General features: G+C 41.5%; 11 protein-coding genes and 1 long non-coding RNA gene across 36 annotated transcripts; 9 read left to right on the plus strand and 3 right to left on the minus strand.

Moving 5' to 3' along the window:
- The first annotated feature begins 7108 nt into the window (after window positions 1-7108).
- arr3b (arrestin 3b, retinal (X-arrestin)) lies at window positions 7109-12527 on the plus strand. Of its 3 annotated transcripts, none has more exons than XM_085789525.1 (16): window positions 7109-7215; window positions 8246-8276; window positions 8438-8498; window positions 8594-8638; window positions 8736-8929; window positions 9045-9104; window positions 9203-9279; window positions 9416-9551; window positions 9644-9728; window positions 9941-10013; window positions 10273-10410; window positions 10579-10656; window positions 10760-10783; window positions 10903-10956; window positions 11246-11275; window positions 12017-12527. In XM_085789525.1, the coding sequence occupies exons 1-15, from the start codon at window positions 7208-7210 to the stop codon at window positions 11256-11258; spliced, it is 1077 nt and encodes a 358-aa protein (XP_085645651.1). In that variant the 5' UTR covers window positions 7109-7207; the 3' UTR covers window positions 11259-11275; window positions 12017-12527. The 3 variants fall into 3 exon arrangements, with proteins under 3 accessions (XP_085645651.1, XP_085645652.1, XP_085645650.1); XM_085789526.1 differs by having other exon boundaries at window positions 12022-12215; XM_085789524.1 differs by lacking the exon at window positions 11246-11275 and having other exon boundaries at window positions 12017-12272.
- Window positions 12528-14015: 1488 nt separating this feature from the next.
- On the plus strand, window positions 14016-22528 carry rab41 (RAB41, member RAS oncogene family). 6 transcript variants are annotated; one of them, XR_015036899.1, is made up of 9 exons: window positions 14016-14239; window positions 15401-15459; window positions 16752-16805; window positions 17116-17221; window positions 18187-18298; window positions 18744-18837; window positions 19287-19380; window positions 20222-20288; window positions 20468-22528. XR_015036899.1 is itself a non-coding variant. In XM_085789527.1 (8 exons), the coding sequence occupies exons 1-8, from the start codon at window positions 14161-14163 to the stop codon at window positions 20530-20532; spliced, it is 636 nt and encodes a 211-aa protein (XP_085645653.1). In that variant the 5' UTR covers window positions 14016-14160; the 3' UTR covers window positions 20533-22528. The 6 variants fall into 6 exon arrangements, 4 of the variants coding, with proteins under 4 accessions (XP_085645653.1, XP_085645655.1, XP_085645654.1 ...); XR_015036900.1 differs by lacking the exon at window positions 17116-17221 and adding an exon at window positions 17749-17854; XM_085789527.1 differs by lacking the exon at window positions 19287-19380.
- Window positions 22529-23779: 1251 nt separating this feature from the next.
- On the plus strand, window positions 23780-27955 carry stard14 (START domain containing 14). Its single transcript, XM_085789531.1, has 6 exons — window positions 23780-24023; window positions 24130-24277; window positions 24811-24914; window positions 25065-25182; window positions 25262-25314; window positions 26492-27955. The coding sequence occupies exons 1-6, from the start codon at window positions 23856-23858 to the stop codon at window positions 26696-26698; spliced, it is 798 nt and encodes a 265-aa protein (XP_085645657.1). The 5' UTR covers window positions 23780-23855; the 3' UTR covers window positions 26699-27955.
- Window positions 27956-28123: 168 nt separating this feature from the next.
- On the minus strand, window positions 28124-32618 carry pdzd11 (PDZ domain containing 11). 2 transcript variants are annotated; one of them, XM_085789533.1, is made up of 7 exons: window positions 32508-32618; window positions 31924-32021; window positions 31097-31237; window positions 30664-30762; window positions 30302-30362; window positions 28526-29492; window positions 28124-28478 (listed from the first exon to the last, which is right to left on the minus strand). In XM_085789533.1, exons 2-6 carry the CDS (start codon window positions 32014-32016, stop codon window positions 29458-29460), a joined length of 429 nt encoding a protein of 142 aa, XP_085645659.1. In that variant the 5' UTR covers window positions 32017-32021; window positions 32508-32618; the 3' UTR covers window positions 28124-28478; window positions 28526-29457. The 2 variants fall into 2 exon arrangements, with proteins under 2 accessions (XP_085645659.1, XP_085645658.1); XM_085789532.1 differs by lacking the exon at window positions 32508-32618 and having other exon boundaries at window positions 31924-32076.
- Window positions 32619-35217: 2599 nt separating this feature from the next.
- Window positions 35218-47029, plus strand: gdpd2 (glycerophosphodiester phosphodiesterase domain containing 2). 3 transcript variants are annotated; one of them, XM_085789535.1, is made up of 16 exons: window positions 35218-35295; window positions 37170-37406; window positions 38131-38234; window positions 38423-38516; window positions 38751-38810; window positions 38909-39007; window positions 39112-39202; window positions 40143-40288; window positions 41916-41998; window positions 43269-43428; window positions 43518-43724; window positions 43814-43962; window positions 44629-44776; window positions 44948-45030; window positions 45133-45161; window positions 46515-47029. In XM_085789535.1, exons 2-16 carry the CDS (start codon window positions 37320-37322, stop codon window positions 46586-46588), a joined length of 1614 nt encoding a protein of 537 aa, XP_085645661.1. In that variant the 5' UTR covers window positions 35218-35295; window positions 37170-37319; the 3' UTR covers window positions 46589-47029. The 3 variants fall into 3 exon arrangements, with proteins under 3 accessions (XP_085645661.1, XP_085645663.1, XP_085645662.1); XM_085789537.1 differs by having other exon boundaries at window positions 37170-37395; XM_085789536.1 differs by lacking the exon at window positions 45133-45161.
- Window positions 47030-48057: 1028 nt separating this feature from the next.
- Window positions 48058-128949, plus strand: dlg3 (discs, large homolog 3 (Drosophila)). 10 transcript variants are annotated; one of them, XM_085789540.1, is made up of 25 exons: window positions 48071-48444; window positions 49479-49610; window positions 56342-56427; window positions 61826-61939; window positions 97255-97308; window positions 97879-97929; window positions 99257-99381; window positions 99847-100016; window positions 100285-100421; window positions 101978-102122; window positions 103985-104129; window positions 104962-105087; window positions 110747-110903; window positions 111456-111558; window positions 118661-118775; window positions 120496-120672; window positions 120789-120864; window positions 121455-121554; window positions 123577-123618; window positions 123799-123849; window positions 123952-124053; window positions 124142-124314; window positions 124607-124716; window positions 124801-124892; window positions 125632-128949. In XM_085789540.1, the coding sequence occupies exons 1-25, from the start codon at window positions 48429-48431 to the stop codon at window positions 125736-125738; spliced, it is 2706 nt and encodes a 901-aa protein (XP_085645666.1). In that variant the 5' UTR covers window positions 48071-48428; the 3' UTR covers window positions 125739-128949. The 10 variants fall into 10 exon arrangements, with proteins under 10 accessions (XP_085645670.1, XP_085645672.1, XP_085645666.1 ...); XM_085789544.1 differs by lacking the exon at window positions 104962-105087 and having other exon boundaries at window positions 48058-48444; window positions 61817-61939; XM_085789546.1 differs by lacking the exon at window positions 104962-105087 and having other exon boundaries at window positions 48065-48444.
- A 66-nt stretch (window positions 128950-129015) lies between these two features.
- On the minus strand, window positions 129016-137735 carry tex11 (testis expressed 11). Its single transcript, XM_085788929.1, has 29 exons — window positions 137720-137735; window positions 137523-137635; window positions 137125-137209; window positions 136902-136981; window positions 136738-136818; window positions 136513-136632; window positions 136202-136282; window positions 136010-136095; window positions 135859-135916; window positions 135664-135759; window positions 135472-135553; window positions 135177-135255; window positions 134896-135047; window positions 134681-134766; window positions 134172-134309; window positions 133859-133961; window positions 133634-133758; window positions 133084-133169; window positions 132459-132512; window positions 132308-132348; window positions 132125-132202; window positions 131957-132027; window positions 131290-131403; window positions 131004-131076; window positions 130745-130894; window positions 130543-130651; window positions 130303-130423; window positions 129542-129709; window positions 129016-129363 (listed from the first exon to the last, which is right to left on the minus strand). The coding sequence occupies exons 1-29, from the start codon at window positions 137733-137735 to the stop codon at window positions 129292-129294; spliced, it is 2718 nt and encodes a 905-aa protein (XP_085645055.1). The 3' UTR covers window positions 129016-129291.
- Window positions 137736-138147: 412 nt separating this feature from the next.
- Window positions 138148-140096, plus strand: LOC146979596 (uncharacterized). Its single transcript, XR_015036901.1, has 3 exons — window positions 138148-138513; window positions 139151-139258; window positions 140014-140096. It is a non-coding gene; the product is annotated as an uncharacterized LOC146979596 (long non-coding RNA).
- Window positions 140097-140861: 765 nt separating this feature from the next.
- kdrl (kinase insert domain receptor like) lies at window positions 140862-182659 on the plus strand. Its single transcript, XM_085789538.1, has 30 exons — window positions 140862-141438; window positions 147684-147774; window positions 148606-148826; window positions 150353-150480; window positions 151664-151814; window positions 151921-152078; window positions 152172-152343; window positions 152661-152787; window positions 152897-153066; window positions 154372-154528; window positions 156513-156627; window positions 159268-159376; window positions 160591-160875; window positions 161122-161268; window positions 161424-161552; window positions 162562-162668; window positions 163128-163257; window positions 164051-164155; window positions 165779-165892; window positions 166078-166166; window positions 166343-166496; window positions 167276-167373; window positions 168019-168141; window positions 168429-168540; window positions 170847-170946; window positions 174052-174157; window positions 175687-175811; window positions 177060-177138; window positions 177615-177718; window positions 180314-182659. The coding sequence occupies exons 1-30, from the start codon at window positions 141375-141377 to the stop codon at window positions 180510-180512; spliced, it is 3969 nt and encodes a 1322-aa protein (XP_085645664.1). The 5' UTR covers window positions 140862-141374; the 3' UTR covers window positions 180513-182659.
- Window positions 182660-191662: 9003 nt separating this feature from the next.
- Window positions 191663-195227, plus strand: cdx4 (caudal type homeobox 4). The gene is made up of 3 exons (XM_085788712.1): window positions 191663-192146; window positions 193591-193736; window positions 194627-195227. Exons 1-3 carry the CDS (start codon window positions 191711-191713, stop codon window positions 194858-194860), a joined length of 816 nt encoding a protein of 271 aa, XP_085644838.1. The 5' UTR covers window positions 191663-191710; the 3' UTR covers window positions 194861-195227.
- Window positions 195228-196263: 1036 nt separating this feature from the next.
- On the plus strand, window positions 196264-202297 carry chic1 (cysteine-rich hydrophobic domain 1). Of its 2 annotated transcripts, XM_085789550.1 has the most exons (6): window positions 196265-196448; window positions 197959-198013; window positions 199026-199181; window positions 199577-199633; window positions 200117-200176; window positions 200857-202297. In XM_085789550.1, exons 1-6 carry the CDS (start codon window positions 196303-196305, stop codon window positions 200905-200907), a joined length of 525 nt encoding a protein of 174 aa, XP_085645676.1. In that variant the 5' UTR covers window positions 196265-196302; the 3' UTR covers window positions 200908-202297. The 2 variants fall into 2 exon arrangements, with proteins under 2 accessions (XP_085645677.1, XP_085645676.1); XM_085789551.1 differs by lacking the exons at window positions 200117-200176; window positions 200857-202297 and adding an exon at window positions 199878-200048 and having other exon boundaries at window positions 196264-196448.
- Window positions 202298-204561: 2264 nt separating this feature from the next.
- Window positions 204562-220753, minus strand: lnx2b (ligand of numb-protein X 2b). 5 transcript variants are annotated; one of them, XM_085789555.1, is made up of 10 exons: window positions 220705-220753; window positions 214753-215341; window positions 212637-212830; window positions 210389-210585; window positions 208642-209058; window positions 207633-207779; window positions 206565-206739; window positions 205749-205989; window positions 205482-205640; window positions 204562-205376 (listed from the first exon to the last, which is right to left on the minus strand). In XM_085789555.1, the coding sequence occupies exons 2-10, from the start codon at window positions 215160-215162 to the stop codon at window positions 205241-205243; spliced, it is 2076 nt and encodes a 691-aa protein (XP_085645681.1). In that variant the 5' UTR covers window positions 215163-215341; window positions 220705-220753; the 3' UTR covers window positions 204562-205240. The 5 variants fall into 5 exon arrangements, with proteins under 5 accessions (XP_085645681.1, XP_085645680.1, XP_085645678.1 ...); XM_085789554.1 differs by having other exon boundaries at window positions 214753-215486; XM_085789552.1 differs by having other exon boundaries at window positions 220482-220753.
- Between the last annotated feature and the right edge of the window lie 11931 nt (window positions 220754-232684).

Here is a 232684-nt window from a genome sequence, read left to right on the forward strand (position 1 = left end):
AACTCTGTGGGAAGCTGTTTGGTCCTATATTTGCTGTTCTGCTTCTCACTACTCCGCAGAAATGTGCCGACCACCGACCGCAGCCCCCATAAAACAAACAGACACAAGTCCGTCCACAACTGATGACATATCTTCTTATCCCTTAATCTGTAATCACTTATTCTTGCTATGTGCTCTCTTGCAGCATATAATTGAAATGCATGCAGTACCTTCAGGGCTGCCCAGCTTTGCTTTGAGCTAAATGCTAACATTCAAAAGCTAACATGCTTGTAATGAATTGCTTGTTTACCAGCTGATGTTTAGCGGGGATGTTTACCACAGAGACCGTCTTGTGTTATCCTCGCTAATTAGCACTAAACAAAAGCACCACTGAGGCTGATGGGAATTTGTTTTGCAAGTATTTGCTCATAAACCAAAGTGTTAACCTGAGACTGACCTTGTGCTGGATGAACATTTGAGAGACTACAAACCAAAAGACATTGTCATCTCTAGAGCAGTGCGTGCCATGCAAACACAAGCTGTGGTGCAAATATTTTCTGATAGGGGACTGATAACATTTACTAAAACCACAAAACCCCACCATCATTAGTAAGTATCAGTGCCCCATTTGTCATTCTCAGAAAGAGCAAATGATGTCAGATGCTAATTTGGTTTCTCTCTCTTGTCTTCCACCAGGCAACGACTTGGACAGAAAACTGAGACAGGCACGGGGGACAACAAGATGTGAACCACCTGCTCAATTTCACTTAGATAAGCGTTCGGATTTGAATATATAAATAAACATTCTGTTTAATTTTCAGTAATATTTGTTTCTGTCAAAAATAAAGCAAAGTGAGCTGATGGGTTGCTGTTGTTTTGCTGATAGACAATGGCACTTTCAGGGAAAGATGTTACATTTCTCTATTTTTCAAAGCCACACAGCTAGAAAGGCCACGATTATAATACAAGAGAAAAAAAAATACATTATAGCTTTAAGAAAAAAGAAAACTGTAATTGCACATGGAGATGATCTATGGCCTCCCAGCGGACAAATTTTATGCTCTTGATAGTCTAAAACAGCAGGTTTAATTAAAACCTCAGGAATTTTACAAACTGAACACTTGCAAATGAAAAAAAAAAAAGTCCTACATCTAAATATGATTGTAGAATTGTGTTTGTCAAAAGCACAACACAATCCTTTAATATAAAATAGATTAGTGCCTCAGCTGTGGACGGCCAGTGCTCAGCTATCTTTCCAAGGGATGGCAGTAAAAGCCCTTCAAAGTTACAGCATCACTTGGGATGAGTGGCAGCTGCTAAAAATACACTCAAGTACATAACAGACAGAAAGTCGACAGGTAACTTTTCAGCAGTTATGTACCCAGACTAATTGCTGTGCAGGTACACACATATATTTTAATTCATTTATTTATTGGTTTATTCGACAGGGACAATGCGACAATAATCAACAGTATAATGTGTGTGTGTGTGTGTGTGTGTGTGTGTGTGTGTGTGTGTGTGTTTCAAGGGTATTCATAATTGAAATAATTGCTAATAAGAGTTATAGTACAGCACATGAACAAATCTTTATTTACAGTCATGGTGGAGGAAACCCTGATTGGCTAACTGCCTAATAGAGCTTGTCCCTGTTAACTACAAACACCACATCGCTGCCTCAGTTTAGCAGCACGCTGAACTGTGTTGTTAAGAAGTTGTAATACCATGGTGCTATAACGCACTGAGAGTAGTCTGCAGTGCCTTTTAAGGGACAATGTTGACTGTCCATATATAGTGCTTGCTTAAAATGGCACCAGATTAACTGTAAGGGGCTTATGTGACTATATGTTAGCTTGCACAACCAAAAGCGGAAAAGAAAACTCAAGAGCGACAGTTCATCATGAAGAGAGCAGAAAATAAGATTAACTTAGTTTTTTTAGTTTATCCTAGATGGTATTATGTAAATACAACACAGTGTAAACAGTGCAGACAAAGCTGTGCACAGTAGCTAAGCCATAACATAAACTACATCCCAGTGATGTACCTGAAATGTTGATAAAACATCTGAACTGCTTCAAATAATACAATAAATAAATAAAAATGCACAATATGCACTAATCTTAAACCTGACTTTATGCCTTGAGACCTGAGGATAAATTAATAAACACACGGTGAGTCTGTTGATCTCAGCTGATTTAACAAGACACATCAACTTGTAATTAAATGGCCATGATGTCTGAAGCTTTTAGTGTCGTTTCACTTTGTCTACTTGAAAGCAGATGTTTTGTTTTTCCTTTCTTGTTCAGTGAAGCACATAAAGGCTGAATCAGAATGACTGCACACGTGTATTAATAGAATACACAGAAACATAGAAACACATTATCACTTAGGTCATCAAATCAATCAAACTGCAAGAAAAAATAAGAGCAGCAGATTTTTCAAAAGATCTGACATGAAAAGGCATCGTATTTATTTACTCTGCATTTAATCTGTTACATTGTTGTGGGTTTGCACCAATGGTCCACACAGGACAAGTAATCTGTTTAGTGAATCATGTAGACAAAGCTTTATAAACCATCAATAACTTCAAGGATGTTTCTTCAAGGCTTAGCTCACCGCCTAAAAGCTACCTTTCCTTTGATTATTTATCCAGATCAAACTGCTTTTATAAAAAAACAACTCACTCTTTTTAATATTTGTCGGCTTTTATTAAGTATTATGCATTGGATAGGGTTGAGTGGGGCTATACCTTTTTTAGTGTCTAGAGAGATTTAAATTTGGTCCAAAATTCATATCATGGTTAAAATTGTTATAGTATCCCCAATATCGTCAGTACGCACTAATAATATGGACTCCCAATATTTCCCATTGCAACGTGGCACAAGGCAAGGATGCCCAATCTCACCCCTTTTATTCATGATAGCTATTGAGCCTCTCGCAGCATCACTGCATTCTTCACCTGAGATTCGCGGCATATTAAGGAGTAGAAAGGAACACAAGTTATCATTATATGCTGACGATTTATTGTTATATATCACTGACCGGCAGAATACTTTACCGCATATTATGACTACACAAAATCGTTTTACCAAGCTTTCTGGGTTTAGGATTACTGTCTCGAAAAGTGAACTTTTTCCTGTCAACTCTGCTGCACAATCACTCTCTTTAATTCCTACCCTTTTAAGGCGACTACTGATAAATTCAGGTACCTGGGTATAGTTGTAACTCGGAAAATTTCAGACCTCTTTAAACTTAATTTTGCTACTCATTTAGAGCGCACCAAGATGGCCCTTGACAAATGGTCTACACTTCCTATCTCATTAGCTGGCAGAATTAACCTGATTAATTTGGAATAATAAACCACCTCGTATCCGAATTTTTTACAAAGACCCAAATCTATAGATGGGGTGGCTTTACCCCATTTCCAATCATACTATTGGGCGAGTAACCTGAGAGCCTTGGCTTATTGGCTTCAAACCTAAAAGTATGCTAACAATGACTCCCCCGCCTGAGTCCAAATGGAGGCTGATGCAAGCCTCCCATCATCCCTCCTAGCCTTGGAAATGCATATCACACCACGCCGTTCATCTACTGTCCCCCTAGTCTATCATTCTCTGCGTATATGGGCTCAAGTTTGAAAACATTTCGGCTGGCAGGCTGGCTCGCTTTGTGCCCCAATAGGCTTTATGCACAGCTCCACTACTTACTGAACTTTAGCCAGCTCCTTTATTTCCTGTCTTACATTTTTGGACAAACTGATTAATCCAGGTGTGTCTGACCATTGTTGTGAGGTCAGACACACCTGGATTAATCAGTTTGTCCAATAATGTAAGACAGGAAATAAAGGAGCTGGCTTATTTCAGGAAGTAGTGGAGCTGTGCATAAAGCCAATTGTGGCAAACCATCCGTTTCCCCCATCACTTGAACAGGACTCTTTCTTAGTCTGGCGCGAGAAAGGAATGGTCTCATTTAAAGATCTGTAGAGATACTTTTGCCTCATTTCAACAGCTCAGAGCTAAGTTTGATTTACCAAAATCACATTTTCTAAGAATGCTACAGGTCCGGAATTGGATTCGTAACCAAACACGATCATATCTTGCAATCCCTGAACAACAGCCCATGGATACTTTGTTTCCAACAGCTCCATCTAACAAAGGCATAACATCCGCTATATATATGAAACTCTCATCTTTACAGTTGGCATCACTCAATGCATTGAGAGGAAATTCAAATCACAGGGACAATACAAACTCATACACAAACACAATTATGCAACACAATGATACTGAAGATTTTTTTTTTTAGGTTTGGTTAAAGGGACAATGAGGAGTTTTGGAAAAGTGAAGCGTTTTCACACTACATTTATGAGCTTCCGCGCACACCGTAGAATTCTTCGACCGGCGCAAGACGGACTCATGCTTTCATTCATCATCAAGAATTAAAGTCAGAGGTTCAAAGAGGTTCAGTTACCGTCATAGTCCCGACCATAAACGGCAATACGGCGGCGTTATTCTCATGACTCGCCGCGAAACTGAAAGTCAGGAAACGCTGGTCGGCTCGCCCAGCATTTCCACCATTAATTAAAATAACAAAATAACGATAGAGACAAAACGATATATTTATTGAAAATGGGCCCATTAACAAGTGTGGGTAGCGTAGATTCATCCACATTAACGTGAGACTTTTTTATAACCAAATAGAAACTCCTCGTTGTCCCTTTAAAGAAGCTTCTGGAAAGGTTTAAAACTTTCTTTTCCAACATGAGGTAACAGAAGTATAGAAACAGTGTAAGAAAAGCCTGAGCGTTGTCAGTTTTCAGTCTAGGCAACGGTTTCTACCATCATTTTCTGTCCAAACTGTGGCTGTGTTGTTGCCGTTACATAAAAGCATAATTTCTCACAAAGGAGCCTCTGCCTCCACATCTCACTCTTTCAAAAATAACTGCTTGACATTTTTACAATACTGTCTGCTGCACAACAGCAGTATACTGTGAAGCATGCTTCCCACAGTGTCTTTACCTGCTCTGGGTTTCACTGCACTAACATGAATATTTGAGTTGTGCATCCAAGCGTGCGGCCCCAAGTTGCACTAATGCAAAATGATTAGTAAAGCAGCTTTAATGAATTAAACAGCTTAACTTTGCATGTGCCTGTGGGGTCCTGGCTGATGATCTGACAGTGTAATGTATAGCAGCGCGGTCATGTCTGGACAGCTTTAAGGAGATCTCGAACCCTGTCCCCGTACAACAGTTGAATGGAGGCCAACGCTGCAATCTAATTCATTATCTTTGACTGCCAAGGTGTCACAATCCATCCGTAACACCAGTTATTCAGCTCCCTCATTAATCAATCAATCAATTACACCTGGCTGAAGAAGTGAGAAAATCCCCCTTCGATCCACCAGACAGATTTACCTCAAAGGCCATGTACCAGTTCCGAGGCTAGATCCTCGAAAGGTCACCGCCAATGAATGGGGAGGACAGGGAGGTCAAGCTAAACCAGTGTCTGCTCCCCAGCTGAGATGGTCTGGCTTCATTCCAATCAAAACTAAATTCTTCGGGTACGACCTGGCAAAAGTAATTGCCATCACGGTATACTTGATGCAATTAACTACAGCTGTACTACTAATCTTGGTCACAACCTCAGACAGTAAAGTAATCAAGGTGATACTAGTGGCAAAAGCCTTGCTGTATGCACAGCAGTAAGTCAGCAGGTCAGAGTTAGATTTCTGTAAACCTGCCATCAGTACAGATTGTGCGAGGCTTGGTAGAAGAGCCATCTGTCGCCCCGGCTACCATAACAACCAAAATCCAGCTAATACCACTCTACTCCTCTGTAAGCTATAAGAAAGGAAGTCCTTGCTCATTCACACTGAGTCTGTTCATAAGACTGTGTTTTGACCTCGCTGAGGTTCTTATGGTGAAACTCACATCTTGGAGCACAGAAGTTATATTAGCACAATTTTTTTTTATCATTGTACCAATAGAAATAAGACATTTTTGTATTTTATCCATATGGAAATTTCAAAATCCAATCCAATCCTTGTCACTTACAGTCATAATGCTCAGTCTAAACACAGGTTGAACTAGGGGGGCACCCAAGCAGCACAGACCTCCACCAAGGCCAATGACAAACAACATACAGTAGACTTAACAAAAAAGGAAATTCCCAAAAGTGTAATTGCTTTTAACTAAGTCCATGCCCCATCCCTGTAACAAGTTCAGTTTATTTGTCTTGCTGACAAATAAACAGACATGGATGATGACAAACTCTCCTTGGCAGAGGTTACAACATACATTTGTAGCTGGATTTCATTCATGATTACAGTGTCCTTGTTACTGTCCTATTGGGAAATATGGTGGACCATATGTGCAAAATGCGGTCAAAACAAGTTTGTCCACATCCTGCAGGATGTGTACTGGAGTGAAAATCAAGTGATTAAGCTAAAAACCAACAAAGATCAAGTGATCAACATAGTTCAAGTGGAGGACGTGGTCTGTTTGTTGCACTCTATATCTGTCCCAGCCTGCAACACTTACATTCTCCATATGTCTCTGAGCTTATTATTTAAAGTCACATACACAACATTATTTTTACACACACCGAGGACCAAAACAGTAGTGTTCTAATGAATTAATCAGATTTCCTCTAAAACAACCCTCTTTGAGAAGGTCTATAAGCTGAAGGGAGGGCTTCAAGGTTGGGAGGTCATAGTATAAAAGCAAACAGGAGGCAGTGATTGGCACTCGCACACACTGCGCTCAGTCAACGGTGACGGATTACAGAAGACATCGGAGCAGACTCAGTGACAGAACTGAGGGCAAGGTAAGCAAGGCGTTTCTCATTCCTGACCAATGGTACATTAGAATAGATAGATGGAGATAAATAATAAGTCAAGATAATGGTATTATGACATTGATTGTGTCTATCAGTGATAATAATTCACAGGAACATGTGGTCCAACCACTACATTTATCTGACGGGATGATTTAAGATTACAAACTGTTAAACAACTTAATTATAAAGTAAGAAAGGTAGGCTACATTTTCTACTTACAAGATGTGACTAAGATTGTTCCACACCAATGAATTTCAACAGCAGCCCGAGGAATATTAATAATGTTTTCTTTTGCAACACTCTACAAAATTATATTACAACAAACACAGCATCCTTTTTGATAACTCTGTTTAACTCTTTTTTTCCCAGACTGGAACTATAACATTTCCATCAACATGTCAAAGTGAGTATAGGGTCTTGTTCATTTGTTAACTGCTTTAGTTTGAGCCATTTGAGTTGTGTGAGGGTTTAAAATGCCTCAAAAGGAAATTAAAGACACCTGTTACTGAATGCTATTTAACACTGCAGTGATTCATGAGCCTGTGCTGTCTCAGAATGAGCAGTTCTTCTATTTGTGCCAATATCCAATTACTCCTGAATGACGCACATTTAAGATACCATGGTTTTATATTGAACTGTTTCTTACTGATAATTGACTCATGGATGACAGCAAGCGTGGCTTAGGCTCCACGTAGAGATCAAAAGGATAATTCCTTCACGTGAAACAAGTAGAGTAGCTAAACTCCAACAAATGAACATCTTGGCAGAGTTGCTGTGACTCCTCTACCACTTGAATCTTCCAGGACATGGACAAATCCTGATTAAGATGGATTGTGTGGATTTGATTTTGGAAGGTTTAGCTACAGGTCAGAAGAAAAGTTTCAACAAGATTACTTGGTACTCAGCCTGAAAGAGGCAGACACAATTAACTACTATTGTGTGTTTGCAAGAAAGAAAAACACAACATTTCCTGGAATATAGATTGGGGATGGACTACTATATTTGTGATATCATCAAGTTAGCACCATGCATTGAATTTGTGAGCAACATCTTAAAATTGAGGTTTCTAATGTATAATGGTGTTATCTATTGTGTACTCATTTACCCAAGCACAGTTATGTCATATGTTCAGATTAGACGCTTGTGCCAGCAGGTGCTTTTTCACCTTAAGCACTAATCCATCCTCACAGGAATGGAGTGGTGGGTGGAGATGAGTGGGGGTGGGGTATCCTATAATCGGACATCCATAATGTGTTTAAAATTACTACATAGGATTTTGGAAATTGAAAAAAAAAAGAAGAATTTATTGTAGAGCTATAAGGAAGAATTAGTTACAGTATGGTCATTCATTTGGACTATTGTGTTTAGGTATTCAAAAGTCTGAAAACATGATCTATTCATTGCATTTTCCTGTCTTCTTTCTTCCCTCTCAGGGTATTTAAGAAGACCAGCGGCAATGGACATGTAAGTGGCCCCTATAATATAATCATTACAGGGCAACCCTCAGGCCTAAGGAGGAGTGCAGTTTGTGTGTAGCTCTTCCAGCTCCCAGAAATAACTTCTAAACTTGTAACCTTGGCGGAGGAGTCACTGTTTTCCTCTCTGCTTCTCTCCACTTCTTTCAGATTGCCCTGTACTTGGGGAAGCGAGACTTTGTGGACCATGTGGATTCAGTGGAAGTAGTTGGTGTGTGGAATAATGTCCATTTTGCATCCTGATACTTATACATTTATGTGCATATCTGTGAGAACTAACGCTGTTTATTCTTTGCTCATTTGTAGAGGGGGTAATTAAAGTGGACCCCTCTGGACTCAATGGCAGAAAAGGTACTTCTATCTCCTTTGCTGTCGGTGATGAAAGATACAAGGCCTGAGATTACCCAACAAAGACTAATCTGCAACACTTTCACATTTGCTATTGCAGTATATGTCTACCTTGCTTGTGCCTTCCGCTATGGAAGCGAAGAATTGGATGTCATTGGGCTGTCCTTCAGGAGAGACATCTGGATTCAGCGTGTTCAGGTGTATCCACCTGAAGGTGGAAACGAAAGCAAATCACCAATGATGGAATCCCTCATGAAGAAAGTTGGAGATCAGGGATATCCCTTTTCCTTCCAGGTCAGGAAGTTATTTGTATTTGTCACTAAAACGTTAAATTGATCAACCATAGGTCATTACTTCACTATCACTATCTTCAGTTGTATTCACTGTCCCTCGTTTCTGTTTGTCTCAGATGCCAACAAACCTGCCATGCTCAGTTTCCTTACAGCCTGGGCCAAATGATGCTGGAAAGGTACTATTGTTATATATTTTCCGTAACTCTTATACAGACAAATACTTATGCAGATCAATACTTGATAAATCATTTATTTGGGTCTCATTCTGTTGTAGGCCTGTGGTGTGGACTTTGAGGTTAAAGGATACCTTGCCAACGCACCCAACAATGCAGATGAAGTCGTTGAGAAGAAGTACGTATGCCCACAGTCAAATCACACTGTCAGGCCAATCCTGGCAACCTTTGTTTTCCATCCCTGAGATGTAGAGGAATATAGAGACCCTAACCCTCACTGATCCTATTTGCTTGTCTTTTGTTCCTGGTCTTAGGGACACTTGCCGTCTGATGATTCGTAAAATACAGTTTGCCCCAGCTACCAACAAGCCTGGACCCAAGGTTGATATTGCCAAGCAGTTTATGATGACTGACAAGCCAGTTCACCTGGAGGCCTCCCTTGAAAAAGAGGTACATTAAAGCACAGAAACTGCCGTTTTGGCACTGCATAAAATAACATACCGATTGTGAAATATCTCAAATAGAATTACTCTTATTTTTAGACTTATTACCATGGAGATCCAGTCAGCGTCAAAGTAAAAGTCAACAACGAAACTGCTAAGGTCGTGAAGAAAATCAAAGTCTCAGGTAAATAACAGCTGAAATTAAAGTTGAAATGAATGTGTTTGCACAGCTTTGAATAGAAGAGAGACAAATATTATATATAGGCTATATACAGTATATATATATATATATATATATATATATATATATATATATATATATATATATATATATTTAAGAGTCGTACACTGACTACACTGTATACTGATGCAGAACTGTTTTTTTTTTCTCTTTAGTTGAGCAGCTAACAAATGTGGTGCTCTACTCATCTGACACTTACACCAAGCCAGTCTGCACTGAGGAGTTTGGGTAAGACTTTCTTTGTATCAAATAAGGCTTATTAGCAGGACTGAGGTCATTTCAGATTCAGATCTAATTCATTCAGTAAAAATCTTTCCTGTAAAAGATTTTTCTCACATCCAAATATCTCTATAATACATCTATTACAATTACTGAAAAAAACGACATTACAATAAATCTAAAATAGGGTTTAAGAAAAACTGAAGAAATTAGAATAATGACTGTTAAATGACATGCATTTTTTAATGGGTTTCCCTACTATGCACAGGGAGACAATAAACGCCAACTCTACATTCGAGAAGTCCTTCCAGATAACCCCTCTGCTGGCCAACAACAAAGAGAAGCGGGGTCTTTCAGTGGACGGACGGCTAAAAGATGAGGACACCCACCTCGCATCCACTACACTGTAAGCTGCTCTAGGTCATTCATCAAAGGGCTTACTGAGAGCCCAGGACAGGTTTTCATCCTCTTATTGAGTGGGGGTGATACAACTCTACACTGTGTCATCCACTTATCGTGTCTTAGACCAAATCCTCCAGCTCTGAAAAGTAAACTATTCCTGTCCCCTTTGCAGGAGTCAAGGAGATAAGGAGATGCAGGGAATCCTCGTCTCCTATAAAGTCAAGGTCACTCTGGTGGTATCCGGAGGAGGGTAAGTTTTAACTGAGGAGAAAATATTAATTTATAATACTTATGCACTTGGAGTCAAATGGTGGAGACTAACGATTTCTTTGATTCTCTGTCTCACATCACAGCCTGCTCGGTGGCCTAACAGGAAGGTAAATATCCAATATATTTCATCTGTGGTCATGTGTAATCTATGTAAATAATATACAAATTGCTATTCTATTTTTTAATTTTTTAATGCAAAACATTTTTTTTTCTTTTAAATTTTCAGCGATGTCATTGTTGAGCTTCCTCTCACTCTGATGTCCCCAAAACCAGCAGGTGAGTGCCGTCTTTTTAAAATATATATCTGAAATCTAAACACCTCCAGAAATGTTTCACCTATAATTGATCTGATTGATCTGATAACACATTATTGTTATATCCTTCTCTTCTATCCATCTATTGCATGTCGTTGCTTTACAACGAGCAGAAGTGTGAGTATACCACAATCTCTATGAAAATACATGTATTTATATACATGTATGTGCTCGTGGCTGTGATGTTTGTGGCATGTTGCTGATCATTTTCTCCTTTGTGTCTGTTTGTTTGTATGTTCGTTTTATGAACCACAGCCAATTGGATTAAAGGCCTCTGTAGTTCAGGTGAGGTCACTTGAGATTTGATACGTTTTATGGTGTTCACTTCTTCGAGAGCTTCATCCTCTCTCGGAAATAAAAACCTATACACCATTGTTAGATCCGGTTCCTTTCTACAATCAGAAGACTGTTTCATTTGTGAAACAAGCATGTGCATAATAGAGATCATTAAGGTCTTCTGAAAGAAGCACACAGATGTGATGGCCCTTGAATGGGTGCACTAATTCACCCTAAAACCTTTGTCATTTGTGTGAAATATTAAACTTGAACCATTGTTGTTGATCCACCTCCAAGATGATTTTTGTGAAATGAATCTCCACTTATTACTGATAAAAGCATGCAAATTGACTGATAGCTATTACTAGATATGCATTAGATATACAGCCCATATTATTAAGATGCAAAATGGGTTGTGTGCATTACATTAAGTGTTTCTTGTTACCTATTTTACCTCTGATGTATAAAAAATTTGATCGAATGTATCTCATGAGTGGGGCATTGTTTAGCTCAGTGGGTAGAGCAGGCGCCCCATGTACAGAGGCTACAGTCCTCACTGCAGCCGGACCCGTACTGAATCCCGACTCGGGCAGCCCTTTGCTGCATGTCCTTCCCCCTCTCTCTGTCTCTCTGGACTGTACTATCAATTAAAGGCAAACAGCCCCAACATATAGTTTTTTTTTTTAAGTATCTCATGAGTTACCTTGTTGTAATGTTGGAGTCACTGAATCAGTTGTTTCATCCCAACAGGGCAGACATCAGAATCGACTCCGTGGAAGGATGAGATGACTAGCGAAGCAGAAACCACCTCTCTGATAGAGAACACAGAACAAAGGAACTCAACACCAGTGAAGAGAAGCACTACTCATTATTGAGTTACTACAATGTTCTTATGTCTCTTGCACATCAACATTTTCATTAGGCATTACTGTGAGAGCTCTATCACAGAAAAAGAGTCCAAACTCACTTCTCTAAATGCCATCATAGCATTATATAGAAATAAACACGTGCTGTATATTTTTCTGTCAAAGCAAATAGAATAGAAGGTAGAAATTTCTCTCCATGTGCTATGAATACAGACGATGCTTCTTTTATTCTTATTGTTTATTGCTGTGTCATTAGAGACATGAGATGTTATGACTGAATGAGCAGCTGTGGGGTGAATATCCCAAAAACCACTCCTACTTGTGTCACTCTTTATAGACAAGGGAAGGAAATAAACATGTTGTTTCCCAATCTACTCTCTTAATTGTTCATTTTGTTTCGCATCCTTTAGACCTTCATTATAACAATTAAGTGCTTTCTTACAAAATACTTCATGAACAAGGTTAATGACAAACAGCACTTCCTGCAAAAGCTCTGGTGAAGAATGTTTTTCTTCTTCTTCTTCTACACCCAATTCATGTGATTTTATTTTTATGCTAGAAATTAATTTGTTTGGGTGAGTCACATTTCACAGTTTGTGCTGTGTGTTTTTCATTTGGGACTAAAATTAACACTCAGTGACACACAAGCAGTGTTCTGGAAAGATGCACCAATAATTTCATCTCTGAATCATAAAGCAAACTGTAGCCTAATATAAAATTAGCAAATAGAAGAGCGCTGCCTTCTTCGTCTGCTTCTTACTTGTATTTTTCCTCTAAACAGGCACCAAACACACTATGTTCATTATAGGTCTGCGGCTGAATCTGGGTAGCCTAATTGTGCTTGTAGGCCTACAATCAGACACTGTTCATTCTTCTCTGTCCAGCTAAAATCTATGAAAATCCATTTGTTTGACACATAAATAAACAGTAGTGTTGTAGTAGGACTCCAGACCGGTCTTGAGGCCACATTTTCAAGTTCCTGGTCTTGTCTTGGGATTTTTTTTTTCTCAGCTGCAGTGACACTTTTTTTTTTTTAAATGACTCTCTCTGTCACTCACTCACTCGTTTTGGTTTATGTGGGCTAATGTAATTCAATTAAGATAACTGTTCTACAGAAGTATGTGTAACTATCTGAAAAACTTGGCTGCACCAGTGTCAAAAGTGGGAAAGACTTAAGCCGGCTCTGTGCTGTGTTATTCTGTTCAGTCCAAATATGGTATAGATTTTATATTAAAGCGTCTTTTCTTTTTAGCTGATAATGTAAATATCAGGCCACATGATTATTATGAGTCCTGGCACAGAATAAAGTAATGGTCTTAAAAAATGGTCTTGCATTGATCTCGGTCTTGGACTTGGTCTCGGCCCCCTCAAAGTCTCGGTCTTGTCTTGGTCTCAGGTTAGGTGGTTGACTAATAAACAGTAACAGATTATTAGTATATAGAGAGAGGTCTTCAACAGGGGGTCCGCAAAATCTTTGATTGATTAGACTATTTTTTATATTATTTCGTTTCCACATTTATGTTCAAAATAAAAACGTCAGTTTGAATAGCTTCATTACATCATTACCATGCAGTTGCAGACATTGTCGATATTGGCATCAGTTATGGTCTGTTTATAAATGACAGTGGGATCATGCCCCCCTACTCACTGTAGCTTCCATATTTAAAATAAAAACATGAATGAACCTGTGTATTATGTGAACCTGTGTACAGTAATATAAAACACAATTTCATACAATATAGTCGTCGGGGGGTCCCTGCTCCATCTCTCCATCAGTTTGGGGGTTCTTGGCCTGAGAAGCATTGAAGACCCCTGGATAGACATACAGTAAAGCTTTACGTTACTGTTGCAATTTCTCATGTCTCTCAGTTGAGCCTCTTGGTTGCGCTATTTCACTCCTGTATGGGTGAGGAAACAATAGCGCTGGCTGGTGCTGGATGAAGAGACACTACTTGTCCCTCTCCGGTCTAGACACATCACAGCATTAGCCAAGTTAGCTTAGCTAGCTGTTTATTTTTTTAAAACAAAATGTCAACCACGACCGGCGGCGGCGAGTTTGGCAACCCTCTACGAAAATTCAAGCTCGTATTTCTGGGCGAACAGAGTGGTAAGCTTGTGGGTGATGTACTTGGAAGTGGTTGGTGCCTTTGGTTGGATGTGTTTGGAGAAAGTGGCTAGGACGCAGCTAACTAGCTTTTAGCTTGCTGCTAGCCGGGAGAGGGTAAAGTTACTCACCGAACAACAGCGGCCAGTGGTAATACAAAGCGAGATGATGATATTTCAGTGTCAATGCAGTGTTTACCTGAGAGAAAGATGACAAAATGTTGATGGACACAACATTTTTTCCCCTTTTCACTCGCGATGATGTCATTGGAAAGCTAGCTAACGGTAAAAAATGTTAAAGCTTTAGCCAAACATCTCGCTCTGCGTCCGGACGAGAAAATGTTTATAATGGGAGGTGTTAACATGCCTCACACGACTACTATTTATGACTTATCTTCAGATTTGGTTGTTGTCATATTGAAGCAAACGACCTGGGTCCTTACTTTGTGGTGCATCAGCATCATCATCATCATCATCTCTCACTAGCGTAATTGTAGTGAAGAGTGAGTGAGACGTAGCCGGCTAACTACTTTTAGCTCGCAGTTAGCAGTAGCAGCAGCAGCAGCAGCAGTGCCAGAAAAAGAAATTCAGGCAGTTCATAAAATTAGCTGCAAATTATAACAGAATTAGAGCCTGAAAATGTCCGTCATGGGGTTGTTGTTTACAAAAACAGAGAGTTGGTACAAACGAAGGGGGTAAATAATTCATTTGCTTCATCAATGTAGCATCGCTCCACTCACTAGCCTTTGCAGAGCCACGTCGGCCGATCTTGGGTCCAGACCAGTCGGCCTTTCCCCTCCTCGACCATTTAACGTCAGCTTATAGCCGGGGGGGGGGACTGACACCGACATTATCTATGCGTGGTTGGATTTTGGGAGAGATTGTTTTAACATTTCAGTCACGGTTCTCAGCTCACGAATCGGAGAGAGAGAAAAAAAAACTAATCTATTTTTATTTTCCAAATCTTGTGGCTCCACCCATATTGCCAGCTCAGCGTGTGTGTGTGGGTTCAGCAGTACAGTTGCATCAGTAATAACATTTTTTTACTCACTGTGTCATGTCTTTGACTTGTATGGGTATGTTCTTCCTAAAATACAGAAGTAGAGCTGTTAGTTGTGTGATATGATCTTAAATTTAAATATTGCTGTCATGTGTGTTTGTACAGTTGGGAAGACCTCACTCATCACCAGGTTTATGTATGACAGTTTCGACAACACTTATCAGGTAATAATATATGTTTATCACAATATGACAGAAGTAAAGTGCTTTGAATGAGTGTCTTTTGATTAATATAAAATGTGCTCCAAAAGTCCTTGTTCATAACATATGACGTGTTAAATGCAAGCCATAATCAATTCATTAAGTTTACTTCTTGATGATTTAGTCAGTCCTCCAATGGATACCATTGTGGTGTAAAGCAGAATTTATCCAGGGAAGCTAGAATATCTTTTACTATTACTTTTTTTTTTTTAAATATAAGATAGTGTGATGTATAAATTGTTAGCCTAGATGAATTGTAAAATCATTCCTCAGTTATGAATTTGTAAATCAAAATTTTCTTTTCTTTTCTCTGATAAATGCAAAATGACCAAAGACATAGACGTGTAAAACAGCTGAATAGGAATAATAACAATCCTGCACCCCCTACAATCGTGTCATCGCTATATATTAAAAGTAGCACTATCCCATGGGCTGTCAGTAGCAGATGCTCCAACGAATTACAGACATCCACTCTAATGACCAGTCTGTGTGCAGCCAGGGCAGAAACTGGAGGTCTGTGTTCACTAATTCATCTGCACTTGTTTGTTTTGAAAACACATCAGCTTCATATCTGCACGCAGCTGGTTCGCCAGAGGTAGCTACCAAACAGGGACTGACTGAAAAAAGTAGAAACTGCACGCTGCTCAGTCGACTTCCACAGCTTCACCTTTCGCTGCCAGGGATAATGTCTCTTCAGCAAACACAAGCAAAGCTCACATCAGTGTGCAGTCCGGTTTTCCAGTTTATCCCACTTGTATATATAATCTTTAGATTTGATACCTGCGGTCCTGAATCATGATAGTCCCATAAACTGGAGCAGGCTCACATAGACTGTAATTATTCACATTTTACACACTTAAACCGTCACGATTCAAGGTGGCTCATATATCATTTGTAGTAGGCTTTAATTTATTATCTTTTTGTGCATAGTATAAGTACATGATTTTTACTAAGTGCATATTTTACACAGACAGCATGCATCCCTATCTGAACTACTGCAAGCCTTAGTAATTTATGCTATTTAATTACGACTTTTGAATGATCTTTCCACCTCATGTGTGTGTGTATCTCATGACATACAGATGATGACTGGCACAGAGCCATCATTCATGTTATCAGCTCCACCTGTACAGTTTCTAAATATGACAAGTCAAATGTTATGAAAAGGACTGTTGGTAATGTTTGAAGTACAGTGTGATGAGATACTTTGCCAAGTGTTGTGCTGACAATGTTTTAATGGAATGGTTGTATTACAGGCAACTATTGGCATTGACTTTTTGTCAAAAACCATGTACCTAGAGGATCGCACGGTAAGCCCTGCACATTTACTTCTTTTTCTCATCATTCCCATTTCCATTGTTTTGAAACTGCTAGAGAAGCTTAAGGCATGCGTCTGCTTATTATGCAGTAGCCATCATTTATTCCCCTCTCACCATTTCACATTGTGTTTTTTCATGATCCTAGATTTTACCATTCATTTTGTTATACATTTTATCATGTTTTTAGTTCCCATTGTTATTTCAAGTTTTTGTTTTCTTTCCATCCCTCGGGCTGGGTCATGAAATGCCCCCCCTCCCCATCACCACCCAATTCCCACATTCATTTTGTGGCTGGCCACAGATTCGGCTGCAGCTCTGGGATACAGCCGGACAGGAACGCTTCCGCAGCCTCATCCCCAGTTACATCCGCGACTCAGCTGCTGCTGTGGTGGTTTATGACATAGCCAGTAGGTATCATAGCTTTGCCTCGACTCCTTGTCCTTTGCTTAATATGTGCAAGGGCATAAATGAGCATTTAAAAGCCTCGCAAACCCCTCTGGGTAGCATGATGAGGGTATCGTCCCTGTTCCTGTATGCATCAGCTATAGTGATGGTAAAGCATTTCTCCGACAGTGCCCAAGGGGGGTCTGTGCCTCCAAATTGCTGTCACATATGAGGCCGATGGAATGAATAATAGAAAATGTCTTCAAATCTCCCCTAGTGAGCAGAAATCACCTGAAAGTGCCTCAATAATGATTCAGCACGGCCTCCTTTTCCACCTCTTATTTGCATAACACTGGTCATCTCTGACCCTGCTGCAATTGAGTGATTCTCCCCATCCCTCCACAAAAAAAGCCCTTTTTCACTTTCTCTGCTGCTTGGCTTGCACTTCTTTTATGTCTGGCCTGTTCTCTGTTTTCTTGTCCTGCCTTTCCTCTCTTTATCTCCACCTCCTTGTCCCCATTTTCTTCTTCCTCTCCGTTCCAATCCTCAGGTCCGACTCCAGCTTTGGGACACTGCTGGACAGGAGCGTTTTCGTAGCCTAATTCCCAGCTACATCCGTGACTCTACCATTGCTGTGGTTGTTTATGACATCACCAGTGAGTCAGGGCTGTAATCTAACCTGTCAGTAGGGGTCTTCTTTAGCAATTGGAGGGAATTATGTTGACATAGTTGATAGCTTCTGTATTTCTGCTAATAACCTTTGACATCCCCTCAAGTATTTTTCCCCTTTCAAGCTTCTATTATTACTAAGTTTCCTTACTAACATTTGGCTTTTCTCATGTAAGATGCTTTACCTCTTTAACAAAGAGTAATACCTGCTTGTGCACTTTTAACTGTAGCTAATATGCCAAGTTTATCATGTCTTTCTGTGACTACACCTGATGTGTGCACTAATATTGTTTTTTTTTGTTTTTTTTTACATCCACAGATCTTAATTCATTCCAGCAAACCTCAAAGTGGATTGATGATGTTAGAACAGAGAGAGGAAGTGATGTCATTATCATGCTTGTTGGGAACAAAACAGACTTGGCAGATAAAAGGTACATGGTTGTGAGAGATGTGTGAATGATTGTGAATTTCTTATTCTATTTATAAAGCTTGATACATAGATGGTCATTTTATAATTCTACTATGATTAGAAAAATGAGTAGCATCAAATGTGACAGTTTCTAAACTCTGCCAAAGCCTGGGATCCCACTTTTCTTCCCTTCAGTGCATCCCATCCAGTTTTGACTTTTATCACCCCTCAGTATTTTGCATACTCCTTTTTTTATTAGTAATTTATATTTTTTTTATTTCTTATGATTTGATCATATTTCTGTTTTGCCTTTTTTCCCCCTTTGCTTTACATTTTGTTCCCTTTCCCGGTCTGTTCTCTCCATGTCATTTTGATTTTTTATTTTTTTTTTGTGTGTGTGTGTGTTTCCCTCAACACTTCACTGAACATCACTACTCCCTCCCCCTCACTTCCCGGGACCATGGCAGGCAAGTTTCTGTTGAGGCGGCAGAGAGGAAAGCTCGAGAGCTCAATGTGATGTACATAGAGACCAGTGCCAAGGCTGGCTATAACGTCAAACAGGTTGGTGTCTTAGCAACACAGCAGGTGTAATACTGACAAAATGATCCTGACGTTTTCCAGCACAGGTCACAGCGTCCTGTAGGTCAGGGAGGCCCACCTGCGACGACGCCTCCATTTGTCCGTTATATGGATCAGAGTGTGGCTGTTGAATGAATGAGTGACCCTCCGGAGTCGATTTCCTGCTGCTTTATCTTTACTCAGCACAGCAGCTTCTCTCCCTTCGTCTTCCTCTCTGTCTGTCTGTGTTATAACTAAAACTAACCTCTCTCTCTTTTTCACCCAAAACATGATTCTATGGTGAGCTCTCTTTGTTTCTCCCTCTTCTCTCTCTCTCTCTCTCTCTCTCTCCGTCTCCTCCCTCTCCTTTTGGCCTGTCCTCTTTGCGTTGTTTCTTTCCACATCTGTCTGTTCGTCCACCTTCCCCTTCCTTTCTGCTTTTACCTGAGCAGACAGATCACCACGGAGGAGGGCGAGCAGAGAGCTAAGGAACTGAATGTCATGTTCATTGAAACCAGCGCAAAGACTGGCTACAATGTCAAACAGGTAGAGATTCTGCTCTCTCAGGGTAGTTGAGCTCATTCTGCCCTCAAAGTGTGCACTCGACTCTTTCCGCCTCCTTTTCCCCCCTCTCTTGTGGCTTCATCCTGACACATCTTAGCATTTCTCAGTACATACTGCTGTATCAGTTGTGATTTCCCTCCACAGGCTTATCAGTTCACATGTTCTGCACAGATTTACTGCTATTTTGTTCTCTTCTTTTTTTTGGACAGAGAACTTTTTTTGTTGTTGTCAGTGATTCACTCCAACTTCTGCTGCTTCGAAATTGTTTCTGTGAATACAATGAATTTGCTCAGTGGAGGAGGTTTAGCACGGAAACCTTCACTTTCATGCTCTTGTCTCAACCAGCGATTACAGTCACATTTTGTATCACTGCTTTAACTGCTTCTTGTATTTGCCTGTTATTTAAAAATATATCTTATGTAGGAGTGATCACTTTCTGCCTCTACTGTGTGTAGCCTATTTAACAGTAGAGCTGGGTGATATGACGATTTAAAGAAACAGTTAACATCATAAATATTTTTATATGTTTTATACCAAGTGCACTTTCACATCAGTGTCCCTGTGTATTTAGCATCTTGAGTATTGTTTCAAATTAATACCCAAATCTTTGAGACACTGAAATTAACCTTGTAGGTTATTTTATCGATGAACAATTTCTCTGTTGCAGTTTCAGAAAAAAATATATAAAGATGTTCATTGTCAAAACGGAATATTTATCTTAAAAAAGGATTTAATTCATATCACCCACCTCTATTTGATTGTATCATACTTTTTAGATCGCAGACTGGTTCTGTTGGTGTTTAATTCTCACTTTGTTTTATAGCTGTTCCGTCGTGTTGCTGCTGCATTGCCAGGGATGGACAGCACACCAGAGAAAAGCAAAGAGGACAGTATCCTTTTTAAAACCATACTGTTGTCAACTATGATTATTTTTGCGAAGTCTCTTACTCTGACGGTACGAAATGAGGAATGAATGTAGAATGTCGAGATCGAAGCGAGATTGCTCTGTAGAAAATACTGAAGTGAAATTTGCCAATTCATCAGTGACGTTGCTTAACCGACTCCTCAGTGATCGACATCAAACTGGAGAAACAGCCAGAGATGACTGTCACCGAGAGCAGCTGCTCATGCTAGTACACCTCACCCCCACCCAGCCTGTCTCCTCCCCAACAACAGCTTGTCTCTCAGTGGCCACTCTTCTCCGCCCTTGGCGCACTGCCATTGGGATGGAGGACCTGTCGTTTGTTATGTTTTTTTTCCCTTTTCAACTCAGTGACTTTTCAGAGTAACCGTGTGGATGTGCATTACTGTATTGAAACAGATTATCTGGGGAAAAAATGGTTCAAAAGTAAACATTTAAAAACAAGGAGTAATTTACATGATATGTTGAGATTTTCATCCAGTTGCATGGCATTATATAGGATTGCCGACTGACATAGCTAACCGCTCATGAGTTATTGCACAGTTCAGATTCTTAGTGCTGTTACTCTTGTCATTGTTGTAAAGTAAAACTGCTTGGGATTTATTTAAATGACTATACAAGGTTGACTCACCAGCCCCTTGTATTTTATTTTTGTTATTTTAATATCATCTGGGATACTATTGTACGTCTCAGATAACTGATTTTTTTTTTTTTTTTTTTTGACTTTCTCTTATATTGAGGAAGGACAGACAGGATATTACTAGTGACATTATGTCATTGCAAACCATCATATTACCACATTAGGCTCAAAAGAACCCAATGGTCCATTCATTAGGTATCATTAATACCTAACGCAGCTGCAGGCTTAAACTGCCTAATGAACAGCATGTTACTAGACCAAATTAATATCATTTCAGACATAATTTAAAACATTGCTGCAAAAGGGATGTGTAACCAAGTCTGTTTTAATTTTAAAGGGAAGCCATCCCAAGTTCATTAGAATGGCTACTAACTTGAAACTAAGTCTGCATTAAAACTATAGCAACTGTCTTTCCAGTGTTCAATTAGCTGCACGCATACTAACACATCTGAGGAGGAGATTTCAGTTATTAGATGCCCCCACCCCTCCCACCCAACGCTGTAAGAAACAAAACAAAAAAGAGCCAGTGTTTAGTTTTTCCACGCCGATGGAAAGTTGTCACTTTGGTCGCTATGACGTACCCACTCATTGATGATTTGTGTTGTGTTGATTACACTATTGCAAGAACATGCAGCATGCTCACCATGCAGGATTTATATGGATAAGAACACAGATGCCTTGCTTGTTTGTTCACCAACGTTGTGCACTGAATCAAGCCACAATATTGTAAAATATAAAAGAAGCCTGCTGACTGGTTCATGGCTTCTCTCGTTGTTTTGTAGAGCTGGTAGATAAAGAGTCCGTCTTCAGATACAGCCAACGCTTACTAACACCCTTGCTGTAAAAAAAAAGTGCAGAGAAGTTAGTTGCAGTATCCTTTTGCTGTATTGCTATTGCCTGTGTAGGACTGTTGGTTTTTTGTGTTTATTTATTTTGTAACTTGGACATACAGATAACATTGTACGCTTGACCAAAAGTACAGATGCTGACACGCATGTTGAAAGATTATTTTATTTATTGTTTGCGTGTCTGCTGGGACTCCACCTAAGGGCGACATTGAGGCCTGGTAAAGTTTTGTCCTGTCACACTGCAAGAAATGACTTATTCTTTTTTTGCAGTGTGTATAGTCAGTAGTTTGGTTTACAGTCGCAGGTAAAGGCTGCAACATTTCCACGCATGCACACACACACACACACACACACACACACACACACACACACAGTGTAACACAAACCACCTAACTAGCCATAGCACAACAAAAGACACTGGTCATTTGCTGTAGCTTGTTTTGAAATGTCAGCGTTTTAAAAATGGATTTAAAAATTTAAGTATTTACATCAAAACAACCATTTTAACATGAGCAGCTCTTCTGTTATTTGTCACTGACTAAATACGCAGCTTTGTGCTATTCTGAATTGTGTCTGTCCATTTGAAATATGCTGTCTACTCGTGTTTAGCAACGTTTGTGTGAATAATGTACTATTACTATCTGATGTATAAAAAGGAGAGTTACTGAAACACAAGTGTAGGCCTATCACGTGGAATAAAATAAAGATATTTCACCAAAATGTTAACATCTGTCATCGCTGTTTTTGTGAAGTGTCAGTGGTATGGTATGTTCTTGACAAGCAATAATAAAATATGTGAGCTCGAGGGTTGAAAACTAACCTGCCATGTAGGCTACAGTAGGTGTGTGTCATACTTTGTAAAGTTGACAAACCACTCATCACTCAATACTTAATAGGCATGAAGTGTTACAACAGAAAGGTGTGGCCATGTATGACCGTGAGGTCGCGTCACACGGTAACACAGTAATTTTGCTGCTAAGCTTTGGCCGAAAGTGATTGAAAGATTTTCATGAAATGAAAAAAAAAATATTAGATTAACTTGGGTTTCCTTGATTCTTAAATCTGTCAGGACTAGACAAATCTATGCTGTAGTGTAGATCATTTATCTGGATCATCTTTACTGTACTTGACTGTGTGTGTGTGTGTGTGGTGGTGGTGGGGGGGCATTGTTGAGTCTCAACTAACTTACTAAGTCATATTTATCCTTATTACTTATTTGATTGATGGTTAATAGAGGGAGGGTGTGATAGTTTCACCTTGTCAACTAAGGTCAGTACACACAGAGAGAGTGTGTATGTACACTATAAATAATAAAAAATAATAGCCCTCACCCTGTCTGCTTGGATTGGCTCCAGCCCCACCACAACTTTGTGTGGATAAGTAGCATAGGCATGATAATAATAATTATAATTAGGCTACAATATATTACAAATGAGCTACTGGAAATAAAACAAGACATCTAACAAGCAATTACATATTTTATTTTTTATATATTTTATATTTTTATTCTTGCATTTATTGGCCTTGAAGTAATTAAATTTGAATTAAATTCAATTATAACTTTAGTTTTAATTTGAATAATTAGCTTAGTGTTAAATGTACGGTGAATGTATCACAAAGTTGTAATGATAGTCTACAGTCCACAGTGTTCAGCCCGCTGCGTGTGTGAGAGAGTGTGTGTGTGAGTGTGTGTACTCCACTTTTTCCACAACCAGGGTTTGTTCTCTGACCTCGTTATCTGCTCTGGGATCAGTTTCGGCTGTAGTGATGCGGTGAGAGTTGAGCTGTAGTAGTGAGAGCAATCTGTGTTTGTCTTCCGGATGTTTCGGTGGGGGCGGGGCCTAACACACCTGCGCTCAGGACGTCCTGTGACGTATTTGAAGGCATGGCTCAGGAATGCAACACAAAAATCCTGCTCGACTCGCTCGGTGGTTGTGCTCGCATATATTGTGTCGCCAGACACAAACACCCGCAGAAGTCAAACACTCTGGACTGAGCAGGTTACTTTGTTACATTTTACTTTATTTATTTTTGGAAGACTCTCAATATGTCTGTGTCTAATATTTTACCTGACGAGGCAGTGTTTGCTGACTTCAAAAAGCAGTGTTTATCCATGGACACTTGGAATAACAAGTATGATAAAAATGAGATGCAGGTGTGGGTCGAAAATCCACCTGCAAGTAGAAACAACGAACCAAAAATCCACAAAATCAAGGTAAGTCCACACACACTGAACTCTGGGTGGTGTAGCAGAACTGGGAAGTGGGAAGCATGCATGGCCTTTTTTTCCTTCATCTGACTGTGTGTATTTTGTGTTTCAGTGTAAAATGGCAATCAAAGATGTGTCTGCTGCGACCATGTACGATGTCATTCACGACGGCCAGTACCGTAAGAAGTGGGACCCCACCATGTCGGAGAGTTTTGACATTGCCCGGCTCTCTGCTAACGCTGATGTGGGCTACTACTCATGTGAGGACTCCTCTGTTTGTTGACTCTCACCACAGTCTTTTGTGTGTTGCAGGACACACTAAGTTTCACTCTTAAAAAAAGGGAAAGCACATTTACATTCATTAGTCCAAATGTTAAGTTAGTTAGTTAGTTAGTTAGTTAAAATATTGATTTAACAGTTAAGTGAGAACAATGCACATCAATGATTTCTTGAGGCATTGTGTTCTTTGTGTAACTTGTAAATAGACTAGAGTGAAATAGATCTTTTTTTTATGTCGTGTAAACAACATCAGCACTATTTTCCAGCTTGTTTTCCTCTCCAACCCATCCATTGTGTGTTTGTGTTGTCGCTTTTAACAATAAATTTGATCACCAGCTTGTTTCTCAGGCTGTCGAGCCTTTTGAAGGCCCTCAGGGATGAAAAATGAGCAGCCTCTAGTTCAACCGGTGTATTTATTGTCATAACAAGGGTGCACTTGTAGACTCTAAGGTTGAAGTGAAGGAAGTTGAACACAATGTAACCAGGTTATGTCCTTTTTTCTCTTTTTCTACAGGGGTTTGTCCAAAGCCAATAAAGAACAGAGATGTTGTGACGCTGCGTTCGTGGCAGGTGAAGGATGACGAGTACATCGTTGTTAATTTCTCCGTCAAACACCCAGTAAGCCGCCTCCCACCACGCGCTCCCATGCACATTGCAACCACTGCGTTTAAACGCACCATTTCTACAACTCTCAGACGCCTATTGTCCAGTCTGAAAATGAGTAAGGATGATGTAACTTGACCAACATTTGTGTTGATTCATTTCCAGAAATACCCTCCTCGCAGTGACCTCGTCAGAGCCATTTCCATCCTCACTGGCTATTACATCAAACCCACAGGACCAAATAGCTGTACTTTCATTTACCTTTCACAAGCCGACCCCAAAGGTAAGACCATAACCGACAATTACACTTTCTTTCTGAATATTGTCGGAGCTGTTTTCTAACGTTTATCTCTCTGTTCTAGGTTCTCTTCCAAAGTGGATGGTAAACAAAGCATCTCAAGTTCTCGCTCCACGGGTATGTAACATTTACATAACTGTTGTCCTAAAGTCTTATATTTACTTACACTAAAACGTTATATCAGGGACGTCTTACACTGTGGCTGTGTGTGTCAGTGAGGTCAGGAGTGTGCAAGACGTGCGTGAGCATTAAGGAGCAAGGGTTTCTTGTGTTTTTTAAAGGACAATGGTAACCATAGAAACCCAATTTAAGGGCCTGACCCAGTACAGTTGCTGACAAAGGAGTATCTTGGCTCGAGTGCTCTCTCTCCCTCTCCCGGCAGAACTCGTTCCCCAGGTTTCATATCCTTCGCAGATTGAAACTATTTAGACCAAAGTGTATGTGTGTGTGTGTGTGAGAGAGAGTTTTCTCACTGACAGATTTATGGCTTACGCCCGACAGAGAGATTGAGCTTCTGTACCTGGTGACAGTGATTTCTACATGAAAAACACTGTAAATATGATTCATAAGGGAAGGGAAAAGTGATAAACAAAACCATTTAGGCCAGTAGGACTTCACTAGTTTTCTAGTGGAGGAGTACTTGCTTGTTTGTGACAGGATTTCTTTTTATCATTGATTCACTCAACTAATCTTAAGTCTTTAAACAAATAGCCTACAGCAATTCCTAGCAGCCAGGGTGACTGTGTTGTCCAACCGACATCCCATAATCCAACGTTCTTCGGTTTACTTGTACAAAAGGCAAAAACGAGAAAATATTCACATTTGAGAGTTTATGGCATCTGTTGCTTTTTATTTACCAAAATAATTGATGATTACATTTTCTGCTAGTTTTTTTAACACTAAGTTTATAGCCTAACTATTGATGACAGGTGAAACACTATCCATAAATCCACATTATCCTACAATGTCCAAAGCATTTTTTTTTTAACTTTTGTTTTAAGCTTGTTTAAACTACTTCACAGTTGAAGCTGAAAAAATAAGACAAACCTGATTCTTAAAACAACATTGGTAGCGTTTTGTTAGAGTCCAGAATATATCTGCCCTGTAGTGGCTAAGACAGTGTGCCAAGTGTCAGAGCCGTAAATTGTTTTTCACAATCAGTACGACCTGTGTGACGGCTGCAGGCTTTATCTTCAGCTTTGACTGAGCATGAAGGTGTGGTATGACCCTCATTGTCGGACTGCGGCTCTCCCTCCTGATAATCGTGTGTCCTCTCTTGGCTCGCTCCTTGCAGGTGTTGAAGTGTGTACACAAGGCGGGACAGAGTTACCCAGAGTGGAAACGGCAGAACTCTCCCGACCAGAAGCCGTGGCTGTACCCGGAGCAGAACACCCTCGCCATGATGGACCCGGCTGAACTGTCGATACAGAGGGCGGACTCGCTAGAAAACGTGGACGAGAGTTCCACTGCAGATGCTCAGGAAGGCGAGGACAGCAGTTAAACCGCATCAAAGCGACGGGAGGAAGGGACTTTCTATCTCCTCCAAAACACAAAAAGACTTGTGACCTCCAACCGTGCCATAGTGACCCAATCCTCCAGTTTTCCAAATCAGTGTGCCTCTCGGGATGAGCAAGAGTATGAAGTGTTTACAGCTGTCTTTACCAGATGGAAATGAGCACAGATCAAGTTGCCATTCACCCCAGTTTATGTTGAACTAAGCTAATTCTCTGCAGTGTTCGCCACAGTGTAATTCCTTTATAAGTGCACGTGGTTAGAGGTGTTGGGGGGCGGGGGGGGGGGGGCATGGTTACAGCACTACATTTACAGTGACTCCTCTGTCACACCTAGTTCAGTTGCAGCTATGAAGAACATACACAAACAGATATTTTAACAAGAGGAAAGTGAGTGTTAATGTTCATTAGTGGCTGTGTAGAGGGGTGCTGATGTTGTCAGCGGTGGAAGCGATGTGAAATTTCTGACGCCACGGCAGCACGTTAAAGCGCCGGGCATTGACTTAACCTTGTTTTTTGTTGATTGTTTAGACCAGAATGATTGTATCTGGAACTGAACACACTTTAATTTTGTTAAATCACGTTAATAGTAGTTATTACACTGTTTAAAATGAGTTTCGTGTGAATTGGAGACCTAAACGACGAAGGGTTCTGGGTTTGTGCAGCAACTCTGGGCATCAACCTTGAATCTGTTCGCATCGCTATCACCAAGTTTGCAACTGATTTTTGTTCTTTTAAATGTGAATTTTATTGCTAAATATCAGTTAGTTTTATTTAGTCATGATTAATGAGCATCTATGTATGTGTATCTTCTATTTGTAATACATGGAGACTGTTGAAGGTTCATCGTATTGAAGCAGATGCACTGCAGGCCAAGTGTATGCATTGTAACTGTAATGTACAGGCTCTGGACTGTGGCATTGGCACTCAGGGAGAGGATCAGCTGTTGATCTTGAATGAAACTCCAGTTGGGTTGTATTAACATGTGAAATGCGCATAGCAAGTCTGCTTTTATCAGTTGATTGTTACTTTCCCTTAAGGAATGGAATGACTATAAAGGATACCTCTGTATTTTATTTATTTATTTCAAGTTACTGTACCTTTAGATGAAGTCATGATGGGGAAATGATGCAGGAATGAAGCCCAACAGGCTGAGAGCGAGTAAGATGCTCGATATGAACTATGTTTGTTAAATGGTCTTGACTTTTGAAAAGAAAAAAATAACACAGTAAACCTCACAAGATTAACATGCTGTGATAATCACTGTCATTCACTGCATTCTTCTCAAGGTGTCAGCCAGTTTCATGAGAAACCAACATGCAAGAGTGGAACAAGTCTGGCTACTTGTACAGCAGAGCAAACCAGTTCATTTCCAGTTTGGTTTCAAGCTTTTCAAGTACACACAAAGGCCAAGGTTACAAGAGTTCAAAACTTTTTTATTTTTTTATGTGGCAATGTTCAATTCTCCTATGAAAAATGATGAATTTCATAATGAGCGTTAGATCAGTAACAAAAACATTAGTCAAACTGAAAAACCAAACATTATTCCTTTGTGAAAAGTATTAGTGTACAGAACAATAAGACAGTGTTGAAATGCAAATGGAAGGTATTTACATAGGCCTTTGCAAATGTTTAAAATACACAAACTTACTGTATTTTGGATACTGCAGTGACATCCAGAGGTATACAACTGCTTTCTATAAACGTTTGAATGTCTGCAGGTTTAATTGATGGCCGAAGTTTACACATCTTGATTTTACTGATAAGCACCTTTTACCAAACAGGCAAAATTAATGAGTATGCCTGACACAAGGCACAACGTCCTATCATCATGCATTTTAACAACATGTTGGCAGTTACTCCTGTCAACAGTTTGGCACCTCAAGGTCAACAGTTTATATAATAATTACTTAACATTTCATTCAGGCCAGGAGCAGTGTATGTAGACATTTCTATGTTTGAAACATTTAACCACAATTAATGCTTGACATTATTAAAGTAATGCCGGGTCCACATTAGCAATAATACATTAATACATTAGCAGTTAAAACTTAACATTTCGTACACAATTACAAATGTTTGTTAAATTTAAAAAAAAGGTGATGCACAGTGTTTTCAGTGATATTTAAAAATCCACTAGATGCTGTGCACTCAACATCTTTTGGTCTTACAATATGTGAGGCCATGCTGCCTTGATACCAAATGTGTCAGAGTGTACTGAAATTATGTTATATGTACATCCCTTTTTACATGTATATACACTGCAGATGCAGGTAGTAATATAGTTCTATAGTTTTTGCCAGTGTCATCAGTACAACTAGATTCAAATATTATATTTTTAAGACTATGCTAGGAAAAAATCATTACTCTTTAAAGAAAAACTGAATCGAGACCATGTTGATTCATTAAATTAAGCACGGTTTTCTAAGCGTTATGCTTGACCAGAAAATATGTATCCAATCTATAATCTATGATGAGAATTTCTACAAAGCTTCCCCTTGTACATGTCGGAATTCCATTATATACTGTATATATACCACAGCAGATTAGTGTTCATGACTATCTGTGTGAGAATGAAAAACTGAGCGTTTAACTGAGTTTATGTCGGTCCTTACATAGATGACTCTGAATGAGTTTGTTAGTCATACATTAGTCATCCTAAGCAGAATGGAGGCCAGAGTCTGTGGGAGGAGGGTAATGATGCAAAGTGACGTGTCTGTCCACCACCTTGCTCTCCCTTTGCTGCCACCTAGTGTACAGTCCTCTCCTTCTGCCTCTGGTAGTCTGGAGAAGAGAGAGGACAGAACATTACAAAACTGAAAACGTGATGTGTTTATATAACATACCAGTATAATACAATTCAGTGACTCCAAAGCCAGTTGTTTTTTTTAGTGTTGAACACAAGCAATCTGATTAGACCGATAGTTATCACATAACACGGGTGAAAAAATATAATGTGGGTGCTGCTGCTCCAGGCATCGGTGTGCTGACAAGCTTCACATTCCTCAGGTTTACGCCATAAAAAGAGAGATATGATCATTATGGAAACTTTCCATACAACTGTCATTTTGATAAAGCATGTAACATATAGTGCAGTAATAGTATAGGATACTATAAGTTAAAATGTGAGCTACAAATGAATCAAGTTGTCCTTTATCTAATCTTATCAAACTCAAACTCAGAAAATGGTCTGATACTGATGAAGTGTTTGGCTGCAACAATAATGTTTGTAAACAAAGGCAAGAAAGCATGCCTGTGTTTTAACTTATGATCATATCAATGATCAAAAAATATTGAAAATGTATCTTAAAAAATGATTTCACACACATTGGATAGATGAGCTATAAATGGTGACTCCATTAGTGCGATTAGTAAAAACGCCTCTCTTTTGATCTTAATTCCCAGTGCAGGATCTTCCATGGGGTGAATGTTTTTTTTAATTTTAACACTAAACCAACCAACCAAAATGTATTAATATGCTTCAAACCAGAAAGCTCTATATATTATCAGTAACTACAGATATAGTATATATGCTATTAGAGTGATTCATACAAATTTGTACAAATTCTACATTTAAAGATTACATGACTTACTGTAAGGAAAGAAGCGAACCCTCATCAGTATTTCTCGTGCAGTCTTCAGAATCTCTACAGCCTAAAGAGGAAGAAAGGATTGACTATACAATGCAATGCAATGAAAAGGTTATTACTAATAATACCCACAACTATGGCAACTATGCCATACTGCGTTTACTTAAATGATGCATTATTTATGTGACATTTGCTCCATCACTGGGAGATAAGATAAGGTCTACAGACTCAGTGTGGATGTTTTACATTGCATGTTTCAATATTTTAATTGCCAATTATGTAATTTGCAAAATGAAATGCTGAAATACTGATGTGTTAATTCAAGTGTATATAAGTCACAGCTTGAAATTATTGCCCTGACTTACTCTTGAGTGCTCTATGTCTTGGAAATCAACCTCATTCACAGAAAGGACCTGGTCTCCCTCTTGTAGTCCTGCTCTATGGGCATCTGAATCTGGAACCACCTGCCAACACACCACAAACATGTTGACAGACATTAACAATCACAATGCATCTATGTATGTACAATTTATTCATTTTTTGTAATTATGTTTCTATTTTGCACATGTCCCACATCAAGTATGAGGTAGACTCTTTTGTAATGATTATGTGAATGTCACATTTGTGTAGTATGTCTGTTTGGAAAAGAAAAAAATGGCAATAAAACAATCACAATGTGGATTCTGAAAAGTAAACAATAGCTTGGCAGTGCAACATGTATAAATACTTCTAAAAACCATGTCAAACATCAGGTTTACACACACACGCACACATACACACACACACACACACACACACCTTGGATATAAAGATTCCTAACTGTGACGCCTTGCCCCCACGGATGTTAAAGCCCAGCTGTGCTCCTGGAGGTTTCTTCAGGACGATGGTGCGTGGTAGGAATTGGGTAAGCTCATTGTTGTAGTCAGGGTGATGAACACGCTACAAACAAAGAAAACCTTGACTTATTGAGAGCAATCGGATCTGAATGAACAAAATATAGAAATACCGTACAGAAAATAGTGTTACAGGACAATAAAGGACTGGGAAAAAACTCAGCGTCTCCTTTTTGCAGCAAGGTGAATCGGCAGAAAACATGTACAACAGAGCACATAAGTTAAATTTAGAAATTGTGGAAAGACTTTATTAATTTAAAAAAATACAACTGAAACTCAATGTTCACTTATTCACTTTTTGCAGAGCTTTGAGAGTGCTTACTTTTGGTCATCCACTAACCTTTGGTGAATTACTTTGACCAATTTTCAGTCATTACTTAGACTAGCTGTATTGTATGTTCCCTTCCCTGTTCTTGCCCAGGAACAAGGGCAAATCATGGGAAACAGCCAACACCAGCTTTCTGTGAACAGAAAACTACGCCAGCAACTAATACAGGGGTCATAGTCATTGTCTATGAGTCAGTGGCCACCCAGAGAAAGATAAAGGGGCTGTTGTCACCAAACGATAAAGAAGTTACAATCACACCTTGTTCATATGTAAATATAGTTTCATACTTAAGACCTGTGAGATTTTGAACTGAAAAAAGGAAGAAGAAAAAAGTGCTCCCTAATGAAAATATACAGGTTCAAGCACAGTGGGTGGCTCTATGTAAGTGGCAAACAGTATGCTACCTCTTGTGCAGGAATCCATGCTGGTGGGTTTTCATAAGAAGGCAGGAACACCACTGGGAGCTGGTAGTCATCATAAGGAATTTTCTGATCCATTGTTTCTGAAAACACCCGAGGAAAGAGAAAGTACACTGTTATGACATCTTGTCTCTACGGTTAAATGTAACGTTACACCCTGCCATAAAAAAAACACCACCCTATATTTACATAATGCTAGTGACAGCTATATTGTCTATCAGCTGCGTCCACAACACAGTTACTACGTTGTTACGTGAAAATGTCTCTACAGAGTAAACATAGTGACATATTCATGTTATAATGTATAACATGACTGTGAATATACTGATGTACATCCTACTGTGAGGCGAAAGCGAACGGTTTTTAAACTTTGCAACACAGACTAGATGCTAGCTAATGCTACGGCTAGCTTCAAGGCTAACTTCGAAACGAACTTATTTCGCTCTGTTTACAACTCATTATCACCGGCACTCACAATCGCTGTCATCTAAACGCTAACGGTGAAGATAATACACAACTTCTGGATGAAAAATGCGCAGCGACTGCCAAAAAACAACAGATAATCTCACCACAGTCTCGTCCTACACGGCTACCAACAAACACTTCTTCTCTGTGTGTTAGCGGTGATTAGCTCGTTGGGCTTTGGCGCCCCCTCCCGTCGCGGAGTGGAAACTACCTCTGCCGTCATCCAGCGTGGACCGTGAACCGTGAACGCACCATAGGATGTACAAAAAACATAGCCTACATAAAAAATACTTCTTCTTTTTTTTTTCTTCTTTTTTTTTTTTTTTAGTTCTGTCCTCTTTTTTCCTCGTCACTTATGATGGCTGCTTTCTGCTGGGTTTAATCCAGGTGCCCCCCCCCCCCCCTCCTCTTTGATTTGTTTTTCTTACACTTCTTGTCTATAATCTTCCCATCGCACACCATGTCTACTCTGCAGATCACTTTATTTCTTGATGGAGGACCCTCTCTGTGCCCTCTTATATTCATCCAATAGTCAACAGGCAGGGTTTTTCTTTTTTCTTTTTTTTTTTTTTTTTTCCAAAAATGAAAATACAATGCCATTTCTCTTGCCTCAACTTGAAATGCACACACTAGCAAAGACCTGGCATCGTCAAACACACTCTGACAACCCCAGCCTTTGTTATGTCCAACACTGCAAGCATTGGTTTTCTTGTTGGTCCGGTTATGATACACTATTATGTACCATGGACCTTTAAAAAAAACAACCTTAAATCTCTCTCTTTCCTTTTCTCATTTTTTCTTCTCTTCGGAAAATAAATATCTCCCACATTGAGTTGTTAAATTGTAGGCCTATGTCATTTCCTACTTTTATCAATTCCCACCCCAATTCCTGTTTGATCCTCCAGAGACAGCCACACAGCCACTGTTACTCTTCCCTAATTGAATTCATTGTTGCCCTCTCCAGCTGGAATTTGTTCTTCATATTCCAAACTTTCTCTGACACAACCCTCTCTGTTTTAGCCCGGGACATCTCTTTTTATTTATGGACACGCTGAAACACACTCTTATGCTACTGGGGTCTCATATTGTGTGTCTGCCAGGTCTTTTTAAAGCAGCCACTGAAGCTGTGTGGTAAAAAAGAAAAAAAAAAGAGAGAAAAAAAAGTTTGTCACCTGGATGGGGGGAAACTTGACAATGCTTTTCACCAAGTGTGTCTTTACCTCAAATGCTGTAGCAGCAACAACAGGTCAAAGTTGGATGTGGATGCTGGAATTCAGTAGCCTCAGACAATTACCACCATTTTGTATTCTATGCTAAAGTAGGCTGTGTTTCGCTGCACTTGACTTCAGACAGTTGTCACGAAATGAAACTAAAACTAAAAATGTGTTGCCGCCGATCACAAATTGAGGCGAGGCGAAGGACTGGAGCTGGAGAAGGAGCTCGGGTGGACAGACGGGCAGCAATGAAGGAAAGTGAAGACCACATCAGGACTTGGCTTGAGAAATCCAATGCCCTTTGACCTTTGGGCAGGTCTGCAAAATGAAAGAGTGCATTTTGCCATAATACGTAAATCTTGAAGCCTTGAATTCATAATGAGGTCAAGACATGACAACTGAATGATGGTAATAATTCATGACTATTTCCCTCATGTTTTTTGGGGAGTTTTTTTTTGCATCATCTTTTTTTTCATCCTGCCTAACTGTAACATATAAAGCAGGTTAGGTGTCCACTAACCATGTTTTGTTTAGTCAGTTAGACTTGTTGGGTGTTTCTCATTCCACCTAAGAATTAAAATCATTAGTAGCATGCTGATTCTTGACTTGACTGCACACTGAACTCACCAGAACTGCAGCTCCTTCTCCACACCCATACTTGTAATAGCCTAGAAAGTGTATTGGCTAATTGGCTACTCTTTTTAAAAAAAAAATCATTTCCCTTGTAGCCTACTGTGATACATCTAACCATAACCCAAATCCAGTTCCTGAATTCTGACACTTATTTTAGCTTCATGTCTGCTGAAACCTTTTACTGAAAATATAATGTGTGCTCTCACCATTTGACTATTACTCATCTTAACATGAAAATTATATCGCACATATTTGATATGTGCTTGATCACACGAATTCTTTGAAATTACATTGTCATTGCATTTAATTCAGATAAATGACTGATGAGCCAGATCCACACTGTTTCACCACCCAAAGACTAATATAGGGGTTGACAGAGGTGAAACCAGACATGCCGTTGAATCACAGTTGATACTACTACTGTACAATCACATGAAGGGGAAAAACCCACAATTCCCACGACTTACAGGGAAACAAACAGGCAGGTACAGGAAAAAGGGCTTAATGAGGAAGAGGTCTCAACAAACTTTTCTCACCCATAAAGTCATAGTTCCCACACAAAGTTTAGCCTCTAGTCACCACCACAGTCAACACATCACTCCAGCATGAACCTGTTCAAGTTGTTACTCAACAGGCAACAGGTGGGAAATTATGATTAAGAACAACACTTTAGTAAGATTTGATTTTTGTATATGATTAAGTGTATCAGTATGTCAGCATTTGTATATTATAGCTATACCCTGTAAAAGGCGACACCTTGGTATCTTTACATGGGACAGTTTATGTCCTCATGTCAATAACACCTGTCCACACACAGGCTCAACTGTCAATCCCCTGCAGGTCCCGCACCTGAGTGAACTCGTCTTTGGATCCTCCCTCTCCCTTTTTGTTACACCCTCTTCATTCATGTGGAGTTTTTTTTTTCTCATGCGGAGTTTTTTCTCATGCGGACAGTGAATGAGGATGCGAGAGTGGAGACGAGCAGAGCAAAGAAGCGCGCGGACTGCGTGAGCAAAGAGACGGAGGTTTTAAATGGGAATTGGAGGTGAGTCACTTGTTGTGGTCGCAGAATGTTTTGAATTAGGTTAAGCACCTTAAGTCGTGCACCTTAGCTCCGAGGGGTAAATGTAATGGGGTTTTTGTTTCCTATGGGAAGGATTAAACGATTAATGAAGAAATACGCGTGGACAAGGACAATCACATTTTCTGTTTGGACATTATTAAGGATGCTTAAAGCGGACAGGTTGGAGCAACATGGTCTCGTGTCACTTAAAATTACATGTTAATTAAAGTGAAGCTTCAATCAGTCTACTCGTCATCATCATCATAATCCTCTGTATTAAAAAAAAGCAAGAAAATAAAAGGTAAATTAATAGCCTACTTATTATTTTTTTCACAACTAAAAAGACGTGTATTTTTTTAAATGTATTATAGCCTATATACAGTATGTGTTAGTCTATGTTGTATATGTATCACCCCTTAAACATTACTAATTTCTTGCCCTGGTTTCTGTAATTTTCTTTTCCTTTAATCACATGATGGCTACACCTGTGAACCCTGCACATTAGATTTAACTTAATACAGATATACTGTATGGATTAGTTATGTGATTATTAAGCATATATCAAGTCTATGTAATATGAAAGTATGATTGGATATTTTATCTCTCATCAGTTTTGACACAGCAGTGCACACATTACACTTTTGTTCCTCATTACACCTTGTGCTGTAAATGTAAATGATAGGCTATAAATGCACTAGGTGTGCATCTTTTAATCTGCTTGATAATGCCTCTGCATTTATTTAATGCATTAGACATCGTATGAAATTCTGTCCTTGTACTTTGAAGCATGCATTAAGTGTGCTGAAGTCCAAGTTGGGAATTTAGCGCGGCAATTAAAGTATCATCAAATAAACAGTGATGTCTTCCAGCCAGTGTGTTAGCAATAAAAAGGCCAGTGTTGTGAGTCTCTCAACCATGAAGAACTATTGAATTGTTCTTTAATTGTAATGGGGACATTCTTACTCCTATTCTTTTGTTGTATTATCGCCCTTGAACAGTGTGGTTGCTCAACCTTCAGCTCAGGCTTAATGCTTCCTGGTCACAGCTCAGTTTGCACACTGACACAATTTGTCTTGTGTTTCATGACTGTGACATTAACACCTCCCCAAAGACGCTCTTAAGAAACACATTACTTTATGATAGGATATAATTCCATTTTATGTCATTTAAGACACAACTTATGTCCTAGCTAATTAGAGCTCCTGCTGTAGAGAAAACTGAACATAGCAGACACGGAAAAGTTGGAAAATCTCCAAGTCAAATCAAGTTGAACGAGAAACTGTTTTTTTCCTCAGTGTGTCTTGTTGATGAGTGACAGTCCGTTGTAAATTTCCCAGTGTTGTTTAACTGCAGGATTAAAACCTGGCACAAACAAAATGAGATGTCCTGACTTGTTTAAGGACCTGATCTGACCCCTTTCTCACATTACTGCATTGGAAATGGGCTGTACATTTCAAGCAATCTAAACTGTAAGCTCCAGTCATTATCTATGTCCATCAAGATTCGCTGTCTCTTATTGTATCAACTGTTGTTCCTCACTTTCACTCAGTTCATTTCCTCCACCCCCCCTCTCTGTGCGTGGATGTGCCTGTCACTGAAGCTGTTTGTGATGCAAAGGCTTGAACAGTGTGACTTCGCTCTCACGCCAGTCTGTGCACCACTCTCTATAACCCGTGGTGTCGGCCATTGTAAATGCTTCCAGTGGCTGTAGCCTTCCCCCCTTTGCACACAGCCTGTACTGAGTAGGCTATTGAGCAGTGGGTGCCTTAATACCCAAAGGAACTTCACCCCCTCCTCCTCTTCTTCCCATTTGCTTTCTATCACAGTCGTCTTTTTTCCCCCTCCTGCTCTCATAGGTCCAGTGAAGTGAATGAAATCGGGCCTCTCCTCGGCATCCAGAGAAAAAGCCCGACTCCCTCCTCCCTTCTTCAGCCTGCGTGCATCAGGTGTCCGGATTGCACAGAACAGGATCTGTCTCTCTCTATGCTGTGAATGAAAGAGAAGTGATGTCTAAAGAAAATAGCTGTTGCAGAGTTTGCAGCAGGGGCTTGTATAGCTGCCACTGGAGGACCCCCAGTAGACGTAACAAAACAGTAAGTATTTTGATCCATAGCTGTTTCTAAATGGCCATTAGTGTGTTGATTTAGATGTTCTCATCTTTTCTCTGGATTGAGCTGTGATGTGTGATTTCAGTTGTCAGGTTCTCATGTACTTCCCCTGAGCACTGAACCTTTACAAATGATTGTAGGCAGGGATTAACATTCCTCTGCACTGAATTTAGAAATATAAAATATTTGCCAATGAGTGACCCTGTGACACGAATCCTGTCTTTTATATGCATTTAAAAAATGAAGTGGATAACTCTACTGATGTACTTCTAGTAGGAAAAAAAGAGCCCTGGAAATGAAGTGATGATTAAAATGCCGAAAATGCATTTGTGTGCCAAGTAAAATAAGTCAACTCACAGGTCCTAACAGGCTTGTTACGGAGTAGAACAGGATTATGAAGTGGGGTGCGGTGGAGGGGAGGATGGTGGCAGTCTATAATTTTGCTCCGAAATAATAAACTGGAAACCTGAGGTGTGCTGTTTGTGTTCAACCATCAGGGTATCGTGCAAGGTGCAAAACCAGCTGTGAAAAAATGTTGGAATTGTTCCATCTGCCTTAACAATATAATCCATCTGCATTTCACAAACACATACACGTACACATACACAGACTCTGACTTTCACTTCCTCACAGACAAGCACATAAATTATCATTATCATTGCTTCTATAATCCAAACAAATAATAGTCCACCTGTTCTTTTTCTTTTAGCATGCATGCTGCTGGTTCTCAATTGTCTCTTTGGTCTCCCTACTTTCTCTCTGCTGGCTGTACATTTGTCTGATAACTTTTAATGACCGCGAGGATGTTAACTGGTGAGTATCCGCAAACATCCACACACACACACACACACACACACACACACATGCATGCACACACACGGCCCACATTGAATCCGTCACAAAAGCCCAGAATCCTCTCTTTTCTTTCCCTTTCTTTTCTTTCTTTATTGATGACCTCTACTCTGCTAACCTTGTGTTGCCCTCTTTTGTTCTATTATCAGGCAGGGCTTCCAAAAACTGAAGCGATGGGTGAACTGGTTCATGGTGGCGATCATCATCTCTGCGGTGGTAACCAGCTACTGCGTCCTGCTGCTGGTGAGAATGCACCGTTGATGTTGTGGCGTTGGATTGTAGTCGGAAGATGTTAAAGCTAATTGTCCATGGGAGTGATTAATTACTGGCGAGGGAATGGGTAATGCTGCTACATGAAAAACATAGAATAGCCATTGTTTAGCTTAGCTTTGAAGTGTGTAAACATCATCCCTAAACCACAGAGTAAGAGGCCATTGATGCAGTTTCATGTTTTATAATTTGCACAATTGATTTCAGCTCTTTGCACTGTTCCAAGTGGCCATAGGAGAACAGCTGGACCTACACTGGCTGCACAAGGTGTTGTAAACATATACCTGCCCAGCTTTTTCCAGTTATATAGTTTATTCAGGGTAGTAACATTTCTGAAAGTCATAATTGCTTTTTTCTCTGTACAGATCTTACTGATTCTTGGTGTAATATTCATCGCTTGTGGGGTCACTGGGATTAGCCTCCAGTGGTCAAAAGAATGGCCAACCGTCCCTCTGTCGCTTGAGGTACGGAAACATTTTGAACATTTTGTCAATGGCTGAAATCCACTGTGAAAAGTATTCTGAGCTCACCTGTGTTTTTGACGTGCCCTGTGTCGGCCTCTTGGCAGGCCACAGCTCCTTTCTTGCAGTTTGGCGCCGTTGGAGCTTTGACGCTGCTCATTCCGTTTGTCTTCCAGCGATACCACAGAGCCAAGACTGGTATGTGTCTGGCATGACTGTTGAGTCACGGCTCACAAGCAGTTACAACACTGCCAAGAGACACAATGTTTCACCTGACATAAACGTTATCACTGCTTTGCAAAAACACTGTAGTTTATTATGCAAAAATAAGGTTAATTTGTCTTTGACCAGGAAAACTGCTTCAAGGTAGATGAACTATCTGGATCAGATAGCACTGAAACCCACCCATGCATCCTTCCTTAACTTCCATCCATCCATCCATCCATCCATCCATCCATCCATCCATCCACCCATTCATTCAGTCTTGTGTTAAGCAGAATGTAGCTATTCCAATGATATGTTAATCTTATTAACGTTGCAATCTTAAAGGGATAGTTCAACATTTTGGCAAAGTGGCCCATTGCCATAATCCCTATAGTTTTAGGAGTAGGTGTAGGAGTAGGTTTGTGGGTGCAAGCTATTTTCGCGGCTCTGCTCTGCCGTTCTAAAAATAGTTTGCACTGACAATTAAAGGTAACAAACCTACTCCTAAAATTACAGGGATTATGGCGATGGACCAATTTGCCAAAATGTTGAACTATACCTCTAAGGTAAACTACCACTGGTTTACATTCATTGATGTCATGTATCATGGGCTAAAGGTTTTTTCCTTACTGTGTAATAAGGAAGTGTTTTATTCATGAAACCCACATTCAAACTTCACTGAGAATGACTACAGTAATTTGCATGTAACATGAACAATGTACAGAAATATACAAATAGTGAAATGTGGGTGCCTGCACGGGAAATGAGTACAAACACACAACAAGTATATGACAGGTGAAATATTTATGTAACCACCACTGCATCAGTAACACCCACGATTTACTCACGCTGCTGCGCAGGTCTCTGTTCAAACTGATGGATGTGCAAACAGCTTCAGGGGTCTGTCTTCTCATTTGACTCTTGTTCTCCGCAGGGTCTAAGGTCCTTATCGCCGTGGCCTTTGTAGTGGTGTCGGCAGTCATCTACCTGTGTCCCCTGTTCATTCGCTCTCCTTGTCTGATAGAGTGGAGTGAGTTACCCAAGAAACCAAAGCTCATTGGCCACAGAGGTGCACCGATGGTGAGCATCCTTACATGGAGACTCATACATGGTCCATCTCTCACAGTGTTGTTTAGTGTTTGTCATTTTTACTCTTATGTTTTTGACATGTTTTCATTTAGGTGATTAACTTAATTTAAAGGGATAGTTCAACATTTTGGCAAATTGGCCCATTGCCATAATTGCTATAGTCATAGCAGTAGGTTCGTTACCTTTAATTGTAGGTGTAAGCTATTTTTAGTACAGCGGAGCGCAGCAGCAGGCTGCTCAGAGCTACGCTATGGAGGCTAAGGGAATTTCTTGGTTTCCCTCATTAAACTCATCAAATACAAAATCCCAAAACTCCACAGCGCTTTTGTAGACAAGTTGTGAGCTGCACAACCACCACGCTATGAGATAATGACGGAACGATACGAAACGGAGCCGTTTTCGAGGTAAATTCATACAAAACCGCTGATGCACGTTGCGTTCAGGGACAGTTTTTCAGCAAGCAGTCTCCGTATTTACCCTGTATTTACCTCGAAAACGGCTCCGTTTCGTATCGTTCCGTCATTATCTCATAGCGTGGTGGTTGTGCAGGTCACAACTTGTCTACAAAAGCGCTGTGGAGTTTTGGGATGTTGAATTTGATGAGTTTAATGAGGGAAACCAAGAAATTCCCTTAGCCTCCATAGCGTAGCTCTGAGCAGCCAGCTGCTGCGCTCCGCCGTACTGAAAATAGCTTACACCTACAATTAAAGGTAATGAACCTACTGCTATGACTATAGCGATTATGGCAATGGGCCAATTTGCCAAAATGTTGAACTATCCCTTTAAGTTTAAAGCAGAAGTAAGCGATCCGGTCATTTTGGCTAACTTCTTGTCAGCCGATGGAGTTAGCAGTCCCCGCCCTCGTCCCTACGCCACCACATCCACGCGCATCCCTTGGCTGCACACACAGAGAGGACCTTTATGCCGTTCTCTCTCCTCATTGGATAAAGGTTGTAGGATACAAGGAAAGTTTTCTCCTCGTCTTACAGCAGAGCAGAGTGACTGACAGACCCGTGTTTCAGACCAAACACACTATATATATGATTGCCGTCGGAAGATATAACTATTTAAGACTTATATAAACACAAATATTCCACTTACTTCTGCTTTAAGCATTAGACTAGATAATGTTTTTATCGTAGAAACACACCCCTACTTTTATTCTTTTCGCCAAGATACGTGTCTTCGGGCAATAGATTCATATCTTATGAAGAGATATAAAAGTGTCAGTCTCTCATATAACTCTCGCTAAGAAAGCCAGTAAGTGTATTTCCCTAAACGTCAAACTATCTCTGTAAATTGAAACCATGCAAACAGAAAAAGGGACTCAAATACTCAATGTAAATATCATTATCTCCTGTCACATGCAATAACATATAGTGTGTTATGTTCTGTTCACTGATTTGCAATGTTTTACCCCTGGCTCAGGTGTGAACTGATTTCTGATCATGTGAGGGCCCCATATGCTGTGCTGCTGCCCTGTTTGCTTTGCTCCTGGGTCACCACCACTAAGCTCAGTTAAACACATTGTATAGGGTTGTGTGTTCACACAGCTTTAGGGTAGTGTAGAGTTCAAGCACATGAGTGTGTCTCACCCATCTGTCCTCGCTGTGTTCAGCTGGCCCCAGAGAACACCATGATGTCGTTCAACAAGAGCATCGCGTGCGGCGCGAAAGCCTTTGAGACGGACGTGCAGCTCAGGTACAGTGAGAGTGGCTTCATGTATAAAAGGCTTTTTAGCAGCTAACGATAACAGCATTTGAAGTGGTAGCACACATGATTGCGACAGCCCTATAGCACCATGAAATTACCATTTGCTAAACTCTCACCAGCATTAATTAGGCTAGGAATTCTTCTTCTTCTTCCTCCGAGGAAATCCTACTTCCCATGGGCGAAAACTCACCAAACGTTGCACAAAGGTCCAGTCCCATGCCACATTTACTCAACTCTCAAATTCCTATCAAACCAACGGTACATGCTACAGTTTTGCAACTTTCACCAAAATGTAGCCCTAATGCTGCTGAAACTTTTGTCCACTTAAACTTATTACAAATTATGAAGTCCATCACTCAGTTTTTTTTAATAAGCAAAACCTTTAAAATGTATCTCCTCCCACAATTTTTGCTCAGTTGTCACAAAACTTGCTAGAGACCATCTCCAGACTGTCCTCCATAAAACTTGTTTCTCTGATTTTTGATTTACCAAAAATTTTGCCTACAGTGCATGAAAACGTTTGACTGTAAACATACACCATCCAATTCTTGCTAAATACATTTTCAATCTTCCTGAAAAAAAATGAGTTAGGAGCTGGTTCTTGGTGTCAGAGGTTGTGGGTTCAAGACCCAACAAGGGAATTGATGATAACACATCAAAATACCAGGTGATCTTTGTTAAACAAATGTACAAGATCTTAGAGTCATAGTAGATGATGTTTGACAAATACATATCAGAATTTTACCTCAAAAACTGACTTTTCTATTTACAGTGGTTTCAAATCTGCCTGCACGACAGTGAATGGCTTACTCAATTTGTGAAGCCACTGTTGAATTGCCACTTGCCCATTAGTTCAGTGCAATAGACAACAGTCTTTGGTTCCAGAAGTTGTGGGTTCAATCCTCAACTGGTGCAAAATGAGCATTTTAAGGTCAACTGTCCTGTCTTCCTATTCTCCTGTTTGTTGCTCAGAATTTGCCAAGAAATAGCCCGGACCCGACCCATCGCTGCGCAGCAGCTACTGTATAATTTCTATTGCTACACCTGTCAAGCTTTCCTTTCTTGCACATTAACTTGCACAGCACATGTGCAAGTTAATGATGGCAGAGAAACAAGGTGAAAAGGAGGTAAACAAAGACCAACTGATATAGAAAATGCTGCTATTTTTGAAATTTCATACCACAGAGGTCAATGAGTATAATCATAAATGACTGAATACAACTTTTGGGTGCTAACATTCACTGTTTCTCTAATTCAGTAAGGACAGAGTTCCCTTCTTGATGCATGACAACAAGTCAGAGTTTTTGTTGAGAACGACGGACGTTAAAGAGAAGTTTCCACAGGAAAGCTTCACCAGCAGTTCCAACCTCACCTGGGAGGAGCTGCAGCGCCTGAATGCAGGTGAATGGTTTGTAAAGGTGAGGGTTAAATATCTAGTCTAAACACTTACTCACAAAGGTTTATGTCCAGTAGTGTTATTCCACATGCTGTTTGTTGAATTTTGCAGACGGACCCTTTCCGTTCAGTGTCCCAGCTCTCAGAGGAGGACAAGGAGACAGCTAGAAATCAGAGAATACCTTCCTTACTTCAGCTTCTCAACCTCGCCAAGCAAAACAACATCTCTGTCCTATTTGACCTGTATAGTCCCGATCAGGAAAGTGATACAAACGACACCGTTAGCACCATCTTGAGTTCTGGTATTGACCCAAGTCTGGTGAGTCTAAATTAAATAGAATTATATTAAACTGATAAAGATATTTCTTGATAGCACATTTAGTTTAGTTTTTTTTCCCTTTTTTATAGATCCTGTGGCTTCCTCCAGCGGAAAGAGCAATTGTAAAAGTGACAGCTCCAGGTTTCATCCAGGTGTATGACAATGAGGAAGAAATGCTTGCTAAAGGGGGAGACCACTTGAATGTGAAATACAGCAAGATGAAGACAGATAAAATTAGGTGAGAACATTTAGATGAAAGAAATATGCCCAAATCATCTCAGCGGTCGTGCCAGGAGGCATAGTAGCGTGTTAATTAAAATAGTGTGTGTATTGCATGCTGAGGCACAGTGCTGGCACAGAACATAGTTAGACGGGATCGGCTTCCAGGGAATGTGATTCAAAATAATGTCCCAATCCCTGTGTGTTTAAATGAACAAATCAACCATTAAAAAACCAAAGACTGAAAAGAAGTGTAGCAACATGTTTTGAACAAGTGCAACAAATGAACTTACTGTACATGGACTGCTGTCTTTGCATCATGATGCAGGTTCTCTACATATTTATATTCATCATATTTATATTTATATAAGATAAGATAAGATACACATACAATGTTTTTTAATCACTTTCTATATATGGGAGAATATATGACCCACGTCTATATATTCAAAAAAGAAGAAAAGACATAACATACAACATACAATGACATGCATATGCACACCTAGATACACACAGTTGTCACGTATACACCTGCATACAACCATATTTACTCTTCTGCTTCCCATAGATTTATGTTTTATGTAAATCTGTATGTATGTAAATTCTTGTTATGTCTCTTTGTTCACTAAGAATATATTTTGTACTAAAATTATCCATTACCTTTCACTGTGTCTATATCTGTCAGAAACCTAACCAGGAGCAATATTACAGTTAACCTGTGGGTGGTGAATGAGCGATGGCTCTTCTCTCTGCTGTGGTGTGCTGGGGCCAGTTCTGTTACCACCAACTCCTGCCATCTGCTAGAAGACATGGACCGGCCCGACTGGGTCATGGTGAGCCATAAAGTTGCTATTGTTTCACTTCTCTTTCTGTTCACTTTGCTACCACCATAGCACTAAATACTTGTCAATCAAACATTGCTCTGAAAGTCAACAAGTTCATGCAGGTGTTGTGTGACACACCTTGACCGTGTCATTGCCTTTGGGCGCGTTTGTGTATTTCAGGGACACAGCACGTACACAAAAATATGGATCTCAGTGGATGTTTTATCTCTTCTGATAATGGCTGGTATCTACATCTTCCAGAGGTAAAGCTCAGCAGATGTTTACTGTACACATTTAGTGTCTGTTGTATAAAAATCTCTATGAAGGTGAATAGACTGACTCATCAACATCACTGTTTCTACCAGGAAAACGTACTGTTTGTATCACAGAGCAGGTATTGTCAGTTTAGATTTTTAATATTTTAAAGCTGAGTCTGCGACTAATGAATTTAATTACTTGTTATTCTGCAGCTTATTTTCACAATTATCGATAAATCATTTAGTCCATAAAATTTTAATCTCAGATTTGCTGTCCAAAACCTGAACATTATCCATTCACTATCAGAAAACCTAGAAAAAGAAAAAGTTTGGACTTTGTGTGAAAAATTACTTAAAGCAGAAGTAAGTGATATATTTGTGTTAAAGCAGAAGTAAGTGATATATTTGTGTTAATATAAGTCTTAAATAGTTATATCTTCCGACAGCAATCACTTACATAGAGTGTTTGGTCTGAAACACGGGTCTGTCAGTCACTCTGCTCTGCTCTGAGCCGAGGAGAAAACATTTATCGTATCCTACAGTTTTTATCCAATGATCCTCCAAGGGACGCCGTGAATGTGGCGACGTAGGGACGAGGACTGTTATGGTGCGTTCAAGGAAACTCGTATTTTTCCGACCGTGAAGTCGTACCAGTTCGATCTGGTACGAGTTCACCGATCGGAAGTTACGAGTGGCCGTTATAGTGACTTTCACCGGTAAAACAGGTCGGAAAAACACGAGTGGGTTGCCTAGAACGCTACAAAGTCGTAAGTTGTGACTTGAAGGTGTAATTTACGATTTCAAAAGCCTGCCTGGAACGCAGCATTAGCGAAAACGACCGGACCACTTACTTCTGCTTTAATTTATTTGGAAAATAGCTGCAGATTAATTTTTCTGTTGATCAACTAACCTACTAACTCTCACTTCTACTTAATGTATTAACAATAATGACACTAAAAGATACTACATACTGTGATTTACATGGTTTACATCTGGGTGTTGCACACATGTTCTCGGGGTGATAGGTCGGTGATGATTTGATGTTGGTCAATCTCTAATTTCCACTTCTAGAAAAGAGGTCATATTAATCCAAGCTATTGTTTATTTGGGGGTTTAATTCATCACTGTATAACATCACTTGAACGACAAAATTATTACTGTCTGTAACTTTACACAACATTTTGGTACTGTTTTCCAACTGTTTACTAAAGGTCTATAGGTTGTTTTGTTAACCCATCAATAAAAACACATTTGAGGTTGTCAGGTTGCAAAAAATGATTTACTACATGCTATGTGTGTCAAGGGATAACAATTTTTTTGCAACCTGACCAACCAATTGTTTTTCTCAACCATTCATAAGCATGTATAAGTCATTAGGGAATTATTCATTAACCATAACAAGACACTTGATTATAAGCCTGTTTTAAATGTGATTAATGACATGGGTCCCTTCATTTGCTTTCTTTTTTGACTTTTGTGACTCCAAACAGACACAGAGAGTCAAAGAAACAATATTTCAGCCTGGAACAAGAACGAACAGTATCCCTTCTTACCCACTGGGTAGCTTGATGGTGTCCAGCTCCATACATCCTCGTCTGCACTACTACCACCATCATTTGGACTTGAATCAGGACGAAAAACAAGTAATGTGAATTTCCATGCACTGTATTACAAAGCCATGAGAGTTGTGTGGGTTTTTTGTTTTGTTTTGTCTTGTCTTGTCTTTAAATCAGGATTTGGTCTTTGTTCCGTCGGTACTGAAATATGAAGCTCTTATCTGATTGAAACATTGCAATGTACGATGTAGGTGGGGTAATGTGTCATTGTTAAGGCATTTCATGGTGTCATCATAAAGCAGTAAAGATGTGCCTTGTGTATTTAACATTTTAACCCAACATTTACTGTATGAACTACTGATGTGTTTTGGGATCCTGCGGGAAGTTCTACATTGATTGTTTTATTTTTATTGTACTACTTTGTTCTTTATTAAAGTGCTTCCATTGATTAATGTGTATTATTATCATTTTCATTGTCAATGAGTCTAATAATTATTTTCTTGTTAATAGATTGATTGTTTGATGTAATGGTTCTCAAGGCGCTGTTCAGACACCCCCAGATGTTATTGGGTGGGTTCCTGTGGGTTCCAATAAAAAAAAAAGCACAAATCTATTTTACTACAATTTGAACAATAATACAATGAGAGAATGTATGAATATTTTTTGTGATGGGTTCCAGGCACTTTCGGTAATAAAACATCTAAAAGCAGAAATCTTATCTTAATAGGGAAAGTAGAGGGTAGGGGGAGAAGAGAGATCATATCCTCTTTACCTTCCACACATCTCTCTACTAGGTGAAAACTTGGCCTACATTACCCATAATGCAACTAATTCATTTGGGTTAGAATATACTAATTTGGCATAATACTCCCTTCATGTCCTGCAAGATCTGGGACATGATCTTTGAGAAATGTTCTGCCACAAGATAGGCCTGTGTTTTATTTATTATATATATATATATATATATATATATATATACAGTATATAGATTTTACATTTACTCACTGGTCTACAGCCTGTTCACACAACTTTAAGTCAAATCTACCTCCATACAAAGCAGACACTGACATAACCAAGAGTCTAGTTTGTTTATCGGGATTAAAACAGCTCCCTCTGGAGCCATACACCATCAAGTAAAGTTAGATATTTCCTCAAAGGCTTGTGTGGAAAATCCCTTTAAACTGTGATTTCCCATCACCGCCTCAACGCACCACTAGATGGCACACAATGCAAAGAAAAAGGAAGAAAACTAGAAAACGACTTGAATCTGATGAGGAGATATTTTGACCATGGACGACAGACAGCTCCACCGACATCCTGGTAAATACACACGATGCTGTGCAACATGCACCAGTAAGACAACTGCAGGTGGCACAGCTGATATTAATTGGTCATTAATACTGATATTTCAGTGACACGATAAAGCTGCGTCAAGGGGTCGTTGAAGGCGAGGCGCGCGCGCGTGTGTAGGAGGAGTAGGTGGAGGAGGAGGAGGAGGAGTAGCTAACATGTCACACTCCGGGGTCGTTTTGCCCCCCCAAAAAAACTTGTGGAAAGTTGTCATGAAGTAAACAATCTGCCCTTGTCACAGCTGAGCTCAGTGAGTGGGTGTGGATCTGAGCTGCTGACCGCAGCCACAGTTCAGACAGACAGACGGGGAGTGTCCAGCGACTGGATTCAAAACTCAACACTCCACTTGTTTGTGAAGAAGGAGCTGCAGTTCTGCTCTCTTATGTAATTATCCGGCTTTATTGCTCTAATTATTTTCTTCTTAATAAATAAGAAAAAAGAGAAAAAACACTCCCGTCAAACCGGTAACCTTCATGACTTTCTCGAGTTGGCCACAGCATGGTTCATAAATATGGTAAGTACCGTTAAGTTACGTCTTCAGCTCCCTAACGTGACAAAGTTTTAGAGTAACCCTCCGCTAAAGTTAAGTTTTTAGGTTAATGCCAGCTCATTACTACATTAGATTACTTTCACAGCTTTTCACTGACCCACTAACCTCAGTTATAATCCCTAGAGAATCACCTTTTTTTTGTCCTTATAGTAAAAAAAAAAAAAAAAGATTAAATCCTAAAAGTGGAAATTGTGCAACTTCCGGGCATCAGTGTACTGAGCAGTGTCTGAGTTTTTTTTTTTTTTTTTTTTAACTCTCTCTTTAGACCAGAATGTACAAGAACAGGTAGGAAACTGTGAAGTAGTAGATTTACCTCCATGATGTGCATCATCTCTGTGCTGTGTTCCTCACCACCCACCGGGTTCAACAACCAGCTGCACAGTCCTGTTGCAAGAGAAAAATACCTTTAATGTGCTGTGCAGGAGAATATAACAGCAGTGCTGCATTTGGCTACAAGACGAATACAAATCATTACTATATGTTGCAGTCAAACATTTATATCTCTCTTGTATTTCTACATGAGCTGCATTTGATTATCTTTTGTTATTTTCTCTAAATCTCAGGGATATATGATGCATCAATTGGTTCCAGCTCCTCAAATATGATTATCTTTTTTATTTTTATGTGTTTGCGTAACCCTATTGTTGCCAACTCAACATATCATTGGATTTTTTAAAAGTTGGCTCGACTAGACAAGATATTTATAGGGCTCTGGGAACCAACTTATTGGTATTTTCCCCTTTTTCCTGGCATTGTATAGATGAAATGATTGAAATCTCAAATAATCTGTAGTTTAATCATAAATAAAAGCAGTGAGAACAGATGTTGCTGTTTTAGGTGCTTTGTAAGAGCAATATGATGAATAGTACATTATATACATCTTTACTCATTTGGCAGACGCTTCAAACCAAAACAATTTACAACTGAGGGCATTGCTAAAGCTTCATTTGCTTTCTACTACTATTGTCCTGAGATATGTCTTTATTTTTGGGGGGCAGACACAGAGCGGGCAGTGGGGCTGCTCAGACAGTACCAGGCCAACCTGACCAGTCCGGAGGAGCAGACTCTGAAGACCAACGTGGGTAAAGTGTCTGCCATCTTGGGGAGCCAGCTGTTCCAAGCCCTACTTGGTAAGAAAAACAACGCACAACTGCTTGTTTTTTTGGAGGAGGGAGTTTTTTTTTTTTTTTTTCAAAAAACAGAGCTGAAGTTGCATCAAAGTTCTCTCAGGGCAAACTTTCTAAATAACTTGTCCTGTGCACACCCCCTTTCCCTCTGAGTGAGGAAGAAAGTTTTGTGTTTTTTTGCGTGTTTTGCTTTTGTTATTGTGTGATTGGCTGCCGGCACACACAGGATGTAGACAGAGTCAGGTTGTATTAATTTGTGTGGGAAGTTAACTGAGTCTAAATGTTTCCCAATTAGGTCTTATGAAAGAGGCCTTTCAGTTCTCCCCACAAAGGTTTGCTGTATACCCCCCTCGGTAACATACTCAGATTGTAATGAAATCCCAATAAAGACTCGCACAACACAGTCTATCTATAGTCTAGAGTTTTTATAACCTCAGACGTGTCACACTGTGAAATTACTATTCTTCTCTTTCCTTTGACAAAATGGCCTCTGTTGCCACACATATTTCATGACCTCATGTCAACACAGCATTGCTCATAAAAACTGAAACAGCTGATTCACCACTACCAGAAAGCAGCAGTAATCTACTGAAGCTGTTGCTGACTAAACTGGTACTAATCCTGCAGTGTGCATAGTTTCTACTGCAACTCATCTGAAGTTTATCTGTTAGTCATCATACAGTAACCAGCTACACCTCAATGACAGGTTTGGTGTTTAATTTGTTTTTTTCTTAAAAAGGCTCATGCAAGGGGCAGTGTGAACCTTCACATCCAGATAAAGCACGTTACCTCAGTTTAATCAGTGGTTAAGTGGTGCTTCTAATTACCACAGCCATGTTATAATGATGCTTGCCCTTGGGTCTGCCGTTGCTACTGCTGACCTACTGCTGCTTCCCTGCTGGGGATCTGAGGGGGGAGGGCTGCTCAGTGCGCAGTTGAAGAACTACAGTATGGTTGTTGTTTTATTGAAGAGGACAACAGAGCAAGAGATAGTGAGGTATTAAGATTATATGCATATAAAAGAGGACAAAACTGCTCCTCCATTTCAAAAGCTCCCTTAAAGCAGAAGTAAGCGATCCGGTCGTTTTGGCTAATGCTGCGTTCCAGGCAGGCTTTTGAAACCGTAAATTACAGCTTCAAGTCACAACTTACGATTTTGTAGCGTTCCAGGCAACCCACTCGTGTTTTTCCGACCTGTTTTACCTGTGAAAGTCACTATAACGGCCACTCGTAACTTCCGACCCGTGAACTCGTACCAGATCGAACTGGTACGACTTCACAGGTCGGAAAAACACGAGTTACAGGCTGCCTTGAACGCACCATAACAGTCCTCGTCCCTACGTCACCACATTCACGCGCATCCCTTGGCTGCACACACAGCCCTGCACGCCGTTCTCTCTCCTCATTGGATAAAAACTGTAGGATACGATAAATGTTTTCTCCTCGGCTCAGAGCAGAGCAGAGTGACTGACAGACCCGTGTTTCGGTCCAAACACTCTATGTAAGTGATTGCTGTCGGAAGATATAACTATTTAAGACTTATATTAACACAAATATATCACTTACTTCTGCTTTAAGTTTGGGTGTTTTTTTTTCATGATCATGATCATCAATGTGGCAATTACCTTTAATCAGGTTTGTGATCACCGCTCGGCTGTGAACTCTGATGTTACTGAACCAGTTAACCGTTCTTATCAGCCATCTCTGGGAAATTGTATGATTTGCAACTGCCTGAACTCTCCATTTCCTTTAACTCCTAATAGCCACAAAGTGGTTAATTCGAGCATGTGCTGTCCTCAAAGGGCCACACATTGTAGGCTGTGTTAATAAAGGACACTTCAGTAGGACAGATGGTTGTAATCACAGTCTTGAATCCCATCCTTCAGGTTGAAGGGTCTTCCTCTCATTGCGCTCCGAACCAAGAACATTAGAAAGTATTGTTATTGTTTCCCTCATACTAAACAGCCAGTCACTCCACTAACTGGATTCAGAGTGAAATATCTCAACTGGCACAACATTTTCTAAATATATTCACGGTCCTTAGAGGATGAGCACTATTGATCATCTTGGTTATCACCTGACTTTCCCTTTTACACCTTCCACAGGTTGAATAACTGACCCTTGATGCTCTTACATTTCATGTAGCTTCATCACAAGATCAAAATGTTCATTCATCCAATACTTTGTCGTTGTTTTTTATGGTCATATACCTGCAGAAACAAATTACATTCCCATCAGCCATAGGGATGCTTTGTATTGTAAAACAATCAGCAGATGTTAGTATGACAGCATGCTAAACTCAGATGATGGAAACATGATAAAACATTACACAGACCTGTCAGCATGTCGCTGTGCTGATGTTAGTATTTAACTCAAAGCACTGCTGTGCCTGAGTACAAGCTCACAGAGCTGCTGCCATGGCTGTAGACTCTCAGCCTTTATAAACCAGACTTGCTGACTCTTTGAATTAGTCAGCTAAAAAGCAACTGTTTAACAAAGAAGTATCTTTATATAACATCTTTATGCTCACAATTTGAACTAGTTTAATCAGCATTTTCACCTTGACCAAGGACTCATTCTCAGCGTGATTAAAAATTAAACTTGCTAAAACGTCCTTGAGCAGTGCTCTGGTGTCCTTCCAGCTTTGAGGGGACTTAAACTTCTGTCTGTCTCTGAAGGAGCCAAGCCATAAAAACACTCAGGCATCATCCATATCTTACAGTAATAGCACTATTTTGGATTATGTTCAGACAGCTATTTATCAGACATTTGCAGTAAGTTAGTATACAGAGCACATGAATTATTTGTATTTGTATTTGGTATTTGTGTAATAATTTGATGCTAGGCATACTTTTAATCTAGTAACTATTACTAAAGCAATCTACTTTGTTATTTGTTTAAGTGAGGGAGACTCGGAGAGGATTATCTTTCCAAATCAGGATTCCAAACATTCCTCACAAAGAATGTTCAATCAGGTTCGAGCCAGAAGCGAACAGGAAAATAAAGTGCTGTGGGCTGCTACGCCAAGCCGATTTCTCCACTCTCCTGGCTTTATGGTTCATCTAAAGAGCATATGAGGGTAGAAGTAGAAGAAGAAGAAGAAGAGGAAGGAGGAGGAGGCCTGTGGTTGGTGCTGGTCAGGTGTGGGGCCAATGAGGCTTCACCCTCTGTTCAACATGTGGTTCTCATCAGAAAAGGCAGTGTGGAGGAGCGTGTGCTTCACAAGACAAATAGGAATACAGTGCAGTATCAACATTACTCATCCTCTTATCCTGCCCTGTTTTGTTTGCCTTGTGCGCTTGGTGCCATGTGAACTGGTTCTGTTGTGTCGCTGTTGTGGTGGTGGGCCGTTAAGTGGAGAGCTTCACGAGCAGGGATGGATGAGCGTGTTTAAAAAAAAATAAAATAAAAATTGGTGATCAGGTGAGAAGCTTTGTGATTGAAAAACTGCTGTTTAAACGATTTTGGAGACGCTGATCTGCCAACATCACAGTACAGTGTTTGTCTGTGGGGGATCTCTCTGACTTTGATGCACTGTGGGAAGTAAAGAGGTGTTTGATGCAGTGTGGGAAGGTTCTGCACTGGCAACTTGATTGGATGTCTGCATGGTTGCACAGTCACGAACAAAGGTTGCCTTAACTGTGCATCCACCCTTTTGTTCCAGTGTACAAATATGCAGTGGGGAGGGTGTGTGGATGGGGGGGGCATGGTGGGGTGCGTGCTCACAGGGAGCTGGGTCACACATACAGACAAACACATGTTAAATTACAGAGGACCATAAATGCCTGGGGAATATTTTATTGAGGCAGTGACAAGGGGGGTGAATTGTTTGCCCTGCCTTGAAATTGTGGGCTATTTTTCCCTGAATGTGTTATTGTAGTGAGCTGTGGGTTGCTCATCACCATGTAAAGAACCAGAGGCACCACATTTGTTTTTCTATATGATTCACCCAGGCGGGCAATACAAAGATGACTCCAGTCCAATTGAATAGAGGAGGCCTATAACACACACAAACAAGCTGATCCGTGCATGCATGCAGGGTCTTTGTAGGATAGGGAGAAGGTGCAGGAAAACCCCCTATGACTGTGACAAAAAGGCTCAGTGCTCTGACCAGTCAGTCCCAAAATAGTCCCAGCATCAAAAAGAGATCTGGGAGTAAAGTCCTGTGAAAGAGACTTTGGGCTTGGAATATGTATTTTGTTTCATGGCCAGGAATTTATGTGGTCGGCTGCGAGGTTTGGAACAGTTCAGAAAATCTTTTTGGAAAGTCACAGATGTAAAAAAAAAAAAGCAAAAAAAAAAAAAAAAAATCTCTGTACTTTGTGTTACTGTGAATCCTGATATTAGAACACATTAAGACCTGATCGAGCACTTTTCTCTGTCTTGTTACTTCAGCCAGAAATAGATGAACGATGTAATTAGAAGTGTTGGTTGTGTGAAAGCAAGCCAGGTGTCTGAGATGCAGCTGAAGAGCAGATCCTGCACGACTCAACAGACACAACAACTTCAAGTTTATTTGACGCTGAAATAATCAGTATCTTTATATGAACAATAGGCCAAATTACTTAAAAGACATGAAAGTTGTCACCCACTACTATATAGGTTTTTATTGCCTTCAGCTTATTATTTTGGTTTTACAGTCATCAACTTTCCTGTCTCAAAAACCCTGTTCCCAGCTTCAGTGGCTGGACGAGCACTATTATCTGCCCAACACCAAATGACAAAGTTAGTGACCAGCCGGTGATCTATCGGTGATGAATTGATCAGCTTGAAAACCAGATATTTTCCCAAACGAGAGTGACAATAAGAGCAAACTGTTCTTTGTATTTTCAAAAAGTCAGGACACTCTTGGTTTTTGCGATGAAAATTGAAATTTAGACTGCATAAACTATATTTTATTTCTTATCTGGTGTGACAGCAATAATTTTAAAATATAAACAAAACACTAAGTTTGTATTCATAACCGGTTTTCACCAGAGAATTGACATGAATGGTAAATTAACTACAACTGTATGCAGCCCTTTTCTAGTCTAGCAAACTACACTGTTTATGGTTTGATTATGTACACAGTGGATATTTTATAAGCAGAATAATTTATAATGTTAGCTGGGCAGGTTGGATGTGTGTGTCTGTATGTATATAAGAGTTTGTGTAAGTGAGGATGCTCTTTAGTCAGCTGGGCAACAAACTCCTCTGCCCACACATGGCTCCACTCCTCCGTATTCAGACACAGTGATGAGTCACATGCTCCATTCTTACACTTTTGTTCTCCTGGTGCTTTGTTGGGACGTATTGACTCTTATCTCTCTGTCTCACACACATATACACGCAGAGAAGAACTTTCTTTGTGTCTCTGTTTCAACAAAAGATTCACATTGTTAATAGAGAAAAAACTAAACATGTTCAAAATGTATCAGCTTTCCCTAGATGTGGCACCGTCTCGCCCTGACATTGAACTTTTGGGAAGTTGATGAACTCTCCACCAACCCCCTTTATGCCAACAGTGCAGTAACCAGTCCCAGTGTGTGTGTGTGTGTGTGTGACATCAGCAAAATTGTCCCAGTGCATTCTCGTCAAATGGCTGCCACTCAATAGGTGACCACAGGACATGGGTGTGTAATGAGCCAAGAGGTGATGAGTAGAGACGAGAGGAGAGCAGAGGAGCTCAATCTGAAAAGAAGAGGAAAACTTTAAACGGAGGGAGGAGGAGCGGAGGAACATGTTGAGATGTCAATACTAATTGTGTTACTCCCATGGTGCTTTGTGGTAGCTACTTGAGAAAGACTGGCATACGTTCGAGTACCCCTGCACTTAGGGTCAACTCGTACACACTGTAGGGGATATGTTAAGATATTAGGTTAGTTCATCAGTCAGTTGATCACTGTGTGAAATGAAATGTAGACATTGGGTTTTCAATCATTAACTTTTCAAGACTATGATCGGTTCATATTTTCACTTTGTCCACTACTTATGCTTGTTAGGCTAATGCTATTCCCATGTTAGCGTTGTCATTGTTAGTATGCTACTGCTAAAACTACAGATGTGTATTAAAGTTACATTACTTGAAGTTTGAAATATCATCATACATGACTTTCATGTAAAAGTTCAAGGAATAATTTTTATGAAATCAAACTTTATTTCTCCTGGGCTTCAGTCAAAAATAAGTGACAGGTTATGAATTTCCCACTATTCAACTAGGGGGCAGTGTGTACATTTATTCAACTCCCCATAAAATGGAGCTTCAATGCAAAGAGACTGGAAGTAAAATTGGGTCTGTGATGATGTTGAAGTAAAAGAATCAAAAAGTGCTGTGTGTGTATGTGTGTTTGTGCAATGCATGTTGTTCAAGTTGTAGGAAATATCATAATGTGGGCCTCTAAGAAGGCGACTTGATGATTTACATGGTCGGTACCTGAGTCATATAGTTCAGCGGCGAGATAAGAGGAGCACTTGCAAATGTGGAGGCACAGCTTCCATGTAAACAGACGACTCCCACCCCCACGTTTGCACCCGCTGCACCTCAGAGGAAAACAGACATCTCCCAGTGTGTCCATGATTGATTAGCAGTTTCTAGCACACACAACCAAAGCAGTGCACTTTAGGGGAAGTTATGAACAAGATATAATGATTACGCAGTTGAGAAAAGCCGCTTACATCTAATGTTTGTTGTGATCCAAATGAAGAAGAAGAAGAAGAAAAAAAAGCTCATTATTGTTTTTGTTTTTTTCTCACAGATATTCAAGAGTGTTACGAGGTGACCTTGCAACACAACACAGAACAAACTGTTGTGAAAGACGACAGCAGGCAAGATGCGTGGGAGGTAATTTTCCTGCTTCACATTATAGATTAAAGAGGAAAAATACAAAATGTTTACAGTATCTGGTGTCACACACGTGCTGCTGTGTGCTTCCTGGCTGCTGCGCATGAGGTTGCTCGGCAGCCAACACGCGGTGCAGCACCTCTACCTGTGTGTCCCTCGCACTCCCACGTGGATAAAATGTTATCATGAGTCATGTGGGCTGTGACTTCAACCTGGCAAGCCGAGTGTCAAGCGGAGAGAAAGTTGGAGGGAGGGAGCACATGGGTAGAAGGAGAAGAGGAAATTAGACGGAGTCAAAAGACCGCTGATTAGCATTTGCTCATCAGTCGGCTGCTCTCATGGAGTCAGCCAATCTTTTCATTATCACAAGTGTTTGCTGTCACATGGATATTTAGAATATTTTTTGTGTATAGGAAACATTCAAGCTGATAGAACTGATTTTTATGTAGATGTAAACCTGATACAGATACATTTTAGGCTACAGCAGGTGAAATATTCATATCAATCCATAGACTGCGGTTCAACATGCATTTCTGTTTGTCTGTAGGTCCATGTCACTCATCTCCTAAAAGAAACTTGCGGTTCATATTGCATTGCTTGTGTGATTTAATGCTGCCACAAAACTTCCCCTCAGCTCTGCCGAATTGTTAATGAAATTGATCTTTGGCTGACTTCTATAGCACATAAACTGAATCATCTTTGGCCTGATTTTATAGCAGAGAAAAGCACATGTGCTCAGTGTGTGTGTGTGTGTGTGTGTGTGTGTGTAATTGTTTGTCTGTGCAGTGACGTGTGGAGCTCATGGGACACAAATTCACTGTAAAAAAAAAACCCTGAAACAAAACAAAAACGTGATTTCAATCACTGAGCACAGAGTTTAAAACATCTCTTTCCTAAAATTGAATTAAAGGCACAGTGGTGAGTTTGGATCTCTTTGAAGCATCAAACTGAATTCTTCCGCTGAAACATGAGTCTAATTTCATTAAATTATCTTTGCCTGCAAGATGCCTCAATGGCCGTTATTCCACAACATAAAAAAAGCAACAGGACATTTTCCATAGCTTACTGGTACATTTGTTATCCAAAGGAGAACAATCATAATCTGACTGTAATACACTCAATAAAACTGAGTGACCTTATTGCTATGATATTAGCAGCTCTTTCCAAATATTATCTAGCACCTCACGAATGCGGATGAGAATTTAAAGCCTCGCTCCGTCATAAAGGGATACTTCACCCAAAATCGATAATTCACCATTTCTACTCACTGTCATGCCAAGGAAGGCACGAGTCATCAAAACGCTTTTGGAGTTCCAGGGGGGGTCCGGCTGGCAACGGATTTTCATATAATGATGGCAGATTGTGCTCACTTTTGAATCATCCAAAAGACACACTATGAAACATCCAAATACCTCCATACTGCTCGTCTGTACTGACCCAAGTGTCCTGAAGCCGCAACATGAAAAAGTAGTTTGGAAAAAAATAATGTGATCTCTGTTTTTAGCCTTGTTGTGGCTCTGTTGGTGTTTGTGTGCATGCGTGATATTTGCTGCGAGATGTTCGTTCGTCGTTGTAAACCATTGGATGTACGATCGTGACACGGAAGAACATCTCGCAGCAAATCTCGTGCATGTGCACAAACATCAACAGAGCCACTGGGAGCTACTACTACAACAAGGCTAAAAACAGAGATCAAATAATTTTTTTCCTACAACTTTTTCATGACGCGGCTTCAGGACACTTGGGTCAGTACGGACGAGCAGTATGGAGGTATTTGGATGTTTCATAGTGTGTGTTTTGGACGATTCAAAAGTGAACTCTATCTGTCGCCGTTATATGAAAACCCGTTGCCAGCCGGACGCCCCCCTGGAACTTCAAAAGCGTTTTGATGACTCCGAAAGTTCTCCAAACCCTTCCTTGGCATGACGGTGAGCAGAAAATTGGTGAATTATCGATTTTGGGTGAAGTATCCCTTTAATGCGTCACAATAGCTCTCGAGGGACATTGAGCATTACTGATCAAAAAAGTGGACAAGTGCAGCAGAAGCATTTTTACATTTCTACAGTCTTGCATTCTACAGTTTGTCTGTTTTGTCGTATTTATACAAAGGTGGTAGTGAAATTCAATCCTCACATGTGATAAAAAAAAAAAAAGTTTAATCCAACATTATTCCTTCATGCTTAACAGCTCCCCCCTCCAGTCAATCACTTAATGGCAATATGTTTTTGAAAATTCATGTGCTAAGTCTGAACTGGATTATGTACGGTCAGCTGAACAGGGCAACTGCAATAAACTTGTCATTGACTGGACGGTATTAAAAGGAAGCTTTAGTGCAGAGGAGAAGAGAGGTGTTGCTCAGTTAGTCGCTGCTTGTTAACATGAATAACTTATTTTAAACAAACAGGATTCTCACCTATTTGCAACATTGTTTAAATTACATATAGTTGACATCCTGTACAAGATTTTCTGATTATGAAAAGTTAAAGAAAATAAATGAGAGTATCTATAAGATATACAGTATGACCATGTTCCACGGGCTAATTTGACTTCCTATTAATTATGATGTTATTTAAAGCAGATATCAGTGGCACGGCCGTTTCGGCTAATGCTGTGTTCAAGGCAGGCTTTTGAAACCGTAAGTTACAGCTTCAAGTCACAACTACGACTTGGTAGCGTTCCAGGTAACCCGTAGCTCGTGTTTTTACCGTCCTGTTGTCTGTGAAAGTTCCCTATAACGGCCACTCGTAACTTCCGACCCGTGAACTCGTACCAGATCGAACTGGTATGACTTCACAGGAAGGAAAAACACAAAGTACGAGTTTCCTTGAACGCACCATGAGTTAGCAGCCCCCGCCCTTGTCAGGCATCAATTGGTCCTCGTGCTACGTCACCACATTCACGCGCATCCCTTGGCTGCACACACAGCCCTTCATGCCGTTCTCTCCCCTCATTGGATAACACTTGTATCCCACAAGGAAAATTTTCTCCTCGGGTTACAGCAGAGCAGAGTGACGGAGAGACTCGTGTTTAGGCTGAAATACTTCATGTAAGTGATTGCTGACGGAAAATAGGACTATTTAGGACTTATATTAACAAAAACATTCCACTGATATCTGCTTTAACACCAAACATAAAAGTAGATACTTTTTTTTGTTTTAATTTTTCAGTTATCCAGTTATCTATTAACTGTACTACTATTTGAACTGTTTATCTTTTTCCATTAGCTTCCTGTTTATTATTTTTAGCCTTATATTTAAACATCTAAATACAATACATTTACTTTAATCCATCAATTATTTATTTAAGATTCACAATCTTTCAACTTATCCATTGCCAACCACAAAAGTCGCTCCCAAGAAAGTCAGTAAAAGACTACATGAATCAAATGTGTTCATACTGTGACCCTCCCACAGAAGAGAAACTAAACCACAAACTTTAACTGTGGCTTGAACTTTACTCTGCCGTCCTGTGATACACCCTGTCTAACTTATAATTCAGTGCAGCGTGGCCCCTGATCCTTCGCCCATCCTCTCCTCGGTGCATCCCAGCTGCTTGGGGAGCACGGGCACAGTGAGAGAAAGAGGCAGAGAGGGAGAGGGAGAGGGAGAGAGACGGTGATGGAAGGATGCAGCAGCCATAGTGGGAAGTTAGAGAGAGGGAGAGGGAGAGAGAGGGAGAGAGCAGCTTAATGGACACCAAGTGAGGTGCTCATCAGTATTCCAGCCATGCTGTCACCTGAGTGGAGGATGGGAGGGAAACTAAATGAGTCTGCACATTCCCTGATTTGGTGCAGAGTAGCAGGTGAGAGTGGAGAATAGCTCCTGTGAAAAAGAAGTGAAAGAAGACAGGAAGCTGAATTCATAATTAGTGGAAGTATTTTGTGTATGAATTGCAAGAATATTTTTGTGTGTCGTATGTTTGATTGATGTTATTGTGTCATGTGTAATAACTTGGAGTAATGGCCAACAAGACATTGAAACACTTAAAATTACTAATTGATGGAGTCATTTTAAGTATTTATGCAAAATATTCTATCTGTGTAAATGAAGCCATAAAAAAAGAGACTCACTTAGCTTCTTTGAAAGTCCTATATCTAATCTACACCAGGTCAAAAATAACACTGTGGGAATACTGCAAACTTAGTAGTGTGATTTTAAGCTCCTCCTGTTGTTTGCCAGGTACAGTTGGCTGGATGCTCTGTGTCGTACGTGTGTTTGTGCAAACACAAGGACAGCTTTCATTTCCAGTTGGAGCTCACAGCTGAGAGAGAGGAGGCACTGCTTGTTTGGAAAATCACTGGGCCTTTTTTGCAGACACACTTTTGGCATCTTTGTACCAAGCGATAGGCTGCTCTGAAGGCTGCCCTCTGCTGTCAGTTAACGGCGCGTGTGGTCTAATCTGTGGCAATGATCTCACTGAATTTTGGTTTATTGTAGACTCTGTGTGTCCATGTCTGTGTCACTGCTCCCAGGTGTAAAGCTTAATGTCACTCTCATTTATTTGTATTTCATTTGTCTTGTTAGACAAAAATATGAGTTGGAGCTATTTTAGTATTGTCACAAGTGTTCCCACAACAAATAGCAGTGTTGTGATTAATGGCCGAGTTCCAGTGGTGCAAATTCAACTGTTAGATACTTACTCTTTTTTACTGTAAAAGTAGCTTTTCTTTTTTTTTAAGGCTGTTTACAACACTTTAAAGCAAAAGTTCTATCAAAAGTCACTCAGAAGACAGAAGATTGATCTCATTTCTTTGTGTTAAATATGAAACACTAGATCAGCAGCGGGTTAGCTTAGCATCATTTAGCATAAGACTCTTTCAATCAAGACCCTGAGTAAAATCACAAATTATGATTTAGCCAATTCATTTTTTGTACTTTTTAAACAAACAAGATATTACATCACCTTCAAGGTGAGCTAGCAGGTGGGTTTATTTAAGACAGAGCTAGGCTAGCTGTTTTCTATTAATGCTAAGCTAAGCTTGAATTATTAATTCTCACTAACAATAAGAGTAGGCCTACTCCTACTCTCCACCAACCACCACCAAGCATCTTATTTTGCACTTATTGTTAAGCACTTTCAATCCTTAAAGACTCTTGTATCCATCTGGGTGAAAACAAATTCTGTTTGCTGCAAGACAAAAATATATTTTAACCTGTTTCTGTAGTTTTGACTCTAGCTGTGTGAGAAATATTGATTTTCTCAGCTTAATTCTGGGCAAGAAATCACAAGGAAAGAGCATACTTCCCAAAGTATTTATTTGAAAAATGTTGGCAATGATTGCTATCTTTGGTATCCACAAGCATGTCCTGATCATTGCTGGAGGATTATCTTTTAAAAATCTGATTTGATTTCATTCATGTCTGATAATTGACCTGTCTGTGTCCTGCAGGACGAGGAGGACGAGGAGGAGGAGGAGGGTGTGTCCCGGGTGCGAGTGACCAGCAGGAGGAGCCCTCACAAAGTGGAGCGAGTTTCTGGCTTGGTGACTCGCTCCCATGTCGACGTGCCAAAGGTGAGTAAAGCAAAGCAGGAAAAAAAAAGAAAAAGAAAAGAGGCAATTTTCCCAGGGGTCTCTTGAACACAGCTTCTCCCCCAGTGAATCTGTTGAGACATCAAAAAGGGCAGCTGCTGCTAAGAGAAGCAGACACTAATGAAGCTGATGATGTGATGATTACACATTCTCCATGGAGAGTGCTCTGGCATCACGAAACATTTGTTACTGTTCATAAAGGTTGATGACCTTTGGAACATTATGTTAATGATGAGACATGACTGCTAAATCATAAAGTAGACCAGGAAGTCCAAGAATTATTTCCTAAGGATTTGTTTGACCAGTTTGAACTAATAAAAAAAAAAACACTTTAATCTGGACCCCCAAAAGACTGCATTATTGAACATTTTAATTCTTTACATATATACATTTTGCTTCAGTTTCAATGGTAATCAGCAGTGATTATTCTCACACAGATTGTATATAGTTAATAGTATTTATTCATAGGCCTACTCTGGCAGTAATTATGTGACACAGCTTTTCTTCAGTTGTTTTGTTGTCAGTCTCTTCAACTACAGCTGTACTGAAGTAGTTTATGCGTTTTCCCATGTCGAGGAGCTCCCTGTTGCAATGAGACGATGTCAAAGATTTAAAGGAATAAGTCGCCATTTTGTGAAATGAGCTGCATTTTGCTGAGCGTTCACTGTAGCTTAGCATAAAGACTGCAAACAGAGGTAAAGAGCTACCATGGCTCTGTCCATACCTCCCAGTGTGTCAACCAATATGTCATTGTTGTGGTCAACCTGCTGCAGCCGCCTGCGCGTGAGCAACTACAGCACAGTCCCTCACAGTTCATGATAGAGACGTTTCTCGTAGGCTTCCCATGTTTCTCAGTATTGTTGTGTTCACATGCCTTCCCCCATTACAACACGGCCAGTGGCACATGGCAGCACAGTGGCCGCAGGCGTTGGCTTTTCAGCTGAGCCCAGAACTAGTGCAGTGAGCGGAGGGAGGTGGAGGAGGGTGGAGGCTTGAGGATCTGAGGGGGGGGGCTTGGAAGGGGTGAAAGAGAGGGAGATGCAGGCTGTAAGCTCCTAGATTCAATGTGTTTGTATGATAATGTCTGTAAAGAATATGGTGACAGTACAGGTTGACTCTGGTGTGGATAATATGGAGCTGTGTGTGTGTGACTCCCTCCATCACATGGAGGAGGGAGGTGAGGGAGCTGAGGAGGCGCAGGGAATCGGGAAGGAAGGAGGGAGTGCGTGTGTATGGGGTGGGGGGGTGGGGAGGGGTAGAAGGAAAAGAAAAAGATGTAGTGGGGGAGGCTGGAGAAAGAGAAAGAGAGAGGGAGAGGGAGAGAAAGAGAGAGAGAGAGAGCAAGGCGGCTGAGAGGCGAGGGCCGGTGCAGTGCAGAGCTGGAACGGACACCCAGAGCTCAGCCATCCTCGGGTTGCCATGGAAACCACATTCCTCCCCCGCCTGCATCCCTACAGACTGCTCTGACTCTCTATCTATCGCTCTCCTCGCCTCTCTGTTTTTCATCCTGTCTTTTTCATTCCTCTTTTAATTCGCATCTTTGTTTTTTTCCCCCTCCTTCTTCCTCTTCTTCTTCTTCTCTCTCTTCTCTCTCTCTTTCTCTCTCTCTCTCTGCTCCGTTTTTTACACCATACACGCACTGAGCAATTCATGATCGTGCACACTCAGCAAGCACGATGATTCTACATGCATTGCTCTCCGTGGCAAGGTGAATGGGTAATTACACACACAGGGTTTATTTTGCATTCCCATGCACTCATGGACGCATAAGCACTTTGTTGTTTTCTCCACATCTCTCTATTTTCTTCTCTCTATTTTTACTCCCCCTTCTGTTCAGCACCATGCTTCAGTAATGCCCCCTCTAGTCATCGCATTTCTGCCCACACACAGGGCACCTTAGCTCGGTTTCTCCTCAGTTATGGCGTCTGTCGTGGACCTAACAGCACCTTCATTATATTTTATCAACTTGCTTTCACCTTCTTGTCAGTTTCTACCTCATCGCCCGACCTCCTATACTTCCACCCCTTTTCAGAGCACTCCTCCTTTTTTTTGACTCTCCTTTTGTGCACGTACAAAATCCATGCTTAGCCGTGCAGCTCTGATACAATCTCTCCCTCTTTTCCCTCCATCCCTTCTTTCATTTTCCTCCATGTGTATGTTTCCGTCTCTCATTATTCCATCAGTTGGAGGTTGTGTACGTGGTGTGTGTGGTGGAGCAGCTGTTTCCTGCCGCTGAGGCCTCTTAATAGGAGTCTTATAGCGGCGCAGCCTTTTTGTTTTCTGCATTTGCATCCCTTCGATGTTGCTCCTTGGCAGGTTACTTTGTCTTTCAGCACAAAACTGATGAGTATCTCTCATTTCTCTTGGTCTGACTGGCTTTCTGTCTTGCAGTCTCTGTTCCTTTCCCATGCCCCCCCCCCCTCTCTCTCTCTGCACACTTCACAAAGCTATGATTCATTAAGCAGTGGCAGCACCAAGTGTAAAGGTTCTCCCATATTCTGCAATTTATTCCCTGCAAATACCTGATGTTTGTGGAAGAAGCATGAGTGTACTGCTATGATGTAATGACGCCTGAGAGAGACTTATAAGACTTGCTTTCTCACCCCCTCTTACAGTTAGTTAAGGCTACAGTAGAGCAGCTTAGTATGTGTTGATATGGAGCTGCCTCTTTAAGACCGCCTCACTGCCGACTCTCCTTTTATGGCGCTGCATCCGGTCAGGTGACGAAGGAGTAGTCACATAGCTGCTCTGAGAAATGCCTAGAAATGACTGAAAAGCTCAATACATGGTCTGTGCAGTGGATGGGGGGTTGTAATGCTCATTACGATAGCATGTGTGTATGTGTGTGTGTGTGTATGAGAGAGAGTGTGTTTGTTACAGGGTGTCCAGGTGGGTTTATGTAATAAGGGCTGTGCAGGCTAATGCTGAGCTTATAGTGTTGGGGGGAAGCTGCAAGGTGGGATGTGGAGAAGCATCTCTGTTCCAAAGTGCAGGATAATTTCCTCATTTATGCCATAAATCACAGGTCCTTCTTTTTCATTTGTCAACTGAAGGTCAGAGGTCACCGCTTTCATTTCACAAGATAAATCACCTAATGCTGTTGATCCACATCGTTTTAGCCCAGGCTCTTTAATTGGGCACAGTGTTTATCAAGGACTGCACACACACACATAAACACAAACACTGATATATATATATTTGTGTGTATGTGAATATATACTATATATATATATACAGCTCTGGAAAAAATTAAGAGACCACTTCAAAATGATCAGTTTCTTTGGTTTTACTATTCATAGGTATGTGTTTGAGTAAAATGAACACTTTTGTTTCATTCTATAACCTACTGACAAAATTTCTCCCAAGTTGGAAATAAAAATATTGTCATTTAGAGCATTTATTTGCAGAAAATGGGAGATGGCAAATAACAAAAACATTCTGGTGTTTTCAGACCTTGTATAATGCAAAGAAAACAAGTTCATATTCATTTTAAAACAACACAACACTACGTTTAGAAATCAAAATTGGTGGAATAATCCCAATTTTTAATCGCAGCAGTGTTTTTATTTATTTATTTATAATCTTTCTTCCTCATTAAATACGATTTGGTTCAGGTGATCAGCTAAGTAGAGTGAGGTGTGCTTGTGTTGGAGTTCAATAGACACTGGAATCGATGGCTGCCATACATGTAGAGAAGCTGATTTATTAAGAACATTTCAGAGCTATATATACTATATATGTGGGTGTGTGTTAGGTGAATGTTGTTATTTTTTCCAATAAGGTTGCCATGATTACTCTGGTTTACTAAAACCAAAGTTGTTGTTATTGTATTTTCCTCAAACAGCTATTTAACTTGGTCAGAGTCAGAGTGTAATTACTCTCTAACACTTCAATCATACCCTGCTGTGCAGTGTTGCTTCACTGTTTGTTACAATAAATTGTTTAAATATTTATGACAAAAAAGGTTTTTCACCTCACATGGAAAATCTTTTCTGTTGATGGGTCTTCCTTTTAAAAAAAAAAATTGTTTTAATGTGTAGCCACTAAAGAAATGCCAGTAACAAAATATTGCTTTTTCCTGCCTGGTACTGCATCACAAATGAAAAAATAATCTTATATCGGTGATAAATTGTGTAATAAAGTGCAGATTGAATTGACGACATCATGTGATCTAATATAAACACATTACAAAAGACATGCTCAAAAATGATCATGTAATTAAGTCGAACCAAAGCTACATAATCCCTACAAAAATTTAACACGTTCACAAAGGGTGTGTTTATGGCTGTGATATTTGATTACACTTACATGGGTTCTTTGCCCCATGTATAATGGCTGCTGCTGCTGAAATGTTCACTCTTAAAGGAGTAGATTATGAAGCTCTGCATTTTTTAATGATTCAAGCAGGAAAAGGGGAAAAAATCAAACAGAAAACTTGATTCCTTATCCACAAAATTACATTAAAACAAATTACATCTTACAAGACATGTGCACCAGGACTACATTAACCTTCGAGAGCCTCTCTGTCCCCTCTAACAGCTCTTTTGTAATTTCATTAGTGCACATTTACTTCCTGTATTCCTCCTCCTGTGATCCCTCTGATACAAAAACCCCAGAAATTGATTGGCTCTTAAAAAGACTTAGCGGTTTTTAATGTATTTTATATTATTTAAAGGGAGACATTTCTATGGCTGCATACACAGTTCATATCGTAGATGTGTGTGAGTGTGTGTGTATGTGCCTGCCCACCCATACAGATAATACAGATGACATATCTGTGTTCATTCAGCAGGTGATCTTTTTTTGTCTGTCTCTCCTGCCTCTCTTACGTGTTTCTTGCCATTCCCTCATTTTATGCCGCACAGTGTGTGGATTTTTTTTTTTTTTTTTTTTAAATAGCAAACGTTCCCACTGCACTGAGTGGTAAATGCGTTGTGGACAGTTTTAAAGAGAGACAGCGCAAGGGAAGGGAAAGGATGGTTGCAACATGTGCTCAGTCATGTGTGCTGTGATCGATATGCTTACATCGTCCTTTCAAGCCGCTGCCTCTAAGCCCCGCCTCATCGCTCTGATTGGCTTCAGAGGGGGTTTGTGGCTGCATCCTGCAATGTTACTTGAGGCTCTCGGTGGTTTCTAGTGCCTGTTAGAAAATGCTCAAGTTTCTCGTCTTCTTGGTAAAAAAAAAGAAAAAAATCTCTGTAGGTTAGAGTGAAGGAAGATGATGATAATGAAGTGAGTTACTGTTGCATGTAATTAAGTGTGGCTGCAGCCTGCTGTGTGTGCCTCCTGGTAGGCCTGCAACACAGAGCAGCGTGCCCTAAAATCCTGCTCAATTTAACAGGAAGCTTGCACAGATACACATGAATATGAGTTTATTTTAAATGCACTACATCCTATACATTAATCAAAACACTGAAGATGCGCTGGTATCCATGTACGAGCACTGTAACATGCAGACTATGTACAAATATGCTCTCTCCCCATGCAGACACACCCTGCTCTGTTCCCCGTCACATTTCATTAATAATGCATATAGGCAGGGGCTTAATGGCGACACTATAACATTCCCTCTCAGTTCTCTCAAAACATAAACCTTCACCCTCAGTGTCAGGATGTTTTATATCTAGCTGTGATCATCCTACAAATTCATAAGCATGCAAAATGGTTCACAGGCAGTCCTATCGCATTACTGAAAATATAACTGCCATAGATACATGAAAGCCATATAGTCTCTCCTTCCTTCTTTTTTTCCCCCTCACACATTCTCCCTCAATCTCTTCCTCCACCCACTCGAAAGTCCAGGCGTGTAATCTTGTTGGTTTCGTACACATGTGTTGATGTCATCATTGTGAACATAATATATTTCCCCTATGGTTCTTAAACCGGGCTTCAGCAGTTCAGTTTCCTCTCACTGTGCTTATTCTGACCCGATCCTGCACATGGGCAGGACTAAGGAGGGAAAAAAATAATTCAGCAGCAGTGCCGCTTTGCCGGTACTGGGAGAAAAAAGGGGGGGAGTCGGGGGGGGTAAAGAGTGATGTAAAGTAATGCAGTGTGATTCAAAGGCATCCTCTGTTGAGAGGCAGGTCTAGTGTACCCAGGAGAAAAAGGATTTTCATCTGCTGCACCTGCTTCCATTGTGAGATTATTTGCAGATGTGTGCTGTGACACAGAGCCCGAGGTTGCCAATCACTAGCACAAGAAAGCTGTTAGGTCTGCAGCTGAACTAGAGATGACCGTGGAGGTGACCAGTGACCAGTCGGAGGGACAGGGGTGCTCACTGTAAGTTGGATTTTGGCTGCACTGGTCTGACGGAAAACGTGGATTAGACTAACAAATGAGTGGGTCAGGACTGAAGCCCGGCATCGACGGATTGTGGACCGAGGCATCCTGACCTGTAGGTTTTTATTTATGATCATGATGAATAAATATAGAAATACAGTGCTTTTTCATGGGCTTTGACGTGTGAAGCAGTGCCTTTTCACCCAGAGCAGGCAGCACAGGAGGTTTTAGGTGCCGTGGCCCCTTTAAGAGCAGCTAGTGAAGCGCTCAGTCCTGTTGGTGCTGTTGCTGCTGATGGCAGCGCTGCCAGTTGATTGGCTGTGGCTGTCAGGGCTGAGGTGCTAGAGGGATGCTGCTACGTATCCCCCCCTCCCTCCCTGCCTCTCTCTCTCTCTCTCTCTCTCTCTCTCTCTTGCTGTCTCTCGGTCTCCATCTCCCTATTGCTCGCTCGCATCCCTCTGAATAATCCACATCTAGGGCAAGCTGGCTGAGAGGCGATCCAGTGCTCAGCTCCTCTCTGCAGGCTGAGAAAAGAGACAGAGAGAGAAAGACAACGATTTTCAACGCAGGAGGAAAAACGCGATATTTTGACTGAACGGGAGAATACCAAGAATTAACAGAGGAAGATTTTCATCTGCGGATATCATTTATTTATATATATTGTTTATATATCTATATATATATATTTGTACACACACATATAGATATTTATATATATATACATTTATCCCTGTACATATCTGTATTTGTGCTTGTCTGTTTATATTAATATTTTTATATGTATTTGTGTGTGTAAATATATATGATATATAAACAAAAGAATATATATATATATTAATGAATTTATATGCGTATCACTGTGAACCAAGAGAAGCAAGAGGAAATTTCTATCATTGGGGCTGGTCTCTGATTGTGTGGTCGTATACAATATTTTGAATATTTCCTTTGATCTTCTACGTCAAGAGGACAAAGACTACGTGCCCATTTTGTATTTTGTTTTCCTGTTGCTGCTTCCCGTCCCTCTCGATCTTTTTTTTTTTCTACATCCGAGAGGAATAAAGCGGAGAGTGACAGGATTTGACGAAAAAGGGAAAATCTGTAGAAATTCCTGTGATTAGTGTTATTTCCGTCGGCATTAGCGCTCTGTGAGCCGATCACAGCGTGCTGTGTGAGATCTGAGGAGGCAGCAGAGACAGAGTGCCACGCCGCTCAGCTCAGCGTCAGCCCAGCCAGCACAGCCAGCATGCACAAACACCACCACTGCTGCAAGTGCCCAGAATGTTATGAGGTGACCCGTATGGCTGCCCTGCGTAGGATGGACGCCCCGTCATATGGAGGAGACTGGCAGGCCGAGCCCTATGGATACCCGCCTGGGTACGGGGGAGGCCAGACCTTACCCCCTCCTGCCTCAGGGGGAGGTGGAAGCATGGGAGGAGGAGGGGGCACTTTGGGGAGAAGTAAGGGCAAGATAATGTCTAGTGGGGGCCCTGGAGGCCCCAACCCAAAGGGCCAGTCCAAGGGAGGCCCCAAAGTAAACGGCAGCAACTCCAGTGGACAAGGAGGATGGTGGCCTGAGTGCACCTGTACCAACCGGGAGTGGTATGACCAGGTAACTCATCTTCCTCACTCTGTTACATAGCTCAGGACTGAGGGGGCCTGGCTGGGGATCTGGGATCAGATGAGCTGTTGCTGTACAGTAGTAAAGCAGAGACGATCATGTATCAGCTGAGGCTGTTGGTTTATGGAGGAGAATTCATATTTAGTATTCATATCAAGCCCCCTGTTTCCCATTTGTTGACTGGTTCTTCTATTGGAAGCAGAGTATGGGGAACAGAAAGGGACTGATCCAGTTTCACCGCGCACACACATGGGGATGATCTTCATGTTTGGATTTGATGCAGATGACTAATGCTTATAGATTTAACACACCTAGTGCATGTCGTCAAAGGCTTACGCTGATGCAGTTACCATAGGCCAAAGAAATGGTGCATTTTTCATTCATTGAAGCAGCTATGAGATGCAGTTTGCAATCATTTCAAACCATCTCTCAAGCCAGTAACTCAAACGTTACACTCTGACTGTGAGGAATAAGGTGTAAGGAATAGATAAACTAATTGTAGGATTGTGTCTCATAAGCTCAGAGTAGAGGAGGACATGATGAAATCGACACCAGTTCAATTCTTATCCGTGGCCTGTGTGTGTGTTTCTTTTTTCAACAAGCCATTTCGCTCAGTAGAATCACAATATAACGGATGTGCTGTCAGAAAAAATCAAGGATCAGCAGTAATCTGTGTCCAAACGCTGCCTGTCATACATGCAGCACAGTATGAATGAAACCGCCTCTTTCCATGCGCTCCATTTTGTTTCTATTATCTCCCTTTATTTACATGTATTTATAAATTACAGTTGATATAAGGTCAGAACAGCCTCGGAAGCACAAGTCTTTAATTAAGCAAGGTGCATGTATGTGAGCATGAGAGTTAGCTTGGGTGGGGGAAGGGTGGCTTGGTGAGCATGAGATTCAAGGAATGGTTCTTGCTGTGTATGAGTATGTGTCTTATGTAGTCTCGTATTTGCAGCAACTGAAGCCGTTGCATTGTTTTGTGCCCCCCCCACCCCCCCCACCCCGTCTGATCACATTTTGAGCAAGAAATGCGAGGCAGAGGGAAGGAGGAAGGTGAGAAGAAGCACAGGGGTAAAATGGAGGCTGAAATTTCAGTGGCAGAGTGGAAGAGATCCCCCTGAGCTGAGCCCACATATGAGCCGCAACCTGGCTGATATTAGCAGATCCCCACAGCTGAGGAGAGGTTTCAGCTTTTGAAGGAGACAGAAAGAGACAGACACTTCCTCTCGGTTCATGTTGTATTAGAAAAATCTGTGCAACCGTTTTTCTTTTTTTCTTTTTTCTTATCAGCTGCATCCAGACCAATCAAGCTTATTCCATGTTTCACACATTTGAAAGCTCACAGCAGATGTGATTATGTAAGCAGTTATTGCTTACATGGAGCTTCAGCGTTAGCACCTGATATCTCTACCTCTCGTTTCCAGCACATTAATCCAACATTCACCTTGCAATGAAAAACAAATTAGCAATGGCTTGTTTTTCAATTTTCTTTTAATTAAAATTTTTGCCTGCATCCTGATTCATGTGGGGATCTTGTGTTTTCCAAACGTCAACGATAGTAGATGAGATACCACTCTGTGATAGAGTCCTATCTGGTCCCATGGATGCTTGCTCCTTTGCTAATATCATGTGAACGTGCAGCACACGGAAACTCTTTGATAGAAAAGATCCAGACATGGAAAACGAATCAGCGATTGATGATTGGCGGGTTGGGGGGGGGGGCAGTCAGTGGGGTGAAAATGCTAAGGTTGAAAAAGAGTAGAAATAAGCCAATAAAGGCAGGCAGCAGGGCCTGGAGAGGGGGGAGGGGGTTATGTAAGAGGAGGCAGTTGGTGGTGCTGTCAGAGAGAGAGAGCAGGAGAGGCCCCGACACTGTGGACAAGCATCTGCCCCTCCGCGTCTTAAAACAGGCATGTGAATTGCCAGTGTGCCCCCAACCCCCCCTCCTTCCCTTCCCCATCCCCTCCACGTTTCTATACGAACGTGCCACAGCACCGCATGGATGAAGATGCACACTCCCACTCCCACTCCCACCACCACCACCCTCCCCACCCACCCTCGCTCAGCTCCTTCCATCAGTCACCGTTGCTCATCCTTGGGTGGGAAATGTGAATGCCACCCCTCCCCCCTGCCCGCTACCTACACACAGCCGGAGAGCAGGGCAGTAATCACACACACATACACACACACACACACACATGTCCATTATGTTATAGTTTTCATAACAACTCTTGTTTTTTATGCTAGCACGATGAAATGCAATAACCTTGCACAGTCATTCAGAATTATCTGAGCTGTTTGTTTTGTTTTTTTATAGCTGGATCATTGACATTTGTAAATGGCTGCTGTAGCCATGAACACTTACATGTACATGTGAGGAAATCATTAGACATCCCAGGACATAATGATGCTGTATTACTTTTTTTTCTCCCTCCTCTGTCATCTATTTGCTAAAGGATTGTGCTGCTTTTGTCAAGAGCTTGCTAGGTTAATTATGGATGATTCCAGTTGGGATTATAAGAACATTCTTTAAAACAAGAGCTTTTGAATTTAAATCTGAGAAAAGTAGAGGCCTTGGTCTACAGGGAGCTTCAGTCAGAAAGCTCCCTCTTCCCCCCGCGGGCTCCAATCTGTCTTTGTGTGTTCTCCAGCTCTGTCGCTATGATTAGCTTTAAATATTAATTGGATTTTACTTTATTTATTAGCATCAAGATTTGGTCCAGAATGCTGTGCCAGACCTTTTGTTTATAACAGGTCTCTGTAGTGGCGCTGGTGTTTTAAATTAATGCGCAGGCACGGTGGGCGTTCCATGTTGAACACTCCCATAGGTGATTACAACTTGACAGCCTTCGGGCCATGATCAGAAATGTGTGTATGTGTGTGCGTGTGTGTGTGTGTGTGTACCTTTTACAGTCCTATTGATTTATCAGTGTCGTTGGTTTGTACATCTGTCTGATGAGATTTTGTTCAGACAGATTTGATTTGCCATTGCTGTAACAGCAACCCAGAGAGTATTATCGGATGGGATTTACATGTGCTCCATGTCCAAATGTCTTGAGCTGGATACCGTTCTATGATCTTGAAAGGCTCCATCTGAAACCTGGAATAGTCCCATCACATCACATCTACAGTATGAGAGGTGGGGGGGGGCAAGATGTATGCATGGACTCAGCAAGTGGATTCATTTTCTATAAGATATAAAAGTGTTAATGATAACACCAAGATGGATGACATTTTAATTACACTTACAGATGATGTTCTTGTACCTGTCAATAGCTTTCAGTCCAGTGTGACACATAATTACAGTAGGGTTGTGTCAAGTATAAGAGAAGCATGGTGTAACATCTCAAGCTCTGATTGGCTGGTTTTTGATTTTCTGTGATAGGTGCATCAGAACGACAGCAGACTCCTATCTTGGTGTTTTTGTCCTTATGACAAAGAGTTAGAAACGTTGTTAGAAAAAGACATTTCAATCGTATGACAGGATAGATACCCATAAACCTCAATCTACTGACGAAAGCTTCATACAAATGAGAAGTGGGTAAACCACATACCAAACGTTCCTCCATCTTCCCTGACTCTTAGTGCTGTAGAAAGGAGCAGCACTCCTCATTAGGCCAGGATACCCCGACCTCCACAGATAAGGAGTCCATTGAAGCACGGTTTGTTGTCAGTGGTTTGTCTTGTTTCTTTTATTTTTGGTGGTAGGTCCCCTTCACGTCACAGGTAGCGTCAGTGTCATAATTTCTGTTGTAGCCTGGAAGAGGCCTCTTCATCCCATACTACTAGAAATATTTAGCCTCTTTTAATGCAGCAGTGTTATTTGTTGTATTACAATACACCTTAATGATGGATGATGGATAATCAGAAAAAAGCCTTGTATTATGTGACAGATGGCGGTGAATGTTGGTATTTTTGCTTCATAATTTTGTTTTAATCAAAAATGATTAGTTTATTAATAGATGCTGTCTCACCTATTAAAGCAGAAGTAAGCGATCCGGTCGTTTTGGCTAACTTCTTGTCAGCTGATGGAGTTAGCAGTCCCCGCCCTCGTCCCTACGTCACCACATTCACACGCATCCCTTGGCTGCACACACAGAGAGGACCGCCCCTTTATGCCGTTCTCTCTCCTCATTGGATAAAGGTTGTAGGATACAAGGAAAGTTTTCTCCTCGGCTTACAGCAGAGCAGAGTGACTGACAGACCCGTGTTTCGGACCAAACACTCTATGTAAGTGATTGCTGTCGGAAGATATAACTATTTAAGACTTATATTAACACAAACTTTCTGCTTACATCTACTTTAATATAGTGTCTCATCAGACAGTGGGAAAATCATTGCACATACTCATTAACAAAACAATAAAAAGCAGCAAATGCTAATTTAGAATAGCATGCTATTGAAAAGATGACATAACACATGTTTTAGTGAAAATACCTGACATTTGGACGGGTACAGGAGGCCTCTTCCTGGTATTGGAGATTGAAGATGTAGAAGGTGGAAAATAAGGCAGCAAGCCCTGTCAAGAAGGTGGGTTGGATTCCCTCATATGACATGGCCCTCGAGGCTGACCATCCAGCACTGAAGTTTCCTGTTGTTTACCTGAAACTTGACCAAGAATTGTCCTGTCAAATTAAGATGTGCTCACTGCTTTCAGACCTGCACATTTTTTGAATGGTCCATTTGCAATTAGGCAGACAACACTACAGTTCTAAAGTGGGTATATTGCTGTGACTTCATATATCACATAATCAACTGAGGTGCACATACCTGACAAAGAAAAGATTATTGCAAACTTGACTGTCATGATTCAACAAACAGGAAGCACTGTGCAATATGAACAACAACTCACAAGCAGGGCCGTCGTAGGTTTTGAAATTGGTGAGGTCCGGAGGGGTCCGGAATTAATTAAAAGGTAATTTTATACATATATTTTTTTATTGTATGGCAGCCATCTAGGGAAGGTACTGTAGTGGATAAAAGCGCCTCTCACCGTGGTTCACTGGCGTCCCAAAGCTTTAGAAATGTCTTTGTAACATACCTCAGCATGAACAGACGTCTTGTGTTGTGGTGTGTGGTGTATTTACACCATTAAGGCGTTATATCATATTTATGCTTCATGAATTCACTTCATGTATGTCCACAGGTTACCTTACTGTAGACATGTAGGACTTAGACATGTACATCTATCATCTGTGAAAATTTAGCTAGCTACCAAATCATTCTGTCATGACATGCACATTCGCAATAGGCTGATGAAAACAAACTGAAAACATTGCCAATTTACTTTGTACCAATTTACAAATGAAATAAAACTGCTACTCACCAAATAATTAGCTAGATGGGGGTGGATAAAGGGTGGACAAAGAGAGGAACAGATCCGGCTTCACATGTGTAGTTTCGGTTAAAGCAGAAGTAAGCGATCCGGTCGTTTTGGCTAACTTCTTGTCAGCCGAAGGAGTTAGCAGCCCCCGCCCTCGTCATGGATCTATTGGTCCTCGTCCCTACGTCACCACATTCACGCGCATCCCTTGGCTGCACACACAGCCCTTCATGCCGTTCTCTCTCCTCATTGGATAAAGCTTGTAGGATACAAGGAAGTATACAAGAAGTTTTCTCCTCGGCTTACAGCAGAGCAGAGTGACTGACAGACCCGTGTTTCGGACCAAACACTCTATGTAAGTGATTGCTGTCGGAAGATATAACTATTTAAGACTTATATTAACACAAACATTCCGCTTACTTCTGCTTTAAATTTCCCACAATGCAAAAAATACAACATGATACCGTGATTTAGATGGTTTGGATGAATGATTAGCGGTAAAGTGCCGTATTTTAGGAAAACAGTATAGTTCTGTTAAAAGAACAGTAAATTACCAAAATTTCACAGTTTTTTGTTTATATTAACAGTAGAGTGATATATTCAGAAATAACAGGTTAATACTGTTGGAATTCTGCTGTAAATTACCAGCAATTGCTTACAGTGTGGTTTGTTGTCAGTGGTTTGTCTGGTTTCTTTTATTTTTGGTGGTAGGTCCCCTTCACGTCACAGGTAGCGTCAGTGTCATAATTTCTGTTGTAGCCTGGAAGAGGCCTCTTCATCCCATACTACTAGAAATATTTAGCCTCTTTTAATGCAGCAGTGTCACTTGTAGCTGGTAGATGTGACAGTTGTGGCCCCCTCTGTGAGTCTATGATGTGGTTCTCTAATCCAAGACTCCAGGCTTTGAGTTTTCTTCACTGGTTTGTTGTTTCTTTTGCAGTATTTATTGGTTTGATTATTTATGATCTGGTATTTAAGTGGTGCTACCGCAGCCTTTTGCACCAGCTGCACATTTACTAGATTAAATGGAGATAAGGAGAAGGTGACTTTCAGAAAAGTAGTAAACTCAAAATCCTGCTCATTCATTTGTAGCCCAGTCTGACTAAACTAAATTGTGTTTTCTCAAAAATAAATGCAGCAAATCTGAAAGAATAATATATGTTACTAAAATCAGCTCAATTATTGTATCATTTTAATGTTTAGAGGAGAATCAGTGTTCTTTCTGACATCACTCTGGCATCATACTGATGACCCTGCTCGTTCATGCTGTCACTCCCACTTGCCCACACTCACCCCAACAAACATTTCCAGAATTCAGTCGAAGGAAAAAACAGTTGGAAACAGTGTAATTACTTTTTAAAAATCTGGCAGTTCAGCTAAACAATGTGAAATGTGACGTGTGCTCTGAATTTCTCATGTTTTTGCAGTACATCATGACGTCAGCTTTAATGTGAATGTGCAGCTGATACTAAACCAGCAGGACGCAAAAGTGTGTAACAACGTTGATGCTTCCAACTTTCCCATGATGCTCGCTGCTGCTTGTGTTCAGCTCTCGTGTTGCAAGTTTGTCACGTTGTCACTACGCTGGCAGAAAAAAATTTACTGAACCGACACCATGGTTTAATTTTCTTAGTTAGGTACAGTATTAGGAATGCTGATGCTGATGCTTTTGTGAACTGCAGTTGCCCCAGAAAGCAGAACAGTTACAGTCGTCAAAGTTTATGAGGAACCAGGTTCACAACCTTTGTTCCTGTGTGACTTGTATTTCGCCCAAACAACAGATTCAGGCTAAATCAGTTTCTACATTTAAATAGAAGGAACAGCAGCTGTTTTTCCTCTTTAACAAGCTTGTTCACTTTTCAGTGTGTCAATATAGAAAAAATAGTTATCCAACTGTTGTCTAACTCAGTGTGTTTTTATGAATATTTGGAAATTTGGTTTATCCCTCTGCGCTTCTGGCTTTGATACTGTAAATTCAGAACTGCACTAGATGTAAATTTTAAACATTTCTCACTGAAACAGATTTCTTTTTTTTTTTAAACTGCATTTCAGCTTTGCAGCCTGCTACAGAAATTATGTTTCAGATGCCAACGCTACATTTTACCGATCTCAGAGCACATAATTTAATTTCAGTTGTCTTCTAGCAAACCTCCTACATCATATCTTCCCTTCTGCGCCTGCCTGTCTCTCTCCCACACACACACACACACACACACACACACACACACACACACACACACACACACACACACACACACACACACACACACACACACACGTACCTACAGTATAAACACACACACCAATTCCTTACACAGACCTGTACCCAGAAACAAAGTGTTCCCTACCCATGAGGATTTGGGGGGTAAAGAGAGGATGATGAATCATGGGAAATGCACTACAAAACAAGGGAGACAAGGTGCGTTGCAATATTTATATGTGCACTTTGACAAAAGTTTGCTTTTTCTGTGATGTAAGAGGGGGAGGGGACGGAGCGTTTGAGAAACGGCCGGTCAGACACTGACGTCAGTGTGCAGAGGAGACGTTGACAAGCGAGCCACCATTAAGAGAGCACAGGAGCTCGGTCTGCGACGGGGAGCTGCTGTAGCTGTGACCCAGGACCCGAGCTGTGCTCAATCCCAACACCTACACTTCCTTTAAAAGCCCCCCACGCAATTACTGTCCTTCTTTACCTCTGCGTTGTGTTTGGAGTCTGCTTGTTATTGTTTCAACACCTCGGTCCTCTGTGAAACTCGTTGTGTGCGTCCTGTGCCGAGGCAGATTTAATGCTCATCAAGTGGTTTTCTCATTACTGCAGTTTGGCCACGGCTACGTGATACATACATACGCTTTTTGTGCAGTTACAGGTGCAGTAGCCTGAAGCTGCAGCTCCTGTGTGTGTGGAGTTGTGTTTCCTGCTGGAAGCCGAGGCTACCGTGCCCCTGTGATCCATATGGTCATTGTCAGAGGCCCTGCCAGGGCTCAGCCCCGAATCAGCTCGCCTGTTCCCCTCTCTGGCTCTCGCTGCCAGCCAGGGGAGGAGAGAGGAGAGGAGAGGAGAGAGGAGAGAGAGGAGAAGGGAGGGGAACGCGGTTTGTTTGTTTGCTTGCCTGCTTTGTTTTATTTAGAGCTTTTTGCTGATCACAGTAGCGACTGGCCTAGAAATGTGACTGTGCTGCACAGGGCAGAGTGGACTCCTGATTCAGTGATGGAAGCATCAGATTTTCAGACGGAGGGAGAAGAAGAGAGAGAGAGGGGGAGAAGCGAGGGAACATGCAGGCTTTGATGGAATGAGATGGCAGCGTTAAATGCTTACACCACCGTTGCTGTTAATTAAAAGAATCAGATTTAAGTGTGTGATGTGCTGCGTGTTCACATATGAAAGCATTTTTTTTTTCCTTTTTTCTCTCTGTTGTGCTAGACTCATTTTAGCAGCAATGTGCCAGCATCCTCGGCAAAGGTACATCAGCTCCATCACCCACATGCTGCTGTGGAATATGTGTGTATATCCAATCAATATCAGAGAAGAGCTCGTCCCTAAGTCTTCTGACTCCTCTTCATTTTTGTGGGGGTGTGTGGGTACTTTTCAACAGTGCTTGTGCTTTTATTGCTTTTATTCAACCATCGTATCAGCTTTTATTTTGGTAAAATTTTAAAACGGGACAAAAAATCCCAAGTAGTCAGTACTCGAATTGGGCTAAAAATCGACGATGATACATTGGATAAGTATAAGTTACCTCCTAGAGGGGAAATTATATTAATGAGTTGTGTCTAATGAGTAATTTACAGATATGTGTAGGATTATTCCCAGCTTTGTAGTATATATCAGCACATTTCTATAGCATGGCTAATGTGGTCATGACATACTCTTACCTCCTCTCTGACAGAAACCTCTTTTCATTTGCTTATTATTTCCAGTCTCCAGCAATTTTGTTAGTTTTTTTAAGATCCTCTCAATGGCATACAACACTTTACATTATCTAAGTTGGCTTTTAATTTGAAACATGGGATGTGCCGAGTTTCATTTACAACACTTGATAAAATACAAAATGAGTAGAAAAGTTGGAGGAGAGTCGGCACTGTGGTAACATACGTTATATTGAGTGCAGATGATGATCCCACACAACCCTCACTACCGTGTGCTGGAGAGCTGTTAAATAAAACTATGCTGGAGAATCAACACTATGTTAAGTATATTCACATCATATTTTGGGACAACACAGCCAGACTGGATGCTGGCAAGCAAAATTATGAAATTTTATGAAAAGCCCTTTTTTTTCCTTTTCTTTTTTTACAGTAGATATTTTGACATGTCACAGTATAAAAGCACAGGTGTAAATAATGAAAGGAAATGACTACTGAATTCCATTTAGCTGATTCGGTCCCCAGGTCCTGGTGTCGTGCGTGCTGACTCACTGTCACACTGTCATGACTTACTGGGACACTTGAGTTTGATACTCAGTGCCAAGAGGTTCGAGGTTTGATAATAAGGTCAGTGTTGACTGTCTCGTTTGCTCTCACAAAGGAAATTTCTTGCAGCCTCGTAACAGCTATTCCTCTTGGAAAATACCCTCTGCTCACAGTCAAACACAGCTTTGTGCTAAATGTACTGCGATTCTCTAAAGGTATACAACAAGGGTACACATTCTTGTACAAAACTCATCCAGTATCACTTCTTTTTTATCTGTTGTTTTATTAGAAATAATAGTATAATAATTCTTTCATACATGGGGGGGATTTTAGTGACTCCTTTGGATGAATCTTCATACAGAAAACTGAATATTTGTTGTTATGTCTTCCATTTTCTGGGAATATGTGTGTGTGTGTGTGTGTGTGTGTGTGTGTGTGTGTGTGTAGGACATTTGGCGAAGCAGTGCATTTCTTACCATGTGTAGCTGCTCTGAGTGCCATCTCTGTCTAATGCATTATCCAAGCAGCCCTTCAGCCATTTGGTCTGGCCTCTCAATTTTGTGTGCGCATGTGTGTGTGTGTGTGTGTGTGTGTGTATGCGTATGTGCTTGTGTATTCGTGTGCGTGTGTGTTGTTTTTCAGTGTTCTTCATTTCTATCATCCCCCTACTGTCTTCCACTGCCCCACTCCTCCTCCGCTCTTTCTTTTTTCATACATAGTACGAATCAAAGGCTTCATTTTCGGGGGTAGAGCTGCATTCAGAGAGCAGCAAACAGCTCCAGACCTGTGCCTCAGTATGATCAGAGCAGTTTCATATAATCTGTGCAGGCCGTGCTTTAACGAATACAGACCTATGACCTGTCAATCACTGTTTAAAGACAACTTAGTTTGATTAAAAATAATTGTGTTCTAATGCACAATACGTAATAATACATATATAATGTAGTGGGATCTCTGGGTACTAATTATTTACTATTACTTAATTGGCTCAAACATCATTTTTGGATTAATGTTTTATGAAGAATTTGACCACATGCTAAAATCAAACAACCTTTAAGAATAAAACACTGAAAAACTAAAATGTATGCCTTTTACAATCTTACGGTCTTATAGTCAAAGTTTTGACCATCATCCATTACAGTCATATATTATTTACCAGAGCAAATTTGCAGTTGTTGGAATTTTGATTATCCAGTCAGTTTTTTTTTATCAGATGGAAACAAAGATAGACACCTCACTTAAATCTGTAAATGACACATCCATTTTGCCAAGCTTACTTTTACTTTTACCATATGTTTGTTGTTTTTCTGTAGGTCTGGTACTGTAGCACCTCAGGGCTAAACATCACTGCAGATTCAACCCTGATCCCAGATCCTTGATTGATAGTATATCATAAATATGTAAAGAAAAAAATGATTATATGGGCAAACATCATGATATCCATATGTAAAAAGATGTATGATTCCAGTGTGAATGGCCATTTTTGCTTTTCATCTTCATTTGAAAGAATATAAAATTGATGAGGAGATTTTTTTTTTGGGTCCCTGTATGTATCATCCAGGGCATCTCCATAGCAACACACACACACATACACGGTGCTATCGATGCACAACAATGATATGACACATTTTACCTTTATGAAAAACAACAACAACAAAAACTTCAGCATTTGGATATTACCCTTACGATTTAAATTACATTGCAATTAATTGTGCAGCCATGATTATAATATATATTCTTATATTATGTAATCAGGTCTAATTTAGCAATACATAAAATGTATTTGATGCCACCCATGTTGACCCAAATGCTGCTTCTTGTTGTGTGACCAGTAAAGACATACACGCATACAGTACAGTGGTATATTCACGTAGTATATAACATATGTTTGGCTCTAATGGACTTCCTGTTTACCTCCCACTGAGCTGACAGGATGAGCTCATTGCTAACATTGTCCAGGCTTACAGTATGTCTGCTGTATGTACGCAGATCTTTAAACATGTCCTTCTGTTTATTATCAGTCATTATTTCCTACTGGTGAAAATCAATCCCATCTACTCACTGAGTTTGGAAAACACACATCTCAGTCTCAGAGAGAAAGATATAAACAATACAAGCAATCCCAGTTTAATATCATACATCTTATTACACCGTTATCTCTGTCTTGAAATTGCTTTTATGCTTTTATTAGTTTTTGTTTCCCTCTGTGTGTCTGTGCATTTGTGTTAATATTTCTTCAAAATGTAACACAACCTTTGCCAGTACAGACCGGGTCCAGTTTTACCTAAACTACAGAGCAGTATGCTCTGTTTAATGGCTCATTTGTCTTGTGACTTTGCTGCCATCTTGTCAGTGGTTTGAAAAGTATCATTGCTGAATTTGGAACAGTAACTCTCAAATTCAATATTTATTGTGTATTTCAAGATACATTTTTTGCCTCATCATTGCAATGAATTGAGTTTTCTGTTTTCTTTTCGCTTGTAGCAATTAGCTGAACCTATACTGTACAGTACAGCCTGGTTTCAACATTTTAACAGTATATTTCAGGTTGGTCATTCAGAAAATCACATCTTTATTCATTATTTGGATGTTAATTAGCTTTTACAGTGGCTAGTCTTCACAAGCACACACACACACACACACACACACACACAAACAACAAATAAAATAGTTATTAAAATGTCGATTTTAATATAGATGCAAAAAAACAAAGTAGGAACTAATATTCAGCTACTGGTCTGTCCTTCTTTCCCTGGATATCATTTGTTTGTGGGCACCACCAAATGATTTTGACAAAAAATGTGTTGTATTACTTCATACAACCATTTTTACATTAAAAGTTGGTGCTTATTTTGTTACAGCAGTGTTAACAATAAATGACCATGTTTGAGAGTTAAATGGAGGCTGGCCAGATTACAGTAGATGCTGGATTACCGTGTTCTTCTTTTTTGCAGCAGCACATAGATAGAGGATAGTGGTCCAACCCTTTAGTTGGCAGCCAGGCTTCTGAACAGCAATAACTTTGGTCATGGCTGATGTCATTATCTTTATGTTCTGGTGTATCAGCCTTTTACACTGGCTGATTATCTTGGTTTGCAGCCAGGCAACAACTTTTTGCATGACTTATTTGACCCATTAACAAAATAATACTGTTGATGAAAGATGACGCTATAAAGAACTGTCGAAGCCATGATATGATATTCATACAACCTCAGAGGGCAGGACATTCAACGTTTATGTTGGAAAATGTTAATAAGATTAGAAATTACATCTCTATTCTGACATTCCTTTAATGTATCAGATAAACAGCTTTTTAGAAATATTGATAAATGTTATGTAACAGTTGTTAGGGAAATATCCAACTGAACAAGCTATAATGAGCCAATTTGCAGAAAATTCACACTTTTTTCACCCATTAGCTACACCATGACACTAGTTATCATAATAGTCTTTCATGATAATACAATACCCAGTACAGATTTGTGAGACCTGTCCAGGTTTGCACTGATTGTAATTATTTGCTGAACCTAAGACTGTACAAACATGCATTTATTTATAGTCACTCTACAGAAACACTGCACTCCTCTCTCTCCTCTCTCCCACTGCTGTGAAACTTTCACTTGCCAAGCGAAATCATGACATATGTGCTGTAGGCTACCATGACACGATACAGGACCATTGTCTGTTATCATGAGCAGCGGTTTAAAAGGTCAGCTCTTGCCATTCAACACAGACAGATACAAGTTGCCTTTGAGCTGAGGAATGGGAGGAAAAAAGAACAAAGGAGCTGTTTGTGTTTTAATGTGCTGTACATGGCATCTGGAAATTAATCTGAGCATGTTATTATAAAATGCTATAGTGTCATGTCAGCCGCAGCGTGGAAGACATTCGCCTTTTTTTCCCCTCACATTGTTCTCATGCAGGTGTAACAGGGCTGAATGGGCTGACATAGACTATATATGTTTTTATATGCTCACACAGATGAAGGATGCATTCCACTGAACCTTATACGTTACTGTTGAATGACCTCGGCATCTACGTATATGGCAACAATGTTGACTCTGTGGAGATGTAACAGCTCAGATGGCCTCATTCTACATCGAACTTTTACGAGTATGGTGGATACAGCATCTATGCAAAAGTATAAAAGAGCGATGATTTGCTTTGCCAAATGCTAATCGAAGAAAAGTAACTTGCTTTTCTGATTTCTTTTTTTCTGGTTTACATTGATTGTGAATTTCTTCAGTCCAAAAAGCGTGAAACTGCACAAGCTTGTCACAGGACCCAGAAACCAGAGTTCACTTCCTGCATCCCACTTGCTGTTTAGGTTTGGTGCATTAAAACACTTGAGTACTGGTTGGAAATAGGATTATTCTCATATTGGTTTGATAAATTTGCCGAACTTTAAGTGCTTCAAGTTGTCTGACATTTTTGTGAAATTTGCATATTTGTTTTTAAATCAAAGTACACCACAGCACCACAACATCTGTTTATTAAACATTAAGCTACAGCCATCAGACGGTTAGCCTAGCTTAGCTGAGCATGACATAAAGACTGGGGAAAGGAGGGAACATCTTGTCTGACTCTGTCCAGAGGTAAAAGGAGAGCAGTGTGCTGAACATTAAGCAGATTGTCCAGGGTGGACATGTTGCATTTGATTGCAGGTGCATTAAATCCACAAGCTTTATCTCAGCAGCATCTTCAGCAACATTATCATGATTAAAGAAAGGGTTTTGTTAAAAAAAAAAAAAAAAAAAAAATCATCACCAGTTCAAATCAGCTGTGTATCAATGTGGTTTTCTGAGGAAATTCAGGAGGAGACATGGTTGTATAAACGCCGTCCTCTGATGGGTATCATACCAATCACAATATGTCAAAAAGCATTCAGTCCTGCGTTCAGAATGTCGAGGAAAGCAGCAACGCTTAGCCCTCCCCCCCAACGCGAACCAGCGAGTGTCTTTTCAGTTGTGTCAGTTTGTGCTGTGATGATGCAAGAGAGGAGGGGATGCAAGGGAGGGGGATTAAGGGCTGAGAAGGGCAGAGAGAAAGAGAGAGGGGGGGATGGATGGATGGATGGATGGGAAGGGGGAGAAGGAGGTGAAGAAAATGAGAGGTGTGGCATAAAGAAAGGGGGTAGAAGCAAGTAAGAAAGACAAATGGAGGGGAAAGAAGAGGGGAAGGGAAGCAGAGAGGAGGCTGTGCTCAGACTCCAGCCCTGTGTGTTGCCATGGTGCAGGCTCAGTCAGAGCTGCTCAGTAGCTTTGCCGCTCAGCTAGCTAATTACCCTCAGACTGCAATGTTGATACGCAGGCGGCCGAAGCCTTCTGGAGTTCCAAGAGCTTTCCTGATTGCCGCACTGACACACAAGTGCAAATCAAGGCAAGAATTATGCATCTAAATGTGGAAGGGGAATAAAAAAAGAAAAAGAAAAAACGTGTCTGAAGTGACGTCGAAGGAACACGGAGTAAAAAATGAAACGCAGAGATGTGCTGTAGGTATGTGATGAGCAGCATTATTGAACATTGTGGTGCTCTGCTGTGTCAGCCATGCCACTTGTGTAATATAAAGAGCTCTTCTAGTGCAGTCATTGTCCGTGGACTGCTGCTGCTGCTGCTGCTTACTGAGAGCCTGCAGATCCTGATCAGCCTGCTTATAAAACCCAATATAGGCCATTGTGGATTAATATTCACCATTAAAATTTCCAATTATGTAATCAGCCAAATCCAAGCCGTGCATATGCTCACTAGAATATCTCAGCAGGCACGGACGAGGAAGAGGAGGGGCGTCTGAATGAGAGGAATGATGCAACATCAGTCAGTGCACCTAGAATTCAAGGAAAATGTGTGTTTATGTTAAATTAGGCCTTTTTTTTAACACAGCCATATTGTTAGATGTAACCCAGTCACAATCAAAATCCAAAAGGTCATTGTTTAGTCAAAGACTAAAAGCGAAGTGGCTGCAGACGTGTAGAGATTATTTAAAAAAAAACTATTACACTGATTTAATTTGTGCAACACCAACTAAGATTATGTGATGATGAAATACTGAATCTGGCACATATGTTCTCTTTTATCCCAGGAATCCCTTTGACTTAGTTCAAACAAATCCTCAGCAAAACCTCATCACAATCGAATGAAATTGTTTGTCTAAAACTAAATTGTTTAAATTGTAAAACAGGTGCCTTACATCCTGTTCAGTCAGAACTCACTGTGTATGAGGAGCAGATTGATGTATGTCAAAATGTCAAAAACAAAATTCGGGAAAGATGCACAACACAGTTTCCAAAATTGCTACTTTTGTCAACCATCAGTTCAAAAGCCAAAGAGATTATATTATTCTGTGGTTAGAAACAGAGAGAAGCAGCAAAATCCTTGGATGGAGAAGCAACCAAGATTTTTTTTCCATTTGAAAGATAAAATCTTTTCTACTTTCATGTCTGGCTGCTAAATATGAAGTTACAGCCAGAGGACCGTTAGCTTAGCACAACAACCCAGAGAAAGATATCAATCCTTTAATCAACCTTTAGTAAGAAAGCAAATGAGCATCCATGTATTTTATGCCATTGCTTAATATCTGAACATAACCAACTGTTCATCTTGCTGCTCTTGTTTTGTATTGAGATGGCTACAGTCCATATATTCTGTCCTGTGTTTTGACAGCCAGCTGGTGAACAGCGTTTCATCCCAGTAACCTCTGTTAAATGTGTTACTGGTGTAAAGGTTTGTGTGTTTTCAGATCAGTGTTTGTGCCACGTTTGTTTCTCTCCGTCCAGTAATGATGACCACTCTGATCTCAGCTGAAGGGGGGACAGGGTGCCTGAACACAACCCGACGTGGGCAGAGAAGAGGGGCAAATCTGGACCCTCAACAGGAGGCAGATTGATTTGGCAATCACCAAAGTGCTACAAACGTTTAAAACAATGCCCTTGTTTTTCCCTCTCTGCTGTTTGGCGCTAAATACATCAGCATATGGATAAACGTGCTCATGTATTCATAAGTATCGCTGGGAAATTAGAGGCACAGTTCTTGTGTTTTTTGTTGCCTTGTCCTTTGTCCTACTTACTGTAATTCTTCATCACTTTCAACACCTACACTTATTGTGAGCCAAAACCCAGGCAAGGGTAGTGAATGGAGATATGTGAATGTGTGGGCGTTCCTGAGTGGAGCTTATAGAACAGCATGAAACCTCAACCATGACAGGAGGATCTGTGCTGAGTCCCCCCGGAGGTGGGGACGAATGGTTTTCATAGGGCTTTGGCTCCAAAGTTTGCCTTGTTATTCTCATCATATTATTTTTTACAGTGCATCTGTAACGACTCTGAATTTGATCTCTGTAGTTTTATCACTGTCTTGTGATTTTTGATTTGTAGACCAGCACCAGACCTGTGGTTACCATTTACCTTCATATTTAAGGAAATGTGACATGAATGAATGAATGCGTGAGTGAAGTCCTATGGTGTGAAGGAGATGTTAGAGTTTAAGGATCATCACTGGCCTGGGGGAGGGTGTTTTGCAACAGCATTGTGTGCATGAAGCAGAAGTACAGTCCGATGTTCCCAATTAAAAGAAAAGAAAAAGTCTCAAACTGACAAGGGTCTAATTGCAGTTCAGTAGATCGGGTTCTGGTTTGCTCAGCAAAGGAATGAACAACATGAAAGAAGTGAATGAGCGCAGACAACAGGGCACTATGGACTATCAGCTGTGTTTTTTTTATGATAAATGGTTTCAGATTTTTTTGTATGTGGATGTCAGTGAGAGTTCATGTGGTCCTGCGATGTAAGAGGAAAGAACATTATTGTTAGGAAATAGTTTGTCATTTATTTGCTCTGACCACAGATTATTTTTTTACCTTGTAACCTCGGAAATGGCAAATTTAGTTTCTTCTATTAAAGCAGAAGTAAGCGGAATGTTTGTGTTAATATAAGTCTTAAATAGTTATATCTTCCGACAGCAATCACTTACATAGAGTGTTTGGTCCGAAACACGGGTCTGTCAGTCACTCTGCTCTGCTGTAAGCCGAGGAGAAAACTTCTTGTATACTTCCTTGTACCCTACAACCTTTATCCAGTGAGGAGAGAGAACGGCATGAAGGGCTGTGTGTGCAGCCAAGGGATGCGCGTGAATGTGGTGACGTAGGGACGAGGACCAATAGATCCATGACGAGGGCGGGGGCTGCTAACGCCATTGGCTGACAAAAATTTAGCCAAAACGACCGGATCGCTTACTTCTGCTTTAATTATACAAACAAGACATAATATTTTAACCAGTCTGAACCTGACTTTCATCCTGCTCATGGTTTTATGCTAAGCTAAGCTAACTGTCTGCTTGGTCGAACTCTCTAAAGCAAATAAGCGTACTTTTCATAATGTCAAATTGTTTTGTTAAAGCTGTACTGTAATTTTGGCAAGTCAGAGAACAAGTCAGAGATTTAATATCATATTCAGTGTGTTCATGTGAAGTCAATTTTGTTTTTATTACCTCAGATCAGTATATGAGGTCCTCTACTTTTATAGGCCTGGGGGTTTGTTAAAGAAACCACCCCAAAAACCCTTTAATGAAAATTGATATTAACAGTATATTGCAGCTTTAATTTCTCTAAGTCATTCTCTCAAGCATCCTGCATTCATTACTGTCCTGCAGCTGCTGCTGACCATCTATAGAACTGATACTAGTACAGTAGTCACATAAACAATGTAAATATATAGTTTCCATTGATGGATGTCTTTACCCAGTAGTAGTAAGTCAAATGCTTCATCTCGTCAGGCCAAAATAAGATGGTTACCTCAGCCACACCGTCAGCATCTTCACAGCATCACACACAGACAACAATACACACTCAAACACAAACAAACCATAAAATGGAGATGAATTGGAGACGAGATAAATCTAAAGGATCCACTTTCTCCATAATGACACCACCGCAGCTGAATAATGCACCCTTATTGACTGAGGAGGCAACGTGACAGTGGTGAAAGCATCAAAATGGCAGCACTCAGTTGTGTGTGTGTGTGTGTGTGTGTGTGTGTGTGTGTTTGTATGTGTGTGTGTGTGTGTGGTTGTGCACTGTCACCGGTACTCAGCGCAGGATCCAAAACACCAGAGAGGGAACGAGCTTAGCAGCTCTCTCAGCTTAGCAACAAGGGGTAGCAACTAGTCAAGAGCTGTGAGGTAACATGCTGCAGTGACCTCTGATGTAGAGGAAGTAGTGGGGGCGGGAGTATGTGAAGCATACTGATGACACTCACACTTGACAGGCTTCCTTCATTATGGAGCTTCGCCATAGCACATGTGGTAACTTTCACTAGAGCTGCTACTTGATGACTGTGTGTTCGTGAGACCTCTGACCAGGGCAAATTAACAATACAGTAACTGACATGGCAATGGGTTTGGATATGAAAATATTTCTTTTATTTGTGAATAATTCTTTTATGAAGTCATGTTGACAGAATTAAAAGCACCAGAAAAGAAAACTACATCTGTAAAATACTTCTAAAATTAGTGTGAACTGTGAAGGAATTGATTCATAGTATATTGTACCAGTTGTAAAGTACAAGTCTAAGTATACTTAATGTATACCCTAACAGGTTAATATATAAGCTACCCACATTGTCTTAAATCATATGCATCCTTCGCATAAACCTCAGGTAATATGATTGAAAAAGGATTTTTGACAATTTATATTTTTGCAACATTGAACTTTGGGTCACCAGTCGACTGTGGGCACCTGTTATGATGCAGCGATGACTCAATCATCAGAGAAATAACTCTGAGCAGAGTGATTAGTTGTTTCATTGTTTGGTTTATATAATTGAGTACGAGTTGAGTTTTGACAAAACGTAACTTCCAGCTCTGGAAATGGTCATTTTTACAGAATTTTCTTATGAAATAATGAGTTTATAGTTTTAAAGAATAAAAATATTTTATTTTGTTGAAATTAGTAGCCACAAGAAACATGTTTACCTCATTTTGAGATCAAATTTGAATTTGATGGTGAAAGCTGTGGTGCCTAATGTGAGACTCAAACCTGTGTCAGTGTCCAAACACACACACACACACGCACACACACACACACACACACACACACACACACACACACACACACTCGCTGTATATACATCAAAAGCACAGAGACGAGCACAGTCATGTCCGAACCTGATCAGCTGTCAGCAGACTTGTAGAAGGCCTTCTCCAGCAACACTGTTATGAATATTTGTTACACTAAGTACTTTTCCCTCTGTGGCTGCTCTTGTGAAGGTCAAACTAGCCAGCTCTCATTTGGAGCTGCTCAGCATGAGAGAGAGAGAGGTAAGCCAGAGCATGCTTTTGTAATATTACATAAAGATGAGGAGCGAGCGCTGCTGACAGCTGTGACGGGCTATTAATTATGGTTTCATGAATGTTCGTCTGTGGTGTGGGTTTGGGGAAGGGGGAGGAGGAAAAGGAGGGGAGGGGAGGGGGGGGGGGCAACATAGTCACAATGCTCAATCACAGCCATCAAATCAGAAAACTTTGAGCTTTAATGGGGCCGTTTTATGGGCGAATTAATTAATTTCCTTGTGGCTGCCTCATTGAGATGAATGCCTGAATTCAGCTGGTGCTGGAGCAGTTGACCTTTACCGCTATGGGATTTTCTTTATTACATCTCGTTATTCCGCCTTTGTCCCGGACAAAGAATGCAACATCGAGTTTCAATGGCTTCTGCGAGTAAAACATGGTGTGTTCATCCTTCTCAGCTCCATCCACATGTCACTCCTTCCCTCACCTTGCTTCTCTCCTTCCCTCTTCCCTCCGGCACAGGGGCCACAGTGTGAATGAGATGTTGGGTGCATAGTAATTGAGTAGGTATTGATTGGACTGCAGCGTGGCCTATGAGAGGCCAATGAGAGCCACAGGATCAGAGCAGCATTACTGACTGCGTCTCTCATCCCACATTCTGCAGAAAAACATAAACCCAGCAGCAGCACTCGAGGCACCAGAAAATGAAGGAACATTACATTTTGAGATAACATAAGGACGTCGTAGCACGCCTTGTTCCCCTATCTGCTATTAGCTCTGACTTTAGGCCCGAGAAGAGCTTCCTTCAGCATTGGCTGTATCATTTGACTGACTGGGTGCATCATCTGAGCAGGGCTGACTGTCATATTTTACTGCGATGTCGCCACTGGAGACTCAGCTGCCATGTTGGTGTGCCTTGGTGCGAGAGGAACTGATGCGGAAATGTTTGCTAAGGAGGAAGGGATTATTGCCCCGTCAGCATGCCATCACTGTGCACATGCTGAACCCTCCTGTTGTCCCCCTTCACTCTACCTGCAAAGAAGATGAGAGTTTGAAAACACAAAAAAAAGTAAATGCTGACAGGTGAAGCAGAGAAACCAGTCTGACTTCCCGTGTTGTCTTTTTCTGTCTACCGGTTGTGACAATGCAGTTTTCAGCAAGGATACAGGGATACTGACATTTTATAAGATGAAGTTTTCTTACGATGGTCAGTGTTTCTGTAATTTGATGCACATTTGTTTACATCAGTGTTTCTCTAACTTTTTCAGAAGAAGGACAATACCAAATTCAGCTGTTCAGACTAGAGTAGTACAATTACGACCTAAAAGGACCGCTTTAGCAATATCTATGTAGTCTCTGATTTTACATACTAGTTGTTGAAGGGTGTTTTCACACAGGTCGGTCCAGTTGAACTTTAGGCCCGAGTGCGTTGCCTTTGGGTCAGTGTAAACACAGTACCAAAATGGCTGCACCGGTGCGGCTACAGTCGAACTCTGGTGTGGTCGGTTTGTTATGTGAACGCGGCCAGACCTTGATCCGCTCCAACCGCCTGGTGTACGACACAAGTTTGGACTAAAAAGAGGCTTCCCGCACTTTCAAAATCTATTATTTGCATTATTTGACCAGCTCTATAAGTAACCTGCGTACTTGTGTACTGTGTTTGTGTGTCTCCATTGTTAAAGTGTAATGTTACTTTTTAGAGTTTTATTTTTACATCAGGAGGCATGTAAACATAACGTGCCACCGTGCGTCTTTTTCCGGTCAGTCATCATGGAAACATGACGCTCTGCCACTGGTGCAACGTTTGGACCAGAGTGAAAACATACGAGCTGAGAAATGAAACAGTGCATCGTTTTCACATCTGGTGCTAGGGGACCACTCTTTGAGGAAGCCTGATTTACATAAATATAAATCATAGGGATGAGGTTAACCCTAACTAAGCTAACAGCCAGCTAACATGGCAGACAGACTGGAACAGCTAGCCTAGGTAACAAGCATAAAAATCTTAAAATACCTATTGTTTCTACATGTTTATTAAATGGTAAATGGTAAATGGTCTTGTATTTATATAGCGCTTTACTATACCTGAAACGATACCCAAAGCGCTTTACAGTACATCACATTCACCCATTCACACACTGATGGCGGAAGCTGCCATGCAAGGCAACCAAACAGAATCCCATGTTGATGACTGAGCTTTAGATGTGTTGGTAGGTTTGTTTTGTGACACCTTCAGGCAGAGCCAGGCCAGCTTTTAGCTCCCTGTCTCCCGTTACAGGATAATGTTTAACTATAGATAGCTGGCTACAGTGTCTCCTCAGAAAACCAACTTTCCATTTCACTCTCCATATGGATAATTTGAGGTGTGTGCGTGTGTGTGCGTGCGTGTGCATGCGTGTGTGTCTTTGTGAGATATGGAGAGGCAGCACTGTAAGCAGTCAGCCACATCCAGCCCATGGCCAGGCATGTGCAAGCACAGAGCTGCATGAACTGCAGTGAGAGCCCTCAGAGGTGAAGCAGGGGGAGGTGACTAAGCAGGATAGCCGGCCAATGGCGTACGAGCACCGGTTACCATGGGAACACATTGATTATTTAACAATTTGGATGAAGCCTGTGCCCTGCACTTGCCAAGGTTCAGTGGGAGTCTTTGTAGCTTTACTGTCCCGGGGGTCTGCAGCCAAGTGAGTGTTGTGTGGTGCAATGCCAAAGGGACATGATACACATCCCCTGTGATGCTGTGAGACAAGAGACAGATACACAATCTCAACTGACAGAAGAGCAAGATGATAGATTGATGAACAAGGAACTATTATGAACAGATGGTTGCATGAGACAGGGGAGTGAGAGAAAGAAAAGGACTGTAGCGGGTGAATTTTCTTCGCTACTGGTGGTCACTGGGGACTTGTTGTAATGATCTCATGCTGGGGAGGCAGTCTGGGCTCATTGTCACTGTGTGCATATGAGCTCTTTGTGTCCAGTATATGTACCAAAGATAGAGTCCCCTTTATTCTGCATCATTGGTGGGCACAGGTAAAGAACAACAACTGCTTGTGAAAGCAGCCTTTAATAATGTATGAGGGAAAGGGGGGAAAAAAGGGATATTATGTCCTGTCCTGTTATATCTGTCAGTCCCACACGTGTGCAATACAAAGCTGTTTTGCAATCTTTTTTTTGCAGCTGTCAAGAAGACCCTGTTTAAATCTGGTTTTTACATGCAATCTGCATCTATCTATATCTTAGCTACAGAAGGAAAAGCACAGATTAAGGTGTAATTTCTAGGTCATATCTTGTGTTGTGTTCAGAATAAGATCAGATCAGATGGCTTACATTTAGATCATATCTCAATCAGTGTACTCTGCATTAAGCATGACCACCTCTCTCTGCCTGATTTAGACCGACCCGACAGAGGTAGTGGTAGCAGTAGCTATAGCAAGTGATAAAAATATCTGACTCTCTGTGACCTGCTACCTGCCACATTTGCTGACAGCTTCTCTAAACTCACTTGCATATTGAGATCTAGTCACACACAGGCTGAGCCGAGATAATAAGGTGTAAAAGTGAAGGCCTGCAGACTAGATGCCATCATCCTGATAATGAATCTAGAAGGATCACATGTTCATACCAGGTATAAATGTGGTCATCTTGTGAAATTCTCACAGTCCTTGAGAATTAGTCCAAGTCGAGGGTCATGTCCTCATATGCAAAAGGAAGTCTTTCAGGTCTCTGAGTGCTGATCTTTACGGTATAAATAGTGTCTTTCCTTAGCAGAGACCTCGTCCTTTCGATGAGGAGGCATAATAATTAAAATTTCATGCTACCTGGCCACGTAAGGCCTGTGGCTGTCTTATTTATCTTTGGTTGTTCCAAGTCAAATCTCAGAGTTGTCAAGTTCAAATCAAGTTTGAAGTCCATGCACTGTATCACATCTGCAACCTTTTACCGCCTCACCTATTGAACGGCTTCAAGTTCCCCTGACCCACATTCACCTGCCACACACTGACAGACATCCCTATCCCCTCCTGGATTGACATCAATCTATAAGAGACTGCTTTTGTCTTCACCTCTGTGATCTTCATCCCAGCCTCCCAGTGCTGGCTAAATCACAGAGACAGTAACTTGGGGTTCAGTCCCCTGCTCGTCCTCTGTGGGCCCAGTGATGACACAGACAGATCTTACCTCGGGTATGTGTCCAGAAACTTCAGCGTTGGACGGATCTTATACTCTCTGTGCTGTCCGTTTGCATAGAGCTACAGTAAGAGACAGTTAGCAGCAACCCAAGGAGGGAGGGGTAATCCAATCTAATCCAAGTTACCTTAGTAAATTACTAAATGTTAAACAAACTCTTGTTGAGATTACTCATGCTGAGATTATCTTCCATTATTCCTTTTTGTTTGCTTGTTATGTGAGATTCAAATAGAGGGATTACGCAGCAATCCCAGGCCAGGATAATACTGCTGTTTTCTACCACTGATGGGTTTATTGTCTTTCCGATGCACTTGTAGGTTCAGTGATCCCCTGGGGGAAGCATCGGTCCACTATGATAGCTATAAGCACTGCAGGCATTGTATCGTAACAGGTGTGTGTAGTCACATGTGGCGTCAGTAGTGGATTCAGTAGTTTAGTCTGTCAGTCACCAGGGGACAATAGTAGCCAACGTATTCCCCTGCGTTGCCCTTAGGCTGTGTTTCATCACTTCTTGCTATGTGGGCTTTGGTTTCAGGGTTTTTTTTTTTTTCGTTCACAGCCGACTGTCACTAACATGGCTGCTGGGGACTCGATGCAACAGAAGCTTTTTACTAATAAACACCTCTCCGGGATTTTTGGGGCGTGTATTATGAGTTGGGTTCTAAGATGAAGGGGTGGAGGAGGAGGAAAAAAAAGTGCAAAGCATTCATGGGAAATGAGATCTAGTCACAGCCACAGACATGAGCATCTGTTAGTGCATATGCAGATTACAATGAAGGCCTGATTGTGCTGACTGGATGGGGAGGATGAGAGGGGGGCGGAGGGAGGGTGGGGGGGGTGGGGGTGGGGGGGTGTGCCAGCCACAGCTGTCCAGAGTCATAGCACATCACCACTATGGAGAGGAGCAGGTCAGATCCACGGCTCCTGTTTATCCGGAGAGAGACCTTCGTTACCAGGGAGCTCACTCTGGGACGAGTGTGGAGAAATAAAAATGATTTTGATCAAAGGATCAGACCTTTTTTAAGAATGTGTTTCAAAGTGTTTGCAGAGGTGTAGCAGTGAAAAGCTGAGTAGTATCATTTGTTATATGATATACAACCATTTATACTGTGTGTGTGTGTGTGTGTGTGTTGCAGTGCATATTTTTATACAGTGTGATAATAATGAAATGTGAAGCTCATGACTGGAGGTTTTGAAACATTTTTGCAATTATTTACAATGAGAATATTATCTAGTATTAAGTAGAATAATAATCTCGTAGTTTAAGACAGTTTTTAAGATAGATCAGTCAAATAATCAAAGAAAATTCATTCTCTTAATTTTGAAATCACCAAAACAAAATCCCAAATATTATCACATCACATTATTGTATTATATTGAATTAATTAGGAGGGAGATCATAATCACATTTTTCTGTATATATTAAGACAAAGGTGCGAGGGTGATATTGGGTGAGGTGGGGGGTCTAGGGGGAGGATGGCAGCTAGTGATTTTCCCGTCAGTGTCGGACCTCAGGACGTGTAAGGTCCCAGAGCAGCACTGTCAGCATCCCCTCACCCACACAGCTCAATCAAATCAATAACAAGTAGACAGCCAGCGTGCTGTAGAGGAGGACAACGACAGGAAAGCTCTCTCCCTAAACCGACCGGTGCGTCTCCTCCTTCACACTCCTGCTCCTCCTGTTTCCTCTCCTCGGAGGTCTCAGCTCACAGCTTCTCCTCGGCTTCTCTGCAGCCCTGAAATGGGCCGAGAGACACCAGGTGGCACAGTAGAGCTGAGCTGGGACGGTTATTGAGCTGTGAAACTTAATATGTAAGGCTTGTGGTTGGGTTTTAAAAGCTGATACTATGTATCGATACTGACAACCGGTAATCTGCATTTTGCATTTTACCCTCATCCGTCTTAAACATTGTTTCCCCTCAGTTATTATTCATGTCTCAAAAGGCAGCAAAACCCTCGACGGACATACTATTACATGTATTACTGTAATTCAGACATTATTGAAAACATTAAGAGATCATTTGAGCTGATGAGCAATTCCTAGAGACAGTTGTTAAACAACAAAGTCAGAAAACAGTGAAAAACAGCCAACCTGGCATCTTCATGTTTCTTCTTATGTCTGATTGACATCACAAAACATGAAGATATTATATTTTATAATAGGTCAAATAAGAGGAAAGCTTCAAATGTTATAAACAAATAGTGTTTGTCCTTGAAAAATGACTTCAGCAATTAACCAATTATCAGAATTATAGAATAGAATAGAAGAGAATAGAATAGAATAGAAGTTTATTTATATAGCACCTTTCACAGACGACAGTCACAAAGTGCTTTACAAAGCAGAGTGCAATAGGCAATTATTGCTAAATGAAACATGGCTTCCATATCAAACAGATATTTGCCACATGTCTGGGGCTGCAAATCATGTTTATTTTAATTTACCTATAAAATATCATGAAATAGTGAAAATTCCCAGCAAAGTTTTTGAGGAACCATCTTACAACAAAGCAAAATTACAATACACCTTAATGATGGATGATGGACAATCAGAGAAAAGCCTTGCATTATGTGACAGATGCCGGTGAATGTTGGTATTTTAGCTTCATAATTTTGTTTAAATCAAATTAGTTTATTAATAGATGTTGTCTCACCTATTAATAAACCAATATTTTTTTTTATATCAAATAAAACTAACCCCATAAATTTAAAATAAGATAAGACATATGTAAATAATAAGCTTACATATTCCCTCATATCAGTGTCACAAATGGTCATCAAATTATAAGACTGCGGATTCTGTACGTGATACTACACGGCGTTTTCTCTGTGTGTGAAGTTCAAGTGAGAAGCTGATGTGAGATAAACGCATTGTCCCAACAGCTGGAACACAAGCTGGTTTGTTTTATGAGGTGACCGTGGGACGTCTGGCTGTGGCAGTTAATAAGCATTGGTCTCTCTGCCCCAGTCCTCATTCGCAGTCCTCACACCTTTCCAACAACCCCCCACCCCCACCCTCCGAACACACACACACACACACACAACACACACATACTACATAGCCTCAGCCCCAAGGAGACTGACCGACTGTTCCCATGGCATCCGTTAACTTTGCTCCCCACTGATAGTGTGTGTACCGCATTACGTCTGTGTGCTGCCAGCCTCGCACACTGAGATAATGTGTATCTCTTCATATTCACAGGCCAACCCTCCCCCCATCATCGTCAACGCAGACTCACTAGATGCAGGCCCTTATGTAAGTATCTGTTCTCTCTCTCTCTCTGTACAGTATATATCTCTCATTCACACTCCCTCTGCGGTGCATGAGCACGGTCGTGTGTGTGTGCATGCGTGTGTGTGTGTGTGTGTGTGTGTGTGTGTGTGTGTGTGTGTGTGTGTGTGTATGTGCATCCTCCTGGTAGCAACATGCTGTTTGCCATGTGGACCAACATCCATTATCCTATTGACCCTGCCTGTTTGTGGAGAATGTTCATTCTGCAGCGGCACATTGACTGTCACAGTGCCTATGCATTTTAAGAAAGAAAGACACTTTTGATTGCAATAAATCAGAAATTCATGGTGGTATTTTTAGTTAGTAAAACAATCTGCTGAATGTATCTTCTGTATATTTTGTCAATAATCCTGTTCTTCACAGTTCCCTGTTTTCAGTCTGTACATAGGTCTATTCTCTATTATATAGTATAGGATTTAGCTGAAAATTTTGCATGGTTCTCTTTTTTTCCCTCACTCTGTTTTTAGAAAATGGCATAATTCAGGCTCAGTGATGTAACTAACCATTATGTGTTTTTTATTTTTATTTTGGCAGGTAAATGGCAGTGATGGGATGTATAAATATGAAGAGATCATTTTAGAGAGGGTAAGCTTTACCATTTTCTTGTTACACTTTTCCACATATTACATATATTACATATTTCTCTTTAATGTATTTTCTGCATGATGGATGGATTTCTCCCCACTAGGTGGTAGTAAGCAACTCACTCTTCACTCTTTGAGCCAAAAGACCATGAAAACTACAGAAATCTACATGTCTGCGATTGTATATGAGAATCCTATGTGATTCTGTGCGTTAGTGAATTTATAGCCAGTACATCACTGCAGTGAGGAAGTCTTATGTGCAACATCTCATGTGAGTATGAGCGCAGAATAACGCCAGTGAGGCATAGCTTTTTACATAATCCTGATGCACATGTCATCAGCAGACGCCAGAAATGTAAAGTGCTCTCCTGTTCAATTGTTCAGCAGGCACCACTGCACTTGTCAGCGGTGGTTCAGCTTGTAGTGGCAGCGCTATATGTTTCTGCTCTCATTATTCCACCCCCATATAGATGCACCTCCGAACCCATGATAGATGCACAGTATCTTCCTGCCCCTTCCACTCTAAGTGGCATTTCTGCATGCAGAAGGTTTAAATAAACTATGCGAAGTCACACTTTAAAAGGTCTGTGGGTGTTTAACATTTGGTGGTAGGGCCCAGTGTACTCCTCTCGGCTCCAGAGCAGCACACTGGGAGGCCTCAGCCTCCCTCTGTCCTAATTTGTTGTGACTGTTGCTCATTAATTATAGAAAATAATAAAGTGAAGTCTTTTCTCAGCTGTCTTGTTTGCTGCCTGTCTCTGTGGCCATGGCTGTCAGATGCAGCAGTGTGCCCGGACCCACTGGATCCAAAAGGTTCCTGTGTCATTTTCAGGAACAGGAAGGACAGGCTGTGGTGTTGTCTGCCTCCTGCAGAGAGTGAGAAGCTCTGTATCATGCAATAGAAATGACGCTTGGCGACTCGTCTTTGCTTTAGATCATAAATCCATTTTTCTGTCAAAACGGGGCATCTCCACCACTGGTGCCTCTCTGTGGGGTTGATGGAAGAAGCGTGACATTTTGAATGAAGTGCCCTCTTCTAATGGAATACATGGCATTATCATTTGTCACATGCAAGGACACACACACGTGCACGCGCACACGCATGCACACACACGTATGTTCGCAAAAAATGGACATCTGAAGTGCCTGGAGAAAACCCTGGAGCAGCCTGCATCAATCACATGTTCCTCTGAGATACCAATACACTTAAGAGCCATATTGTACCGACCTTGAGCCCACATTGGGTCCAGTCACTTACATCAAAGTGTGTGTATGTGCGTGTTGTTTACTGTTCCCTACTGAAAATGCCAATCATAACCTGTGTGCAGGGGAACTCTGGCCTGGGCTTTAGCATTGCGGGAGGAATAGACAATCCCCACATTCCCGATGATCCGGGGATCTTCATCACCAAGATTATCCCAGGAGGAGCAGCTGCTATGGATGGACGGCTGGGGTACGTTCCCCTCTTTCACCATGTTACCCACCTCCTCCTCCTCCTCCTCCTCCTCCTCCTCTTCCTCCTCCTCACCTTATTCTTTCCACCTACTCTTTCTGAGCTCCTCGGCACCCTCTGTCCTCTCTCTCTCCTCTCTAACCTCCTTTCTCTCCTCTTTAATGCACACTACCAGCATGTCCCGCCAGGCAGTGCTGTGTGGGAGGCAGAGTTTCTACAGCCCTCTGCCCCCTGGCTCTGTGTGTTTCCTCAAAGTTATGATTCACTGGGAAAACCGAAAACCTGAAAACATGCAAAAATTATGATATGGAGTGCTTTTGTAAATGTGCTTTGGAGGTTTCTGCCTAGATTGGCCTTGCTGGGGTCTCTCCCTGCCTTTGTGCAGCCAAGTAACCTCAGTGCTTTTATCTATTGACTGACAGGCTGGTACGTGTGTGATTTATATATTAAAACTTCCTTCTGCAGGGTTAATGATTGCGTGCTGCGCGTGAACGATGTGGACGTGTCCGAGGTGGTTCACAGCCGGGCGGTGGAGGCCCTGAAGGAGGCAGGGCCCGTGGTGAGGCTGCTGGTCCGACGGAGGCAGGCCCCACCAGAGACGATTCTGGAGGTCAACCTGCTGAAAGGCCCAAAAGGTCAGGAAACACACTTAGAGAGGAATATACAACTTAATTTTCATGCATCCTTACTGGAAATGAATGCAATGCTAAACTTGTTACAGCTGTAGATATAGTAAGTGTCAAATTTGGAAAAATATATTTTAAGACTAGATTTATTTTAAAAGTGAGCTTTTCAGCTCAGAGGAAGCAGACCCACACACCTGATATATCTAAAAATGTATAAAATGAATGGTGGTTCTATGAACATCTATTGATTATCTGACTGTGTGTATTACTCAACCAGGGCTAGGATTCAGCATCGCCGGAGGGATCGGGAACCAGCACATCCCGGGAGACAACAGCATCTATATTACCAAGATCATAGAGGGAGGAGCTGCCCAAAAAGATGGACGGCTGCAGACTGGAGACCGCCTGCTCGCTGTAGGAGCCCGCACCTCCCTCTCACTGAGTCACATATCGAGTGTTTATATCAAAATGAACTAATTTTAGTTGTTCATTTAGTTCACAGTAGAGTTGAGCACAAATTCAGCAGTAGTGTTTATAGCGCTGATCACAAACCATTCATCTATGTGTAGATGACTGTTTATGGGATGCGTTAAGTACATTATCTGCTTGGTTGACCCATCCTGTCATTTCAAGCTAAGTGAGACTCAGTAGACATTAGCATTTATGACTTTATGTATGATCACTAGTTTACCCATTAGCATGGGACAGTAAAAAGGTCCATCGGCTCTGAATCAGAGAGGGAGTCATTACATTTGTCTATCAAATACTCACAGTTACCTTAGTTACTTTATCACTGAACTTTATCCTACATATGCAGCTTGCAATTTTTCAAATACATTTCAACAACATTAGTGACTTTCAATTTTATGGAAATTACTTATTGAATAATAATAATCATCATCTTGAATAATGGAGCAAGCAACCATCATGCTTTGTGTTTTTGAGTTCCCACATACTGCATTGACCTTTACAGTGACCCCAGGTGTAATAAAGAGCAAATTATCTCATCCTTTTCTTATTGACTTCTAATAAGATCAAGCATCTAGATCGGGGTCGGCAACCTTTAGCATTAAAAGAGCCGTTTGGGCCCTTTCCCACCTTATAGAAACCCACTTGAAGCCACAAGCCCACCCCCCCCTCCCCCCCACACCCCCGTCGCCACACCGAATTGATCGAGAATATTGAAACAAGTTTTATTTTAATGTCACTTGAGCACCTCAATCTCCAAGGAAATAACTATTAGCCTACAATGAACAAGTGAATGGCCATTTAGCCTATCTTTTTTTGTTTTTCCTAAAATGAGCTTGCCCTCTCTAAACCACGAGAGCCACTCTGGAGCCACAGCAGAGTGACGAAAGAGCCGGCTCCGGAGCCACAGGTTGCCGACCTCTGGTCTAGATACTCTGCTGTCATCATGGGGGTCGACTGTTAGTTCACTACAGAGGAAAATCAAGCTGCTACTCCTCTGACACTCTTTGAGATACAGTTCATAGATATGTTTTTTTCCATCTCTGTGCATTATATGTCCAGCCTCTGTTTGAGAGCAGCTGGCTGTGTGTTGACAACATGCAGACTACCAACAGTACAGTGTAATATTGACTGTAAATGTTTAAGTTTGCAACATTTCAGTTTGCAACACATAGCCTACTGCACCTGTCCCTTATTATTAACAGTGGATTAGGCACATTACATCAGTGTAATCAAATCTGCGAAAACATGGGCTGTTCAAAAACTCAAAGACTCAGAGCATCATTAAAGTGCTGCGTTTGACCTCTGTTAATGCTGCGCAACACACACCAGCCTTTTCTCTCTGCTGAAATGTCCAAATACCTCATAATACTGTGATTCATTGTTGTGTTGGCCGGTGCGAAGCGCGATGTTGTCACAGTGCAGCAAAAGACACGATGTGTTCAGGTGTTGATACAAGGATTTTTTCCTCCTCCTCCTCCTCCTCTCTTGGTGGCGTTCAGGTGAACAACACCTTGTTGCAGGACGTACGTCATGAGGAGGCAGTGGCTGCGCTGAAGAACACCTCTGACATGGTTTACCTCAAGGTGGCCAAGCCAGGACCTGTGCATCTCAACGACATGTACGCCCCTCCAGACTACTCCAGCAGTACGTATCTATTTCTTCTTGTTCTCGTGGCCATTTTATATTTATTTATTTTTTGAGTCAACACTACATTTTACTACATACGCAGCAGAAGCACAGGTTTATTTATATGAAATGTTTGATGTAAGGTAAAGGGTGAATTATAGATCAACTTTCTTATCTTTATCAGAGATGGTTCAGCTGTCCTACGTGAATTGCTGTGTTGGATCACTGTTCTCTCCCCAAAACTGCTATGCCCAGACACCCACATAGTGAATGTAGTGACTGCTTACACACACACACACACACACACACACACACACACACACACACACACACACACACACACACACACACACACACACACACACACACACACACACACACACACACACACAATCCTTCCCACAGCAACAACAAGCACAGTTCTCTGCCTCCCACTGAGTGTGGATGGTTTCTCACATCCCACCTGCTCATGAGAGCCCACGATCTTGAGCTGCAGCATCTCAAATTTCCACAGAACAGTGATTTAGTGTTAGAGGGGGCTATCGAGGGCTTTTTTGTAGGTTCTGAATGTTTGCAGTTGTGGGGGGTTTTCGACAAGCCCTTAATGCAGCCTTAACCCCGCTCTGACAGCACAACCCGTGTTCAGATGATCTGGATTTAAAATGCTTGTTTTATCATGCTCAGCTGCCTCCATTCAGAATGTAAATTCACAGGGATGAGGTGTGTTTTTACGCCTGGGATTGTGCTTTCCCTCGCCTGCACAAGGACTATGTCAACTTTTTAGAAAAATGTCTCTAGTTTTTCCTCCGAGGTGATAAGAGGATTGTCAGTTTTAAAACATCAGGTGTAGATTACTGAAACATCTCTGTTCATACATCAGTCAGTGCTGGTTGTCTATTGTGTCAAGATTAGCACAGACGGAGCAGAGACGTGTATAAAAAGCCGAGCCAGTTTCCTTAATGCCATTTTGGTTCTTCTGATTTTATAAAACCTGGGTCTTATTTTTAATGTGTTGGCCACCATCCCTGCTGCTAATAATATGATTCTTATCACCATGTTGGTTGCTAGGATCTGGGAAAACAGAGACATTGCTAAAAACAAAATCAGTCAGGTGATTTAGACAAGTTTTGAAAAAACCTCAAGCGTTGGACAAACTTATTTGGAAGAGAAAAATGCTGAAGTGATTCCACAAACTGTCCAGTGTCAACATCTAGAGCCTACACTCCCACTTTTTGAGTTCAGCTTTGACCCTCTGTACTTTCCATAGTTATGTGCAAACAGTTTTTATCTTTTCTGTACATGTTCTGTACTAATAGTTGAGATTAAACAGCTAAACTTATTTACACTTTTTCTGAATTGTCTGGCACCTGACTGTTGTTTTGGCACTTGGAAAGATCTCAACAATGGTGTTGATAACTAAGATGTTATCACAAGATATATTTATGATTATTTACTAACTGGAATTTTCCTTTAATATGCTCATTAAGGTGCATATAGACTCTAGAGCCATGTTTCTATTAGTCTGTTAGGCTAGCTAGCTGCTCTTTGGACTAAATGCTGACATTAGCATGCTCTCAGTGACAATGCTGGCTGGAGGTACACCATGTTCACCATCATATTGTAGCCTGTTATTACTAGGGTTTGTTAATTAATGCTCAAAAAAAAAAAAAAAACTAATAGGAATGTATCAGACAAATAAATATTTTCATCTGCTGGATTCCTCCTCTGGTGACCACGAATCCGTCTTCGTCACGAGGTGGATCTTGATCGAAGAGCTTATATTTTTCTAGGGGATTGAAAGTGTCGGTCTTAAGCTGTGTTCCTGTGCCTGTGTTGTAATCATTCTCTCTTTCCCCCTACTGGTCTGGCCCTCCCCCCAGCCTTCCCCACCATGGTGGACAACCACGTCAGCCACAACTACATGGGGCCAATGGAGCCTAAGCCAGTGTACCCGCCGCCCCAGGTCACCCCGTCCAGGTATTCGCCAGTTCCTCGCCACATGCTAGGAGAGGAAGACTTCACAAGGTAGGTCACGAGCCGGTACCTCCATGAATGATTCTCCTCCCATACATGACATTCATACAAGTTCTACACGTGTAGATTGAACTAAATCACAGCACATAGTTTGTCTCTGGTGATGAACTAAAGGCCTTTTTCAGTATTTGCTGGTGTAGATGGCTGTAGAGCACAGTACTATGGGGCTAGATTAGGTTTTAAAATATTTAAATTTGCATGGGTTTCTTTTTTGTTCTTAGCCACCTCCATTGTGTTGTTGTTTCTTAGGTGTTGTCATGGTTCCTTTGATGATACGTGTTCATATTTGTATTTGATGAAAGCAAAGCATATGCTTAGTTTACATATTTCATCTCATCAGGGCCAGAGTGGTGCATACGACACAATAGCCCGGACAGTGTGCGGTGGCTGTGTGCTGACAGAGGCCTCTTGTCACTTCTTGTACTTGTTATGTCTGAGGTGTAACCTTTGACCTCCCACCCAAGCACTGGATCAGAAGTAGCATTCAGAGGGGCTTGATTGCAGCGTCCCACGAGGCCTTGGGTCATCTTAACCCACAGCTCTTGGGGGGGAGGCGGGGGAGGCTGTGCTCTCCCCGTGTGTGTTTGTGTGTGTGTGTGCGTGCGTGTCTGTGTGACTGCACGGAGGCGTCTACACGTGTCTGTGTGTTGTGGAGTCAAAGTGTCACTGGATGAGTGTTAGTTGTGCGGCCCCTGTAATGTGTCCTTGTCCAGGCTGTCTACATGACTTGTATGTGCATTTGTCGCATCTTTGTTCGTACAGTATGTGTGCTTTATATGTGTCCTACACTTGTCCCGTTCACTGTGATTCCTGTACCCCACAGCAGGGCTGAACCTATTTACAGTGTCATCCACAAACCTGGGGACAGCAAGGTGCCCCAGGCCCTCTACAGAGGCTTCTGTCCTTCCCCTGCTCCCTTGTGCCAAGGTCCGCTCCCCTTCTCTGGCAGGTACTAACCTAGTCCATCACGCCTTGCTTAGCTAACCCTCCTCTCTAGAGCTCAGCATCTTGATCTGGCATCAGACAGGAGTAGGGCCCGAGAGGGATGGAGCTAGGCCACCTGCCTCGTCGATAACGTGTTGTACCACAAAACATACAAAAAGGAATAGACAGAGAGGAGCAACGGGCAAGAAGAAGAGGAAGGAGAGGAAAGGGAGGGACGGAGGGAGGAGGGTTGATATTTTTGTTGATAGAGCTCTCACTTTCAAGCAGGGGTCTCTATTGGCTTATTTAATCTTCCTGTCTCTTTCCTGTCTGTATGTTTGCATGTAAATGTTCCCCCGCCTCATGCCTTCTTTGCTGCTATATACATTTCAAGTACTTCAAGTGTGTGGCTGCTTTTCGGGGTTTGTGTGACCATTCGACTCATATTTACACACTTCATCTGTCACGACCACACAAAACACATTAAAACACTAAATAAGTAAAAACAAAAATAGCTAATTGACACAAGGGCAGAAATTAAGAATATAAGCATATCATTTCTCCTGTTTTTTTTTTGCTACTACACATACACTACTATGACTTCTGTTTATGTTTTAAAAGGTCTGCCCGTAGTCATTATTTATCCATCAATTTTCTACTAATCTTGTTACATCTATGAATCTAAAAACAATGGTGCCCTGTTCCTCGCAGTTTAAAATGGAGTCGTACCTGCTCTTCACAAACACATCTCCACAGGAGTGCAGCCGAAAGGGCTTCACGCTCCCACAAGCTGCTCAATTCCATCTGTCAGGACGCATCGATAAAACTAAGCCTCTATCTTGGGCCAAGTTACTTTCACTGGTGGTTACTGCTGAAGACAATAATAATACATGATATTTATGGCAGTGTGTGTGTGCGTGTGCGTGTGCGTGTGCGTGTGCGTGTGCGTGTGTGTGCGTGTGTTTTCACTCCTTGGCATTACTAAATGTGCAAAAGGCCTCCTGTTAAGTTTCACTTATTTATTTACACTACATCCACAGTCTTGTCCATCGTGCATCACCTCATGGATGAATGCCCCGATTTTTCTGTATGGACCATTGCTATTATGTAATGTGTTTGTGATAAGTTGCAGCTTTTTATTGTGTAACATATGCACCATACACTGATGCAAACATGTGTTTTCCTGTGTGGGTGTGGGTGTGTGTGTATGTGTGTGTGCATAAGAGAGATAAAAGGACAGACTCTGGTCTTGGCTGTAACGTAATTCAGGGTGTGGTGTTGAAAAGAAAGGAGAGCACAGGAGGATGGGAAGGCTTATGGGAGCCGCCCAACACAAACATTCTGCTTTGCGGCGTTGGAATGTTTTGCCTGCTGCTCAGTGTATGTAAATATAAACAGCAAGCCGTGCTGTTACCATAAATGTAACGGGGAGTAAGAGCCCGATCCGGTCCGGGCCAGCAGACCAGTAGCAGCAGACAGTCCTGCAGCTGTCATGATTCATCTGCACTCTGGGAAAAACCAGGCCATGCACTCAGGTCTTACCCCTCTCATCCCCCATGCTGCCAGCACCAATCACACACACGTACTGTACGCTGACACATTTGCTCATAATGTGCTGACACGTACGAGTACACACGCAGGTACATGTGCTTAAATGCAATGCACAATTATGACACGGACGTATACCTGTGGGTATACATGCTGCGCTGCCAGACAACTCATAAATTAACGGTGCACATGAGAGCGGCCTGCATGCTGTGACCATGCGTGCACCTGTTTTTACCCTAGTGGGTTTGTGTGTCATGTCTGCTATTAGGGACCAGAAAAGAGTGGTCTTGTGGTCTCCGAGGACATCGTGTCCGACAACCGACTTGATCCCAATCACAGCAGATGAGCATCCAGCACTGTCAGACTGACAAGCAGATAGTAGACACCTCCCTCTAGCCCCAGCAGCTTCCCCATTGGCTCCCACCAGGAGGGGTTATTTTAGATGAATGCTATAGTAAGCACAGGCTCCTGCAGAAGTGGAGCAGGCTGGTTGTGAGGAATGAGTCAGAGCTTGTATCGGCCCTCTGCCCATCTGCACACCCCCCTCAGTGGTGTCATCACAGACACATCCCCCTATAACCGCCTCCCCTTCTCTGATCTGATACTACCCCCTTTCTGGAGATATGTTAGTACTGAACATATCTCTCTTGTGTTCTTGTCTGGACTGGATAAGAGATTAAAAAAAAAACCTCTGGGTTTAAATATGTATGTTTAGTGTAAGCATAAATCTGTGTGAAGAGGTGACACTGTGCACATCCGCCAAAGAAGCAGCTCCCCTCTGCTGGTCGGGGCTGTCGCTGTTAGAGATACACAACAATGCTTCTAGCTAGGCTGCTTTTGTTCAGGCACAGCTTGTGTAAATACAGGAGCTGGAGGACAGCAGCAGCAGGTGAGCTAGCTAATCAGTAACTTTCTGTGTCTCGGGCACTCACACACAACCTTTGACTGGGCAGTGCAAGAATTTAGTCATCAATAACGAGGAATGCTCTGACCTTTGGTTTGCATTTTTAAAAGCTCAAAAGCACAAAGGAGAGTTTAAAATAGAACTAATCACAGCTGAATCAGCTGAGTACTCGTCTTAGGTGTTAATCATTCATCACTCCAATTTTATTCTTGGTCACATTGAGAGGCATGAAATATCTTAAACCGTCTATCACCTTAACAGTGAATACATTTTCCCTTTGTAAAATTAGAGGAAAACTGCAAGCCATAAAAAAGAGGCAGACTCAGAAAATCTATGGCTGAAATTTAAGCAGTAAAAAAGCAGAGAGAGAGAGAGAGAGAGAGAGAGAAAGTGAGAGAGAGATAAAGCATTTTAATTTTATCTGTATGCCCCTTTATACATAAGCTGATGTGATCCATTCGGGGAAAGCGAGAGATAAAGTGCCGTGAGAGGTCTGTGGAAAATGGCGTCCATCTGCAGTGTCCACCATTAATCAGCCAAGCAGAGCCAATTACTGGACTGAGTCCAGGGCAGCGTGACCCGCTGAACCCTGCAGGCCAGATATCCATTCACAGCTTTAGGATTGAGCTGCGACCGCTGCAGCCAAAACACTGAAACAGACAGGGGGAAAATATAGCGGTGGGAGAAGCGGGCGGTGGGGCTCTGAATTAGAGAAGAGTCGCAGGAGAAATGGCTGGGCAGAGAGAAAGGGTTTTTACCGCTCTATAACTGTTTACATTCCTGGCATGTATGAAAAGGCAAAGGGGGGAAGGGAGGGTAGACAGGTCTTGTGATAGGGAGGGAGGACTTGATCGCCGCATTTAAAAGAGTACTGTAGGAATTCAGGCCCACTTTCTGTGAAAATGGCCACACATCCTACAGGGAAACAGTGCACACAGAAACACATGTGCATGCTGCAGCTCCTGTAAGATAACAAAAAGGCCTCTGGGCTTTTTCCACAGAATTATTTTAGCATAAGGAAATCCAGCTCGTTGTCCAGTGTGCAACCAGGTCACAGACTATTGGGGGGGCGTCAAATCAAAGGGCGTGAAAGTGTGCGAAAGTCAGTTGGTGAGCTCCTTAGTTTGTTTACACGCTGACAAATTAGCAAGGAGCTTCTGGGAATCTGTCTGCCTAGTCTCCAGAGGGCCAGGCTAACAGACAGGAATGCTAGTGTGCTGTTTAGGAGGAAGGGGGGGCAAATCAGCATCAGAGAAGAAATGAGGGGACCAAAGCTGGACGACATCCAGTCCGACACACCCGAGTCCCGGTGCAGACCAGGTTTTTCCAGATGTGCATGAGGGGGGATTTTGGCTTCTTCCTGTGCAGTGCAACAGAGATGATTTGCTCGGGAGCTGTAGGGTTAAATGTTAAGTCTTGCCTTGCTAGTGATGATTGGGGAGAGAGGGTTTGTGACAGCCCAAAGAAGAGCTGTTTCCCATCACAGCACACGAGGATGAGATAGGGAACATCAGGCCCCAAACACAGGAGCTTCTAAATTTGTAGCCCCTCTCTCAGCGGAAGGCCAGAGAGGCAGAGGGGTCGAGGAGTAAGAGCTGAGCTGAGTGATGTGCCGTAGCCACCATGTTCACAGTCAACATCTCATCTTCCATGTCGCTGGTGAGGAGCCTGCCTCAACGCACAGTTAGGAAATGCTCTTTCAGAAGCAAGCACCGCATCCGGATCCTAAGGTAACCATGGAGATCTGTGTGCCTTGTTGGGATGAGAGGCTCAAGATGGAAAAAGCAAGGTTATTTTAAGCTTGACTTGTTTGAAAGCAAATCAGTTGTTGTAGCATGCTTAAAGGCCGCTGTCACTTGATTTTTTTTCTCCGATGCTTAAAAAATACATTAAAGTCCATAGGGAAAAAAAATCAAGAACAAATTAAAGCAATTATTTAAAGCCTTGCAAGTACAGTCTCCGATTGTGCCTAGTACAAACCTGTAAGGCAGTACAACAGACCCGGAGTCAGTACGGTGCTACTAATCCATCTTATTTATGGTCTTTGCAAGTTTGCATCTAAGTTCAGTTAATTGCAAACAAGTACAGTTTAACAGTCTGGTTAAACTGTCTGTAGGCACTGTTTTACTATTCAGGACTTTCCGTTGCTCCTCATCTCTTTTAGTGGAGTAATCAGCACTTTTTCCAGTCAGTCATGGGTATGATCCTGAAAGTTTGGAATGCTGCCTCGGCTGCCATCGATGGGAAAATGGTCTTAACAGTTCGACAGCAGCCATTAGGGATTGAGAAGAATTGTTCCTGCAGACCGCAGGCTGAGTACAGCAAGAGACCACTAATAGGAACCATGCAGGGTTTTCTGTTAAGAAAGGAAAACTGTGTATTTGTGTGTGTCCTTGCCTATGTACGTGCATGCCTGTATGCTTATGTGTGTATTTGTATACGTGTGTGTATGTGTTATGTGTGTGTGTGAGTGTAATGCAGGGTTTCCTGGAGTGTGTGTATTTGCACTTGTGTGAAGTGTGTTCTCAGAGGGTTTTAGCTGGACCATAGCGGCGGTTTGGCCTCTCTAGCATCTTAAAACTGAGGCAGTCTGAATAGCCTGCTGGAGGATGAGTCATAGTGGCTAAAGCAGAGTATCGGCGGGTCTGTTGAGCAGGAGGTAGCTCATTGTGTCTGCGTACATTAATATGAGTGGGTGTTAAAGTGTGCAGATGTGGGTACATTCCCATGAGATTGCCATACATGAGAGAGAAAATGCTATAGTCGAGCGATAATCTGCTTTTGAATCTAGTTGTGCGGCTGCGGGTGTTAATGGTCACATAGTAATGAGTGAACAGCGCTATCCAAGTGGTTATCAAAGTAATCAAAGTTATCTTCATTAGCAGTGTATGGTTATTACATGGGTTAATCATTGTTTCTACTGCTGAATAGAGTCCTGTAGATGAATCATTTAGAAGCTCTATTTAAAGCGCTCACATTCAAATATATACAGAGTGGATACTAAAAAAGATCTGCAGGGCCCACTGCTTGTTGCTGCCAAAACTAAATGCACTCGACATTTTGGATGATCATACGCAGTGTAAACCAGTAGAAGATGGCTGTTATATGAAACGGCCTCCATGCTCCCCTCTGTTTATGCTCTTTCTGTTTCACTTCTAGCTCTCTGTGCTCTTCTCCTTTATGGTCTGTGTGTCCTGCCCTTCAACCTGACGCTGTCACTCTGTTTTGGCAGGGAGCCGCGGAAGGTGTTGCTGCACAAAGGCTCCACAGGCCTGGGCTTCAACATCGTTGGCGGGGAGGATGGGGAAGGCATCTTCGTCTCCTTCATCCTGGCAGGGGGGCCGGCTGACCTGAGCGGAGAGCTGAGGAGGGGCGACCGGATTCTTTCGGTCTGTATATCAACCTCAGGGTTTTTCTTTTTTTTCTCTCGGTCATCCACATCAACATCTGCGCCAAATTTTGAGGCATTACTGTTAGATATTCAGCCAACTCCCGCTGTCAGAATAATGATGATAGAATTAAGGTGGCCTGGTGTTTAGAAAGTCAGCAAACATCTGCCCTGCTGAAATGACCTTCAGCAAGACAGTACATCCATTACAACTCAGATGGAGTTTAGTCTCGCAAATCAATAAAATATCCAATACATTACATATTTAAATCATTTGACTTTTATTTCATACCTTCCTTATTCCTACCTAACCTTTTCAGACTCCCATGTTGCTCTAAATATATGCCTTTTATTTCATTGCTGTGTCACTTTATAAGGAAAGATAATGTTCAACAGACGCTGAAAATTGTACTTAGCTTTAAAAAGGTCATTCAAATTCAGAAGTTAAAGTTACATCATTTTCACACGTTATAGTCGTTTCTAATGTTGGTCCTCACATGATGAGGGCAGATCTTATCTCTTACTAAGTTTATCTCTGTCTGGTCTGTTGCAGGTGAACGGAGTGAACCTAAGGAATGCCACACATGAACAGGCGGCTGCAGCACTGAAGAGAGCCGGACAGACCGTCACCATTATTGCTCAATACAGGCCTGAAGGTGAGGCCGAGCAATCTCTAATCACACATGAATACGTCATTATATTGTGGGAAAATGCATTTTGGACTTGGAAAGAGTTATTATCATACAGTCCTTATCTAATAGTTAAGTTTTCTTGAACCGGATTAGCCTGTTGGATTCCCTTACATGTGGTTGGTGGCTCTGGAGGTAGTGGATGTCAACATGTGCTTAGAGCAGAAAATCTATGGCTGTTTGATATTTTAAGAAAATATTCACTTCCTCCCCAAGTCAGATGAGAAGATCTATGTCATTTTCACTCCTGCACGGTGAACATGTAGCTACCAGCAGCAGTCGCATAGCTTAGCACAGGAGTGAACACAAACCTGGCTCCATCCAAAGGTTAACCAGATCTGCTCAACAGCACCGTTCAAGATCACGAAGTACCAGCATGTTGTTATCGTGTCTGTACAAAAATCAAAACATAAAAACAGCACATTGAAGGAAAATGTAGGATCCTTTCCTGTCCATTAATAGTAGTTAGTTAGTGCATGTGCATCTTCATGTCCATGCATAATATGATGGAGACTCACAGTGAAAGTTAAGATTTTAGATCACAATCTAAAGCCATCCTTTTACATGAGGCTCATTGTTTTCCTTAAATAGTTGAGCACTTTAGTTTTAAACAAAAATGTCATACAAGAGAATGAACTGTGTATTTGCTGTGGATTATTTTTAGTGGTGGACTAATACATTCATATGACCCAGTGAGTTCTTTAATCAGCAGTGCAGTGTATGTGGTACTGACTCAGAATAAACCACAGTACCCAGTTTCATGGAAATGACTGAACATGCATCCGAGAGCAATTTGTGGTTCACTCTTAATTGTTTTGTTGAAAGCCATGAAGGAATATGACATGAATAATCTGGTCTTGGTGACATACTGTAGGCCTACTTGTTATGATCAGTCCATTATTGATTTTACCGTTTAATGGAATTGAAAAACACTGCAGTATTTTTTCTTCTTTCCTTTTTTGTCAACTTCAAATTTACAAACTGCTGGCTAATAATAAAGTAGCAAAAGAGACAATTATATATATTAGATTCATAAATAAAACAATAAAACCGATCAAAGTCAAAGTAAATCATAAATTATTTATAAAATTACATATCAAGGCACTTCATTGGTAAGGTCATATGCATAAAGATTTTTTTTTTTACTACCTGGTGCGGCCGCCGGTGCATGCGCGATAAGCTCCCGTGTCGTGCCGCTGATAGGCCGGCAGGAGGAAGTATTCAGGTTCAGGGGCGGCCCCTGTGTTAGCAGCGTTAGAGGAGTGTGTTATGTGTGGTGGAGCTAAAGCTGCAAGGCGGGCAAACGAACCGCTTGTCCTCCTTCCCTTCCCTGTTCAAACTCCGAGAGTCTCCCCCCTGAAGAAGAACCAGCCGCAGTCCCAGGACACCGATACCTCCCCCCGAACCACGACCGACCGCAGCGCATGGAAAGAAGAGCCTGAGCAAGGGGGGGAAAGCTCAACTTCCAGTGAGAGAAAGTTTCCAAAAGGCGTTAAAGAAGTGGAAGGAGCGAAGTAGGGAGGAAAAAAAAAGTAGAAACTTTTTTTATCTGTCTGCCAGCCTGTGCGGATGGGGGATGGGCCGGAGCACAACAGCAGCAGCAGCCGAGCAGAAGCCGCATGAACTCCCTAATGGCTGGATGAAGAAAACTACCGGCTGCGACAGCGAAGTAACAGCGATACTTTACAATTAATTGAGCCGCGACGAGGACGGAACCGCTGACACGTTTAAACCGGACTAACTGCGTGAGTTACCTTTAGTTAAAAAAAAAAAAAAAAGCTTTTATTTTCGCTGCTACTGTACCGAGGTAATGCTGTTCGCTGTAAACCTGTAGCAAAGTTACAGTAGCGGTAAAATAATAATAATAAAAACTAGATTCGCCTTTTAAGTTACGCTTTAGCCAATTAAAGAAATAAGCAAGAATTAAACTTTTAAAAGTGGCGGTACAAGTTCAAAAAGGCTTGAAATTAACGCGGAGTTACTGTGGCAGACATGTGATAGCCTCACCCCTACTGTAGTTAATACAACCACTGCTATAATGGCACCCTCCTGCCATTACCTGGAGAAACAACCCATTGGTTTGGGTTTCTGTCTAAATCCTCTCTCTCTCTCACTCCCTATTTTCATTTTAATACTGAAACCCAAATGAAGTGCCTTGATGTTTTAAATTACATGAAGCAGGATTCATTCAGGCTGTTAACAGACAATTGCTGTGCTATTCTTATGTAACCAAAGCTTTAAGGTGGGGACACAGAGGTGTGGTCAAACAGGTGTGTGTCAGCTTCCTGACCTCACCTGTGAACCTCAGCTTCTTACACACTCATATTACACCTGTAAGTCACCACCACCACTGTCGCCGCTCCACACTTTGTCCATATACAACCCTCAGACCACAAGTCCATTTTCACTGCTGACTAAAGCAGAATGTATGTGCTGCTCAGCCGTGTAAGTGTTTATCTAATTTAACAGTTTATTTCATAAAGTGGCACCACTGTGTTTTTTTTTGTTGCAAAAAGTAAATTATAGACTGGCTGTGCATTACTGCTGCCCTGCCAGTGTTTTCGTAACTCTTTTCATGTGTACTTGCAGCAGTAACGCTATAAAAACAAAGGATATTGTGAGTTCTCAGGTTGGACTATGACAGGAATGCGCAGGGGCATAAGTTGTAGCATGCTCTCTCTCCATATTCCTTTTCAGTTTCAATAAAACCAAAGGCATAAAGGTCCAATAACACTCCAAGGTCATTGATATGAAGGTGGAACGGGATCAGTGAGTTGGCATGGAGCTAAGCTAAAGAAAGACACAGGCTCAGATCAGTGCTGTCAATATTGCAGCGTAGGTTTTCCCTCTGCTACAGAATGCGGATTATAATGCCTCATTCTTGTCCATGTGAGTTCATGTTGTCCCGCATGCCAGACCATTCAGGCAGCATCTTGAATAATGATGTGGTTAGTAGAAGGGAACCTTTGTTTTCTATACCAAATCATGCTTTCAGCTCTGCGCCCCTTTTGTAACCCGGCGGAGGACAGTTATCGTGTTTGTGTACAATGCGTAACTACTCTAAACGCACGAGTTGAGCACTGGCAAATGATTGACATCCCCACTGGTGACCTGAGATCTGTCGCCAGTAAATCTGCTGGCATCCTAAAGCGGTGTGTGACATGTTGTCCGTTTGAGTCTGGAGCAGGAGGAACCCCCTGTGAGCTATACAAGGACGGACGGACAGACAGACAGACAGTCAGAGGGAGGAAGTGGAGGGTGAATGCTAGTTTATGTCGGGCAAACTGCCTGGAGAGTAATCTCAGGGGCCGGGGGCTCGGGCGTCCACAGACGTCTGATGGAAGGCCAGCACTGAAGAGTACAAGAAGCCACAGTGGAGCTCACACAGGCTGCTGCAGCAGAAAGCCCCTCCTGACTGTAAGTGACTTGCTGGAGCATCCCCAAGTCTCTTTCATTCCCATTAAGTGTAGGAATGGAGGTGAGGCTGTGTATCCACATGTTTGCCTGTCCCACTATCAAGGAGTGTAATTACACGGGATTCTTAGCGTGTAGGAAATGGGAGCATGGGAGTGGACGGAGGAAATGTTAAACTCCACATGCCCTCATTAAACTGCCACCAGCACGCATCACAGAGGTTTTGTAGACACATTTTGTCCAAGGTCTACTACGCTACATGTTCCTCTATTGGGGTCTGAGTGCTGGCTTGGCTTGGCTATCCCTGAGATCATAACACACTCTCACATTACATGCACATGCCTGCTGTGTTGCATAACTGGATCAAAAGAGAAGCGACCGTCCCCCAAAATAAAAAAGCTGTACAACTAATCAGGACACGCAGTGGGAGTGAGAGATACAGAATAGTCCCAGTTTCTATTAGCTGTCTGTTCTTCCTGTGGGTCACTCCTAAAAATATAGGCTAGCTCTTGTGTATTAAGTGCTTTAAGGGACAGGCATTTAACGTTGATGATTGTGGACTCCCTTTTCCCAGCATTTCAAAGGTGTGGGGATGTTGAACAATAATTAATGCTGGATTGATCCTGATAACATTGTGTACGTGACTTGTTTTTAACTCGGTAGATGCTGTTATGGCGTTAAATACAATACAACATGTAACACAAATTTTAAGCCTGTTTTGGCTTTATTTGTTTTTGTATGTGACAGTGATTTTATTTTAATTTCTGACCCAAATTATTTATCTTTGACTTAATAGAAAAGCAAAACATGGATTTTGTATTTCAAAGCATTTTTTTCCCCCTGTCGGTATCAGATAGTTTATTGTGGTGAGATCACAGGAAATACAGGAAGGTAGAGATGGGAAATGATATGCAACAAGGTCCAAGGCCACATGTAAGGCCGGTGACATGGTGACCCATGGTCAACGCCCCCCAGGATGCAAGGGTGGCCAGAATTCATCTCACCAAAAACTTTTTAATTTCACTTGCGGTTGACTGTGGCAGTGAATGCTCCTTTATATGGTTGTGGTGGCTTGGATTTGCAGTCATAGATTTGTTTACTGCATGTGTTTTGATATTTAAGGTGAAACAAACGGTAGATACAGAGCTCGCGTCTCAGTATAGAAGTGTTGTTGTCCTGCTGCTGCCGCCCTCTGTGATGTGGTTGATGATAATCATTCACCATTATCGCTCTGGGAGTATCCTTCCTTTTCTGTGAAACAGATCTTCCTTCCCTCCTAAACTTCCTTTACTGAAACCGAGAGCACTTTACTATAAAGGAAGTTTGTGTTGCTGTTTGGTGAGTGGATTTGTACACTGATTATTGTGTGTTTTCCTACTCGGTCAACACAGATATTGATGATACATAGATATTTTGTAATACAGATTTTTCTTGTACTCTGATGTCATTGTTATCAACAAGGGGCGGCAGCACCAACTCCCCACAAAGGCTTAAAACATGTTGCAGAGCTTTTCCTGTTCTTCTTGAATGTCCACTGTAGTAAGATTAATCATTTTGGTGTTAGGAATGTGAACAAGCAGAGTATTTAACTGTAGCACCTGTGCTACTCAAACCACTAACCACTATCTCAGTGACGCAGCTCTCAGCCAGCCTTTCAGGTTGCTGTTATTGTGAAGCAGGGTATTAAGATTGCTCTCTCTTTCTCTTTCTCTCCCTCTCTTTAGCTTCTCTTTGTCTCTTCCTCGGCACCTCCCGAGCTGCTGCTTCTTGTGCTTCACTCTCATCTTTCCTGTGCCCGACAGCCAGGTGGACTAGTCTGAATGGCTGTTTCCGCATCTGCTGTCCCCGTTCTAGGTGTGCTAGGACGTTGCTCTTGGTTACAGGCAGTCAGGCGGTGTCTGGTTACCTCACCTTGCAGCGTCACTCTGTTGTATTGTTAACCTTTTGAGCAGAGACTCGGGTGGAGAGCCGCCACCAGGCCCGGGGCAGGATCTGTGTTTGCTTTTGAATCCCCTTTAGGTTTCGACCCGCGGGGGCGACTCTTGTTTTTGCACCTGCCCGGTGTTTTCCAGGAGCTTGGACTAACTTGGAAGTGATTTTGCAGGCATGGGTGTTTGTTTTTCAAGGCTACTTGTTCGACAGACTCTGGACTTTGATCTCTTGTTCACGTTACAGGAAGTGTTGCCAGCTATGGATGATTAAGCCGTGAGGTAGGAGTCAACCCTGCAGTAAAGGAGACGTGGAGTAAATGTGAACGCTATGCTCTGGTACTGGTTCTTCTTTTATAGCCTAAATTACGATCAGGACATAGATATGTTGTGTTTCTGGAGCGATAGTGTACGTTATCGCATACCATTAATGAGGTGACTTTGAGTTGTTGTGTACAGCTTGATTCCTGAGCACAGCTGTGCAACATGAAACATTAACACTTACTAAGTCTTACTGCGATTACTTTTCCTTCCATCAGTGCTGTGAAGTGTAAAAAATGTCAAAACATTGTGATGGATGACAAAAGTAGTTGTTCACAGTGCTGCCCTTTTACAATCCCAACGCCTCCTTTGTGTGATCACGAGCGACCTAGCCTACTTGTTTTTCTAGCTGCATCTGCCCGTCTGTTTATCTAGCCGGTGTGGTGTGGTGTGGTGGCCTAGCTTGTTCGAGCAGCCTGGGCACAGAGCATGCTGCACACAGCAGGCTAATGAGAGCATTTTTAATGAGGAGGGTCCAGGTGGATTCATACATCATCCCTGTGCTCCTGAAGCAGCAACTGGATTTACACACCTATGACAAATGGTCATGCATTTGAAATTGTTGGAGGCCTTTCCTTTTTTTAACCACACTAAAGAGCCCATGTTGAACTTAATTAATCTGTATAATTAATTACCTGACATGAGACATTACTGGATGTGTAAGGCAGATCTGTGATAAACCATCTGTTCCCGGGGTCATTAATCAGCCTAAGGATTCACTGAACCTTCCCTCTATTCGCTCTAGCTCACCGCAGCACAATGCAAGACACAGAGATTGCCAACAGTATTCTGGTGTAATAAGAGATCAGGGTCCAATACTGTTGTGGCTCTTCATTACTTCTGCCAAAGAGGATGTTTTCACCCACGTCTGTTTGATTGTCATCAGGATTATACAGAAATCTAATGAACCAATTTACTCCCAACGTGGTGGAGGGATGTGGCGTGGGCCGCACAGGAAACCGTCCAATTTTGGTGCTGATTTGGTTGAAGGGCTGGAGGATCCAGGAATTTCCTGAATGTTACGAGATAGGACATTTGCCGCACATTTTTGTCAGTTTATCAGGGATGAATGATGTATGGCTCCATCTTGTTGTTAAAATAGTGATTGGGGCAACACGTCGGCTCCTACACAGCTATCATAGTTTCTCTTTCCAAAAATTAACTTTAAAAGATAATTGTGGAGTTGAGTTCTATGACTTCTCACAGTTTGTCTCAAATCCAGATTATAATCCGAATCTGGTGGGCGAAATGAGTTGACCTTGCCTATATAGAGTATCCATACAGATTCATACCTCCTTAACCTTTGGTGAATCGACTTGAAACCCTTAAGGGTTAGGTTTTTCTTCTTGAGGTCCTATTTTTGGGGCTCTGTTGACACAGTTTTTTTTTTGTTTCTTAAATTGCAGAGTATAGTCGCTTTGAGTCCAAGATCCACGACCTGAGGGAGCAGATGATGAACAGCAGCATGAGCTCAGGATCAGGCTCCCTGCGCACCAGTGAGAAACGGTCTCTCTATGTCAGGTAAAGCTGCAGACACACACACACACACACACACACACACACACACACACACACACACACACACAGACAGACTCATGTTTGCAGTCACTACATCAAGTCCTAAGATCTGTTGTCAAAAGAAACACTCTTGCATAATAAACCTCTACCTGGCTGTGGGGGAGAATAAAGACTGAGAGCACATATCAACAGCAGCTGCACTGTCAAAGTACAACAGCATGACACACTCGGCGTAGTTCATACGATAAAACTTGATACTATTTGTAGGATGATGTTTATTTCAGGGCATTGGGTTGATGATACTCATCACCATAAAAAAACTGATGGATGGGCATTCCCTGTTGTTGTTTTGACGCCACATATGACATTGATTCTACTTTGTGTAATGTAGATTGACAGGGGAGCGTGTCAGCGTGACCTGCGTTATGACACTTTGGGCCGGTTGACACACTGGATGAAGGCTCATTTAGGAATTAAAACAGGTAGCATCCTTCTGCTCACATAAATGCAGGAAGTCACAAAGGACTCACAGGGGTCAAGGTAAAAGGCCTGTGTGTGTGATGTAACTCCATAGTCCAAGTGCTTCCCAATGTTTGTGCTGAAGCACTAATGCGCTTCTCTTCACCTAAGCCTAATAGCTACATTACTAGATTGATTTAGCCTGAGCTCAGTAGCAGTGGACCTTACCCCAATATATCAAAAGAATATAGGTGTAATCTCATTGGACACAGGCTGAAGTCAGAGGAGTGTTATTCTGACTCATGCCTCTCTTATAGGCCGGCTCCTATAAGGCATGTAGAGCCTAGCCTGCTCCTGTGCAGGTGACTAAGCCCACAGTTATGTCAGAAAAGCTGTCTAGTTTGCCGGCTGATGCAGGAGCCGCCATGTCCTCCTAGCCTGCCCTCAGGAATGTGGGGGCGTTAAACCTATAAGGTGCACTTTGGAAGAAAAAAAAACCCAAACACAATGTCACATGTGCTCACAGGATTGTTAAGGTGCAGTAACATGGTTATTGCTGGAAATCAGCCTATGTTAAAAGTTGCTCTCGTGTTAGCCTCCATGCGATTGCATCATGACAGTTTCATTATTGTTTACCTGCCGCCTTGTGCAGTTTCAGTTGGCAGGAATAGCTTGACAAAAAAAAAAGTAATTTAAACAGACGTGAAAATGTGTTTTGGTCACAGCCTGGCTATCCACTGGACTATAGTGCACGGCCTGCACATGTAGGCTTGTAGGTCAAGGAAACTTGAAACCAGTAAAGCAGGTATTAATACCTTCAGCAGTGTCTGTGGGTTTACCTGTCTGACAAGACAGCGTGGCACTTGCAGACAATAAACTGTGTGTTTTTAGTGACAGGTATGTGGCAATAGCAGGCAGAAATGTCAGGTGGAAACATGAAGGACATTCCTTATGCTTGTTCTCTGCATTCAGATGTGACTACTTTCCAGCTCATGTTTGTATGGCTATGCTCTAAGTTAGGTAAAAACTATATAATTTAGTGGAGTGCTGTGTCTGAATGTGTCAAAAATGACTTTCAAAGTTTTGAATTCTACATCTTGATTGCACATTTTGAACACAGCCACAGTCAAGCTGTTTAAAAAGCAACAAGGAGCAATTGTGTATTGCAGGAGAATCATTTTGATCATGATGTTATGTGAAGTCTCTACACACAAATTTGAGATGGAAGAAAAAGAGTGTAACCAAAGCCTTTTTGCTTTTGTAGAGCTTTGTTTGACTACGACCGAACGAGGGACAGCTGCCTGCCCAGCCAAGGTCTGAGCTTCTCTTATGGGGATATCCTCCATGTCATAAATGCTTCTGATGACGAGTGGTGGCAGGCGAGGCTGGTCACGCCACATGGAGAGAGTGAGCAGATTGGGGTCATTCCAAGCAAGAAAAGGTACAGTCTCTGTTCATTTGCTGCAGTGTAGTAACGCCAGACAAAGCTTAGCCTATATGACTACTGCCATTCATTTCCAGTCTAAACTTTGTCCCCCCTCCTTTATTCCCCCCCAGAGTGGAGAAGAAAGAGCGGGCCAGGTTAAAAACAGTCAAGTTCCATGCCAGGACAGGGATGATTGAGTCTAACAGGGTAAGTGTAGAAGACCAGCTGCTCCCTGCCCTGGTGCCAGAGAGGCTGTCTTCAGAGCTGCTGCTGGGCTCCCAGGGAGATGGCCTACTTCCCCCCTGAGTGTGGGAAAGGGACCAGCACCTGCTCACTGAGGCGAGCACAAAAAGTGCTCATATTACTGTATAGATTATACAGGAGCTCGGTACAGATGAGAGGCCTCTGTAACCTCCACAGCTCGTGCACTTGGCGATATTAAGAAATGTGCATTTAAGAAATGTCTGCACATTTGTCAGAGGCAGATGTGTCAGATTTAATTTGTACAAGTATAAATCAGTTGTAGCGTTGTATCTGTATCATGTATTATGCAAGGAGATTCAATTTGTTGAAAACAGTACATGTGAAAGTTGGTATACCGAAGCTTCACATCGATATTCCATTCATTTTCACACATTACCTGCTTCTCATTTGCATTGGTGGTTTACATTTCATTTGTTGTTGTTTTTTTATTTTTTGCATGGGTGTCAAGTACCTTCATTGAATCCCATTCTGTTTTGATTTTGTTGTTTTCACCCTCCCATTGCCCCTTCCCCCCTTCTCACCCACACAAACAGCCAGTCAAAGTAAAGCGCAAAAAAAGCTTCAACCTCTCACGCAAGTTCCCGTTTTACAAGAGCAAGGAGAATATTGTGCAGGAGTTGGTGGAGTCTGAACGTGAGTACCAGCTGTGTGATGGAGGGGCGGGGGTGTTGTTTTTTCGTCCTTTCCCCTTCATGCTTCAGTTCTGTCTCTCCAATTTTCATCTTTCCGCTCACCTCCAGGGATGGTTTGTGTGATGGCACCACTCTCATCCCTTTCTCACTGTCCCAGAGAGATGCCCCCACATGCAGAGCCGGCATCAAGCTGGAGATGTGGGGGTGGACTTCTCTCTCTGGTGTGTCTGTACATCTGTCTGTGGGCTCCAGAGGAGTGTCTAGCTGTGTGCGCTGCCAGCTGTGTGCGCGCGTGCAAGCTCTTGGCTGCATTAACGCACAGGCCTTCTAACACTGTGATGCTACTCCTTGTATAAGTCCTGATCAATTCTCCAGTCAGTCACTGACCCACAACAAGAAGAATCTCATTAACTGGACTGAAGCTTTAACACTTAACAGGTCAAAATCCCATTTTAATGGGATTGGGCTTGTGTAATTGAAAGGCCGTGGCTTACTATGAACAAAGTGGGGCTCAGGCTTAATGAGTACAGCACAGCGCCATGTGTCAGTGGACTTGGCGAACACTACACAGCACTCCTCTCCCTCTCTGCCCCAACTCTCACTAACCTCTTCTTCTTCTTCCTGTCTGCTCTTCTTCTCTTGGTTTCTGCTCTCACCTGTCGGGACACCTAGGACTTCCCAGGGTTAAGCGATGACTTTTATGGATCAAAGAGTTTGAGTAAGTGTGTGGTTGTACTGTCAAGCAGTTGTCCCCTAAGCCCAAAGAAAAAAAAATGCTTTGTCACTGCAGACCCAGCTGGGAATGCTAAACCACACACATTAAGACTGACACACGTACACTGTACACTCAACACACACGCCCACCCAGATTCACAGAACATATAAAATATGCATTCATTGCATTCCCATGGGAGGGTGGGTGAGCATTACACTTATTTTGAATGCCTCATGGGGTCTTTAGAGCAAATGTTTAGAGTTATATCCGATAAGGTCACACAGAGCTGGGATGTGCCGCTATGTCAGGTTGGAAACACTTTTTCCTCCACTTCCCTTGAGTCAGCCAGCTCCTGCCTCCCTCCTGTGGACAACGTAGGGCCCCTGTATTAATACTTTGGGACCAGAGGCGGTCAGATGTTTCCGCATTGTCTGTCCAACGTCCCATTGATGTAAAAGCGAGATCTCTGTCACACCTTGAGGCAGTTTCTTAAGATTTTGAACAAACAACAACTTGGACTCTAAGATGCTGGTAGGCAAAGGTCAAAGTTCAAGGTCACAGTGACCTCACATTCATGAATGAATCAAGAACACCGGGAGGGAAACTCCATTACATTCACTCAGACTCATCTGGAAGAATTTGGTTAATGGTCAAAAACCATGTTTTTGGCCACAACTCTTCAATTCATACACAATTATAACACAATCTAAAACAAATATTTGATCAAATAAAAATTACATTTCATAATTTTATGAAAAGTTACATTTTATATCCAATACTGTCAATTTCACTGTGACATCATAATGTTTTGCTAAAACACTATTGGCCATTATTCAACGCTGTAACTCAGGAAGGGGAGATTGTGACCATATTTCCTGCAACCTGACTGGTTGGCAGAGGCACACAACCACGAGGCGGTATTTCCAGTTTCCTTGTCTTTTCCCTGATATCAGATCCGCTGCCACAGGCGTAGATCTGGCAATAGCAAACACTGGCCAGGGAATTGTGGGTCATTTGGGATACTGTCACAGGAAACACTTAATTTCCTATTGCTTGCACCTAAATTCACTTCCCTAATATTGCGAGAGCGTGGCTGCCGCACCAGACAACACTTCTGCTTTCTTTATCCCCCGTTTTTGTCTTTTTTTCCCCAAGTGGCCTAGTTTTTCAGAAACAAGCTGCTTTTCTTTCTTGATGTCTTTTTAAGCAGGTGAAATATTTTCACCCTTAAGAAGAATTTATTTGAATTTAACTGTGGCTTAACTGCTTTTGAGGTTATGTGCAACTCACTCTCTTGTGCTTTTGCAGAATGCCTGACATCCAACACAAGTGACAGTGAAAGCAGTTCAAGTGAGTTACGTTTCCTGGTCTTTCTGGTTTGATTTACACTGCCTATATGGATGAATAACATTAATGTAGTTGTGAAATGACATTGTAACTTACTGTAATATGCCCCATAGTGTTTTATCAGACATGACCATTTTATTGTTTTGTTTTTTTAAATAATGTGACAATTTTGTCTGATTACAGAGGGACAAGAGGACACAATTCTTTCCTATGAGCCAGTCATTCGACAGGAAAGTGAGTAAATTGCGGCCATGTATTTGAAAAAAAATCCTAACATAATTCAAAAAGTTTTCGTTTTGATTTTATCCTCATCTGCCTTCTTTATCTCCAACTCAGTCCACTACACAAGGCCTGTGATCATTTTGGGCCCAATGAAGGACAGAGTAAACGATGACCTCATCTCAGAGTTTCCCCACAAGTTTGGCTCCTGTGTACCACGTGAGTTGTGGGCACACCACCATCTCCACTTAGCACACTGAATACTAGAGCAGTGGCTAAAATAAACTCGTTCCATTCCCCTCTGCAGATACGACTCGTCCGAGGCGAGAGAATGAGATGGACGGTCAGGACTACCACTTTGTGGGCTCGCGGGAGCAAATGGAGAAAGACATTCAGGATAATAAATTCATCGAGGCTGGCCAGTTCAATGAGAACCTCTATGGGACGAGCATCTTGTCTGTCAGAACTGTGGCGGAGAGGGTAGGCACTGACGCTTGTTTCTCTGTAGGATTGGGTTACCAGATTGGGTTTGGTGTATATTTGGGGTGTAACCAGAGGCATGTTACGTTTCCTGCCAGATCGGAAGGCAGACATGTGTAATTAATGTTCCACTACCAACTTTCCCCAAACCTGATCGTCTCCAGTACTCATTCATTTTCACAGCATCAAAGAAACCCACAACCAATTCCTCTTGAACATGTGGCCTACTTGTGTAACAAAAATTTAAATGTTTATAGTATTTTTAACAAAGCGTACTCTTAACTGCCTACAGGGGAAACACTGCATTCTGGATGTGTCTGGGAATGCCATAAAGCGACTGCAGCAAGCACAACTTTATCCGATTGCCATCTTTATCAAACCAAAATCCATTGAAGCCCTAATGTAAGTTGGAGCTGTGCACTGTAATCAAAACATCAGTGATTGTGAGAGTCTGTGTTAATAACTAGAACCACTTGTGTTTTTCAGGGAAATGAATAAAAGGCAGACGTACGAACAGGCCAATAAAGTCTTCGACAAGGCAGTTAAGCTGGAGCAAGACTTTGGAGAGTTTTTCACAGGTTGGTCTCACAGGCTCTTTGGTTTGACTTTTTTTCTTTTAGTTTGCTTGAAAAATTACTTAAAACGAATTAGATGAATTCATAAATCAGATTACGGTTGCTTAGTTGTTTCAGCTCCAATTTTACATACCGGTACATATTTTTTCTTTCTTTCTTCCATATGATTAGTTTTTAAATATTAGGCTTGAAAAATTGTATCATCAGTTCTTTTCGAATGGAGACACTGGTAGTAATGTCTTCTACAGAAAGTGTTGCATTATGGAGTGTTTGAAACCTTAGTGTTGTGTTTTCTTCTATAATTTCCCACTACAGAAAGATTCATAAATGTACAATTACTTATAACCATCTTGTTCCACTTACAAAAGACAAAAGATTTACGTAATGAGAACTGTGCTCTCCTTGGATTAATGCTATCTCAGGGAAGTTTTCCCACCAAGACAAGCGTTTCTCAAAAACATGTGTTGGGCAAGGGTGGGTCGTCCTATAATCAGAGTCATCCCACTCTGTAGCCATTTACTGTATCAAATGTCAAGAGGAGACAAAGTCCAATCAACATTTTAGAGGGCACAAGGTAATACCTTCAGGTGTCTTCTTCAGCCCAATCAGTGGTCTGAACTCTTTTATTCTTTCAACTTAAATATCTAAAGAGATTTAAGTTGAAAGAATAAAATTCTCATTTGAGTTGACCTATTGTTTCTGATAGAACTAACAAATACCGCCTGTGTGTTTCTGTCTCCAGCTATTGTACAGGGTGACTCGCTAGAGGAGATCTACAACAAAATCAAGCTAATCATCGAGGAGCAGTCTGGTCCCTACATCTGGATCCCCTCCTCGGAGAAGCTCTGAGCTCCCTGCTGTCTCCGCTGCATCGATGCAGAGCTCCCCTCCTGCCTCCCAGATACCCTGCCCAAGCCCACATAGCCCCCCCCCCGCCCTTCTCCTCCTCCTCACCTCCTTTTTGCAGATATGTTTCATATCAAGTTTTAGTGTCATCATTATGTTACTCTCTAAATGAAAAAGAAGTCTTATCACCATTACTGTGACTGTGCACACCCCTGCATGAGTTTCTCAACAAATCCATTCAAGACTGGAAATGCCATTCCAAAGGAATTTGTCAAATGAAAACAAAAGGGAAAAGGAATAAATCCTTTTGTGAACTGGGACTGACTGAAGATCAGAATGTTTTACAGAAATCTGGAGAGAGGAGTTGGGATTCAAAAAGAAGTTGCAGGGGAACAGAGACAAATCATACCAAGTTGGAACACTTTGTAAATGTTCATCAAAATCACATTTAAAAAGACACGCAAGATGAGAAGTTGAAGACCAATTAAGGGTTTTTTGTTTTTGTTTTTTTTTTGTTTTTTTTTCTAAAAGACTGGATAAAAACGAGCCCTGCTGATGGTACTGTTCAAGGAGTCATCTCTCTTGTTTATAATGACTGAGGAAATTAGTGGAGGAGCCTACAAACTGGTGATCTATTTATCACAAACCAGCTTGCTGTTTGGTCGTCTGCCAGTTGTCTGTGCTGCAGCTGATAAAGACATCTCGGGAGGCAGATCAAGAGGAAGAAATGCGTTGTGAATCTCTACATTTATATTATGAAATCACAAGATAAATGATAAAATCCTACTGAGATTTTACTACATATTAAAAAACTACACATTTTACACTTCACTAGAATTGTCAATTTGGAGGGCTGTTAGTTTTTTTTTTTTCTTTAGTTTTTTTCTTTCTTTGTGGGATTTTTTGCTTGTGGTTTTTAGCTGCTCTGTGTAAAGGATGGGGGTAGAGAAGTGTAACTGGGCTCTCTGCAAAACACCAAACTGCCTTACATCAAATACAAATTCTGTTTTGTGACTACCTGTTGTCTGTGAGGGAGGCTGCACACAATTGACAGGGAAGACAGAGGAAACCTTCTCATCTTTCCTTACTTTTTTGTGTCCTCCAACTGCCAGGAGGCCTGACTTGAGTGCAATAGATAAACAAAGTCTCGCTTCTGTGGGCGCCTTTTCTCTCCCCCCTCCTCCCCTGTATTTCAACCTCTTTGCTGTGTAATTTAAAAAAGAATTTGGACATTTGATTTACAATTTGGACAGCCAGAGCCTCCTAACGCATGTTGAGCAGCAGACCACCCTATTACACTCTCTGCCTTCCAAGAGGATTCTCTTCTGATTGAATGGTCACATGGTACTGTCCTATCTGCCGCCATGACGGTGGCCTTAAAACGGGTCGAACAAGACAATAATTGTATTGGATGTCCTAACAATTAAAGAGTCAATATAACCTGTTTTGGATTGTCCCCCTGTGCCCCTACCAAAAACAACACTAAAGTTGGGTTTGATTAAACCTATATGCTTTGTGTATCTATAAACATATGAATTCTTAATGATTCTGTTGTTGGCAGGTGCTGAACCACTGTGTTGAGCTCTTTAGTGCGTCTGGGGTGAGCTAGACCAGCTCAGGAATCTTAACGTACAGATACCATTTCCCCTGCGACTGAAAGGCCACGTTTGGGTGATGACACAGCAAGTTCATAGCACGAATACGAGTACTCGAGGTACTTTGACATAGACGAAGGTGTTTTCAACTGAACGGTGTAATCGGTTTGTATCGCGCATCTTTTTCGTGAGGCGGGGAGCATGTCCAAGGCCGTTGGTGTGGTCACCTTTTGAGTTGGCTGTAACATGGCTTCACCAGGATTGAAATGACCTGCTCCACTCCCCACCCCCTGACCCCTGCCCAACACCCCCCCTCCCCCCAATCCAGAGCTTGACACTGTATGTTAATGTGTGCATGTGAGAGGGCACATCTGAAGAAGGAATACTGTGGCCCCCTCCCGCCCCCCGATCTTGTGAACGTTCTCGCTTTCCTCCTCAGCTTTTTGAAGAGTGCAAGGAGATGGGTTTTTTTTTCTTTCTTTTCTTCTTCTTCTTCCTCCTCAGAGAGCCAGACCCAACAAGAAGTGGTAACCTAGACCTCTGGGTCCCCCTGCTCTCTCCCACCCACAGAGCACCTGTACCTGCAGGCATTTTCTGAACAGGTGTGCCCACCTGCCAGGCACCACTGCTAAACCAGCTGTCATTACCTGTGTCAAAACCAGAGTTCAGGGAATAACCGAAGGGAACAGAGCCATTTATAAACTGCTTGCAGACTGTTTCAAAGGGTGTGGTAGCTGTACAATGTAAATAAGCCCCCAGCAGATCCCCCTCACCTGTGCTTCATGCATGTGTGAATCAAACTGGGACAAACATGTTTTATAGACCACAAATGTCAGGTAAGTAAAGTTTGAGCTACTCTTAAGATATACTTTCCATACAAATGTGCTGTATTGTTGGTATTTCTCTTCAAATGCCTATTGGAACACTTAACTAGTCAGATGGGAATTCAATTCCCTCAAATAGGGCCTGTCTACATGTGATTTATTGTGGAACGTGTCTGGGTGTATAGATTTAAAAAAATATATTGTAAAATAATTCAAAAGAGATGCAGGCAGAAACCTACACGACATCACAGAAACCAGGAGCATTGATCAATCCATCATTAGAAGTTTAGAATTGGTCCTCTCTGGTGTTTAGCTGAAATACAGCTGACTGTTAACAATGTGTGTGGTATTCATACCTCAGTCAGCCATGTCAAAGCCCAAAGAACTTGATTTCATTTTACTCTTTCCACTGAGGTTGTGGTATATAACAAGATGGGAACCTGAATGCCTCTGTGTGTGTATAATTGATGAGGGTCTTTGTTCTCATGAGAGAAATGATGACATGTATGCTTTTATTTTTTGGGTGGGGGGGTCAGGGTTCTTGTTTGTACTTTTGGGTGATGTTTATGTTATAGCACATCTGTGCAGTAAGTGCTTGCAAACATGAACCCTTTGATTGTACAGTAGTTTCCTTCCTGTCACTGCAGGTGGTACAGCCTATCAGGACACTTGGCCTCATGGTCTTCCCTGTCCTAGTCATGAGGGAACACAGTCCTGCAACTTTTGTTCGGGTTTTATTTTGGGACTTGACAAGAGTTTATTTGTTTGAAAATAAAATATGTGACTCAGTTATGATTTTGATGTGCTTGTTATTCTGCTTTGAAGAGAAATGAATTACGATTGATCTTTTTGTTTCCTTTTGAAAAGATGATCTGTTGGCATTTTAGCCTTTATTGACATGGAGACATGCAAGGGGGGTGATGTGCAACAAAAGGCTGAACTCAAACAATGTGTCTAGGACACCACGCACTTATATCAAGTTCAAAGGAACATTTTTTCACACCGTGGAATATGTGATGAACATGTTAACACAACGTTTAGCTCCAACAAACTGAATGAAACTAAATCAATTAAAAGTTGCCCTCAGTACAGGCAGTTAAACACCAGGCTGACAACAGCTGACCTGTTCCCGTTTGATTATTCCTCCATGACGAGGTTCCTCTTGGCCTTGTCCAACCTGTCTAGGATTTCACTGTAGAGACCAGACATCTGTGTGTACACAAAACACAACTGTATAACTTGGGATGATCTTTGCTGCAATGATTTTTAAATAGTAACTTAATTCTGCATAAAACCTGAGTGTTTCTTGGGCCAGAAGTTGGCACGTTTCCCCAATGATTCAAGCTCTGTTATACTCGGCTACTACAACCACCTCTGTCTGTGGTACCTGTGTCTCGTAGCTCTCTTTCAGGGATCCCAGGTGGCAGACGAAGCTCATGGCGAGGCCGCACCACTTCTCGGCTGCTGAATACTGCGCCAGGCTGTACAGCAATATCCCTGTGTTCCAAGCCCGAGTCAGCAACCACAGGGTCTCCATCTCTGGGAAGTCGTCCGGCTGCAGAGAGGAGCAGGAGGATGTTCAAAAGGCCTTTTAACAGGGGCCACCTGGGTGACTCACTTGAGCCAAGTGTATGGAAGGAAATCTGTGTTTTCAGTTGGTAAGAGCCTGTGAGTAACATTACTAACTTTCATCCAATCCTGTTATACTGTATGTTAACCTTTACTAATGCTTAATGTTAATGTTTTTCCTCAACACTTAAATGTGGGGCTTTCACTTTGATCTAAAGAACTCCGCGGCTTTTGAGTAATAACTCAATATGAAAGGGGAAATATGCACTGCCTCTACAGCAGTGTAATGTCTCCATAATTTGATGCCTCTTTCAGAGCTGCAGCTCACCGGCAGTGTGATGACTTGTACAGCACATTAACATTCAAATTGGCAGGAAGGGGGTGGTGAATGGAAGCATCTGCTAATTGAAGTGCGACTGAAAGCCCATTGATAAAAAGAGGCTTCTAGAAACAGCAGGCAGGCTCCGAGTGGAAGAGAGGGGGTTAATTATATAGCAGGCAGGCGGCAGTGCTGTTGGAGGGAACGGGGTGGGGGGGGTTGAGCCAAGGGATGGCGGTGTGTGATTGGCACCGACTTACTGCGGCTGCAATGATGGACAGGGCCTCCTCGTAGTAGTCCCACACCTCCTCCAGCACATGGGCCTCCACCTCTGACACACCACTTGGGAGGGACAGCTTGATCAGGCTGTGAACGCACTTGCTAAAGACGGGGGGACACAAAAACAGCCTCACAATCAAGAATCCTTTCATTCTAATAAGCACTTGGATGGTTAGTGAAATGTGGAGGGTATTTTAATGCAGAGAAGTGATGGGTTTTGCCTGCAGCAGCTCAGGTCAGCCTGTGGTTGTTTCCTGTGCAGAGAGAGCGCGACCCGCAAGGCCTTCTTACACAGCAGAGGGAAGTGGGCTGGAGACTCCATGGCTAAGGCTGCATATGGAAATTAATAATGAAACCAGCATACTGCAAAGACTAGGATGTGTCAATTTCTTAAGTCATGGCGGGCCTTTTTTTTTTTTCTACCTGCAATTATCTCGAGAACCTTCGCTTCAATGTTTTCAAGCTCCAGAACAGACTCCAGTACCGTCTCCACTTTAGGGTCATTCAGCTTAGCACGAGCTTCAAATTCATACAGGAGTAGCAGTGTGTCGGTGGGGTCAGATGGGAAGCTTCCTGTAAGAAGTAAGGTCCATTTTCATTAGATTCATAAAAAAAAAACATTGTAAATGCTTCCTCATAACCTGCACATTCTTTAATTTGTCTCAAAAAAAAGTCAAGGTACCCGATGCTTTCAGAGTTTTCCAGATCTCCCAACAGATCTGAATGTGCTCCAGGGCCTGAGTGAGCTCCTCGGTCTGTGAAACCAAACACAAACGCAAAACAAGCAAGATTCATCATTGCCATCTAGTGTTTGGTTTCTCCTCAAAGGATTAAAAACCAGACACCTACGCCAGCACCAGTAATGCGGTTAGTCACCTCTCCTCTCCACTGGTCTTGGTAAATTTCCATCTGTGTGGAAAGAGAGGAGGCTAAATGTAGGAGATGGGCAGAGGGAGTGGGTGGCACACCTGGTCAGAGTGAGGAGACTTCCTGCAGAGCTCCAAAGAGGCAGCAGCAGCCATTAGCAGACATGTCTTCTGGCCCATGAGCAGCGTGCGATCAGGAGGGCACAGCTGGGAGAGCTACGGGTTCATGGAGATGCACGTTTGAGAAAACAACTGAGGCATGGTAGTATGACATTTTAAATACAGTGTTTAGATTTGGATATTAGTCAACCAGAGATGAGGTGGTTGAGAAAGGCACTGGCCTGTGATCTAAATGTTTGTTTCAAGCAACGGACAAATTGTATGGAAATTGGTGCAGAACTTTTTTTTTTTTTTGATGATCTGCCTTAAAATAAAGTAGGTCATCTAATTTTCTCCCAAACATCTGCTCTTCAACTGCAGAAGCCTCTGGTTGTATAAGGTGCTGTCAGGCATGCATACATGTGCCTGAATCAAGTAAGTGCAACCACACATGGAGAAATAAAGGATAAAGCACCATGTGCAATTATACGTATCCTGATAAAGGTAAGGTCAGAAAGTCAGAGGACAGAGGCAGCTATCAGGATGGACCTACTGCGATGTGTTTATCTTTCTGAAGCAATGTTAAATCCCTGTTCAGGTATTATTGATCTACACCCACACACTGTAGATATTGATTCATTTACCTGACAAAGCCAATAAGGGTACCTGCCTGGTAAGAGAGCACAAAGAAATCCCTCATTCTGTCTGGGCTGCTCTCGCACTGCAGAGCTGAGTTCCAGGCTGTAATAAGAACGCACGGACGAAATGAAGGTGCACCGACATTTGAAGTGAGAGCAAACCATGTACGATTAAAGTGACAAGAGGAGAGTTTTGGTACCAATCTTCCTGAACCAGTTTGCCTCATCAGCGCGTTTCTCGACAGTCATGTGAGACTGATGTGAGACGTTCTGCAGCGCTGCAGAGGTGGCAAAGAAAACATTTGTGGGATGCGATGAACGGCTGCAGATACTATAGTTTTCCTCTCAAAATGTAATTTCACCTGTGTTGTCTATCTACTCACCCATTTTTAGATATGGCAGCAGGACATCCATACTCGTATTCCTTCATGAAGTTAAGGTAAGAGATGTAAATCTGTCTTTTTGCTTCATTTAAAGCAGCTTTTTATAATATGATATGAATGCATGGTATTAGGTACTTTCCCTTTCACTCACCTCATCTCGTCACTTAATTTTTCTATTGTGGAGAGCACAAGTCGAACCAAACACCTAAAAAAAGATGAATGGGGAATGAATGGAGAAACTGGTGTTGACCTCCTTTCTTTCACCTACTAACTGTATTATACAGAGACACACTTTTAGAGGAGAAGCAAAGAAATATAGGTCAGTGGATCATAGAGGTGTATGGAAAAATAACAGACTCACTACAGCCTCTCAGCACATGAGCCATCCCCAACAAATGATGTCACTTTATGTTTGAAACTCTTTGCATCATGTTTTGTTCACACAGTCTCAACATATGAACATTAAATGTTCTTTCTACAATGCTCAAACTTGGAGGTTTACATCAAGGCCACTCCTATTTTAGAGTACATCCAAAGAAAGTTATGTTTAGACAAAATGCATTTACAAAAACTTTGAGGCAAAGATTTATGCAAAGTTTGAAAAACCCTCCTCTGTAAACAACACTGACTTATGTCCATATGTGACCTCCCCTCAACCGTGAAGTGTGGCTTTCATGTCAGAAATCATCTTTTAACACATGTCTATTTTTTGTTTGTTAATTTTGTTGTCAGACTTTCCAGCTGTAAGTTTAAGGAAAATTTCAATTCTCACAGACCTGAGAGCAGTCAGAACCTGAGCTTCATCCTTGGAGCTTTCACACAAACTCTCCAGTGCCTTCATGGCAGTTTCCTGCTGCTCATTCTGTCACACAGGAACAAACATCCTCATCAACATTAATGCTTCCGACACCTGTCTTGTTCATCACAATTACACAGTATACTAAAAATAGAACGCCCACATTTTTTACCCTCACAAATTACCAAGGGCTCGTCACTGCCCAGTGTGTTCGCTTGCTTATAGTAGTTTGGAAAAGGAAATGTCCGAAAACATAAATTGCAAACATAAGCATCACAGATAAGTGAAGCTCTATTTGTACAGCCAGCATGAGCGCAATGACAAGGAAATAATCTTTCATAGGCTGCAAGTGGCACAGCTGAGGACTCACCACAGATTTTTGAGGCACTTTAACATTCTAACAATGCATTTTACAAACTGTCAGATATAATAACAATACCACCAGACCCAAGAAATAGTTTCCCTATGAATTCCACAAATTTTACAACCGGTGTACAGAGTTAAGTTATGAGTCCTATGATGATTGTTACCTCCAAAGCGATCTGAGCAGCCAGGCTGAGGAGGTTGGATGCAGCGTGCTCAGATGCCAGCAGCTTGTCCTCACAAGCCACAGGAAGCTTGGACAGCTGTCCTATCAAAGTCACTGCCTCTGCAGCTGGTACATATAAACAGATGTAGCAGTCACTAAACTGCACTACTACTACAATGCATACCTGCACTGTATGAGCATTACAAATGTAACATCATGTGGATACCTTTCTTCACATTGTTCTCCAGTACTGCGATCTTGTAAACACTGAACTGAGTGAAAATGCTGTCTGGATCACATCTCTCTGCTTCTTTAATTGCGTCTTTGGCCTGAAGAAAAACAAACAAACATTATTAACATGCAGTAGGTACAAACACACTACACACACATGAACTGTAAAAATGTGCCAGGAGTGCTTGCCATTACAGCTGGTAACAGAGACAAATTAACTGGCAAGTTTATTCACGCACGACCGAATGCAGCCACTGGACAGCATTTAGTATTTTGCTGAATCGCTGCCACGGCTCAAGTAGCCTCACCTTTTCCAGTTGCCTCAGCTGCAGGAAACAGGAAGCTCTGTTCCTCTGCAATTTGGCTAAGTTGGGCTCCATCTGACCTGCCTTAAAGAAACTCAGGGAGTAGTTATACCACTGCAGAGCCTCAGAATAGTTCCTGCCCTGGACAGAAAAATAAATATTAAGTTATATTTTATTTATCCCTGGGTGGAAATGAAGTCAAGTCTAGCATTAAGGCTATCCTAACTATTTTATTAGCAATAGGCAGCTCCAGTGCAGGGATCTGTGCTTTATTCAAATGCAGTATGGTACTGTAGTATTCCTGACATGCATATATTTGTGTTTTAAGGAAATAATAGTAACCAAGCAAAACCCACATGCAGAAAAAACATGCAAACTCCACAGAGATAGGTGGAACAGCTACAAGGAGGCAATATTGTTTATCACTCAGCCATTATGCTGATAACTATACATGTATGTATATACAATGTAAAATGTTATAATAATGATAAACAGGACTGTGTTTGGCATACCTCAAAGTGTTTTGAGGCCTTATCCCACAGCATGACATGAAGACTTGTGAGGGCCTGTGGAGTCAGCTGTTTTCCTGTGTAGTGCCCTGTGTGGGTGTACAGAATGGTAATAAAACAGAAGCACAGCTTCAGTCCATTACTTGCATAAATTTCATCATGTTGTTTTTATTAAATTCAGATTTATTCTAGAGATGGAGAGAGAAAAAATAAAGTACCAGTGATAACATCCTCTATCTTCTGTTTTCCCAGCAGCTCCTTGCCTCTCTGTAGCAGCAGCTCAATGTGCAAGACAAGAGCAGTTCCCAGGTCAGGGGACGACTCAAAGCGCTGACACACACGTTTCAAATACTCAAATGCCAGCATTTCTCTATGGAAACCCCAAACAGATAACGTTCAGAGTTGGTTAATGTTTGTCTGGGCATGCCAATAAAGAAATGTGAGCATTATGTTCAACAAAGAGCTGAAAGAGCAATAGCAAAGATGCAGAAGTTTTTACCTGTCTTGAGCCATGAGCAGTTTCACGGTGCTCAGACACACTTCCAGTGAGACCTCACATTGCAGCATCTCATTAAGTCCTGAAAACATATTTTTATGATCTTCTTTTAAATGTGCATTTTATTTTTTACCTCTCCCGAACTCACCCACAGACACACATTAACATTCACTGTAGTGACTGTAGTGATCATTTTTTTTCCCAGTAGTTTCACAAAATTGAACTAGCAACACCGCGCTACTGCCTATGTTAATCAAGTTCTGCATAAATAATTCAATGAGGTCTGGTAATAACTAACCTCCTCTGATATGATCGTCTGAGGCCCCACATTTCAGGAGTATTCTGATCTTTAAGTGCAGCCCAGAAGCGCTCACGCATTCCTGTCAGATTTCAGAGCAATTAGGTACATAACATCTGAGCTTTCCCTTTCACTAGGTGCATGCTTCATAGTGCATATAAAATGACAACATGAGAATTTCTCATATCCTACCTTGTTGGCTAAGTTGACAGCATCAAGAGCCTTTTCCTGAAACCTGTGACAGTCCCACTCTAGATAAACAGTCGCAAGGAGCCTCAAAACCTTGGCCTATTGAAGGGATATTGAAGACATTAAAAATCACTGTATCAAAATTTCATATGTACATAAATGGGCCTTTAAACATTACTTTGTACTGCGACATCTCACCGTGACTTCAGATCCAGGGGCGTATTTCACATTCATTTTCCCAATATCATAGCTCTGGCTGAAAAAAACCCCACAAATTTTATGAGAAACTTTTTCCCACTGCACTGTTTCTCTGCACTTCTCAAATGAAATTAAACATCTTGATATTTACCTCAACCAATGTGCACTCTCCTCAAACTTTCTCAGATTGTAAGTGTCGACTCCAAAGTTGTAGCACAGAAAGGAGAGGTACGTAGTCTGCACAGAGGAAACATGTTCCCAGTTAATACAATTTCAATAACAATATGTATAAAAGGTACAAAACAGAAATATTTAGTGATAACACAGTTTTTATTTTTGTTACGTCTTTTGGCAGTCGCAGCAGCATGTCTCTACAGCGTTGCATACAGACCACAGCCTCATGGTTATTCCCTTGACTCAGGGCCTGCAAAGTACAGGAGTCTTGAACTTCTTTTTCAAATGTCAGCAAACAATATAGCGTTCCTTATTAGCGCAGGATCAGATTTTACCCTCTCATTGTTTCTCAGTTCACATTTTAGCTGTCTCACACTTCACACTGCAAGTCTGTCAGAATAGCACTTCCTTAGCTGCCAAATATCACAAGAACAAATATTCACATTGAAGGTGTTGAGTATCACATGCACCACAGCTCACCGACTCTGCCTGGCATGAGAGAATTTGAAGCAGATCCTTCTCCACATCCTCTTTGCATGACGTGATGTCAGCTGCTCCATCACCTCTGGATGTAAGTTGGCTATAGAGGATCTCCAAACTCTAGGGATATTGTATGTTGATCAATTTGATGATGCAATGCTCAAAACTTTATTCATATAAATAGAAAATAGTTTGAGCGTTTTGTTTTTTTGTTTTTTTCTTCACCTTAACAGCCAGTCTAAAGAAGCGATCTGCCATTTGAAAGTTTTTGCAGTCCAGCCAGTCTCTCCCTGTTTTGCTGGCCATCTGTAAAAATGAGACAGTGACAAACAGACCCTGTCTCCCTGACATACTGAGCATTCACACAAGAAGCACCAAAGAAAGCTAACCAGGATCTGCTTGCGGATGACGCCCTCTGTTGGATTCTCAGGCTCACAGCAGTACAGCAGACTGCATGCGACATGACGCACTGTGAAGAAGGTGAGAACATTTCAATATGCTGTGAGATGAATGTAATTACCTCTGCTTGCAATTGCAACATTGTTTCAACACTTTAGATGACATGTCTGAGTGTTTCCAAGGGTCATGCTCATTCTTAACCATGAGGTATACCTTTGGCCTTCTGGTTTTTACTTATATTGGTGCCCATATTCTTAGTGACTGCCCAGTTCCACAGCTGAATGGCACACTCCTCCACCTGGAATATAAGAAACAGAAATAGTTCAAATATGCATTTTGCCAACATTTGCCAATAAAAATTATCCAATGATATTTAAAAAAAAAAAAAAAAAGTTTACTTATTACTAGATAAAGAGACCACACACATAAAGAGAAGAGTTGCGTGAATTATGGTAGAACTTTCATAAAAAGTTAACTCTATATCACTTTTCTATAATAAAGGAACATTTTCCAAAGAGAAATACACTTGTTAGTTTTAATACAGTATTGTATCAGATCTCGGGCCAGAGCTGTGAGCTGTTGTCAGACACTTTCACACCTGTAGTATGTACCTGTTGAGCTGGTATTCCAGGCAAATCTTCTCGGCAAGAGACTTCTGAGAAGAGCTTCTCTATCACCACGTCATAATCTGTCTGCTGTTTCTGCAGCAGGTTCTCGGTGAGACCTGCATGTAAACGCAATCCAATTTCAACAAGCAGTCAGTGATGTTTGACACATATCACCATATCAATTTGCTCAGGACCCTGACAGCAATGTAAGAGCATGTAAGAGAAATGGAGCAATGTGTAGCTCCTTGCTATCTATCTAGCTATCCTATGCAGCAATGCCATTTAACAAAAACACTATCCTATTGAGCCTATACAGTATGTTGTACGCGCAACACCTAAAATGAACAGAAAACACATTCTTGCTTTCTCTAATGTGTTACTTTTTTTTTTGTATGACATGTATTTTTAAAATGACATACTATTCTGTTAATATTGGGCATTGCTTGTTTGATTACTTAGTTATTCATTCTAACATTACAGAATTAATCTCTTCCGAATCCAAATCCAAGATCCAGAGTGAACAATTCTTCAAGCTGTTACCAGAACGTCTTTGTTTTTCTACTTGATAAATACAAAATGAAATCTTGTTTTGAATGTTGGTTCCTCAAATAAAACTTTAATGTGATGGATTTTACACTTAGCTCGATAAAACACGAAGTAAATGCAGTAAATGATGTATGAGTGGAGACATTTGGTAGCTATGGTAACCTTGCTAAGTGCTAGTGACCTAGCTAGCAGGCTTCAGTTGTGTTAGCTACCGAAGTTAAGGTTAGAGAGGAGCGGCTTATTATTTACCCCGTACTACACCGTCTTAAACCAACATTTAATATAATGAACAGTCGTTATATCGTCTGAGCGGGACAGTTACTCACATTTCACAATGGAAACAAACGGCTCCATGTTTTGAGGTTGGGGTTCAGGCTAGCTTGAAGTGGTTTGATTGACAGCTGCTTCACAAAGGCGCGAAATTTGCAACGAATGGAAAAGCTGAAAGGTAAAAACAACAATAACAAAAACAAAGTTTGTGTCAGTGTTAACTGTGAAATAGGGATAAGTTACGTTGTGCTTTCAGAGGTTTTTCTATTTGGTGACAAAAATGCTTGGGTACAGATACAAGAAATATGAAAAAGGTTTACACTAAGTTAATTAGGTTACCATTATGGTTACTAAGCATATTGGTTTTCTTATCCAAATTTCCTCCTGGCTTTCTAAGTCCATTTCATTTAGGAAATGAACAGAGCTGCAGAAAATAACTTACAGTACACTGACTATAGTAGGCTATGTGTCCATTTTCGTATGCTGGCATACCATACCCATAGACTGTAAAGGTTAGGCCTATAAATGGTAGTAATCCTCAGTTTTCATCCATTAAATAGGGGATTTATTTATATCACTTTTATTTGAGTCACTACCGAACAAAAACTCAAGGCCTAGTTCATTTCTTGTAGCACTTTGTCTAAAAAAAGGGACAATTTCTGATAGTGTTAATGCAATAAGCTTAAATATTGTGCATAATTGAACTTAGTTTGCCAATTATGTTGACACTGTAGATTTAAATAATTTTACAGTGTGAATGGGGTCTTGAGACTCTTGTTTCCTCTCAACACTGACGCCACTCATTTCATCAACAGGGCAGGCAGTCAGGCCCAGGCCCCCTCCACTCGTCTGCTGAAGAAAGACTTTTCTACTGGTTCATTTACCCAAGAAGAAGACGTTGAAGCAAAAGGAAGGTGCATGCTGTGAGTGTAGAACCAGTTAGTCCCCTGTAGTGTGTTTTGAACACCAGATTCTAAAATAAAACACTTGAAATCCACCCCTCTCAGCTAGCAACTTCCAGCAATTGTTCATCTGGAGACTTATCTGCTGCCCTCTTGGCCCAGGGGGAATGTCTCCCTTACTGACAACTTAAATCTGAGCACACGCTAAGAAGTTGTTGCAGTAGACAAGGCAGTTTCTTGCAAACCTCACTCCCTTCTTGTGCATTTCGTGAGCAACTAACATTCAGTGTATCATCTTTACTAGTTTTCCATTACAGAGACTTAATAGGCCGTGTCTTGCCTGCATTTTCTTAAGACTATAACTGTAGAGTCTTATCAGAATCATGCCTTTTAGTGTAATTCAGGTCTGCAGCAGCATGAGAGAGGTTAATTTGCTGTTTTCCCACCAGATTACAAGACTTAAGTGGCATCCAAGTGACATCCATGATCATCAATGTGCATTCCTTAATGCTTTCAAGAAAAAAGGGAAACACAAAAGCTGTGTAGTTTAAACTATGGTCAAAACATTGGACTAATACACTAATGTGTGCAGGGATTTTTTGAATTCTTAAGTTGTGAGTGTGTTGTCTCAGAGTCATAAAGAGCAAAAAGAGTCGCATGACTTGGATGTTATAAATTGTTTCCTAGGTTCTCGTGCCATGTCACTGTTTTCCTGGAACAGTTATAGAGAAGATCTGCTCATTGCATTTTTTACTACTGTTGGTCATTGTCCACAGTGCACCACCACTCCAGATCAGGTCCCCAAAATGGTGGCTTCAGTCCCGATGTGGGCGGAAAGGTGAGGGCAGGATGTTCTTATTTACAGTGCCTGCTACTATGACCTACAGCAGCAAAGTAATTGTTGTGGTGATTAAAAAAAAAACAGTCTGCAGCACATCCACACACTGCAGGGTACTGCCAGACAAAAGAGAATTATTTACATTGATATAAAAAGCAGTATATCCTGTTTCTGAAGTTAAAAATAAATCCAGCAAATATTTATTCTAAGGACCCGAGCAGATAGATTCAGTCTGATACCATGATGATTGTTGACTTTTTATTCGTTTTCCTCTTGCGACAAGATTACCTGTTACCTTTGACCTCAGATATACATTAGACTGATCTGATCAGAAAGGTTACACACAAACATGATGCACTTTATAATTTGACCTCAGATTGTCATTTAGAAACATTCACAGGGAAAGCAAGTCACTGAGGTGATATTGATATTAATCAGCCCTGCTGCAGTGTTGCAATAAATCCACATTTGGGTTGTTTTATTATTGTTATTTTTTAGATGGATCCAAAGTTTTCCACTGGAAATGAATATGCTAATTAATGTGATTGCTATTGCATATTTTCACATTTCATTGTTTTAATGTAACATCCCTGCACCGTTTCTAGCAGGAACACATTATATTGACTTAACACAAAATACGTTGAAGGTTCATTATTAAAACTAAATCATCGCTGCGCTTTAGCTGATCTCCTTTTCGGTAGGACAGACATTTTTGTCCCCCCCAAAAAGTGACGTTGCATCCTTCCTCTGTGTCTCCAATAAAACGTGCCTCACGCATGGACTGTAAGTGCTGCTCAGAGGCGAGAGGGAGGAGAACTTGTCCAAGGCGCGTGTGTGAGGCAGGAGCTGATTGATCTAGCCTCTTTTCGGGCCATATCGGACAACTGTTAGAGACTGAAAATACCACTAATTCAGCTTTTGTTTCCCACCATACCTTAAATTTCATTCATCTTACATAGATATATATATATATTTTTTTTTTTTTTTTGTTCGAGAGCACCTGCCCGGAGTACAGCGGTTCATCCGGCTCCTCATCGCGGGATCGGGACTAACCCAGCTGCGCAGGAGAGCTCCCCAGCAAAACGCGTCATGGGATACAGGAGAATCACTGCCGCTTCTTGCATGTACACCTGAGGGGTTTGTGGATTTACAACGCGATTTTAAAAAGAAAAATAAGACACTTTGATACACTGACTTGAAGAAGAAACTTTTCTCAGTCAACGGGAGTTATAAGCCTCAGTCAAGCGACTCTGTTATTTTATTGTAACACGGTTTGGATTTTGGTGAAGAGTTGGCAGGATGGTCGCATCCGACTGCTTCAAACTAGTCGTGGTCATCTTGTGTTCTTCATCACTCACAAATGGTAAGACGTTATCCATGCTCACACAGATTAGTAATTTGTAGTTTTGTGGATGAAACAACTCAGTTTGACTGCTCTGATTCATTTCAAATGAATGGCTGAATGCGCAGTACACACATTTACAGACATTTGACTGAGGCAAAACCTCACATCAGTTATTGGCAGCGATGATACACAGTAGCTTCTTTTTATTCATCATCTTGATAATAGTAATAGTATTAATGGTAGTAATAACTAAGATAATGGTAGTAGCCTAAATATAATGATAAAATGCCAATGTTTTCCTAACTTTTGCTGGTCTTTGTTAATAGGTTGTATGTATGCAGTAGAATATTTAATTTGCATGTTTTGGGGAAAATAAGTGTCAGTAATTGAAGTAATGCAGTTCTCACTTAGCCCACTAGAGGTAGTCTTATCCCGTTCTAACTGGGTGATTATTAACAAGTTGATAAAATGTGTTGATTGTGACAGTTAATTGTCCACACTTAATAATTAAGTATAAGAATGATTTCTTCATGAAATTTTGACAAGGTTGAGTTGGATTTGTTTCCTTAGATTTTGTAAAGTTGTTGCAAGTTATCCTTTTGCTGTGTATTAGAAAAGCGTTTATTCCAGCAATTGTTATCTGTGGGTGAACAGGATTAAACATCCAGGGAAGAGAATGCATGTTTCTCTCTGACAGTACAATCAGCTTCATTGTCTCAGTGTCACTCCACAAAAACAAGATAGTGTTTAAAAGGTGGATGTTCTTCCACCTTGTGCCAGGTCTAGGGTGCCACAGTAAGGATTCCTCATCATTTCCAAATAAACAGCCCGTCCAAACACAGGAAATACTGTTCACGTTCACCCCCTTCCCCCCAACCATGCACACACACAGTTGTACACACTTTCAGCTTTGTCTATGATGTTTTTAAGTAGATTTCCTTCACTGTCCACACACAAAGCGTGGGAAAGACACAAAGGAGGAAGCGGATGTAGGGGCAAGAGGTAGCCTGGAATTGTTCTGGCTAGTAAAGGTCACGGAAATGTGACACGCTACCTGAGCAAAGATTTCTTCCCGGAGCTCCTTGTGCTCATATTGAGCTCTGTTAAATTCCATCCACAAGACAATGGCAGGGAGGGTATTGTTTCTTCATAGGGGCTGCAGACTGGTAGAGCTATTAATTATTGATGGTGCACCAAGCTGTCTCTGTATAAGCTGGGGTGTGTAACAGGTTTACTGACACAAAGCTGTAAAAAATCATAATTAGACATGTTTCACCTCCAAAATTAAAAATTTGCCACATTGTCACAATATTTAAGTTATTATCAGACACTGATACAGGCTTTGGTCATATTACTGACACACTCACACGCGTCCTCATCTTTGCAATTACATCAATATCGATTGAGAGTAAAAGGGTAATTGCTTTGTTTGAAAAATAACCTGCCTGGATATTTTGTTTATAATGTGCAGCTGCCTATTCAAAAACTGAGCACAGATTCTTTTGTGACACCAATTTGAGTGGAGCATAGATGCCTGTACTTCAGATTTATTTCAGATGTGTTGTGTAATTGCTAATGACTTCAAGCCTACGACTCGAGTGATGAGAAGTCGGCCAAGTGCAGAAGAGACTAATATCACCAGGGATGTAATTCGATACTAAATGAGTTCAACTTCGACTTAGACGTCATGCTATATGAGTACTTTGCTGAAATTATTTTTTGCATTGTGCAGGTGAATTTATTCTAGAGTTACGAGGCAAAACTGAAGGAACAAGGTTTAGGTATAGAGTTACATAGCTTTCATCAGTGGCGTTTAAGAACAGTGCCAAACAAAACTTTCTTCTTTCATTCATCACAGTTAAGAGTTTCTCTCTCTTCGTCTTTTGTATTAATCAGCTATAGTATTTTAGTATAGTATTTCCCGAAGCTGTCTTTCTAGCAGAGGGACTTTATGTGGTGTCTAATTTGTTTTGGGGCCATTTTTTCTTACCTGCTTGGATACTTAAAATGTGGTGCAAAATGGTGATGGGAGGTCAGCCAAGTGAAGTGGAGACTCATTGCTCCCTGGCAGCACATCTGGGCCCATGCAGGCAGCACAAGAAACACACACACATGTGCGCACACCTGGATTGGGAGACTTACCAGCAGAGCAGCAGATATTTAACTTTACAAATTGCTTTGAGTAGTTATTCTTATAGGATGATTGCAGCATCTGGTCCAACGACATACCCACCTGGAGCTTAGTGCTAGCAATATATTTTCTTTGAATCCTGCATGAGATTTCAATTTCAAGGAGCTTCTGTCTGCCTATTACTCTTAATCATATATTATGGAATAGAAATCCTTTGGGTTTACCATTTAGGACTCTCATGCAGGAGATTCCTGTTTGTTGGCTCTACTCAACTTTACATAACCTAGAGTGGCCACCCATCATTTCCAGATGTTCCTTTATTTTGCTTTTTTAAGAGGAGTCTGGGGCATTTTGCTTCTAAATCTCCAAAGGCTAATATATGGCTAATAAAAAAGGCGCTCGCCCTAACTGTTGTCTTAACCTTGCAGTTGGCAAAGTGGAGGGGTTTCAGAAGAGTTCTGTGTGAGAGAGTACGCCAGGACACATGCAGCACAACTACAGCAGCAGTAGCTGCTCCTTATTTTTGGCAGGTGGTTCCAAACCTTGTCAGTGGTTTCAACTCTGTGTGTGTGACTCCACCAACAGAGTTTAAAACCATTTGTGAATTTGTTTTTCTAGAAAATGTTGAACTAAAAGCTGCAAATCATGAAATATTACTGGCACAGAACATTTGTGCAGCAGGATACTGCTGGAGCTGCACTGGTATTGAGCTATGACATTGTGAAAACGTCTGATTCTTTAACTTTCTGGACTCAGAAGTGGCGAATATGAAGTATCTAACAATTCTTAAACAGGGTAGCAGCATATTCCTTTTGAATCATCACTATAAAATATCACTGAGGCACACTCATCATTTTATGTATAGTTTTGTGCTCCCCTTCAATGATGATTATAATCATTAAACTATTTGCAGGTTTAACAGAATGCACAAAGCTTATCTCGTAGACTGGTGACCATTCACTACTGTTGTGCTCCTGTTGCCATGGCCTGAGTACAGTGAAGATGACTCACCACCAGTGACCCTGCACTCTTTTGTCAAACAATTATTCCCTCTCCACCCTTTTTATGTATTTGGCTATCAGAAAAGTACACCATGGTGGCAAGGTTAAACAAAGGACTCATCATGCCATATTGTTAGTTTTGCCTTGAAAGCAAAAAGAGAAACACTCTTCTCCCTGTGACTTTGAAGACAGTTGCGTTGTTACATGACGGGACAGGAAGTATGGGGAGATGAAGTGTACTTTCTGCAGAGGAGAAGGGAATTCCGCACATTATTCTGAGCACTTGAAGGGCTGTGACTTTGAGTTTCCAATTCAATTCAGTGACAGCACATTAACTTCATACAGTAACAGTGGTGTATATTACGTAACATCTAACATGAGCCACTGGCAGCATGCTGCAAAAGCAAGGCTGGTAAAATCTTGCCAACACTTATGCCGACTCCCAATATCGTTTCCTCTCACATTTTCCCACAGCTTCTGTATTGCTGTTCACATGTTACTTGTTTTTTCAAACATTTGTCTTATCCTCACTCTTAAATTCTGTAGCCTTGTTGGAAAATATTCACTCTGTGCTGCATTGGATTAAAGTACTAAAACAGAAGGCTGGAAATCAGTCCAGAGTTATGAAAATCTGATTCTTATAATGATGTTAAGGACTTACTGTTAAGAATTTCTTTTCTCAGTTTATCTCACCATAGTTGTGCTCAGAATATCTGGAAATATGTGACCATATTTCATATATTATATAATATACAAATGTCTCTTGACTCTATGTCCTCAAAAAAATTGATAAAAGTTGTTGACGCCAGACTACCCTAGCCTGGGGTCAACAATTGCATTGCTGAGTCTCTGGCTTGGATTGATTGAAAAAAAAAAATCTTCTGTTTTTGGCATTGTTTGGCTATTCTTTTAGACTAAATATTTAAATGTGATTTTCTGAGCCACAAACATTTCAGAATAGAGGAGAGTCAATCCCGGAATCCAACACTGAATTCTTCGTCTTTATTTCCTGACTGCCTGTGAACCTACAGTACCACAGTACACAAAATGTTCCAAACACTGCGTCCTGTGCTACTTCCCTTCAGCAAGTGAGGACAAGGACATACAAATGTCATCCCTCTCTAATCTTAGTTAACTTGGCTCTGTATCAATAATCAGCTTGATGCTGTGTCATTGGCTCAAGACCTCCTCAAAACTTGATTGAGAAACTGAACTAGAAGTCACTCTGCCTCTGCCTCTTTCTCTCTCTCTCTCCCTCTCTCTCTCTGTCTCTTTGTTCCATGCCTGTCCTCCTTTCAATGGCTTTAATGAGAACCAGCTTCAGGGCTCTTTGAACCAACACAATAAGCACAATTTCTGGCATTTTTTAGGCGATCTGCTGGAGGAATGCAGCACACAGCTGTTGCGGGGGGTTAGGGGTGTCGGGACGCTTGCTGAGGTCAGCGTTGGGCAGGCGCTGGGGCAAATGGGAGTTTTAGGGTGTGGGTGTAGAGAGACAACCGTGGGATATATATTTTTTCTCTTTTAGTGGTCTGTTGTGGGGCCCTGCTGATTCATCCATCTGCAGTGAGTTACTGAGGAGAATAGAGGAAAAAATTAGGCAGTTTTAAGAGATGAGCTCCCTACCAGTGCAATTCAAGGTCAGGGTGATGTTTATGGCTGTGGTTTTTGCTGTTATGTGTGCAAACAGATGCCAACATTTGTACGGTATGTGTCGGGTTCACACACATACACATAAGTCAAAGAAATGACACATCTGACATGCAGAGTGAGATTTGTATCATGGCACATTGTGCTTGTACCTGCCAGTTTTACTTATCTGGTTCCACTGATCAAATTCTCATTTCCAGCAATTACATTACAAGAGTTTGCCGTCAGCTTTCAGATGTGAGACAAGAAAAATGCAATTAGACTGTGTAACCTTGATTGTGCAACTGTTTATAAAGGTCAGGAACCTAGATTTGTATTAATATGCAGCTCAGAGCGCGTGGTATCACAACATGGACGACTGTGAGCCACAATCCTTCCCCTCTGCATAACCTTGGACAATAAAACAATGATGTTATAATATTTTGTGTGGAAGTCAATACTGAGTGCCCCTGCCAACACTGGCAACGTCAGCTCATTCTTAGCACAACAGCTGTTCTTAATAATGGACAAATACTAGGCAAGCGTGTGTGTGTCTGTGTTTGTGTCTGTGCGTGCTTGTAATTGCAGGTGTACTTGTGTATGTGTGTGGGTTTCCATATGCGTGTGCAAGCATGTGCGTCCATCAGCTAGGTCATGTCAGTCTCATAATACACCTCCATTGTCTTTCTTGATTCTATGCTACAAATAAACGTCTCCCTGAAGGCTGTCATATTTTGAGGCCTAAATAACCTTTTTTTTGTTACCACAGTGACAATCTATTCAGGAATGTCAGTGAAAAGAAAGAAAGAACATATGGGACCATAATACCTCCTGGATAGCAGTGAAAATCACAGTGTTTCCTATGTTGAATGCTGTTGGACGGCCCTTTCAACAGAAATCATTTCAGCCTCTTACTTTCCCCTGATACTGCAATAATAGCATTTAGAGAGCAAGGTCAATGGTAAATGAAAAAAAATACAAAAAAGAGAGGAAGGGAGCAGCCAACTAAAGGAGGTTGAGCTGTTGATTTAGATGAAACTTGTCCAAAGACACTCATCAGGGCCTTGGTTCTCTGTGATTCTGACTGCTTTGACCTTTCTGGCAAAGTAGCACAGCTGCTCCCCATATTGTCCCTTTTCTTTCTTTCTTTCTTTCTTTCTTTCTTTCTTTCTTTCTTTCTTTCTTTCTTTCTTTCTTTCTTTCTTTCTTTCGGCTCATCCTAGGCCACTATCCATTCAGCAACCTGCTCTCCAAGTACTGGAAACACCCCTAGTGCTCTCGAAGCAGCAATCAGTAGCATAAGAGGCAGGAGCAAATCAGCACTAAAGTGAACCACATTAACAGCACCGGAGTGATTCATGGGAATTTCCAAAAATGTTTGGTTTTCCATTCTGTTGTATTGTGTAATTGTGTTAAAGAGATAAAATGTGCAGGTTATTTTCACTATGATCTAACCTGTGTGTGTGTGTTTCTGTTTGTGTGAATGTGTGTGTGTTCATCAGGGCATTTGGAGAGAGATCGCGCGCCTACGATTCTACCCTCCAATAATCCCCACATTCTTCATGAAGCTGAGTTCTTAAACCTCGTATGCAGGTATGTAACACACTGATTTTTATCTGTGTGAACCAAAACAATATATAAATACAATCATTGTTAGACAACATGCCAGGGCCTCAGGACACTTGAAGCTGGGACGCTCCACAGTCTTTGACAGGAACCAGTGATGGTGGTCCACATTTATCAGTCTGTTGCAATTACCTTAGGGGATGGTGGGACCCAAGTGCAGTGCATTCACATTTGTTAAGAATTTAAAGCGTCTTGCATCATTTTGTAGGCCCGTCAGGAATGTTTAGGAACTCACGAACTCACATCTATCTAATGTAATGCTTCCCTACAAGGTCATATGTTAGGACGCCTGGCCCATACGGTACCGTCTTGTTTTCTGTCACAGGATAAGAGCTGGAGGTCACATGACCCAAAATTCTGCAGGCAAAGATAGTGGTATGCAAAACATGTTTGATGTTCCTCTGGGATCTCTTTAATGAGAGATTTTAAAATGGATGCTTTGTGGAAAGAATGTGTTAGCTGAGCACATCATTCAAGAGAAATGTTCCCATGTGAAAGTTCAAGTTATCGGATAACTCAAGATTAACCCAAAATAAACTTAAAATGAACATCAAGCCAAAAAGTCCCAAGGGGGGAGGCAGTTGCTGCCACCCTGAACTAAAACGCTTGTAAGGTTGTTGCCAGCTGTGTTATTCAGCGCTTTGTTTACAGAGAACAGATCAACAGTAATCTAATACTGATGTGCCAAACCCAACATATTTGTTTCCCATCCATTATCAAACTTGAAAGTGACTGGACTGATTTAAGTGATGTTGACTTTCAGTCCGTCTAATATTGTCCCTCTGTGTTTTCTGTCAGAGGTCATGGCCCGCTACACTGGACGCTGGCTGATGACCGACGATCCATTTCATCAGAGGGGGTGAAGGTTCAGCAGTGTGACAGACATCACTCTCGCTCTCACTTACACTGCAGTAAACTCACCGTCACAAACTTGAGCGCCAACGACACAGGGAGCTACAGCTGTAAATACACCAAAGACGGCTCAGACCACATCACTTCAACCTATGTCTTTGTCAAAGGTGAGACCTACACAGCACCCTTTGCCTGGCAGTGACCAGCTCAGGTTATCGACCCTTGAGAAAGAAATCAGGAACAAGAGTCCCGTGCAGTCTGTGTTAAATTTATGACAGTGAAATGATCCACTCCAGACCACTGAATGCAAGAAAACATGAGAAAAACTGAATGTAATATTGTTTAGAGATACAGAGAACCGGTGTATAAACTGTAGCACAGATTAGGGTTCTTTCTTTTTGAACTGAATTGTTTTCCTTCTGTCCACAATTTAACATTCATGAAGGGGTCTTGTGCCTGAGCTCACGCACACTGGCACTTAATGGACAAAAAAAGAACCTTTTAGTCAGCAAGAAGAAAGGGATTTGTCCTTTAAAACAGAAGAACAAGTCAATGAAAACAACAGAAATTGAAAGAAAAAAATGATGATCATGGAAATTAGGTTACAGAAAGAAAGAAAAAAAAAGGAAGGAAAGAAAGAAAAAACGACTTTTTTATTTTGAAATCACGTACTCATACAGTATATGTGTTACTGTACCTTCCATGCAGGATGACTAAAGTCTCCTGGTATTCAGACTGTGGTGCCAGTAGTTCTCCTTCTCAGAGAGACTAAGACAGAAAGAGGAAGCGGTTTCTTTGGTACTACTTCTGGAGGTGGAAGGGTGAGCGTGATTGCACGGGAAGCCCTGGTCATTGACTGTGATTTCCTGCTCCAGCTACTGTTTTCCGAAGCCTCCTCTAAAGCGTCATAAGGCACCAGTTACAGTTATGCTATTATTCAAATGGAGATCGCGCTAGGCAACATATGGACGGAGAGTCAGCTCCAGCTCATTTAATCTAAAATGTGTATATTTTCTAGACTTGGAAATAGTTGCTATAAAGACATTAGACAAGGATACAATTATGAAACTTTCTTTCTAAAGGATGTGAAATAGCCCTGTTGTAGACAGTAAAACCAAACTAAAACTGGATGCACTTTGTTCCCTCTCCAGTTGTTCTGTGAATGTGACCCCCCCACCCCCAACGTAGCTATCGGGCAGCGTGCTGGGCCTGTGTTTAGTCTAACTCTCTTTTCAAAGGCCTTCTGCTGTTTATTAGATCATTTTCTATGCTTACTTTTCAAATAATAGTTCCTTTATCACACCACTACTGCTTGACCTCACACAAATCACAGACTATTTGCGTGGCTGTGAAGTTCCCATAGCTGTCGTGTAATGCCTGGCTGCCCAGCAGATACACACTGCTATAGGCTGCTGTATCTGTGCTCTGCTGCCTTATCCAGTTAGAATGAAGCGATCTCTTCATTTGATCACTGCGTGGATGCCCTGACATTGCCCTGATTCAGTTGCAGTGCTCTGGCTTTACAGTTTGTTTGTTTTTTCGCCCTGCTCTAACAACAGCTGTAAATTTGCTACAAAACATGATTATCCCAAAGGACAAAATGTAAGGGGCCACATCTGCTCTGAAATTCAGTTTCTGTCTGACCTGTATTTTAGATCTCACTGATTTTAGAGGGTTCTTGTTTGTCCCACAGATCCTGAGCAGCCGTTTGTGGAGCCTCATGATCAAACACCTTACTTGCTGGGCATCTATAGGCATGAAACTACTCTCACAATCCCCTGCCGGACGTCCTCTCCTGATGCTGTTGTAACATTGACAGGGGTAAGGTCTCACAATCATTTCACACTTTCTTCTCATGTCTTTCACTTCTAGATTAAGTTGCATTATTTGCTGTATATAGTATGCAGTATATAGTATAAAGAAAAACACTGTATTTGGTTCATAGACCTTTTTGGACCTTGAAGTAAATGTCATCTGAATACTATTGAGATCAAAACTGAGTATCGAGATGGTTTTTACTACCACAGTAGGGTAGTATCCTTACTTGTCCTCAACAAAGTTCTCACTTTGTTGATTCTGTACTTGAGGCGTTTCACTGGCTCTCACACCCTTTGTATATTAAATTGCTCTAGCACGTAGAAACAGGGACAGTGGCTTGTCTGAGGGAAGCTCGGGGGGGCGAAAGGAGTCATCCTGTCTGCTTCCTGTAAGAGCAGGAAGGTGTTCCAAGAGTCTTTTTCTCAGAATAGACTCTCAGACTAAATTTAGTCCCTCTTCTCTTGCAAACATCAGGAAACTCAGTAGAAAAAATGCACAGACTGTGTCCAGTCACAGGAAACAACAGGTAACTTATGACGATTATAACATTTGATCCGATAAGTGAGTGCAACGTGTCAGCAGAAGAGTGCCTGCGCAGTGATTGCACAATGTTTTTCTTCTATCTGCAGAACTTAATAACCTGATTGTGGTCAGTAAAGCCAACAGCATGAACACCACGTTGACAAAGTTGCCATGACAGCCACAAGGATGTGTGCTTTTTGTCATATCAGTGATTGATTTACAGCTACGTGTCATAGTGCCTACTGTGTACAAACACATGTGACTCAGATGGAACAGATAATGGTTGAGTGACCTTCCTGCTATTCGAAAATCTATGGCACCCCTCCTTCCTGCTCCTTTTCCTTCCTTCCCTTCCCTTGCCTCCTCTCCCAGCCCAGCTTCTGGCATAAGAACAAACAGCAGCAGGCTTGTACATCCTTTTTCCGTGTCTGTTTTGTGCGCCATTGCATAAATGAATGCAGAAGTTACACTCCAAAAAACAATAAAGACTAATTAGACCTTCACTCTCACAGATGTCTGTCCCCAGCTGAGTGCAGCAGAGCATGGATTATAGATGAAGTTGACTGCATAATATTCCTCTCCGGCGAAGTGATCTTCAGTGACCATCACAAGTGTCACCAAATATCTGTGGATACTGACAAAACCTCTGTACTCTTGATTGCAGCCCCCAGATAAGATTCCGAAGGAAAAGATCTGGGATCCAAAGGTGGGATTCAAGATTCCCTATGGCCCCTACACTTCGATCGATTGGCTCACCTGTAAAACCATGGTCCATGGCCGTGAGTTCCAGTCAACGTACATCCCTATCAGACAGAGTGAGTGCATTGTCTTTCTGTCCAGACTTGATCACTGAAAAATTAAGACCATTGCTCAGAAAGAAATGCCTCGGCCTCATGGACATCATTTGTCTCTATTTTACAGCCCTTGTTCTTAGAAATGTGAAAATCACCACAGACCACCACAGTGTCACCGCAGACCGTGCCACACTGTTGGCCGGAGACACCCTCATTCTTAATTGTACTGGTGAGACCACCTACAATGGGAGAATCAACTTCACATGGGATTTTCCAAAGAAGAGAGTAAGTTCAGGATTTACCATTAAGACGACTGTGTGTAAAATGGACCATGACAGATTGTAGCAGTGGAGTTCATGGTACGTTTGTTGTCTCCAGGAAAATCGACATTACACAGAGAAGACCCTAGACAAATCTGCTAGGGTCTTTGTAATGAGCAAGTCTTTGGTGCTGCCAAACATTACCATAGATGATAAGGGGGTGTACCGCTGCAAAGCTGATATTGAACCCACAAAACACAAGAACGCCTCAATAAAAATCATTGTCTATGGTAAGTTTTCTTTGGATGGATTAAAAATCTGATAGTTTAAAATTAGACTTCCATTTGCCCTTTATTGCAAGGTATAAGAATATATATATATACACACACACACATATATATATATATATATATATATATATAATATCTTATAACCAATAATCTATCACAAGAAAATAATATTAACATCTAAATTCAATACTTTATTGTCGTTGTCATAATAACACATTTATCCATGGCAACGAGACTGTTGTTATACTAAATTTTTGATAAGTTTACTTTTACATAATTTTTCGTCCAGCATTGATTGTCTTTATCTTTTATTGCAGAGCATCCATTCCTCAATGTCTCCTATAAGAATGAACGGCCTAGTATAATGACTGTCAAAGAAGGTAAAAAAAGGGTTGTGTTTGAGCCCAAAGTCTACGCTTTGCCTCCTCCAGATATATTTGTATGGTAAGTAACAGTTAACAGTCACAGAAAAAAACAGCATGGCTGGGATTGAGTGGATTGTATAAGTACATTGTTTTCCTTTCACTGATATCATTTATGTGGTATTTTTTAGGTATAAGGATGGGGTTCCTATCAAGGAGAATTCCACCTGTTACAAAATGTCTAATTCCAGCCTGACCATCAATGATGTGCAGGAAAAGCATGCTGGGGTCTACACCATAAGCCTGGGCAACCAAGTGAAGAGCCTGTACAAGAATCTGAGCTACACCCTGGTAGTCAACGGTAAGCTGTCGCCATAAACCTGGTAATTACTACTGATCCTGAGGAAATGAAGCAAAGAAGCGTTGCCTTGGCCGTGGACTGAGGTTGCCCCAGCGCTGTAGCTGCTTTCAGTGCAGTTCACTGGACGGCAGGTAGCAGCTCTAGTATGAGAGGAATTTGGGGGCTTGTTGATTCCAGGGCTGGATTGACGTAGCAGGGGCAGCTGTTGTTGATTATTGGGGCTCTTTTGAAGGGGCTTGGCTCAGTGTGTAAATGGCCTGGGCTCTGTTCCGCACGCAGACTCCAGCCGCTCCAGACCCCCCCTAGTCCCCAGCATTTATTTGCATCCTCACCATGTGTATATACAGTGCAGCTCATACACAGTAAGCAACATGTTCTATGTTGTGTGTATATAGCTTAAGGAAAAAACAAGTTATGTAAAATGCAAAATCATTGCTCTGGTGACTTTGTAAAGAAAATCTATAACTGTTAACACAAGGTTGTAAATGTTTTAGCAAGTTGGACAGGAACTTAGATAAGGTCTGCTTGCTGCAGAGAGCAGACGTGTGTATTTGAGTTACTAGAAGCGTACCATGGGGGGTGGGCAGAGTTATTTTCATTGCATTCTTTAAACATTATCAAGCAATCCCAATAGCGTGCCAAAAAGTGGAAGAATCAGCCCCCTTCTGGCTTGTATATGTATTATTTATAGTCCTCTGCTGTCCCACTTCACACAACCTAAATTTATTGGAATGAAAAAAATGAAACACACAGACAAACAGAGTAAAGAGTGATCCCTGGTATCAATTAGGGAACTATTTTAAACTTTGTTCAACAGTTGTTTAGAGCTCTCACAGTGTTACACATGAATGAGCTGATTGTGATGACAAGTGTGGTCGGATGCAGATTGCTGTGATTTTGTAGAGCAATGTCCCAGTTTGTAGGTTGACAGAGGTGGCACATGGATCTTTGTCTGCTGTTAATTACGGCGCACATGGTTGATTCCCTGACCTGGCCATGGGCCACGGTGGGGTCGTCCTTTGACCTACAGCCCTGGGCTTAGCCAATCATCCTGCCTTGCTTCTCACGGTGTCTAAAGGACAACTGGTGTCAATGGCACCTTTTTCATGGCTATCCATCATGACTGTCATCCCTCATTATAAAGACATTATGAGAGTCCACAGGGAGCTGCATTTGGATGGTAGATCTAACCTGTTGTCTCTCTCTCTCTCTCTCTCTCTCTCTCTCTCTCTCTTTTTCTCTCTCTCTGTGTTTTTGTATGTGTCTGTGTACTCGTGTCTGTTGATATGTACTTCTATCTCAAAGTGAAGCCAACTATTTCGGAGGCGGAGCTTCCAACTGGGGACGTGCAGCCCTACATGTTCGGCAAACAACATCAGCTAACCTGCACTGCTTATGGGTTGCCCCTGCCAACCATCACTTGGCTCTGGCAGCCGTGTCACTCAGACCCTGCGTTTAAAAGGTGAGTCACCATCTCACAATGTGCCAAGCAAAGGAGCGCTTCAACTACATTTTCTGCATTCTTAGTCTGTTACAGTCAAGAATTAAAAGCATATCAAATGTAAAATTTTAAGGACAATTTTATGGCAAAAATGTTTTATACAGATAACTCTTTGTGATAAGTAAGATGTCTTGTCTCTGTAAACGTTTGTTTTTAATAATTTAATGAATGATAGGACTATCCCACATAATATGATTCAAAACCAATTATATGCCACTAGCTATCATGTGGTGATTCAGCATTGAGTGTGGTCTTTCAACCACTCACCTGTAATGTACTTCTCAGCTTCAAATGCAGTTTTACAGGCGAATAAAGGAGTTGATCAGGTTGCACTTGACCCTGGACATTTCTCTTTTTCCAGAAAACTGTTTAAATACAGTTTGTATGTGTAAAATCTTTCACGCTTTATGTTCACTGCACAGCATACAAATTCTACAGCTATGTTGGAGAACAAAAACTTTCCACAACAGTACTGAAGTTGTATTCACAAACACATGGACAAACGGCATCACAGACCTCACATCGGAAAACTGTAGCTTTGAGAGCCACCACTCCTGCCTTGAGGTCCCACTATAAAATAGATTTACTGAATTGACTTGGGCCCAGAATATGACACATTAATCAAAGAAATGCAGCCCCCGAGAGCCTGCCCTCTTGTTTGTGGTCAGTGGTTCTGTAGGCTAAAGGGGAAACAAGGGGGAGATATATTAATCTCAGATTCCCTGAGCTGTAACAGAATCGTGCAGCAGTGAGTGTATGACTGACTGTGCATGAATACCAGCCTGGTAGTGAACCCACAAACAAGATGAACATTCCCTGAGATCTTGGCTCGTCAATGACAGCAGGAGACCTGCAAGTCGCAAAATCGGGAAAACAATGGGTCATTACCCTTGTGTTATCAGGCCTAAACTCCATTAACAAAAACAACTCTGTGGACTGAGAGAAATTGAATTATGGTGTTAATCCACCAGTGCCTCCATTTTATTCATTGGATTATATAAAAAAAACACTTGTACTTGGCAACTTTATCATAAATAATAGCAGAGTCTTACTTGGGTCAAAGCAGCTCTTTCTGCTGGCCTAAAGATAATCAGGGCTGGCATTAGGAACAGTGGCGGGGCAGTGGCAGGCAGCTAATGAGACATAGGAACAGCTATAGCCTGGTGGGAGGCCAATTGTGCAAAATGTTTGTTTTATACAGCCCTGACCCTGCAAATTACCTGTCAGTGTAAATCCCACATGTGGCCCTTCAAGATCGTATCTCATCTAAATCTTTGGGGTTTTGGAAAGGAGGCGGAACATGGGGTCTATGGGGAGAGTTTAGAGGTGAGGGAAGCTTGCTATGTTGGATGTGGAATAAGGCTGATAGTCTCGGAAGCAGAAATATAGGATGTCTTTATCACCAGGTTAAGAAGTTATCAGCTGTCCCTTGTTGACTGCTGAGGTCTTAGGATCAACCTTATCTCCTCTGACCAGAATGTAGAGGGGGGTTCCTGTATGAGGTGACGCAGAGCACAGCCCTTCCTGTCCTTGTTGCTGTTTCCTCCACTGCCTCTCCTCTCATCAGGCTGATTGTTGCCCACCACGGGCGGTGAAGGGTTTGGGGGGGGTGGGGAGATGGGGGTCAAATCCTTTTTCTAGCTTTTATAACCCAGACAACCTGGTCTAGACCTGGACTCTACCCAAATCAGTCTCAGTGGACTTCTAATATCCCCAGACTTTCAGGATTAAAGCATTTGCAAGAAGCCAACAAGCCGTATATCATAATCATGTGATTTGAGCAGGATGTGTTTTAGCGTGACATAAAAGTTTGCAATTAAAACAACATAAAAGTCTGTTTTTACATCTTTGTTGTATTGTCTAACACTATTACATCTGTTCCTGTACAGCTGGAAGCATGAGTAGATGGCCAGTTTTATTGCATTTTTTTTTCTCTGTCCTGCAGATGCATTGCCGACGCTGACCCAGTCCTGGTCAACACTAACAACAGGGCAAATGACTCTCACAACTCGATTAAGAGTATAACCACCAAGCCTGAACTGGTGAAAGGAAAAAATAAGGTAGATGGTTTAACTTATTCTCTTGTATTTGCACGTGGTATTTAAACAATGGATAGACTTGTGGCATATTTGTTCACCGTGAAATGTAGTTGATGAATAGAAATGACGTACTATACAATATTTGTGGTGGTTTATATGAAAGCAATCAAGAGGATGTGATTGAGAAGGTGTGTAGAGAGCCACAGAACAACCAATAGTTTGGCAAGAGTCAAGTAGAAACCTCCTGTGACCAGGGCTTGAAATTCAGATTTAACATCTGAAATCCATAAATGCCTACAATTTTCCTATTGGCAGTGGTGCAGTGTGTCTCTCACTGAAAATTATTCATTTTGTTTGCATTAGTTTTGACTGTAACTGTGACCAAAACCCATGAGAAGACACTCATCAATTCCCTTTGAAGAATTTGCTTTTCTATTTCATTGCTGCACTTAAAAAGACATGATTTATACTTGTACTAAGCAACCAGGAAAATGCGGGAAAATCCCTTGATTCGATGTGATGTGGTGCATCGGAAAAGGAAGATGCCAAACTGATAAATAATGTACATTTATAACTTAAATTATAGAGGGTTAACATACTAGCATAACTGCATTGGTTTTCCTGTGATGAAAAAACCTTTCTATGAGAAACAAAACCTCCCTCAGAGCATCCCTGCCACTTCTGACATGGTGGCCCATAAATGACAGACACAGTTTCTCTCTGCTGAAGTGAAACACACACTCGATTTCACAGTTTTTTCATGTGGAGAAGACCTGTAAATTATACAGCTGCTGCTTCACCCTGGGCTTTACACATATTGTTTTATTCTGACATCAATTCATCTTTTCCACTGGTGAGACTCTTGTAAACAATAGTAAAGTTATGCATGTGCCAAGGGATGAGAACAAACCTCCCTTGTATCTATTCAGCCCCAGCATTACCTGTGAAGATGAGCCAGCACAAACACAAAAACAGCTGGAATTATGCTTTTGTTATACAAGCATATATTACTCTGTTTGTACATAACGTAGTTGTCAAAGCATAATCACAAAAACAGATTAAAAAAAACTGTGTTTGTCGTCATTGGGGAATTCACCAGTTTGTCAGTTTCACATTGAACAAATATTGCCATGCAAACCCAAAACATACCACACATAGAGGAAATTTTAGACATCATTGCTAATGTCCTATGGGAGCCTGTTACTAAAACTGTTCACCCCAAACATAATTAAGAGCAGGCCTCCACTTTCTTGTGAAAGTCAGTCCATAGAATTAGGTTAAAAAACCCATTTACAGAAGACTGGGTCAAATTAGGGCACAAATTCACTGACAGCCAAGTTTCTGCAGGGGATGAACTAGTGATTAATATCTATCAAACATCCCTATTCACTGTTTGAAACTGAATTCCTGCTGAATAATTGAGTTATGTATCGATTTATGGATATTTATACCAATTATTTGCTCTCCAAGTAACTGTCAATATGGCCATTTTCACAGGGCATCACTTCTAATATGTCTCTGACATAAACAGATAGGCAGCAGTTATTTACAAGTACCTGTGGCCAAACGCTGGTGCTTTATGAGGGTTAGGACTAAGGGTCAATGATAACAAGCAGCAGTGTAAAAGAAGAGGGATTTGTTGGAAGTGAATTCCTTGCTGTCACCCCACATAAATCGTTTTGGCCTCTGAATAAGAGCGTAGTCGGGGCAGGGCCTCTGACTGGGTCCCCAGAAAGCCAATAGAGAGGGATACTGGCCCGGGTCATTATGTAAGGAAAACACAGGGGGAAGACATGGGCACCTGGTCACAGTTCGTCTGGTCAGGTCACCTCTCAGGGACTGAGCACAACCATTTAAATGACTGTTTTTGAGCTTGGGTTACATGGTGAGTAATAGTCGTAACATAATACTGTGAGGTTGCTCTATCAGTGCTTTGAGAAATGTTATAGCAGTATGAATTGGACATTATATACATATATACAGCTATGTATATAATATAACATTTTTACTGCCTGTTTATATGGTGTTCATTGTACCTGGAGGTTGAAAGGGTTTCATAGCTATGGCTGTTTGTCTGAAAGGCAACACAATAGTTCCTACAACTCAGGAAGTTTCAGCCCGCATACACCCAGACAATACACCCACATCATTCATTCTCTTTGATGTAGCTGACTGCCCCCAAAAAAAACAGATGTCACTATGAACATTAAACAGAACCCCATGCAGTCTGGCCCTCACCCAAGTTTCACATATTATTTTGTCTATTTAAACCATTAAAATGTTGTACTAGCATGATTACAAAAATTGAGTGTGGCATTAGAAGTGCTTTTCAGGAAATGGACATGGAGCCCCAGCGCTAGATCTATAGTGCAGGTCTGAAGGAGACTCAGTGGGTTTTAAAACTCCAGATGTACCCTTTCATTAATGTGACGCACTGGAGAGTAAAAAACAGACCATTCTTGTTGCAGACCTCTTACTGGCCTGTTAACAGCAGCTAACTGCTCTGATGGTGACTGACTCCGCTGGGATCTGTCAGGATAAAGGATAAAGATAAAGCTCTGTTGAAAACTGAATTGTGATTTTAACCATTTGTTATTTATTCTGTTGTGAACAATCAGTATATCAGTTTATCATAACAACTGCCCTATTGATCCCAATTAGACTGTGAGCACCTTGGTGATTGGAGAGGCTAGTGTGTCGGGAAAATACTCCTGTGTGGCCCAGAATGAGATGGGCTCCAGCAACATGACAATGCCTTTCTTCGTCTACGGTAAGTGGGCTGCAAGAACACAACACCTGACGCATCAACATCTAAATCTTACCAGCTGAAAGTGCGTGCAGAGATACTCTACTGAGTTTTATTGTTATTGCAAAGCACACTATATACTGTGCACGAGATTCTTTCAGATGATTTATATAAACGCTACGTAGTAATGAATTGCAAGAACAGCGAAGGAATGTGCAGATTGTATTGTGCAATAAAGAGACCGGGGGGGGGGGGGGGGCATTAATTGAAACCATCTTCCACTGTAGTTAAACGGCTTCAGGGTGGAAGAGAGGCAAACATGTCCTGAGCCATATGGAGCACTATAATGGCACGCGTTTAAAAACAGCTATGAACAACTGCATTCCTGCTCCAGTGCCAGCAGGTCATTCCTCTTTCTCTCTGAGACTTCTGCTATGAGAATTACTTTTTTTATGCACATCTGAGCTTTTCCAAATGTTCCCAAAATGAAGATCCATTGAGACAGTTATGTAATAACAGTGGGGATGAGGTGTCGCCGCACACAAGCACAGTTCACTTTGCACAGTTCATTTGGCCACAAAGTGAATCACATTTCCTTAAAGGCTGAGTGAATCATATCTCTCAGAGTGAAGTATTGCTTTTGGAGTGGAGTGGATGTAGGTGAACACATAATTGAGGGGATGCCAAGTACAAAAAACGTCTGTCCCAGAGAGGGAGAATTCCCAGGAGGTCTTGTGCTCTGCCGCGGAGGTGAGGAAGACAAAAAATGAAGGAATGCCGCTTCAGAAAAGAGGACAGAATTGTAATAACAGCTGTCTTCTCTTACCGAACACAGAATGCTTTCCAGCAATCTGAATAAACAAGCGCAGTCCGGTTCCCCTGGGGCCCAGACTCAGCTTCGTTCCAATTGGATGAGTGCGAGAGCGCCATCAGCAATGCTGTCCGCCAGCAACGTGCTTCCAATTAACAGTGATGAAACAGGAAACAACTGCAAATTTGACATTCCTGGTCTGCGATGAGCAGTTTTGTGTCCCAAACTGTTGTCCCAAACAGGACCGTTCTGCGACTCTTTGCTTATGTGTACAGAGCAGATGACATAGATTCCTATAAAATGATGCTATTTGTTTATTATTAGTAACTCTAACTGACCCCGTCCGATCACACAGGGTCATCATCTGGAAGTGACTTAACATCACTGAAATCCTAATTTACTGCATTCCTTAAACTTGTGTGAACAGATAACTCTGAGGAGATTACCACTGAACCTCGGGAAGCCATCGAGGGGGATGATGTCACTCTGACCTGTCGGGCGGCTCGCTACCTCTACACAGACCTGCACTGGTTGGACTCTGCCAATCAAACAGTCACTTCTAACGTGACCGGCCCCCAGCTCAGCAACTACTCCATTTCCATTTCTCTCCACCTGCGTAATGTGTCCAAAAACAGCACAACAGGGTTCAAGTGCCAAGCACACAAGTTCCACAAGAGGGTTGAACTCAAGAAGGCTTTACTGAGGGTGGATGGTAAGTTACAAGTGGATATGAGAGGCTTATTGTTTATTTCTTGGTGATAACTGTTTCTTGTACCATTTGCGTTTATCATTAATAGTTTACTGAGGCACCACGGTAAAATTTGTGTGTACTCATGTGATAAGTGGCCATGCTATTGTAAATTACCACACAGGAACGGTCATTCAGTCGTAGTCTAAGTACTGTAAGATAGGAATAGAGCAAGAGTATCTCTGTTTCAGTTTGCTTTGTTTGGTGCAGCAAGGAAACGCCCCTGGCTGAGTCAAAACCTGACCAATCAGGATGTGAACAGCAGCAGCACCCTGATACTGGCTTGCTTTGCCATGGGAGTTCCTCGTCCCAACATCACATGGTTCAAGGATAACGTTCGAGTGGAAGAGGGTCCAGGTAACCTGAGATTAGTATTTCATCTGAGAATAAATTCCACACTTTTATGGAAAAAAAACCCAGCATGCACCTGCACAAAAATAGTCCCATGTGTTAAATGTCTTATGTTTATGGACTTAATTGTACCAGTCTGACTTAAAGTTTGTGTGTCGCAGGTATCACGATGGGAGAAGATGGCCTTCTGACAATTGAGAGGGTGAAGAAAGATGACGAAGGTCTGTACGAGTGTCAAGCCAGCAACGTTGAGGGTACTGCAAAAACAAGTGCCGTTGTTACTGTGCTTGGTAAGTCATGAAGACGCCCTACACGTTTTAACTTCCCAACCCTCAAAAATAAACCAACACATTTATCATAGCCATTTCACATCGGGAGGTGGCGTGTGCTAATGTCAAAACCAAAATATCTTCTCACTACTACAAATAGTTCTAGCTTGACCTCAGCATGAAAATGTCCCCTGATGGAAAATCTGTGGTTGCCAGGAATGCCAAGTGAATTCCCCTGTTGGTTTTTTATGATCAAGGCTCTGGCTGAGGGTCCTTACTTTGAGGACGTGACCTCTGTAAAGTGTTAAGAGGTCCACTAATGAGTGCTAAGAGATTGACTGCTACAACAGCCAAGGGACTGGAAACACACAGCTGATGATTGAAGTCGAAGTCCCGTCTGTTAACGCGTGTGTCCCTGTGAGCATTTCACCTGTAAAATGAATTGCACGACATGTGACAGTGCAAAATACAATGTTGGCAGGATGCACTTAGTCCGAAGATTTACTTTACCTGTGATGTTCAACTTTTGAGTTATTTTTGTCCACTCCATCTTCGCCACACACATATTTCATCAACGAGCTGTATCCATGTCCTTCTTTGGCTGTTTACTCAAAGATCACATGAAATAAGACCTGGAAGGATTTTGTGTAGATTCAAAGGATATGAACTTTCAAAGTGCCGACATGGATGGTTAGAAAAATAGTGTTTGGAGGAAAACTCTTTTGGAAAAACCGTGGTATGCATGGCCCAAACAAGCCAGAAATAAACACCAAAGTGTGTTTCCACTTCTTTTTTGTATACAATCTCAGAGAAGTATTTGATTAGAAACAAATAAACCAAAGAATGATGTGATAAAATGGTCCCCTCGTCTTCAGTCACAAACCAGTAAATTTGTAACAGACTGTAAAGGTTTTCTTTTGATCACAATACTCCACAAATCCCTGTCTATATAATGTGACAACTCATGAGATCACAAAAAGTACACGGTGCTTTTTCATCTGGGGGTTGACGACAGGTCTTTTCTTTCCAGGAGGTGACGGAAAGCCAAATGTTGAGGTCATAATTCTGGTGTGTACGGGAGCCGCAGCCACATTCCTCTGGCTCATGCTTATCCTCTTCATCCGCAAGCTAAGGAAGGTATGGCTTTACATTTCTTTATTCTCTCCAAAACACTACACATTTTTTTTGATGTTCTTGATGTAATAAGTCTGACTGACTCAGGCCTGTTGTGAAATGCAGTTTAATGGAAGGATACATTTAGCAAGTGTTTATGGTTTCCACATTTCCTGAAAATTGGGAAGTGCTTGTATTTAGGGTATGGCCTCAAAGGAGAACATAATGTGCTTGTACAACGAAAACAGTGAGGAAACTTCGGTGCAGTGATGTGTGTAAAACAAAGATTTCTGCGTAGCCAGTGTGTTGAGTCATTTCTTATGTCATGTTGAGTATGTGCATGAAGCACGAATGTCATGTCAGCATTTTTTTTTTTTACTTGCTGATCACTTAAAACAAGTTGTAAGTTGTTCCATGGTTGTGATGATCAAAAACTTCCTTATTTTAATGATGAAATTAACGTTTTTCCTATCACACCTGCAGCAACCAGCTCACTACAAGATGGGTCCATCTATCATCATTGACCCTGATGAGTGTCCCCTCGACGAGCAGAATGATCTTCTTCAATATGACGGCAGCAAATGGGAGTTTCCCCGTGACCGTCTGCGACTAGGTGAGCACTGTGCAGTTCCTCCAGTGTGGAGAAAAATGTTTAATCTTTAATGTTTCAGGCAATAATAAAGCATTAAATGTAAACTTAGCTATTTGCTTGCCATCCTCTAAATCTTTAATACAGGAAAAACATCCTTTTAAAGGGTTTCAGCACTGTTCTTCTTTTAAAACTGTGATACATACTTAATTGCTGTAATAATTTTCAAACAAAACTGGAGCATCTGAGAGTCAAGCCTGCAATATCATCTCCAACTCCTTTGGTAATAATTCATTTGAGGTTATGAATAGGATAATGTAGTCTTTGCAATGTGAATGTTATTCTTCACTACAATTCCTCATTGCAGCGATATCACTGTGTGTAGAGGCTTTGATTTTATTGGCACGGACCACCAGAAACATATATATCTGCCATTATCCACAGCAGTGAGATTTGATAATAGTGCATAAACAGTGGGATGACAAAATGTATGATAGTCTAACGAAAGATCCAAGTTCACCTCAAATGTGGTTGATGGTACAGACATACATGGCCACATTAAGGTACATGGAATAGATGTCACCCCTCTGTGCAGCTGGCGTGCAGGGTCATTATTTATCAGTGACCTGCGCTGTCATCCAGACGTAAGTGAACCATAAATTCTCTAGAATAACCACCTCGTGATGAGAGTCCCAGCCTGTTCTTTTAATCACGGGCCCATAGCCTGACTGACAAGGAATCCAGTCTTAATTTTTCTGCTCCAAGGACAGGAAGCTCTAATGTCGTCCCACTTATCACATACTTTCTTCCTTCACAGGCAAAACTCTTGGCCACGGAGCTTTTGGAAAAGTGGTGGAGGCTTCTGCCTTTGGGATCGACAAGCTCTCGACCTGCAAGACTGTTGCTGTCAAAATGCTGAAGGGTAGGATGTCTAAAATATTATTTTGTAACAGATCCAACATTATTGGATAGTTACAGGCACATTTATTATAATAAATATACTTTATCACACCCATTTTAATTTTGCCTGCATGGCCTCTTGGGTTCATCACTCATGACAGACAGACCACAAAACATACTATTGTATGGATAGCAGATGAATATCAGCTATGTGTCATTTCTGCAGAGGATTTATTTATTATACACGCTTCAGACTCATGAGCTACAGCACCACATGTGCGTGCAATTAATGTTTGTGTGGCGTATTGGTTCAAAGCAAAGCATGCAATGTCTGTTCCCTTGCAAAGTGCAGTTAGAGGTAAAGGCTAAGACCTCTAACCCTGTTCTTGATGAAGAGATTGAGCTCAGCGTATGCATTTCTTGCTGCTCGGATCAGAATGTCCAAAATCTGCAGGTGAGGAAGAGTTCACAAGTGTAAGATAGGAAATAAAAAGAGCAATAAAAAACATGTTTACATTTTTTACATTTCAGAGGCTTTAACATTTGGAAATGATCTCCTGCTTTCAGTCTTGATTTTTAACAGGAATTATTTACATTGCCATTCCAGCGTCTTCCTAAAAATTCACAACAAACCATAAATGTTAGATCAAAAAGAAAACAGGAAAACCAAGAGGCTAAAAGGAATTTGGAGCACAACAGTTTAGCTATTTCCTTTAGCATAGTTTTACATGTGGTTGAAATATATTTTCTCTTTTTGCATCACTAGAAAGGCTAAATGAATACCTACAGTACTTTGATCGATGATATGCGGATGATGTACCAGTAAGGGTAAAAAATAGGGTTGTTGCTTAGATATATCGGTCACTGTCATAGCATTAATCATGTCTCAGCATAAATCACAGGCTCTCGGTGAAGAACAGACTCAGGCTGTTGTTAGCCGTAGGTCAAACTTAATGGAAAGCAGCAGGTCTCCTCAAATTGACCATGGTTTAGTGAGAGACTCCCTGGCTGCCTTAGCTTCTAGCTCATAAATATCTGGTTCACTGAAGCAACAAAAAACAAACTCTAAATCTTGATTTTTGTAATTCAAGTCAAAGACGTTACATCATTGTTCAAACATCTCAAAGTCAGGTATGAAATGTGAGTACCTCCTGTTTTGTTTCTGTAATTCTGTTGGCACTTAGCTTTTAGGATTTCCTCCATCAAAGCCACTCCATATCACTCGGCCTAGAGCAATATTATTATTATGCCATCATTTTTAATGAAAATCAAAATCCCAAATAATCCGGCAAGTTTTTTTGCACACTGACCATATCCCTGACCATGCAAACTGCAGAACTTGAAAATTTTCTTTATATGCAAGAAGCAAGCGGAGAAAATGTCATTGTCTGTGTTCATCATAGATTCTATACATATTTTGCAATAAATATTTCATTTCCATTTTTTATCTTTCTATGATATTATTCAAATTTTCTTGGGACATTGTTTTATTTATTTAAATGCTCTTTTTTAGTGTCACTATTATAACATTATGCAGTTTTGGTTATATGAATGTAACATCTATAGGTTATTCTTAAAGATATCCTTTTTGTCAAGATGTTTTTGATGATGCATCAACTAGAACCATGTGTTTACATTATTACAGGAGGTGCTACGTCAAATGAGCGGAAAGCTCTGATGTCAGAGTTAAAGATCCTGATCCACATTGGCCATCACCTAAATGTGGTGAACCTGCTGGGAGCCTGCACGAAGCCTGGAGGTGAGCTTCACTACTGAGGAAGTTAGATGATGCAATCCCACTGTTCTGATAGTCAGATATTTTTTAAAAAAAAAAAAGGAAACGTTATGTTGCCATTGAGGTGCTAGTTAAGGTTTAAATTGATACTGACTCTTTTATTGTGAACTATTGTATGATATGGGAATAACCATATGAAATCTTAACAGGACCACTAATGATGATAGTGGAGTTCTGCAAGTACGGCAACTTGTCCAACTACTTGAGAAGCAAGAGAGACGACTTCATTGTGTACAAGGTGAGACACGGGCTGCATGACTTTTGACTTTCCAGAACTCTTGCTTTCTCATCATTTTAGTGAGGAGGATCATTAGTGTGAGCATGCAGTGACTGTTTTGACAACCTTATGGAAAAGCCCCTAACGCATGTCAGCAGCAGCAATTTCATTTATCATGATATGTGTGTGCTGGTCAGCGCCAGGACGGCAAGGTGGTGTCATCGGGATCATCCTGCGAGCTGAGCGAGCTGATGAAGCGCCGGCTGGAGAGCGTAGCGAGCACCGGAAGCTCAGCCAGCTCTGGGTTCATCGAAGATAAGAGCTACTGCGACTCGGAGGAAGAGGAAGACGGTAAAGGCCAAGCACGTCTTGCTTCCTTTCAACCCCCTAAGCACACCTCCCCCTCTCTGTTTGTCCCTCCTGCTGCTGTCTCTCCCCCCCCGCCCCCCACTCTCACCTCTGCTCCACCCCTCCTGCCAAGGAATGAAAGCTCCCCTCAAATTGTTTTCTAGCCTGTGTCTGATGGGACGTTTCCTCCTCCTGTTCAGCAGTACAATCACTGCAGCAGGAGCCACTGTCACCCCACTGAGCCTGGGGAGGCGTCTGTTTATTTCCTGTCCTTGCCTGGGTCTTGCTCTGCTCTTGGGCTCAAACTCGGGGCCGGCACGTCAGCCATATTGTCTCTAATGTGTTATTTCTGGTTTGATTAGCTGTTTACTCAGGTGGGCCAGTGGAAGGACTCCTTGTGAGTTCTTCTCTCAGACCCCCGACCAGCAGACAGGGCCCATAACCACACGTTTCACCTACAGTAACATCTGAAAAATAGAGGCAGTTTGTTTTATCTCTCATCTGTAAAGGATGTTTTAAAGACAGTGTGTAGAGACATGTGTGAGACAGGATGAATTGTTAACATGACGTGTTGTAGTCTGGGGTTTAAAATTGACAGTTTCCCCATTACAATTGTTAGTGTTTCATCTTATCCTTTTATCTGACAGGTGTAGAAAGCTGATAATCACACTGACTGCATTTTAAAACACAGCAGGATTATTGTTTTGAATTAAAAGGCTTTATATGTCCGCCATGAAAACATTATTCTAACAGGCAAAGCCTTATGTTCTCTTGTTTCACAGAATCTGAGGATTTATATAAAAGAGTCCTGACACTGGAAGATTTGATTTGCTACAGTTTCCAAGTTGCAAAAGGCATGGAGTTCTTGGCTTCACGCAAGGTAGACTCTTCCTCACACAAATCACTATAAAAAAAATCTTTCTATTATGAAATCCAGTCAATGTATTGTGTTACAACATAAAAAGTGTTTGATTTTGATTTAAATCCTTCCCCAAATAACAAGACACTAAGCCAATTCCTTGTTTAATTCCTGCAGTTAAACAGGCAAAATTTAGCAGGCAAACTGGTTCATACTAAAAAACTGTCTGCATGCAAATCATGCTGGATGTGTCTGTCAACACATTGTCCATGAATACAGCAGAACGAGCTCTTAAGCTTACATGTGAACCATTTGCCATCACACATAAAACGCAATCATTAATTTGCCTGTGTAAGTCCAATGTTTCTAAAGGATAACAGACTACAACTCATTCATACAAAGTCATTCATAATTCAGGGAGACAGGATGGGACTGATTAGAGGATGAAGCCATTGTTGTAAATTACCTTTTACAGGCATTTCTTCGCCTGGATATGGAACACATCGTCCACTATTGTAACATCACTGATGACTTGACCATGTGTTGCTCCAGCAAGCAGCCGCACTGTATAGCACACCGAGTACCTTTCTGAAGTCAAAAACATGTAGAAAAGTATACGTGCATGTTACAATGAATAAGATTTTGTTTCTTGATTTTTTCCATTAGTGCATCCACCGTGATCTGGCTGCGCGAAACATACTGCTGTCTGAGAATAATGTTGTGAAGATTTGTGATTTTGGACTTGCCAGAGACATCTACAAAGACCCGGATTATGTGCGAAAAGGAGATGTAAGTTGTTGTAGTTGTTTCCATCTGTCTAGTGTTTGCTTCCTTGCAGAGAAATCAGTTGATTAAATGAAAAACAGAAATCTACCATTAACTGGTCAGAAAAAAGGGCACCGGATAAATTCTGCAGTCCTTGGAAATCTGAGGCCAAATGAGTTTTAGCCAAATCAAAGGCAGTACCTGCTGCCACAGTTTGAACCAATCGGACGGCATAATTAGTGGTGGTGCTGTGATATATTGCTGAATTGAGGCTGTAAATTATATATTTGTATTTCAATCTTTGTTCACAGGCTAGGCTGCCGCTCAAGTGGATGGCACCTGAGGCCATTTTTGACAAGATCTACACAACTCAGAGTGACGTTTGGTCTTTTGGTGTTCTCATGTGGGAGATCTTCTCTCTGGGTAAGTGCCCTGGCTCAGCACCGAGCACTTCATCATTAACTTGCACTCTGTTAAACATGCAAGGGAACAAAGGAGGCTTGCTCATGGAAAACACATTTACTTTCACATTTATTCTCACCAACCTCACGTACTATATGCACAAAGCCTGGCATCTCCATTAAACACTAAGTTCTGCTATCTGAGGTGTTCAGTGAGAAGAGAGCTGAAGCTTGGTGCCCCTGACTATACAGGCTACCAGATGCACTGGGTAATAACTGTCTTCAGTAAGTAATTATGCCTTCAGGACAAAGGGCTCAGGCTTGCATTGTCAGCCTGAAAAAAACTATTAGAAACAAAGTTAGACGTGCTTTCTAGTACAGTACATGCATGGGACATTAAGAGGGGAGAAGACCTCCTATTTAAGCTATCCATCTCTTTCCCAGCTGGCAACACAAACTCACTGTAACCAAGCAGCCAGATCAGTGTAAAAGTGTGCCCCTGCTGTGAAACCACTGCAGCCTTTAAGACACCATTGTGTGTTGGTCCATGATCGCCTCTGCACCATGGCACGGAGCTCACCACATGTTTCTATAGCAAGACTCAACATGAAATATTGTATGTTCAAATGTCACCATGGGAAGCAGGGTAAACATAAGAGTAGAGCGTAAAAAAAAGAAGAGAACCAAGGTTGGATGTATTGCTGCGCTTTACTTTCTGACTGTGCTGCTTTTGAAACACTGCCATACGGTGTCGTCGCCCGCTGCATTGGAGAAAAAAGTGTGTCAAATTGCATATTCTTTTAAATGTAAAACACACTGACGTCATTATGACAGTTTTTCTTTTTTCCCCGCTCCTCTTTGTCTTGGTCTCTTCCTCCCTCCGCCTCACTCCTGACACATTCTCACCACATTTTACGTTAAAGAAACACTTACACATCTGGGTAGTGTTAGCCAGGCCTCAGAAAAATAAATCAGGAAACAAAGATACAAAATGACCAAGAAAAATGGCAAAGAAGTGAGCTTTGCAATCTGATCATCTTCGGAGGTCAGGGGAACCCAAGTGTGTTTTTCAGATCACTCTGTGAACCAGAAGTGTGTCCGTTCCGTTTTGTGAGATCAAATATCCAAACCTTGTTAGTGTAGTGTTGATGCCAAAACGTGAACTAAGTCCCCATGGTGCTGATCGAACTACAGATACACCATTATCACTTTGTATGTTGGGAAATGTTTATTTAATCATATGGAGAAAGAGGTGTCTGATCATAAACACTTACCGCTGAGGTATGATGTCATATAACACTATATATAAAGACCATGACCACCACTAAATTTTGCAACAGTTTCCGGCACATTGCATTGTAAACTTAAGTGCATGTTCTAGTTTTGTTTGGAGCCTTCATATCTCTTTTTATATTTAAACATATATATAGAGAGTATAATCTTTTTAATAGCTGGTAAGCTTTATCTCTTGAGAGTACTTCGTGTTCACTACAGTACAAAGCTAAATCTGTGGTTTTCCTTTGCATTTGGCTACAAAGATGGTATGTTACATTGTGTGTGGGGAATTCTATCAAACACACAAAAATATTATTTAATGAGTCAAGAAATGGTGTTGATTGTATAAAATGGAGATGTATTTTCCAAAACCAGCAAATCTGGATATTGGATATACGTTGGTTCAGTGTATGACTGTATGTTTTCACAGGGAGCCAAGCATGACGCTTTGGCTCGAAATGCAATTTTTATTGCCAACATTACGGTTCAAAAGTAAATAAAATTAGCGGTGGTTCCCTTTTGGATGGTGAGTGATACATTTGACAGATCCTCGACTCAGCAGTCCAAATATAACAATATTATACATTTAGTGTACAATGGAGACCCCACTGTCCTGTGTCATGAGTGGACCAAAGTTACATCATCCAATCATTTCAAAAACAGAAAAACTGTTCATTTGACTGTCGTCTACTGTTTTAATTTTCCCCAAACCTGAAAACACTTTGTCCAAGCAATTTGTGTCAACAGTTTGAAAATTACATTGGCAAGAACCAGCTTTATAAATCATGGTGCCCTGAGAGTTTTGTTTCTTTTCTTTCGTTCTCCTTTCTTCCCTGAACCAGTATCAATATTGTATCTCAATTATATACAGTATCTACAGCACTACGAGCACAGACGACGGATTCAACTTTCTCAATATTGTTACAGTTGGATTTTATAATGTTAATATCATATAACATCACATACTCACGTAAACCACATCATGTTACCCAACACTCTTCTTATGTATAACTTATCAATGTATTAAACTTCTCCTTCTCTTTCCTCTGCCAGGTGCCTCCCCGTACCCTGGTGTGCAAATTGATGAAGAATTTTGCTGCAGGCTTAAAGAAGGAACGAGGATGAGAGCACCTGAATATTCTTCCTCCGAAATGTGAGAATTCATTCATACATATATATATAATGAAGTCCACTTTTACTTCTGTAGACAACAAATCAAAGCAGAATTTGTCATTTCATTTAAATGCGTATAGTTCTTATAGTGAGAGAAGTGTTGTTTATTTCAGCCAGCTCAGTACCCCTGGCAGTATGTTTTCCTCACAATGGCCACGAAAGGAAAGGCAGCAAGTAAAAGCCTCCCATATCAATATACAACTGAGAGCAGGCATTGTTTCTTTGTGGGGTGCCTGATAAGAATCATGGGTAACCCTGCTCTGAAATGCTGTGGGAGGAAACTTTAGCTACTGATTAGCGAGCTTGAGGCTCAAAAGCATTTTCTGACCGACAGTGGCACGAATGTAACTGAGAGGAAAGTTTAACAAAGGAAGTCCAAGTTCCCCCAGTGAGGAGAGATGGATCCACAGACTGGAGACTTTTTAAAAGCAGGGGCTGGTGGATGGGCCTGGACATAAATATCTGTGGGAGGACACAGCGTCCTCCTCTCTGGTGTCCATGCCGTCAGTCAATGATGGAGCTAGACAAACATTTTTTGTAATGAGAACACTTTGACTCCTCTGTGCTATGTACAGCTGAACCAGATCTATGGGCTGCACAGTCTGAGCTCTGGAACTGGGTCTCACCATAACATGTGCATATGTTGTGTCTGGTTTTAATTTAAAATGACTCACATAGTCAAACTTCACAAATCGTATTTGTTTTGAAAGCATAATACTGCACTTCTGCTTAATAACAATGTGGTAACAAAAGGTCCAGCGTTTTGAAGCAACTTGTGCCAAGTAGAACTAACTGAATGAATTTATCAGCAAAGGAGACGGTGATTGGATACGATACATAAAATCTAATCCAGACCATAGTTTTTCAGTCAGAGCACACGATGTGTAGATACAGACCCAGTGGTGCCAAGAATCTTTCATACTTTCCATCTTGGTTCAGGCAATCCATTGACGAAAACAGAACTGCCAGATACTATTCTCTGCATAGTTAACACTGTGAGGGCTGCCTCTCATTTAAAGCCAAGATGAAACCTGCTGATATCAGTTTGAATGGGATGCACAGTAATACACTCAAGAGTCAGCAGGGTGAGTCCCTTGAGAGGTCTGCAGTTCATGATGTGTGTTCATAAAGTCAGGTTTTGACACTTTGAACTGACCCTAAACCCGCAATATATGAATAATAAAAAAAAGCACATGATGTTGGAGGAGGTGTTGAGCAATTAATCCGCGCCACTGCAGAAATGATTCATCAGGAATGTTGTCTACCGCCTGTTAATAAGATCCCACATCCTGATGCATTGCAAAAGAATTTAGCGGATGCTGCACGGAGAGTGGGAGGACAATAAATAGGATGCACACTTCCCATCTTACCACACATTCCCAACCGGACAAAGTAGCTAATTTTCAGAGAATCGCAGCTCCCTCAGAAACACCACACTCCCTATAGACCCAAAACATGCAGGGGGAGGCTATTTATTCTCATTACGGACCAGGCAGGAAATGTGGTTTAAATTGTGTAGTCATACAATGTGTCTACTTCCCTCCTGAATTATATGCTAAAAGGCTACGATCATGCTCTCCACATCCTGTCACCGTTAGGAGGGCTACCACCTGGACGAGTATACTCTGCACTCATTAACATGAAAATGGCAGCCGCTTGGCTTCTTTCAGCCGGGCCTGACAACACTGAGGGGCAGAGAGGTCTAGATGCCTTGCAAACAAATACAGATGGAGTAGAGGACTGGGTCAATACAACAGCGACCAGCCATCTGTTTTTCCAAGTCCTCAAACTTTAGATTAACTGAATGTGATCCCAATAGGGAATCGAAATAGTTTCACTCACATAAAACCTATGATTTCTGTAGGGGAGAGTGGTGGTTGCTGTACTTTAACAGAAACGGGATAGGGATCCATCACCAACCAGTCTGAATCAGTGACATGCTGTGAACGTAACTTAAACAGAAGCAGAGGTGCTCCGTTTCCAAATTCCTCCACAAAATGAGACGGACCATTGCGATGGAAACTCACATAAAGGCTCAGAGTCTTCCCACATGGGCAGAGACGCTGACAGCTTGTCAGAGACCTGAGCGAGGCTGTACGCTCTCACTGGTCCTCACACCCAAGACCAGGGGAGAATCAGATACAACCCCAGAGACTCTTCCCGCAGAAAACAGAGAGGATGAACAAATGTTCTAGATGACAGTCAATCCAAAGGTTGCCCAGATGTGGTCGTTCAATCAGGGTTTGGTTATTGAGGATGAAAAGACAAAGGACCACGAATCCTGGGGTAGCCGTTCCCCCTCTTGAAGCTGCTCAATCTGTCACATCTTTTGGTGCATCAACCTTAAAGGGATAATTCAACATTTTGGCAAATTGGCCCATTGCCATAATCCCTATAGTTTTAGGAGTAGGTTTGTTACCTTTAATTGTCTGTGCAAGCTATTTTTAGAACGGTGGAGCAGAGCCGCGAGCTGCTCAGAGCTATGCTACGTAGGCTAATGGAATTTCTTGGTTTCCCTCATCAAACTCATCAAATACACAATCCAACAACTCCAAAACGCTGTCGTGGAGAAGTTGTGACCTGCACATTCACCACGCTGTGAGATAATAACAGAACGTTACGAGACAGAGTTGTTTTAGTGGTAAATTCATGCAAAACCGCTGATGCGCGTTCCTGTCAGGGTTACTGTAGTTTTCTGGCGAGCTGTCTCTGCCTTTACCTCGAAAACAACTCTGTCTCGTAATGTTCTGTTATGATCTCATAGCGTGGTGAATGTGCAGGTCACAACTTGTCCACAAGAGCATCTTGGAGTTGTTGGATTGTGTATTTGATGAGTTTGATGAGGAAAACAAAGAAATCCCATTAGCCTCCATAGCGTAGCTGCGAGCAGCTCAATAAAAACAAATAAAGGTAACAAACCTACTGCTATGACTATAGGGATTATGGCAATGGCCAATTTGCCAAAATGTTGAGCTATCCCTTTAATATACTGCCTGTTGTTCTCGGTATTACCATTGAGACTGTGTCCACACAGCATGCTGAGGGTTTGTGTGTTTTTAATCAGTGGTATATTCTCTGCCTGTAGATATCAGACCATGTTGGACTGCTGGCACGGAGAGCCACAGGGGCGACCTACCTTTACGGAGCTGGTGGAGACGCTGGGAGACCTGCTCCAGGCCAGCGTACAGCAGGTATGAAAGTGTTGTTGTGTATGATTCAAACCCTGTACGCATTTAAAAGTCCAACATTCAAAATTTTCATCCTTATTGTTGGTTTTCTATGAACAACAACAGGGTTACGGTTCAGCTCTTGTGTGAACGCAAGCTACAATTTTATGATTAATTTCTTTGGAAGCACAAAAATATCAGTCACAAATATGAGTCACAAACATTACAAATATTGAGTAAACAACGTGGTTCCACAGCCAAGAGAAGATTCAGAGGTGTGTCTGGTTCAGGGGGGTGTTTAGAGTAACTGAGAGAGTAACACAACGACACTTGGCCCCTTCTGGAATATATGGAAAAACCATGTAATCATTAGTGTGATGTGAGATAACATGGTCTGTTATTTTTCACAAATTGTAGGAAGCTGGTTGTTTATATGAGGCAGTCAGAAGTGTTTGTGATAATCAGGCAAACAAATATGCACTCGAAATATGCAGGAAAATCTTTGTGTTTTGTTGTTATGTAAACATATTAAATGGTAAGGAAATATTAATATTATATCCACCCAACATAGTTCAGTTAGCCTTCCTCACAGTAGAGTCAGACTGTTAGCCAGCATGGGACCAGGACCCTTTAACCTAAGCAGCTAAATAACCTCAAAAAAGTCTGAAACCTGAGCCAGGATGCCGGACGGGTCCGAATTATTATTTATACAGCAGTATCCACGCTGAAGTGTGGACACTTCACCTTGTTGCACGTCTTGTACTTGTGTGTGTCAACCAGCAGATTCACTCTGAGCTCTGAACACATAGACATTAATTGGGCATTTGTGTTGGGTCAATTTCAGGTCCCTTTACTTAATTTTTTTTTTTTTTGAGGTTTACTATGTAAAACAGCTCAACGTAAGTTATGGCCCTGTGCAGTACAGAACAACATAACAAGCCACTGACATCTGAACCCAAAAAACTACTTTGGTGTTGAAAGAATAACAAGATGTTACTGTAGTAGATTAATGGAAACTAAAGCAGGAGGGGCGCTCAGCATCAGTTATCTCTGATGATAGGACATTGGCTCGAATCCTAACAAGCCCAGATCATTTTCAGCCATCGGGATGTACGAGGCATCTTCCTGCCACTTAAGAAAACATACTTTTTGTCCAGACTGAGGAACAAAAGGAATCTTTTACTTCTCCTGAAAAGACCACACAGTCCAGGGAAGTAATATGAGTGAAACACAAGGCCACACATCACATCACATCACATGAAAACTACAGCATGGTGCAATACAAATGAGTACGTAAAAGCTATCCTCGTGAGAAACAGCTCAGACTGGAATAGTGGAGGGGTTTGACTCTCATTAATAAAGCTTCTGTTACAGCGCAGGACGGCTGGTCCCAGACTGACGGCTTCTCTCAAATCACCATCTATTGCTTTGGATTTTATTCTGCATGTCCTTCTTTGGCTGCTCGCCACACGACCTGGGGATGTGTCAACCTACTTAATCCACTTGTTGTAGGGTGTGATCTTAGATGTCTTGTCTCTTTCTGGTTGATTTAGGACGGAAAGGACTACATTCCCATCAACACAGCCCTGCTGGGGAAGGTGGGAGACCCGACCACCACGGTGCTGTCAGAGGAGACACCGTCACGACCGTCCTCCCACTGTGACTCAGGGAGCAACTGGTGAGAACACGGATCCTTGTTCACTGGCTGGTTTACACAACAGACACAACTGAAACACAAGGGAACTTGAGGAGGAATTTGTTATTCCCACACTTTGATCCAAACAGAAAAATGTTGACAACTAATGAATGTATTGTCATATTATTCATGACAGATACCCATGTTGTCAAGAATCTGAATCCTAATGACCTAATGACTCATCTTGTCCAGCAAGTTAAAGCTTCCATCTAACCTGTGACATATCTCAGCATCTACCTGTTGAAAAGTCTAGTCCTGATATTCATGGTTCCCAGATGAAAACTCCCAGTGGCTTCGACAAATCCCAGATGTTTCCCGTAGCACCACCATGAGGTTGAATTTGATGCAGATATTCATGTTCCCCTTGGGATAATCTGTGGTCATTCTGCAACCCTTTAACTTTTCATCCAACACCATCAACAACTTGAAATTGTAATTCTGCACCACGTTTATCACGCTGATGTTGGTGTTCAACCCAAAGCACCGCTTCGTCCAAGCCATGCTGAGATCCTGGCTTGAGGCGCCAGTCTTGTTGGCTCCTTGAAATCTGAAATCAGTTGCAGCTGATTTAAATTCAAAATAAATCCCCTTATCTTAATAATATGTAAACCTATCCTCAGAGTAAGAGAAGGAGTAAGGAGTGCTGAATTGTTTTGTAAAGGAAATACTTAAATTATCTTCCCACTTAGCACTGAATAAAGTCCAAAGCAGTTATTGTTCATCTGGCACTAAGCTACAAGGAGAACATTTAGGTCTGACCTGGGGACAATGAGTAACCTGATGGGCATTTGATAAGAAATATAGACACGGAAGTTCGATGGTCAGAGAGCTTTCAGTATTGTGGCTGCTGTGAGGAATTTCCCTAAAAACTATAGAGCCAGCTTCCAGATTTATGTCGACTGAAATAATATTTGTTAAAGTCTTGAGTTTTCACAAGTCCTCCAAGTGTGTTTATTGAGTAGGTGTTGAAAAGCAGTAATGACAGTTAACGCTTAAGCTAAATTAAGCAGTCGTTTAAGCCTCTGAGTGCTGAAATGCAAAGTAAACAAGGTGTGTTTTCAAAGTACAATGTCACAGATGATGCGTATTGTTGATCCAAGTGATTAAGTTCCTGCGGTTTTGTTGTTGAACTTTGCCTCCTGGCTCCAGTGTAATCGACTGGTTCTCTGAACAGAAACAGAACTTCTCAGGATATTTTGGACATTTACCCTGGAAATATTCTTTTGCCAGGAACATCAAGATCCGTCCTGCTAGTGTGAAAACCTTTGACGAGGTTACCATGGAGAATGGGACAAATGAGAGCCACGGGGTAAGTTATTCTGTCTGACACACGGACTACACCAGAGACAGAAACGCAATACGCACTTCAACTGTTCCTAAACCGAGCCATTAGTTAGGTAACAGGCATGTGACATCAATTTGAAACTCCACACAAGAACATAAATCATATATGTGGCTCATTTGAACGCTATGAGATGATAAAAGAATTTGGATTCGGGTCAATTTTCATATTGATTGAACTGGGTTTTAAACCATAATGGCTCTTGTTAAGATGATTTCTTCTTGGGCTGTCATTTTATGTAGAGTGCCCAGTTACTTACTCATACTTTACACTATCATATTTTATGTGCACCTGTGAAGCAGTTTGTAACTCTGGTTCTCAAATGTTCTATAGAAATAAAATGCACTCATAAAAGATGTGTGATTTGCCCTCAGACAATAAAAAATAAAAGACACGATGATGTGTTTTAATGATCTACTCTCTCTTTCCATCGTCATCATCAGGACGGCCACTCAGACAGTGGGATGGGCCTCTCCTCTGACAACATGAACACACTGAAACGCCTTGAATCGCTGGCAGGTCGACCTCTGAGCATCATGGCTCTAGCGTACGTACACTACACCTCACAATACACTTGTCTCTCACTCACACACACACACACACACACTTTCACAAACAAACGCACTGGAGGAGACTGCAAAATACCTGCTTGGAAACCTCCCCGCTGTGCAGGAATGTAGACGCTATAACTGTCATACAACACACACACATTTCTTCTGTCTTAAAGTCGGCAGCTAGTTTTCCCTTTTGTCTGAAGAAACCATGCGTGAGGGGCAGCAGCACAAAGGAGGGGTGGGAGGGAAAAGGCTTGAAGGTGACAAACTGAAAGACAGAGAACAAAAGCAGCGTGGCTGCGTCACTTGAGGTTTGGCTGTTTTAACAGCCGCACTAAAACCTTTTTGTTTTCCCTTAAAGAGCCTTGAATGAGCTACCTCCCAGACTGACCTAGCTTATGAGTCATGGCCGTCCTCTATAGTCCAATGCTGGGTAACAAAAACACACCGTCTCAAAGGAGTGACGTGCACAGACTGTGTACACTCCAAAATCCTGTATAGCATTTGATGGATTTAAGATGCTGTTAGAGCAAGTTTATAAAACTTATGTCATGGAGAAAAAAAGGAAAATCGAGGTGTTATTTGAAGAAAAAGTAAAATCTGAATCAAATTTTGGGTGTCTGCAGGCATCTTGATGCTTACATACAGAATTTACAGCAGCTCAGTAGCAGGATTAATTCATTGGGTTGAACCCTTGTAGTAGGTAATTGTACTTTTCAACCTTTCAGCATCATTCTACTGTTCCCTGCTCAGTAACAACTATTGATATTCTTTCCAAGTGGTGTGGCTTGTGCAACGAAAAATAAGACAAGCAGCAATAAATTAAATCATCTTGTGTTTCCTGAATGTCTGCTGAGTCGTAGTGAGCAAACTTCTTACTTTTACAAACACAAACACCTACACTGTATTTTAGTATCTTATCTCTGAAAACTTGAAGCTGAGGCCACCTCGACACATTTAGAGCGTGCTGGTGTTATCAGGGCCTCAGCGTGGCAGAGAGAGTCGACCCAGGCATGCAGAGAATGATCTATATTTTGCGGGGAGGACCTTCTCGCTGGGCAACCACTCAATCACTGCCACCTTTGAACTGAAAGGAGGTTTTATAAGGGCCTCCCCTGTTCGCTGTAGTGCTGATCTTTTGTGTAGCTTGGGTCCACCTGTTGCTCCTTCTGCCTTCACCACTCTTATAACCTCCTCAGGTTGCTGAAGTGTGGTTTCAATCTGTCCCGTTTTATCCAACAGTTTAAACCCTAAAGATATTAATTCATACCATCATGATGATTCATAAAACCAGCAAGTTTCACACATTACGCTCTAACAACTAAATATTTGGCATCATGTCTTCCTTTAAACTTTAAAGACAATCTATTTACAAATATTTTCAGCTCAGGGTCAAAGATTGTGATGATCAACCTGACTCATGTTGTTTCCTGTTGCCAACTGCGCTGTAACCTTGTGCTTGGCATTGGCGACACAGCATCGTACTATTGTTGGCTGTTTTTGATGCTTAGTTTACCAGGTAGTTTATTCATCACAGCAGCATTCCAGTAGAGCGCCATCACTTCCCCCTCACTGGGCTCTGACCCTTTGGCCTCGAGAGAGGAGCTCTGGAAACCCCTTAGCAACCCCCAAAGACAATAAGAGGCGATTACTCATATTCTGAGCATCAAATGAAGCAGAAAAGCTCGGGATGATGGATTACATCATATGTGAATGAGGGAAGGTTTGTCTGGTTGTGCAGCTTCACAAGGGGCACTTTTTGAATCCAAAATATCAAGCAGCTCTCCATTGTGAGAGCGATCAGGGCAGATCGCCTTAAAGAAAACAAATTGCTATTAAGAATAAATTAAAAGACTAGTGCATTGGGTTTAGTGTTATTCACTGAGGGAGCAGATTACATTCATAAAAACATTAAAGGCAGTCTCCTTAGCCAGTGTTTATTTTGTCCGTACTGGGCTACTGTAGAAACATGGCAGAGCTACATCCCTGGAAAGTGATTATTATTAGTTTCAGGTGATTATACACCAGTGAAAACGTAATCACAATTATTAATATTATATTCAATTCTAAACATGACGCACTGGTCCTTTAAAACTGGGTATTTGTCAATCCACAGAGACTGCAGCAGTGTTTCTAAAAACAAAACTTATTGAAAAGTTATGAGATCAGAATCATTCCACAGCTGTTGCAGTGATACCAAAAGCCTTTGCATGAGGGCTGTGAATAATTTTTCCAATGAAGTGAACAAAAGACTTTCTTCTTAGAAAAGCCCTGGGGTCACTTTGGGTGCAGTCAGTGTCATCTCCTGGTCAGGATGTCAACAGATCATCCTGTCACGACACACTGATTTGTTGTGTCTATTGTGTCATATTTGTTTTCCAGTGTTTGTGCAATTAGCACTGTCTGTTTATTGTACGAGGCCGATGATATGTCCATTATCCACTTATTTGTCTACATCTGTTTTCATGGACAGAACAATTAGAGGCTGGTTCACAGTGCTCCCACTGACTTATTGTTTCCAGTCGAGTTGGGAATAAACCGTTAAAGTGTGTGTTAGTATTTATGTTGTCACTCTTTGTGTTTTTCAGGATGAAGGCGGTGAGTAAGAGTAAGGAGTCTGTGCTGTGTGACACAGAGAAGGAGAAGTTCCCAACCACAGTCCCGTCTCTGGACTTCAGCCTGGACGACTCGACCCTGGACGACTCGGCTCTGGACGCTGGCCTGGAGTGTCACAGCCCACCGCCCGACTACAACTATGTGGTGCGCTACTCCACCCCGCCCGTGTAGCCTCCTGCCCCGCCCTTGGAGAATCTGACTTGGTAGCCTCAAGACCTTTGCTTTGTTCTCCTCTGTTTTGACTCGTTATCTCTGGACTGTTCTGTAGCAACATTTGAGAGGAAAACCAATGAGATTCCCTCTTAAACCTTTTAGAAAGGACGCTCTGAAACACCTCGTGAATCTACTCGACTAGAACTTCTACATCCTCTAATTTCCAGGGCCGTCTGCTGTGCAACAAAAGAAAAACCTGTAGGCTGTTGACTCCTTTCCAGTTTTCAGACAGATGTTAATGCTGCTGGCCCGCTCCACATTAACTGTGATATGTCAAACAGCTGAAAACAGGCTCAGGTATTTCTTTGCTCTACTGTGAAAACAAACCACGATGATCCCAACTTCACCACAGACAAACTACAACTGTACAAACTACAACTGTTATGAAGAAGAACAACGTCCAGAAAGAAGAGAGACCATAGCTGAAGCTTAGATAATTATATATATATATATATATATATATATATATAAACCACCCCACAAAAAAAAAAATTGAACTTGAGAATTAGTTTGTAAAGAAACGCTTTTTTGTAGTGTAGCTACTTTCAATAGGAAAAAAACAACAATATTAATTCTACAATGTGAAAATTGTCTTATTTGTGGTGTCATAGCTCATGATTTCCATAAAATGATCAGCTCACTTAACTCAGGTTGACCCAGAGCGACAGAGGAGAGGAGAGGAGTGCTCTGCCATGTTTTTTTTAAAGCTCTCCAGGTTATGGAAAATCACAGGTTAATGGAGGAAACAGGGTAAAGCTGAGAGTTAAGACCAGACAGCTTTAGATTAAACATAACTCCAATATGAAAGCATGTAAATTAAGAGTTACTGTCCATTCAAATTCCTCCAAACATCAAATTGAAGAAGCTCCAATTGTTTTTGGTTAATCTAAAAAAAAAAAAAAGTGAGAAGGAAATCAGATTTGTTTATTTTCTTGTGTACAGTTTGAATTAGAACAAGAATTAACAGTTTATTCAAGCACTAGTAAAATAAATTGCGTATTTATTTCGATTGTTAGAACTTGGGTCTGGCTCCGATTTTAACCAAAGAACTTTCCAGCTCCGTAATAACCCGTCCCACTCTTAGAAGCTGTTTGTGCTGCTGTATTCACTGATAGTAAAGCTGAGGGAATCTGCCTCTGTAGGAACATGTATGTGGATATTCTCCGTCCTTCATCTTGTACTTAAGTGTTAATAAAGCTTGCAGGGCAGGCTACAAAAAACACTTACATGTATGTGTGTGTGTGTGTGTGTGTGTGTGTGTGTGCGTGCGTGCGTGTGTGCGTGTGTGTGTGTGAGACGTTAGCACCGGTCTGCTCTGGTTCATTGTTTTTGTTATATTTTGTTTCAGCAGCATTGCGATCAGTTCATTTGTGACAAAGGATGTGTTGAGCATACTGTGGACCAAACCCTTCATTAATGTTCATGTGTTACTGTGCGCACACTCTGTTGAAATGCGGCCACATCGAACATATTGATGACTCAAGATAACAGTATTTGTCAGCAAGTAAACTACAGTGTTAAAGTGGATATTTTGAAGCCCATAATGAATTTTTATTTGTGGACCAATTGGTTTTGTTTATGTGGAGAGGAAGTGATTATGCACTGATACTTTATATCAAGTATAATTTGTATTTTGTATTCTAAAGGTATATTATTATGAAACAGTGTTGAGGGTCACATGTTACAAAGATTCCTGATTTTATTTTCTATTTTATTTAACTCTTAACTCTAGTACATAGTAGGAACTAATGTTTTTCAGTATTTGTTGTATTATTTCTTACCATCCTAACATCATGTTCACTGTTTATAACCTTCTCTTTGATTTATTTTGGTTCTATTATTTTAGTTATTGCCATCACAATAATAATCAATGGTATCAATCTGAATGCAAAGATTAATTATGATTATTTGGACTTCATTGTATTTCTTCATACATCACTATCATCAGTATTTCCTACAGCAGCTAAAGCCATCGTCCGTCCTAACATTTCCTTATTGTTCCTGAAGTGTAACAAGTTAGTTTTAATGAAAGTAATGTTCCCCAACACTGTTAACTAAGCATATGAAGTAAATGAATAAATAAAGATCTATATATTTATACTTTACTTGAGGTCTTGTCTCATGTTTGAAACACGTGCTTGAGGTAAACATAAGTTACAGCGCCTGGTTTGAAGAGTTTTGAATAGCTAAGTACCAATGACCTTGACGATCCCAACTCCTCTTCGAGCGCCACCATGGGGTTCACATGACTTGACCACCATTGGCTGCATTACATTTGTGATGGTTTTTTTTATTCCTGGCTTTCCATCTAGCGCCATCATCAGGCCAAGAGTTTAATTTGTCACAAATCTGGTAGCTTTTTCTAATTTTCTTCTTCTTAAAAAAACAGTGATGACATTTGAAATCAGTATACTGGAATAAAACCCAGAGTATACTATAGGGACTAATAAAAACCACTGGTCCCCAACCTTTTGTTGTCTCTCTTCAAAAGAAAAAACAATGTCTATGTATGATCTCTTATTACCGGCAGAAAGTGGAATTTTTTTTTCCAGTGAATCGCAATAAAAAATGTGTTCTTTTTTCTTTCATTTCCTGAAAATCATCTCAAGGCCACGCAGATTTATCCTGCAACCCCTCAGAGGGTCTCATGTTGGGAACCATTGCTGCAAGCAAGACTATAGACTATATTTAACTCCGGCCCCGTTGATTCACAAAATCAAATGCTCTTGATTATTCCCATTTGCATAGTTAAACCTTAATGAAAGGGTGTGTTCAGACTGGCTGTGCCATCAGTGTGTTGGCCGCTCTGCTCCTCCTTGGACGGTGAGAGACTCACTTCCTCCCCAGGACGCGGTGTCGGCAGTCTGTCTGTTCACCGGGACAATGCCCCTCCAAGTGGGAAAGGAAGGAACTTTTAATCATCCTGGTGACGACCGGAGGACGCCACACACAGGGCTTCCTATGGGAGCGCAGTGCCCCAGCTTACCGGCACAGGGCGTGTCCGAGGGGAACGCACGCCACAAGACCAGAGAGGTCCGGCCTTTGACTGTCTCCTCTTGTCCTCACAGGATTTACTATGTTTACTGTAAGGTGAGCTCCAAACATCACACCCATACACAAATCAACAATCTCCGATGTGGACTATTTCCAGAATATGAGATACAAACAAACAAGGGAAGGATGTTGGAGGGGGAGGGGTATCTTGACTGTCATGATTTTCTTTTTTTTTATGGTAACAAACAGTCCTGTGTATGTGCACCTACACAGTATTTTTCCATTCAGGCAGAAGGTTGAGGACAGCTCTTATCCTTCCCTGAGTTTGGGAGATAAACTGTACAGAGTTCTTTAAAGATCAACTAATTAAGATCAAAGATATAAAATGAGCTCAAGATCTCCATGAAATACCCATTTCTTCACATCAAAGATAAGCCTACTGCTGATATAGCACAACCTATATCAGTAATGACAGTTCAGATTAACATAAATCCCAAACATAAATTCCAAAGGGTCTCTTTTTGAGGCTATATCTGCATGTTCAACAAAAGTCTGGCCCTGTTGCATGTGCAAACAAAAAAAATCATTGCATCTGGTCTTCCTCTTCAGGCCACGGATGCATATTCATTGTGGCATGTTCAGGGCTAACGTGGATTGTATGAAGACGTTTGGAATCTCACTCTCTTTCATATTGTGCAATATACAGTATTGTGTATGATTTTTTTTTTAGTTATGATTATTTTCCAGGAAATGTGATGAAAAGAAAATCCCTAAAATATTCTGGCTCCCTGACAATAACTTTAATTTATGAACTGTTGTTGAAAATGTGTATCGATCCATGGGCTTGTATTATTTTGTGATAATAAAAGTGTGTTTTACCTCTTTAATTAATCAGTCCATCACTTACTTCATTAACCCTGCCTTACTAGTTGTATATTTCTAATTTCATAAAAGATTTAATTGATCTTTATGATAAATATTTTTTCACAAATAAAACAATAGATAAGATCAGTGGTGTAGTCCAATTTGTTGCAGTGGGTATACTGTTTTTAGGTGGGTACACAGGTATACTCAGACTATAGTGGGTATACTATGTGATACAGGTATAAACAGAGTATCACATAGACTACACTGGGTAAGATAAACATAGCATGACATTGAATAAAAAGCCACGCATACAATAAATGACGGTGCCGTGACCTTGATAACTTCCCATCATTGTTCTGTGATCAGAAGTATTACTAATGTAACATGGGAGACAGGAGCATTAATCTGTCTGCAGAGGCGCCGGGAGACTTCATACAGCACTTTGTTTATCACAAATGTACAGTCACACACCTATGACACATCAGGCGGCAATCTGGACACATGTGGACTGGACTAGACGGGAATTGCACCACTGGCCTCATGATTGAAACCGCTCGACCTCCTAAACCACAGCCGCTTTTAATCCAGGCCAGCGTCACAAATCACAGGAGACTCAAAAATCAGTTTGACACCCTCTGTCCTTAGACGCTAGAATCAGACTTCTTAACCTTTTCCAACTGCAGATGGTATAATATGGATAAATGTCCAGTTTGTATCAGGTACCACACCCACAGTTCAGTCTGCGTGTGTTTCCCTTTGAACAATCGCATGCAATTGCAATTGCAAATGAGACCCCCCTTGTTCTTGACTTCACTTCCACTGCCTCTTCCCTGAGCAAACAGAGGCTGCACAACACTCCATCAATCATGGAGGTTAAGTTAATGAATCCGGGGAACGTCTGAAACTTTGCCAAATAAACATCCGGAATCCAGCTGAATTTGTTGCAGCTTGAATTCCTATCATACACCGATTTGAGACCAGGGAGCAAACAGCACAAAGGTTCCCCACCTCCCCTCTCTTTCTCCGTTTCTCCATATGAACGGCCACACAATGCTATTCCCGGGACCCCTTCCCAAGAAGGTGAATGGTGGGTATGCCACATCCGCGCCTCTCACCTAAATGCAGAACAATGAGCCGGATACTGTCCCGGCTCAGCAGAACACCTGACTTCAGTCCACCTTAATAAAAGGCCTTGCCAACACAGCTAAATAAAGACCTCCATCTATTTTGATCCTCAGTAGTGGGTCAAAGGATTAAAGGAAACAACAACAGATCAACAACGGGTTGATGTAGCTTGTTGCCACATGTGCTATTAATGGGAACCAGCCACAGAGAGCTGAATATTAGTTAGTTTTGAGTGTTAGCGTGCTAATATATGTAAATCAGTACTAAAATAGTAGCTGAGGATGATGGGAAATGAGTAAGTTGTTGCAATAGTTGTTGAGGTGTTTACCTCAAAACTACAAAAGTCATCTTCACGGTGGGCTGGTTGAAAGGTCAAGAGAGCACCAAAGTGAGCACGAGTCATCCATAAATCAGATTTCACCTCCACCCATCCAGTGGTTGTTGAGAAACAGACTTGGCATCTCGAGCCTTCGAGCTGTGCTGCTGGTGCAGCTAAATAAACAGCTCATGAACCGTAACTCACTTTGGTAAATTAAGATCAGTCATTTGTTTGTGTTTGACCGAACCACGTGCTGAGCATTAGCGAGAACATTTGCTGGATCTCTTTAAAACACTGTGCAAAAACATCACATGGGTTGTATTGTCAGTGTGGATTTGAACCTGACAGGCCTGGCTTACCAGTGGAGGAAAATAGCAATATATTCACTTTATTCGTAGCATGTGTTCCCTTCCCTGTTTGTTTGCCGATGACAAACAGAAATCACAACAATCAGATAAGCTCGGTGCTGCTGATCATCTCCTGCTTCCACATACGTAGACGGAGGCTGACGCCAGCTGCACAGAGCTACATGTATCTGATAAGAGCTTTTACTGATTTCAAATAGTTTCCAGAGAACGCCAGCTAAACTATGTCGGGCCTGCACCCTCGGGAGCCTTCAGATTCATCAATGCCCATTCAAAGGCAAAAGTGCGGCGGGACCAGCTCACCCACTTGCCCCCATTGTGTACCTCTCTGGTGGGGGGTAAGGAGTGTGTGGAGAGCTCACAGACCAGGAAGGCCTGGGAAAAATGCTGCGGCCACAGCGGTGTCATTAATGTGAACACGATGGGGTTACTTTGGAGTTCGGATGCTTGCTTTTTTTTGTGACATTTCTGTCGCTGCCGGGCTTCTGTTGGGCCCTCCCCAATGCTCCGTGGATACTTTTGGTGAAGTGCAATCCTTTCAAGCAGACCAGACCAACTGTGGAACATCAGAACCTCCTGTTCTGGTGGTCTGGCTGCGTTGCATCCTTTTCTGCACTACGACTAATTTGCAGTGGCACTAAGTGGTTTGGGTTACAATACATCAAGAAACTCCAGATTATTCTTTTGTTTCCGACAGACTGTGAAAGTTTGCGTTTATGATTTCTTTTCTTTAAGAATCTTTATGGTGCAAAACCATAGGGTGTATCTAAAAGGCGAACTTCCTCTGTAGATGTTTTATCCACACATGATGTTCGATTCCCACACACCACCAAAAAAAAAAAAGCCAGATTCCCTCAACACCCCTGCTCCCACAGTGTGAAAAAATGTTTGTTCTCAAACGACACGTAATAGCTCGTAAACACAAACATTTATGACAATCTTGCCAACGTCTGTTTCTGTCGCATCCTGAATAAATTAATCAGAGTACATGACTTGTGTTTGCAGCATCCTGCCTTTACATGTGTTTTACATTACGGATGACAAACCCTAGGATCGGTGCCTGTGTGTCAGGCCGTGCAGGCGGTTTCTCTAAAAATAGTAACAGATGGTCCTGTTTTACCTCCTTTCCTGCGGAGCGCCGTGGCCACTTCAATAACATCAGTGAAGTTATGCAACAAACTGAATTCTTGGGCTGCTTCACCGCCGACTGTCACTGATTTCACTGATTCACTACATGCACACTGTGCTGAGCTCGGAGAAAAGAGAGCGACTTTTCTCACCGTCTGAGATGAGACATTTGAGCACCAGCATCTTTTATGTTATGTGCAAAGTGTTGCACATCTGTTAAAACTGGGTGCACTTTGCTTCATCATCAAGTTTGAAAATACAACCCTGACAGGTGCTTAAATCTTAAATGTTGATGTAAACGACCGCTCACATCCAGAAAATCCATGATGTGTTGGACAGTTTTTCCAGGGAGCGAGAAAACACAGGATCAGACTCACCGACTGTCTGAGCAACTGTGAGGGGGTCAAGTGCACCATGGTGGACGGGGTCAAGTGGACCCCAGGGTGCACATCCTGCTGAGACCAGAGGAGCAGAACAATAAAGTGTAATTCCTGCCTGATGCCTCTCCAGGACTGGGTCTTTTTTGTTTTTTTTCAAGGCTTATACAATTTGTATAAATTGTTCTGTCAGATTCATGTTAGAGTGCAGTTGGGACTGAGCCAGAAAACTCAGCATGACCCCCCAAAACATCCTGGATAGTTTCACAGACACCTTGTCGGTCTTCAGCTGTACATCTGTGCAACATCACACATACTCAGAGAGAAAAAAAACTCTATCTAAATCTATCTATCTATCTATCTATCTATCTATCTATCTATCTATCTATCTATCTATCTATCTATCTATCTATCTATCTATCTATCTATCTATCTATCTATAGCTCAATTGCGCCATCTAGTGACCACAAATGCGGCACATCCCACCAGGGAATTCACACCCAGAGCACATTTTGGGGCCGTTTAGGAAAGACTACTGTGAAAGGGTGTGGCAGACACACTGCTTGAATAGCATGATATGAACACACTAAGCCAACATGAGACCATAAAGATAAAGCCACTATGACCTCGTCGTCAGAGTTCCCCCTTAACCTCATCTATGTTATAAAAGGGCAAGATCCAACTTGAGACGGAGATGACATTTTATTCCTGTTACACTGGGCTCAGTTTCATCTGTAACTCAACAGGTCTGCTCTTGCTGAATATCTGGCTGGATTATGTCATAGACTGCGGCTGCAAACTGAAGTGTGGAGAAGGGAGACACCGATGACACATTACCACATGTTCTGTGCACTCCTTGCTCTCAAATCAAAGTCATCTGCATGTGATATGTGAAAACAAAAGCGCCTTGCAGAGTCAGTCACGCATCAAGCTGCCCTGTCATGCTAACTTGTCATTTCAGGCACAGTTATATAGAACATTTCCTCCTCGAGCCACCTTTTACCGTAACATAGCCGACTCATCACTTGTGTAGATGTTGCAAGAAATGTCAAAAGCCAAGAAAGGGGAGAACAACCTGGAGACGAGAACATAACAAAAGAAAACAACAATTTTACTAAACTATATGTCGGCCTGTGTCACATAGCAGAATCATCAGCTGAACCAAAGTCCTTATATAACGTCTCTGGCTAAACAAGTGCATGCTTCATAGGAAATGTTATAAGGTACAGTTAATTATGGTAATAAACACTTTAAACATGTAGGACTATGGATGGGAATTAGCTCCCGAGCTACATCTGGCATATTTACAACAAATTATCTTTTTGTATGTTCATGAATATGCAGTCCCATTGCAAATAATCAAATAAATGAAAAAAAAAAAAGTCATTACATTTTCTCATATAATGTGTTAGAAACCCCTTTGTCACTTTAACAGACATCTTTGTATGTCCAGTAAATTCAGTGTGAGGAAGTTAACCCCAAAAAGGGATTTGTAACTCATGAAAGTAAGATGATTAATCATCTTCTTGCTTTACATAAATTGGAAAGGTTGTTGCGGACCATTTTGGGGTTTCTAAATCAATGCGCTGTCAAAGGTTTACATTTGATCAAACAAAAAAGTCATGTTTATTTAGAATAAAATATGGAATTAATTTCTTAAATTTTAAGTAGCTATGCATAAACACTGTCATATATATATGTTTAAGTAATTTGTCAATTTATCATTACATTAGCTAATATTTTTGTTACGGAAGCCGATGGCGACTAGATCAAGGTGGGGTGCTGGGAGGGTGGGAGGGTTGTTTCAAGGGGGAATCATGAGATATATCCAGAAACTCCAGAAAGATTATGTCAAAAGTTCACAATTCAATAAAGTTAAGTGATAGAAAAAAGTTGAAATGCAGGATAAAACATGTCTAATGAAATGTTTAAAAGACCAGTAAAGTAAATATTATCATAGATGTCAGAAGGATTTTTACAGTAACTTGTCATCTGCAACCAGCTGACCTGCATGTTAAAACTCTCTGACATCATCCAGAGTAGTAGGCTATCATCAGTAGGTAGAGGCTGCCCTCTGGAGGTAAATAATCTGATGAGTGTGTGTGGTTGCGTGCACCAGTTTGCAGCGGCTGTAGTTGTGTAGACATCCACGGGAGGGCAGCAGTCAGTCTGACTCCTCAGTCTTCACTCTGAGGAGATCACAGGACAAAAAGTTAGCTCAGTGCAAACTCAGCACAGAGATGCAGCCAAGTCTGAAGGGGACGGCAACTGACTGGGAACTATTAGAAAATAAAAATGGGTTTAGACACTAAATGTAGCCCCAAAATAAAACTAAAAATAAAAAACCCAACAAAAAACAACAACAAATTTTTAAATGGTGATGCTTTGAGACATAAATCTATAGTTTATTGAGAGAAAATTGTTATACAAGAGATTCCTGTTGTCTTGTTAGTGATTGTGGGGAGAAAAAAAAACAAGAGAAAACGTGTCATACTTGATTGGGTCTCCAATAGGCAGCTCATTGACAGGCTGCTAAACTGTCCCCAAATCAAGTGTCTGGCCTGGCCTGTCAGAGGTCACCTACATCATTACATTGTCTCATAAATATTTTCTGGTCGATAAACAGACGCTTCAGAGAAACCTCATCAGCGTTTATGACTCTGCTGCGCACTTTTAGACAAGCCAATTAGACAGCTCTGCTAAACAGGGCCTCCCACCTGCAGGAGAACCATGAGAAATAATCATCAGTATCTGTTGTATCTGTCTAATTATGCACGGATTTATTTAACTGTAATGATGCACACAAGGTAGCACGGAATTGGATCTCGGTTTGTGTGTTTTTAAATAAGCATGCATTGAAAAATATCGTTAAACACGTCTGACATTTTTAAATTGCTCAGTGAGATTGCACTGAATCAGCCTGTTTGGCCTATATAAGGCAGTATCCTATATAAACTTCAAGGCTCTGGCTGACTGTGTGCAAATGTCAAATTTCAAACTCAGATCTTAAATGGTGCCAATTTCGACGAGACCCATGACGCACACTGACATGAGCAATGCGCAGAAAAGTAAAAGAAAACTTAAGCGGAGTGTAAATTGCAGGAGACAGCGGGTTGACTGATGTGTGGCAGGCCGCTGTTTGTCACAGGGGGGGTTGTTGGAGTTTCCTTGTAACCGGAATTAGCTGTGAAGTGCGACCTTGAGGTGTGAACACGGAATACTAAAGGTCCGGCTTCGCCTCTAGGAGAAGTCTCTCATACTTTGCACCTCGTTTGCAAGTGAATATCTGAAATAAGTCGGCATTGGGCGTGAAGCGTGGTTGGAAACAGATGAATTCCCAGACAGGTTTCTCAAACATGATGCACCTTTAAAAGTTGGGGAGGACAAAACTACAGAACTGTTTTATGATACAGACTCACACCAAGTTAACTGCCACGAGAAAGTGTATCAAATCCAGTATAAGGAAACATATCTGTGCGTAATTACGCACAAGCCTCTTTTTGGCGTAATGCATATGTGCGCGTGTTGCTTCGGCGGTTTCGCGCAGCGCGTGCAGCTGATAGGCCGCGGCGTTAATGTATTCATGGAGGGGAGAGCTCCTGGTCGGGATAGGCCGACTGTCAGGTGATGACGCGCTGCACGGGACGGGGCGCGAGGGGACAGCTGGGCCGGCAGCACCGGTCACTCTCATTTGGATGCAAATCTCCAAGAGTTGAGGGGTTGGCTGACGTCAGACCGGCCTAAGTATACCTTTACCATCTTGTCAACAGAGACACATCATGTGAGACTGGAGACAGACTGGAACTACGTCGCATTTCACACTTGGGGAATCTCTCTGGACTATAAAAAGCAGGATTGTGGTTTTTTTTTTTCCCCCATCAGTTTCAGGGCAGCAATGTCGCCCTAAAACAGGCAACATCCCCCCGCTTTTGCTGTTGTTTTTACTATATTTAATTGTTTTTTGTTTTTTTTATCCAAATCATGTATGTGGGATACCTACTGGATAAAGAAAGCGGCATGTATCACCAAGGGCCAGTGAGAAGATCAAGCATCAACCTGCCTCCACAGAACTTTGTTTCTACACCACAGTACCCCGACTTTACTGGATACCATCATGTGCCAAACATGGATACGCACGCACAGTCCACGGGGAGTTGGGGACCTACATACGGCGCCCCACGAGAGGACTGGGGCGCATATAGTCTGGGACCACCTAACACAATTCCTACACCCATGAACAACTCCTCTCCTGGACAAGTTCCTTACTGCTCCTCTGAGTACACTCACATGCATCCTCCAGGATCTGCGGTGTTACAGCCGCCGCCGGAGAACGTAAACGTTGCACAACTCTCTCCAGACAGAGAAAGGCGCAATTCATACCAGTGGATGAGCAAAACTGCACAATCATCTTCCACAGGTGAGTGCATCGTTGATCCAAAATTAGCTATACATTCGATGGGCGTTGCATGAAAAACTTGAGGTTTTTACGCGTATAAGAGTTTGGTCCTAACGAATATTACGCGTTTCATTGTAATTACACAAGTTGGTGTATTTTATTCAAAGTGACGTGGAACTGCTAGAAAAACAACAATCATGGGCTGAGGATCAATAAGCTCCTATAATAAGAAATTAAGTTTCTTAAATAAGAGATTGAGAAAATAAAAGTGCGTAAAAATTCGTTTGAAACCAAAAGAACAGATGGAAACTGGGCCTGTGACACTTGCCTCAAGCGGCCTGCTCCCATACAGGAGTGAAATAAGAATTAATAGAATATCATTAATAGGTTGTAATTGATCAGGTCTGCTTAAAATAATGAGAATAATAATTAAAAACCGGATCAGACTAGCACTAGATATAAGTTAAATATGTCCATATCTCATAATTGTGATGGCTGAAGTGGACTGGGAGCTCAGTCTACTGTATTCTCTACTGTGGTGGAAATAAAATAAAAAGAAAGGAAAGGTGCGAGGAATCGGCGCCAGGCCCAGTTGTGATGTTAATGTCATTATTCCTAGAGATGTGAGCTCGACTTTCCTGTCACATTGTTTGGTGTTTTGAGTGTTATCCGTCATATCCAGGCGGTGGCCTTTGCTTTTTAACACCTCTTCACTTTGATATGCACCAACCTCTCTTCCTCTCCGAAGAGTTATATTGCCGGAAAGAGTGGGCTTTTTCACAGCTCGTGTCTCAAACGTGGAGTTACACCTATACTGTGCCTGAACAGAACCGTCCAGGCTACAGTTTTAAATCGAGGATTATGTAATTAATTGCCAAATAATAAAACAATCTGCCTATTTTGCACTGTTAAACATTCATTGAAATTAATTCAGGCTATTCTTTGCTGTGGGGAAATGAGTGCCTGTCACTATTTTCTTCTCTCTTTTTTTTCGAAATGATGCCATTGTCAAATATTTGTAATATATTCTAGCATTATTTTTTGCATTAGCTATTCTAGACACGCACTCTTTATACAGGCCTATACAATTGTGAACCATGGTCTAACAGATGTGATACAAGCTACACGCTGTCAGGGGGTGTTTGTTTCTCTCTCTCTCTCTCTCTCTTTTTTTTTTTACTTGTCAGTGGAGGATCTGAATCGCGACTGTTTGAAAGTCAGTTGTCATCAAAGAAAGATCAAACAGCCCAATTTGCCTATCTGCAGATAAAACAAAGAGATGTGGATTTAAAACACAGCTAAAAAAAGATGCTATGTGCAGATTAGGCCGGTCCTGGCATGCAGCCTCCTCTGACGAAATGTTCCAGTTGAGCCACTTGGCTGCTGGCAGATGTTCCTAAAAACGGACAAGCAGAAAATATTTATGTTGTGTTTTCTCTCTCTCGTGTTTTTGTCACCTTCTCAGGTAAAACGAGAACGAAGGAGAAATACAGGGTAGTTTACACAGACCATCAGAGACTGGAGCTGGAGAAGGAGTTTCATTTCAACAGATACATCACCATCAGGAGGAAATCTGAACTGGCTGTCAACCTCGGTCTGTCGGAAAGACAGGTATGTATCATGAAATATAGTCACAGGCGGATGCACTTAATAAATCACACACAAGAGCCACACAGAGACATAGGCCCGTTTTCACATGCGTAATATAGCCTAACATATGTACAAAATGATGCCTATAGAAAACACCATCATACAAATACTCAATGTATTAACAAATACTCCATTTATTTAAAGACGGGGCTTAACCTCTGATAGATTGTCTGTGGTTATTTTATTTCATGAACTAATTTTCTATGTTCAATAATTTGGCTAAATCCCAATAAGGTAAAATATTTCATTAGTAATTTTCCTAAACTTTCAAAGTATATTTCTCCATGGTGCAGAAGGAAGCTTTCAATTTTGTATTATTTGCAAATCACACTAAAAGTAACAAATTGTTGAAATGTATTCATTTTGGTACACTTAGCCTAAATTATTGTCATTTATGATTCATGAGCTACTATTTGCCCTAAAAAACTGTTAGGCTAATAGCCAATTTATTTTATATGAATGAAATAGTTTTCATTTTATCTCATTTATGGAGGATTGCTTAGACCTAAAATACCCTGTATGTTAAATTCTTTATTGTTATTATTTGTTGTTTAATTTCTGTTACTCATTACTCATTGTGGGGAAAAGCAGATTAAACTCTGTAGCTTGAAAAAAAAAGTATATATTCATTACTGTCATTTGATAGTTTTCAATACAAGCCCATGTATGTGTATTATATGCATTTTTAAAAATCACAATGTATTGGCAACCTTCGTTTTGTCATTATGAATTAATTTTATTTCCAACTGATCTATTTTTCAGGAATTAGTTTAGTCTGATTTTAAAATGAGGTGGCACATATCCCTAAACATTATGTAACTAATTTTTTTCTTTCTTTTTTTCCTTTTCAGGTGAAAATCTGGTTTCAGAACCGCAGAGCCAAGGAGAGAAAACTGATCAAGAAGAAGATGGGTCAGTCTGACGGCAGCAGCGGGTCTGTGCACAGTGACCCGGGTTCAGTAAGCCCTCTGCCGGTGCCCGGGTCCCTCAGTCCCTCAGACATCCACGGCTCTCTGTACCCTCCTCAGGGAATGAACACCTTGCCATCTATCAGGAATATACAACAAGTGACTGTGACTCAGTAAAACAGTTCACCCTCTGGACAATGTAACATAACTGAGCACTCCTACACGCTGACAGGACACTTGATAGGCAGCCAGAGGATCTGAACTCACGTCCTGAAGCACAACGCTGTGGATAAACGTTTGATTCATAGCAACGAAATGCCGGAGGCTCTTGAAATATTGCTTTTTATAGAATAGTTCTAATAACGTGGGGATGAAAAAAAACGAAAAAATCGACGTGTTTCAAACTTAAAAAGCTTTAAATTGTTTGTGAGTTAATAAGATATAAATATCCTTTTTTGTATGCGATGAAGTGTATGTGTTTGTGAATAAAAAATGAGAATTCAGGGACCTTTCAAAGGCAGCTTTAAACTGGATTGTATGCAGCTCATGTCACACACCGGACGAAGTGCTTTTGACTTGACAAATCATTTTCACACGTTTTTTTCAGCACAATCCAGCAGCTGGTAACGATACGGGTATAGCGGTCGTTTGATGGCAACTTTCATAATGTAAATAAAATGCTTTTTTTGCAGTATACCTGTCATTTTCCAATTTTTCCCAATTTCTCTTCTTTTTTTTTGCCAATGTAAAGTTTGGGTTTCATTTGCATGCAGTTTGGTAGGCTATAAACAAAGCAATTTGGGTGCATAACAAGTGAAGCAGCTCAGGATGTCCATCTCAGGGAAATTAATTTAAGCACCATAACACATTTTAGACAGTTGGTAATCAGTCACTATCACCTCACTGTTATTATAGGTGATTCCAGAGCAATATATTATTATATTTTATACTAAGGCCATGTGATCAATTTAATGCATCTCATTTCTAACTGGAATAATTTAAAAAAAACAACAACTCTATCCCAAGTTTTTTCAATGCACAAACAGGAATCACATTCAAGATGCAAAAATACGGAAAAGAAACTCTGGTGTAGTAGGTGTTATGTTGTCACGCTTTGCACAGCCAGCTGTTGAGTCCACAAACACACGGCCATAAAACCCTAACTTCTTTTTGTTACCTAAGTTAGGTTTATTGTTTACATGGCCTACATTCAGTAGGTTGTAATGTTTCATAGAGGCGGTCTGTACAAGTAGTAGTGGAAAGTCAAATTCCAACCGAAAAACAGCACAGACCGTAATATATTTTAGCCAAAAGTAGGCTAATTGGTTTATATGTGACATGCTAGCTTAATTGTGCAAGGTGGTACAACTTTTCAGACTACTTCTCAACTTACCTGACTATTATCCCAAATGCTGAGAGCAGACAGACTTTACCATTTAAAGACTGTGTGGAAAAAAAGGTAACGAGGCAATTTTCTGCCAGATTCACTAACTAATTGGGCGAGATTTGCCTACTTCTGTGTGAACACACAGGGGCGATGGTCGCTGTTTATGAAGGGCTGCTCCGTCCTCGCTCCCGTCCCTGCTCGGTTCTCCGTGCGCGGCCCCGTGAGAAACGTCATGAGCGTCTTACTACCCAACATGGCGGACTTTGATACCATTTATGAGTTAGAAGACGAAGAGGATGAGCACGTAGTGAGCGAGGAACACTTGCCCAGATACTGCCCGGAGCCCGTGGTTATGCGAGGGGCCGGGCACATAACAGTGTAAGCAGGGCCGTGTTTGTCGCTGCTGTCTGTCCGAGTGTCGCTTTGTTATGCTTAGCCCTGTTTAGCCGAGGCTAGCCTGTGAGCTAACGCAAATCACAACAACTGACGGCCACGGCTGTGTTGTTGTGACATGGGGATAAACGGTTTGCCTTCGATCGAATGATTGTTACATGACAAACTGTACAGTTTCGTATCCCCATGGTAACCACAGCCGCGTTGTCTAGCAACCGAAAGGCACTGATAGGCAAGTTAAATGTGGATGTACCGTTAGCTACAAGTCTGTGATTCACGTTATCACCAGTGTTAATGTCTGTAACAGATTATTAAACGGTGATGTACAGTGTCCAAGCACATTTAGACATGTGCTATGCTGAAGTAGTACACATTTAAAGTACTTGTACTTGTTACTCTGTACTCACTATTTCTCCATATTTCTAAAAAAAAAAAAAAAAAATGGAAACATTCCACTCTGTACTTAACTTCTCACATCTGTTTGACAGCTGTCGTGGATGCAGTAAGGAAAGGCTATCAAAATCACACAGTTGTTAACGTATCTGTGTATTTTTATCATTTAACATGGATTGACAAATTATATGAACATGAGCAATTTCTAAGTAAAGATAAATACAGGAAAATAATATTATTATCAAGGGACAAATTTTGCTCCATAAGCCACTACTGTCAAATTCAGCATTGCCAATGTGCCCAATGCAGAGAAATTATCAATAGGCTATACCACATGAAACCCTGGGTGTTGAAAAGCTGACATGACAATCTAGAATAATTCTGGCATTTTAGATTTCTAATGGGCATAGGTGAATGTGAGGGTATGAACACATGTGTATGTTTTGTACAGTGCTTAGTAGCGTTCTAGTATGGGTATTATTTTGTTTTGGATAAAATTTAAACATCTTAAGCCACTAAAACAATTGCACAGCTCTGCAGATAAACTGTGACAAAAGAGCACACATTAACTGCTTGTTGACTGATGATATAGGCTAACTGTGAGGATAACATGCTCCTGGATTTAATTTACTGGGAGTGATCACACAATAGCCATGTGAACATCACATGAAGTCTGGAGTGTCCAGTTCACTTCAGCAAAAATTGGACACCGCAGTAAAATAATGGCACCAATGGTCTATTGGAAACCCTGAGTGTGTAGTGAAGTGTAAGCTTATCATCCTGTTTACGATTGCTTCTAATTATTTTTTTGGATGTTTTACTTGAAGTGATTTTTATTGATAATAATCATATTGATGATAATTAATTATTGTACTGCTTTGGTATTCTAATGTGACTTAGTCACCTGGACTTGCATGAAGGACCTCAGTTGAAGAAAGTCTTTGTTGTCTCCATCGTTTTGCAGTCAAGTGTGATTAAATGTGCCCTTAACTGTAGATCAGTGCTGAATAAATCATTTATGAATAAGTATGTTATGTCTTCTCATGTAATGTTACCTTATCAGTAATCACATTTGGCTTCTGTTTTGTTCTGTTTTTCTCAGGTTTGGACTGAGCAACAGATTTGACACAGAATTTCCCTCTGTTCTCACGGGAAAGGTACAGTTGCTTTTTTAGTTTTCTTGCCTTTAGTCTTGCCGGCTGCTCTCTGTTCAATTCCAAGTGGGAAGAAGTAAGCAATTAAAACCACAGTGATTCTATTGTTCTTTTGGGTCTTTAACAGCTCCAACTTCCCCAAACCACCCTATTCAGACCTCTCCAAGTTGTTTTGATGTGATGGCGATGCATTTCAACTAACGCACCACAGTGTATAGAAAAGAGGCTGAATGTGCTGCTGTCCAGCTCTGTAAATGAGTAAGCCGTCTATGGGGCTCAGTTGACGGGGACCCCAGTGTTTTGGAGGGGTCCGACTCCAGGTGATAAAATAATGAAATGAAGACTCTGCCGTAGACAAGAAAGGAAAGCTTCCTGGGTCAGACACAGAAACACAAAAAGGCTGCAGGGGTAAGAGCAGGCCGAGGGAAGTGTGGGGCAATAAAAAGTACCTTCAGTATTGTGACCCAGGGTGACGTGATGGATGAGGTCACAATTATGATGATTGAAGGGTGCAGATCAGGCCCTGCTGGGCTTTATTCTGAGGTCTTTGGCTGTTTGCAAAGAGACCTTTGCATCCTGTCATAAAAGATTACGACCCCTGTTTTATGGCGTACAGACTCAGCCAGGAATGAGCATCCATTCAAGTTGTTTGGTCGGCGCTGCCACAGGCACTAAGCTTATCTCTCCTTTGAGTCTGTCCTTGCCTTGAACAGTCTAGAGCTTGGTTAGCAAGTCAGAGCCGTAGTATTTGGAGATGTCATCTCATCTCTGGACGACATCTACAAACATCTACCTGTTGGTTTTCTAAAGCTCTTTGATCTTTGTGCACAGGTTTCTTTTGAGCAATTAGGAATCTTTTCATGTCAGCACCACCAAATAACACTTGAAATATCTCACCCCCTTTTGTTCAAAGCGTTTTACTTAATCTTTAAATTTTCTGACCAAGAAAAATGGTCTCTGAGAATTTCTCATTTATTTTGGTGCACATATCCATCACATCTCTTTCTTTTTATAGGTAGCACCAGAGGAATTCAAAACCAGCATCAGCAGGGTGAATGCCTGTTTGAAGAAGAACTTGCCTGTGAATGTGAAGTGGCTTCTTTGCGGCTGCCTGTGTTGTTGCTGTACAGTCGGCTGCAGTCTATGGCCTGTTATCTGCCTCAACAAGAGAGTAAGTCCCAGACTGACCGCCACACAAGTTAGACCTTTAAACTCTCCCTTACATCAGTGCTGATTACTCCGGGGCTGTTTTAGCAATTCAGCCCGATTGGCCTAAGTGTAGAGGGTAATAACAAGTCGTGTTCAATTAGTGGCTCTGTGCAGAAATGACACATTGCACTGCACAGCTCCTCTCCTTCCCAGCTCAAGGGTGTGTCATTTAAAGGTGGTGTTACCACTCAGAATTACTGACAACAAAGTGGAAATTACTAGCTGGTAAATTGGGAGTTCAGTCCATAAATCCTAACACTGTGGGTGTTTACTGTTATGTGTTAAAGTGTAAAATAGAGTAATAAGTATTCTTCTGCTTGCGTTAATGTACATGCAATTGTTTTCTGTTCCCAACAGACAAGACGGTCTATTCAGAAGTTGTTAGAGTGGGAAAATAACCGATTATACCACAAGGTAAGAGGAAGACAGCAAATTGCACATTAGCACCTGTGTGAAAGTGCTTAATTGTCTGTGTCAGTGTGCAGTGTAAATTGAGTATTATCATGATGGATAATGACCATTAATCTGCTCCAAGAACTCCGTCCTAAGCCATAGCACAAGTCCCTCAAAGCTGTTTGCCTCACATTTGGTGCACGGGGTCCGAGGGGACAGTGAGGTCAGCACTAAAATGCCGTGTTAATTTTGTTTTGTCTCGCAGCAACAAATTAGAGCAAGTAGCTGTGCAAAGGCATAAAGGAAGCTCTTCAGGGTGTCTGGCCACCGTTTGACCCCAGCGAGACCAGACAGCCCTGCTCTCAAATTCCCCTGACACTGAAGGGGAGATTTCAGACAGATTTTCCTTTGTGTGTGTGTATGTATGTGTGCTTGTGCATGTGTGTGTTTGAGAGTGAGAGAGGTGTTCATTCATTGTGTCTGTGTCTTTTCTTCTCTCATCAGCTGGGCCTGCACTGGAAACTCAGTAAAAGAAAATGTGAAAGCAGTAATATGATGGAATATGTAAGTACCTATAACAAAACAGCTATAAAGGACTGTTGCATAACTTCATTGTTACGTCAAGAGCGATTGTTTTCCATTACCTATTAATCTGCAGATTATCTTTGTCTCCATAAAAAGAAAACATAATAAAATACCCATTGTATTTTCCAAGAGCCCATAAACATTTACCTGCATTTAAATGGAGCATTGGCTTCAAACAGTTGATCGCTAGAGGAGATGTCAGGGTAAATCAGCACCTGCTCATGAACTAAACTCTAATAACTTTAATTATAATGTTCTGCTTGAGTTCCTGCCAGTGCCTAAACAGAAGTAATTATACGGGTAATAATGCTGCGCTCACTTTAAGCAGAAATCATATCGCAAGATTGAATATTTTTGTGGTAAACAATTTTTATTTTATTTTTTCCAATTCATCTATTTATTGAACAGGGACAGTGCACATTAATTAACATGTCAGTTTTAACATCAATGTAAATGTGCCAGAGATAGCCAAAATTAATAATTAATTAATTAATACCAAAAGTTCTTCATAGAAAACTGCCATTTAATAAACGTTTGTTGATATGTCTCTTTATTAATTGATTGAATTAATTGATAGTAGTTTTGTTGCTAGTTAACACATTTATGCTTAAACATCTTGCAGTGGTACTGAGTTTTGTCTTATTTCTTTCTCTCTGCAGGTGATTCTTATAGAATTCTTACCCAAATATCCTATACTCCGACCGGACTGAGGAGGCTGTTGGCAGACTGGACACGTTGGCCCTTGAATCTTATCCTTAGTGCCTTGTATATACAGTATGTTGAAAATAAGGGTCTGCACCGGCGTCTATCGTGGCGACCTGTACATCTCCCAGTACCTTGTACATTAGAATTTGCAACACTGTCACTTTGCTTTAGAGCAGAATTTGCACATTTTCCCCGACAGAACCAGACGTGTCCCCTTTGTTGCACTCTGACGTGTTTTTGTTACATGTGGCAAACAAGTGAAACTCTCGAAAAGTGCATTTACCCCAAAGAACCATCAACCTGTATCCCATCTATTATATCAGTAATCCCTTGCAAAGAATGTGATGCCTCCACCTTCCTTAACTATCCTTGCCTTATGTATGACTTTTTAAATAACTCTACATGTAACAGGAGGAGGAGGGCATTGGGTAATTCAACAAGTCTCTACATTTAAATGCTGTTTGTTGGGTTTCCTCTCTTTGAATCCAGTTCTTTGCAAGTAGATGGGATGGTTGAAATTGCCTAACGTACAGTGTACGTCATCACCCTGTGTTTTTTCTCTACATGTAACCCTCTGTACATGGGAACTAGCTAGTAAAAGAACTTGACTTGTAAATACCATGTTAGGATAAGCTGTACAGTGGTATACCATTGTTTACATAAAGTTACTTAGCTCTTTTAGGTTTTTTTTGCCAATATATTGCTGTACCATAGTTTTGATTATTGAAAGATGTCTATGTACCTTTCTAGTTTGTATGGACCTGTTTACCTTGTAAGCCATATAGTTACAATGTACATGATGCCAGAGTTAGGACTGATTATTGCACTTGAGCGCAAGAGAAAGTCAGGATTTTAGATACTAATGCATCCTGAGTATTCATCCAGTAACAACAGCTGCTGTGCTTTGTTGCAGTGTGGTTTTTGCCAATCAAGATGACATTTAAATGACGCGTCATCGGACATGCAGTTGGAAAATAATGATTTAAAATCTGCACTTCCATTCTTTCTCCCTCAGAATTTGTCCCAACAGTGCATTGATTTTTATAGTTTTGTACTCTTCCCTGTGCTGTGTTTGGTCCTCCTGTTGTGTTGGGGAGCACATGCATTAACAGTACACGGTGTATTGAGCAGATGGTCCCTTTGTTTCACTCATCCTGTCCAGTGTTAGTATTATTTTCCTCCATCTTAATCAAGAGATTGCTGTATCGCATTGTATTAGAGTGCCTCTGGATTAGTCAATGAAACACGGAGAAGTACAGGCTGAAATCTGTTCTCTTGTACAAAGGAGATTTTAAATCCTCCTCCCAGTATTGTCCCTGTTACAATTCTTGTAAATGTTTGTCATGATGACTTGATCCCTACGGAGAGAGAAAATAAATCATCGATTTTGGTTTTTCTTTGCTTCCTTTTTTCATTTGAAATGTTATTTACTGTCACATTCAGTGAGTGATGTGTCATCTGAGTGTAAACAGATAATTACAGAGCTCTGCTGATGCACTTTGCCCACAGCCTGCTGCCCTGCTACCAGAAATGTGGCTATTTGTCATGTTTAACAGGGTGTTGAATCGTTAAATTTAACAAGACAGTTGGCAATTACTCGACACATTTGTAAAACTCAGGAATGCTCTGACCAAAACCCCTGTTTCTGCTTTCTAATGTTTTGGATCAGTGGTCAGAGAGTGGAAAATACAGGATCATGTTTCTACTGTATCTCACTACAACCCCCAAACACACTGAGGTGGTGGGCTTCACTGCCGCTTGTTTTATGGTCCTTTGTTTTTTTGTTTTCACACTCACAGTCTGTCCCTCTTTGGAGAGCTTTTTACTGCATTCATCCTTACACCACCATTTTTTTTACTTTGGTTACTGCCACCACTAGTTTTAATTAAGAAAAGCATTATTAAATACAATGGAATTACATTTCTACTTTCTGAGTTCACATGAAAAATATAAATTATTTTATTTAAATTATTGTCTTTCAGGACCTTTGAATTAAAACCTTTCAGGACTGTGGCAGTAGCAAATTTTTAGCATCATTCTGCACAATGTGGACTTTGGTGTTAATATTTATGAATTTACTCAAGGAGAATTTCAAATGCATGTCACAATTTTCTCTCCATGCTGCACATCACTGATACCACAGTGAGTGTCTGTGTGTAACTTTCATATGTACCTTTGGCTTTTATAGCTTGTTGTACTGGTCCTACTTTCAGGTCTGTTTGCATACACAAATACAAATGTGTCTGTGTGTGCTTTTTGTGTGTGTGTGATCAACCAGCAGAAACTGTGAATGAATGAGAAAGTGTGGGGCTGTGTGTATGTGTGTTTAAACATGCAGATGTTCAGAAACTTGAACTGTACACTCCGCACGCACACTGCACTGTAATTATTAGTCAGTCTGAACCACCAAGGTCTTATTCAGTGCATTAAAGTTCTCACATGTAGTACAGATATTTTAAAAACTTTCATGTGAGTATACATATATAGGCAGGCACTATGACTCTTGCACAAACATATAGGGGAGGGGAGGGTATTTCAAGAGTCTAAAATGTGCTTGTTTGTGCCCACCAGGGGTCACTGTACAATTTATTGGACATTTGGTAAAGAACCATTTGCACTCATTTTCTAGTTCACTGCAAAAGTTGTGTTCAGAGGGAATGTGTCATGACTGCTTATCTCATCTTATCACTGTGAGATATGAACTAACAGCTTCTTGTCAAACCCAGTAACATTATGTTACATTCAACTTCTTAACGTTGAACACCGTGGACAAGACCTCATCTGCACAGGATGAAATATTCAAATAAAAATCCCTGAAATGCAGCACTGAGAAAGAACTGCTTTTTCATTCATACCACTGTAGACAAGTCAGATCTCCCGTGTTGCAATTAAGAGGCTGCATAAATGGAGGAACAATGTGATTGATTATGGTTTTTATTGAACATAATGAAACAGTGGACAGGCCGAGGCATACATAACTAATATTTCACAGCCACTGTGACTCAAAAATGAATTCTGCGACTGAACTGTTCAATAAATCTCGTATCAGTTAAGATACAAGGAAGGCCACTGGGAATGTGCTGACACAAAAAGAACGAGGTAAAACAATTTCACCCGGACTCGGCCGTCCACCTTTGAAATCATTTAAACAGAGAATAATGACAGAAAATAACGAGAGTAAATAATGAGGGGAATACACATTTTGGTAGAGTGGCAATTTAAGGCAAGTATACATTCTGGTTGTCCTTCAATGTCTACAAGGCACCCACTGATCAGAGTCATTCAATATGAAGCATTGTGTCATATGAAATAAATACAGAGCATTGGTACAGGTATCAATCAAAAAAAAAATCGAAAGTTGAATGTCTCATTTATGGATTAACAACACTTTTGATAGAAAAACGAAACATTGATCACATATTCATTCGCTTCAATCGACTCACTCACAGTTTATACCATCACCACGTCCATGTTTGTTTCCTATTAACAGAGATAACAGGAAGTCAACTTGGATGAATGTGTTTCTCAGCAGTGCAGCTCTGATTAAGTTTTCCATGCAGATTGATGATTCCCGTTATGGCTCTGATAAAACTGGACCTCTGATTTTGACTGTAGATCTTTTCTTCAAACTCCTTGTTCAAACACATCTCAACACAATGTGGCCACAGCTGTTGATTTTATTCTTATCAATTAAAAACTGATTGAATTTACTAAAATTTCAGGCTTCATCACTTGTTGCGATGTAAAAACGTGATAAAATCACACCAGTGAAACAAGGGGAGGAGGATTTCTCTGTCTTTGGCATCGGTCTTTACAAATCAGCAGCCATTTCATTACGTGTAGTCGTTTATAATTCACCATGACAACTGTCCACTGCTCTACGTTCCCTCTTTTGAGGTCATTAATGTGAATCGCTTGATTTAAGTCATGACTAAATGATAACATTATCCAACAGGTAAGCAAAAATATAGATAAAGCTTTCGAGGAAGATCAAAAAGGTGGTCCAAAATACCAAAACCAAACAATCCTTCCAGTTTGTCCTTAGTATATAATTCACTGATTGTCGTCATTTTTTCCACGCCATTATTAAACTGCACTGAACAGGTGCCAGTGTACACAGGATGGCTCTTAAACACACACACACACACACACACCCTGCGTTACATCACTGCTGAAAAGATTAACAAGAATGTAACCAAACAATAAGTTACATATGGAGGCGAAGGTGGTGAGTGGCCCAGCCAAGAACGCAGCCAAACAGGGGAAAAATGTGTGTGTGTGTTTCTGTGAGATAAAGGAAAATAGATAGTGAACGTGTGCTTGAGTGTGTGTGTTTTTCTACACCAGACTGCCAGGCCAGGACACCACGGTCAGTGTGACTTTATTCTTCTGCAGCTTCAGCATCGGGATGAGAGACGAGTTGTTCATTCCCACTGTTGTGGCTCCGTTCACTGCCACGATCTCATCGCCGCACCTGGAGGGAAGCACAGGTGATTAACGTGGGGCTTGACCGGTGAGAGTGATGACAGGGTGCGGGAGCTGATTGCATCATCGGAGGGTCAAACTGGGGTTAACCTACTTGAGGCGTCCGTCAAAGTGAGCGGGTGTACCAGGCACGATGGTTTTGATGAAGAAAGGCTGCTGGCCGTGGCTCTCCTCGTAGCCCCCGACGATGCTGAAGCCCCAGCTCTCGTTGTTGGTCTTGTGCAAGACGATGTCCCGGCACCAGTGCATGTGACTGAAACAACGAGGTCGGGCTCAGATCAGAGACATTTCACACAAAACAAACAGAATGTGGTGAAAACTGGTGAAGAGAAATCTCGGTGGCGATGAAAGGCCGCAGTACCTCGGCAACCCCAACCAGCGAGTCCACAGCGGCGTCCAGTTGAGGCTGTCGTCCCGTAGGTCGTCCATAGTGTCCAGTTCGTCCTTGTTGGCCTCGTCTTCCTCCTCCGATTCCTCAGAGAGGGTCTGGATGACACGGAGAACCACCTGGGACTGAGCCGTCTGAGCCTTCAGCACAGAAACGGCCTCGTTGTAAGTCAACTGGGTCAGATCCACGCCGTTGATGCTCAGCAGAATGTCACCTGAGGAAACACGTGAGGCGTTATCAAACAGGGGATGATACAGCTTGCTGTCAGTTCAATCCACATGTGACAGGCTTCTATTTTTGCACATCCTTCCTGTTTGAGTGTCCCTTAACAACACATTGTATCCAAGAATAGCAGCACGTGGAAAAAGAATTAGTCGATTCTGCTCCTAGACAATTGTCACATTGTCAAAGATCTGAAAACAGAACTGGAAATCATTTCCCATTAACAGTTCAAGGTTGTTCCAGGATATTTATCCAAATAGTCTCACACAATGAAGTTTGAATATATTGAACTGACCCCAATGCTGAATTTTTATTTAGGCTACGGCTGAGTGGATTTATCCATTCATCAGCAACTATCCTATGTATAATAATTATTAAAATACATTTATAATAAATAGCATTTTTAAGGGTTAATGTTTAATAAACTTCTGGTTTGTGGAGTTTATGTCACAAAAAGAAAATAATCTCACAAATAAACCATTAAAGAAAATAATGTCTCTAACAGACTCATCAAATTAAGTTCTTTATCAAAAGTCAGAGCCACAGCTGGCCAGATGCAGCCTGTACCTCTTTTGATGGTGCCATCTCGGTGCAGACAACCGACAGGCTGCACACTCGTGATGTAAACGGGCAGACGGCTGCGACAGTCCCTCCCTCCGGCGATGGTTATGCCCAGGGAAAGTCGAGGCTCCTTCTTTAGGCTCACAGTCTTCTCCTGGCTGGAAAACCCACCAGGAGGATCCTAAATGGACAATGATATAAATTAATATCAAGTAATGACATTGATCATCACATGTGGATTTACGTATGAACCTATGCAGGTCTTGTTCAGGACCCGTCTGTCATGAGCTTGAGCTCTGTGCTGTCAAAATGAAATCCTCTCTCCAGGATCCTTTGACTTAATTGATTCCCTTCACAAAACCAGTCACAGAAACAAATGTGAAACATTTGAGATGGAGCTGAGAGGTGAGGGTGGAGGCAACGTGTGAGGACCCACACTCGGCTCTCGTAGTGGAAGAGATGTGTGGAAAATGACAGTTTGAACCGAGCTTCCTTGTTTCTCTCTCTGGAGTCTGTAAAGCTTCAGAAAAAGGGAAGCTCGGGGGAGGTGAGGAGTCGGGGGAAGGGGGAGGGCTCTTCCTCCCCCCCAGCAGGGAACCCATCCCCCCCAGCAGGACGAAAAGGCTCGACTCTGCAGGCGAAAGCTAACTGTTACCAGCTTTGATCCTCTGCCACCCAAAGAAACAACCAAAAAACAACAAGACGGTGGCTGTGTAGCGGCAGAGTGAGCAGCACCCCGGGCCTTTTGATCAGGACAGAGGGAGGCCCCGGAGAATGGCTTTCATCTCTGTCACCGACGCAGGTGTCTGCTCACAAAGCGTCTCACCCCCAACTGGAGTGTGTGTGTGTGTGTGTGTGTGTGTGTGTTTGGAGGGGGTTACTATTCTTTCTACTGACAGTGCATGGTACGACTGAGTGTTAACAGAAGAAGTTTGTAATAAACTACAACCATTATTGTGCTTTATGACATTTTGAAATCCCAGCTGTCAACAGAATCTTATTGTTTTATATTAAAAGAGGAGGTCAGGAACCATCTTTTTTTTTTAAAGTTAATTGGGAAATATTCTGCATTACCTTCATGTAGGTGGACTGGCGTCTGAAGTATTGCGGCTCGGGCGGCCTCCTGGCTGCTCTGCCGTGTTGTCCCTCTCTGCTGCTTCCTCCTTCCTCCTGAGACTCTGCAGGCCTCATCACCACAAAGTTCACGCGCATCTCACTGGCCTAAATACAAAGGAGCAACAAAGACCAAAATAAGGGCACAGCACACAGCACCAGTTTCCTGCCACAGATATTCAGTTTCAGACTGATATGCTTCATTACTGGCAGCACCTGGCAGAAAACCTGCTTGACTCCATCACATTTAATGCACTTAGACAACTTTATTTTTACTCTGCAAGAAGTGGCTACACCGGCCTATCTGTCACTTTTCCTCCAGAGGAAGATTTCTAGTCAAGAACTATCTGCAAAACCATGACATTTTCTATGAATATTCATGGTCCCCTCGAGATATTCTTAGTGAATTCACTGAACTCTTGACCTTTTCTTTGGCTGCTACTATCAGGTCTAAAGATCTTTGATGTCTGGCCTGTTACCACAGACGGATTGCCATTAAACTCGTTGAATAAATTCAGGCTCTTTAGGTTTAAATCCTGTTAAATTCGTCCCATTAGGAGCCAAACTACGTCTAAGACTCGATGGTGTTTGCTTTTATTAATCACTTTCACACCGTGTGGTGTAACGAACGCTGCAGCCTCTAATCTACCGGGGGTCAAGGCTTTCAGGCTTGTGTTTGTTAATGCTACGTAATAGCATGGAAATTGAAACCAGTGATTATTCTTTGAGCCGCCGAATTCAAATGCTTGATGGGAAATAAAACTAACAACCAATAGGAACTGACAGCTGAACAGCAACTACAACTACAATAATTCAGATGATCTGCTTCTTCGTGTCCACGTTGGTGTGTTGCTTGCTCTTGGGTTGAAATTCTCAGAACAAAGCTCAGACTGTTTGGCAACTTAAATGAGAAGGCTCTGGCAGCCAATGCAAGACACAGAGTTAATGATACAATACATGTGTAATGTACCTGTATGATCTGGGCAGCACTCTCAGGTGTGCCATGTCTCAGGTCATGTCCATTAATGGCCAACACTTTGTCATTGTTCCTCAGTTTTCCGTCCTTGGCTGCCAAACCGCCAGACAGCAAGTCCAGAATGAAAACCCCGCTCTCATCCGACTTGCGTATGAGCTTGATGCCGAGCGGCTCGGCGCGCTGACTCTTCATCAGCGTCACCTGCAGGACCGTGCCCGGGTTGTGATTGGAAGTGGCGTTGCCGTGGGGATTGTGAGATAATGTGGTGGAAGAGGAGGGGTGATGATCAGACCGCGAATCCCTGACTTTGAAACCTTTCTCCTGCATCACGGTGAGTCTTAGGAGGGAGGGCTGCCGCAACGCGGCGACGGCCCGGGCGTGGGGGACGGAGGCCAAGCTGGCGTCATTCACCTGGATACAAAACATCACAGAGAGAAACAACAGCAACCACACAGTCAGTGGTGAAGCGGAGAAGAAAACTGAATAAATTGTGTTATTTTTTTGTGAAATAATTGTGTTGCCATCGGCCAAAGACTAAGGTTTAAATTTCTCTGACTTTTATTTTGTAACATAATTTCTTTGTCTTCTTCATGTACCGTAATGAGTACCATAATAAACACTGGTGACCTTGTGTCCTCTGTTTAAACAAAGAGCTTGTCAAGGTGATAGGTCCTTACTGATCTGACATGACAGCCAGCGGTCACAAAAATCAATGCATCGACTCTAAGGAAGAGAAATATTAAATTTCTAGATCATAATGATGCAACTGTCACTCATCTTCACCACCTCTCTCAACCTCCACCAGCTTCCCAAAGCCAAGAAGAAGCAGCTAATGTTGCACCTCCTAGAGGCAGCAAGCTGACTGGAGGAGGGGGATTTGTTTTCATTTTCAGGTTTGGGATTGGTTGGCTTTAAAATCATACTGGAGGACACACAGTGGGAGAGATGCCAGCGTTGAGGTTGAGATTGTCTATCAGCTCATTTTACATCAGTGCCATATTCCAGGAGAGCCAGAGGATAGAAATCCAAGGAGGACAATGTTGTGGGAATAGAGGAAACCACAACTTATTAAAATCTGGGATGGTTCACATTCTGCACTTTTATTCTTGTCTATGAAATAACGGCTACAGGAGAAAGTAATAAACCAAACATGTTACTGCAAGTAAGACGACGCTGAACCAAGCTTTGACGTTTTTGTCAGTTTGACTGACAGCAGATCAATCAATACTGAAAATACAGGACTCGTTAATTACAGCCTTAGATTGCACAATAAGATATGACTGCTCCAAGAAAACTCATCTCATGGCTTCATAATCACTCTGGTTATATAACCCACTCAAAAATAACAAATTCAGTTTCAGCAGTTTGTTTCAGTCCTTTTCATGTTTGAACACCGACTCTCTCCAAAAGAAAGGCGGGAAGTCAATCAGTGAGAGCAACCAGGTGAGGTTGTTTACGCTGACGTGACGTTTGTTCTCGGCAGTAGAAACCACGCCTCGTTGCCATGGAGCTAAAACTTGTTTATCTTGAATATCTACTTTCCCCATTCCCTCCTCAGAAGCGTTGTTTACAACACCAATGAGAAGGAACCGACAAGGTGTTTATGCAGAAATTTGTTAAGACGAACTGTGTCACGCAATAACACCAGAACACGTTTGAATTAACATGCACAGGAATAGAAAACTTGACATTATGGGCTATTTTTATCTCAGCACACTCCCTCATCCAGAGTCCCACACACCTCTAGGATGTGGTCCCCAGGGGCCAGTCGGCCATCACGAGCTGCTAGCGAGTCTCGGACAATCTCCTGGATGACTATGTTCCCCAGAGGAGTGTCTTTCCCTCCCACGATGCGAAAGCCCAGCTCCTCCTCCGGCTCTCTGTACAGCTCCACCGTGGTGGCCTCGGCCACCAGACTGGACCGCAGAGGTGTGTTGTCTGGAGGGAAGAGAAAGAGAGAGCAAGGTCAAATAAACACGCTGATAATACGCGATAATAACATCAGTGTTGAGCATCAGTGTGCATCAGTAGTTATGACATTTTCCAGGCTGCTTAGCTGCAATTAGTTTGGTCCAACAGTGGCAAGAAACATAAACAGCCAGGATATGAAACTGGTTTTTAACTGGTAACCCTTTAATTTACAGGCTGTTAATTATGTGATAATGTCAAGAAATAGCCAAGAAATAACAGTCAATTTCATAGTAATGTCATATTTGTCATAAAGGCAAAAGACTACACATGCTTTTCATGCTTTGAATTTTTTGGGAAAGGCCAGAATTCTTCTCCACCAAGTCCTTGACCGATATTTCTGGACTATTTCTACACAATCAATTGTTATTTCTTGGCTATATTTCTCGACATTACTATGAAATTGAGCGTTATTTCTAGGCTATTTCTAGACATTATGACGCAATTAGTTGTTATTTCTTGGCTATTTCTTGACGTAATTATCACGTAATTAACGGCCTGTAAATTAAATGGTTACCGAATATTATTATTGAGAGGTACAAGACTGTAGAAGTATTCTTATTAGATTACAACTTTTAAATGGGTTGTTGTTGCTTTGAATGTCTATTAATATCAATACAAGTTTGAAGATTACATTCAATAGCCCCATGACATATGAATGAAGTAATGTTACTATTCATAAAAATGCATTCAGTTTACTCCCTGATGAGAGTACTCTAGAAATCCCCAGGTTAGATAAACTTGCATGGAAACAGAAACACAGGAAAAGGGTAAAATTTTTGCCCAAACTGTCCTTTGTAAACATCCTGATCCGAATGTGTCCTCCCATACTAACTGTTATGCGTGCACACGTTTTTCCCCTCCACTGAGGGATTATTGTTGCCATTTAAAGAGCCTTCAAGCTTTGAAAACATAAAAAGTATTGTAATTACCCAAAACGATCCCTTAAAATGGCAGAACATTAAGTATTTAAAAGGAACAGTGTGACGTTTTGAATGTTAAGATAATCTCTGTACTGAAGAATTGGAGATAAATACTGATCCTCTCATCTTACTCCCAGAAAAACTTGACTGAGCCAAACTCAGGAGGAAGACATCTTCACAAGTCCAGACATGCATGAAATTACACAATGGTTTGTGAACCAATAACCTGCTTTCAAGCTTGAGGTGACGTCTGTTTTCACAGTTCACACAGAACGGTAACATAGACAGGAAACAGAGTGAACAAGAGCTTCTTATCATAACAGCAAGATACTGACTATTTCAGCAGATTGAACCTCAGAGTACCTCAGCCTTGAAAGTTATCTCTACCTACACAAAGGCCATACAAGTATTTACATGTTACAGCTGACAGCTCACCACCGCTGCCAGTCCTTTCAGTCCCACTAGCATCACATCGCTGAGTAGGCTATCACTTGGATGAGTTAACATGCCGACATGGAAAAAAACACATCGATCAGTGCAGATATGATGTAATTGAATGTGAATGTGTTCGGTCATTGCATTTCTCTAAAGTGTTTGCTGATTTGGGGAAACTGTTTACCAGTTGCTTGGAAACTATGTCTCAGTGGACTTTGGTCCAAAGAACTGTCTTTTAAGTAAGTAGGTTATTCTTTGTGATGAGACAGGTTAAAAAGTCTGTGAGCCGGTACATGTTGCTACAGCCAGGCTGATGATTCACCTGTGAGGGAGTCAGAATCAAAACCTCGAGGCTAAAAACATCAGCGTTTTCCGTCTATGTGTTCTGACAACCACCACCCCCACTGATGGGAGCGGGCACAAGGATTTACGCTTTCTGCAATCAGCCCAGCGGGGAAACTATTTCCGCTACATCTGCCAGCTTCTATAAACATTGCTCACTGTCACTGGCACAGAGTATGACCAGCCTCTTCTTGCGAATGGTCATTTCCAAAGTAGTGGCTGGTTTAATTATCCTGTTTGCACTGAACTCAGACGTGGGCGACTACTGGATCACTGTTGCGATGGTTGACTGTTCGATGAAAGATAAAAATGACTTCATACCCTCCTCGCTTTCCTCATAGGCAGGATTAATCAGCCCAGGCTCAGGCTGATCCCTGGTGGGATGTCGAGACTGCGTTGCCGAATGTTTAGCATCACCAGACGACTCCACGTCACCCTTACGTCCCTTTAACTCATTCCACGAGGGCCTCTTCCTCTTCTCTGCTTCCTCCCTCAGTCTTTTAAAAACAGGACATCTGTGGAAAAACAGGAGCATGTCAGAAATTAGTGAAGGGAATGACTGGAGTGACATTTTCTTTCCTTTTAGAAACAACGCCCATGAATAATAGAAAAGGGGATGATCTGAAATAACTCTGGCCACAAAGAAACGCCACAGAAACAGGGGAGAAAGACATGTGTTTTTAAGGGGGAACAGGACACAGAAGGGTTTGAACAAGATGCTCTATGCAGGTGAATAGACAATTCCACTGCATTGCAGGGAGCCTGGGTGAGATGGGTTGAGTCTGATTAAGTCAGTCACAGTGCTGGGACTGCTGCTTGTTCTTCATGCCTGAACTTTGCCTCCTCATTGTTTGCACAGAGAGGCTGCAAAACGACAATCTGCCAACCACAGCTGACTGCGTCACGGCTGGGGTGATAAGCACCGCACCGGTTAGTCCATGTGAAAAACAAGGCAACTGACCTGCACCACCTCATCTTGACCTAAGAAATTATAATTTTGAGTGTCCACAGAGGGACTGTGACTATGAGAGGAACCAGGAATAACAAACAAGGCAAATTATAGTTATTATACATTCCTGAGAAGTCAGAACTCTTGTGTCATGACTTGATAAACCTCGGATATCATGTTTACCTTCACGTGGAAGTACATGCATGTAGCGTGTGTGTGGACATTTGATAAAACTCCCAATATATTTAATGAATCAACTTACTTTACCATACAACATGATATGGTTAACCCAGCACACATGGAAACAACCTGGCAGCACCTCTAAAGATAATTAAAGGGATAGCTCAACATTTTGGCAAATTGGCCCATTGCCATAATCCCTAAGTCATAGCAGTAGGTTCATTACCTGTAATTGTCGGTGCAAGCTATTTTTAGAACAGCGGAGCAGAGCTGCGAGCTGCTCAGAGCTACGCTACGGAGGCTAATGGGATTTCTTGGTTTCCTTCATCAAACTCATCAAATACACAATCCAACAACTCCAAAACGCTCTGGTGGACAAGTTGTGACCTGCACATTCACCACGCTATGAGATAATAACGAAACGTTACGAGACAGGGTTGTTTTCTAGGTAAATTCACGCAAAACAGCTGATGCGCGTTGCTTTCAGGGGCAGTTGTCCGGCAAGCACTCTCTGCATTTGCCTCAAAAACAACTCTGTCTCACTCTGTTACGAGACAGAGGGATTGGGATTATGGCAATGGGCCAATTCGCCAAAATGTTGAACTATCCCTTTAACATGTTACATCTTGTTTGTTTTCATCATACAAAAAAAATGATGAATTGCAATTTAACATTGATGACTAGTCTCAGTTTTATGCTTCAGTTTTGTAAGGATTCAACAAATCTTAGAGTCACTGGCAGGAGGATTTTGTACTTACCTCACTTGCTACTCTAAGGTAAGAATTTGGCTGCTTTACTATTCCTTTAATGACTTTTAAGGAGAGAGTGACAGAGACAAATATCATTATGGCGTGAGAGACGGTGAATCATTAGTAATACAATTCAACTGTAAAAGTGATATGTCATTGTCAGGTTCTGTTTATACAGCATTATCTCTTGTCGTTACAAATTATCATCCTGTACTCACTGCTTTGTTTGTACGCCCCCACCTGGTACTATCATAATCTACTCACAGTACCACTACACACGCTTAAAGGCGTATTCACAGAGGCTCCATGATGTGATTTATATGTCTTGGTATTCCCCTGAAGCTGTGCCCCTAATTCCTTGAATCCTCGCTAAAAGCCTCCCCATGACATGTTGATGAAGCCCAGGAGTTCCTCTACTCTCTCGTATCACCCATGCATCGTCTATATGTTGTGGGTGAAACAGTAAGTTGTCTGTGAAACCCCTGTGTTGTGCAGCTATACGTATGATTGTGTCATATGATCTGACAATCAGATATCATGAACCCCACCAGAGTCTTACCTGTTGTGTAGGTGAGGCTGGAGTTCGCAGCGCTGCATCTGCTGCTGACACTCTTCAGAGTGAGGGCACATCACGGCCAACTTGTCCAGCAGGTTCCTGACCAGCAGGCTGGAGGGACGGCACTGATGTAACTGCAGCCGCTGGCGGTCCACGGGGCAGAAGTCCTGCTCTTTCAAGAAGTTGCTGAGGCAATGAAAGCAGTAAGTGTGGCCACAGGGGGTGTCCATAGGTTTGAGCAGGGGCTGCAGACAGATGTGGCAGACCAGCTCATCGTCCACCTCATCCAGGTACTCGTACAGGTGGCTCTCCTGGCCCTCGTGCTGCTGGCCACACTCTTTACATACCCGCGCCCACGACAGACCAGCAGTGCTGCTGCTGTTGCAGGCAACTTTGGTTTCTACTGTAGCCATTGGCTGAGGGAGCTCAGTCCAAACCTGAGATCTGTGTCCTCTTATCTCCTCAGAAACTGTGCCCGGTGTACGTCCTGAAGTCTACGTCTGCATGTCCAGAGCCGAATCCATTCAAATGGTGAACGTAAAACAACGAACCAGGGTCAGCGATGGTATCTCCTCGTCTTCATTTTGTTTTTCTGTTGAGAGAGAGAAACACAGTGAGATCTGCTGCAGAAGTTGAACTATTCCTCCTCATACTGGCCGGCTCCACAGGAAATGACAAATCCACAGAGCAGCAGCAATATGGCAGCAAGCCGCAGCTGCTTCCTCTCAGCGAGTTTCCTGAGGGACAAAAGGAATTCTCATCTCAGCTTAAAGTCACCACGCTCACACAGAAAGGGGCTAAACTCTGTGAAATGAGGCAGGAGGACCGGACTAAAGTCAAACCCCTGCTAATGGGAAGGAACAAAGGCACGGCACTACACGAGAGTAAGAAGTTTGAATGAACTGGGCAGAAACGCAACCCCCATCGCTAATGACCCCTTGCACCCAATCAGCAGTGGTCTCCATCCCTTTGTGCCACGCTTAATCTCCTTTAATTCCCTCTCATAAGGGGAGTACTGATTAGCAACACATTCTTTGGTGAAACTTTTGGCTACTTACTCCACATATGAGCAAAAAAAGTGGCGTTTTGCACAAATTACACTGAGTTAATTCTCAAGAAATCCACCTTGTAAGACCGATGTCATCCACTTGAAGTGAGGTAAGTGGGCTTCAAAGGAGAACACCGCATAGTTTGAATGCAGTTCAAAAGGTGAATATTCTTGAAGAGTTCAAAATAATTAAAAGAAAAAGTGTAAATAGGTTGCATTAAATGGGGAATGCACTTGCCCGGTAGAGTTCGTGCCACATGGGCTTGGTCCTGACCTCCGTAGCCCAGGTTTGAGTCTCTACTGAGGCATTTCGCTGACTGTCATCCCTTCTCTCTTTTTTCTCTCTCTCACACAACGTCTACCAAACAAAAAGGTAGAAAAGACTCAGAAATGACTTAAGGACTTTTGATCTAAACACTTCCTGGTCCTCCTGATGTCAGAAAAGCTCAAAGCACCACTAAACACCAACGCAACGCTTAATGACTTACAAGAGGAGTACAGAAAACTCTTCCCTCGAACGTTACAATATATCAAAAAGACAAAATAAGCTGTAACAATGAACCCAATACCTTCAGTTTCCTTTCCCTTTGTGACCTAAGTCCAGATTTCTAGCACAAAAGGGCTGCTTTATCTTCAGCGTGATTACCTTGGAGCGACTCACCCGAGATGATATCTTTGTTGTCAAGCTCCCAGCCCACCACACGCAAACACAAGACTCCAGTCTCGCAGCTGCCTGAAGCCCGAATGAAACCAGAGCCCTGCCTCTCCAGCAGCACACCGTCAGAATAATGTGTGTGTGAGTAAGAGTGTGTGTGCAATGTGTGTGGACACATTTTTGTGTGCATGAGTGTAGATGTGTATGAGCTCTGACTGCACCGGTGTGAGGAATGCAGAAGGGAATTAGTGTAACTAGGCAGACAGAGAAGAAAGGCCTCGGTCAATGGCAGTGAATGTGTGTGCGTACATGTGCGTTTGTGTATGTGTGTGTGTATTTGGGGGGGGTGGGGACTCAAGACTGCTGATGCTGCACTACCACAGGTAAAGTACTCTCAGTAGCTAGAATGACTGATTGCAAACACAGGAGCGTGATTACAAATATGTGTGCACACAAGTCTTTCCACATACATGTGGCTGAGGTCATACAGGCCTCGTTCCCTCTTTGTCTTCACTTTGTGCAAGTGATACCTCCTCCTGTAATGGATAGGGGTCAGGGATCCAGTAGCATAGAGACAGGGGCACAGTAGAAACCGAGCTGTGCTCCACTTATTTAGAAACTACACAACCTGGTGCTCGAGTGAGAAATAAGACGATTAACACACTAGGCTGCTCTGCCGTCTGGTCAATAAAACATGCACACTTTCACTCCCATCGAATTCCTTCTCTATCGCTGTTATACTATTCGTTCTCTGGACGTCGACGCAGCTGACCGCAGAGTGCTTCCAAAGGTGTCTGGATCTGAGGCTGTTTGCTCTGTAACCACACTAACACACATCACTGTGTCGCTCAAGGATATGATAGGAAATCAATAAAGGTGCTTGTATTTCTTGGAATCCTCCATGTGAAACAGGGACTAGTCAAAACGATACTGAACAAGGTAAAAAAAAAAAAAAAAAAAGATGTGAAGAAACATTCAGGCAATTTATTGATCTTTTGTTAAATAAACAGACAGCTTTTCTCCGTTTCACGTCACTGTAAATAGAATATAATGGGTTTTTGACCGACAACAAGCGTTTTGAAGTCACCACCTTGATCTTGGGTAGATTTTAATCTGCTGACATTGTACATTTATACACTTGTTTTAATCATTCATTTGAGGAATTTTCCAATACTTTACTTTGTTTTTGGGTTTTTTGGGGTAAGTAGCGATTTATACATTAACAAAAAAACTAACTGGCAGTTAAATTGACAATGACAATAAGTGTTAGATGCAGCAGGTAAAAACAGGTAACAAAGACATAACCTTGGGCAATGGGATATTTTTCTTTTATTTATCTCCTGACTACATATAAAGCACAGTTATGAATAAATCCTAATCCCTGACTGGGACAAGAGAATTACCTCCAACACTCCCACACATACCACAACACAACATTTACACCTGGGGTTAAAGTCTGTGTTTATGCAATTGGCGCAATAGGACGGCGTTACAATATAACAACATGTATATACAAGGTTTTTACAGGTTAAGAGGCAACAAATGTTCAACACAACCAGGCTTGGTGGGGGAACTCCTTATCCAAATGGAAATGCCTTGTAATCATGTGACAGACTAAGCTATTGGGAGAAATGTCTGTGGCCCTACAGCGTCCTCCGGTCTCTTGGAGGATTACCCACAGTGGTGGTGGCGCTCCATCAAAGCCGAGCCGTGTGATTCGCTCTGATGTCTGATATGAGTGAGTCACATGTGCCGCCACTCCCTGACTGAACACAGGTGAGGCCACGTTCAACAAATAATCTCTGCAGTCCATGAGACACCAGATGTGTCATGTCTAAACTCTCTATCTCACACCGTCAACGTCTGGCATCATCTCCAAGGCAAATTAGACAGAAATACTGGACAGGAAGTGGAAAATGAATCAAATTCCTCGCCAGAGGGGAATGACTATAATCATCAGTGTCTGGGTATGAGTATTATAAAGAGTTTATAAAGTGACGACACTTTTCACAAGTTACTAATCAAAACAGCGCTTACCAGATGTTTTCTGCCTTAAATTTGAACATATTACTTCATTGGTAAAAACAACCAGATGCTATCTATTTATCTACTTTGAACATTATGTAACAAGCAAATGCTGTTGCTGTAGCAACAACACGTAGCTTTAAATATAACAACCAATATTTGCATTAGATATCGACTATGGGGGAAAAAAGCAAAACAAAACAACTCCTACAAAACATTAGGACAAAACCAAACCAACCTCACAACATAGTCGAGGACTCACTCACTCACGTGTGTTGCGGTGCCAGCGTCTCAGGGACAAATCACACCTGAAGGTTAAAGCTTGTGTTCACAAGGCTCCCGTGCCTCCCACTGTACCTCAGCTAGACCGCACATGCAAACACCACCCATGGCTTTCACTTTGGATATCAACCATTGTATTCTGCATAAAGGGCAAAAGGCAGCAAGTCGAAAACAAAAGTCCTCTGCTCATTTTCTCACAGTGCAAAATACAAGGACACAAATACTCATCTGAAACTTTCCCTGTGCTCTCGTGAGTGGGTTTTTGAAACAGCAACAACAAAAGCAACATATAAACAACAGTGTTATCCTCAAACTGTGTTGTCATTTAACTGGAATAGTAGCTACTCAGGGTTGAGTCAGACAACTTTGACTTGAAAACTACCGTACTAAAGTAGCTCTTTGCAAAACTACTATCTGAAATACCTGCAAGGCTGCAGCACATAATCACACTAAATGAGGCCAATTTAATACTTGTTCCACTTTTGTATCTTGACCGGAGGAGAAGGAACAAAGTCAAATACTCCTGACACAGAACAAGGAGTACTTTCTAGTGTTGTGTGCTCAGTTTTCATAATATTATATTGAAGCATTAACATGCAAGCAGCATTTTAATGAGATGATTGGTTTAATCGATTAAAAGAAGATTGATGACTAATTATTTTGATAATGGAAAAATCTGTGTTTTTGTTTTCAAAAACAAGAACTTGGACATTCAGTGATGTCACCTGGGACTTTTTCACAGTTTCCTGACATTTAACTCAATCAATGGATCAGTTCAGTTCATAATAGACAGTTTGATAGGAAATCTATAAATTACAGCAGCTTATCATATGCTCTGTATGTAAAACCTGTATCAGAAAAGTAGCTAGTGACTCCAACAGTCAAATAAGTATATGATGAACAACAACATTAAACTACTAATGTTGTCGAATTGGTGAAATGTTGTGAAGTTAATTTACTCAAGAAGTAGGCTACTTGAGGGAAGTTCATACTTCTATTTTGCTACATTTCATTTAGAAATATAGATAGGCTACTTTTTACTCCAGTGTCCAGTCCTTTATAAAACAAACATTGTTATAGTTGAAACTATCCAACAGCAATAATTGGCCCTGTCTTGACAACTGCTTATGACTCTTCAGTGAATCATAAGCACAATAACACACACTGTGTAAGAGACATGGAACTTTCACTTTTGATATTATGCATTATTAGGCTACTATAAGGAGTAGGCTACGACTATTTTATTTTTAAGAGATGAGTAGCCTACTCCTTCCACCTCTGGCTGTCTTGTCAGTGGGACCATAAATAACTCAGTGCCCGGCCCCCTGCCCTCGACCCTCCACCCTCCACCTCCCACCACCTCAGACCGGGGCTGTTGGTTTTGTCCTAATCACTACACCTATGTGACGGATCCATATGACAGAAGAGGTGGTAAAAGACAGTCCACCGGTGATCTGATGATGACCGCGGCGAGCAGAGCAGGTAGAGTCGGACACGGCTTCACCTTCAGCACATGTAGGAGGCGACACGGCGCTCAACACCGCACACCTCCACCTCTGTCTGTCTGTCTGGAAACTCACTTTACTCCTCCAATACCAACACATTTCACCATTAAAACACCGACTGGGTTCAAACCTTAAAGTCCGAGGCGGCTATCTGTCATGTGTGTTTACATAAAAACCCCACATACTTTGCTGAAGTCGACACCGAAACTCGCCTTACCTGTGTGAAGGTTGTTTTCCGGAAGCAGCAGCAGCAGCAGCAGCAGCAGCAAACCTTTGGCTAAACAAAGAGCTCCGTGTAAAACTCAGAGAAACACGGTTAACCTATATAGGCTTTATATGTAAACTACACAGACTGTGACCAGCAGCTACACTACCGACGGGTTTCTCTGTCTCTCTCTCACACACACATACACACATGCACATTATTCATATTCAGTTACCTCATAGCTGTCGGGGAACAGCCGCAGCCCGGTGATCCAGGTGGAGCTCAGCCCACAGGCGGAGACTGGGCGGCCGTCCCAGTATCGAGCAGAGGTGCTAGAGAGCTAGAGAGATAGAGACATCCAGCTGCAGGACGGCTAGAGACGAAGAAGAAGAAAAAGAGGAGGAGGAGGAGGAGGAGGAGGAAGACATCCATGCAGGTGTAACTGTGTTTCAGTAGGCTACATCACTGTTGTCTTCTCCCTGACTCATTACAGAGCTTTAATAAAACACCAGTTATTCATTATAACTTGAATAACTCATATCCACAGTCACATTGATCCATAGCCTACCGGTATTTAATGAAATTTAATGAAAAATGCAGAGTCTGTTGTTGTAGGCTATGCTGTTTGGTCCACATACAATTTCCTCAGTGGTAAAAAAAAGAAAAAGTACTCACATTATTTGAGTGAAAATATGAATACTAGGCTACAGTTATAGCCTACCTACAAAAACAAAAAAACAACTCATCTTGGTTAATATCAGAAGTTAAACACCTGCATTCAAACTGGTGAAGCGGTGGAAAGTTAACTTGACCTGGATATTAGTTTTTCATAAAGAACTGAATGGACATTGATAATGGATTAATCAGTCTTAGCATGGGCATGGATGGATTTCACACATTTTGTAGTTCCCAGTTTTCAAAAATGAGAACTGAGAACAAGACATTTATCATAATGTCACTTGGGGAATTTATTGGTATTTCCTGACATTTTAACCTGAACAGTGGATCAATTCATTGTGGAAATAACAGACAGATTCATCTATAAGGGAAATAATCATCAGGCTACTTATCATTTTGTATGTAACATCTTTATGAGCAAAGTAAGCAGTAACTGCAACAGTCAAATAAAAGTTTGCTACAATAGGTAATCCACAGATGTGGTTATGTACAATCATCACATCATTAAACATAGCCATTGAACATCCAAGATGGCCACGAGCAGCAAAAAGCCAGCGTCTCTGCGCTCTCAAGTTAATAAAGAGGATAAAGAGGATGATTCTAATAAACACGAAGACATCCTACAAGCGATTGAGACAATGGAAAACAGAATCTCCAATAACATTAAAAGTTTGGAGGAGACGATCGCCGATAAAGTTGCGGCTGCTGTTCGGGAAAAAATGGAGATAATCCGACAAGAATTCAAGGAGGATATTGTGGATCTTTACTGCCGTGTTAACAACCTGGAGGCGACCGTGAAGGATAACCCCCTTTTTGACCCTCAGTTCAGCTCAGAGGTGGGTGATTTTAGTGCACGTTTGAAAGTGTTGGAAGACGCCGCGGCTGCTACACCGGGCCCGAGCGCACCTGGAGTGAGGAGCAGTGATTTAGCGCTCAACGTGGTGATTAGAAATCTTCCACACAGAGTGAATGAAGTCACGCTGAACTCCGTGAACTGTTTAATTAAAGACGGACTTAAAATCAAAGACATTGAGTGCGTGTCCGCAGAAAGGAAACAGTCACGTAACAACAAACCGGGGGTTATAATCGCCAAGTTTGGTTGTCATGAACACAAGAAATCTGTAATGAGCAAAAAAGCAACATTACAGAAACATTCGGAGTACAAGAAGGTGTATATTAATCATGACATTGCCTTTGAACAGCGGGCTATTGAGTCCAGCTTCCATGCGATTTTAAAGGAAATCGGCACGGACAAACTCGCTGTCCGAGGCGGGCGTGTAGTTAACACGTCGGTCCGGTCAACACGCAGTAACACCGCAGCGGGGGGAGCAGCCCAGCGCTAGGTTTCATGCGGGTTTTGGAATGTACAAAGCTGGAACATCAATACATCATCAGAAAACAATAAAACACGTTCACAGTGTATTAAGCATCTGGGCTTGGATCTAATGGGAGTGGCAGAAACTCATCTGACTGGTGTGCAAGCTGCATCTGTTGCTGGATACAGGTGGTTCGGGCAGAACAGAACTAGACTGCATCATCGCGCTCGCTCTGGATCAGGGGGAGTGGGACTTTTTATTAGTGACAGAATGTGTACGGACTACAACTGTGAAATCCTTGATGACTCTGTGGAAGGAATATTGTGGCTGAAGCTGACTGCTAAGCCCCACCTCAGTATAAACCATGTGTTTTCTGTTGCTGTTTGCTATTTACCACCAGCAAATTCCACCAGGCAGGTTGATGCAGCAGACTTTTATGAGACCCTTCTTTCAAATGTATTTAGATTTCAGAAACTTGGTCCCTTTTGCATTATGGGTGATTTCAACAGCCGTTGTGCAAATGTACAGGATTATATTGAGGGGGTGGATGCAGTAGAAGAACGAAATATAGTGGATACAGTATCTAACTCTTATGGGGAATTATTTATTCAGTTTCTCATCAGTGCAAATTGTTGTATTTTAAATGGGAGGAATTACCTCAATAATGATTTTACATGTGTATCATCAAAAGGGTTATCAGTTGTTGATTATATAATAGTGCCTTATGAAATTTTGCACTGGTTTAGTGAATTTAGTGTAATTAGGAGTAAGGACCTCTTCACAGAGGCGGGCTGTGTCTCCACTATTGACACATCCAGAACTATTCCTGACCACTCTTGCCTTACATGCTCTATGGTTCTTCCTGCTGGACTAATATCTCCTTCCATGTGTACCACCCAGAGGAATGAGGATATGGTCTCATTCACTGTTTTTGATCTACCCAGCATTCCTGATTATTTTCTATCAAGTGCCTCATGTCAAACAGCACTGAGGGACTGTGCAGCACAGTTGGGGGATGTCACCGCTTGCCAGCTTGCCGTGGATGCTGTGTATACACAGTTCTGTGACATTTTGAAAAAGGAGATGCAAGATCAGATCCCTCACAGAGATGTTGTTATTCAACATGGCTGTTCTAACAAAAAGAGGAGGAGTAAAAAAGTTTGGTGGACAGATCATCACTCCTCACTATGGAAGGCTTTATGCTCAGCGGAGAAGGAATGGATACTGTGCCCCCCTGGTCCAGCTAAGGCGCAGGCTAAAGCTGTAATGAAGGACATTCAGAAGCAGTTTGACCGTTCAGTCCAAGCTTCTAAAAGACGATACTGGAGATTACAGCAGGAAAACATCCAAGAACTAGTGAGTAACGACCCAAGGACCTTCTGGCAGCAGGTTAACCAGCTTGGTGTTGGCAGTGAACGCCGCCCAGAGATTCCCTGGGAGGTACTGAGGCCTGATGGGACTGTACAGACTGATAAATATGCTGTTTTAGAGACCTGGAGGTGTGAGTTTGCCGGTCTGTTTCAATCTAATAACCATTGGGACTCTTGCATCAGAGATACAGTCACTACATATGCACATAACCAGGGCTCCTTCATGAATCAGCAAATTACAGAGCATGAAATCATAAAAGCTCTACAAGCAGCTAAAAAGGGTAAAGCTTATGGATATGACGGGGTGCCAGTTGATGTATTGAAAAATGGTAACACACTGAATATTTTAAATAGGCTTTTTAATTATTGTTTTTCAAATGGTGTGGTACCTGAGTTTTGGAAATATGGTATTATTAACCCCATCCCCAAAGCTGGGGGAAAAGACAACAGAATACCTCTAAACTATCGGGGAATCACTTTGACATCTTCTGTGTATAAACTGTTCTGTTCTGTGCTGTATAGTCGTATTGCCGAATGGGCAGAAGCTAACGATATTATAGCAGACGAGCAAAACGGGTTTAGAAAGAAACGGAGCTGCCTTGACCATATTGCTACTTTAACTACAATCATAGACACAAGGAAAAAGTTGAAGAAAGCTACTTTTTGTTCTTTTATAGATTTTTCTAAAGCTTTTGATCACATAGACCGAAACATGCTCTGGAATAAGTTGTCCGCATTAGGCCTACATGGCAACATGTTGAATTGTCTCATTGCTTTGTATGAAAATGTCAAATGTTGTGTTCGGGTTAATGGACGTCTCACAGATTGGTTTCCAGTTGATATTGGAGTTAAACAAGGGTGTATTTTATCTCCTATTCTGTTTGCCATGTATATAAACGATCTGTCTCTAGCAATTAAGGCCTTAGATAAAGGTGTCTCTATTGGTAACGAAAAAATATCCATTCTGTTATATGCAGATGACATTGTTTTGATTTCTGAAACTGAGGAGGGGCTTCAGGAGATGCTTAATTTTGTTCATAGTTGGTGTCAGGACTGGAAATTGAATGTAAATCCTGATAAAACCAAAGTGGTGCACTTTAGAAATCCATCAATGCCCCTGTCTGAGTTTAGTTTCTCCTGCGGCTCGTTTACTTTGGCAACAGCTAAAGAGTATAAATATCTGGGTTTGATGTTAACAGAATTTCTAGATTATAATGAAACTGTCAAGAATTTAGCAATGCATGCGAATAGAGCCCTAGGGGCAATCATAGCCAAGTGTAAATGTATGGGTGGTTTTCCTTTTAAATGCTATACTAAATTGTTTCAATCCTTGGTCCTGCCTATTTTGACCTATGCTGCTGCTGTCTGGGGATACAAAAGTTATTCTCCTATTAATGCTGTGTTTAATAGAGCATGTAGATTCTATCTAGGTGTGGGTAAATACACCCCAAATGCTGCTATACAAGGTGATATGGGCTGGAAAACCCCATGGCAACATCAGTGGTCCTGTATTTTTAAAAACTGGCAAAGACTCTGTGGAATGTCTGACAGTCGATTATGTAAACGTGTTTTTCAGTGGGCGGCTCATTTGACAAATGTAAAAAATTATATGCATACGGTAAAAACCTTTTTCAGTACTATGAATTTACCTCATCTTGCTTGTACAGATATGGATTATTCTAGTAACGACCTTAAATGTTTTGATGTGGCTGTGTCAAAGGCAGATGAGGACTCGTGGCTACAGTTAATAAATAAACCAGAAGGGAATAAATTACGCACCTATTGCCTATTTAAGGGTACATTTGAGACAGAGCATTATGTAAAGAATATACTTTCAAGACAACATAGAAGTTCCCTTGCTAAATTTAGATGTGGAGTTGCTCCTTTAGCAATAGAAACTGGTAGATACACAAACACCCCATTGGAGAGACGTTACTGTGTTTTATGTGATTCTGGCTCCATTGAATCAGAAGCCCATGTTCTTTTGCACTGTGTTACTTATATGGACATTCGTGCTGTTCTATTTAGTACACTTTCTAAGTTTTATTTTAATTTTAATGATTTTGATGATATGAATAAATTGTGTGTCATTTTATCTGGTAAACATTGTATTAATGAATGTGCCAAAGCCTGCCACCTCATCCTCAATAGAAGACTGTTTCTTATGAGTTCCAGTTCATAAAACAATTGTTTTGCTTTGTTTTGTTTTGTTTGTATGGTACCATAATGTGCGTTTCTATTCATGTTTTTAGTAGTTGGTGTCTCACAACTCTCTTTTGAGTGGTCCCCAACACTTTTAATTTTGTCAAGGGGGAACTGGTCATTTTGTAATCAATACTGTATTTTTATACTGTCTCTGGATTTTTATTGTGTGTTGTGGAGTGACACCGAAATAAAGCTTATCTATCTATCTATCTAGCCAATGTAGTGGAAATATAATATAATATGGGTTATAATATAATATAATATATAATTTAGTCAAGTTGACCTTCTTTTATATGTTCAATTACTATATAATTAGACTGTTTATTGTTGTATAAGTGTAAGTGTCATCTTTTATCTGCTCTTCAGTGCTGAAGACTTTTGTTTTGTAATGTGTCACTCTTCAGTGCTTTAAGCACCACTTATTGTCATTTATTTATGTCTTAGTCATTTATTACAATTAACAATAAATCTGAAATACTTGTTATCTACCAGGAGCTGACGTCTCAAAATAACATGTTTGGGTTTTTTTGTAGGCTACTTTATTTTTATAGAAAGAACATGAACAACATGCAGCATACAGAAAAAAACATAGAACAAACAGTTGGTCACTTACACATTCATACAGATGTTATGTCAGTTCATACAGTAGGCTAATGGCCACATCTCTTGTGGTCACAGACATAATCCATATTCCCAGGATTGCAAATCAAAATTTGCCCAAAACCCAAACATATTGACTTAACAATGAGTTTATGATGGAAAAATACCGAGTGTTCATTGAACCATGTTGATTAATGTTCTGTCTTGCAGGAAGGTTTTGTGAAAACCTTAGCAAAGCCGCCTTGAAGATAGGTATGCAAATGGTTTTGTGAGGTTAAGTTTTGAAAACATCTTCCTTGCAATGTAAGAGATAAGGTGGTTGTTGCTAGGCAGTATGACGTGTCTTATGGGTAGTCTGCTTCCTTTTTCTGTACAGAGGGCTCCTCTGTTATGACTCTGTTGTGGGAGATTCTGTGCACGACCTGAATAAAGACACGTTGATTTCAAGAACCTGAGCGTGGTCATTTTTTTCACCCACAGTTTGCAATACTGCAAAATATTCATATTCCAGTGAAGTTACGTGGATGTTGGATATAAATATACTTTGGGGACTGTGCCAGTTAAAAGAGCTGTGACACATGAAGACCCGGTGTAAAGCTCCTTACCCCCTGCAGAATGGAAGGGAAGTCTCTGTGCCATAAAACCTCTCTGTGAAAGCCCGTTTCCCCCAGGATTTATATCTGTGGAAGGAAGCCTCAATGCAAAGTGACATTTGCTGATACAAGCTCACAGAATGAGACCCTCCATGGTGACAATTCAAACATCAATTGGTCTGTATTTCATACGACAGCCAGGAAGCGAGGCCATACTAATCATGTTGGCTTCACATCAATTATGAGCTAAATGGGAATTGTCAGAATTTTTTTATTAGGAAGTGGCTTAACCCATATTTTAACTTTGTAAATAAAAGCACAGTGTATTCATCTGCTATTATAGCCCAAACGTAATAAAAAAAGATTGATTTTTGATTGATAGATAGATTGGTGGATAAATCATTTATTGTCATTGTAAAAAAAAAACTAATACAACAAAAATAACGCTCCAAACAAGTCAGTTTTATTTATATAATCCCAAATCACAAACATCCAAAAGGGCTTTGGCAGAAACACAGCATACATTATCTGCAATAAAATAAAATAAAATTAACATAATGTACACATTAATGTATAGCCTACATAAAAAAAAACAATTTTAATGTTGTTATATCAAGAAAATATTAACAGAAATACTGTGCTGATCATCTCAGCCAAACGTGTGACCATGACATGTAAAGCACATGATGTGCTCATATTTCATGGCGACGTGTTTGGCTGTCAGAGTTATATCAGAAACCATTGTGTACAACAAGCTGACAGCATGAGGGAGTGCTGGTCCATGTGGCACCAAGCAGCTCTGAGAGGTTTGAGGTCTCTGCACTCACTAGATGAGGAAGAGTGACACCGTGTGTTCAGGTGAGGGAGTAAAACTCAGTTTCTTTTAGAAATGGTTGGATACAAACAGTAAATGTAGATATCCTGCAGTTTAAATGTTTGTTGTTATTGTTGTTGTTTTTACACCAGACAGAGAGATGAATCCATTTAATATTAGAATAAAGTATTTTTATCATAATAGGAATTTCTTACTATATGCAGATTTCAGATTATTATTACGTGTGATGTTTGTGTCTGCCTTTTGTTGTGTTTTTATTTATGACTTATGACTTTATGACATTAGTTTTTTTTTTTTTTCAATTATATCTCACAGCATTGAATTTGGCCGGGGTCTGATGGGAACCTTGGAAGTGGAGTGAAAAGACAGAGTCAAAATAAACAATGACCTAACAATACAAGACATCCTGAAGCTCTGACTTGCTCTCGCTCTCTCTCTCTCTCTCTTTCTCTCTCTCTCTCTCGCACATACACACTCACACAGATCTCAGTGTTTGAGTTGCGGTACCTACAAACAAGAAAGCGGCTGTTTGTCTTTCCTGGGATCAGTAAACATCCTCAACACAAACAAGTTCCTCTGGAGTGAGAGAGGAGAAACTCACACCATCAGGGCAGCTGCACTCTCACTACGCCGCGGCCTTTGATGTCCTTCAGAGAGAGCTGATAATGAAGGCCTCTTACATCTTAATTCTTTTAATTGGAGCGTGGATGTAACAGGTTGCTGATACTTTGTTGTCATTGTCTTGGCTTGATGTGAACAAAAAAAGAAATCATAATCCTTATTTTTCCAGATGTGAGGTGAAAAGTTGCTCTTAAAATAGTAAGGATGCCGCTCTGTTTGGCTCACGTTAAAAATAAAACCGTCTTTGTGGCGGTCTCATCTGATTATCTGAAAATAACTTTATTAAAGGATGAGGCTGGCTGTCTTCAGCAGTTTTGTTCTTGTCAGCAAATCAAAGGGGAAACTCCAAAAACTGACAGAAAATAAATGTCTCAAAACATTCTCACTCTGACTTTTTATAACTTTCTGTTACTGCTGGAAATGCAAATCTTTAGAAATATGTACTTTCTTATGACTAAACCACTCCAGTCCAACTGGCCATTGTTTCAAACAGGTGTAGAAATAGTGCATTCATTATGAGACTATTTACATCTGTGGATTAATAGACATTTCGTGCAAGTGAGTATTTATAGTAGCAAATAATGTGGATGGGGTCATCTAAAAATAAACTAGAGTACCCACTTAACTACAGTTTATTGTAAAGAGGGTCATTCAGAGGAGGTTTATGGCAAGGAGAAATAAGCTATAAGCTCTTTTTTATCAAATGTATTGAGCCTTAGAAGAACATATAAGACACCACCAAACTTTTATTTCAGCTTTCAAGTGCGACACCTCACTAGCCCTCTTTCAAAAAAGAGTACATATTTATCTGTTCCTTTGTTTTTAACCATTAACTGTTGCTAAGGGACACTTTAACTTTGCGGCAGCTTGCTAACCCACCCCCCAGCTCAAGGCAAAAAAACAAAAAAAAATCCCCCCCACCTCATCTTGCTCTGGGCAAGACAGCGAGGCATTTGGTTCAGGCCACAGCTTGCACTACAGCCCCAGGTCCTGTCTGGTCCGCCACATGACAGCTTTTAATTGGTGACTTATGAGTCAAAACCCACCAGACCACAGTGTGACAGTCAAGCCTCTCTTCAAGGGACTCAAAGTCATTTGTGGAGAACAATTTTGTTGACCGATTTTGGCTTAGACTGGTAAAGGTCTACTAATAAATATAGGCTACTACTACAAAAAAACACAATTATCTGCATGCAGCAACAGGATGGTAACCAAATCTGACCAGAAAATGAGACGTTGTTCCTGCTTTGTGATTAAAACACAAGATCTATGTGAGTCAGATGAGTCTTTCAGGTCTTCCCTGTGTAAATTTGCTTTAGCCCCAGATGATCTTCAAGGGTTCGCTTGTTTGTACCTGCCGTGTCGTTCTGCTCGTCCACCCAGCATGACACCCTGTAGCCCAGGATCAGCCCTCACAGATCAAAAGACCTCGGTGATTCTTATCAGATAATATTCTTGTCCGCCTTCCCTCCCCTTTCAGTCCAGCCTCCTCACACTGTTGACCTGAACCATGCACACTGTTCCTTATGGCCCTTTGGCCTTTCCTCTTCTTATCACCGTGATGGCCAGGCCGTGATAAGGCAGGTCCGGCCTGGGGACAGAAGAAGGGTGCTGTCCACTACTCTAAAACCTCCATGGTTGCATAACTCGCACACTTCAAGGCAGTAAAGAGGTTATCTCAGCTCTGTGCGTGTGCTAGTGTGTTTTACACACTCGCAAAAAAGACACAAGTGACATATCTGTCACCATGCAAATTATATTGATCATAAATGTACTCCGACTTGTGCACCAATGATCAATGTAAGTGTCTACACATGCAACAAAAACCATATTGGTCTCACTTTATTATTTTATAGTAATCTCAGGTGGGTTAGTCTGTTGTTGTGGTTTCACGCTGCACATTTGATTTTTGATCAAATGTGATTCTCATAGTTGACAAAGGTTCCTCAGCGCAGCCACATCTTTAACGCTGACATGTGACAACAGTGCATCTGTCTGTGTTGCATACTTTTATGAGTAAACCGGCCAGGCAGACAGACAAGACAGGGAGGACCGGTGTCCAAAGTCACGACCCTGCCCTGACCTGGATGAAGGAAATGGTCACGCTGCTCGAGACAAAGCAGGGCAAAGGAGAGTCTGAGGGGCTGGCTGGTCAGCCTCTAACAATGGGTCCGTGCTCTAAGACCATGGGCCACACAAAGGCCAGAGAAAGCCCCCCCCCTCCCCTCCTCCCCACTCCCACATTGCAATAGAGCCGGCATTTCACACTGGCCTGTGAACAGCCATTCAATCAAACTACTGTTTAACCCGACCCCTGACCTACACAGAAATCAAGATGAGTCTGGCGGGACGTATTTAGGTAAGTGACCTCACTGACCCTACTCTGAGCTGAACATCAGTTGCTACACAAACTTGTCTTCCTGCTATCATCACCGCAGTTAATCTTCTACGTCCTTGAATCTCTAAATCCAAAATGATGCATCCTATTGTGTAAATACTTCTCCCAATACCTGCAAATATTCCTTAAAAGCATGAAAACAACCACCCCCCTCCAATAAATAATGTGTCTAGTGATGGGTCTAAGGAGCAATAGCTCCCTGGGGAACAAGAGACACCACCAGACCCTTCGTCTGGGTCAACTACCCTCAAGCCAGGGCTGAGAGAAGCGACCACATGAACCTCTTCCTTCTCAATGGACTGCTCCTCCCTTCTACCTGTACATGGCTTGGATCAAGGTGTGGGGGTCTGCATATCAAACACATCAGGCCCTTTGATGTGGATGGAAACACAAACACTGATTTGAGCAGAGTCGTAACAGCTTATTTGTTCCCTTTAGTCATTCATTGAGCTGCTTGTTGAATGTGTATGTCTTCAAAGGGCTGCTGCATGCACTGGTGGTACAGTAGCCAAGCAGGCCCTGAGCGCTGTGGCCTAGTGGGTTGTGGGAAGGCCATCTGGCTTCCTGTTCCTTAGATTTGATATTGATTTATTGGCTGTACAGGGGGAAGATAAGGGGACACCAGCTGCCAGAAGTTCTCCTCTGCATCCTCACAGACAATGGGCCTCCTGGTCATCTACATCCTGGCTAAATAGGTAATGCATCATTCCTTGTTAAGTTTTTACAAGGAAAAGAGAAATCAACAAAAAAGCAACAATGATATTCTTGCACAATCCACTGTTTTTTAAAAAAAAAAGCACCAACAGGTTGTGTAGCCTATATTAAACCCACATTACATAATAATTTATGCATCAGCACTTTTACAATTATTGCATGAAATAATTCCTTAAGGCTACACATTTACGGCTGCTTGCTTTACACTCTATACAATGTATTTTAACACATTTACTGGTCCGCAGGGCTGAGATAACAGTGTCCTCAATGTCTGTAATAAAGGCTGTTCCCAGTAATGAGGTGCAAAATTGCATTTACTATTCCTAACAAACCCTGACAACCTTTCACAGTTTAACACATCACAGAAACCATTAATCCAAAATGAGGCCTCTATGCATAACAAGTCTCCCATTCCTGTTAAGTGAGCCGGGGAGTACGGCAGTTTGGCCTGAGCCTTGTTGGGAGAGGTGTCGAAATGGTGTCACAGTGAATTGTAGGACTACATATGCCTGATCTTTCTCACTAAAAAAAAAAAAAAAAAGACACACTCGCATACAGACAGACTCTGGTGTCACCCACCCAGGCCTGTTTTCCCCTCCCCCATCCCATCCCTTTCTTCCCTTCTTTCTCCCCTCCCTCACCAACAGAGGCCTGTGATGTGACTGTCTCGAGATAATGAGGTGAGAATTTTATTGCAGCAGTGTGTACGCCTGGCACCAGTCTGTGAGGCAGAAACTCTGAAAGCTCCTGAGCCACAGCCTCTCTGGTATCGGGCGCCCTCTGTTGACCGCTTGCGAGCTCACACGCCACACGGATACTATACACACAGTGCTCTCTCTCCCATCAGGTCCCTGCAGCAATGCACTTCAAAGTGGGAGATCAAGG

Source organism: Trachurus japonicus, chromosome 10 (assembly GCF_045865225.1).
Source record: "Trachurus japonicus isolate A0001 chromosome 10, Traja_1.0".
Lineage (NCBI taxonomy): Eukaryota > Metazoa > Chordata > Actinopteri > Carangiformes > Carangidae > Trachurus > Trachurus japonicus.

Excerpts from the sequence above, each read along its gene's own strand:
- arr3b (XM_085789524.1), top strand. Across the intron at positions 9,280-9,415 it reads GATGAAGTCGTTGAGAAGAA|GGACACTTGCCGTCTGATGA; the intron begins GTACGTATGCCC and ends TCCTGGTCTTAG. Across the intron at positions 10,784-10,902 it reads CTCGGTGGCCTAACAGGAAG|CGATGTCATTGTTGAGCTTC; the intron begins GTAAATATCCAA and ends TTAAATTTTCAG.
- rab41 (XM_085789527.1), top strand. The coding sequence starts at position 14,161 with ATGTCAACCACGACCGGCGGCGGCGAGTTTGGCAACCCTCTACGAAAA. Across the intron at positions 17,222-18,186 it reads GGTGGTTTATGACATAGCCA|ATCTTAATTCATTCCAGCAA; the intron begins GTAGGTATCATA and ends TTACATCCACAG. Across the intron at positions 20,289-20,467 it reads AGAGAAAAGCAAAGAGGACA|TGATCGACATCAAACTGGAG; the intron begins GTATCCTTTTTA and ends CCGACTCCTCAG.
- stard14 (XM_085789531.1), top strand. The coding sequence starts at position 23,856 with ATGTCTGTGTCTAATATTTTACCTGACGAGGCAGTGTTTGCTGACTTC. Across the intron at positions 24,915-25,064 it reads ATTTCTCCGTCAAACACCCA|AAATACCCTCCTCGCAGTGA; the intron begins GTAAGCCGCCTC and ends ATTCATTTCCAG. Across the intron at positions 25,315-26,491 it reads CTCAAGTTCTCGCTCCACGG|GTGTTGAAGTGTGTACACAA; the intron begins GTATGTAACATT and ends CGCTCCTTGCAG.
- pdzd11 (XM_085789533.1), bottom strand. The coding sequence starts at position 32,016 with ATGGATCAGAAAATTCCTTATGATGACTACCAGCTCCCAGTGGTGTTC. Across the intron at positions 30,763-31,096 it reads TAGGAATCTTTATATCCAAG|GTGGTTCCAGATTCAGATGC; the intron begins GTGTGTGTGTGT and ends GTGTGTTGGCAG. Across the intron at positions 29,493-30,301 it reads GGTTCGCTTCTTTCCTTACA|ACTACCAGAGGCAGAAGGAG; the intron begins GTAAGTCATGTA and ends TCTCTTCTCCAG.
- gdpd2 (XM_085789535.1), top strand. The coding sequence starts at position 37,320 with ATGTCTAAAGAAAATAGCTGTTGCAGAGTTTGCAGCAGGGGCTTGTAT. Across the intron at positions 37,407-38,130 it reads CCAGTAGACGTAACAAAACA|CATGCATGCTGCTGGTTCTC; the intron begins GTAAGTATTTTG and ends TTTTTCTTTTAG. Across the intron at positions 45,031-45,132 it reads GGTATCTACATCTTCCAGAG|GAAAACGTACTGTTTGTATC; the intron begins GTAAAGCTCAGC and ends TGTTTCTACCAG.
- dlg3 (XM_085789539.1), top strand. The coding sequence starts at position 69,483 with ATGCACAAACACCACCACTGCTGCAAGTGCCCAGAATGTTATGAGGTG. Across the intron at positions 97,309-97,878 it reads CACTAGATGCAGGCCCTTAT|GTAAATGGCAGTGATGGGAT; the intron begins GTAAGTATCTGT and ends TTATTTTGGCAG. Across the intron at positions 111,559-118,660 it reads TGCTCAATACAGGCCTGAAG|AGTATAGTCGCTTTGAGTCC; the intron begins GTGAGGCCGAGC and ends CTTAAATTGCAG.
- tex11 (XM_085788929.1), bottom strand. Across the intron at positions 136,283-136,512 it reads TCTCATGCCAGGCAGAGTCG|GCCCTGAGTCAAGGGAATAA; the intron begins GTGAGCTGTGGT and ends TGTACTTTGCAG. Across the intron at positions 130,424-130,542 it reads GCTGACCTGAGCTGCTGCAG|CAAGTGCGTTCACAGCCTGA; the intron begins GCAAAACCCATC and ends CCCCGTCTTTAG.
- kdrl (XM_085789538.1), top strand. The coding sequence starts at position 141,375 with ATGGTCGCATCCGACTGCTTCAAACTAGTCGTGGTCATCTTGTGTTCT. Across the intron at positions 161,269-161,423 it reads TCGAGTGGAAGAGGGTCCAG|GTATCACGATGGGAGAAGAT; the intron begins GTAACCTGAGAT and ends TGTGTGTCGCAG. Across the intron at positions 164,156-165,778 it reads TGCTGTCAAAATGCTGAAGG|GAGGTGCTACGTCAAATGAG; the intron begins GTAGGATGTCTA and ends ACATTATTACAG.
- cdx4 (XM_085788712.1), top strand. The coding sequence starts at position 191,711 with ATGTATGTGGGATACCTACTGGATAAAGAAAGCGGCATGTATCACCAA. Across the intron at positions 192,147-193,590 it reads TGCACAATCATCTTCCACAG|GTAAAACGAGAACGAAGGAG; the intron begins GTGAGTGCATCG and ends TCACCTTCTCAG. Across the intron at positions 193,737-194,626 it reads TCGGTCTGTCGGAAAGACAG|GTGAAAATCTGGTTTCAGAA; the intron begins GTATGTATCATG and ends TTTCCTTTTCAG.
- chic1 (XM_085789550.1), top strand. The coding sequence starts at position 196,303 with ATGAGCGTCTTACTACCCAACATGGCGGACTTTGATACCATTTATGAG. Across the intron at positions 196,449-197,958 it reads GGGGCCGGGCACATAACAGT|GTTTGGACTGAGCAACAGAT; the intron begins GTAAGCAGGGCC and ends TGTTTTTCTCAG. Across the intron at positions 199,182-199,576 it reads TTATCTGCCTCAACAAGAGA|ACAAGACGGTCTATTCAGAA; the intron begins GTAAGTCCCAGA and ends TGTTCCCAACAG.
- lnx2b (XM_085789555.1), bottom strand. The coding sequence starts at position 215,162 with ATGGCTACAGTAGAAACCAAAGTTGCCTGCAACAGCAGCAGCACTGCT. Across the intron at positions 209,059-210,388 it reads CTGGGGACCACATCCTAGAG|GTGAATGACGCCAGCTTGGC; the intron begins GTGTGTGGGACT and ends TTTTGTATCCAG. Across the intron at positions 205,641-205,748 it reads CGCTGGTTGGGGTTGCCGAG|TCACATGCACTGGTGCCGGG; the intron begins GTACTGCGGCCT and ends TCGTTGTTTCAG.